The sequence below is a fragment of the Hemitrygon akajei genome, chromosome 10 (genome assembly GCF_048418815.1).
Source record: "Hemitrygon akajei chromosome 10, sHemAka1.3, whole genome shotgun sequence".
NCBI classification, from domain to species: Eukaryota; Metazoa; Chordata; class Chondrichthyes; order Myliobatiformes; family Dasyatidae; genus Hemitrygon; species Hemitrygon akajei.
The window spans coordinates 82,097,396-82,385,753 of NC_133133.1; the positions used below are offsets into that span (position 1 = coordinate 82,097,396).

The following is a 288,358-nucleotide window of genomic DNA, read 5'->3' on the forward strand; positions in this document are numbered from 1 at the left end:
CTCAGCCTTTTCCTTTGCAGCTCATTCCTTTTCCCTTTCAGCTCATTCCTCAGCCTTTTCCTTTGCAGCTCTTTCCTCAGCCTTTTCCTTCGCAGCTCGTTCCTCAGCCTTTTCCTTTGCAGCTCATTCCTTTTCCCTTTCAGCTCATTCCTCAGCCTTTTCCTTTGCAGCTCTTTCCTCAGCCTTTTCCTTTGCAGCTTGTTCCTCAGCCTTTTCCTTTGCAGCCCGTTCCTCAGCCTTTTCCTTTGCAGCCCGTTCCTCAGCTCGTTCCTCAGCCTTTTCCTTTGCAGCCCGTTCCTCAGCCTTTTCCTTTGCAGCCCGTTCCTCAGCCTTTTCCTTTGCAGCCCGTTCCTCAGCTCGTTCCTCAGCCTTTTCCTTTGCAGCCCGTTCCTCAGCTCGTTCCTCAGCCTTTTCCTTTGCAGCTCGTTCCTCAGCCTTTTCCTTTGCAGCTCGTTCCTCAGCCTTTTCCTTTGCAGCTCATTCCTCAGCCTTTTCCTTTGCAGCTTGTTCCTCAGCCTTTTCCTTCGCAGCTCGTTCCTCAGCCTTTTCGTTTGCAGCCCGTTCCTCAGCCTTTTCCTTTGCAGCTCGTTCCTCAGCCTTTTCGTTTGCAGCCCGTTCCTCAGCCTTTTCGTTTGCAGCCCGTTCCTCAGCCTTTTCCTTTGCAGCTCGTTCCTCAGCCTTTTCGTTTGCAGCCCGTTCCTCAGCCTTTTCCTTTGCAGCCCGTTCCTCAGCCTTTTCCTTTGCAGCCCGTTCCTCAGCCTTTTCCTTTGCAGCTTGTTCCTCAGCCTTTTCCTTCGCAGCTCGTTCCTCAGCCTTTTCGTTTGCAGCCCGTTCCTCAGCCTTTTCGTTTGCAGCCCGTTCCTCAGCCTTTTCCTTTGCAGCTCGTTCCTCAGCCTTTTCGTTTGCAGCCCGTTCCTCAGCCTTTTCCTTTGCAGCTCGTTCCTCAGCCTTTTCGTTTGCAGCCCGTTCCTCAGCCTTTTCCTTTGCAGCCCGTTCCTCAGCCTTTTCCTTTGCAGCCCGTTCCTCAGCCTTTTCCTTTGCAGCCCGTTCCTCAGACTTTTCCTTTGCAGCTGCTTCTAGCTGCTTTACTTTAAGATCATGGTCCAACCTTGCTTTCTCCAACTCTACCTGATCTGTCCCACTCGCTAATCTCTTTTCGGGGATATTTTCCAAATCCTCAGCTGCAAACACCTCCTTTTCAATGTAATACTGATTTATGACCCCTCGCACTTCCTGCTTTTTCATTGATGACCTCACCTCTGCGAGGCCTAACCCCTTTGCCAGAATTACGAAGTCTGATTTGGTAGCCGTCTCTAGCGCCTCTACAGTCGGATTTCTCATAAATTCACCCACATCCATCTTTGCTGGTTTCCTGTCTGGCTACCTGCGTAACCAGATTTAAGTTTGGACTTACAGCCCGATTCACTGACCCTCCCCTTTGGTTTCAAATCCGGGACGAGCAACCCACTTGTTACGTTCCCCAGTAACCGGGTAGTTTTCCAGCAAAGATAGATGGATGTACCGAAGCCTGATGCTACTATTTTCAAACGTTTTTATTTATAAAGGGGCACAAACGTATGGTTAATACAAAACATTCAGATCATATACGTCGTCACAACTCAATCTAAAGCCCAGGTATAGTAATAATCAATCAGAAATAAGCTCTACAGTTGTCTAGGGGTAATGTAGATATATATTGTTTACTGGATATTTAAAAGTCTTTTTGTGGTCACTGCAGTTCCACCAGCCGCCGTCGGTTGTGGTGTCGCGTTGGTGCACTTTTGTTAGAAAGAGAGAGAGAGAGAGAGAGAGAGAGAGAGATGTCATTAAACAGCTTCACCTGCCCGGGTCCCTACGGAGCACCGCCGTGGAATCCGAAGAGTAGGCTTCCCGGTTGTTAGTTAAAAGCGATTGTCCGTGATTCCATCCACAGACTCCCGATCCGGAGTCTAACGCACGTGGCTTCCTTCAGAATGGCATCCCGCTCCGACGGGAAGCACTATCGTGTCTTCCTTGTGTCTCTCCTTGGTGCGTCAGCCGCCCCGCCTCGGCAGCCCACCTTTTATCTGGACTGGCAGGGTTGTAGATGTCCATCAGGGTAGTGGGGCGAGGCAATCTTCCCCCCATCACCCATTTCACATTGCCCTGAGATTTTGCACGTAGGCCAGTTCCTTATCCCACAAAGGTGTCTCCCAAGACAATGGCTATGTCCGAGGCTTTTGTCTTGTTGAGCGACCAGCCCACTTTGCCCGAGGGCTTTACACGTGGTTTTCATGAGACAATAGTCAAAGAGTCGCTTTATTCTGCTTCCCTGGGGAACGTGGTCTTCAGCACGTCTCCCTCTCTCTCTTGGGTCATTTGACCCCCCCTTGACTAGTGCTCTTGCGAATCTCACAAAGGAGGGGGCTGGGGTCATAACAAGATTTAGCAGGATGTTGCCTGGATTGGAGAACAAGTCATATGAAGCAAGGTTAGCAGAGCTGGGACTTTTCTCTTTGGAGCGTAGAAGAATAAGAGGGGACTTGATAGAGGTCTACAAGATTATGAGAGGCATAGATAGGGTGGATAGTCAGTACCTGTTTCCCAGGGCACCAATAGCAAACACCAGAGGGCATATGTACAAAATTAAGGGAGGGAAGTTTAGGGGATACATCAGGGGTAAGTTTTTTTACACAGAGGGTTGAGAGTGCCTGGAATGACTTGCCAGGGATGGTGGTGGAGACTAAAACATTAGGGGTATTTAAGAGCCTCTTGGACAGGCACATGGATGAAAGAAGAATGGAGGGTTATGGGGTAGTGTGAGTTTAGAACGTGTTTTTTAAGGATTATATGGGTCGGCACAACATGGAGGGCTGAAGGTACTGTACTGTGCTGTAGTGTTCTATGGTTTACTAGGACAAGATCTTTTCAGTCCTCAGTTTTCTGACAAAAAAAAATACAGCTTAATATAGATGATGCAATATAATTAAATTCTCTAATATTGGACTTGCAGTGCAAAAGACTGAATGTAATCTGCACAATTACAAATGGTACATTTTCAATAAATTCACAAGAATGAGTTTCATTTTGGAAATGATTTGGAATAATTTGAGATATTGGTTGTGACACAGCATTGGTATCATCCAGAGCCATTTCCTCCAAGTGATCATAAAGGATGAGTTAAGCTCAGTTGAAGAGAATACTTTTTGAGCTTAATTTAAAGTTACAATAAAGATGGAAAGTTTTGTTATGTTATTTCAATATTATGCAATTTATTCTGTGATCTTGCAATAATTTCTATTATTCCATGTGATTTAACAAACGTATTAATAAACAACTTAGATTGACTCTGACTTGCTGTGCTGTATGAGTAATATACGCCAACCAGAAGTGTTCATACAAAACTCACAGAACCTGCAGCAGGGAGAATTAGACAATTGTTTGACCATTTTAAATGAGATCTAAATATGCAAGCCCGTCATTGAAGCTATATCTTGATATAAGCCTTGTGCCAAAATTTTTAATGATATTTGTTTTAATTATTTTGAGGTTCTCTTGAAGATGAGTGAAACTGAACCGGTTGATAAGCACTGAACACAGGCTGCGAAAATCTTCCCTTTAGTTAAGATCAGAGGATAGTACAGTTGGTCGGGGTAATTGGCTGAATAATGTAAGGTGCTTCTGATTATTGCCTCAGAGCCCACCCAGCTGTGCCTTCTATAGACCAACATTTATCAGGTACATCCTTTATGTACACCTCTGAAGGCAGGTATAGTTTAATTTTAACGTTTAATTCATGGAACATCACTCTCTTAAACTTGCACTGGTTTTCCACAAAGCTGCAGATTGGAACTCCTTCACTGCCTCCAGGTATTGCATAAGAAATATTTCTAGGAACGCATGCAGTAGAAGTGAACATTGAGTAGAATTACAGCAGGATTTGGTGCTTGAACAATGTCATCAAATTCTTAAGCATGGTGTGATACAAATTCATGGGGTCGATACATTTACAGACCAGTTAATCAGTTTCAAAGGCAACTTTCACCACCCTCTCTGCATTCTCTGTAAGATCTGTCAGTGCAGCACTCAGCATCTTGTAAGTCATGACAGATGATGAGACTGCTCCAAAAATGGAGCCAATGACAGGGACAAAGTCAAGAGCGAATTCCAGGGCTGAAACGGTAACAACAGCAGCACCCCAAGATAACCTCATAATTACATCTGGGGTTATTTCCCCCAGCAATGGAGCTTTTACTGTCGCCTTCAGCTCTTCCACAGGTTTTCCTGCTCTCTTGGCCAATCTTTGAAGAGAAGCATCATCCAGACCCAGGCATTTCCGGAAATAGACAATGGCTCCAATCAATATACCGATATCACAAGCGAGAGAGAAGCCGGGAACTGGGACCGCTCCCAATCCCCCAGAGAGTGTTGCAAACATCCAGATATGTTTTTTCAGAATCTCATATTTCCTCTGAACTATCTCCGCACTTAGATTTGGAAGGGCCAGAACAAAGATCCTTTTCTTTACATTATTTAGATCACCTTCGAGTCCTTCATTTAACCGAATGAAATCAAAACGATTTGGCTCTAAACTGGATATCAGGAACACAGTGGGATTCGGAAACCCTGCCTCTGCCAACCTCCTGAGACAGTCACTCCGAATCTTTTCCAGCTCCTCTTCTTCATTAATAACCTTCTTCTGTTTCCTCATGGAATAAAGATCAGCATCAATCTTAGAGCGGACAAAATAAAACTGTTTCCCCTGCCGTTTAATCTCTTTGGCAAGTTTTACATCATTTTCGCTGAATCGAGTAGCGGAGATTATGATAAAGAAATCAAATCTTTCAAATTTCATTTCTTTGAGATATTTAGCTGCTGGAAATGGTGTGGTTCCGATCCCTGGCAGGTCCCAATAGCGAACATTGGGCAGAGTGGGATGTGAGTACCCGGCTGGCTCCATTGTTGTTTCTGTCGTCCCAACTTCAGCTGCTCCCGGATCATCGCTCCGAAGTCCTCTCATGGCATTGATGAAGGTGGATTTTCCTGTACCTGATCTTCCCGTCACTGCGATGTTAAGCTCTGTTTTGTCCAGATCAGTTACTTTCTTCTCTATCAGTGGTTTAACTTTTTCCAGCCCACCTGTTTCAAAATCAGACTTCAGTTTGTTCAGTTCTTCCTGTGTGAAGAATGAGGAGGTCTCAGTCTTTGCCACCTGTTCACTGAAAGAAAATATGTTCCATTAAAGTTCTCAACTGAACAACTTACATTTAAATTTCATAGCATGGCATTCACAGAATGTCCTCATGTCAGTCCTTACTTTCAATGGTCTAAGTGCTCTTTGCCATTACAATTTGCTATCCAACAGCTATCTATAATTTGTTATTATAATATGCATAAGGATAAGTAGTTATAGGAAAGTACAGCACAGAAACACCCTTTGGCCCTTCTAGTCCATACCCAAACCAGTTAAACTGCCTACTCCCATCGACCAGCACAGGGAACATAGCCTTCCATACTCGTGTTATTGTTGCACCTATCCAAACTGCTCTTATATGTTAAAATCCTGAGTTCACAAGCACCACCTGTGCTGGCAGGTCATTCCACACTCTCCTGACCCTCTGACTGCTTAATATGCTTTGACTTTAATTAAACACCATTGCTATAACTAATGGAGCACATAGATCTCAACCTGTTTGTCTGCCGAGAAACATCTCCACATACTTCTACCATTTTATTTCGAATCTCCCATGTTGCTTCACCATGTTGTCTCTTCTCAGTTCAACGAAGTTACTTTAGCTTTTGCTTCTCTGAGATGATATTGCTGGTGAAGTTGGTGATGGGAGATATGGAGCACATGAGCCCTCTATTGTAAGGGGCACTAGTAATCGGTTGATGGTGGGCAGAAGAGGAGAGGTTATCACAGGTTCCTATGCAAATTTGTTCTGTCTGCAGTGTGGTGCATCAATGGGAATGGGAGTGGCTCATATTTGACTTGAAATGCTTCAGTCATTGATAAGCCCTACTGTAGTCAATAATCTGGTTTCAGCACATGCAGTTCTGAATGATGTTGCACAGTCAAATGGTTGGAGGCAAAAAAGAGAGGAACAGTTTCCAAGACATGCCCATCCTCAACTATTGTGAGTGCTAAAGATGTGACTGAAATATTCACAAGCATGCTGTTTGATAACCAGGTCAAATGGCGATAGGACCAAGCAACCTCCAGAATATAGTACAGAAGACCTAGATTATTTCTATGTAAGTAGATACACAACAAGATATAATATTGCTCAGATGTTAAATTCAGTATGGGTAATGATCACCAAATCTGTCTAAACCAAAACATTAACAAAGCAGTAGGGCCTTGCCATCATGGGACTCTGAAGAAGCACTTATTCACAGGCACACCTATGCCTAATTTGGATATTTCCAGGACAACTTGATCTTGAAACTTCATTTTCAACTCAGTTCAGTTGTAGACATGAGAACATCTTCCCATACAGAATGAAAACTCTCTTTGATCCCAGGCTAAAGCTACATTGAGAGTAGCAAAAAAGAGCCACACTCTTTCAGTAGGCAATTAAATATACCAAGTATACCAAAATAGTCATTAAGCATACCAAGCATGCATACCAACAGTTAGTGATGTAGTCCATATAAACTGAAGTTTGGAATAGCAAGAGTGAGATTGTGCAGGGAGTGAAACCACTAAAAAGTCCAAATCTCCTTGTGTGTGAGTTTCAGGCAGAATGGCCAAGTTAGAGTACTGAACTGAGATTTTGGCTCAAGAGGATTCAGTGAGAGGAGGTGGAGACCAAGGTCTCGGAAGCCATTTTGGATTGGCCATTGTGTGACTTTGTCAGCAGAGTAGTCTAACATCTGAGACTTTAGCTTTGATAAAGAAAGCAGAATTGTAGCAGATAAGAACAGGTAAGTTATTTTATACATTTTTGTGCCAAGGTCTTATGCACATATGTATACAATCCCATAAACCCGACCCACCCCTGGCATTCCCTCTCAGTCAACTGCCTCACACTCCTCTTGCGGCTCTCCAGCCTCACCATTCCCAACATCCTTTGCTCCCACCAGATAGTTACAAGTTCAAATGTTCATTTATCAGTAAAGTATGTATGCAACATACAACTGAGATTCTTCTTCTCCAGATAGTAATGAAACAAAGAGAACCATGGATTCAGATCAAAGAGAAACAACAAACTCACTGAACCCTGCACAAAAGAAAGAACAGCAACAGCATTATTAATCCACTGTCCAAGCCCCCTCCACTGCACAAAATGCAACAAAAACATTGGCCCCTAAACCCCTTCCCCCACCCACACAAAACACAGCACCGTTGCCTGCTCCACATTGACAAATACAGTTTAGTGGAAAAGTCTTAGCCACCCTAGCTATACATGTGGCTAAGACATTTGCATAGAACTGTAGATAACATACAACTATAAGCATACCAAATTACAACAAATTAAATAAATTAGGTGATGTGTTTTAGCGCATGCTGTGGGAGCTGGTTTCTGGTGACCACGTCTGAGTTATTCAAGAAACTCGGACTCAAATTTGAGGAGCTGGAATCTGAGCTTCAAACACTGTGATGCATCAGGGAGGGTGAGAGTACCTGGACTCGGTGCTCAGGGCCTAGGGGGTGGGACTGTGAGTGAGACATTTGGGGAGGGGGTGTTCCAAGAGTCTGGAGTGCTGGAGGAGTCTCAACCCTTGAACTTACCCAACAGGTCTGAAATTGATGCAATACACACAAAATGCTGGCAGAACTTGGCAGGCCAGGCAACATCTATGGAAAAGAGTAAACAATTGATGTTTTGAGCTGAGACCCTTCAGCTCTCAGCCTGAAACATCGACCATTTACTCTTCTCCAAAGATGCTGCCTGGCCTGCTGAGTTCCTCCAGAATTTTGTATGTATTACTTTGACCTGTCAAAGGCAGGTCTTGCCTTACGAGCTTAATTGAATTTTTGAGGATGTGACTAAACACATTGATGAAGGTAAAGCAGTAGATGTAGTGTATATGGATTTCAGCAAAGCATTTGATAAGGTACCCTATGCAAGGCTTATTAATAAAGTAAGGTGGCATGGGATCCAAGGGGACCTTACTTTGTGGATCCGGAAATGGCTTGCCCACAGAAGGGTGGTTGTAGATGGGTCATATCCTGCATGGCGATCGGTGACTAGTGGTGAGCCTCAGGGATGTTCTGGAACCACTTCTCTTTGTGATTTTTATAAGTGACCTGGATGAGGAACTGGAGGGATGGGTTAGTAAATTTACTGATGAATCAAAGGTTGGGGGCACTGTGGATAGTGTGGAGGGCTGTCAGAGGATACAGTGGGACATCAATAGGATGCAAGACTGGGCTGAGAAGTGGCAGATGGAGTTCAACCCAGATATGTGTAAGGTGGTTCATTTTGGTAGGTCAAATATGATGGCAGAATATAGTATTAATGGTAAAACTCTTGGCAGTGTGGAGTATCAGGGATCTAGGGGTCGAAGTCCATGGGACACTCAAAGCTGCTGTGCACATTGACTGTCTGGTTAAGAAGGCTGTGTGGTGTATTGACCTTCATCAATCATGAGATTTAGTTCAAGAACTGAGAGGTAATGTTACAGCTATATAGGACCTGGTGAGACCCCACTTGGAGTACAATGCTCAGTTCTGGTCACCTCACTACACGAAGGTTGTAGAAACTATAGAAAGAGTGCAGAGGAGATTTACAAGGATGTTGCCTGGATTGGGGAGTATGCCTTATGAGAACAGGTTGAGTGAACTTGGCCTTTTCTCCTTGGAGCGATTGAGGATGAGAGGTGACCTGATAGAGGTGTATAAGATGATTAGAGGCATTGATCATGTGGATAGTCAGAGGCTTTTTCTCAGTGCTGAAATAGCTAACATGAAAGGGCATAGTTTTAAGGTGCTTGGAAGTAGGTACAGAGGAGATAGCAGGGTAAGTTTTTTATGCAGAGAGTGGTGAGTGTGTGGAATGGTCTGCCAGTGATGGTGGTGGAGGTGGAAACCATAGGGTCTTTTAACAGACTGTTGGATATGTACATGAAGCTTAGAAAAAGAGGGCTATGGGTAACCCGAGGAATTTCCTAAAGTAAGTACATGTTCGGCACTGCATTGTGGGCTGAAGGGCCTGTATTGTGCTGTAGGTTTTCTCCGTTTCTATCTTTTCGATTTCCATCATCTGCTGATTTTCTCTTGTTTGAGATTGATGCTCCCTGTGAGCATGAGACAGAGGGCTGTAGGGAAGATGTGCAACTGAATCGTGGCACAAGGTTCATGGAGCTGTTCAAGAAGGGGGAGAGAAGAGAAATGTAGTTGTAATTGGTGATTGTATAGATAATGGAACAGGCATAATTCTCTGTCACAAGGATTGAGAGTCCCAAAGGTTGTGTTATCTGTCTTGTGCCTGGGTCTGGGACGTCCCATCTAAATTGCAGGGAAATTATGCATAGAAAAGGGAATGGTTCAATTTTTGTGGTTCACGTGGGTACCAGTGATCTTAGAAGAACAAGGGAAGAGTTTCTGCTGGGGAAATTTAAGAAGCTAGGGGCTAAATTAAAATGCAGAAACAAACAGATAATGGTCTCTGGCTTTACCTGAGCAACATGCAATTTGCATAGGGTTAACGAGATCAGAAAGATAAAGTTTGGTGTGGAAGAAGTGGGTTTCAATTTGTGGAACATTGGCACCAGGGTTGGAGAAAGGGAGCTGTTCTGATGGGGCAGGCTCCACCTGAGGTATGCTGGGAGCAGGATCCAGGATCACTTAACCAGGGCTGTGGTTAGGGCTTTAAGCTAAATAGTAGAGGGTGGGTTCAACAGGCTGGAAAAGTATGGATAAAATAAAAGGAAAGGAGAGTCCAGGAGAGGTTGCTGAAGTCTCCAGAATAATGCAGAAGACAAAGTTTAGAAAGGGATAAGAAATTATCTTCAGAAACATGGAGACAAAATTGAAAAGGGTGGTGAATACTGAACTGAATCTGTTATATTTGAATGCATAATGTATATATAATAATGTAGATGATCTCATAGTACAGTTACAGATTGCCAGGTATGATGAGCATCACTGAGTCATGGTTGAAGGAAGATCACAGTTGGGAGCTTAACAGCCAATAATACACATCATATCAAAAGAAAAAGCAGCTGGGCAGAGATGTTGGGATGGCTTTATTGGTTAAAAAATAAATAAAGAAAGTCACAAAAAGAAGGCATATGATTGGAAGATGCAGTCTACAAAGGGTGAAAAAAAGTCCCTGATGGGAGCTTTATATAGGCCTCCAAATGGTAGCAAGGATGTGAGGTACAAATTACAATGGGAGACAGAAAAGGCATGTAAAGAGGGTAATGTGTTGGCCATGGGGGATTACAATATTTAAGTTTATTGGAAAATTAGTTTGGTAATGGATTCTAAGAGAAGGAATTTGTAGAATGTATAAGACAAGTTTTTCAAACAGCTTTTGGTTGAGATTCTGGATTCGATGTTGTGTAATCAATCAGTTTTGATTAAGGGCCCCATAGGTAAAAGAACCCTTAGGTGTCAGTCATCATACCAGTATAGAATACATCCTGCAGTTTGAGAGGGAGAAGATAAAATTGGACGTATCTGTATTACAGTGCAATAAAGTTCACTGGCAGGGATGATAAAAGTGTAATGGCTGGACATTTTGACAACAATTAGACCATAAGATATTGGAGCAGAATTAAGCCATTTGGCCCATCAAGTCTGTTCTGCCATTTCATCATGGCTGATCCATTTCTCTCTCAACACCATTTTCCTGCTTTCTCCCTGTAACTTTCATGCCTTGACTGATCAAGAACGAATCAATCGCCACCTTAAATGTACCCAACAACCTCACCTCCACAGCTGCCTGTGGCAATGAAATCCACAGATTCACTGCCCTCTGGTTAAAGAAATTCATCCTCATTTACATTCTAAACGAATACCCCTCTATTCTGACGGTGTGCCCAGTGGTCCTAGACTCACCCATCAAAGGAAATATCCTCTCCACATGTAAAGTATTTAGGCCTTCCAACAGTCAATAATTTTCAGTGATATCCCCCTTTGTTCTACGAAATTCCAGCAAGTGAAGGCCCACAGTAATCAATCGCTCCTCAGACAATAATCCTTTCCTTCCTGGAATCTTTCTCATGTAGCTCCTCTGAACCTTCTCCAATTTCAACACATACTTTCTTAAACAACGGGCCCAAAATTGCTAACAATACTCCAAGAGGCTTCACCAGTGCCTTATAAACCCTCAGCATTACATCCTTGCTTTCATGTTCCAGTCCGATCAAAATGAATGCTAACATTGTATTTTCCTTTCTCAACACCAACTCAACCTTCAAATGAACCTTTTGGGAATCCTGCACGAGGACTCCAGAGTCCCTCTGCACTTCAAATTTTTGAATTTTCTCCCTTTTTAGAAAATAGTCTACAAACGTTTGTATACTTTCATACATTTCCCAAAAGTATATTCCATTTGCCACTTCTTTGTCCATTCTCCTAATCTAAGTCCTTCTGTAGCATCCCTGCGGCCACAAGACTACCTGCCTCTCCACCCATTCTCATGTTGTCTGCAAGCTTGGCCACAAAGCCATGAATTCCATCAAACAAGTCATTGATATACAATGTAAAAAGCAGTCCCAACACAGACCCCTGCAGAACACAACTAGTCACTGGCAGTCAGTTCTGAAGACACAGGATCAGTTCATTCTGAAGAAGAAACATTGTAAAGGTCAGATGAATCAACCATAGGAACAAGGAAGTCAAGAATGCTATAAAGCAAAATAAAGCACATACAATATAGCAAATAATACCGAGAAGTTAGAGGATTGGGAAGTTTCTCTTTTTCAATATTTTTATTAGTTTCTACATAGATGAATAAAGAGTACAAGAAAGTATATATAAAGGTCAAAAAAACAACTACCAATTACATTATAGCTATTCATAATAACAATCTCATTACCCCATATTCATGTAGGTTAGTCAAAGTTATATTGAAATATACTAATTTATTACAAAAAAAGAGTCTAACCCCTACCAAGATCGAAGCTGATTATTAAGGAGAAAAAAAAGGTAAAATACCTTCTCACATAATAAAAATTAATAATAGCCAACATCTAAATTTAAACAATGAATTGAAGGTTTTGAAAGTTTTGAAAATAATTCAGAAAGGGTCCCAGGAAGTTTTTTAAAAAAAGCAGAAAGCAACCAGGATAAAAAAGAAGTCACAAGAGAAACGATAAATATGAAAGTAATCTATCAAATAATATAAGAGGAAACCAAAAGCCATTTTCTTTTTAGATGTATACAATGCCTGAAAAAGTATTCCTCCACCACCCCAGAAGTTTTATTGTTTTACAACATTGAATCACAGTCGATTAATTTGGCTTTTTTAATGCTCTTCAAAAGAAAATATATTTTTATATTTTATGTTTATAATTATAAATATAAAACACAAAATAATTGATTGCTTAAATAATCACACTCCTTTAACACACCAAATCATCACTGATTTTGAGGTCACATAATTAGTTAAATAGAGATCATCTGTGAGCAGTCAAGAGGTAAAAATACACCTGTATCTGGAAGGTCCGACAGCTGGCAAAAACTACAGCATGAAGACAAAAGAACACTCCAAGCAACTCTGCAAAAGACAAACTGAAATGCACAAGTCAGGAGGTGGATACAAGAAAATTTCCACGTCACTGAATATCACTTGGGAGTCCAGTTGTCAAACATCAAGAAATGGAAAGAATATGGTACAGCTGTAAATCTGCCTAGAGCAGGCCATCCTCAAAACTTGACTGACGTTGCAAGAGGGAGACCAGTGAGGGAGAATGCCCAGAGACCTGCGACAACTGTGGAGGAATTAGAAGCTTCAGTGGCTGAGATGGAAGACTGTGCATTCAACAACTGTTGCCCGGGTGCTTCACCAGTTGCAGCTTTATGTGGCAAAGAGAAAGCCACTGTTGAAAAAAACTCACATGAGATCTCAGCTAGAGTTTGCCAGAGGGCATGTGGGATGATAAAACCAAAGTTGAGCTTTTTGGCCGTCAGACTAGATTATATGAGAAGCCAAACACCACACATCGTCAAAAATATACCATCCCTACCGTGGAGCGTGGTGGTGGCTGTATCCTGCTGTGGGGAACTTCACTGCAGCAGGCCCTGGAGGGCGTGAAGGTAGAGGGTAAAATGAAAGCAGCAAAAAATGGGGAAATCCTGGAGGAAAACCTGATGTAGTCTGCTAGAAACTGTGACTTGGGAGTTTTGTTATCCAGCAAGACAATGACCTCAAGCATCAAGCCAAAGCTACACAGGAATTGCTTAAAAACAACAAGGTTAATTTCCTGGAGTGGCCAAGTCAGAGTCCAGACCTCAATCCAATTAAGGATTTGTGGCTGGACTTGAAAAGGGCTGTTCATTCCCGATTCCCATGCAATCTGACTCGAGAGGAATTGCCAAATTACCAGGGCTGTAAAAGTAGTAGCTAAAGAGATTGTGGAGCAGTAGTAATGATCCTTCAATAATGATTTCAGAATAGAGGGAGGCAAGAGACGGGAAATTATAGGGAAGTTTGCTCGACTTCAATAGTTGGGCAAGATGTGAGGGTCTATTATTAAGGATGAGGAATCAAGGTAGCTGAAGGTACATGATAAGTTATGAAGAACTCAGTATGGTTTCTTGAAGGGAAATCTTGCCTGACAAATCTGTTGAAATTTTGGAGAAAATAGCAGGCAGGATAGACAAAAGGGAAACAGTAAATGTTGTTTACTTGAATTTTCAGGCGGCCTTTGATAAGGTGATGCACAGAAGAGTAGAAACAAGATAAGATTCCAAAAGGATTGCAGCATGAATAGATGATTGGCTGACTGGCAGAAAGCAAAGAGTGGGAATAATGTTAACACACATAAAATGCTGGAGGAAGTCAGGTCAGGCAGTACATATCTATGGATAGCAATAAAGAGCTGATCTTTCAGGCAGAGACGCTTCATTAGACCCGATGAAGGGTTTCGGCCTGAAACAACAGCTCTTTATTCCTTTGCTGGTTGGCTGCCAGTGACTAGTGGTGTTCCATTGATGTCAGTGTTGGCAGGAGGACTTGGACAGATCAGAAAATAGGAAAAGAAGTGACAGAACTAATGCAGTGTAGTGAAGTGTATGACCAGGCGTTTTGGTAGAAGGAATATATATATATAATTTTAAATATATAGATATATAGAAGGAATAAATATATAGATTATTTTCTAAATGTAGGACAATTTCATAAATCAGAGGTACACAGGGACTTGGGTGTCCTTGTGTAAGATTCCCGAAAGGTTAACTTGCAGGTTGAGATGGTGGCAAGGAAGGAAAATGCAATGTTAGCACTCGTTTTGAGAGGACTAGAATATTACAGGAAGGATGTGATATTGAGGCTTCATACAACATTGGTCAGACCATACTTCATGTATCGTGAGCAGTTAGGGGCCCCATATCTATGAAAAGATATGCTACTACTGCAGAGGGACAGGAGAATATTCACAAAAATGTCACAGGGATTGAAAGAGTTAACATATGAGAAGTGGTTGATAGCTCTGGGCCTGTAGTCATGGGAGTATAGAACAATAGTGTTGGGGTGGGGGCAATCTCATTGAAACTTACAAAATATTGAAAGGCCTAGTTACAGTGGAGATGAAGAGGATGTTTCCAACACTGGGAATGTCTAGTTCCAGAGGTCACAGCCTCTGAATAGAAGGGTGTCCCTTTAGAATGGAGATGAATTTCTTTTGCCAAAGGGTACTGAATCTGTGGAATTCATTGCTACAGATGTCTGTAGAGGCATGTCATTGGTTATATTTAAAAAGGAGGTTGAGGGGTTCCTCATTAGTAAGGGCATCAAAGATAATGGGGAGAAAGCAGGAGAATGGGGTTAAGAAAAATAATACCGCTATGATGAAATGGCAGAACAGACTCGATGGGGCAAATTACCTAATTCTGCTCCTATGTCTTGTGGTCTAAACAATGATGGTTGTGTTTGTTTCTTTTGCATCTTCACTTGTTCTTCTCCTTTCCTATGAAATAGGAAGTTATCCATCCCACTGAATGGACTGGCCCTCAGAGCAATGCCTTCATTTCATCAAGGTAGACCTGGTGACATTTAAGAAACAATATCTTTCTTCATAAACATGGCGCATAATGGAGATGAAGATACATGAGGAAATGTTGTCTCATAGTAAAACCCTGGTTCATTCTCTTTGTGGACATTTTGTTGGAGAATAGCATAAACAGGCAGCATCATTAAATCTTGCAAGTGGCATTCACTTCATCCTTTGTGTGGTACTGGTGGAAAGTGTGACTGTTTTGGGTAGCAGGTGGTGCACCAGTCCAACTTCTTGTGTGCTGCTGGAGCTTAATTCATGAAAGGGAAGTGAGGGGTAATCCTGCATGCATCTGACTTCTGCCTCACAGGTAGTGGAAGGTCTTCGGGGTGTGAAGAGGAAAGCCACTCACTGGTGGATACCATACCTCCTCTTGCAGCCACCATTTTCATTTCCCTGGTCTTGTCAAATATTTGATCAGCAAGGAATTTAGCCATGTTACTGTCATAGAGTTAAGGCTAAGTTGATAGATACTCTTTCTTTAGAGATTTTTCAGCTGAACGACTGTTAACACTGTTTTGATTATCCCATATAATCAGGGTTTTACTATGAGACAACATTTCCTCATGTACCTTCATCTCCATCATGCACCATGCTTCTGAGGAAAGGTATCATTGTTCCTTTAATGTCACCAGATCTACCTTGATGAAATCACGAGCCAACCACAAGATGTGATCACATTGATCCTGAATGCAGCTTTTCAAGAAGGCAGGTCCCAGCTACATGCTCAAGGCTGTTAGGAACTTCTAATAACCTCTGTTCTCGATGTCAATATCCACATCTCAAAAACAAGTAAAAGGGATTTAGTCCATCAAAGAGCCAGCACTATCCTGTTCTAAAGAGAAAGCTGAGCACTGTACGGCTTCTTCTCTGGCAGGTTTTGTTCATGCAGGAGAGCTGGGAAGATACAATGTGCTTAATTTCCGACCTACCTGGAGCTTGACCCTCCCATTCTGATCTCTGTCTCTCGTTGGCTGGCCTGTATAACGATCCAGTGACTACAGGGCTTTAAATGGATGCTTGTGGAACCTCTTTGTCTTTTCTTGTTTGTTTTTTCCACTTCTGGAGGAGAAGACAGAATGAGTTGTGCTTTTTTTATATACCATACATATCCTAGACTGAAAAGCCAATCATCTTTAACATTTGGTTTCATGCAAGTAACTAGAAAATACGCAATCGTATTGTCTCACCTTGCCTTAGTCAACCTGAAGAAAGAGATTGTGAGGGTAGTTGTGCATCCTTCTCAATGTTCTAATGAAGAACAACCTATCATCAGGACATAGAGATCTGAAGCTGAATGGGAATGGTCAAAATTGTCTGTTGAATTCTCAAACATCATCATAAATCAGTCACCATCTTGAAGTGAAGTGACAGAAACCCTTGTGCTGTAAAATGCCACCTTACTGTCTCAATGGAAAGCCCGTGGCAATCGTTTTGAGAAAAATAGCATTTTTCACTCACACTCCCAACAATTCACAGAAAGATGTTATTTCTGTAGACAGCAGATGTCAGTGAAATTGCAATTAAATTAAAATAAAAGCTGACTTGTCAAGTACCTTTTTTGTCTTCACGGATGGAAATAAAATACTAAAGATATAGTTAAATACTAAACTAAGTCAAGAGGATGAAATTTTTCAGAGTTGTATCAATAAAGCATTGAAAAGTGAGAATACAGTGAGACAGTGTAACACCGTGGAGTGAATTCTAACTGGGGGCATCACCGTCCGGTATGGAGGTGGGTGGGTGACCACTGCACAGGATCGAAACAAGCTGCAGAAAGTTATAAACTCAGACTACTCCATCATTGGCACTCGCCTTCCCAAAATCCATGACATCTTCAAAGAGCGATGTCTCAAAAATGCAGCATCCATCATTAGGGACCCCCCACCCCCAGTCAACAAGGACATGCCCTCTTCTCATTGCTACCATCGGGAAGGAAGTACAGGATCCTGAAGGCACTCAATGACTCAACATCCTCTGTGCTGTTGTGATTCCAATGCTTATCCAGATAAGATCTAGCCTTAATAGACCTAGCGAGGCTGGGAAATTGTATTTTAGCTCCCAATTATACTTTGCAGGACTACTGACACCCACCATCACTTCTTTTTCTCTCCTACTGATCATAATGCTTTTCATGACAAACCCATGCCTTCTGTTATAAGACCAGAAGATACAGGAATAGAATTAGGCCATTTGGCCCATCGAGTCTGCTCCGCCATTTCATCATGGCTGATCCAATTTTACTCTCAGCACCAATCTCCTGCTTTCTCCCCGTATCCCTTCATGCTTGACCAATTAAGAATCTATCACCCTCTGCCTTAAATATAGATAAAGACTTTGCCTCCATGGTTGTTTCTGGCAAAGAATTCTACAGATTCACCACTCTCTGGCTAAAGAAATTCCTCCTCATCTCCATTCTAAAAGGACACACCTATATTCTGATGCTTTGTCCATTGGTGTTAGACTCTTCCAATATAGAAAACATCATCTTCACATTCACTCTATTAAGGCCTTTCACCATTGAATAGGTTTCAAATACGTCACCCCTTATTCTTCCAAATTCTAGTGAATACAGGCTCAGAGCCATCAAACAATCTTCATATGACAAGCCATTCAATCTTGCAATAACTTTTGTGAATCTCCTTTGAACTATCTCCAGTTTCAGCACATCCATTCTATGATAAGAGGCCCAAAACTGCTCACAATACTCCAAGTGAGACCTCACCAGTGCTTAACAAAGTTTCAACATTACATCTTTGCTTTTATATTCTAGTCCTCTTGAAATCAATGCCAACATTGCATTTGACTTCCCTACCTCCAACTCAACCTGCAAATTAACCTTTAGGGATCAGTCCTGAGGAAGGGTCTCGGCCTGAAACATCGACAGTGCTTCTCCTTATAGATGCTGCCTGGCCTGCTGTGTTCCACCAGCATTTTGTGTGTGTTGTTTGAATTTCCAGCATAAGAACATAACATAAGAACATAAGAGATAGGAGCAGGAGTAGGCCAATCAGCCCCTCAAGCCTGCTCCGCCATTCAACAAGATCATGGCTGATCCAATCTTAACTCTAGAACATTCAACATCTGCAGATTTCCTCGTGTTTAAAATTTAGGGAATCCTGGAAAAGGACTCCAAAGTCACTTTCTGCCTCTGTTTTTGGTATTTTCTCTCCATTTAGAAAATAGTCAACCCTTCCATTATTTTTTCTACCAAAGTGCATGATCATACAATTCCCGACACTCTATTCCACCTGCCACTTCTTTTCCCATTCTCCTAATCTGTTCAAATCCTTCTATAGCCTTTCTAATTCCTCATAATTATCTGCCCCCACATCTTCATATTGTTCGCAATCTTTGTAATAAGCCATCAATTCTTTCATCTAAATCATTGATATAAAAAGTAAAAAAATTGCTTCCAATGCAGACCCCTGTGAAGCACATTAGTCACCAGCAGCCAGCCAGAAAAGGTCCCTTTATCTTCTCTTTGCCTGCTACCAATCAGTCACTGCTGTATCCATGCTAGAATCTTTCCTGTAATACCATGGCCTCGTAGCTTGTTAAGCAGCCTTATGCATGGCACCTTCTTAAAGGCCTTCTGACAAGTACACAACATTAACCAATTCTCCTTTGTTTATCCTGTTTGTTATTTCTTCAAAGAATTCCAACAGGTTTGTCAGGCAAGATTTTCCCTTAAGGAAACCATGCTGACTTGGGCCTATTTATCATCTGCCTCCATTTACCCTGAAACCAGATCCTTAACAATCAGCTCCAACATTTTCTCAACCACCGAGGTCAAAGTAACTGGCCTATAGTTTCCCTCCTTCTGCCTCCCTCCCTTCTTGAAGAGTGGAGTAGCATCTGCAATTTTCCAGTCTTCCAGAACCATTCCAGAATCTAGTGATTCTTGAAAGATCAGTAGTAATCTCTCCACAATCTCTTCAGCTACCTCTTTCAGAACTCAGATGTGTACACCATTCAATCCAGATGATTTATACAATTCCAGACCTATCAGTTTCCCAAGAACCTTCTTTCTAGCAATGGTAACTTCCCACACTTCATGACCCCTGAAACTTGGAACATCCACCATATTGCTAGTGTCATCCACAGTGAAGACTGATGTGAAATATTTTTTATCAGAAACAGGTTTATTATCAGATGGTTTATTACCAGCTATAAATTTGCTGATGATACAAACATTGTGGTGGAATCTCAGGTGGTGGTGAAAGGGCGTACAGGAGTGAGGTATGCCAACTAGTGGAATGGTGCCATAGTAACAACCTGGCACTCAACGTCAGTAAGACAAAAGAACTGATTGTGGATTTCTGGAAGGGTAAGACGAAGGAACATGTACCAATCCTCATAGAGGGATCAGAAGTGGAGAGAGTGAGCAGTTTCAGGTTCCTGGATGTCAAGATCTCTGAGGATCTAATCTGGTCCCAATATATTGATGTAGTTCTAAAGAAGGCAAGGCAGCAGCTGTACTTCATTAGGAGTTTGAAGAGATTTGGCATGTCACCAAATACACACATAAACTTCTATAGATGAACCGTGGAGAACATTCTGACAGGCTGCATCACTGGGATGGGGTTGGGGCCTACCGAGAGAAGCTGCAGAGGGTTATAAATCTAGTCAGCTCCATTTTGGGTACTAGCCTAGGTAGCATCCATTATTAAGGACCTTCAGCACCCAGGGCATGGCCTTTTCTCACTGTTACCATCAGGTAGGAGGTACAGAAGCCTAAAGGCCACACTCAGTGATTCAGGAACAGCTTCTTCCCCTCTGCCATCCAAATCCTAAATGGACATTGAACCCTTGGAGACTACCTCACTTTTTAAAAATATACAGTATTTCTATTTCTTGCACAGTTTTAAAAATCAATTCAGTATATTTTAATGTAATTGATTATTTATTATTTTATTTATTTTTTTCTCTTCTATATTTTGTATTGCATTGAACTGCTGCAATACATTACAAATGTATTAAATTAACAAATTTCACGTCACATGCCGGTGGTATTAAACCTGATTCTGATATTTATGTTTTCCATCTTTATCTTAATGATTTCTATTGGCTTTCTGTTGGTTTTTAAAAGTCCCTTCCTCTTAATCGCCACTAATTTTTGCTCCGTTATATGCGCTCTCTTTGGATTTTATGTTGACTTTGACTGTTGTTATCCACGATTGTGTCACTTTGGCTTTCGAATATTCTTCCTCTTTGGGATGTGTATATCCTGTGCCTTCGGAATTGGTTCCAGAAACTCTAGCCATGTGGAACTTTGTCGAACAACTTATCACTTTCCAGTTTAGCTCTGTCTCCGAAATTTCTCCTTAACACCCTTTGTTTCCCTCTTTTAAATAATATAAAATAACAACATCGCACTTGAAATGTCAGACGGCTCGAACAACTTTCGTGGCCACACCCAGTATGAACTGTGCGCTAACTCTCCACGCGCTCCCTGTCCAGGTGGAGACATGAGAGAGGAGCCCGCAAACGGCTGGGACTCCACACCTCCCTTCAAAGTCCGCGGGTCAGAGATTGTGTTACTTTATCTGCAGCTTGCGTTAACGTCTTGTGACAAAGTCTCATGCAGTACCGAGAATTGTCAAATAGGCTGGGAAAGTGAACTAAACGCAAGCTGGAACTTTTTTCCCTCACTTGTTTTCTAGCGGATTTGCAATAAACTCTTGTATTGCAACACACTGTGGTTGACTGAATCGAGGTTTGTGTCACCCAGCTTTCCCGTTTCCAGGAAACACCCTATCCTCTTTATGTACCAGATTACTTTTTATTTGGTGTGTTTTACACTACTTGTTTTAACATAACTAGTTAATATACACAAATATACTTACTGCTATTCAATTTTTTTTACATTTATCATGTATTGTATTGTACTGCTGCCGCAACGCTAGCAAATTTCATGAGATATGCCGGTGATTTTAAACCTGATTCTGATTATCAATTTAGGGCAGCTTGCTGCTGTCGTTATGTGCTCAACTTCAATTTCACTGGAAAACCCGCAGATCCCCAATGTAAAAATGTCTACACGCTAGTAAAAGAAGTAGAAAATAGGACAAAAGTAACACCGGATCAGGAGTTTTCTCAAACTTTTCGTGCAATATATAGGTTTTGTGATCGTTGGCCCAGTTTACAAACACGTAAACTGCCCAGAATTGTCTCAAACAGGATTAAAATTCTGTAATGGTAATAAGTAGACTCAGTTTGCCATTCAATTTCTTGTCTTTACCTGCACTGGATCTTTGATTAAAGAGGCTTCGTCAGTGAAGGTCCGCTTTGATCGGCAGTCCGCTGCGATTTGTATATTCTGTGCTTCCGCGGTCATTCACACTGTGTACCTCTCTCGGATGGGACAGGTTGATGTGTGTTATCCAATGAGAAATAAAGATATACATGAGATCACTTGTTGCCAGGTGACTTTATTCTTTTCATTCTGTTGGCTCAGTGTTTGAAGAGTGCAGATGGTGCCCTCAGATACCGTGTACTTACAGAACGATCCCTGTTTGCAATTAAATCCCTGCAATGTACTCCTTTACAGCTGCCAGTCATTCCAATATACAGCGACCAATATACATTCCTCAATTCTTCAGCCAGCCAGCTACATTGAGGATAATTTACGGTAACCAACTAGGATGTGATAGGACATATCAGCCACTGGGGAAACTCTCAAGGTCACGGAGAGAATATTCAAACTGCCCTCTGTGTCAGGAGGGTTACAGGGTTTTGCAGATAAATCAATACAGCACCATTATATCGATGCAGGACTTCATCGGGTCCTAGTGGCAGGTAAAACCAGTTTTGAAATGTATTATAAATGACCTTCCTTCCACTAAAAGTCAGAACTAAATCAGAAATTGGATGTTTGTTCATGACTGCACAATATTCAATCCCATTCGCAACAAAACAAACCAATCTTTGCCTGCAGGCAGCGAGATGACGCGGAGTGGCACAATGGCAGAGCGGGAGGTGTAGCTGTCCTGTCCTCCTGACCTTCGATGATGTCTGTGCGTGGAATGTGCATGTTTTCTCGTAACTGTGTTGGTATTATTAGTGTATTCCAGTTTCCTCTCCTATATCAAAGACATGCGATTTGGTGGGCGAATGGGTCACTCGAAATTTACCCCAGTTTAGTTTGATAGACAACATGAGGAGTTGAATAGCCCTAATGCGAGAGACTTCTATAAATATAAAATAATGTGAGAGACAAACTTCTATGGATGCACAGTAGGGAGTATCCTAACTGGTTGGATTACATTTTATCCAAATTCCACCAACACGTTACCATTGCCACGGGAGGGGAAGGGGGCAGATTTGATCATGCTGATATAAACCGACACTTTACAAAGCCATCCTATTCCCTCATCCTGGCCTCTCTGAGCCCATCTCCATAATGTTAATCTCAGAAACCAGTCAAAAGGACCATTACCATGTGGCCTAATGTGGCAATCTCCATGCCTCAGGACTGTTTTGAACAGATGAACTGACAAATGTTCAAAGAAGCTGTCAGAAACTGAGAAGACACAGACCTTGAGGAATATGCCTCATCTATCACCGGCTACATCAGTAAGTGTATAGACAATGTTGGTGACTCAAGGTCATCTCACTGTCCAACCAAAAGCCCTGAGGAGAGCTTCCTAATAAAAGCCAGGGACACTGCCTTCAATTCTAGTGATAGAACGGTTCCCAGAGTAGCCAGAAGATACCCCATCTTAGGCATGAAGAGGGACAAGACCACCACACCTCATAGTGATCCTCATAGTATGTGTTTGGGCATGAAGGGCATTAAAACTAGCAGAGCCAGAGATTTCTTTCTTCCTGGTGCTACAGTGGGGCTGAATTATTCAGTGATGGTGCTGAGGGATGTACTGTATGGTAACATGTATTCGCAAGGCCAGACGCGTGGCGTTCAATAGTCAATTTCAAGCATCACACACAATAGGCAGCATCTATAGGAAGGGGTACAGTCATAGCCTGCTGCATTCCACCAGCATTGTGTTGCTTGAATTTCCGGCATCTGCAGATTTCCTCATGTTTCAGTTTCAAGCATTATGTGTCTACTATAAATGCCTCTGTTGATTCACAAGCAACAGCCATTGATGGATCTAATGTAGAAGTGAACTGTGACAGTGTCAACAGCATCGGAGACAACACGGGCTACACAGAGCATAAACAAACCAACAGAGCATCCGACCCACTCAAGGAAAAGCAGTGTCGACTCTACTACTGTACTAGACATGTCTCCCTCACTGACACTCTTAGCAACTTTTATGCACACTTTGAGGCATGCAACACAACACCGGCCACAAAATCTACCCCTCTCCCAGGTGAACAGGTATTGCAAAAGCAGCAAACTTCAGAAAGTCTGCAGAGTCAACTCCGTTAAGGCCATCGAGCTGATAGTATCTCAGGTCGAGTTCTCAGGGAGAGTGTATGCCAGCTCATTGATATCTTCACAGTCATCTTCAGCACATCACCACTCATCCAGGCTACTGTCCTCATATGTCTCAAATCTCCCACCATCACCCCATATCAAAGAACTCTACATCTTCAGAACTAAACAACTACTGTCCAGTGGCACTCACACTAATCATCATGAAATGCTTTGAATGACTGGTAATCAAAAACTGCATTCCTGCCACAGTCAGCAACATGTTTACTGAAAGAACTCTCTAAAACAGATGGCATAGCATCGGTCATGAACCTGGCCCTGACACACCTAGACAGCAACAACACTTATGTCAGAATGTAGTTTCTGGATTTCAGTTCAGCATTCAACACTATTGTCCCTGAACAAACTGTTACTCCTACTCCTCTGTCTAAATACACCACTGTGCAACTGGCTGTTGGACTTCCAAACCAACAGACCTCAGATAGTCAGGATGCACAACTGCACCTTCCTCCCCATCATCCTCAAAATGGGATCCTCCCCAGAGCTGTGTGATGAGCCTATTAACTGTATACTCTGCTCACACGTGACTACATGGCAAAATACATTATCGTAATCACATTGTCAAGTTCGCAGATGACATAACAGTGCTGGGGCTCGTTATCAACAACAATGAGATGACCTACAGAGAGTAGGTGGACGAGCTCAAGGCCTGGTGTCAGGTGACTAACCTCTTCCTCAATGACACCAAGACAAAGGAGATGATTATTGATTTCAGGAGAATTCACACTAGCTACAATCCTCTTTACATCAAACATAGAAACATAGAAAATAGGTGCAGGAGTAGGCCATTCGGCCCTTTGAGCCAGCACCGCCATTCAGTATGATCATGGCTGATCATCCAACTCAGAACCCTGTACCTGCCTTCTCTGCATACCGCCTGATCCCTTCAGCCACAGGGGCCATATCTAACTCCCTCTTAAATATAGCCAATGAACTGGCCTCAACTGTTTCTTGTGGCAGAACAGTGAAAACTGTTAGCAGGTTCAAACGCCTAGGATTGCACATCTCACACAAATCTTCATGATCCTAGTACACATCCTACAGCATCAGAAAATTTCACCAACCTCTCTACTTTTGAAAGAGGCTGAAGTGAGCTGGACTATGCACACTCATACTCAAATACTTCTATAGGTGTGGACTAGAGAATATTCTAACAAGCTGCATCACTGCATGGAAGGGTCTGCATAGGGTAGTCAAAACTGCCCAATGCATCACCAGCACCAACTTACCCATCATGAAGGACATACAGTAGATACAGAAAGTTGCCAGAAAAGGGCCAGTAATGTCCTGAAGGATCCCACACACCCAGCTTGTGGATTGTTTGTCCCACTCCCATCAGGGAGGAGGCTACTAGGACCATCAGAAACAAAAACAGTTACTTTTCCCAAGCAGTAAGACTTATCAACATCTCCACCACTAACACACCGCTCCATACTCCTAACCACCAGCAGCTTATTATTTCCTGTCACTAACCTCATGTACAAATGTTCCTGTGACCAACATCAACTTACGGCCATACAATCAATCCATGTACATAAACTACCTTCCATATTTATGTTTATCATGCTTTTTTATAATATTGTTGTGTTCTTTATCCTATTGTATGTTTTAATACTGCATTGGATCTGAAAAAAATAATTATTGTTCTCATTTACTGGAAATTACATTTAAAAATCTTTGATCACAGCCTAGTATAGAAACACCAATGCTGAGGAACGGAAAATTCCACAGAAAGTGTTGGATAGCATCCAGTCCATCACAGGCAAAGTCCTCACAACCACTGACCACATTTACAAAGAGCTCTGCCACAGAATGCAGCATCCATCATCAAATACCCTTCCATCGAGGCCACACACTCCTCTCACTACTACCATCATCTCATGGTTCAGTCCATGAACACCGTGTTCAGGCTAACGTTCCGGCCCGTGGATGCTGGACTCCGGGTCTTCCGGCTGTCCCTTGTTTCATTTGGGCTTAGTCATAGGCACCAGATGCTCATCTTGGGGCTGGAATATAAGTGGCCCTGGGTTCATGTGTTGGTTGCTGGTTTGTCTTGTCAGTATCCTGTCCTTGCCTCTGTTGGGTAAGTCAGGCTGTCTTCACTGTTACCGAGGCTGGACTGTTCCCTTCCCTTCCCCTTCCTTCTGAGGCACTGCCTGCAACCTTGTCAAGTTCAACCACTGGAGTGAGACTGGAGCCTTGCTGCGTCAAGATATGGAACTGTCTATTGTTGAGTTGGAACTGTATCTGTGTCCATGCCTTTGCTAGGTAGGTCCGTCTGTTTGCCGCTACCTAGTGTTGGGGACTGTCTCATTGTGCTCAGCATTCTGTGTCTGAGTCCTGGCCCTGTGTCCTGTTCCCAAGGAGAGGTCCTAGCTCTGTGTTCCATGTTCCTGTCTCTCAAGTCTAAGGCTCTGTGTTCCCGTGTTCTAGCCCAAGGCTCTGTGTTCCTGTCCTCCCCAAGACCAAGTCAAGGCTTCTAGCTTTGTGTTCCGAGGTTCCTGTCTCCCAAGACAACGTCATGTCTTCACCTAATTCCGGAGTCCGAGCCTGAGTCAATACCCAGGTATTGGGTCCTTATCCAGTCTCTGGCTCGGAGTCCGAACCCAAGCCTCGTCAAGTCCTCGCCTCAAAGAACCCAAGCCTCGTCAAGCCCTCACCTCGAGGAACCCAAGCCTCGTCAAGCCCTCACCTCGAGGAACCCAAGCCTCGTCAAGCCCTCACCTCGAGGAATCCAAGCCTCGTCAAGCCCTCGCCTCGAGGAACCCAAGCTTCGTCAAGCCCTCGCCTCGAGGAACCCAAGCCATGTCCAGTCCTGTAGCCACGTCATGTGCTCGCCTAGTTCTGGGGTCCGAGCCCAAGTCAAGACCCAGGTTCTGGGTCCTTGTCCAGTCTCTGGCTCGGAGTGCAAGTCCAGGTTCCCAGTTCCCAGTTCCTTGTCCTAGGCTAAGTCCGTTTTCTTGTCCCAGCTCCTAGTCAGCATCCAGTCACATCCCTAACTCTAGTCTCTAGTCCTGTCCTGTTCCTAGTACTTCAGTGCCTGTGTCTTGCATTTGGGTCCGCCACCAGCGCCTACCTTATGACACATCAGGCAGGTGGCACAGAAGGGTGAGGTCCCACACCACCAGGTACAGCAACAGTAATTACCATACAACCGTCAGGTGTGGATACTTCACTCACCACAGTTCTGAACCAATTCTATGACCCACAGACTCAATTTCAAGGACTATTTACAATTCACATTCTCAGTATTATATTTTATTTTTTCTTTGTCACATTGGTCTTTGTTTATATTTAGTTTTTCATAAATTCTATTGCATTTGTTTATTTTTCTCTAAATGAGAGAGAGTTTCAGACAGACAGAGAGACAGACAGACAGACAGACAGAAAGCCTGCCTTTGGATCTTCCTCCCTTCCAGGACAAACTCAGGCTTAGTTCCTCAGCAGCCACAGAATCAACTTTCACACCAGTGAATACCCTTGTTATCAGCTGGAGAAATGTCCTGGACAAATGCAGCAGCATGTACATGATCCCATTGATGGGAATAGCTAAACAGGTTTGTAAATTTGCACCACCTCCCACTGGTCTGCCTTTCTTAATAATACCCACCAACAAAGGGACTGCATAGTCTGAAGGACTTGGACATGATTAAGTTAATACTCATGTGTCTGAGCCCCATGGTATATGGTATATTCTGCTTTGGCAAATCCCTAGAATAGGGAGAGAGAGCTCAAAGAAATTTAAGTCAGTGATCCTGACTGCATTTATTACAGGGGAAATCACTGTGGACAGCCTAAATAAATGCAGGCAATGGAAAAGTTGATATCTGTTAACATTTGCCACAGGACTTGGAAAACACTTTACCTGAGTGTTTGGACAAGGTCACCTAAATCAGGTTAACTGGTCAGATGCAACTGAGAGTGAGGCAAGATTGTGCAAGAACTTTGAATCCACTGACAATGAGAACTGATTGTAGATTTTAGGAAGGGGAAGAGAGATGAACAAGCACTAGTCTCATTGAAGAATGAATAGCTTCACATACCTGGGTGTCAATGTCTTGGAGGATATATGCTGGGCCCAAAACATAGAGGCAAAACTAAAGAAGGTTTGCCACAATCTTATCAAAGGATATTCAACACCTTATCAAAGACTAATAACTTTGACAGATGTACAGTAGAAAGCATTCTGACTGGTTATATCATGGCCTCATATGGAAACCCAAATGTACAAGAATGCAAGATGCTACAGAGTGTAGTGGTCTGCCAGTTTTATCATGGGTACAGCTCTTCTTCAAGACCAGCTACAAGAAGTGATGTCTCAGGAAGGTATAGCTTGTGTTACGTATCCGTGACACATGACAGTGGTACCCTTGTCACGTGACTGGGGTTGAAGCTATACTGGACTTGAGGTAATGGTCTTGTGATGATGGAGTGACGTCATTTTCCCGCCAGTAGAGGTCATGTGACAGGTTTTTTTTTTACAGGTATAAAAGGAAGACCCCACCCTGTGGGGAGGGGCAGTTCGTGGCTGGATTTGCCAAGCTGACTTCATGCCACTGCGTGATTTAATGTGATGACGCAGTTTAGTTGAAAAATGAAGTTTTATCTAATGCCTAAAGTTTAAAAGGTCATTGCCAGCAGTTTCTTTACTGTGGAGAGTGAAGATAAAAGTTCGGAAGTTAAAGATCGAGGAGAATCAAATTTCGTTGGTGGAATGGTTTCGACCTTGTGTGATCCTCATTCGGAAGGATTTCGTTGACTGTTCTCATGTTAATCTCTGCTGGGATAGCAGGAGATTGAGGACAGTGTGGAAAAAAAGGTCAGTGCCTTTAAGCCGTTACGTTTCATAGAAGTTCTTCGTGGGAAGAGTTCGACGCCGGGGATTGAAGGAGAACGACGTGGAAGAGAATTTAAATCGCCTTAAAAAGTCTTTCCTTTTAAATGGACTGAGCATTTTGAACTTTTGGCAATATCGCTTTAAACAACTGTTTGAGCTGCATCGCTTTAAGAACTGTTTTTGCTGCATTGCTTTAAGAACTGTGAAGCTGCCGCACAGCAGCTGTTTTCCGGTTACGTTAGTGTTTGTTTACGTTTGGGGGTTTGTTTTCAGTGTTTAATAAATGTGTTATTTGTTATAAAACCCCTTGCCTAACTTACATATATTTATTGTTGCCTGAATACGTAACACTTGCCATCAAAGATCTTCATCTATTGGGCCATGTACTCTTCTTGATTCTGCCATCAGACCATAAACAGACAGACAGACAGACTTTATTGATACCGAGGGAAATTGGGTTTCATTACAGCCGTACCACCAAGAATAGTGAAGAAATATAGCAATATAAAACCATAAATAATTAAATAATAATAAGTTAATCATGCCGTGGAAAAAAAAGTCCAGGACCAGCCCATTGGCTCAGGGTGTCTGACACTCCAAGGGAGGAGTTGTAAAGTTTGATGGCCACAGGCAGGAATGACTTCCTATGACGCTCAGTGTTACATCTTGGTGGAATGAGACTCTGGCTGAATGTACTCCTGTGCCTAACCAGTACATTATGGAGTGGATGGGAGTATAAAACCATAAGATATAGGAGCAGAATTAGACCATTTGGCCCATTGAGGTTGAATTGCCATTTCATCAAGGCTGATGCTTTTATCCTGTCCACCTCCATGTCCTGCCTGTTCCCTATATCCCTTCATACCATGACCAATCAAGAACTATCAACCTCTGCCTTAAATATACATAAAGATTTGGTCTCCACAGCTGCCTGAAGCAATGAATTCCACATATACACCTCTCTCCGGCTACAGAAATTCCTCCTCATCTCCATTCTAAAAGGAAGCCCTTCTATTCTGAGGCTGTGTCCTCTCATTGTAGACCATAGCAAACATCTACTCCACATCCACTCTAATCAAGGCCTTTCAATATTAGATACAATTCAAGTAGGTTACCCCTCATTCTTCTGAATTCAGGCCCAGAGCCATCAAACACTCATTACATGACAAGCCATTTGATCCTGGTATAATTTTCATCAACCTCCTTTGAACTCAACCCAGTGTCAGCACATCCATTCTGAGATAAGGGGCCCAAAACTGCTCAGATTACTGCTTGTGAGGCATCACCAGTGCTTTATAAAGCCTCAAAGTTACACCTGTGCTTTTATATTCTGGGCATCTTGAAATAAATGTTAATATCACAGTTGCCTTCCTGACTACTGACTTACCCTGCAAATTAACCTTTAAGGAATCCTGCCAAGGACTCCCAAGTCCATTCCACCACAGAATTTTGAATATTCTCTTCATTTAGAAAATACACTATCTTTTTATTTCTTCTACCAAAGTGCATGACCATAGACTTCCGAACAATGATTCGCAACTGCCACATATTTGTCCTTTCTCCTAATCTGTCAAAGTCCTTTTGTAGCGTCTCTACTTCTTCAGAACTACCTGCCCTCCACTTATCTTCATATTATCTGCAAACCTGGCAACAAAGTAATCAATTCTGTCATCCAAGTAATCGATATATGATGTAAAAAGAAGCAGACCCAACAGAGACCCCAGTGAAGCACAACTAGTCGCCGGCAGCCAACCAGAAAAGGCTCCTTTTGTTCCCACTCTGCCTCCTGCCACTGCTTTATCTTCGCTAGTATGTTTCCTGTAATACCATGGGCTCTTAACTTGTTAAGCAGTCTCATGTGTGGCACCTTATCAAAGGCCTTTTGAAAATCCAAGTACACAACATCCATCAATCCTCCTTTGTCTATCCTGCTTGTTATTTCTTCCAAGAATTCCAACAGATTTTTCAGGCAAGTTTTCCCTTGAAACCATGCTGACTATAGCCTATTTTATCTTGTCCCTCTAAGTAATAGAAACAGAGATCCTCAAGTCAAGTCAAGTCAAGTCACTTTTTTTTGTCATTTCGACCATAACTGCTGGTACAGTACATAGTAAAAACTAGACAACATTTTTCAGGACCATGGTGTTACAAAAACTAGTGTTACACAGTACAAAAACTAGACTGATCTACATAAAAAACAACACAGAAAAAAAAACTACACTAGACTACAGACCTACCCAGGACTGCATAAAGTGCACAAAAACAGTGCAGACATTACAATAAATAATAAACAAGACAATAGGGCAGTAAGGTTGTCAGTCCAGGCTTCGGGTATTGAGGAGTCTGATAGCTTGGGGGAAGAAACTGTTACATAGTCTGGTTGTGAGAGCCTGAATGCTTCAGTGCCTTTTCCCAGATGGCAGGAAGGAGAAGAGTTTGTATGAAGGGTGCGTGGGGTCCTTCATAATGCTGGTTGCTTTACGGATGCAGCGTGTAATGTAATTGTCCGTAATGGTGGGAAGAGAGACCCCGATTATCTTCTCAGCTGACCTCACTATCCACTGCAGGGTCTTGCGATCTGAGATGGTACAACTTCTGAACCAGGCAGTGATGCAGCTGCTCAGGATGCTCTTAATACAACCCCTGTAGAATGTGATGAGGATGGGGGGGTGGGAGATGGACTTTCCTCAGCCTTCGCAGAATGTAGAGACGCTGCTGGGCTTTCTTTGCTATGGAGCTGGTGTTGAGGGACCAGGTGAGACTCTCCACCAGGTGAACACCAAGAAATTCAGTGCTCCTAACAATCTCTACCGAGGAGCCATCAATGTTCAGCGGGGAGTGGTCTCTCCGTGCCCTCCTGAAGTCAATAACCATCTCTTTTGTTTTGTTCACATTACGAGACAGGTTGTTGGCTCTTCACCAGTCTGTTAGCCGCTGCACCTCCTCTCTGTAAGCTGACTCGTCGTTCTTGCTGATGAGACCCACCACGGTCGTGTCATTGCCGAACTTGATGATATGGTTCGAGCTGTGTGTTTCAGCACAGTCATGGGTCAGCAGAGTGAACAGCAGTGGACTGAGAACGCAACTCTGGGGAGCCCCCGTGCTCAGTGTGATGGTGTTGGAGATGCTGCTCCCATTCTGGACTGACTGAGATCTCCAAGTCAGGAAGTCTAGGATCCAGTTGCAGAGGGAGGTGTTCAGGCCCAGTAGGCTCAGCTTTCCAATCAGTTTCTGAGGGATGATTGTGTTGAATGCTGAACTGAAGTCTATGAACAGCATTCGAACGTATGTGTCTTTTTTGTCCCGGTGGGTTAGGGCCAGGTGGAGGGTGATGGCAATGGCGTTTTCTGTTGAGCGGTTGGGACGGTACGCAAACTGCAGGGGGGCCAGTGAGGGGGGGCAGCAGGGTTTTGATATGCCTCATAACGAGCCTCTCGAAACACTTCATGATGATGGACGTGAGTGCAATGGGACGGTAGTCATTTAGGCAGGATACTGAAGACTTCTTCGGCACAGGGACGATGGTGGTGGTCTTGAAGCACGTTGGAATGGTGGCACTGCTCAGGGAGATGTTGAAGATGTTAGTGAGAACATCTGCTAGCTGGTCGGCACATCCTCTGAGCACTCTACCAGGGATGTTGTCTGGTCCAGCAGCCTTCCGTGGGTTGACCCTGCACAGGGATCTTCTCACGTCGGCCACGGTGAGACACAGCACCTGGTCATTCGCAGGGCGGGCGGACTTCCTCGCCGCCACGTCATTTCCCACCTCAAAATGAGCGTAGTTATTCAGCGCATCGGGGAGGGAGACATCACCCACACAGTCAGGTGATGTTGTCCTGTAATTGGTGATATCCTGGATGCCCTTCCACATGCGCCGCGTGTCGCCGCTGTCCTGGAAGTGACTGTGGATTAGCTGGGCGTGTGCACACTTTGCCCCTCTGATGGCCCGGGACAGTTTGACCCTTGCTGTTGTTAAAGCTGCCTTGTCGCCTGTTCTGAAGGCGGAGTCGCGGGACCTCAGCAGTGCACGCACCTCTGCGGTCATCCACGGCTTCTGGTTGGCACGTGTAGTGATGGTCTTGGACAGAGTAACATCATCAATGCACTTGCTGATTTAGCTGGTCACTGATGCTGTGTACTCCTCTAAGTTGGTAGAGTCACCATCGGTTGCAGCCTCCCTGAACATGTGCCAGTCAGTGTGCTCAAAGCAGTCTTGAAGAGCAGAGATGGCTCCTGCTGGCCAGGTTTTCATCTGCTTCTGAACTGGTCTGGAGCGCCTGGCGAGCGGTCTGTATGCTGGGATTAGCATAACAGAGATGTGGTCTGAGTATCCGAGGTGGGGGTGGGTCTCTGCCCGGTACGCGTGGGGAATGTTTGTATAAGCAAGGTCTAACATGTTCTCCCCCCTTGTTGCAAAGTCCACATACTGTTGAAATTTGGGGAGCACTGACTTAAGATTTGCGTGGTTACAATCACTGGCAACAAATAAATAGTCCATCAGGGTGTGCGTTCTGCAGTTCACTAATAGCCCCGTACAGTTCACAGAGCGCCTCCTTAGCATTTGCACTGGGGGGAATGTAGACACCGAATATAAGAACAGAGGTGAATTCCCGTGGCAAATAAAATGGTCTGCATCTAACAGCCACAAACTCCACTAGCGATGAGCAGTGTCTGGAAACCAGCACAGAGTTCTTGCACCATTCCGTGTTCATGTAAATACACACACCACCACCACAAGTCTTACCGGAGAGAGCAGCTCTCTGTCCGCATGAAACAAGGCGAGCCCGTCCAGCTGAACCACGGCATCCGAAATTCCATCAGTGAGCCACGTCTCTGTGAAAACATACGCACAACAGACTCTCTACTCCTGCCGAGTATTTCGTTGGAGTCAGATGTAGTCCAATTTATTGTCCAGGGTGTGGACATTGGAGAACAGAATGGAAGGGAGAGCCGGCCGGCTAGGGTTTGCTTTTAGCCTGGCACGGACCCCTGCCCGTTTAAAATTAAATTAAAGTAACACCAGGTCTAGAAGGCCGCTGCTGCCGTGCCGCACCGCGCCGCCTCACGCCTCACGCCTACAGCACAATACCGGCCCTTCGGTCCACAAAGCTGTGCTGAACATGTCCTTACCTTAGAACTACCTAGGCTTACCCATAGCTCTGTTTTTCATTATCGGTTGTTTTTTAAGAATCTGTTTATTGATACGTAATCATCTACAGCTATAAAATGATACAAAACTTTAGCAGATTAATATGTATACAATTAATAAAGCTGAAGAGAAAAAAAACTGATCTTGAAATATAAAAATGGAAAAAAAATGTATATATAGAAAAACGGAAAAAACCCCATCTAACTAAGTAAAAGGGAAAAAAAAACCCACTAACTATGTATATAAAAAAACCCATTAGGAATCAACTCCCCGGAGCAATACACTTGACCATCATCTAAATATATTTTTAAAAAATCATCATCCGTCATTTCATATTTATAAAAAAATAAAATAGGAAGGAAACTTAATTCAAATTAAATGATAATATTTGGCAAAAGAACCTCAAAAAGAAACCCAAAAGAACATATTCATGATATCTGTATGAATGGAACCATACATAAGATTTCTCTCTATGCAAATGATCGTTTGGTTTTTTATTTCAAATCTTGAGGAATCAATTCCTAATCTTTTGGAAACACTGAAAGATTTTGGCAAATTTTCAGGATATAAACTTAACTTGAATAAAAGTGAATTGTTTCCATTAAATGTTCATATTAGTACATATAATGATATTCCTTTTAGAATTGTTAATACATTCAGATATTTAGGTATTGTAATTACTAAAAAATATAAAGATCTCTATAAAGCAAATACAGTGTCAGGAGCGGACATGGAATGGACCGAAATGCAGGACGCAGGCACTGAAGTACCAGGGGTAGGACAGGATGGGGATGCCATGGCATGCAAGGGGTAATGCAGGCGGTGCTGGATCCCGGAGTGCAGCCAGGCAGAGCAGGATTCCAGAGTTCTGGCGAGGCAGCCAGGCAGAGCAGGATTCCAGAGTACATGGCAGGGCAGGAGGATCCCAGAGTTCAGGCAGGCAGAAGAGCCCACTGGGGCGGGCGCATAACTCCTGGGCAGGGCTGCCTCCCAGGCAGGAACAGGGAGGCCCGTGCAAGACACAGAACCCTGGGCAGGTGTGGGCACACCCATAGGGAGCAATGGGTGGAAAGGGTCGGAGTCCTCAGGGCGGGCCAAGTGGATCCCAGGCAAGGCCACCTCCCAGGCAGAAACATGGAGGCCTGGGCAAGGCGCAGACACCTGGGCAGGTGCGGGGCACAACCCATCAGAGGTGAGGGGCAGGAAAGGGTAGGAGGGAAGGGTAGGACTCATGTACAGAGGGATGGTCTGACAGAACATGGAGTTAAATGTGTTGAAAGAATAAGTAAATTTAGGAAGGACAGCAAAATTCTAGGGGCGTATAGCCCGATTGGAGTTCAGGGAGCTGCGTTAAGAACAATAGGCAGCGATTCAAACAGAGAGAGGAGAAATGGGTTAAAAATTCTATATCTGAATGCACGAAGTGTCAGAAATAAGGCAGATGAGCTTGAAGCCCAGGTGCGAATGGGTAACTATGATGTTGTTGGGATAACAGAGACATGGCTGCAGGGAGATCAGACCTGGGAAATGAATGTACAAGGGTATACGTGCTATCGTAGGGACAGAAATGTGGGCAGAGGGGGTGGGGTTGCCCTGTTGGTGAGGAATGAGATTCAGTCCTTTGCAAGGGGGGACATAGGGTCAGGAGAAGTAGAGTCTGTGTGGATAGAACTGAGGAACAGTAAGGGCAAAAGGACCCAAATGGGTGTTGTCTACAGGCCACCAAACAGTAGCATGGATATTGGGTGCAAGTTGAATAGGGAGTTAACATTGGCATGTGACAAAGGTAATGTCGCAGTAGTTATGGGGGATTTCAACATGCAGGTGAACTGGGAGAATCAGGTTGGTGCTGGACCACAGGATAGGGAGTTTGCAAGAGTGCCTACGGGATGCATTCTTGGAACAGCTTGTATGAGAGCCGACCAGGGATAAGACTATTCTGGATTTAGTGTTATGTAATGAACAGGATTTGATAAGCGATCTCGCAGTAAAGGAGCCATTAGGAGGCAGTGATCACAATATGATAAGCTTTTATCTGCAATTTGAGAAGGATAAGGGCAGCTCGGAGGTGTCAGTGTTGCAGATGAACAGGGGAAACTATGGAGCCATGAGGGAGGAGCTGGTCAAAGTTGACTGGATGGATAGCCTAGCAGAAAAGACAGTGGAACAGCAATGGCAGGTATTCTTGGGAATAATGCACAAGGTGCAAAATCAGTTCATCCCCCAGAGAAGGAAGGATTCAAAGGGGGGAAAGGGGCCACAGTGGTTGACAAAGGAAGTCAGAGATTGCATAGCATTAAAAAAAAGGAAATATGACAGAGCTAAGGTGAGTGGGAGGACAGATGATTGGGAAGTTTTTAAGGAACAACAGAACTTAACTAAAAAGACAATACGGGGAGAAAAAATGAGGTACGAACGCAAGCTAGCCAGGAATATAAAGGAAGATAGCAAAAGCTTTTTTAGGTATGTGAAGAGAAAGAAGATAGTTAAGAACAATGTTGGGCCCTTGAAGAATGAATTGGGTGAAATTGTTATGGGAAACAGAGAAATGGCAGAAGAATTTAATGAGTACTTTAGATCTGTTTTCACTAAGGAAGACACAAGCAATCTCCCAGATGTATGGATGGGCCAAGGACATAGGGTAACAGAGGAAATGAAACAGATTGACATTTGGAAGGAAACGGTGATGAGAAGACTGATGGGACTGAAGGCTGACAAATCCCCAGGTCCAGATGGTCTGCACCCTAGGATACTAAAAGAGGTGGCCCTGGAAATTGCGGATGCATTGGTAATCATTTTCCAATGTTCCTTAGATTCAGGATCAGTTCCTGAGGATTGGAGAATGGCTAATGTTATCCCACTTTTTAAGAAAAGAGGGAGGGAGAAAACAGAGAACTATCGACCTGTCAGCCTGACATCAGTGGTGGGAAAGATGCTAGAGTCCATTATTAAGGATGAAATAGTGGCATATCTAGATAGCAGTGATAGGATTGGGCTGAACCAGCATGGATTTACCAAGGCGATCTCCTTAATTCCAGCGTGTACAAGCCCAGTCTCTCTAACCTCTCTGCGTAAGACAGTCCAGACATCCCAGGAATTAACCTCGTGAATCTACGCTGCACTTCCTCTACAGCCAGGATGTCCTTCCTTAACCCTGGAGACCAAAACTGTACACAATACTCCAGGTGTGGTCTCACCAGGGCTCTGTACAAATGCAAGAGGATTTTCAGAAGGCATTTGATAAGGTCCCACATAGAAGATTGATGGGTAAAATCAAAGCTCAGGGCATCGGGGGGAAGGCATTGACATGGATAGAAAACTGGTTGGCAGATAGAAAGCAAAGGGTAGCGGTGAATGGGTGTTTCTCGGAATGGCAGGTGGTGACTAGTGGGGTGCCACAGGGCTCGGTATTAGGACCACAGCTGTTTACCATTTACGTTAACGATTTGGATGAAGGCATAGAAAATAACATCAGCAAATTTGCTGATGATACTAAGCTGGGTGGCAGTGTGACATGTGATGAGGATGTTAGGAGAATTCAGGGTGACTTGGATAGGCTGGGTGAGTGGGCAGATACTTGGCAGATGGAGTTTAATGTGAATAAGTGTGAGGTTATCCACTTTGGGAGTAAGAACAGGAAGGCAGATTATTATCTGAACTGTGTAGAGTTGGGTAAGGGAGAAATACAAAGAGATCTCGGAGTCCTTGTTCATCAGTCACTGAAGGTGAATGAGCAAGTGCAGCAGGCAGTGAAGAAGGCTAATGGAATGTTGGCCTTTATTACAAAGGGAATTGAGTACAAGAGCAAGGAAATCCTCTTGCATTTGTACAGAGCCCTGGTGAGACCACACCTGGAGTACTGTGTACAGTTTTGGTCTCCAGGGTTAAGGAAGGACATCCTGGCTGTAGAGGAAGTGCAGCGTAGATTCACGAGGTTAATTCCTGGGATGTCTGGACTGTCTTACGCAGAGAGGTTAGAGAGACTGGGCTTGTACACGCTGGAATTAAGGAGACTGAGAGGGGATCTGATTGAAACATATAAGATTATTAAGGGATTGGACAAGATAGAGGCAGGAAATATGTTCCAGATGCTGGGAGAGTCCAGTACCAGAGGGCATGGTTTGAGAATAAGGGGTAGGTCATTTAGGACAGAGTTAAGGAAAAACTTCTTCTTCCAGAGAGTTGTGGGGGTTTGGAATGCACTGCCTCGGAAGGTAGTGGAGGCCAATTCTCTGGATGCTTTCAAGAAGGAGCTAGATAGGTATCTTATGGATAGGGGAATCAAGGGATATGGGGACAAGGCAGGAACCGGGTATTGATAAGGAATTGATCAGCCATGATCTCAAAATGGTGGTGCAGGCTCGAAGGGCTGAATGGTCTACTTCTGCACCTATTGTCTATTGAGTCCTCAGGGCAGGCCGCATCCTGGGCAGGACTGCCTCCCAGGCGGAGACAAGGAGGCTTGGGCACAGTGCAGACACCTGGGCAGGAGCGGGGCAGAACCCATCTGAGGTGAGGGGTAGGAAGGGGACTGAGTCCCCCCGCTGGGCAACGGCAGATGGCCTGGCTTACCCGACGGAGGCAAGGTACAGGAAGGGACAGAACCACCTGAGGGGTAATGGCCACAGCCTGGCTTACCCAACAGAGGCAAGGGACAGGGAGAGACAGAACCACTCGAAGGGTAACGGCGATGGTCTGGCTTATCCAACAGAGGCAAGGGACAGGGAGGGACAGAACCACCCGAGGGGTAACGGCAATGGCCTGGCTTACCCGACAGAGGCAAGGGAACAGAAGGGAGCTGGGTTCAGGGTGAGCAGCAGGACAACCTGCATAAACCGGTAAAAAGGGAGAAGTAAGCAGACAGCATGACAGTGTGGGCAAGGTGAATACGGCAGAACAGTGGGACCAGCACACACGAGAGAAGCAGGAAAACAAGACAAACCTGGACAGAAGCAATACAGAGCAGGTCAGAACCCGGGCAGGGTAAACAGGATACAGAGCAGGCTGGCAACCAGGGGAGGGCAGGTGCACCAGCACCACCCCCCAACTAGGCTCAGTCCCCGAGCCCCTTATAAACACCTGCCCCCTAATAGGCGACAGGTGTACCTCCTTAGGCCAAGATGGTCCAATGGCTCCGGGTGACAGGAGGGCTGGCTGCAAAGCCCGGAGTCCAGAGTCTGCGGACTGGAGCAAGACTCAGAAGGCGGGCTCCGGATCGGAACTTAACATATAGTTCCTCTAATGGACTCCATGAAGCAATTATTTTCTAGATGGAATCCACTTACCTTTTCTTCAATAGGTCATATTCATGCTGTGAAAATGATGATTTTACCTAGATTTTTATATATATTTTCCAAAATATACCTATCTTTTCAACTAAAAATTTTTTCTATCAAATTGACTCTCTTAACTCTTCTTTTATTTGGAACAATAAGAGACCTAGAATTAATAAGTATCATTTACAAACATTTAAAAAAGATGTTGGACTTGCACTTCCTAATTTAAGACTATTATTGGGCTGCAAATATTAGACAATTATGTTTTTGGTTATATTGGCTTGATAAGAGCCAAAAACCATTATGGGTTGATTTGGAATTAAAAGCTGTTAAACAATTTCATTTAACTTCAATTTTAGGAGCTCCATTACCTTTACAGCTCTCAAAAATTCCAAATTTAAATCTCTATCCAGTTATTAAACAATCCCTACGGATTTGGGTTTAGTTCCATAATTCTTTTAATCTTAAACAATTTAAGTTATCTAGCTTTTTATATCAAAATTGTTATTTAAACCTTCAACAACTGACCCCATTTTTCTTTTATGAAAAAATAGCTCTCTATTTTTCTAAGCTCCATGTACCTATCCAGGAGTCTCTTAAAAGACACTATCGTTTCCACCTCCACCACCGTCGCCGGCAGCCCTTTCCACGCACTCACCACTCTCTGCATAAAAAACTTACCCCTGACATCTACTCTGTACCTACTGCCAAGCACCTTAAAACTATACCCTCTAATGTTAGCCATTTCAGCCCTGGGAAAATGCCTCTGACTATCCACATGATCAATGCCTTTCATTATCTTGTACACCTCTATCAGGTCACCTCTTATCCTTTGTCACTCCAAGGAGAAAAGGCCAAGTTTACTCAAATAATTCTCAGAAGGCGTGCTCCCCAATCCAGGCAACATCCTTGTAAATGATAGTACCCTGAAACCACATCCTTCGAACTCCAACATCCAACAAATGATAGTACCCTGAAACCACATCAATCGAACTCCAACATCTTCCCAACCACTGAGGTCAGACTAACAAGTCTATAATTTTCTTTCTTCTGCTTTTCTCTCTTCTTGAAGATTGGAGAGGCATTTGCAATTTTCCAGTCTTCCAGAACCATCACAGAATCTGGTGATTCTTGAAATATCATTACTAATGCCTCCACAACCTCTTCAGCCACCTCTTTCAGAACCCTGGGGTGTACACTATCTGGTTCAGGAGACCTATCTATCTTCAGAGCTTTCAGTATCCCAAGAACCTTCTCCCTAGTAATGGCAAATTCACAAACTTCTGACCCTGACACTCTGAAACTTCCATCATTCAGCTTGTCTCTTCCACAGTGAAGACTGATGCAAAATACTTAGAGTTCTTCGGCCATTTCTATGTCCCTCTCCACTTGTCAGTACCTCCAGTTGAACTCTGTCTTTGCGTGTTTTCCTCCAGCTGTAGTTCTGTGATTTTGTATTGCCATGTGCTCTTGTTTGTTTTCATGCCCCATGTGTTCCTGTCACTGCTCCTACTCTACTCCAGCTCCTGTATTATCGATTACACTGCCTCTCATCTGTTTCCTATTATTCCCATTATTACCTGCTTTGCAGCCACCTCTGTCTCAGTGTGCTCCACCTATTATCTGCCTCGGTTTATTACTCAGTGTATTTCAGTCCTGTGTTTTCACCTGTTTGTTGCCAGATTGAGCCAGTGAGTTTTCCTGAGCCTTTCCAGCACTCTTATCTGAACTCTGTCCTTCTGTATTGCATCTTTTCCTTCTTAATGGCCTTTTTAGTTTCTTTCTGTTGATTTTTTAAAAGCTTTCCAATCCTCTGACTGCCCACTAATTTTTGCACTATTTTATGCCCTTCCTTTGGCTTTTATGTAGGTTTTGGCTTCTCTTGTCAGCCATGGCTCTTGCCTTTATAATACTTATTTCTCTTTGGGATGTATACATCCCATGCCTTCTGAATTGCTTCCAGAAATTCCAGCCATTGTTGCTCTTTTGTCATCAATGCCAGTGTTCTTTTCCAATCAAATCTGCCCAAATTCTCTCTCATGCCTCTGTAATTTCCTTTACTCCACCGTAATACTGATACATCTGACTTTAGCTTTTCCTTCTCAAACTTCAGGGTGAATTCAATCATACATTGATCACTTATCCCTGAGCAATCTTTTACCTCATGCTCTCTAATCCATTCTGATTCATTGTACAGCACCCACCCAATCCAGAATAGCTGATCTCTTATTGGGCTGAATCACGAGCTACTCTAAAAAACTATCTCATCAGCATTCCAGAAAATACCACTCGTGATCCAGCCTTATCTGATTTTCCCAATCTACCTGCATATTGAAATCTCCCATGACTATTATAACATTGTCCTTTTGGCATGCTGTTCCTATCTCCCATTTTAATTGGTAGACCACATCATCATTACAGTGTGGAGGTCTGTATATAACTCTCATCAGGTTCTTTTCACCCTTGCAGTTCCTTAGCTCTACGATTCAACACTTTCTGACCCTATGTCATCTCTTTTGAATGACTTGACTTCACTTTTCATCAACAGAGCCATGCTACAGCTTCTGCCTACCTGCCCGTCCTTTTGATACAGTGTATCCTTGAACATTAAGCACCCTGATATAATCTTCTTTCTACCATGATTCAGTGATGTCCACATCATACATGCCAATCTGTAACTGCTATAAGTTCATTTACCTTGTTTGGAAGGAGATAATTTGAATATTATTAGGAAGGAGCCTGAAGCCCACACCTCAAGTTCAACAACAGCTTGCTCCCCACTGCTATCAAATTCTCTAACCCTTGTCCATCAATATTCCTGATTCCAGGGAAAAGCACAGTAGCCAACTCACATGGCCTTGAATATGAGGGGAGACCAGCAAACACGGAGGAAACACACAGTGCCACAAAGAAAACATGCAAACTCCACAAACAACATGGCACACGTCATAATCAATCCCAGACTCCCCGTTATTTGGTGGCAGGGTGGAGATACATCTCTACCAAAGGAGGTGGAAGGAGTTCCTTCCCTCCACTAAGTGTAACATTTTGTACTCATTTATCAGTTCAGTAAAAGAGAACACTTCAAACTCAGGACTATGCAGCACATCAATCAATACCTTATCTATCCGAAACATTCCCCAGTAATTAATCTGTGAGCTGGTATGAATCATTACTGATGGAGCTCTATCCACTGCACCGCCCTGCTGAACAAGACAGCTTGTTGATGTAGATATCAAATTATTTCCCTCCTTTGCTGGACCAGTGAACGAATTCCCCAACCACCTGTCCATCAGCCTTCTCTTCCTCTAATTCAGAGTGCAATATTACCTGTCCGAATTCCAGACCTACACTCTTCCTACTAGTAATATATGTTGAGTTATATAGCACAGAATCAGACCTTCAGCTCAAAACATCTGCACTGAGAAAGGTACCACCCAAGTTAATCTCATTTTCCTCTATTTGGCCTCTATCCCTCCAAACAGTCCCTTTCCTTGTACTTGTCCAAATTCATAGAAATGTTGCAACTGTAACCACCTCTGCACTTCCTCTGGCAGCTTGTTCCATATGCACCCAAACATTTCTGTGGAATGCTTGCTCCTTCAGATCCCTTTTTGATTGTTTCTCACTCACCTTAACACTATTTCCTCCAGGGTCAGACTCTCCTATCCTGGGAACAGGACTGTGATATCCATCATATCTGGTGTGTTCTTTTACAGCTCCCTGCTGACAACTTTACCATTGAAATGGATATCTAATATCCAGAAATTCCATGAGGTTTCAAACTTGTGAGATACCAAGAACGCAGGCTAATTATTACATGAAATAAACTGTCATTTCTGATCCTTAATACCTCACTGTCCAATGTTCCACAAACTGTATTATCTTTAAACCCCTACTCTCAGATGCAGACACTCTGTTCCCTGCTTAAAACATTCTCTCATTGTCAAAGGTGTACTTTCACTAACTCACCAGTAAATCATAGCACACCACAACAGAATATACTCACGTCAAGAGCATCAACAACTTGTTCAGATCACTGGTTCAGCAGCTCTCATTATTCTGATGAAGTGGTGTATGATAGACCCTCATCATTCTTCCCATTACACTGATTATTCCCAGGTCCTTCATTGGGATCATTTTACTCTCTCTCATTCCCAATGACCTTGCAACCCTTGTCTCCTGGCATCCACATTCTACAACCCAGAACAACCTTAACTTTCACTAGATACTGAATCAGTGCTGGTAATTCCCTAAGACATTGGCTGGCCCCATTTCTGCGGTTTTAAATCACAACAGGTTATAAAATAGGGAACAATATCCTCTCTATTGGAATCTTGACAAATGTCCCTGATGGTTGTCACTGGTACATTTTGTAACTCTAATACCTAAACCCAAACAAAAGTAAAACCTTGGAGTTTGGGGTGTGTGTGCTCAGTTTCATTTTAATTTTAGTGAGGCAGGCAATGTGACGTGGTGATGTAATGACGAGTGTCATTTACGTACTTTTGCATATAACCCATAACAATCATCCCTCAGAAACTGATTGGAAAGCTGAGCCTATTGGGCCTGAACACCTCCCTCTGCAACTGGATCCTAGACTTCCTGACCGCAAGACCTCAGTCAGTCCGGATCGGGAGCAGCATCTCCAAGACCATCACACTGAGCTCGGGGGCCCCCCAGGGCTGTGAACTGCTGTTCACTCTGCTGACTCACGATTGTGTTGCAACACACAGCTTGAACCATATCATCAAGTTCACCGATGACACGACCGTGGTGGGTCTCATCAGCAAGAACGATGAGTCAGCTGACAGAGAGGAGGTGCAGTGGCTAATGGACTGGTGCAGAGCCAACAACCTGTCTCTTAATGTGAACAAAAGAAAAGAGATGGTTGTTGACTTCAAGAGGGCACGGAGCGGCCACTCCTCGCTGAAAATCGACGGCTCCTCAGTAGAGATCGGTAAGAGCACCAAATTTCTTGGTGTTCACCTAACGGAGAATCTCACCTGGTCCCTCAACACCAGCTCAATAGCAAAGAAAGCCTAGCAGCACCTCTACTTTCTGTGAAGGCTGAGGAAAGTCCATCTCCCACCCCCCCATCCTCATCACATTCTACAGGGGTTGTATTGAGAGCATCCTGAGCAACTGCATCACTGCCTGGTTTGGAAATTCCACCATCTCGGATCACAAGACCCTGCAGTGGATAGTGAGGTCAGCTGAGAAGATCATCGGGGTCTCTCTTCCTTCCATTACGGACATTTACTCTACACGCTGCATCTGCAAAGCAAACAGCATTATGAAGGACCCCACGCACCCCTCATACAAACTCTTCTCCCTCCTGCCGTCTGGGAAAAGGCTCTGAAGCATTCGGGCTCTCACAACCAGACTATGTAACAGTTTCTTCCCCCAAGTTATCAGACGCCTCAATACCCAGACCTGGACTGACACCTTACTGCCCTATTGTCTTGTTTATTATTTATTGTAATGCTTCAACTGTGTTGTGCACTTTATGCAGTCCTGGTAGGTCTGTAGTCTAGTGCAGTTTTTTTTCTGTGTTGTTTTTTACGTAGCTCAGTCTAGTTTTTGTACTGTGTCATGTAACACCACGGTCCTGAAAAAACATCTAATTTTTACAATGTACTGTACCAGCAGTTATGGTCAAAATGACAATAAAAAGTGACTTGACTTGACTAATGAATTATGTAAACAAAGAATGCTCAATAAAACAATATTTTTACAGTATTGCTCAAATATTAAATACACAACAGTCACTAGGATGTATTTTGCCTTGTGTCTGGACACCACAGTGAGCAGCTGAAGCTTCAATGAAAACCTCTAATTACATTCAATTACATCAAACCAGTTTCACTTCCAACAACTTCAAGAATGTTGGCTTTGATGGGAGAATGTTCATTTTCTTGTAGAAATTCAAGACAGCCAGATACTGATGACCAACGGATCTTGATGTTTGTGAGAAATACACAAAGTTCCATGAAGACTATATCATTTCCCTGTGACAGTCAAGAATTTTAGAAATTCTACATAAAAATGGGATGGTGGATCACCATATGTAGCTGTGAGTTTTCAACAGTTACAGTGGTGAACCTACAGATGTCAACTACAATATGTCAGACTCAGTCTTGGACTATGGATGACACAACATTGTTTTAGACGTGACAGAGAGAGAGAGATTAAAGATGAAAGGGTGGCATTACAATTCAGGGAAAATGTCACGGCAGGGCTCCAACATGACAGACTGGAGAACTCAACTAGGGAGGTGCTTGAGTTGAAATGAGAAATAAGAATGCATCAATGGGGCTATATTACAAACCACCCTACCATCCTTGGGATTTAGAGGAATAAATTGGTAAGGAGTTTGCAGACCATTGCAACAAACAGAAAGTTGTTAGCAGGAGATTTTACCTTCCCGAATATTGCTAGGGAATCCCATACTGTAAAAGGTCTAGGTGGGATCGAGTTTGTCAAATATGTTCAGGGAACATTCCTTCAGCAGTACAAAGAAGTCCCAATGAGACAGTGTGTGGTACTGTATCTGCTATTAGGGAATGAGACAGGGCAGGTACCATTTGTTTAGGGAAAACTTTGCATCCAGTGATCACGATGCCATTAGTTTCAAAGTAAGTATGCAAAGTGATAGGTCAGGTCCATGGGTTGAGATTCTAAATTGGAGAAAGGTCAGTTTTGGTGGTATCATAAGTGATCTGGCAAGTGTGGATTGGGACAGGCTGTTTTCTGGCAAGGGTGTATTTGGAAAGTCGGAGGCCTTCAAAAGCAAAGTTTTGGGAGCACAGTGCTTGTATTCACCTGTCAGAATAAAGGCTAAATACAACGACTACTGGGAAGCTTGGTTTTCAAGAGATATTGTGATCCTGGTTTAGAGAAAAACGCAGGTGCATAGCAGGTGGAGGCAAATTGGAACAAATGATGTACTTATGCAGTACAAGAAATGTAAGAGAAAACTTAAGAAATAAATCAGGAAGAGAATAAAGAGGCATGAAGTTGCTCTAGCAGACAAGTTGAAGTTGAAACACAAGGGATTCCACAGGTATGTTATGACCAAAAGGATTGCAAGGGACAAATTTGGTCCTGTGATCAGAAAGGTAATCCACGTGTGAAGCCAGAACCGATGGGGAAGATCTTGATTGCATTTTTTGCATCAGTATGTACTTGGGTGACAGATACAGAGTTTACAGAAGTGAGGCAAGGCAGCATCAGCTTCAAGGATCCTGTAGAGATTATGGAGGAGGAGGTGTTTGCTTCCCTGAGACAAATCAGGGTAGATAAATCCCCAGGTCCTGACAAGATGTTTCCTCAAACACTACTGAAGCAAAGCAGAAATTCCCCGAGCCCCAGCAGAAACATTTAAAATGTCCTTGGCAACAGGAGAGGTACAAGAGGATTGGAGAATAGCCAATGTTGTTCCATTGTTTAAAAAAAGGCTCTAAACAGAAACCAGGACATTATATGCCAGTGAGTCTATCGTCAGTAGTGGGGAAGTTATTGGAAGGTATCCTATGAGACAGGATATACTGTGTAGTATTTGGATAGACATGCACTAATTAAGGATAGTCAGAATGGGTTTGTGCACAGTAGGTCATGTCTAACCAATCTTACAGGGTTTTTCACTGAAGTTCCCAGGAAAGAGGATGAAGGCAAGGCAGTGGACGTTGTCTCCAGGGCTTTAGTAAGACATTTGACAAAGTCCTGCATGCGAGGCTGGTCGTGAAAGTTCAGTTGCTCAGGCTTCAGGATGTGAAAGGAAATTGGATTAGACATTGTCTGTGTGGGAGAAGCCAAAGAGTGGTAGTAGAGGATGCCTTTCTAACTGGAGGCCTGTGACAGGGATCAGTGCTGGCTCTTTTGCTGTTTTCCATCTAGATCAGTAATCTGGATGATAATGTGGTTAACTGGATATGCAAATGTGTGGATTGGGGGTTTAGTAAACTATGAGGAAGGCTATAATGGCTTGCATCAGCTGGAAAATGGCAGATAGAATTTAATAAAGACAAGTGTGAAGTTTTGCACTTTGTTAGGACCAACCAGGGTGGATCATACACAGTGAATTGAGGAGTGTGGTAGAACAGAGGGATTTAGGAACACAGAGTCATAAAGAAAGCTTTTGGCACATTGGCCTTCATAAGTCAATGTATTGAGTACAGGAGATGGGATGTTATATTGAAGTTGTATAGGATGTTGGTGAGGCCTAATTTGGAATATTGTGTGCAGTTTTCGTCACCAAACTACGGGAAAGTTGTAAACAAAATTGGATAAGTGCAGAGAAAACTTACAAGGATGTTGGCAGATCTGGAGGACCTGACTTATGAGGAATTATTGCATTGTTTAGGACTAGATTGAGAGTGGATTTGATAGAGGTATACAAAATTATGAGGGGTATAGATCAGGTAAATGGGAACATTTACCCTATCTATTTGGTTGGTTGGGGCTACAACCAGAGGTCATGGCTTAAGGGTGAAAGGTGAAATATTTAAGGGACAATGAGGTGAAAATTTTTTGCTCTAAGGATCATGAGATGTAGGATGACCTGCCAGCACAAGTGGTCCATGCAAGCTTGATTTCCATGTTTAAGAGAAGTTTGTATATGAATAGCAGGGACATGGAGGGCTATGGCTTTGGTGCAGGTCATTAACTCTATAAGATCAGTTGGTAGGCAGTTTAAATGGTTTCAGCATGGACTACGTTGGCCAAAGGACCTGTTTCTGTGCAGTATTTCTCTATGAAAACCACGGACTCTGCCACCGGGTCTACCTGCCTGTGAGTATGCCTGTTCTAGTGGATTAGTGCTTCATTATGGTGGTATTTAACACCCTTCTGTTCCTTCTTGTTTTTATTACTTTATTACTTTATTGTCGCCAAACAATTGATACTAGAGCGTACAATCATTGCAGTGATAATTGATACTGTGCTTCACGCTCCCTGGAGTACAAATCAATAGTAAATATAATAAAAATTTAAATTATAATTTTTTTATCGAGACTTGACAGAAAGCTTAGCAATATTTATGCTCCTTGCTTACCCTCATCCTTGTCCAGGACAGAAGATTACTGTTTCAATTGACACTGCAAGGATAGGTATTAAGTTAGTGCTTAGGTTGTCATTTCCAGCCGCAGTGTTAGCATTAGCTTTTGTTTGAGAGCTTTAGTTAATGGTTCTGTTGGCTGAATATTAATTGTTTATCTTTTCCAGCTAGAAAGGAAACCAAAAACACCCAAACACTAATCCCTCCTACATACACATCTCCATATCACTCCAGCTTCCTTACATCCATGCCCCTATCCAACCATCTCTTAAAAGTCTCCAATGCATTTCATCACCTCTCTGGAAATCAAAGGTTCTCAAATCTTTCCATCCTCTTCCTTCCTTCTAACAGGAACAAACCTGTCTTGTGCTCTGTGCTGTTTATCTTTAAATGCCTTCCACATGTCCGATGTGGAGTTCCCATAGAAAATGCATTCCCAATTAATGGTTCTAGATGCTGCCTAATGTCCTCAGAGTTTGTCCTATGCTACTTTAAAATTCTCTGATAAGGACCATACCTATCCTTATCTATAGCTATCCTGAAAGTTGGAGTTACGGTCATTGTTCCCAAACTGTTTACCCACTGAAAGATGTTGAGTATCTCTTTGCGAAGTCTCACTAAACAATACCGACACTGAATGGATCTTTATTCTTTATTACTTGCAAGGGGAAGGCTCACCTCCAGTCCCACCAGGGATTGTCAGGGCATCTAACACAAGGTTACAAAGTGTTTCTTTTATACTTAAGGACAAGAAGTGTTTACTATTTTCAGTGAGCTCAGTCTTTCTGATACATTAGTTGTTATCTACTATTTTCTGCTACGTCCTTATTTTTGAACAATGTTCAGTTCTGTACATTGGGTGCTTGCACTGATTATTCCTTTAGGAAGTACGTTTATTGTAGTCATGTACATATATTGCAACATATTAGCTCAGCACTCCAGGATTGACTACAACTACATTTTGTCACCTCAAATGGCTACAAAAAATACAAAGTTCAATACATATTTCCACAATCCCTCCTTTCAGTCATCCCACAACAACATACATTCAATATTATCAGGATTTAAAGCAAATTACACCTTTAAGACTAAAATGATTCAGTGCTTAAGGCTTTCTTTTAACATCCATTCCAAACAAGTACCCAAAACTCTAATATGCCCTCCTTTTCAGACCTGCTACTGAGTACAAGAATTACTTAGAATAAGATTATGGCCATTATTATAGCACCAATGGTTATTCCATAGTGAGATGCTGTGCCTCAGAAGAGCAGAGAGGTGAAGAGGATTGCAGTTTTGACAGGATATTCCATAGTCAGTGGAACAGAGATGAGATTCTGTGGGTGCAGTAGAGGCACTTGGATGGTATGTTGCCTCTGAGGTGCCAGGATCAGGGATGTCTCGGTTTGGGTCCATGGCATTCTCAAGGGCGAGGGTTATCAGCCGGAAGTCTTGGTGCATGTTGGCACCAATGACACAAGTAGAAAATGTGAGGAGGCCCAGAAGAGAGATTCTAGGGAGTTTGGCTGAAATCTGAGAAACAGGACCTCCAGGAAATAATCTCAGGACTGCTGCCTGTGCCACGCTCCAGTGAGAATAAGAGCAGAATGATTTGGCAGATGAATGTGTGGCTGAAGAACTGGTTCAGGGAGTACGGGTTCAGATTTATACTGAAGGTAAAACATGTACAAAAGGGACGGGTTACACCTGAACCTGAGGGGGTACAATATCCTTGCGAGCAAGTTGACCATAGTTGCTCGGGGCGGGGTGGTTAAACTAATCTGGCAGGGGAATGGGAAAAGGAGTGATAGTGCTGAGGCTGAGGCAGTTGGTTTACAAACAATGGCAGGAAGTCGTGAAACTCCTGGCAAGGAGAGGCCAATGATAGGTCAAAATTGCAGTCAACAGGATGAGTTGCAATGTAAAAGGTGGACAAGAATGAAAAAGGTAAATACAGGACTGAAGGTGATATATTTGAATGCATGCAGTTTACAGAATAAAGTTCTGGAATTAACACTTTATGCTCATTTTACACTTCAAACACAAGGGAGATGATAAACTGCCCCAAAAGTACATTGTTTCCCTTACCACCAAGTCAAGGAGCACAGAAACAGACACTTTGTCAGCCTTATCCAGGTGAACCATCAACTTCTCAACTTCACTTATCCCAATTACTAGCACTTAGTCTGTGTCAGGGCACTGGAGCAGGGATCCAATCACAGACCCAGTACTGTGCACACAGTGATATTGAGTAACAAATCCTGAGGGGCAAACAAAGTCGGCATCAAAGTTCAGGCAGAGATAAAAACATCCAGAGAAATCCAAAAAACCAGAATCGGGAAACAAGCAGAGTACAGATACAAATGCTGGAAAGGCTCAGGAAAATTCACTGGCACAGTCCAGCAACAAACAGGTGAAAACACAGGACTGAAATACACTGAGCAATAAACAGAGAGGCAGATGATAGGTGGAGCACAATGAGACACATGTAGCAGAAATACAGGTAATAATGAGAAACAGATGAGAGACAGAGTATTCAGTGATACAGAGGCCGGAGTAGAGCAGGAGCGGAGACAGGAGCACATGGCAATACAAAGCCACAGACTGATGGCTAGGGGGAAACACACAAAAAGACAGAGTTCAACTGGAGGTACTGACACTCTGTAGCCTTCTGTGCCTTGGCCATTCAAGAGCATCATTAGCAAGACAGTACTGATCTCCACCACCCACCTAGGGAACAAGATCCAGACTGCAACCATCCTCTGGGTGAAAAGCATTTTCCTCAGATTCTCTCTGACTCTTAAACATCTGCCCACTGGGTTTGAATGTTATGTACTCAGGGAAAAATGTCACACCACCCACCCTATCTATGCCCCTGCTTATTTTTTAAAGAGGGAAGATCTAGTTAAGAGCTTTAAGTTCCTCAGAGTAAAGATGACCACCAATTTGTCCTGGTCAGCCACATAAATACAGCAGATTGGAATGTATGATATTGTGTGGATTACAAGGTAATGGCAGAAAGAAGATTACAAACTGTGAGTTGAGAATCCGTGAATACACATTATATCAAAAGCACAGGCAGGTAGGTAGGGGGCTGGGCTGGCTCTCTTGGTAAAAAATTAAACTGTGGCAAGAGACCGAAGTGACGATGGTTGGACCCAAGAGCTGGAGTATCTGAGTCTGGAATCGAGACCTGATTCTGAAATGAGAACAGAATTCTAAACCAGACATTAGACAATAATCCAAGGAGAACTGATGATTGAGCACCAATCCTCCATTCTGGTGCCTCTTAAATATTGAACCTGGTACCAAAACATGGCTGCCAATTAGTGAGATGATTCTGATTCCGTAAAGGGGCTGTGCCAGCTATCCATATTCTGGAGAGTTAGAGCATTTAAAACATGAGAGCTGGTGCAGTTGCATGCATATAGTAACAGAAATCAAACATTAGAAAGAAGTGTCATAGGATCGGAAGGTGCAGAATCATTGTAGGTAGAGCTAAGAAACTGCAAAAGTAAAAAGACCCTGTTGGGAGTTATATACAGACCTCCAAACAGTAGTAAAGATGTAGTTTACAAATTACAATGATAGATAAAAAATGCATGTCAAAAGGGGAAGGCTACACAAATCAATATGGAAATTCAATATTCAGGTAGATTGGGAAAAATCAGGATGGTGCTGAATCCCAAGAGAAGGAATTTACAGAATGTCCATGAGATGGTTTTTTTTTAGAGAAGATCAAGGTTGATCCCACTAGGGGATCAATTATTCTGGATTCTTATTCAGTGCAAATCATGAATCTGAATTGATTAGAGAGCTTAAAGTAAAAGAACCTTAGGAGACAGTGACCATAATATGATAGAATTCGCCATGTGGTTTGAGAGTGAGAAGTCAGATGTATCAGTATTACAGTTGAATAATGGGAATTACAGAGGCTTGAGAGGAGCTGACCAAAATTGATTGGAAGATACATGAGCAGCGATGACAGCAGAACAAAACTGGCTGGAATTTCTGGGAGCAATTTGGAAGTTAGAGGATTGATACTTCCTAAAGAGGAAGAAATATTTTAAAGACAGGATGATGCAACCTTGGCTGTCACAGGAAGTCAAAGCCAACATAAAAGCCAGAAGAGGGTATATAACAGAGGAACCATTACTGGGTAGTTAGAGGGTTAGGAACCAACAGAAGGCAAGTAAAAATGTCAAAACATTGAAAAGATGGACTACGAAGGTAAGCTAGACAATAACATTGAAGATGTTTCTTCAGATCTTCAACCAGTATAAAAGAGAGGTGAGAGTAGATCTCAGTTCACTGGAAAGCCATTCTGGAGAGGTAGTATTGGGGACAGGCAATGGTGGATGAACTAATTAAGTATTTTGCACCAGTGTTCACTGTGGAAGACACTAACAATATGCTGGAAGTTCAAGAGAATCATGGGGCAGAAGTGGGTGATACTAGGGACCCTCCCAATACTATGGAGAAGATGCTTCAGAAATTGAAAGGTTTGAAGGTAGATAGGTCACCAGGAATAGATTGTCTACACCCCAGATTTCTGAAGAGGGTGGCTGAAGAGATTGTGTTGGCATTACTAATGATCTTTCAAGAATCAATTGTTTCTGGCATGGTTCCGGAGGACTGGAAAATTGCAAATGTCACTCTAGTCTTCAAGAAGGGACAGAGGCAGAAGAAGCAAAATTACAGGCCAGTTAGTCTGACCTCAGTGGTTGGGAAAATGTTAAGGATATGGTTTCAGGGTACTTACAGGTACATGATAAAACAAACCAAAGTCAACATAGTTTCCTTTAGGGAAAATCTTACCTGACAAATCTATTGGAATTCTTTGAAGAAACAGCAAGCAGGATTGACAAAGGAGAATAGGTGGATGTTGTGTACGGTACTTGGATTTACAGAAGGCCTTTGACAAGATGCAGCATATAAGGCTACTTAAGAAGTGCATCACAGGAAAGATACTGGAATGGATAGAACATTGCATGATTGGCATGAAGCAAAGAGTGGGAATAAAGGGAGTGTTTTCTGGTTGGCTGTTGGTGTCTAGTGGTGTTCCACAGAAGTCTCTGTTGGGACTAATTCTATTTATATTTTATGCTAATTATCTGTATGACAGAATTGATGGCTTTGAGGCAAGTTTGTGGAAGATACAAAGATACATGTAGGGGCAGGTCATGTTGAGAAAGCAGAGAAGTTACAGAAGGACTTAGACCAATCAGGAGAATGCTCAAAGAAGTCGCAGATGGAATCCATTGTCAGGAAATGCACGGCCATGCACTTTGATGGAAGAAATAAAAGCAGAGACAATTTTCTAAATGGAGAGTAGACTCAAAAATCGCAGGTGCAAAGCAACTTAGGAGTCTTCATGTAGGATTGCCTAACGGTTACTTTGCAGGTTCAATTGGTGGTGATGTAGGCAAATGCAATTTTATCATTCATTTTGAGGGGATTAGAATATAAAAGCAAGGATGTAATGTCAAGGCTTTAGAAAACACTAGTGAGACCTCATTTGTAGTATTGTGAGCAGTTTTGGGCCCCTTATCTGAGAAAGGATGTGCTGACATTGGAGAGGGTTCATAGGAGTTTCACGAAAATAACTTGAGGATTGAAAGGCTTATCATGTGATGAGCGTGTGATGGCTCTGGGCCTGTACTCACTGAAATTCAGAAGAATGAGGGGGGACTCATTGAAACCCATTGAATCTTGAAAGACTTTGATGCAGTAGACTTGGAGAGGATGTTTCATATTGAGGAAGAGTGAAAGACCAAAGGACACAACCTCAGAATAGAGAGACATCCATTGGAAACAGAGATGAGGAGCAATTTGTGTAGCCAGAGAGTGGTGAATCTGTGGAATTCTTTGCCACAGACAATTGTGGAGGCCACATCATTGGATATATTTAAGGCAGAGATTGATAGATTCTTGACAAGTCAGGGCATGAAGTTATACGGGGAGAAAGCAGCAGATTGGGGCTTAGTGGAAAATGGATCAGCCATGATGAAATAGCAGAGGAGACTCAGTGGGACAAATGGCCTATTTCTGCTCCTATGTCTTAGAGGCTTATTGTCTTTCCTGGATGCATTAGGTTTTCTATGGCAATGCCTCTGTGTCAGACTGCTAGAAAGTGGACAACTGTGAAAACAGCTTAGTACACAACCCAGCCTTTCCCCCTTGTCTCTGCTTCGCTTCCCACTGCCTCAAGAAAGTAACCAAACAAGGACCTCTCCCACCCCAATCATTCTCTCTTCTCCACTCTACCATCTGAATGAGATTTATAAATGCTTTAATAACATATATCCCCAGAATAAAAGACTACATCTAGCCTACTTTTTTTAGACTCTTGACAATGACAAGACAATACTAATAAACCTCTATCAGTTCATTCATTTGGCAAAAGGGCTATTACTTTATGTCTCCCATTTGTATTTAAATTATGTCATTTAGTAGTCCATTAATAAGCAATCATTTACAGCAAAATTATTCACAGTAAGATATCCCTGAAGGTTCACGTGTTAGAAAGCTTCAGGTCCTTTGTCAACTCTCAGCACAGTTGGTTTTGGATGCCTGATTTTCAGGTTTAAAATATATTAAGCTGTGTTGAAAGGCAAGATGGCCAGAGGAATTTTCTTTGTATGCTGCAGACTTCCTCGATTGATTGGAAAGTGATTTCTTTTGGGGAGGAGTTAAGCAAGATCAATCCCCTGTGTAAGGGGGCAGCTACACTTTGGTAATTTCGCTTGGCCTGCCATGGAAAGGTGGCAGAAATGTTCTCAGCTGCATCTAAGTGATGTGAGATCTCTGTCAAAACATTGCTCTTCTAGGACTCATCCTGGACATCCAAGAATTGCTGAGTCTTCAGACAACTTGTCCGCCTCACCTCCAGTTAGACTGAAAATGCTGGGTCTAGGATCTAAGCTGCTCATACAAAATGCTGGAGGAACTCAGCAGGCCGAGCAGCAACTATAGAAAAGGGTAAGCAGTCGACAGTTTGGACCAAGACCCTTCATCATGAACCTCAGCTGTATTGATGACGGCATCAGTGAGCTCCTCCCTGGGCTTGTGAAACCATTGGCAACCACAGGAACTGGGAAAACTGGCCCCACCTCAGACACTCCCACTTTTACTGGAGCAGAGGGGTCCCTGGGTATCGGCCACAAGGAAACATTCCTCCACAGTTACCAGGTCTCCTTGCACACAGGCTGCGCCCAGCACAGTGAGCACAGTGACAGTGGTCCAGTCCTTCCTGCACTCGGTGCTGCTACAGTGTCTGGGTGTCTTTCCTCCCAGTAAAGACAGTCCTCCCTTGGGGCATAGAGGAGTTTTGGAGTCCATCCAGAAGGCGGTCTCTGTGGGAGAAGGTGTCACCTCCTGAGATTGCCACAACCCACTGCTTTGGAAGTCCTCATGATCCTACGGGGTGGGGTGGCTTAAAGGGACGGAGGCTCTCTCACAGAGTTCTGCACTCTCCATCGGACTCACATCTACCAGATAGGTCCGCGTCTCCAGATGGCAGACATTTACTTCCACCTGGTTGGTGGGAAGCTCCATCTTCCCGAAGCCGAGTGCCACATCCCCCGATAGCACAGTCTCTGCCTCAACCCCATGCTGGTTCTTACTTTCCAGGACATCTGTGCTTGCCAACGAGGTAATCCTGGAGTTTAAGAGGAAAGCAATAGATTGGAATAATAAGTGTCTCATGCCACAGTAAATATATAATCTACACTGATACATTAATCTCTAGAAGGGGCAAGGGGTCAGATTCAGGGTAGAATGAGGGTAAACAAAATGCTCACATCGATGTGCTGGCTGATGTCCCAGCAGAGACAACAGGGGGCAGCAAGGAACAGAATGCATCTGGTCACTGAGTTCACCATGAAGGAAGTTTGTTCAAAAAGGCAACAATTGATACCTTGATGACACCAGGCAATGTCACAATGGCTTCATACCCGATGGTGTGACCTCATCAACACCTCCAGGGGAGGGGCAGCTTTCCCAAAAACACAAACACAAGCTCGTTTTCAACAGCCAGAGGGCAAGAACATCTCAGATGGTAGGAGGGAGAGGAAGTGGGAGGGGGAGTGGGTGAGAGGGATATGGAGAGTGGGAGAGATTGGGAAGACAGGGTTTGTGAGTGGGAGGGGTGGGAAAATGGGAGACGAGGAGGGAGAGGTGGAAGGGGAGGGGGTGACAATTCTGCGGCATCTTTTGCAAACTTGGGATGTGGGTTTCCTCCAGTTGCTCTGCTTTCCAGTTCAAAGGTTCATTTATTATCAAAGTACACATGTTGAAATTCTTTTTCTCTGGGTAGCCATGAAACCAAGAAAGGAAAGGAAGGCTACATGATCATCAACTCCCTAATTCCCTCCTCCTGCACAAAAAGGTCAAATGGAACAGGCACACCAATCCTCAAATCCCTCCTCCCACATTACAAAACTGAACAAAATAGTAGAGGCGCGTCAACCTCCAAATCTGTCCTTCCACACAAAAAGACAAACAAAAACAAAACAGTCACATCAATCCCTAGATCCACCTCACCACACATGAAATAAGTACAAAGATTGAGCGAGAAACACAAAATATAAAAGAGCATAAGTTGAGAAAAAAGCTGTAGTCCAAGTCCACATCCGAAGTGCAGAAAGCCTGAGTAACGTTCTCCAGCGGGCCTTTCCCTCTCCGTAGCAGACCAATCAAGACAGGCAGCCGGCGCTCATCTTCCGCAGTTGTGTCACTGTCCCTCAATGCTTTAATCGGTGAGCAATGGAAGCTTTAATTGGCAAAATGGAATCAAACATCAGCTTGTGCCCCATCCCGCATTCTGCTCACCATGGAGTTCAGCGATAATAACTCCGTCTCCTTGAATCCTCTCAGAAACTGCAGATCACTGAAGGACCCAAATGATCTCCAAGCTTCCACATTTGCCTCGATGTTTCTATCCCCCTCAACACTTTAGTTGTCAAACAATGGAAGCTTTAACCGGCAAAATGGAGTCGAACATTGGCTCGCGCCCCACAGCTGTACTGAGGTCTGCCTGCCTTGTGTTCGCTCACCCTGCCTCTGTCTCCTGGAATCCTTTTGGATACTGCAGAGTGCTGGAACACCCAAATGATCTCCAAACAACAAATCACAGGCTCCAACAGCTGCAGAATCACACCCAAGATAAAAAAAAACATAAAAGGCATAAAAGAAGTGAAACATATGGTTTCATGATCTATCCTTCCTGCCATAGTCCATAAGAACATTAGAACATAAGAAATGAGAGCAGGAGTAGGCTATCTGGCCAATCAGGCCTGCACCACCATTCAATATGTTCATGACTGATCTGACCATGGACTCATCTCCACCTAGCTGCCTTTTCCCCATAACCCTAGATACTCCTACTGTGCAAAAAGCTATCCAATCTTGTCTGAAATATATTTACTGAAGTAGCCTCCACTGTTCCATTGGTCAGGAAATTCCACAGATTCACCACTCTTTGTGAAAAGCAGTTCCTCCTCATCTCCATCCTAAATTTACTCCCACAAATCTTGAGGCTATGTGCCCTAGTTCTAGTTTCACTTCCTGCCTCTATCTTGGTCTGACACCCTCATCTCTGGAATCAACATGGTGAACCTCCTGTACACCACCTCCAAAGCCAGTATATCCTTCCTCAAGTAAGGAGAGCAGAATTACACACAGTACTCCAAATATGGTCTCACCAATTCCTTGTACAGTTGCAGCATAACCTCCCTGGTCTTAAAAACAATCCCTCTAGCAATGAATGCCTACATTCCATTTACCTTCTTGATAGCCTGCTGCACCTGCAAAGACATATTAGTTGGCAGGTTAGGTTCAATAGGTACATTTAATGCCAGAGAAATGTATACAATATGGATCCCGAAATACTTTCTCCTCACAAACATCCACAAAAACACAGGAGTGCCCTGAAGAATGAATGATAGTTAAATGTTAGAACCCCAACCACACCCCCCCCCAGCTCTCCCCTCCCATGCACAAGTATGAGCAGGGCAACAACGACCACCCCACCACCTAAAATTGTTAATTCTTGTTAATTGTTAATTGGTCATTGTAAGTTGTCCTGTGACTGGGCTAGGATTAAATTTGGGGATTGCTAGGCAGCGCAGCTTGACGGGCTGGAAGGGCCTTTTCTGTTCTGTATCTCGACAAATAAATAAATAATACTGGAGATCTGAAATAGATCCAGCACCCACTCTTTCTGATGGGGAACCCTAAGTCTAACCTTACGTCCTCTCCCCTGCCCCAAACTCAACTCCTATCCCTGACCCTACTTCATCTCCAGTATTCATGCTGCTCCTTACATCAGCCGCAAAGACCATACAAAACCTTGAACCTGGAGAAGCCATTGGTTACCATGGGAGGAGGGAGGAGGAAGGAGAAGCTCTGACTCAGACAGGAGCTCATTAATGTGGTCATGAGTCCTTACGTCATCACTGTGGAGGTCCCAGATAAGGAGCTTATCCCACTTCTCTACTCTCTCTACCCTCATGACTTTGAGATTTGGCACACCTCTATAAATTTGCTGATGACACTACTGTTGCCAGTGGAATTTCTATTGGTGATGAAGAGACATACAGGAGTGAGCTAGATCAGCCAGCTGGGCAGTATTGCAACAGAACTTTGAACTCAGCATCAACCCAGTCAGGGAATTGATTGTGGACTTCAGGAAGAGGTCACTGGGTGAACACATGCCAGTAATTGTTGGTGGTTTGGCGCATATTTCCTGTTCACAGATCTTAAGAACTGCTGGCTTGTTGACATAAAGGATTTGGGTCATTACCCTATACCCCCAGTCAGTTCCTCAAGAAATCTCAGTCTAGCCCTTCACCACTACAGGTGATCTCTCTCACCTGCCGGGTGAACTCCTAAAGCTCACCAATCCCACATTTCCACTACAGTCACAATCCATGGGGTCGAGTACCACATTTCTGCAACTGGCTCACCAGTCCATGCCTGTGTGCGTAGACTGGACTCAAAAAAGCTGGGCTGCACAATGTCTGAATTTGCCAACATGGAAATGCTTGGCATTATATGCAGATCGAATAGCGCTTGGGCTTCACCACTGCATACGGACCCTACGCCTGACGGTGGTTGTCATCTATACGATGTTTACCATCACCTTAACTAGGTCACCAAGCCAGTGCCACATATTTAAGAGTTTTGGCACATTTAGGTGGAAAGATATTTTTCATCTAAAATGGACTTAGAGGCTACCATCAGGTGCCTGTGTGCACTGAGGACATTCCCAGAACTGTTGTTATAAACCCCTTTAGCCCATCTGAGTGTCAACACATCTCATTTTGGCAGAAGAATGCAGCACAGACTTTCCAGTGTCTAATGGACTCTGTTAAGATATATTGATTTTCTTTTTGTTTACCTCAACAACATATTTGTTACCAGAGTGTCCAAAACCGAACACACCACATCTCCGCGCACTTTTAAAGCACTTAAGCCAACATCGGTTGATTGTCAACCCCGTTAAATGCCAGTTTGTTATGTCTACTATTGACTTTCTTGGCCACTGTATCTCCACAGAGGATGTGACTCTCCTGCCGTCAATATTCGCTGCTATTATGGATTGCCCCACACTACCAATTCACTGCAAGATTTAGAGATGTGGTGAATTTATATCATCTTTTTATTCTGCAAGCTGCTGAACTTACGCTCCACAATTCATGTTGAACATCTGAATCGCAATGGCTCATAAACTCAGGTATAATTTGTATCACACCATGGTGTATTACCCGCACTCTAATTGCCCATGCAAGTGATTTCACCGTTCCTTACAGGCTGCTCTGAGCATCTCCCTGATGAGCAAGTATTGGAACGATTGTCTCCATGGGTCCTGCTGAGCTCCAAAAGGGGACCTGCAGTTCTCCCCAGCAGTTGGTGTAAGGGCAGCTGTTGTGACTGCCAGAGGATTTTATTCCTGATGCCACGACCTGGTTTATATCTCAGCAGTGCTCCACCCTCTTGAGTAAACTCAATTCTTTTAACTTTCTTAATTCCCATCAACACTCTCAGGTTGCTGCTGACCTACGTTCTACCTCATTCGTTTTTGTCTGCCATGATGCACATTAACACACCTTAATCCCTTATGATGACCTATTCCGCAGTTTGGAACTGGGCAATTTTTTTATTGCAGATAGTTAGGGTGAACCTGAGTGTGACTGTAGATAACCTTGAACCTCTCCACCAACAACTGGATGGTTCCAGTGCCATACCCCTGCATTACGACAGGAACAAGTGTGTGTCTGCACATCCCTGGATGAACCCGTGGCATCTGCTGTTACTCCAACAAAGGCACAAGGAACACAAGCTCGGTGGCTCGTAAGAGCTCCAGAGTGACTCACAGTGACAGTCTGGCAGAATTCTGAGGGGGTGGGGAAGGGGGGATATATAGTAATGCAATGGGTGACAGATGACACATATTTTTCATAATAGAAACTGTTCCACATAATTCACATACACCGTCATTGAGTTGTTGCGTTTACATTAAAAAAATTAATAACGTCAGTGTAAGCCGACTGTTTTTGGTAGGTGACACTTGGAGGGGGAGGAATGAAGCAAAGAGCTAGGAAGTTGATTGGTGAAAGAGACAGAAGGCCATGGAAGAAAGAAGAAAGTTGGTTTGGGTGGAGAATTGGAAGGAAGAGAGGGAGGCGATTGGCAGGCAAGGAGATAACATGAGAGAGGGTCAAGATGATGGGAGATGGTGAAGTGGGGGGGGGGTGCGGTGGAGCCATTTCTGGAAGTTTGAGAAATCGATGTTCATGCCATCAGGTTGGAGGGAACCCTAACAGAATATAATGTGTTGTTCCTCCAACCTAAGTGTGGCCTGATCCCAACAGTGGAGAGGGCCATGGATGGACATATCGGAATAGGAATGGGAAGTTGAATTAAAATTGGTGGCCACTGGGAGATCCCGCTTGTTCTGGTGGACGGAGCGTAGAGGCTTGGCGAAGCGGTCTCCCAATCCACCGATATACAAGAGGCCACACCGGGAGCACTGAACACAGTATATGACCCCAACAGTCTCACAGGTGAAGTGTTGCCCTACCTGGAAGGACTGTTTGGGGCCCTGTGTGGTAGAGAGCGAGGAGGTGTAGGGGTAGGTGAAGCACTTGTTCCGCTTGCAAGGTTAAGTGCCAGGAGGGAGATCTGTGGGAAGGGACGAATGGACAAGGGGGTCAAGTCGGGAGCGATCGCTGCGGAAATCAGAAAGTAGGGGTCGGGCAGGGAAAGATGTGGTGGTGGTGGGATCCTGTTGGAGGTGGCGGAAATTTCAGGGGCTGGAGGCTGGTGGGGTGGTCAGTGAGGACAAGAGGAACCCTATCCCTGGTAGCATGGTGGGAGGATGGGGTAAGAGCAGACGTGCGTGAAATGGAATAGATGTGGGTGAGGGCAGCATGGATGGTGGAGGAAAGGAAGCCTCTTTCTTTGAAAAAGGAGGACATCTCCGTTACAGAATGAAAAACCTCATCCTGAGAGCAGATGTGGTGGAGACGGAGGAACTGAGAGAAGGGGTTGGCGTTTTTACAGGTAGCAGGGTGGGATGAGGTATAGTCCAGGTAGCTGTGAGAGTCCATTGATTTATAATAGACATTGGTGAATAAGCTGTCTCCAGAGATAGAGACAGTGAGATCGAGAAGGAGCAAGGAAGTGTTGGAAATGGATCAGGTGAATTTGAGGGACGGGTGAAAGTGTTTTGGTCTGTTGGTAAATGACTGCAGGTTTTGCTAAGCACATGAAATGACTCTGGTATATTTTATTGACTAATCGTAGACAATGCCCCATCCCTCACAAACACCTAGAGAGTCACATTGTGATGCGATGCACCATCTCCACCACGCAAAGGCCAAAGGACAGCTGTCTCCGTCCCCGTCCGCCATGACAATACAGGACAGTTGGGAGGGAGCAGGGTCGCGAGAATAGTTTGGGGAAAAGTACAAAGATGTAGGGAGAGAACAGGATATTGGGATTAGTTAGGGGACTGACACAGGTAGTGAGCAAGGCACTGGGATTCGATAATGGACCAATACAGGGCTGGTGGGAGAGGGTGGGGTAATAGTATTAGTTTAGGGACAGATGCTGAGAGTGTGAGAGAGCTCAGTGAGATTGTTCTAGGCTCCATCGCAGGGCTGTGGGGAATCAGCGTAGCAGTGTGATCAATCTGGAGAGTGACACAGGCTGCAGAGACAATGTGGGACAGTGGCAGTTGTTTGCGGACTGACACGGCTGTGAGGGGAGGGAGGGTCACAGATTAGTTTGCTTACCGACACGGGACAGACAGAGAGCTGGGGGAAGAGTGCAGGCGTGGAATAACTTTGTGGACTAACTGATTTTTGAGGTAGAGTGGTGCAGTTGTACGTTTTCAGAGATAAAACTGCAGAGGCGTTTTCCGTTTAAGATAAACAGCAAAAGTCATTTATTGTCCTCGAAACACTGAGTACAAAGCATGGTAAAACACGTAATAGTGTTATCACGTCAGACCAGCCACTTAAAGCGGAAACTCCAACTCAATGTCGGTGGTTGTGAATTACTTACATTTTCAACTTTTAGCCTGCATAGCACCCCACCCCCTAATAATTCACTGAAACCGGAATTGTGAGCTTACCAGAGCTCAGCTTGGATCCTATGATCCATGGATGCAGTAACAACAACAGGTGCCTCTGCTCCACCCAGAGGTGTGTTGAGACACCCATAGCCATGTCGTGATGGCAGAGGCATGGTAGATGAATCCTCCAAATCTTGGAGGGCTGGTTGAAGGTGATCTACCGAAATACATTCAGGTTTACCCAACCAACTGTGATACAAGTATTTCCTCAACATTCCAAAACATGCAACGGACCATTGTAAGGGGGCTGAAGGGAATGTTGGTGTGTATCATGATGGCCGAAGACAAACAAGGCAGAATGCAGGTCAACCGGAACCCATGATGGGAGGCAGGAATAGGTGGAAAGGAATTGAATTTACTGAGGATGGTAGAACGGTGATGAGAGGCCGACCAAGTGTTCGTAAAAGCTCAGACCAGGCACTTGGGTTTCACAGCCACGGGCACGCTTTATGTTGGAGGCTCTGCTGAGTCGGTTTATTGAGGCAGGGAAAAGAAGAGGAATTATCCACCTCTACCTGGCTGTACAGACTATCAGCCATTTTAGCAAGCTCCCTACAGTCCTTCCAGGGTGCACTGAAGGCGATAGGAGCTTCATCAGGCATTTGTTAGATGAAAAGTTCTTTAAAATGATAAAAAAGGATGATTTCTCAGGAGAGACAGCATGTGTTCCATTAGCTCCGAGGACTTGGCATCTCCCAGGCCGGGCAAGGGCAGCTACTATTTGGCGCGCTCAGACTCCAATAGTCTGTGAAAAGTGAGTTTACAGTCATCAGTCGTTATCGTGTTCAGGCGGATGACCAGTAAAAATTCACCACTCTCGAAGCTGAGGTCGTCTGTGGAGATTTCTCACAGCGCGAATTGGACCTTGGCTTGTACAAACCAAGCAATGACATTTCACTTCCATTTCCACTCTAGTAGTTTCAAATCGACTGCGTTGTCCGACATGTTGAACCCTGGAATTGCCCGCGAGTATCGGGATCACCAAAGTAGCTTTTCAAAAATAAAACGGCAGCTGCGGTTGAAGTTGAAGGAAAACCATAACGATTCATTTATTGTCCTCAAACCGGACGTAATGACGTCTCACCTCAGGTCAGCCTTTTAAAGTGACCCCCAAAACAATGTTGGTGGATGTGAATTATGCACATTTCCACCTTTTACCCTACACACTCATTATTTATAGACCCGCACAGGGCTGTGGGGAGATGGCTGGGCCTTGCCATTTGTTTGTATTCAGTAACAAGGCTGGGGGCCCGTGGGTGGAGAGTTTGAGTTGGAGACTGACACAGGGCTTTCGGGAGGGAGTGGGTGGAGTGGGATTGGTTTGGGATTGACACAGGGCTTTGGAACGGACAGGGGCAGTAGGATTAATTTGGCGAGGGAGCAGGGCGGTGGGATCAGCTTGCGAAGGGAACTGGGCTTTGGGATCAATTTGGGGAGGGAGTTGGTCAGTGGGATCGGTGTGGAGAGGGAGCTGGATGGTAGGATCGGCTTGGGAAGAAAACTGGGAGGTGGGATCGGTTTGTGGAGGGAGCTGGGCAGTGGGATCGGTTTGGGAAAGGGGTTGGGCTTTGGGATTGGTTTGGGGAGGAAGCTGGGCTTTGGAATCGATTTGGGAAGGGAGCTGGGCTTTGGGATCAGTTTGGGGAGGGAGCTGCGCAGTGGGATCGGTATGGGGAGGAAGCTGGGCTTTGGGATCGATTTGGGAAGGGAGCTGGGCTTTGGGATCGGTTTGGACAGGAGGCTGGGCAGTGGGATTGATTTGGGAAGGGAGCTGGGCTTTGGGATCGGTTTGGGGAGGGAGCTCGGCAGTGGGATCAGTGTGGCGAGGTAGCTGGGCAATTGGATTAATTTGGCGAGGCAGCAGGGCGGTGGGAATTGGTTTGGTGAGGTGGCGGGCGGTGGGATCGGCTTGGGAAGGGAACTGGGCGGTGCGATCAGTTTGGGGGGAGAGCTGGGCAGTGGGATCAGTTTGGGAAGGGAGCTGGGCGGTGGGATCGGTTTGGGAAGGGAGCTGGGCGGTGGGATCGGTTTGGGAAGGGAGCTGGGCGGTGGGATCGGTTTGGGAAGGGAGCTGGGCAGTGGGATCGATTTGGGAAGGGAGCTGGGCGGTGGGATCGGTTTGGGAAGGGAGCTGGGCGGTGGGATCGGTTTGGGAAGGGAGCTGGGCGGTGGGATTGGTTTGGGGAGAGAGCACGGCAGTAGGATAAACTTGGGGAGGGAGCGGGATGGTGTATCGGTTTGGGTAGGGAGCAGAGTGGTAGGGTCCATTTAGAGAGCGAGCTGGGCGGTGGGGTTGATTCGGGGAGGAATCTTGAGGTGCTGTTCCTCAAGCTGGTGTCAGTCCTCACTGTCACCGGGCAGGAGAGCACAGATCAATAGGACCGAGAGAAGGCGGATTAAACTGACAGGAGGCACCGGAGACGGCAGCTGCTGGAATCTGGGGCAATGGACAATCTACCGGAGGAGCTCTGTGCGTCGGGCAGCGCCTGTGCTGTACTCAAAGTCTTTAAATGGAATTGCCACTTTGGAGACACGTTCCTACTCCGTCCAGTAGGACTTCTGTGAGAACCTCTCTCGCTGTTTCCACTGTATAATTTCTGCTCAACCCATTGACTTCCCTCCAGCAGACTGATGACCGTTCCAATTACAGTAACAGGGAGCGGGAAGGTGCAAGTCATTTGCACGGACTGAATGACGGCGCTCACCCAATCTCTGCAGGTAGGCAGAGGGGGTGACCTGGCTCTGTTGGTAAAAAATCGGGGAGATTTCAATATGCAGGTAGATCGGGAAACTCAGGTTGTTTCTGGATTCCAAGAGAGGGAATTTCGAGAATGCATCTGAGATGATTTTTCTATTCTAGCTATTCTGGATTGGTGTTGTGCAATGAGCTGGGATTAGTTAGAGAGCTTAAAGTAAAGGAACCCTGAGGGAAAAGTGATCCTAAATGATACAATTCACCCTCCAATTTGAAAAGGAAAAAGTAAAATCAAATGTATCAGTATTACAGTGGACTAAAGGGAATTAAAGAGGTACAAGAGAGGAGCTGGCCAATTTGACTGGTAAAGAACACTGGCAGGGATGATGGCAGAGAAGCAAAGGCTGAAATTTCTGGGAGAAGTTCAGAAGGTGCAGGATGTATACATTCCAGAGAGGAAGAAGTATCCAAAAGGCAGGATGACACACCAAGAGAAGTCAAAGCCAACATAAAAGCCATATAATAGGGCAAAAATTAATGGGGAGTTAAAGGATCGGGAATCTTTTAAAAACTAGCAGAAGGCAACTGTAAAAGTCATGATAAAGGAAAAGATAGACTACGAAGGTCAGCTAGCCAATAATATTAAAGAGGATTCCAAACGTTTCTTCAGATACATAAAGTGCAAGAGAGTTGAGAGTAGATATCAGACTGCTGGAAAATAATGCTGGAGAGGTAGTAATGGGAAACAAGGAAATGGCAGATGAGCTAATTAAGTGGAAATCACAAGTGTTATGCCGGAAGTTCAAGTGTGTCGGGGGCAGAAGTGTGTGAAGGTGCCATTGCTAAGGAGAAGGATCTTGGGAAACTGAAAGGTCTGAAAGTAGATAGGGTCACTTGGACCAGATGGTTTACACCCCATGATCTGGAGTAGGTGGTGGAAGGGGTTGTGGTGGCATTAGTAGTAATCTTTCAAGAATCATTTGATGCTGGCTAGAGGAATGTAAAATCGCAAATGTCACTCCATTCTTTAAGAAGGGAGAGAGACCGAAGAAAGGAAACTATAGGCCAGTTAGTCTGACTTCGGTAGTCATGGGTATTATATCAGTATTGACAGGGGGACCCAGGGAGTCTCATAAAGTGTGTCAGTATTTAGAGGATCCTGCGGAATGTGTTATTATTTCATGATGGTCCCAGAGAGCACATTTGTACTTAAATTGTGTCCCTGGAGCATGTTAGCATTCACAGAGGGTCTTGGGAGAGTGTTGGTGTTTAAGGAGATAACAGCGAGTATGTCAGTATTTACACAGAGCCCTTGGCAGTCAATTAGTACTTACAGAAGATCACTGGGAGCTTCAGTATCTGTAGAGGGTCCCAGGGTGTTTGTCACTATTTACAGCTGGTCCCCGTGAAGTAAGTCGATATTTACAGAGGGTATCACTGAGCATTATGACAGTTTTTACAGGGGTCCTCAGGTAGTGTGTCTGTATCTACAGGGGGTCCTGTGGAAGGTGTCAATATTAATAGAGGGTCATGTGGGGGGGGTGTCAGTATTTATAGGCTGTGTGTCCCTGTTTACGACAGGTCTCTTGGAGCATGTCAGTATTTGCAAAGCGGCCTGTGGAGTGTGCCACTATTAACAAGGAGTTCCTGATGGGTAATCAGTATTTACAGGGGGTCTCAGGGAGTGTGTCAGTATTTATAAGGGGTCCTGTGGGGATCGTCAGTATTTATAGGGGGTCCCTATAATGGGCATTAGTTACAAAATTACAAAATTGAAGATCGTGCAAGTAGAAAAGGAAGTGTTACAGGGACAATCAGTGGTCAACAGAGAAAAAAACAAATCAAACTGAACCCTTTAAGGCAGCAAATAATTCCAGGTAAATCAGCATGTGAATGTAATTGAGGGGTTTGCTCTGCAGCTGCAACAGTCACCATGTGCACTCAAGCCTCCTTCCAAAATAGAAGAAAACATGAAAATATAAGCTTGAAAAATAACAAATATAACTTTAATATTGAAAGAAAGGATGAAAGATAAAAAAAAGTATCTGCAGAGGAGATACATGACATTAATAGAGAGAAAGTGGTAATTTATTTTTATCATGGAAATTGTTATATGACATTTGGAAATACTGATACAATTTGCTAGTGGCAATTGTGATCGGTGTACGTAGTATCGTGATTGGTAATTCTTTGATGTTTTGATTTTCCAATTCATATAACGCATCAGCAAACCAGATGATGCAGTCTGTCTGGACAATGAGAAGACCATCATCAGGATATCATGCAGCATACATTGCCACAGCACACAGTTGTGTGGATAATATATCAACGTGCAAAAATACGGAATGACAAGAATGTTGGAGATGGTGATGATAAAGCAGAGCATCGAACGACTGGCAGCAAACAAAATGAACAAAGTTATAAATCACCCCTCTTCTCAGAAATGATCACTGCCATTTATAGTCTGCGACTTCCATTTCGGAGTAGAGCTTTTGAACTGCTGTACGACCTGGCATTTTTGCTGTGTGAACTGGAGTCTCGATGATGCAGGGTGGTTGTGGCTTAGTGAGTACAGGCGGAATCGAGGCAGCCGGGACAGGGTGTGAGAGCAGGAAATGAGCCAATATTTGGCCCTTGCTGGAGTGGTCTTGCAAGTGTTTTGATGTGGCAGAACAGAGGCCAGACAAGCGGAGATGAGACAGACTCGAGGCAGCTGCACCTGTGCCTGAGGAAGAGGAACAACCCACTGTTTGGCTGATTTAAACATCAGGCCAGATTGAAAAGATCAGATATGTGCTGAATTGAGAATGCAAGGCCCAGGCCTGAGAGAATATTGAAGCGGCAGGGTCTGGGTCAGAGAGTGAATAACGACATGAGGTTTGGCCGATTTAACCACTGGGCCAGATTGAAAGGGTCAGGGTGTCGGGGCCAGTGGTGAGGGATGGGCTGGTGTGCAGCTCACTGATCTGTGAGGTTTATTTGTCTCGGTGCTGAACTTGGGCTCTGGCCTGTGACTAACGGGTTCCTGGATCTGCTGCAGTGATGAACGCGCTTCATGGATGTGGACTCACTTTAATGAACTTCGGTTCTCAATGTTAATTGCTTACCTTTGTTGTTTACATAAATTGATTTTTTTCTGCACGTTGGGTGTTTGACAGTTTGTTTTTGTAATGGATTCTACTAGGATTCTTTGTTTTGTGGCTCCCTGTAAAGAGATGAATCTGAAGGTTCTATACAGTATACATACTTTGAGAATAAATGTATTTTGAACTGAAAACAGAGATTACAAACACATTAATAATTTTCCATTATGAAAATTCTGTTCACATTAGCTGATGTTCCAACAAATCACAGCCTGTCCACAATCTAAATGAATGATTTAACTGCTGAATGAAATACAACTGTTCAAATTTTCTGTAGATAGAATGCTGGGCATCAAGTGGTCTCAGTGTGGGATACAGAGTAGTTTATGGAAAGGGACTTGTAAGAGTCGATATATGGAGGTGATTTCCTTCTTGTGGATGGCTGGAAAAAAGAATCCCGTCTCAGCAGCATTCCATTCAAGTGGAACAGAGATGGGAAATGCCTTCACCCAGAGTATGGTTATCGTGGGAATTTCCTGCTGAACTGGTCTGATGAATCAGCTTCTGAGTATGATCAAGAGTGAGCAGATCAATCCTTTTCAAAACATGTGAACCAAGGAATGTGGGAATTGCACAGGAAGGAGCCACCATAACAGATGTTAGCCATGATCCCACTGAATTGTAGAAATGTTATCTTACAGGAAGCGTCTGCCTATATAGGATAAAGGTACTCATTCATGTGGAAATGCACCTTCCCTTCTGTTCCAGTTCACAGAGTCCTCCGTCACATTTCATTTGATGTGTGGATTTCTTCTCTCAGCCCCACTGTTCCCTCTAAGCTGTGTGGGTGTGTGGCCGTGCAGTAAGTGAAATGCTCCTGTGCCCATAGCTTTTGTTACTGTGCGGCTGGAATTCTCTTTTGTATATGATTTGTTACGTACCCGTGACACGTGACAGTGGTACCCTTGTCACGTGACTGGGGTTGAAGTTATACTGGACTTGAGGTAATGGTCTTGTGATGGTGGAGTGACATCATTTTCCCGCAAGTAGAGATCATGTGACAGGTTTTTTTTACAGGGTATAAAAGAAGGACCCCTCCCTGTGAGGTGGGGCAGTTCGTGGCTGGATTTGCCATGTTGACTTCATGCCACTGCGTGATTTAATGTGATGACGCAGTTTAGTTGAAAGATGAAGTTTTATCTAATGCCTAAAGTTTAAAAGGTCATTGCCAGCAGTTTCTTTATAATAATGCTAGTTAAGAATCAGTGGAGAGTGAAGATCGGAGTTCGGGAGTTAAAGATCGAGGAGAATCGAATTTTGACAGTGAAACAGGTTCGACCTTGTTTGATCCTTATTCGGAAGGATTTTGTTGACTATTCTCGTGTTAATCCCTGGGATGACCAGAAAGGATTTGAGAATGGTGATAAAGGAAAGGTCAGTGCCTTTAAGCCGTTACGTTTCATAAAATTCTTCGTGGGAAGAGTTCGACTTTGGAAACAGAAGAAAAATGATGTGAAAAAGAATTTAAATCATCTTGAAAAGTCTCTCCTTTTAAATGGACTGTGAGCATTTTGAACTTTTGGCAATACCACTTTAAAGAACTGTTTTTGCAACATCGCTTTAAGAACTGTTAAGCTGCCGCACAGCAGCTGTTTTCCGGTTATGTTAGTGTTTGTTTACTTTTGGGGGGTTTGTTTTCAATGTTTAATAAACGTGTTATTTGTTATAAAAACCCTTGCCTAACTCACATATATTTATTGTTGCCTGAATACGTAACATAAATTATGGGGGCTGCGTCCGGATTGGATCGTTTGAGTTTATATGCTTGTTAACTTTTGAATCGGTGTTTTGGAAACGGGGAATACTCGATTCTTTTGTTTGATTGGCTTGTGAGTGGTATTCGGCAACAATGAATATTGATGAGTTTCTGGCTTTGCCAGGCGCGAAGTTGTTAGCGAAGGCAAAAAAAACTGAGGTATCTGAGATAGCTAGTAAATTGCAACTTAAAGGTATTTTGCAGACTACGTCAAAGGCTGTAATACAGAGAAAAATCGTGTCTCACTTTGTGGATTCGGGTGTTTTTGATGAATCAATTTTAGAGTCGTTTCTAATAAGTAATATGGAGATGCAGTTGCAAATTGAACAAATGAGATTGGAACAAAGTAAAGCAGAATTGGAGCGTGGTAAGTTAGAAGCTTTTCAAAAGAAGAGGGAGTTTGATTATGCAATGGCGGAATTAAGGTCTGGGAGTCAGTCTTCTGGTTCTAAAAAGCCGTTTGTTGTTAGTCAAGAAATTAAATTGGTCCCTCCATTTAGTGAAACAGAAGTGGAAAGATATTTCCAACATTTTGAAACTATTGCTCGGATGTCAGAGTGGCAGAGAGATAAATGGTCAGTGTTGTTACAGAGTGTAATTAAAGCCAAAGCACAACAAGTTTACACAGCTTTAACTGCTGCGCAAACATTAGATTATGATATTGTGAAAATGCATATTCTCAAAGCGTACAAATTAGTCCCAGAAGCATATAGAGAAAGATTCAGTAGTTTGAAGAAGTCTGTGGAAAAGACTTATGTGGAATTTGCCTATGATAAAGCTGTGTGTTTTGAGAGATGGGTTTCTTCTAAAAATGTAAATGGGGACTATGATACATTGAGAGAGCTGATTTTAATGGAGGAATTTAAAAGAAGCATTCCTGTTGAAGTAAGGACCTACTTAAATGAGAGGGATACTGATAAATTGCAGGACTGTGCTAGATTAGCTGATGAGTATGTTTTAATCCATAAGAATAAATTTCCTCAGGGCAGAATTTTTAAGAGGAAAAATAACATGGAGACTCAAGGTAAATCAGAAATTAAATCAGAGGTTAATGAGAAAGGTAAGGAGGAAGGAAAACCTGTGAAGGAAAGACAGTTTGGTCTTATTTGTAACTATTGTAAGAAGCCTGGCCATGTAATAGCTAACTGTTTCAGATTGAAAAAGAAAGAGAAGGAAGCAGTTCCAGATGCTTGTGTGCAACATACTGAAGCACCTCTAAAATTACAGGGCTTGATAAACACAAATGAGGCTTTGTTAGAGTCTGACCAAGTTAAAAAGGGATATGATCATTTTATAACTGAAGGGTTTGTATCCTTGAAAGAAGGATCTACTCTCGTGCCAATAAAAATCCTTAGGGATACTGGAGCTTCTCAATCACTTATGTTAGACAGTGTGTTGAAGTTTAATGAAAAGACTGATACTGGTGAGGTAAATTACATAACAGGTGTTGGGAGTGATTTTATGCCTGTACATTTACATAAAGTAAATTTAAAATCAGTGTTAGTTACAGGATTTGTTAAAGTAAGATTACAGCATAGCTTACCTGTGAAGGGTATTTCTTTATTGTTAGGTAATGGCTTGGCAGGTGGACAATTTTTCCCTGGAGTGCATTTGACAATGGAGTCTAAGGAACCAGAGATGAATTCTAACACAGATTCTTCCTGTGTTGTGACTAGAGCTATGGCTAAAAAGATTGATGTGCAGAATGAGGTTGTTACTCATGACTGTTCAACTCAGGATTCGAGTTTTGAGGATGTGTCAGAGACTTTCTTACCTTCGTTGTTTGAACAAGATTCTGGAAGTATGTCTGACTATGAAGATTTATCTCTGTCTCGGAAGGAGATGATAGCAGAGCAGAATAGAGACCCTGAGATTATAAAATTAAGGGAACAAGCTTTACTAGATAGTGAAATTGAGAAGGTGCCAGTAGGATATTACTTGGAAAAAGGAGTGTTGATGAGGAAGTGGAGGTCGCCTGCAATTCCTGCAAGTGAGGAATGGAATGTTGTTTACCAGGTGGTTGTCCCTAAAGTTTATCGGAATAAGATTTTGACTTTAGCTCATAGTGTGCCTTTAGGTGGACATCAAGGGGTAAGGAAAACTGTGGACAAGATTTTAAAACATTTTTACGGGCCTGGTCTAAGAAAAGATGTGGTGATGTTTTGTAAAACATGCCATACTTGTCAAAATGTGGGTAAACCAAATCAAGTTACACCAGTAGCTCCATTACAACCTATTCCAGCATTTGGTGAACAGTTTTCTAAAGTTATTGTAGATTGTGTTGGTCCATTACCAAAGACAAAAACTGGTTATCAGTATTTGTTGACTATCATGTGTACTTCGTCAAGGTTTCCAGAGGCAGTACCACTTAGGAATGTAAAAGCTAAAACTGTGACAAAGGCTCTTATAAAATTCTTTACTTATTTTGGATTACCTAAGGAAATACAAACTGATCAAGGCAGTAATTTTATGTCTGGATTGTTTCAACAGATAGTTTATAAATTGAGAGCTAAGCAAATCACTTCATCTGCATACCATCCAGAGTCGCAAGGTGCCTTGGAGAGGTTTCATTCTACCCTCAAGAATATGATTAGGACATATTGTGTGGAAAATGAAAGTGACTGGGATGAGGGTATAAATTTACTTTTATTTGCAGTAAGGGAATCGGTACAGAAATCTTTAGGTTTTAGTCCATTTGAACTTGTGTTTGGGCATACAGTTAGAGGACCTTGAGCTTTATTGAAAGAACAGTGGATTAGTAAGGAAGTACACACTAATTTGTTGGACTATGTTTTGAAATTTAAGGACAGGTTACATAAAGCTTGTAGCTTAGCCAAGGAAAATTTAAAGTTGGCTCAGGAGAAAATGAAAACTTGGTATGATAAAGAAGCTAGGATGAGGATGTTTAAGCCTGGAGATAAGGTGTTGGTTCTTTTCCCAGTGCAAACAAATCCTTTACAAGCTAGATTTCATGGTCCTTATGAAATTGTGTCTAAAATCAATGATGTGGATTACGTGATAAAAACTCCAGATCGTAGAAGGTCAACACAACTTTGCCATATAAATATGATTAAACCATATTTTGGGAAACAATCTGATACTGTGACTGTTGTGGTTAGTGAGAATGAGTTTGATGTAACTGGGAACATGATAGATGATTCATCTGACATTCATTCTAAATCCAACATTGTTTCTGTTAGGTTACCAAATTCAACCATTCTGGAAAATATTGATGAGAAATTAGCACATTTACAGCTAGAGCAGAAACAACAGATGAAGGAATTAATTTTTAAATATCTGTTTCCAGATGTTCCGAGAAGGACTACTATAGCTTCACATGATGTAGATGTTGGAGATGCCAAACCTATTAAACAACATCCATATAGGATGAACATAGAAAAATGTGAACTTGCTGAGAAAGAAATTGAATATATGTTAGAGAATGATATTATTAGACATTCTAACTCGAATTGGAGTTCGCCATGTGTTATGGTGCCAAAACCAGATGGTAGTATTAGGTTTTGTACGGACTATAGGAAGCTGAATACGTAACAGATTAGTTAAAGCAAAGAGCAGATTTCAGGATGTGTAACAAATCTCCTACTCAGACCAATGGGGTTGGTCCATGCTGTTGTAAAAAAAAAGAGGAAATGTTTACTAGGGTTCTGATAGAGGCAGCGGTAGAGATTGTGGAGGCATTAGTAATGATCTTTCAAAAATCATTGGACTCTGGCATGGTGCCAGAGGACTGGAAAATTACAAATGTCACTGCATTCTTTAAGAGAGGAGGAAGCCAGCAGAAAGGAAATTATAGACCAGTTAGCCTGACGTCAGTGGTTTGGAAGATGTGGGATGCAATTGTTAAGGATGAGATTATGGAGTACTTAGTGACACAGGACAAGAAAGGACAAAGTCTGCATGGTTTCCTTCAGGGAACATCTTGCCTGATGAATTTGTTGGAATTCTTTGAGGAGATGAGATGTAGGATAATAAAGAGGATGCAGTGGATGTTGTGTATCTGGACTTTCAGGAGGCCTTTGACAAGGTACCACACATGAGGCAGCTTACCATGATCAGAGCCCATGGTATTACTGGAATGTTACTGGCATGGTGAGAGCATTGGCTGACTGATAGGAGGCAGCGAGTGCAAATAAAAGGATCCTTTTCTGGTTGGCTGCCAATGACTTGTGGTGTTCCAAAGGGATCCGTGTTGAGACCACTTCTTTTTATGCTCTATATCAGTGATTTAGATGATGGAATAGACGGCTTTGTTGCCAACTTTGCAGATGCTATGAAGATTGGTGGAGGAGTAGGTAGTGTTGAGGAAATAGGTCAGCTGCAGAAGGACTTAGACAGATTAAGAGAGTGACAAATGAAATACAGTGTTGGAAAATGCATGGTCATACACTTTGGTAGTAGAAATAACTTGCAGGTCGAGTCGGTGGTGTGTAAGGCAAATGCAATGTTAGCATTCATTTCAAGAGGTCCAGAATACAAGAACAGGGATGTGGTGCTGAGGCTTTATATGGCACTGGTGAGGCCTCACCTTAAGTATTGTGAACAGTTTTGGTGTTGCAAGGACGTGGCGGTGGAACAAACCCGTGCTGAACACAGGCATGGAGGCCGAGGAGGGATACGCTGCCATCGTAGTGAGTGTGGGAAGGGTTCCAAGGGGGGTTTTACTCGGAGTCTTGGTCTTGGTAGATAATTCAGGAACAAGGCTTTACTTAGAACTGATTGTCCTAAACACCATGGAGTGAGGTTACTCATACACGAGTTGACCAACGAACTGGCACCTTCTAGTAGTGGTCACAGGACTCTTATACTACTCTGGTTGATGGAATGCAGGTGTCCATAATTATTGGAGCCTGGAAATAGATTGGGAACTAAACAAGGTGTTTAAGGCCCAATTCCTGAGTAAGACAGCCAGGTGCCAGAAGGGACCATGACATTTGGGCTCCTCATCTTAAAAAAAGATGTGCTGGCATTGGAGAAGTTTCAGAGGAGGTTCACAAGGATGATTCGGAAATGAAAGGGTTATCTTATGAGGAATGTTTGATAGCTCTGAGTCTGTATTCACTGGAATTTAGAAGGATGAGGGGAGATTTCATTGAAACCTTTTGAAATTTGAAAGGCCTTGTAACTCTCGCTTTGACTAGTGGTTCAAGATAGGGGCTGATAGCCCCCGACCCGGCCAAACTCAAGAAATCTCGTTTGGGTGGATGCTGCGCGATGAGTCCCCTGTTACAGATCAGTACCCCAAAATAACAAACAGTATACAATATGTAATTAAACAATTGAGCTTTGTAATTCTTACTTTGACTATATATCAGTAAAGAAAACAAAAAAAAAGAAGAAAGGGCCCAATCTCTTGAAACAGTCTATTGTGCAATGTTGGAGCTCATTGATAAGCCGGATGTCCATCATCGACCTCCTCCGATCGTCGCTGCCCTTCGGACCCTCGCTCCAAGTCCAGCCTGTCAGCTGGCCTACGAACTCTCTCCATTTGCGTCTTCTGTCCTCATCTCTCCCCAGCAAAAGACTTCAAAAATCATTTTTCCAAACTCACAAGAAAGAACAACATTTCTCTCATTGGTAAAAACACAAAATGCTGGCAGAACTCAGCAGGCCAGACAGCATCTATGGGAGGAGGTAGTGATGACGTTTCGGGCCGAAACATTGTCACTACCTCCTCCCATAGATGCTGTCTGGCCTGCTGAGTTCTGCCAGCATTTTGTGTTTTTATTTATTTCCAGCATCTGCAGATTCACTCGTGTGCCTTTCCCTCATTGGATAGCCCTAGCATTCCAAACCCTGTTATCTCTAGTCATAACCCAAACATTGCTACCATAGAGAAACCGTTACATTAGCAGTGAAACCTTACAGCATGTTACCATCTGAACAAAGTAGATACAGTCTGAACAAACTAGATATGGAAAGAATATTTCCCATGGTGCAGGAGTCTAGGTGAAGGGGGCACAGCCTCAGGATAGAGGAGATGCAGGGAAACTTCTTTAGCCAGAGGTTGGTGAACTTGTGGAATTTATTACCACAGGCAGCTGTGGAGGCTAGGTCATTGGGTGTATTTAAGGCATTACTTGATAGGTTCTTGATTGGACCTTTTGGCCAGTTGCTTTAAAACAAAAACTATCATTTCCATATTCGCCAAAAGACACATTCCCGGTGTTTGTACTCTCCTTTACAGAATTAATTCCTTCACTTGAACTCGACTCATTGTCTTCAGTGAAGATTCCACTCAACAGCTTTTGTCTCGTAGAATGCAATATAAATTATTGATTCAGGAACTCAGCGAGTTTAACAGCATCAGTGGGTGGAAGGAATTTTCAATGTTACTGGAATTGCCGTGTTCCTTAGCAGATTGTCTATTATTCCCGATTCCAACATCTACAGTCTTTTGTGTCTTCCCTCAAATCAAAACTTTTGAAGTTTCTGTAGTATCTACGCACATCTCTCAGTGCTCTTTATTGCAAGATTTTGTTTTTCAAGTGATGTAGTCAGCAGGATATTCAAGTTTCAAAGGATTTGAGGTACATTTATTATCAAAGTATGTATGCAGTGTACAACCCTGAGATTCGTCTTCTCCACAGAGGGCTAAGAAACAAAGAAAACCATGGACCCCGTTCAACCCCCTCCCCTGCCACACACATGCAAAAAAAAGCACATCGCGTAAACAGCAACAAGAAAGAATGAGCGAAAGCACAGAATATGAAATAATTTAAAAAGAATATAGAATCGAAAGACTCCATATTCAGTGCAGCTCAGTCATCATTATCTTCATGTCGCTCCAATTCAAAGTCGCATCAGACAGATAACACCATGTAAAGTGTGCTGGAGGTAGCATCATGCTATGGGGATGCTTGCAGGGACTGGAAATCTGGTCAGGATTGATGGGAAGATGAATGCTGCTAAATACAGAGAGATCCTGGATAAAAAGCTAATAGCCTCTGCCACAATGCTTAAACTATGGAGGAAGTTCGTCTCTCAGCAGGACAACGACCCAATGTACACCGTCAGAGCAACCACGGAGTGGCTTCAAATGAAGAAAATCGATCCCCTTGCGGGGCCATTTAGAGTCCTTAATCCGATCGAATATCTCTGGCAAGAGTTGTCCACCGACACTCCCCTATTACCCTGATGCAGCTTGAGCAACTTGCAAAGAGGAATGGGCAAATCTTGCTCCATCACATTGTGCAAAGCTACTGGAGACTTATCAAAAAGATTACTGATTGTTAATTACTGTGAGATGTGGGTTCAACTATGTAATGCACAAAGGGTAATGGATACATTTGAACTGCTGACATTTCAATTTCAAATGATCCGTTTTTCATTCTTTAAAAAATCTCATTTTTTATTTGGAGGGGTTAAGAGACATGTGCTTCAGAAATTAAAAAAGTTCAGTTAAATTTAACAAAATCCCTGGTTGTAAAATCCATTTATATCAACAAAGCGCTGGGGCTGAGTACTTTTACAGGGCACCATATCTGGAAATCTACTTTGGACGATCACATCAAATACACTGTAAAAGTAACCGCTCGACCCCGTTGATGGATCGCAGGGATGTCACCCGGTTTCATGTCCAAAATCCCGGAGACTGAGCTCGACCAGCGACAGTTTCTGCATCTGGAATATACATGACACGGTGCTCATGGTGTTGTTTCTTTAGCATCCGTTTGATATGTGTTATCATGCCACTATACAGTTTTTAACATTAGTTACTTTTAGCACACAATATCAGGACACTACATTTTGGTAAAATATATTCAAACCGTACTATTACACGTTACCTGTCGGTGAATTAACGGGAACCCTGCGTACTCTCGAGTCCGAGTGATGCACTGTGTGGAGATGGATGGATAATGAGATTCCGAGAGGCTGAGTGCTGATGACACATTAGTGCACAATACCTACCCTCGCACCACCTTCTGCCAATCGACATACTCTTTCATATCATTGCCAAACGATTCTGAAGAACTATAATTGTTTCAACTCATCTAGTTTGGAGAGATCCTGTTGGCGTTGCCACCAAGCATCAACAAATCACCTCGATGTGTGTCACTTTCTCCGGGGACAGAGCCCGGATAGTGAAAAGCGTAATTTTCTCAGAAAATGCATGTAGATGTTAAATATTCATAATATTATATTCAAACTTGAGACTATATTGTCACAGAGCGATATGTCCACGCATGGTCCATTGATGCAAACATCCAACACCTACCTTGTTTAGATTCTGCCGTTTTTAAGCCATGTTTGAAAACAAGCGGTCCAGATAGATCTTATTCACAAAGAGTTCTTGAGAAAATCGATATTGGGTCAAGTGGAAATCACGAGTACTCCTCTGTTTAACACAAGCATTGTCTAATATAACCAAATAATTTTCCATTGGAAGGAAGAATGGCAAAACGACTGTCGCAACAAAAAACAATCTGTTTCCAAATACCAGTGCTGGACTTTGCTCGCAGATACTCTGATGTGTTTTCATATTTAATTTTATAAATGGGATAAAAACAGACAAACGATAATTGGGTTGCTCGTGCAATGAATAATTTGGAAATCGAAGCAGATAACAGAGCTATTTTGTCCCAGTGGAATATTATTTCCTGAAATTTTTTTTCACTCGCATTGTTACAAAAATTCACCCAAGAAAAGAACGTGATTATAAAGGAATGTGATTTTCGCAAATGGACAGGACTATAATAGCATCAATAGACTATACAGGAGGTGATTATTTTAGAATATCAGTCTCTTACCTACGGGGATCTCACATCAATATGAGTCTGTATATAACAGGAAAATATGTGCCAGCAGTCGTTTCCTTATTATGTGAAACAGAAAAAAATCTTAGTATTTTATCAATGCGCAACATCCTGGAATCATTCCAAGTATTTCATCACATACAACACACCAATTTCATCTATTTTAAAGCAGTCAGCCACCATAAAAACGAGCGGATAACTATCCATGTCCAGTCAGTTCAGAGTTTAAAATAGCTTATAAAAAGATATGGCAATTCTGTGGGAATATTCAATCTGAAATTCAAAAATAATGCAAACCTTTTGTCTGAACAAAATATTCGCTGCACTGAGTACTCTCAATCTCTCATACCTGCTTCATACAAATCAACACCAGACTCGGATCCAGCAGCAGTGAAATTTGTTGGAGAGAAAGCTGGGTAATTATTTTTTAAATATTATCCTCTTCATTCATAAGTTCATGACCCAGGTCAGAACTGCAATCGAAGTGACGGTGAAATTTAGGTACTGCATTGAGACTGGCTGAATGTGGTGAATTATTGCAGTGAGAGCACGGGCGTCACTCCGGCCGTCAAGTGCAGACCGCCAGGAGTTCGAAGTGACTAGATTTTAGAGGAGCTGGATGAACGTCCATCGTCTGGTTACAGAGAAATGCAGTGAATTTTGGTGAAATTAACTATTCTTTTCTAGTGACATTCGTTTAGAACTAGTAGTGTGGATATTGTGTTGCTTTGTTGAATTCATTTGGAATAACTGACCCACAGTCCTGCCAAAGAGTTTCAGCCCGAAATGTCCATTGTACTTTAACGCCTGGTCTGGTGAGTTCCTCCAGCCATTTGTGTGTGTTCCACGGCAACTTTTTCTAACAAGGACAGCAGCCCAGACATGAATAGGGATACCCAGCATAATACTGAGAGCTACCGGAACAGAGACGGTCTTACCGTCCTCTTCCTCCCTGATAACATAAGACCCAGCTTAAGATGAATTGGATATTATATTATCAAAAAACTGAAATTGTGTAATAATCACAAATTATGCACAAAGGACTGTGCTGAACACTTCCTCAATTGCCGTGGACATTGCATCAGAGAAGCCTCTCTTTCTCTATCTCTTGTACACGAAGAACGTTTTGGACAATCACAGAAGAAATATTTGTCATATGAAGGTTAACTTATTTGCTAATCGCAAATGATTCCGGAAGTCGCTTCTACCGTATTGGTTAATGATTGGTGTGTAGTCGCTGTCCCATTGGAATGCTTCCCGACACTGCGGTGCCGTTTTCTGGTCCTGGGTCACGTGCTCCTATACCTGCGATTAGCTTCCTGTCTTCAGGTGTATAAAGTCTTCATGTGTGCGGGTCTCTCTTTTTACCCTGAGCTCGATCCACGCTATGAGCCAAGGACAGCGCTGGAGAAAACATTTTGAAGGTGTCTTACAGTTAATAAGGGGAGCGGCTCGTGTTTCAGGTGCACATCTGACTCAGGAAAGACCTGGAGCCACTGCAGTTTGCCTGTCACCACAATAAGTCTGCCACAGGTGCGATCCCATTGGCTCTCCACGCGGCCTTGGATCACTTGGACAATGCAATGCAAATACTTTGTTGACGATAGCTCAGCATTTAACACCATCATTCCTACAGTCATGATCGGAAAGCTACAGAACGTAGGCCTCTGTACCTCCCTCTGAAAATGGATCCTGTACTTCCTAACCGGAAGACCAGTCTGTGCGGATTGGAAATGACATCTCCACCTCGCTGGCAGTCAATGCTGGCATACTACAGAAGTGTGTGTTTAGCCCTCGACTCTACTGTCTCTACCATCACGAATGTGTAGCTTGGCAGAACTCGAATGGCATCCAGAAATTTGCAGCTGATACAATTGTTGGCAGAGTTTCAGATGGTGACGATAGGGTGTACAGGAGCGAGATATACCAGATGGTTGAGTGGTGTCACAGCAACAACCTTTCACTCGGTGTCAGCAAAACAAAAGAGCTGATTGTGGACTTCAGGAAGGGTGAGATGAGGGAACACAAACCAATCCTTACAGAGGGTTCAGAAGTGGATCGAGTAAGCAATTTCAAGTTCCTGGGTGTCAATATCTCTGAGGACCTAACCTGGATGCAACATGTTGATGCAGCTATAAAGAATCCAAGACAGCAGCTATATTGCATTCGGAGTTTGAGGAGATTTGGTTTGTCAATGAACACACTCAAAAACTTCTACAAATGTACAGTGGAGACCATTTTGACTGGCAGCATTATCGTCTGGTGTGGGGGTGGTGCGAGAAGAGAGCTACTGCGGAAGATCGATGTAAGCTACAAAATCTTGTAAAATTAGTCAGCTCCATCATGGGTACTATCCTCCGTAGTGTTGAAGACATCTCCAAGGAGCGGTGCCTGAAGAAGGTGGTGTTCATCATGAAGCACCCCCACCACCCAGGACCTGCCCTCTTCTCATTGTTACCGTCGGGAAGGAGGCACTGTAGCCTGAAGGCACATACTCAACGATTCAGGAACAGCTTCTTGCCCCCATCCCGCCATCCGATTCCTAAATGGACATTGAACCCGTGAACCCAACAGCACTCTTTAAAAAAAAATTTATGTTATTTTTTGCACGACTTGTTTTAACTTAACTACTCATATATATTCTCTGTATTTATTTATCATGTATTTCATTTTACTGCTGAATAAAGTTAACTAATATCACTACATATACTGATGATATTAAAGCTGATTCTGATATACAGTAATTGTTAATTGCTTGTTTCATCTTGGTGTGTAAATTGGACAGACTTAACAAGTGTACTGAGTGTTTAATGTTGCTGTTTTTATCATCTGGGTGACTTGGATGAGCATTTGTTTGATTTCCACGCCAGTAAAGTGTTTCACTGCTGGTTTGTGAAGAAACAGTTGCTGTACGTACCCGCAGTCAGTGTCTGCTGTTTTACCCACTGAACCCATGAATCTGCTTCTGTACAACAATAGTGAAGGAAATTAATGAGTTTTTCTGGATTTTCTTTTAAATGGGAGGAGTCCGCTTGATTGTTATATGCTATTCACATTACTACATTGGGACTGACTGAGTGGAAATACAACTCAATCACCTGTAGACAGTCTGATCATCGACTATGTCCTAGGAATGATCACATATGGATTATGAGTTACAGTATGCAATATTTATACCCTCCTTGAACAGTTTTGGTCATTCCCAACCAGTCGCAGTTGTCCGGATTCTAACAAAGATTCTAACAAATTCTAACAAATTCATTAATTATTTTGTGTCAAAAGATGAAAACAAGAGCGTGTTTTATGGATGTTTCAATCAAAAGGAAAGGAGAGATCTACTGAGAGTTGTGAGGTTCAGAACCGGAATCTGAGAAACAAAAGGGAATGATGGCCGCAAATCACCTTGTCTAATTTTGTTTTGTGGGGGACATTTCAGCTTAGAGTTATGATTTACCTCTTAAATTACCTTACTGAAAATCTGTTTTCCACACGATGGTATTTTATTATATCACACTCATTCCGACGTCGTTCAGAGGATTAAGTTTGCTGCACGGTCTTTGACCTGATCTACACGGGACATCAGACCGACAGGCCATCCAGTGTCAACTGAATCACTGACCTTAAGATGCGACAATGTTCTCCCGGCCCAGTCAACTAATCAAAGATCTTTTTGGAAAGTGGGAACAGAATTGGGATCTCAACATTATTTTCCACTCCTAAAAATCTCCTTATATATTTGGGGAAGCAAACAAGCAAACTCTCTGCAGATTTACACCTCCTTTCCTCGGTCATCTGAAGCATTAGCCTCCATTCTGGTGAACAATCCTTGGAAGAAATGCTGAAAGCTGTGATAGCACCTAATGTGCTCGTGGTGGTGGAATTCCCGGCAGAGGCTTGGCAACAACATCAAATTAGACAGTCAAATCCTGAAGTACGTACGTGAAAAATGCTCCTGCCTCACCTAGTGGATGAAGCACCACCGGAGATTAATACCCTTGATGTCAAACTCATCTGACTACCCGTCTGTCCTTGTTTGTATTAGCAGGGTTGACCACCACACAGTCCTCTGGAGAGATAAATCTGCATTCAAGCCAAGGACATTCTTATTAATTCACATTACACTAATGACCTCTCAACTCCAACCCTACATCCCCATCGTGAAAGGGGGAAATGGGTAAGGCCGCCAATCCTCTGCATAGTGGATACAATAGATTACAGAAACATTGATGGACTCCAACCAGACTATCAGATTTGAGAGAAGAGGCTCATCGTCGAGTGAGCACATGACGCAGCACAGGGAATGTCATCAGGATCCCACACAGCCAAAAACACTTTTGTCACCAAAGTCCAGATGTACTTTGGGTACCTGGAATGAGAGACCATGTACCAGGCAGGAAAATCCACCATCATAGGCAATGTGCTGAATAGGTACAAACTGTCACTTCTTCCTGGACAGTGTGAGACAAGATGGATGTCATCTGGAGAGACTCGACTGACAGATGGGATAAGAATCATCTACCCAGGCCATCAGAGCAATGGTTCGAAAGAAACATTGGAATCAGCGATGGACTACCTAAAGTAAGTTGCTAGCTGAGGTAAACTGTGGTGATTGCTGGACAGAAATAAAACAGAATGTAATGGGCATTGCTATGCAACAGCACAAGCACAGGATTAGCAGAAATAATTGTAGTCCAACTGATTACAATTTTATCTTACTTTGACAGTCCATCATAAACCTTTGATCTCTTAAATGTCTGGGAATAGCCCGTATATCCAGGTCACTGATGATCTTGTAAAGTTGATTTCCTTTTATCATACCTCAGTTTTATCACTGGGGGCACCATATTCCTCCAGTCACTGTCACTGCTCCACCCGTGATTATTAGTTACTTTCACCTGTGCCTTGTTTCTCTGTTTAAGTTCTCTCTGCTCTGTTTCTCTCCACTCAATCTTGAGTTTACCTTTTCTGGTGCAGTGATTCTCAAGTCCTAGTCAGTGGTCTCTACAAATCTACAAGGGGAGATTCTTTGTTCAACTCCATCTTTGTGTCTGGTCTCCTTACACTTGGGTCTACGTGGTCTGAGATTTTCCAGGTAGTCCACTGATTGAAGCTGCAAAACTTTGCTGTAACAATTGCGGATCAAACCCAGCCTGGCAACCATTCATTGAAACACCTTTCCAGAGGAAAGCTTCAACAATAATGTTGAACAGAATGGAGCTACTACTAAATGTTTATAAGACCCATATGGGTCTTAATGGAATGCATGTCAACAGATACCTTATCTTCATTACAGGTTGATGCGTGTTAATAATTAAGATACCATATTAACAATTTCATTGCGGAAGGAGAAGCGCAGTAACACTCATGTGGCTGCAGGAATGAATTACTCTTCCTGCCTTTAAAATCCGGCACTCCTTCCTCTGAACATTAAGAGAAGCTCACTGAGAACATGACCTAGGAACTGTACTAAATACATTTAGTAATAATTAAATATCTATACACATTTTCTCTAAACCTCTCGTCAGTCATTCCTCACTTTCTACCTTTCAGAATTCTCAGTCCATAGTGACCTAAATACAAGACTGAATGTGCGCTTTGATAACGAATTATGGAAGATTTTAACAATGAAAAAGACTATCCAGTTCCCTGTACACTGCACATCTGTCTCCCTCTGAGTTTCTTCGACACTTTTCGGTGGTGATATGGACCCACATGAAACAGGTCAAGGTACGAACTCTGTTCCTTCCAATGACACCGCATTCCCCAACTCCTGAACCGTGCCTGGGTGTGCTTAGAGAGGGAGTTTGCGGTTTTATAGGACAAGAGTGGGATTTCCGAGAAAGACTGCCCACCCCATCCGCTAATTGAGTGCTTTGTGGATAATAGTGTTTGTATTTTAATTTGAAATCATTTTTAGTTTTGTTCACTGCTGATCAACATGTGAAATTTATGAGTGAATAATCCTTTGAAGCTTTATTTGAAAAAAAAACAGAGGGGAATAAACAGTCGACATTTCAGGCTGAAATCCTTCAGCGGAACTGCAAAGTTGGAAGCAGAAGCCAGAATAAAAAGAAGGAATCTAATTGGAGAAGGTTCCTCTCCTGCGTGAATAACAGCTGCTACGAATGAAAAGATTGCTCACCGACAGATCCTGGACTGTGACAGATGGGAACTTCTCTGTTACATTGGAGCGGAAATTCGCTTCACATCCCACACCGCTCTCCATTGTAAACAGAATCCCACCTGATCGTGCAGAGAGCAGATTTTAAAAGAGGGATAAAAACAACTAGGAATATATGCTTGTGATTTGGGATCTGTCAGCAGCCTCGGATCAGTACTGAAAATTTAAATGAGTTTGTTTCATTCTGGGTGCTGGTTAGTTGTTGCATCTGTTTACCTCCCATCCCTTGAGGGATTGCCAGTTTAAAGTCATTGACACCCAGTTCAGGCAGGCACAGTTCACTTCCCACCACATCTTCTTTGACACTGAGCACTCTGAGATCCACAGTCTAATATATACAGTATGTTAGAAAGTACCATGATAATGATTCTAATGATTATTGTTCTTTTAAACAAAATATCTCCATACAATTAACAGGGTAATATATTACATATTTCATTTGTTGTTTTTAAAACCCTCATGGGACCTATTTCAAGGTATCCAAGGGCAAGTACCCTTTTGTCCCACTGAGTTTATAGCAGCGTACAGAAAATACCCTTCCCAAACAATTTGCCCCGTAAACCACGCATGCCATGTTCCCATCAATCCCATCACTTGCCTGCACTTATGGCAACTGACAGTGGCTGAGTAACCTGAAACAGAGCATTTGGGAGAAACCCATCCCAACGCAGAAAAAAAAGGTAGGAAAAGGTTAAAGCAGGAACAACAGCTGACAGAATAGAACCCAGATTACCGAAGCTCTGAGCTGAGAACTTTAACCCTCAGTTACTTGAGGTGATAACTTTCTTTCTTTTCAAATCTTTTTATTGTTGTTATTATTATTATTCAAATATAGTACAAGTACATTGAAGTAACAACACTTACAATGCCTCAAAAAGGAAGAAATTATCTTAAGCAAGAGGATTAAAAGCAAGAGGATAGTGAGGGATAAAATTGGTCCTTTAGAGAATCAGGGTGGTCAGCTATGTGTGGAGCCGAGGGAGATGGGAGAGATTTTGAACGATTTCTTCTCTTCGGTATTCACTAAAGAGAAGGATATTGAATTGGGTAAGTTGTGGGAAACAAGTAAGGAAGTTATGGAACCTATGACAATTAAAGAGGTGGAAGTACTGGCGCTTTTAAGAAATTTAAAAGTGGATAAATCTCCAGGTCCTGACAGGATATTCCCCAGGACCTTGAGGGAAGTTTGTGTAGAGATAGCAGGAGCTCTGACGGAGATCTTTCAGATGTCATTAGAAATGGGGATTGTGCTGGAGGATTGGCGTATTGCTCATGTGGTTCCATTGTTTAAAAAGGGTTCTAGAAGTAAGCCTGGCAATTATAGACCTGTCAGTTTGACATCAGTGGTGGGTAAATTAATGGAAAGTATTCTTAGAGATAGTATTTATAATTATCTGGATAGACAGGATCTGATTAGGAGTAGCCAGCATGGATTTGTGCGTGGAAGGTCATGTTTGACAAACCTTATTGAATTTTTTGAAGAAGTTATGAGGAATGTTGACGAGGGTAAGGCAGTGGATGTAGTCTATATGGACTTCAGCAAGGCCTTTGACAAAGTTTCACATGGAAGGTTAGTAAAGAAGGTTCAGTCGTTAGGTATTAATGCTGGAGTAATAAAATGGATTCAACAGTGGCTAGATGGGAGATGCCAGAGAGTAGTGGTGGATAATTGTTTATCGGGATGGAGGCTGGTGACTAGCGGGGTGCCTCAGGGATCTGTTTTGGGCCCAATGTTGTTTGTAATATACATAAATGATCTGGATGATGGGGTGGTAAATAGGATTAGTAAGTATGCCGATGATACTAAGGTAGGAGGTGTTGTGAATAATGAGGTGGGTTTTCATAGCTTGCAGGGAGACCAGTTTTCCTGCTCTCTTGGCCAGTCTTTGAAGAGAAGCATCATCCAGACCCAGGCACTTTGTGAAGCAGACAATGGCCCCAGTCAATATACCGATATCACAAGCGAGAGAGACACTGGGAACTGGGACGGCTCCCAATCCACCAGAGAGTGTTGCAAGCATCCAGATACAATTTCTCAGAATCTTAGATTTCTTCTGAACTATCTCCACACTTAGATTTGGAAGGTTCAGGACAAAGATCCTTTACTTTACATTATTTAGATCACCTTCGAGTCCTTCATTTAACCATAAGAAATCAAAATATTTCGGCCTTTTACCAGATATCAGTAACACAGATGAATCTGGAAACCCTGCCTTTGCCAACTTCCTGACACAGTCATTCTGAATCTTTTTTAGCCCTTCTTCTTCATTAACTTTCTTTTGTTCAAGATCGATGTCAATCTTGGAGTGGACAAAATAGAACTTTTGCCCCAGCCATTTAATCCCTTTGGCAAGCTTTACATCATTTTCTTTGAATCGACAAGCAGAGATTATGATAAAGAAATCAAATCTTTCAAATTTCATTTCTGTGAGATATTTAGCTGCTGGAAATCATGTAGTTCCCATCCCTGGCAGGTCCCAATAATGAACATTGGGCAGAGTGGGATGTGAGTACCCGGCTGGCTCCTTTGTTGTTTCTGTGGCCTCAACTTCAGCTGCTCCCGGATCATCGCTCCGAAGTCCTCTCATGGCATTGATGAAGGTGGATTTTCCTGCACCTGATCCTCCCGTCACTGCGATGTTAAGCTCTGTTTTGTCCAGATCAGTTATTTTCTTCTCTATCAGTGGTTTAACTTTTTCCACCTTACCTGTTTCAAAAGCAGACAAAAGTTTGCACAGTTCTTCCTGTGTGAAGAATGAGAGGGTCTCAGTCTCTGCCATCTGTTCACTGAAAGAAAATATGTTCCATTAAAGTTCTCAACTGAGGGTCTTCCAGTAAGATGGCAATAGTTTAGTTGCTTAAAACTGTCGCTGTGTTTCATTTCTTATCTCTGCACTCCTTATCTCCTTTTTTTTCTACTCCAGACTGTTAAATTTTTTGTTCTCCGACCTGCCTGTGAATACGCCTGTCCTACAATGGCTTCAAAGCCCCCTCAATCTGGGGAAAAAAGAAGTCTCTGTGACTGCAACTGTCTCTGGTTCCTCTGCCGAGAGTATCACCATTTTGGAACAGCACGACAAGAGGTTATATCTGAACTGAAGTCTGAATATAAGTCTTCTTTCAGTTCGTTGGAGTCAAAATTGGATCAAATTAACTCCAAAGTGAAGGATGAGTACGTCTCTCTCATCTTGAGTCAGCTTCCGAAGACTTAAAATGTTGTGTTCAGCAGCTGGAAGCTGTTTGTTCCAATTTGAGTGAGTATAACACCAAGTTAACATCCAAAATAACTGATCTCGAAAGTCAGAGCAGATGTCATAATCTACGAATTCTGGGTCTGCCAGAGGCCATTGAAAGCGGATCTGCTGTTGAATTTTTTTCTTCTTTACTATGTGAGATTTTTGGGAAAGATACTCTTCTGACCCCACCCGAGTTAGACAGAGCTCACCGTACATTTCTGGCCAAGCCCAAGTTGGGCTCTTGGCCATGTCCAGTTATACTCTGATTTCAACGATATCAGGTGAAAAACCTTTTGATCATGGAAGCACATTGGAGAGGTAAATTGCATTACAAGGGTCATTCCATTCGTACTGTTGAGGATTATGCTCCTCAAGTCCTGAGGCAGTGCGCCGAGTACAAAGAAGTTATGAAAGAGTTTTACAATTGTGGATTCAGGCCCTCTCTGCCTTATCCAGCCCATCTCCAAATAACTCTTAGTCCTGGGGACAAAAAATGGTTTAACTCTGTTACAGAAGCTCAGAAATTTATCGGAAGTCTCCCTGCCATTACAACTCCTTCATACTCATTCTGATTATTTAAAATGGCCAATAAGTACTTTTTTTCTCTCTGTTTTTTTTTTACGCTGTTTTCTTTTTAAATTAAATGTTTAAATTACTGATATTTTTTCATAGTTTCTTGCAGGTAGGCTACTCTGGATTATTACTTTGAGTTAAGTCTAATACTTGTTGATGGAACTGTTTCTTTTTTCTTTATGTATAATTTTAATATGTAGTGCATATAAGCTCTCTGGTTTTTTGAATTGTTAATTAAATGGAACTTATGATGATGTTAAGAAACTGGGAGTTGTTTTTTTAGGGTAGTTTTTTTTCAGAAGAGCTTGCTGCTGTTCTTTGGTAGCTTTCTTGTTCTGGTATTTGAGGGGGATGGAGAGCTGTCTAGTGCCAACACCATTTATAGAACCTTTAGTTATTCTTTGTTACTCAGGATGATTTTTCCCCTGATTCTCTTGTTTTATACTTTTTCCCCAGAGCTGTTATTTGAATGTTTGATCTTGTTTATGCCTACTACCCTTTATGTTGTTTTAAATGACAATGGTTAGCCCATTGAATCTTATGAAGTGGAATGTTAAGGGATTAAACTATCCTGTTAAAAGAAGGAAGGTGTTTTCACATCTTAAGCAACTCAAAGCTGACATTGCTTTTTTGCCAGAAACACATATTCGTAGTTTTGATAACTCTCGCCTCATGTCAAGTTGGGGAGGACAGCACTTCCATTCTTCCATCCCGGCTAAAGCCGGGGTGGGGGGGTCTCAATCCTTATTAATCAAAATGTTCCCTTTGAGCTTCACAACAAAATATCTGATACAAATGGTTATTTTATTATTGCCTCTGGGAAATTGTATAACACTAGGGTAGTTTTGGCTAACCTCTATGCTCCCAATTCAGAAAATGTGGACTTCGTTGGTCATTTTTTCTCTTTATTGTGTGACTTGAGTTTATATTCTCTTATATTGCGTGGTGATTTTAATTGTTTGTTAGATCCAGTATTGGAGCGATCATCCTCTGTTCCTAGATGACCTAGTAAATCTGCTTTATCTATTCACTCTTTTCTTTCTAATTATGTTATCTCTGATATGTGGCATTTTTTCCATCCTACTGAGAGAGATTATTCCTTTTTTCACATGTCCATCATTCTTTTACTAGAATTGATTATTTTTTAATGGATGACCAGCTGATTCCATCTGTTTGCTCTTGTGATTATCAGAGTTTATTGATTTTGGATCATGCTCCAATTACCCTGTCTATACATTTTCCTGGTTTCCTTCAAATGAATAAACATTGGCGTTTTAACCTGACCTTGTTGTCGGATAGTGATTTTGTAAAATTGATGAAGGACTAGATAACTTTTTTTAAGCACTAACATGTCAACTGAAATCTCATCCCAGGTTGTCTGGGATGCCATGAAAGAATATTTGAAGGGTCAATCTGAAAAGAAAGACCTATTTAGAGCAATTAGACTTGATTAGTCAAATTAAAGCAATAGGCCAACTATAAAAAGACCAAAAATCCTGAACTGTATAAGAATTGAGTAGAACTTCAAACTAAGTTTAACCTTATTTCCACTCAACCAGTTGAACGTCAACTTCTTGAAAGTAAGAGTCAATCTTACATTCATGGTGATAAATCTGGCAAGTTTTTAGTCAACCAACTAAGAAGCGCTAAAGCTAAACAGCAAATTACAAAAATTCGAATGGGAAATGGGAACATTATTTTGAATCATTCTGAAATTAATGATACATTTAAGAATCTTTAAATGATAGTATCTCTGCTGAGCATTTTTAAACAGTTTAAATATTACTTCGCTTTCTTCCGATCTTAAAGCAAAACTCAACGAGCCATTATCACTAGAGGAAATATCCTCTGCCATTTCTGCACTGTAGTCAGGTAAATATCCTGGACCTGATAGGTTTTCTGCAGAATTTTATAAATCATTTTCTTCACTGCTTTTGTCTCATTTATTCTTAGTTCTATCTGATTCGTTTAAACATAGTAAATTGCCAGCTTCATTTAACAAGGCATGTATCACTCTTTTAGCCAAAAAAGGTAAGGATCCAACAGAGTGTTCTTTGTGTAGGCTGACTTCTCTGTTAAATGTCGATGTTAAAATTTTGGCTGAAGTTTGGGCTTGTAGATTGGAGAACATTTAACCTTTTATTATTTCTGAAGATCAAACTGGTTTTATTAAAAATTGCTTTCTGTTTTTAATATCTTATACTCACCCTCAATTGGGACTCCAGAATATGTCATTTCCCTTGATGCAGAGAAAGCATTTGATCATGTGGAATGGAATTATCTTTTTGTGGTTTCAGAAAAATTTGATTTTGGATGAAGTTTCATTACATGGATTAAATTGTTATATTCATGTCCCACTGCTTCTGTTTTGACCAACTCTCAGCAATCCCAGTCTTTTAGCCTTAAATGTGGCACCCAACAAGGATGCCCTTTAAGTCCTTTACTTTTTGATTTGGCCATAGAGCCTCTGGCAATTGCATTTCGTAGCTGTGTTGAATTGATGGGGAATTGGAAGGGAGGTGATTAGCATAAAGTTTCCCTTTATCCAATGATCTTTTACTTTTTATATCAAATCCGACTACTTCCTTACCCCCAATGTTTTTACTTCTTAATAAAGTTAGTCAGTTTTTCTTAATTTACACAAGAGTGAACTCTTTCCAATCAACAGAGAAGCACAAGCTTCAGTATTTCATGACCTCCCTTTTAAAGTAGTTAATAATCAATTCACTTACCTTGGTATTACAGTAACAAGGAACTTCAAAAATCTTTTTTGAGAAAATTTTGCTAATCTTTTACATTGTACAAAACAGAGTTTGAAACAATGGTCACCCTTGTCCATGTCTCTGGTAGGTCGAATCAATGTTATTAAAATATATATCCTTCCTAAATTTTTATTTTTATTTCAATCTTTACCAATTTTTATTTCTAAAGCTTTTATTGATGTGTTAGTTTCTATTATTTTGTCCTATCTATGGAAGGGCAAATGTTCCAGACATAATAAAGTTCACTTTCAAAAATCTAAAAGGGAAGGTGATATGGCCTTACCTAATTTTTGTTTATATTATTGGGCAGCCAATATTCATTGTCTTACTTTTTGGTCCTTCTTTTGTAATCAGTCTGACCACTCAAAATGGGTGGCAATGGATTTGAACTCTATTTAGGATCTCTCCATTTCTGCACTTCTTGGATCCATACTTCCTTGTCACTTACCTAGACTAATTGTTAATCCTCTCATTAGACATACTCTGAGAATAAGGCTCAGTTCAGAAAATATAATGGCCTTCATGGTTTCTTTCTCTCTAGTCCTATTTTACACAATCATCTTTTCCTACCTTCTGTGCAAGATTCAACATCTCATGATTGGTATAGAAAGGGTATTAGGCACTTTGAAGATCTTTTCATAGATAATTGCTTTGCAACTTTCAACAACTGCCTGCAAAGTTTAACCTACCTAATACTCATTTCTTTAGATATCTTTAAATTAGACATTTCATTAACTCTTTAATATCAAACTTTCCCGAGATGCCCGAGAAAAATGTTGTGGATATGCTTCTTTGTATTAATCCATTGAGTAAAGGTTTAATATCTACTATTCATGATAAGTTAGTGATCTTGGCGTGTGCCCCCTTCGATAAAATTAGAACTGCCTGGGAGCATGATTTAAATATTTCTTTATCTGATGCCGTTTGGGATTCAATTCTTAAGTCAGTTAACTCAACCTCTTTATGTGCTCGCCACTGCCTTTTGTAGGTTAAGGTTGTACATAGGGCTCATAGGTCTAAAACTAGATTATTGTGGTTTTACACTGACGTTAGTCCTGTTTGTGATAAGTGTAAAGGGGGCAAGAGACTTCTCTTATTCATATGTACTGGGTTTGTCCTAGTCTAGAGAAATTCTGGAGAGAAGTTTTTTTAACTGAATCCCATATTCTTAATTGCCACTTAGAACCTAACCCTCTGATTGCTCCTTTGGTCACCTTGGGTGAAGTAGACATGCATTTGAGTCCAACTAAACATTGAACATTATCTTTTGCCTCTCTTTTGGCTAGATGGTTTGTTCTTCTTAGGTGGAGAGATGTTGCCCTACCCACTCACGCTCAATGGCTTTGTGATATTCTGTCCTGCTTAGACCTTGAAAAGATTCATTATTCACTTCTCAATTTGGACATAAAGTTTCATAAGGTGTGGGGAACTTTTCTTGAATTCTTTCATAACTCCTTTTTAGATTAAATTTCTCCTTTCTTGGTACTACAATCCCTTATTTTCAGCTTTTATTTCTGTAAGTTTTACATTTTTATGTGAATTACATTATAGTTTTAGTAGTAGGCATTATATTTTCTTTTTTATATATATTTACAGCTCTGTGGGGGTCAAATGCTCTGATTAATTTTTCTTTTATACATTGAAATGGTTGGCCTGGGGTTTTGTAGTGGGAGGGTAGGGAAAAGACTAGGTTTTACTTTGGGTGCTTTTCCCTATTGTTATGAACTATATATCTGATGCATTTGTTTTGCACTGTATGAATCTCTATTTACTTGATTTTTTTTGTTGTTGTATTGTAGAAATGCATAAAAAATTAATAAAAAAGAAAAAAGTTCTTAACTGAAACAACTTCCATTTATATTTCATAGAATGGCATTCACAGAATGTCCTCATGCCAGTCCTTACTTTCAATGGTGCAAGTGCTCTTTCCTGTTACACTTAACTACCCAACAGCTATCTATATTCATTATTATAATGTGCATAAGCACAAGTAGAGTCATTGGAAAGTACAGCACAGAAACAGGCATCGACCTGCACTGGGACCATAGCGTTCCATACTCCTAGTATTGATGTACCTATCCAAACTTCTCTTAAACGCTAAAATCGAGCTCACAAGCACCACTTATCCTGCAGCTCATTCGAAAGTTGCTTCCACCATATTGGTTAATGGTTGGTATATAGCCACTGTCCAATTGGTTCGCTCCTGTACACTGCGGTACTGCTTTCTGGTCCTAGGTCACTTGCTACGATACTGTGACTGGCTTCATGTCCTCAGGTGTATAAAGGTCTTCACGTGAGTGGGTCTCTCTTTTTACCCCAAGCTCAATCCAGTCTATGAGCCAAGGACAGCATTGGAGAAATTATTTGGATTGTGTGTTTAGCCCACTACTCTACTCTCTCAACACCCATGAATATGTAGCTTAGCACAACTCAAATAGAATCTATAAATTTGCAGATGATACAATTTTTGACAGAATTTCAGTTGGTGATGAAAGGGAATACAGGAGCAAGATATACCAGTTGCTTGAGTGGTGTTGCAGCAAAAACCTTGCACTCAACATCAGCAAGACCAAAGAGTGGACTTCAGGAAGAGTGAGATGAGAGAACACAAACCAATCCTTATAGAAGGATCAGAAGTGGACCGAAGGAGCAATTTCAAGTTCACGGGTGTCACCATCTCTGAGGACCTAACCTGAACATAACATGGTGATGCAGCTATAAAGGAGGCAAGACAGTGACTATATTTCGTAAGGAGCTTGAGAAGATTTAGTGTGTCAACCACCACACTCAAGAACTTCTACGAATGTACAGTAGAGACCATTTGGACTGGCTGCATTATTGTCTGCTGTGGGAGGAGATGGGGATGGTGGGAGAAGAGAGCTACTGTGGAAGATCGAAATTACAAAATCTTGTAAAATTAATCAGCTCCATCATGGGTACTATCCTCCGTAGTGTTGAAGACACCTTCAAGGAGCGGTGCCTTAAGAAGGTGGTGTTCATCATGAAGCACCCCCACCACCCAGGACCTGCCCTCTTCTCATAGTTACCGTCGGGAAGGAGGCACTGTAGCCTGAAGGCACAGACTCAGCGATTCAGGAACAGCTTCCTCCCCCAACCCTGCCATCCGATTCCTAACAAATCGTCAACAAGAGACAATCGCATCAGAAGCATTTCAGGGTGTTTCTGTTTAAAAATAACCCACTATAAAAAGTGCAGCACTTGAACAAAAACAAAGAATCAATGATGGTCGAATCAGATTTCGGAGACATTTTCGGAAACAAATCAAGTTTCAAGATTCATTTATTATCTAAGATTATACAACCTTGAGATCTGCTTGCTTACAGGTAGCCACAAATCAAGAAACCCAAAAGGACCCAAGTAAAGAAAAAAACATACATAAATGAATAAGACCAATACTCAAGAAAGGGAAAAAAACAAACAATTGAAGCAAACAACAGAATTCTGAACCAAAATTGAGTCCTCAGATCGGAACCCCGGAGTAGGCCCAAATCCTAGCTTTTCAGTTCAGACATCGCACCTCCCCCGGAAGTTCCAGGAGTCTCCTGCATATTGATAGCAACTCCTTGATGCCTGTAAATTATATACAATATCCCGGAAATTGATTTTTTTGAGAGTGAGCCAGCAAGAGAGAGCGAGTGACAGACGTAGTGAGAGAGTGACAGAGAAAAAAGGTCTCTCTTTGTGCTAATTAGACCTCTAGTTTTCTCCTTGGGAATGGTCAATGGGAGGTGTAGATAATCCCCCACCCCAGAGAGGTAAATATTGGGGTTGGGCCAATGGGTGTGGGTGATAACCTTTTCTTTAGTCTCTGTTACAAATCAGCAACAATGAATATATAAGTGAGGCAGGTTTTTATGACAAATAAAACATTTATTAAACACAGTAAAAACCCACAAGTAAACAAATGACTAACGTAACCGGATGTCAGCTGCGATACGACAGCTTGAACAGTTCTTAAAGCGGTAATGCGAAAACAGTTCTTAAAGTAGTAATGCAAAGGTCCAAAGTTTTACACAGTCAGTTAAAAGGAGAGACTTCTTGAAAGGTGTTAAATTCTCTTTCGTCACATTACTGCTGATCTCAGCTGCAGTACGCTTTTCCCGGAGGATTTACGATCGAAGGAAATAAACGGCTTAAAAGGCACTGACCATTCTTTGGCAAAACTTTGTATCCAACTCACTGCTCTTTTTTATTGGCAAAGCAGGAATTATCACGAGCACAAGTTACTATGGGCACAAGTTACTACGGGCACAAGTTACTCTTGCGAAGATTAAACAAAGGTCGAATCTGTTTCACCCTCGATATTAACTTTCCAAATCCTTCAGTATGTCCGAACTCTGACAAAACCTCACTCTCCACTGACATTACTGGCAGTAATATAGCAAAACTGCCGGCAATAACTTTTGAGACTTAAGGCAGAAAATAAAACTCTACTTTTATACAAAACTGTGTCATAATATCGGAATACGCAGCAGCGTGGAGTCAGTAGCGAATTCAGCCATGAACTGCCCATGTCGCAGGGTGGGGTTCACCTTTTATACCTGGTTGAAAAAAAACTATCACATGACCTCTCACTGGCGGGAAAATGACGTCACTCCCCCAACACAAGACCATTACCTCATGTCCAGCATAACTTCAATTACATCATGGTCACGTGACAGGTACAAGACACCCACGAGTACGTAACATCCCCAACCAGAAAGTCAATGTATCCAGCACAGATCAACTGCAGGGAGCACAATCTCTTGGGGAGGGTAAATACTGAACATGGGCCAATTGTAAAAGGCAAACTCCTTGAAGAGTGTAAAAAAGTGGGTGTGTGGACCAACTGCAGGGAGCACAAGATGCCAGCAATGGTAAATATTGGGCATGGGCTAATGGGTGTGCTGATAACTCATGGAGCTATGGCAATGGATGTAAGAATAGCCTCCAGAGTGGGTAAATATCAGGCATTAGTCAACAGTGGAAGGCAAATACTGAAGTTGGGCTGGTAGGATGAGAGATAAACCCTTTGGTAGGTAAATAAAAGGAGTGAGTCAAAGGTGGGTGTTATAAACCCCCAGTGATGTATATACTGGGTGTGGGACAACATGAGGTGGATTAAATCCCCAGCGTGAGTAGATATCAGGACTGTGCCATTGGGAGTGGTGTCCAAGTGATGCTGCAGCTGTGGTTGGTGTCGATGGCCATTGGCACGTTCGTCCAGGTCTAAGCTTGGGGACAACATGGTGAGGTACAGAAGGCTGACAGTGAGGAGGTAAATGCCTTTTCATTCGTCCTACCCCCAGGATCCAGACTCAGACTCAGATGACCCCAGCATCTTGCTGACACCATCAGGATCACAGAAGCAGCATGCCGCCCATCAGCTGACCCCCGCCGCTGTGGACAGAAAGGTAAGATGTCTTTGTGGGGCTGGCTACACAGAGCAGTGGTCTGCCTGATTGCCCCTTCACATCTCTCCCCTTTTCCACATCCTACCTCCTTCACCCCTCTCCTGGCCCCACCCCAACCCTCCCGTTACACTCGCCACACTCCCCACCCCTCCCCACACCCCTTCCCGTCCCCTTGCCACACCCCTTCCCGTCCCCTTGCCACACCCCTCCCCTTCTCCTCACCAGACCACCTCCCTTCCCCTCGCCCCACCCCAAAACCTCCCCTTCCCGTCGTCACACCCCTCCCCCCACCTCACCCCACCCCACAACCCTCCCCTCCTCGGGACATGAAACTCTTCACCTCAGCACCGTTGATGTAGACAGGAATGTGCGCCACTGCTTCCCTTCCTGAAGACAGTGATGAGCTCTTTTGTTTTCATTGATGGAAAGGTTGTTTTGTCATGAAGCCATGTCACTAGCTTCTATCTCCTTCCTGTACTCCTACTCATCAGTATTTCAGATGTGACCCACTAAGGTGGTATCATCTGCAAATTTGTGGATGAAATAGACTTTTTGGGTCTAGACACTTTGCTTTGTAGGGTGGGGCATTAGGTAAGAGTCGGGATGTCAGTATTCGAAGGTTTCAATATAGAATCTCACAGTGCAGAAACAGACACTTTGACCCAACTACTCTGCTGGCCAAGATTCCTATCAAAGTGAGTACCATTTGCCCGCGTTTGGTCCATCTCTCTCCAAGCCTTTCCTGTCCATGTACCTGTCAAAGTGTGGTCATTGTACCCCACCCCACTTCTGGTGAAGAAGTTACCTCTCAGATCCCTTTGAAATCTTTCCCTTCTCACCCTAAATCTGTCCCCTTGAGTTTTGGACTACCCTGCCCTAGGAAAAGACTGTGAGCCTCTACTTTATCGATATCCGTCATGATTTTAAGGACTTCTTTAAGGTCATCCCTCATTCTCCAATGTTCCAACCTTTCCCAATCACTCAGGTCCTCTTGATCAGGTAACATCCTTGAGGACTCTTGAGGATGGACACAGTGAAACTCTATCTACACTGTGGGTCAGATACTCCTTGGGACATTGTCCAGCATGCACCCTGGGGTCAGATACTGATTGAAGCCCCCTTTACACCAGGGGGTCCCAACCTGGAGTCCATGGATCCTCAGGTAATGGTAAGGGTCTATGGCATAAACTAGGCTGAGAACCCCTGCTCTACATTGTCCCAGCACGCTATTTGGGTCAGACACACAGTGAAGTTCCCAGCACACAGTCCCATCATGTACTCCCAGGGTCAGACACAGATAAGGTTCCTCTATACTGTCCTCTCACACACTCCCAGGGTCAGATACAGAATGTGTATCTGACCCAACACTGTCCACGTTGTCCCAACACATGCTCTGGGGATCAGACGCAGTGTGATGCTCCTTCCAGACTATCCCAATACATGCTCTGGGGGGGGGGGGGGTCAAACATAGAGTGATGCTCCTTCCACACCATCCCATCACACACACTTGTGCTGTCTCAGTCCTTTGCTGGTGCACAGGGGTGTGAAAGGACCAATTTGTCAAGCGTTTTTGGTCTCCATCTGTTTTCCAGAACATGCTGAAGGACTACAGGTCACGGTACTGTAAGATTATAAAGAGAGCAGGACGTATTTTCAGCCAGGTCAGTACCTGCTCCTCCCACAAAGCATCCCATCCACTAAAGTCCTTGTCTGCTGGAAATGAGATCCGGGTGGGGAAGTGAAAGGGGGTGGGATTGGGGCTGTTGGAGGCACAGGGCGGGGTTAGGGAGAGAATGTGGAGATGTGAGAGAGTAGATGCAGTAAGGGAGAGACTGAGTTTGAGCAGCAGAGTGTGAGGGAGGGGGAGGGATAGGATCTAGGAGGGGAAAGTGTGATGAAGGGTGTCAGAATGAAGCTCCAATAATACCCTACCGTCTTTCATTCCCGTGGTCAGATACAGTATGTCCCCCTTCTCTCTATCTCTGTCTCCAGCCCTCCTTCTCTGGCCCTGTGAAGGACCAGGGTAAGCATAAAACTAGGAGAGCAGATAAAGGTGAAAAAAATAAGGGTTTTATTTACCCAAAATGTTTACAAACTCAACAGAACTGTTCTAGAGTCCAAACTTGAATCAGCTTAACAAAAGTTGGTTACAACAACATAGTAAATACTCCTCAAACCAAGAGACACCACTCATCTCTTGACTATGGGTTTATATTTGATGTTGGCCAGTCCATAGTAAATTGCAGGGGAGAGAAATCATTCCTCTCCTTACAAAGATATGGCATAAATGAAGCAGCTCCAGAGAACCCTCTGGCTGTTGCAGAACGTCACAATCCAATTATCCAGCCCCATCTACTCAGGCTGGTGTAATGCAACACCTCAGTCATTTGCCAGATTAACAGGAGGATGGTCGCCTACAGGACAATTTAATATGCCGAGTTGATGGTGCGGCTGGTAGTTACAGCCGCCACAGGCCCCATCCTGTACCCGTCCTCTTTCTCTCTATTCCCCATCTACCCCAACCCTCCTCTCCACCACCTCCCCCATCTGAACTCTCTCCCATCCCCCGTCCCATCTGAACGCTCTGTCACAGGCCATTCCCCCCCCCCCCGCTTCTCTCCCACACTCCCATTTTGTAATGGTGCTGTTTTGAGTCCCAGGGCCACCCCTCTGATGTGTGTTTGCTTATCTGACTGAATTTCTGTGATGCTGCTGTCCCTGGTCACCTCACCACCTGCTCTCGATGTTGTTATTGTGGTTTTTCTTTGCATCACTGTGATCCTGGGCAGTTTATATTCACCCTCTGAATCTCTCTCCCTCTCTCCCACCCATCCCCATCCACTCCACTCCCACCTCTTTCCCATTTCATACCCTTTCCCACCCTCTACACATTCCTTCTCCTCCTGCCCTTCTCCCCTCTCACCCCCCCCCCCCCCCGGCAGGAGTTTGGGATGGAGTTGGTGGAGATTGACCCCAAGAACCACGCCTACATCCTCATCAACAAGCTGGAGCCTGCACAGGACGACAGCATGAACTGGTGAGTGACTCCCTGTCTCGCCCCAGCTGCCCGTGCTTGAACTCTTGCCTCTATCCCCCTCCAGCAGCGCTCCTTCCCACACCGTTTCCTGGCTGCACCAAGCCCCCACCACGTGCACAGGTTCTCAACACCTCACTGAACACTCCACCCTGAGCCACTGCCTCTCAACGCTGTGGAGAGCTCACCCTGACGTCCCCCTCCCTCAGTCGGATAGGAGCTTCCATACCCAGCGTCCCACCCTCCCATCCCTTCCACTACATCCGCAGCCAGGCTCCTGGCTCCCTGTAAACTTGCGCTTCCTGAAGAAGCCTGCCTGTTCTCCGGGTAGCTGCTGCCCCAGTCCACTCAGCGACGGCATTGGGTGCTCTTACCCACAGGGTCTTTGACTGAGGGGTCTCCGTTTACACTTGGAATGGTACGTACAAAGTAGAGCAGGACCCCGTCAGAACAGGACATTCAGCCCACGTTTCCTGTGCCAAACACAAAGCCAAATTCATCTGACTCCCTTGTGGCTGCATATGATCCACATCCCATCATTCCCTGCTACTTCTGTGTCTGTCTATCAGCCTCTTTAATACCTCTGTCCTGTCTGCCTCCACCATGACCACTGTCAGCACATTCGAGGCGCCCACCACCCCGTGTATAAATAAACGAGCCCTGCACTTCTCCGTTGAGCTTTCCAATTTAGAAGCATGCCCTCTGGGTTTAGACATTTTAAACAAAGATAGCAGCTGTCCACATCTGTGCCTCTCTTCACTTTAGCCTTCACTGCTCCAGAGAAAACAACCCAGGTTTGTCTTACCTGTCCTTATAGTTCACACCCTCTAATTCGGCAGCATCCTGCACCCTCCCCAAAACCAACACCCTCCCTATAATGGGGCCACAAGCACTGACTGGAGGAGCGAGGGTTCAGGGAGATGTGGATTAGGTGTTGAACTTTGGATCAAATGTAAGGGAGACATTCACAGCGTGTGCAGGACCCTGAGGGTCTCTGATGTACGGGGGATCTTGGGGTTCAGGTCTACCGTTCCCTGAAAGTGACAACACAAGTAGATAAAGTGGTGAAAGGGCTGCTTGCCTTCGTTGCTCAGGGCATTTAGTTTAAGAGTCAGGAAATCATGTTGCAGCTGTATAAACTACATGATGTGACCGCACTTGGAGTATCATGCACATTTCTGGTTGCCCTTTACAGGACGGGTGTGGAGGTTTTGGAGAGGGTGCAGGAGAGGTTCACCAGGGTGCTGCCTGGATTAGAGAGTGGGCTGCAAGGACAAACTTGGGTTGCTTTTTCTGGAGTGTCAGAGGCTGAGGGAAGAACTGATAGAAATTTATAAAAATATGAGATGCATAGATAGACTAGATAGCCAGTCAACAGCCAGAATTTTTTTAATCCCAGGGTAGAAATGTCTAATATCCGAGGGCATGCGAGGGGCTAAGTTTAAAGAAGATGTGCAGGGCAAGTTATTTTGTTACACATAGTGCTGGGTGTCCAGGAATGATGGAAGCAGATAAGACAGAGGCATTTATGAAGCTGTAAGACAGGCATATGAATGTGCAGGGAATGGAGGGATATGGACTGTGTGCAGGCAGAAAGGATTTGGTCATCATGGTTGGAGCAGCGATTCTGTGCTGAAAGGTCTCTTCTTCTGCTGTACTACTCTACGTCCCAGAGGACCAGTGTAAGTGTGTGGCTGATGTTTGGGCCGGATGGATGGGCTCCCTCTGTCATTCACCAGGTGAAGAAACTGCACCCTGTCCCCGAGTACAAGGAACCTGGGTCAAATATGTGCTAGCATGGAGGAGGTGGGCCGAAGGGACTTTTCACTGTGCTGACCAGCTCCTTGACTCCAGTTGGGCAGGCCAGCAGGAACAAGATGGGCTTGAGCCTAACCCATTTCTGCCCCCTCTTCCTCTTCTCTCTCCCACCCCCCCCCCCCCCATTTGTGATTGGCTGCCACAGCCCAGCTAGTGAACCGATGGGAATGTCTCTCTCTTTCTGTCTTTCAGGGGCGATGCCACGGCCAAGATGGGATTGCTACTGGTCATCCTCTCCATCATCTTCATGAAGGGCAACGCAGTGAAGGACTGTGAGGGAACTCAGCAAGCTGGATTGGGGGGGAGGGGGTTTGTCTGCTGTCTCTGTGGTCAGTTCAGGGGGTGAGCAGAGTAGGGTTTCAAACTTCTCCCCAAGTGCTCACAACAGAGGCACCTGCGTTTCAGAGCTGGGGGATCTCCACACTACAGGAGGGGAGATGAGGGAACTCTGTTCTGTGGGAGTGGTGTTGAGGGATCTCTGCTTTGAGAGTGCGGTGGCGAGGGAGCTCTGCATTGTGGCAGGGCGAGGCAGTGAGATAGCTTCAGACTATGGGAGGGGCATTGAGGGGGGTACATGTGTTGTGTAGGTGGAGGTGAGGGAGGTCCACAGTAGGGGGTGTAGTGAGGGAACTCCATGTCACAGGAGAGGTGGTGAGGAGGGAGTGCCCTGTCACTTTCTCAAAGACAAGCAGGCACAGGAAGTTAAGTCCAGACTGAGCCTGTAAATCGCAAACTGCTGAAACAGTTACAATTTATATGTTAACACATTGGCATCTTTGTATTGCAGAGTTTCATACTTGTCTTGCAATTTCTCTCTCCCTCTCACTACCTTTTGCCATCCTCTTTTCCCTCCGCTTTCCCTCCATTTCACCCTCCCCTTAACCCCCTTTCACCCGCTCTCTCCTCCCTTACCACTCCCAGCTCTCCTATGGCACACTCTGAAAAAATTACAGATCGATCCCAGGTAACGGGTGACTGATGTCTTTCCAAATGTTTATTCCGATGGTCCCGGTCTCCAGAGCAAAGTGGAGTTTATTGTCAGATGTGCGAGTACCTGGATGCACAGGTGCTTACTTGCAGCAGCATCGCAGGCACAGTGCATCAAGTGCACAACATTCACGAGAAAAACATCAATTCAACACAAATTTGACTCTATCTTAGAAGATCGCAAATAGAACAGTCCTTTTGTAGTGTGAAGTGGTCATAGTGAGGTAGTGATTAGGGTTGTGTCAGCTGGTTCAAGAAGCAAATGGGTGAAGGGAAGTGGCTGTCCTGAACCTGATGGTGAGTGACTTCAGGCTTCTGTACCTCCTGCCCGATGGGAGCTGTGAGAAGATGGCATGCTCTGGATCTTTGGAGGTTGCTTTCTTAAGGCAGTGCCTCCCTTATGTACCACTGATGGTGGGGAGGGGGATGTGCCCATGATTTATTGGGCTGGGTCTCTACTCTCTGCAGCTTCCTGTGCTTTCAAATTGCTGCAGGAGACCGCGTTGCAACCAGTCCTATGCTGTTCTGTATTGCTGGTAAACAAAGACAGCGGAGGTTCAAGAGGGGAGATCCCTAAGCCTCTGGGAACAACAAGAGATGGGTGTGCTTGGTATAAATGCTTGCTATGCCTGTGAAACCCACATCTCCTGAATTAATACAAATGTAAAAAACATCAGAAGCAGGATGTAGTAAATTTGAAGTATAGTATAGGAGAAGGATCTTTAGGTCTAAGGTTATTACTCCCAGACAATGGACAGGGCAGTGAAGAAGGCATACAGTCAGAGTGTTTGAGTACAAGAGATTTGTATGGCAATACACTGGTCATTTATACTTTTTTGCTCTCCTGCTCAGCGAGAGACACCAGGACTTTGGTGACGTGAAGAAGCTGATCACAGAGGAGTTTGTGAAACAGAAGTGAGTATTGGCATGTTATCTCTGTGTCTGACCCCGGGAGTGTGTGTTGGGACAATGTAGGGAGCTTCACCCCGTGTTTGACTCCTCACTATGTGATAGAATGGTTTGAAAGGAGCCTCACCTTGTGTCTAACCCCAAGAGTGTGTTTTGGGACAATGTTGGGAGCTTCACCCTGTATTTGACTCCTCACCATGTGATGGGATGGTTTGAAAGGAGCCTCACTTTGTGTCTAACCCCAGGAGTGTGGAGGGAGTTTCCTCTCAGAGGGACCTGTGGGGCTCTTTGCCACGATTTCACCCTGCCTGCTCCCTCACCCCTCCCCAGATACCTGGACTATAGCCGCATTCCCCACACGGACCCTGCTGAGTACGAGTTCCGATGGGGGCCCCGTGCTGCCCGGGAAACCTCCAAGATGAAGGTGCTGGAGTTTGTGGCAAAGGTAAGGGTTGCAGTGGTGGTGGGGAGTGTGAGAGGAGTGGTTTGGGAGGAGGGTGTGAAGCAGAAGTGAAGGAAGGGGGAGTAAGTGCTGGGGTGATTGAGGGAAAGGGAGGGAGGGTGATGAGATGATGGAGGTTGTTGGTTGAGGGTAGGTGTGAAGGGGGAGCTGAGGGAAGAGGTGAAGCAGGAATGAGAGAAGGAGGGAGGTGAGGGAATGGAGGGGGAACAAGAAGCGGTGGAGGCCAAATGAAATGGGGAGACATCAAAGGGCGAGGAGGGATGGGGGTGTTGGAAGCGATGAGTAGAGATCATCGATGAGGGTGAGGAGATGGGGTGTGATAAGATCAGTGAGGGAGGGGATGAGTGGAGGAGTGAGGGGATGATGACAGGAGGGAGAGCTGGAGAGGTGAGAAAGGAAAATGGGATGGGTGTAGAAAGAAGAGGTTAAGTACGAGATGAGTATGGGGAGGGGTAGGATGAGGTAGATGGGTGTGGAGGAATGAGGAAGGAGAATGGAAGTGAGGGAGGTGTATTTGGAGATGACAAAGGGGAGTTGAGTGGAGGAGTGAGGAGAGGGAGGTTTGGAGAATTGCGAAGGGAAGGGGAGATGTGTGGGACAGAGTGATGATGGGACGAAGGAGATGGAAAATGAGTGGGGTTTGGAAAGGGAACTAATGACTAATGGGAGGGACTAATGGGCAGGGGGCAGTAAGTGGAGGGAGATGGGAGACAGAATGAACAGAAAGCTCTGTGGGTGGGAGGGTCCTGTTTGAACAGCTCTTGCTAAAGAGACTAAGACAGGCCTTGATGGGTTGAAGGTTGCCCGAGTACTCCTAACTTTCACCCTGACCCTTCTCTTCCTGTCTGTCTACAGATGCACAGTGAGCAGGATCCAAAGACGTGGACCACCCAGTTCAAGGAGGCCCAGCTGGAGGCTGCCTCATCCCAGCCAACCTAACGGGCAGGGACAGACGGAAGGGGCAACTGTGGCCCACCAGGCAACATTCAAATCCCAACACTACCCCTTGTTCAAACCTGGTTTGTTCTCATTCCCTCATTTCCCCGCACCACCAGCGATCAAACTCCAATCAGCCACAAGTCTTCCTGACGTCTGTATATTTTGTAAAGAATCTTTGTTCTCTGAGGAAGATGTCATAGTAGATCGCTCACGGCACAAATCCATGGCCTTTGTCTAAACAACCTCTTTTAGGTCTCCCACGATCATGATAGAATTAATGGTTTGTTGTTCAGACACTGAGCAGTCCCTGTAACCAGGGTTAATGGGTTTGATACTGAAAATAAAAATTCTCTCTATTTAACTGAGTTCAAATTTGTTGATTTCATATTTTCCAGAGTTTTCTCCCTTGACATAAGAGTCTAATATTGAAAATAAAATGGTACTCTCTGTTTACAGTGAGTGGAAACATAGAAAATAGGTGCAGGAGTAGGTCATTCGGCCCTTCGAGCCTGCACCGCCATTCAGTATGATTATGGCTGATCATCCAACTCAGAACCCTGTACCTGCTTACTCTCCATACCCCCAATCCCTTTAGCCACAAGGGCCATATCTAACTTTCTCTTAAATATAGCCAATGAACCAGCCTCAACTGTTCCCTGTGGCAGAGAATTCCACAGATTCACCACTCTCTGTGTGAAGAAATTTTTCCTCATCTCGGTCCTAAAAGGCTTCCCCTTTATCCTTAAACTGTGACCTCTCGTTCTGGACTCCCCCAACATCAGAAACAATCTTCCTGCATCTAGCCTGTCCAATCCCATTAGAATTTTATATGTTTCAATAAGATCCCCCCTCAATCTTGAAAACTCCAGTGAGTATAAGCCCAGTCGATCCAGTCTTTCTTCATATGAAAGTCCTGCCATCCCAGGAATCAATCTGGTGAACCTTCTCTGTACTCCGTCTATGGCAAGAATGTCTTTCCTCAGATTAGGGGACCAAAACTGCACACAATACTCTAGGTGCAGTCTCACCGAGGCCCTGTACAACTGCAGTAGAACCTCCCTGCTCCTGTACTCAAATCCTTTTGCTATGAATGCCAACATACCATTTGCCTTTTTCACCGCCTGCTGTACCTGCATGCCCACCTTCAATGACTGGTGTACAATGACACCCAGGTTTCGTTACACCTCCCATTTTCCTAAGCGGCCACCATTCAGATAATAATCTGCTTTCCTGCTCTTGCAACCAAAGTGGATAACCTCACATTTATCCACATTAAATTGCATCTGCCATGAATTTGCCCACTCACCTAACATATCCAAGTCACCCTGCATCCTCTTAGCATCCTCCTCACAGCTAACACCGCCGCCCAGCTTCGTGTCATCCGCAAACTTGGAGATGCTGCATTTAATTCCCTTGTCTAAATCATTAATATATATTGTAAACAACTGGGGTCCCAGCACTGAGCCTTGCGGTACCCCACTAGTCACTGCCTGCCTTTCTGAAAAGGTCCCGTTTACTCCCACTCTTTGCTTCCTGTCTGCCAACCAATTCTCTATCCACATCAATACCATACCCCCAATACCGTGTGCTTTAAGTTTGCACACTAATCTCCTGTGTGGGACCTCGTCAAAAGGCTTTTGAAAATCTAAATATACCACATCCACTGACTCTCCCCTATCCGCTCTACTAGTTACATCTCTAAAAAAATTCCATAAGATTCGTCAGACATGATTTTCCTTTCACAAATCCATGCTGACTTTGTCCGATGATTTCACCTCTTTCCAAATGTGCTGTTATCACATCTTTGATAACCGACTCTAGCATTTTCCCCACCACAGATGTTAGACTCACCGGGGTCTATAATTCTGCGGTTTCTCTCCCTCCTTTTTTAAAAAGTGGGGTTACATTAGCCACCCTCCAATCCTCAGGAACTAATCCAGAATCTAAGGAGTTTTGAAAAATTATCACTAATGCATCCACTATTTCTTGGGCTACTTCCTTAAGCACTCTGGGATTCAGACCATCTGGCCCTGGGGATTTATCTGCATTTAATTCCTTCAATTTACCTAACACCACTTCCCTACTAACATGTATTTCCCTCAGTTCCTCCATCTCACTAGACCCTCGGTCCCTTACTATTTCCGGAAGATTATTTATGTCCTCCTTGGTGAAGACAGAACCAAAGTAGTTATTCAATTGGTCTGCCGTGTCTTTGTTCCCTATGATCAATTCACCTGTTTCTGACTGTAAGGGACCTACATTTGTCTTGACCAATCTTTTTCTTTTCACGTATCTATAAAAGCTTTTACAGTCAGTTTTTATGTTCCCTACCAGCTTTCTCTCATAATCTTTTTTCCCTTTCCTAATTAAGCCCTTTGTCCTCCTCTGCTGGTCTCTGAATTTCTCCCAGTCCTCAGGTGTGCCGCTTTTTTTTGCTAATTTATATGTTTCTTCTTTGGACTTGATACTATCCCTAATTTCCCTTGTCAGCCACGGGTGCACTACCTTCCCTGGTTTATTCTTTTGCCAAACTGGGATGAACAACTGTTGTAGTTCATCCATGCGATCTTTAAATGCTTGCCATTGCATATCCACCGTCAACCCTTGAAGTATCATTTGCCAGTCTATTTTAGCTAATTCACGTCTCATACCTTCAAAGTTACCCTTCTTTAAGTTCAGAACCTTTGTTTCTGAATTAACTATGTCACTCTCATCTTAATGAAGAATTGCTCCATATTATGGGGGTCACTCTTACCCAAGGGGCCTCGCACGACAAGATTGCTAACTAACCCTTCCTCATTGCTCAATACCCTATCTAGAATGGCCTGCTCTCTAGTTGGTTCCTCGACATGTTGGGTCAGAAAACCATCCCGCATACATTCCAAGAAATCCTCTTCCTTAGCACCCCTACCAATTTGGTTCATCCAATCTATATGTAGATTGAAGTCACCCATTATAACTACTGTTCCTTCATTGCATGCATTTCTAATTTCCTGTTTAATGCCACCCCCAATCTCACTACTACTGTTAGGTGGCCTGTACACAACTCCCACCAGCATTTTCTGCCCCTTAGTGTTATGCAGCTCTACCCATATGGATTCCACATCCTCCAGGCTAATGTCCTTCCTTTCTATTGTGTTAATCTCCTCTCTAACCAGCAATGCTACCCCACCTCCTTTTCTTTCCTGTCTATCCCTCCTGAATATTGAATATCCCTGGATGTTGAGCTCCCATCCTTGGTCACCCTGGAGCCATGTCTCTGTGATCCCAACTACATCATATTCATTAATAACTATCTGCACATTCAATTCATCCACCTTGTTATGAATGCTCCTCGCATTGACACACAAAGCCTTCAGGCTTGTTTTTACAACACTCTTAGCCCTTATACAATTATGTTGAAAAGTGGCTCTTTTTGCTTTTTGCCCTGGATTTGTTTGCCTGCCACTTTTACCTTTCACCTTACTACTTTTTGCTTCTACCCTCATTTTACACCCCTCTGTCTCTCTGCACTTGTTCCCATCCCCCTGTCACATTAGTTTAAAGCCTCCTGAACAGCAGTAGCAAACGCTTCCCCTAGGACATTGGTTCCAGTCCAGCCCAGGTGCAGACTGTCCTGTTTATACCAGTCCCACCTCCCCCAGAACTGGTTCCAATGCCCCAGAAATTTGAATCCCTGCCCCTTGCACCATTTTTCAAGCCACGTATTAATCTGAAATATCCTCCTATTTCTCCTCTGACTAGCACGTGGCACTGGTAGTAATCCAGAGATTATTACCTTTGTGGTCCTACTTATTAGTTTATCTCCTAACTCCCTAAATTCACCCTTGTAGGACCTCATCCCGTTTTTTACCTATATCGTTGGTAGCTATGTGCACCACGACCACTGGCTGTTCACCCTCCCATTCCAGAATGTCCTGCAGCTGCTCAGAGACATCCTTGACCCTTGCACCAGGGAGGCAACATACCATCCTGGAGTCTCGTTTGCAGCTGCAGAAATGCCTGTCTATTCCCCTTACAATCGAATCCCCTATGACTATAGCTCTCCCACTCCTTTTCCTTCCCTCCTGTGCCGCAGAGCCACCCATGGTGCAATGAACTCGGCTGCTGCTGCCTTCCCCTATGAGACATCTCCCCCAATAGTATCCAAAACAGTATATCTGTTTAGGAGGGAGATGACCTCAGGGGACTCCTGCACTACCTGCCTACTGCTACGCTATCTAGTGGCCACCCCTTCCCTTTCTGCCTGTGTAGCTTTTACCTGCGGTGTGGCCAACTCACTGAACATGCTATTCACGACTTTCTCAGCATCGCGGATGCTCCAGTGTGAATCCAATTGCAGCTCCAAATGCTCAATGTGGTCTGCCAGAAGCTGCAGTTGGACACACTTCCTGTACACATAGTCGTCAGGGACACTGGAAGTATCCCTGATTTCCCACATGCTGCAGGATGAACAAACCACAGGGCCGATCTCAGCTGCCATGATCTACCCAATACGTTGCCTCAACTTTTGAAACTTTCTCCTTTGAAAGGAACTTACCCGGCCTTACCTCACTTGGAATGAAGCTCGTCCTCAGCCTCTGCTCGCCGAAGCCTCTCAAGACAAAGCCTTCCTACTGTGTCCCCGGCTACTCCGTCGCCCACTCCGTCTACTATTCTCTTTAAATACTCCCGCTGCCTCATGGTCCGACTTACACGCGCTTACGCAGTCGTGCCCCCGTTAAACTGCCGAAGGACCCTGAGGTGTGTTGTAGAATGGAGGGATCCTGGGGTACAGGTATGTGGTTCCCTGAAAGTGAAGTCATGAGTAGACAGGATTTTTAAGGAAGTGGTTTGGCATGCTGACCTTTATCAAGGACACTATAGGAGGTAGGACGTAATGTTGCAAGATGTTGGTGAGGCTGCATTTGGAATATGTTTAGTTTTGTCAACCTGCTGTAGGAAAGATGCCAATAAGTTGCAAAGACTGTGGAGGAGACTTACTCCAAGGACTTTCTCTGATGGGAAGATGTTGAGCAGGTTGGGACTTTTTTCATTGATGTCTAGAAGGATGAGGGGTGACATGGAGGTGTGTAAAATCATTCATGGTTAGGGATTCTAAAACTAATCGGCACAAGTTTAAGGTGAAAGTGGAGAGCTTCAATAGGAACCTAAGGAGCAACTTTTGCACCCAGAGGTTTGTCCATACATGGAATGGGCTGCCAGAGGAAATGGTTGAGGTAGGTATATTAGGAACATTTCTTGCTGTTAATATACCAGAGTGTCTGTTCTGGGACCAGCATGCAAGTGTAATTACAAAGAAGAGATGACAGTAAATCTACTGTCTTAGAAAGTTGTGTAGATTTGACATGTGTAACCAAAAACAAAGAAAATTATGTATATATACATGGTGGAGAGCATCCTAATGGTTGCATCACAACCAATACAGTACTCAAGAACAGAAAAGCCTATAGAAAGTGATGGATACAGACCATCAGAGGCAAAACCTTCCCCACCACTGGGTGCATTTACAAGAAGTGCTGCCACAAGAAAGCAGCATCCATCATCAAAGACCCCCAGCGTCCAGGCCATGCTCTCTTCTCTCTGCAACCTTGGGTCCCACACCACGGGGTTCAGGGACAGTTAACCTATAACAATCAGGGTATGTATAGCTGTATTTGTTTTGTATATTCTATTGTAAGAAAATGAATACCAAGGTAGTATATGGATAGGAAAGGTTCTGAGGGCCAAACTGCCAAATGGAACTGGTTTGGATGGGTGTCTTAGTGGCCAAGGACTGATTGGGCCAAAAGGGCTCTCTCCCTGCCATATAACTCACTAAAAGCCAATGTACTGGGGCAGAAAGTGACCAGGATGGAAAATTGTGTACTGAAAGTGTATACAGATGTCAGGAAATGTCTTTGCCTTTCTCCAGAGCTCTAGAGAGATGGCACCAGGAGTACCATGGACAGATCTGGTTTCCTTGCGTAAATAAATAAATAAATATTGAATGGGGAGCGCAGGGAAGATTACCCAGGCTGGTTCCAGGGAGAAAAGCCAAAAACAAAAACCTCGCGGATTCTGGAAATTTAAAATAAAATGGAAAAATCTGCAAAGGAAGGAACAGTTCACATTTCAGTCTGAGGATAATGTAATCTGACTTGTGTACTGTTACGGATTCAGGCAACAATAAATATATGTGAGTTAGGCAAGGGTTTTTATAACAAATAACACGTTTATTAAACACTGAAAACAAACCCCCCAAAAGTAAACAAACACTAACATAACCGGAAAACAGCTGCTGTGCGGCAGCTTAACAGTTCTTAAAGCGATGTTGCAAAAACAGTTCTTTAAAGTGGTATTGCCAAAAGTTCAAATGCTCAGTCCATTTAAAAGGAGAGACTTTTTAAGGCGATTCAAATTCTCTTCCACGTCGCTTTGTTTCGATCCCCGGCGTCGAACTTTTCCCATGAAGAATTTACGAAACAGAATGGCTTAAAGGCACTGACCTTTCCTTTATCACACTGTCCTCAATCTTCTGCTATCCCGCAGAGATTAACAAGAGAACAGTCAATGAATTCCTTTCAAATAAGGATTAAATAAGGTCAAACTCGTTTCACTGTCGAAATTCAATTCTCCTCGATCTTTAACTCCCGAACTCCGATCTTCACTCGCCACCAGCAGTATTGTAAAGAAACTGCTGGCAATGACCTTTTAAACTTTAGGCAATAGATAAAACTTCATCTTTCAACTAAACTGCATCATAACATTAAATCACGCAGTGGCATGAAGTCAACATGGCAAACCCAGCCACGAACTGCCCCACCCCACAGGGAGGGGTCCTCCTCTTATACCCTGTAAAAAAAAACCTGTCACATGACCTCTATTGGCAGGAAAATGACGTCACTCCACCATCACAAGACCATTACCTCAAGTCCAGTATAGCTTCAACTCCAGTCACGTGACAAGGGTACCACTGTCATGTCACGAGTACGTAACAGTACCTATTTCTCTCTACTGATGATGCCAACATTTTCTGGTTCCACAGACCAGCTTCTGTGTGATGAGGGATCAAGTAGGACTGTTTTGACTGGAGTCTAGGAAGTCCAAGAGGAGATCTTGATTTTTAAAGGGTGGAGGGAGGTGTTTCCATTGACCTGAGTGCTTCAGACCTCACAGTCACATAATAAGGGTTTGGACTTTTCTGGTTGGCTGCTGGTGATTAGTGGGTCACGGGTCTGTGTTGGGGCCGATTCTTTTTACGTTATGTGCCAATGATTTGGATGATAGAATTGCTGACTTTGTTGCAAAGTTTGCAGAAGAGATGAAGATGGGTGGAGGGGCAGGTAGTTTTGAGGAAGCAGGCTACAGAAGAACTTGGACAGATGGAATACAGTGTTGGGAAGTGTATGGCCATGCACTTTGGTAGAAGAAATGAAAGGGGTTGACTGTTTTCTAAATGGAGAGAAAATACAAAAAATGAGGTGCAAAATGACTTGGGAGGCCTTGTGCAGTAGTGTCTAAAGGTTAATTTGCAGATTGAGTCTGTGGTGAGGAAGTCAAATGCAATCTTAGCATTCAGTGCAAGAGGACTAGAATATAAAAGCAAGGATGTAATTTTAAAACTTGATAAAGCACTGGCGAGGCATTACGGAGTATTGTGAGCAGTTCTGGGTCCCTTAGAAGGGATGTGCTGGAACTGGAGAGGGTTCAAAGGAGGTTCACGAAAATTATTCCAGGATTGAATGGCTTGTCATATGAAGAACGTTTAAGGGCTCTGGGCCTGTTTTGCTGGAATTCAGAAGTATGACAGGTGACTTCATTAAAGTCTATTGAATTCTAAAAGGACTTCATAGCGTGAATGTGGAGAAGATGTTTCCTGTGATGGGAGAATCTAAGACCAGAGGGGACAACCTCAAAATATAGGGACATCCTTTTAGAATGCAGATGAGGAATTTATTTTGCCAGAGAGTGGTGAATCTGTGGAATTCTTTCCCACAAGCAGCTTTGGAGGCAAAGTCTTTATGTATATTTAAGGCAGAGGTTGATAAATTCTTGATTGATCAGGTTATGAAGGAATATGGGGAGAAAGTAAGAGATTGGGGCAGAGAGGAAAATTGGATCAGCCATGATGAAATGGCAGAGTAGACTCTTCTACATCTTATGGTCTTATGGACTTTCAGGACAGAGCTGGGAAGAAATCTTCTTCAGCCAGAGGATGGGAAATCTTTGGAAATTGACTGGAGCACTCGAGTGTGCAGAGGGGGCTCGAGTTCTGAGTCCAGAGCTCCCTGAATGTGGCCATACAAGTTGATAGGGAGGTGAGGAAGGTCCTGCAAATTAAATTCAGGGAGTTAATTGCTAAATTAAAGGACAGAACCTCCAGGTTTGTGATCTCAGGATGGCTAACCATGCCACATGCTAATGAGGTCAGAAATAGGAAAGTCATACAGTTTACTACATGGCTAAGGAAGGAGGGCTTCATATTTTTTGCATCATTGGGCTCTATTCCAGGGAAAGAGGGGGATGTACAGAAGGGACAGTTTGCACCTAAATTGTCTGAATTCTGAGTGTGAAGGTTTGTTGGAGCTGCACAGAGAGAGATTAAAAGTACTTTGCAGGAGATGGGAACAGAGTACTAGAACAGGTGGTGGAGTATTTGTGGAGAAAGATCTTGGTAAGCCTACATACATTAGGAATTCAATAAGTGTGGTCTACAAATTACAATGGGAAATAGAACATGCATGTCAAGGTCATGGGGATTTTAATATGGTGATAGATTGAGAAAGTTAAGTTGGTGCTGGATCCCATGAGAAGAAATTTGTAGAATACCTACAAGATGGCTTTTTAGAGCAGCTTGCGGTTGAGCCCACTAGGGGATCAGTTATTCTGGATTGGTATTGTGCAATGAACTGGAACTTGTTTGAGAGCTTAAGGTTAGGGAACCCTCAGGGTATGGTGATCCATAATATAAAATTCACCATACAATTTGATAAGGATAAGCTAGAGTCAGATTAGTTATTATCACAGTGGAGTAAAGGAAATTACAGAGGCATGAGAGGAACTAGCCAAAATTGATTGGAAGGGAACACTAGCAGAGATGATGGCAGAGCAGCAATGGGTGGAATTTCTGGAAGCAATTTGTAAGGTGCAGGATTGATGCATCCCATAGAAGAAGTATTTTAAAGGAAGGTTTATGCAACTGTGGCTGATAAGAGAAGTCAAAGCCACCATAAAAGCCGAAGAGTAGGCATATAATAGAGCAAAAATTAATGGGAAGTTAGAGGATAGGGAAGTTTTTAAAAACCAACAGAAGGCAACTAAAAAAAAAATCATAATGAAGGAAAAGGTAGACTACAAAGGTAAGATAGTCAATACTATTAAAGAGGATACAAAAAGTTTTTTCAGATATATAAAGTGTAAAAGAAAGGTGCAAATATATATTGAATGGCTGGAAATGATGCTGAAGAGGTAATAAATAAAGCCAAGGAAATGATGGAAAACTGCATAAGGATTTTGCATCAGTCCTCACTGTGGAATATACTGACAGTATTCCTGAAGATTAAGTGTGTCAGGGGGCAGAACTGTGTGAAGTTGCCATTAGTAGGGAGAAGGTCCTTGGGAAACTGCAAGACCTGAAGGTAGATAAATCACCTGTACTAAATTGTCTACACTCCAGGGTTCCAAAAAAGGTAGCTGAAGAGATTGTGAAGGCATTAGTAATGATCCTTAAAAAATCAATGGATTCTGGCATGGTTCCGGAGGACTGAAAAATTGTAAATATCTCTCCACTCTTCAAGAAGGGAGAGAAGCAGAAGAAAGGAAATTATAGGCTAGTTAGTCTGACCTCAGTGGTTGGGAAGATATTGGAGTTGAGGGTTAAGGATGTGGTTTCAGGGTACTTGGAGGCAGATGATAAAATAGGCCATAGTCAGCATGGTTTCCTCAAGGGAAAATCTTGTTTGACAAATCTGTTGGAATTCTTTCAAGAAACAACAAGCAGGATAGACAAAGGCAATTTGGTGGATGTTGTGTACTTGGATTTTCATAAGACCTTTGACAAGATGCCACACATGAAGTTCAGACCCAATGGTAATTCTGTAAAGATATTGGTATGGATAGAGCATTGGCTAACTGGCAAGACACAAAGAGTGGGAATAAATATAGCCTTTCCTAGTTGCCTCTCAATTACATATTGTGTCCACAGGGGTCTGTGTTGGATCACATCTTTCTGGATTATTATTCCAATGATTTGGATGACAGAATTTATGGCTTTGTTGCAAAATTTGCAGATGATGTGAAGATGGGTAGAAGGGCAGGTAGTTTTGAGGAAGTAGAGAGGCTACAGAAGAACTTGGGTAGATTATGAGAATGGGCAAATAATGGCAGATGGAATACTATGTCAGGAAGTGTATTGCAGGAGAAAAAAATAAGCATAGTCTATTTTCTAAATGGAGAAAAAATTCAAAAATCTGAGCTGCAAAGGAAACTATTAATCATTGTGCAAAATTCCCTAAGAGTTAATTTGCAGGTTGACTTGGTGGTGAGGAAGGCAAATGCAATGTTAGCATTCATTTCAAGAGGACTAGATTATAAAATCAAAGATGTTGAGGATTTGGAAAGCACTAGTGAGACCTCACTTAGAGTACTGTGAGCAGTTTTGGGCTCCTCATCTAAGAAAGGATGTACTGACATTGAAGAGGGTTCAAAGGAGATTCACTAAAATGATTCTGGGATTGAAAGCCTTATCATATGCAGAGCTTTTGATGGCTGTGGACCTGTAGTTACTGGAATTCAGAAGAATGAGGTGGGACCTCATTAAAACCTATTGAATGTTGAAAGGCCTTGATAGAGTGTATATACAGATGATGTTTCCTATGGAGGAATCTAAAACCAGAGGACACAACCTCGGAATAGAGGACATCCAATTAGATTGGAGATGAGGAAATTCTTTAGCCAGAGAGCGGTGAATTTATGGAATTTGTTGCCACGGGCAGCTGTGGAGGCCATGTCATTGGGTATATTTAAGGCAGAGGTTCATAGTTACTTGTTTAATTAGGGCATGAAGGGATATGGGGCAAAGGCAAGAGATTGGGTCTGAGAAGGAAATTGATCAGTCATGATGAAATGACAGAGCAGTCTCAATGGATTAAATTGACTAATTCTGCTCATGTATGTTATAGTCTTATAGATAGGTCTGGTCAAGTTCAGATTATACATTTCAGAAAGGTCAATTTTGATGGTATCAGAAAGCACCTGGCAAGTGTGGATGAGGCAGGTTGTTTTCTGGCAAACGTGTACTTGGTAAATGGGAGACCTTCAAACATGAAATTTTGAGAGTACAGGGTTTATTTCCTTTAAGAATAAAATGCAAGGATAGCAGATCTATGGAACCTTGCTTTTCAAGAGATATTAATGCCCTGGGTAAAAGAAGGAGATGCATAGCAGCTATAGACAGGCAGGAGAAAATGAGGTTCTTGAGGAGTACAAGAAATGCAAGAGATCACTGAAGAAGGAAATCAGGAGAGCTAAAAGAAGACATGCTGTTGCTCTGGCAGAGAAGATGAAGAAGAATCCTAAGGGTGTCCACAGATATAGTAAGAGCAAGGGACAAAATTGGTCCAATGGAAAATTAGAGCAGTAATCTATGTATAGAGCCAAAAGAGAAGTGGGTGATCTTAAATGGAGTTTTTGCATTTGTATCTACTTGGGAGAGAGGCTCTTGATGCGATATTATGGACACTATGCAGATTACAGAGGAGGAGGGTATTTGCTGTATTGTGGCAAATGAGGGTGGATAAATCTCCAGGGCCTGACAAAGTGTTCCCTCAGAACCCAGTGGGAAGCCAGTGCAAAAATTGCGGAGGCCCTAGCACAAATATATAAAAATTCTTAGCCAAGGGTGAGGTGCCAGAGTAATGTAGGATAGCTAATATTGTTCCAATTTTTAAGGAAGGCTCTAAGAATAAACCAGGAAATTATAGGCCTATGAACCTGACATCAATAGTGGGGAAAAGTTATTGGATGGTATTCTTTGGGACTAGATATATAAGTATTTGGATAGAAAAGAACTGATTAGGGATACTCAACATGACTTTGTGCATGATAAGTCATGTCTAACCAATCTTATAATTTCTTAAGAAAAGTTGATGAAGGCAAGGCAGTGGATTTGTCTACATGGACTTTAGCATGCCCCTTGACAAGGTCCTGCATGGGAGCTTGGTCAAGAAGGTTCAGTCGATAGACATTCAAGACAAGATAGTAATTGGATTAGACATTGGCTTTGCAGAAGAAGCCAAAGAGTGATTGTAGATAATTGCCTGACTGGAGGCCTGTGACTAGCGGTGTGCTGCGGGGATTGGTGCTGGGTCCATTGTTTGTCATCTATATCAACAATCTGGATGATAATGTGGTAAAACGGATCAGCAAATTCACAGATGACACTAAGATTATGGATGCAATGGTTAGTGAGAAAGACTATGAAAGCTTTCAGTGGAGTCTAAAACATCTGCAAAAAATGGCAGATGGAATTTAATGTAGATAAGTGTGATGTGTTGCACTTTGGGAGGGCAAACTAGTTTAGGGTCTTACATAGTGAGTGGTAGGGCACTGGGGATTTAGGTAGAACAGAAAGCTTTGGGAATACAGATCCATAATTCCCTCAAAGTACATCACAGGTACATAGGGCCATAAAGAAAGTTTTTAGCACTTCATTGACTACTGGACTTGGGATGTTCTGGTGAAGTTGTATAAGATGTTGGTGAGGCCTAATTTTGGAGTATTGTGGGCAATTTTGGTCACCTACCTAACCCCCCCCCCCCCCCCCCCCCCGCCACCCAGAGCATTACATACCTACAGGAAAGATGTAAATAAGATTGAAAGAGCACAGAGAAAATTTACAAGGTTGTTGCCAGAACTTGAGGACCTGAGTTATCGGGAAAGGTTGACTACGTTAGGATATTAGTCCCTAGTACATAGAAGTTTGAGGGGAGATTTAACTTATCGGGTATAGATAGGGAAAATACAAACAGGCTTTTTACACTGAAAACATGTGAGATAACAGAGGTCAGGGTTCAATGGTGAAATGTCAAATATTTAAAGGGAAGATGAGCAGGAACTTCAGCCAGAGTGGTGAATGTGAGTAAAATTTAAGAGAAATTTGGGTAGGTACGTGGATGAGAGGGGTATGGAAGGTTATGGTCTGGATGTATGTCAATGGTATTAAACAGGTTAATGGTTCAATGCAGTGTTGAGCCATAGCGTTCGATGACTCTGACATTAATTTTTGGGTGTCTAGGATAACTGGATTCAGAAGCTTTTTGGCTATCTATGTGAAATGCTATCTGAAAAAATTATCACGTGTGAAGTCACCAAGGTAGTTTAAAAGAAGTATACATGTGAGGGATCAATCAGCCTTTTTAGGAATGGTCAAGAAACATCAAGAAGAATAACAGAAAATGGGGTGAACTAGAATCCGTTTTCCTTCAATTTTTGTGCTGGATGACTGTTTCATCTGCAATTTGTAGGTGTATGTTTTAGATTAAAGGAATTATGCCTATATTTAGGAAATCCTTTGTATTTTAGAAATTGCTTGAAATCTTTAATAAGATAGATAACCTCTGAGTTTTAAAATGTGTCATAAGAATTTTATCTAAATTGAAAGGTGTATCACCAAATATAAATGTTGGTGTTTAAACTACTTTGTTTGCTGGAATTATCTCCTTCTTGATAGGTAAGGGAGATCATGCTCAAATAGTGAATACTGGCACCTGAACCACCACGGAGGATAAACGGGGAAGTGATCTAGCCTTTGAAGAGTAGGTGACTACAGCCTAATCTCTCTTTAATGAAGGTACCCATAGCTATCTATGCTGGATAGGGCTTACAATCTTCATTTGAGTTTATAACTTCGCCATCTGCAAATCTAATACCATCATAACTGGCACCCAATGTAGTTATGTTATACCAGAAATATTATTTTAAAATTACTATTTAACAATAGTCCAACTTCGAGTATGCTCAACAGGTTCTGTGGCACACCACCTGGTATAAAATGTTTGATATCCTGGTTTCTAGCAGTTCTGCAGGCAAATGCTGGCTGGTATTATGAAAGTGTTCCCATCCCTCCTCCATCATCTCTGCAAATTATAGCTGACTTTTTCATCGTCATCATGGATATCCCTCGAGGTTGAGGATGATGGTCTTCGATCCAACACAGAACGAAAATGCCTGTGTGTGTATTTGTTTAACGTGTACTTCATGTTGCACTCCAAGAAGCACACGATACTTCACAAATCAATCAACTTATTCCAATGGCATGGACACCACGATGATTGGAGCTGATGGATTTGTTGCAGCCTTCGCAGCTGTTGAACTCAAAGTAACTTTGTCCGCCTGTTCCACCGTTGAGGTCTTAGTTCGATTGTTCTTTGTCAGGGACCTCACCCTTGACCTTACCACCGTGGGTGACCCTACCAGAAGCATCGCTCCAGATGGCATTGCTCTTGGGATCTCAGGACCACAGAACCTTCTCCAGCACGACAAAGTGACAATCCACAGAGAAGTTTCTCTTCCTATCAAATTGCTGATAGAGCTTTCGGCCTGAAACTTTAACTTTGTTTCCTCTTCACAGGTGTTACATGACCAGCTGAGTAGAACACAGAACAGGACAGCACAGGAACAGTACAGGGAAGCTACCACCCCAGGCAGTACATTCCAAGAACCTACCAGTCTCTGTAACAAATGTGCCCTGCACATCTCCTTTGAATCCACCACCCCACCCCCCACCACCTCAAATGCATGCTCTTAAATATTTGACATTTTTATCCTGGGAAAATTTACCCCATCTATGTTCCTCATCATTTTAAAAATTTTCATCAGGTCTCCCCTCAGCCTCCGCCGCTCCAGAGAAAACGATTCAAGTTTTTCCCACCTCTCCTTAGAGCTAATACTCTCTATTCCATGAACCATCCCAAGGAATCTCCTCTATACCTTCTCCAAAGTCTCCATAGCCTTTCTATAATGCGACAACCTTAATAGCACACAACATATTTTCAGTAACTTCTTGCATTATTGAAGAGCCAATTTAACACTCCAAATACAGGAGAAGATGAAACACAGTGTTAAAAGTAAATCACTTCCAGTACCCCATCTATGGTAAGTCAAACACCACAGAAACAGATTTTGCCAACCTTATCATTGTGAACCATCAAAAACCCAACTACACTAATCCCACTGATCAGTACTTAGTCTGTAACTTCTCATGCCTTGGCAATTCAAGAGCTCCGCTAGGTACTTTATAAACTTGAGAGAATTTATCTGTACCGCCTACTTGGGCAACAAGTTCCAAACTGCAACTATTCTCCAGGGGAAAAGCCATTTCCCTCAGATTCCCTGTAACTCTTGAAGTATTTGTACCACTGGCTTTAATCTTATGCATTATGCAGAAATGTTTTGCAGCATCCATCCCATCTATGCCCTTGTAATTTTGTAAAGAGGGTAGAGCTAGTTAAGTCCCCAGATGTGAAATCACCAACAATGTGTCTTGGTTCAGCCATATTGGTGCTGTAGCCAACAAATTGCACTTGCACCTCTACTTTCTTCAAAGGCTAAGAAGAGTTGGTGTGTTCTTGATGACTGTGTCTAATTTTCACAGATGCATCACAGAAAGCATGTTATCTGAATGAATCATGGCTTGGTAAGGCAATTACTCTGCACCACATCACACGACACTGCAGAGTGCTTTGGCCATAGCCCGCTCCTTCACACAAACCAGCTTTCCTCCACTATCTCTGTGTACACTTTCCATTGTGCCAGGATCCCACCTTGGTCATTCTTCTCACTCCTGTCAGTCAGAAAATTATAAAGGCTTATGAGTCCTTATCACCAAATTCAGGGACAGCTTCTATCCCACTGATAATCAGGCTTTTGAATAGACCTCTCATAATGCTAAAAAAGTAATCTTGATTTCTCGATCTACCTCATCATAGCCCTTGCAATTTATTTGTGGGCCTGTACTGCACTTCCTCTGTAACTATAATTCTCATTTTTTTTCTTTTTACTCCCTTGATGGACTTGTATATGAATGATCTATCTGGATGGCAAACAAAACTGAAGTTTTTTAGTGTTTAGTAAACTGGACAATGACAATGACAATCAACACTAATAAAATAATTATCAGTTCGCCCATTTGTTAAAAGAGCAATTGCTTTACCTATCATGTTTTCTATCTAAATTATGTACTATAGTGATATGTTAATAATTATTTACAGTAAGGCATCCCTGATGGTTCAAGAGTCAGAAAGCTTTCAGTCCTTTGTCAGCTGTTGCTGCAGTTGGATTTGGATGCCTGACTTCGAGGTTTTAAAATGCATTGAGCTCCAATGAAAGAAAGATGGCTGGAGGATTTGTTCTGTGTGCTGCACCCTTTATCAATCAATGGGAAAGTTTAATTAATGATAGCAAAGATTGTTGGGGGGAAGGAGTTAATGAGAACATAAGGTGGCAGCCGTCCTTTGATACTTCCCCTTGCCTAGTACAGAGAAGTGGCAGAAACATCCTCACCCTCTACATCTGAGAGGGACATGATATCTCTGTCAAACCACTGCTCTCATTCTTCAGGAAATGGCTTTGGACTTCCATTAGGGAATGCAGCAGTTACTGGAAATGCCTACATCTTGGTTAACACTCTGCAGTGGTGATGACAGTATCAGCGAGCTCCTCCCAGGTGCTTGTGAAGATATAGGCAACCACACAAAGAGAAAGGACTGGCTCCACCTCACACCTTTGCACTTTTACTGGAACAGAGAAGTCTGTGGGTCCCATTGGCAGCTTCAATTCATCTCCCTGGAGAGCAGCCATAAAGAAAAATCCCTCCAGACTTACTGGCTCTCCTCCAGCAAGCACACAGGCTGCAGCCCACTCAGTGAGAATGGTGCAATCCCTAACAGCATCCACCTTGTTGTTGGGGGCTGCCCCAACATTTGGGTGCCGCCCCAACATTTGGGTGCCACAGTACAGGGTCTTTGAGGCATCAAAGTTGTAAAAATAGGGGACAAGCTCTCCTCTCCAATCACTCTGAGCACTGGTGCCCCACAAGGCTGTGTACTCAGCCCCCTGCTGTACTCACTGCACACCCATCATTGTGTAGCCAAGTTTCTGTCAAACTCAATATATAAGTTTGCTGATGACACCACAATAGTAGGCCGTATCTTGGGTAATGATGAGTTTGAGTACAGAGAGGAAATTAAGAACCTGTTGGCATGCTGCAAAGACAATAACCTATGCCTCAATGTCAGCAAGATGAAGGAATTGGTAGTTGACTTCAGAAAGAGTAGCGGACTGCACAACCCCATCTACATTGGTGGTGCACAGGTGGAACAGGTCAAAAGCTTTAAGTTCCTCAGGGTGAATATCACAAATGACCTGACTTGGTCTAACCAAGCAGAGTCCACTGCCAAGAAGGCCACCAGCACCTTTACTTCCTGAGAAAGCTGAAGAAATTTGGCCTGTCCCCTGAAACCCTCACTAATTTTTATAGATGCACCGTAGAAAGCATTCTTCTAGGGTGCATCACAACCTGGTATAGAAGTTGTCCTGTCCAAGACTGGAAGAAGCTGCAGAAAATCGTGAACACAGCCCAGCACATCACACAAACCAATCTTCCATTCTTGGACTCTCTTTACACCGCACACTGTCGGAGCAGTGCTGCCAGGATAATCAAGGAAATGACCCACCTAGCCAACACACTTTTTGTCCCTCTTCCCTCCAGGAGAAGGTTCAGGAGTTTGAAGACTCATATGGCCAGATTTGGGAACAGCTTCTTTCTGACTGTGATAAGACTGCTGAACGGATCCTGACCCGGATCTGGGCCGTACCTTCCAAATATCCAGACCTGTCTCTCAGTTCTTTTGCACTACCTTACTTTCTCTTTTCTATTTTCTATCTATGATCTATAATTTAAAGTTTTATTATATTTACTATTCATTTGTACTCCAGGGAGCACAAAGCGTAGAATCAAATATCGCTGTGATGATTGTATGCTCTAGTATCAATTGTTTGGCGACAATAAAGTAATAAAGGTGGTTTCTGTGGAAGAAGGTGTCACCTACTGGGAGTGCCATAACCCACTGTTTTGGAGATCACTGCAATCCAACTGGGTGGTGTGGCTTAAACAGATGAAGACTCTCTCAGTTGGACTCACAGATACTGCATAGGTACCCTCCTCCAGGTGACAGATGTTTTCTTCCACCTAGTTGTTGGGAAGGTCCATCTTCCCAACTTGAGAGCCACATCCCACGGATACCACTGTCTCAACCTCACGCTAGTCCTGGCTTTACCGTACCTCACCCTCAGGAGATCTGGGCTTTCCAAGATGGTAATCCAGCAGTTTAAATGAAATGTAACACATTGTATGAATAAATTTCTCATGCCATGTTAAATATACAATGCACATTGATATTGATACATTCATCTCTCTACAGCAAATGGCCAAAGGGACAGATTCAGTGCAGACTGAAGGTTAAACAAAATGCTCACAAATATGTACTGGCTGACCTCAGTAGAGACAACAGGGGCCAACAAGAAACAAAATGTATCTGTAGATTAGGTCACCATAGGCAGTATGTACAAAATGGCAACAATCAATACCTGATGCCACCAGGCAATGTCACAATATCTTCATACTCTGTGGTGTGATCTCATCAAGACCGAAGAGGGAGGGGGCAGCTTTCCCCAAAACAGAAACACAAGGTAGTTTTCAAAAACCTCAGCAGACGGGGGGAGGGGGAGAGACAGGAGGGAGAGAGAAGGGGGGAGGGAGGGAACTGAGGCATCACTCAAACTTTGGTTTGAAAGGATATTTCCAAGCAGCTAAACATTTTCTTCAATGGTCACCAGTGTAATATAGGAACACGATTGTAAGTTGAAAGAATAAGACAATCGGATGCCATCATCATCATAATGAGCAGTGTTGTATGTCATAGATAATTATACTCTTTCTATGACCATGATTGTTCTTAGCAAATTTTCTACACTTGTGGTTGCTAATGCCGCCTTCTGGGCCGTGTCTTTACAAGACAGGTGATCCCAGCCATTATTAATACTCTTCATAGATTGACTTCATAGACTGTCTCCCTGCAGTCAGTGGTCACATAACCAAGACTTGTGATGTGCACCAACGGCTCATACCACCATCTACCATCTGCCCCCATGGCTTCACATGACCCTGATTGAGCGCTAAATAGGTGCTACACGTTGCTCAAGTGTGAGCTGCAGGCTAGCAGAGGGAAAGAGCACCTTATGCCTCCTGTGGTAGAGAGGTATCTCAACCCTGCCAGATACTGATCTGATACCAGAGGTTATAAAAATACAGTTTGACCCAGCACCCACTTTTTCCGACAGGGAACCCTAAATCTAATATTCTGTTCCCAGCCCAAAGCTCAACTCCTAACTCTGACCTAGCCCCTAACCTTACCTCCTTCACAGTTCAAAGTAAATTTTATTATCTAAATACATATATGTAACCATATACAACCCTGAAATTCGTTTTTGTTGGTTACTTAAATCTATAGAATGATAACTATAATGGAATCAATGAAACATTGCTGTACTTTGGTGTTCAACCAATGTGCAGAACACACTGGAAATACAAAAGAAACAATAATAATAAATAAATGAGCAATAAATAATGAGAACATGAGATGAAGAGTCCTTGAAAGTGAGTCAATTGGTTGTGGGAACATTTCAGTGATAGACCTAACCCAAAGACCAAACCTTAACCCCAAACATTGTGAAGCCAAGAGCTCACGACAGGAAGAGGAATGCCAAACTCCGTTTCACACTAGAGCTTACTGATACAGTCATGAGCCCTTTCCTCACCAGTGTGGAAGTCCCAGATGAAGTGTTTATCCCACTCCTCTACTCTTTTTACCCTCATGACTGTATAACTAGGTACAGCTTTATAAATTCACTGACACCACCACTGTTGTTGGCAAATCTCTGCTGGCATACAGGAGTGAGACAGATCAGTTGGTTGGGTGGTGTCACAAATATTGCACTCAAAGTCAACAAAGGAATTAATTATAGATTTATAAGAGGAAGTCTGGAGAAGCATACACCAATCCTCATAGAGGGAGCGGCAGAGGAAAATGTCAGCAGCTTCAAGTTCCTGGACATTGGCATCTCAGAGAATGTATCCTGAGCCAAACTTACTGATGCAATCATGAAGAAGGCACACTAGTGGCTATATTCCTTCATCATTTTGAGGAGACTTAGCATGTCACCAAAGAGCCTAATAAACTTCTACAGATGAATATTGGACAGCATTCTGACAGGTTGCATCACCCCCTGGTATGAAGGCTCCAATGCACAGGATCAAAGGAGGATGCAGAGGGTTATAGACTTGAGCTGTTCTATCATGGATATAAACCAGTCCTTGCTCTTCCGTGTCTGCTATGCCTTCTCAAGCACGAGGAAGGAACCCATTGATGCCATCATGAGTCCTTCCTTCATCACTGCTGAGGTCCCAGGTAAAGTTGAACGGTGTGAGGCCAGAGCCACTATCACTCCCATAAACATTTAAAAATATTAAAATGCATACATAACAAGAGCTGCAGGAACATGGGCCCAAGCTAGAGTGGAGAATAACTTACAACCAGTAGAATTTAGTATACACAATACAGTGTAATGAATGGCACATCTTATACATAGGAGAAACTGGTAACAGCCCAAGGTTAGACTCAAGTGCACCTTAGCTTTATTACAGGGTCAAGGCCAGAACAGATCTCTAATAAACTCCTCTTGGGTTTCCAGCCGGGTACAAGTGTCGATTATAGTTAACGTTTTGATGAGAAACTCTGCTATTTTCATCAGGGATCATGAGCGGGCATGTCTAGTCTGATGGTATTTATACCCCGTAGTTGGTCTCTCCTGACTGGTTCGTCCTCGCCTAATCAGGTTTCTACTCTCCAATCTTGTCTATAATCAAATTTCATTTTTTACTTAGAGTGAGACCTTCACCTTTGTTAAAATTCTTTTCCTCTAGCTTTATTTCAATGGCTTTCTTTGCCAGGTGATCTCAAAACATGTGCCACTGAAGTCAATCCTATGGCCATTGTAAATGCAAAGTTCTGCTACAGCCAGTTTCTCCTGGTAGCCCAAATGGATACACCACTTGAGCTCCTTGATGCCAGTTTCCAATGTGCATCCTGTCTGGTTGATATAAACTGCTCCGCATTCATAGGGAATCCTGTAAACACCAGCCACCTGGCGTCCTAGGTCATCTTTGACCTGCATAAGGTGTGATTTGAGCTTCTTTATGGGTTTGTGGATGGCATTAATCCGGTATTTCTTCAGGATCCTGGCAATCCTTCCAGGAACGGTGGAAATATAGGGAAGACAGACGGTAGTGACAGGTTCCTCCTCATTGTTAGATTTCTTGGTTTTTCTGTTGGCCCTTTTAAGGGCCTGATTGATTTCCTTCACCTTCTGGCCATTTTGTAGGGACATCATGAGTAATCATCTTATTTCCTTGGGGAAATTCGCTGAGTCTGAAATAGTTTGCATGATTAAACAAAGTAGAAAGAACTGTTCTAAGTTGGGAGGCAAGATGATAGGTGTTATTGTTGAGGTATAAGGCCATGAGTTGGTTTCCAATAAACACTATGTCCGAGGCTGCTATCCATCTTCTGTCGTATTAGAATGTCCAGGAACAGGAGGCAAATATTGTTCTCCATCTCCATTGTAAATTGAATGTTTAGATGTATACCGTTCAGATGGTTGTGGAACCATTGGAGAGTCTGGAGTCCATGAGGCCATATTATGGCGCTGTCATCGACATATCTGATGACACTTTGGGGCGTAAGGGCGATGAACTCAGAGCCCTCCCCTCAAATCCTGACTGGGGAACCAAACACAAAGCGGGCCCATTTTTTCCAGTCAAAATCACACACACACATACCAGATAACATTCAAAAACATCCCCCCTCATCCCATGAACACAACACACCCTGCTTTGATGCTAGTTTTTTTAAAAATAGATTTTGTTTTAGATGTTTATTTTTGTCTTCTACATTAGCGTGTCAGTAGAAAAAAAGCAAATTTTAAATTTCCAAACATTAATTTTCCTTAAAGTTAAATGCTACAGAGAAATTTTGTATCTTGCTGAATAAAATAACCTATTAAGTGATAGCAACACACACAAAATGCTGGAGGAACTTAACAGGCTAGACAGCATATATGGAAAAGTGTACAGCTGGTGCTTTGGGCTGAAACCCTCCATCAGGACTTGAAAAAATGATGACGAGTTAGAGTAAAAAAGTTGAGGGAGGGGAGGAAGAAACACAATGTGTTAGGTGATAGACCACTTTTCAATTAGAATCTCAATTTTGTACTTTGTCGATATATAGCCCAGTGTTTGAATAAACAAAGGTAACATACAGGTGAATGATCAATGACATAATGAGTTGAATGAATTAAACTGATTAACAGAAATGGATGTAAAAGTTGTCTGTAGAAAAGCACTACATGGATGAGTGTCTGCACCCAACAGTGACGGCGAAGGTTCCCTGCATATTTGGGGCTGCATTTCTACAAATGGTGATCTTGTAAAAATTAATGGAATCTTCAATGCTGAGAAGCATAAGCAGTTTCTTGTCCATCATGCAACACCATCAAGGAGGCATCTGATCTCTCCCAATTTCATTCTGTAACAGGACAATGGCCCCCAAAACACAAGGTCATAAATAACTATCTTCAGGAAAAAGAAAGGAGTTCTGCAGCAGGTGGTATGGCCTCCTCAGAGCCCTGATCTCAACATTGTCAAAGCTGTCTGGGATTACCTGGAGACAAAGAAGCAAGCGAGACAGCCAAAGTCTTCAGTAAGTTCTCCAAGATGCTTGGAACAATTTATCAGTTAATTTTCTTATTAAAACTACATGGCAGTATACCTAAGAGAACTGATGCAGTTTTAAAAGCAAATATTGATTTCCGTTTTTAACTACACTCACGGGGGGAAGGGGCATATGAGATTGGTGGGTGTGGAGTGTCTGGGATGGTAGGGGAGGTTATCCGCCGCCTGTTATCCCCAAGGAGTTCCGGAAGCTGCTCGGTGATGGTGGCCAGGGGACCCGGCCTGAGGGGAGTGTTTGAGAGGGGGATGGAGGTAAGAGGAGGTGGTGGGCGATCCTCAGGTCTCCGAAGCTGCCAGCGCCTCGCCGGTCCCAGCTCGAATCTCCACAGTTGGGCCCGCGCCTCGTCGCGCGGCCGTTGGCGTTTGAAATCGCCGCGCGCGATCCGCTCCCGCCTGAGCCGCTGCGCACGCGCAGTGCCGCTGTGGAGTTTCCGTCTCGAAGCCCGGAGGCGGCGACGCTCATGGCCGATTGGGGTGTTGTTCCCTAAGCTGGTGTCAGTCCTCACTGTCACCGGGCAGGGGAACACACATCAATAGGACCGAATGAGGGCGGATTAAACTGACAGGAGGCACCAGAGACGGCAGCTGCTGGAGTCCGGGGCAAGGAACAATCTACCGGAGGAGCTGAACACGTACAGACACGCTGGAGGAACTCAGCAGGTCGGGCAGTATCCGTGGAAACGAGCAGTCAACGTTTCGGGCCGAGACCCTTCGTCAGGACTCAGGACTCGGATGCTGCCCGACCTGTTGAGTTTCTCCAGCGTGTTTGTACGTCTTGATTTGCCCACAGCATCTGCAGTGTACTTGGTGTTTACCGGAGGAGCTCAGCGCCTGTGGAAAGTCTCTTCAGGGAATACCGCTTTGGAGACGTTTTCCTGCTCTGTCCGGTAGGACTCCTGTGAGACCCTCCCTCACTGCTCCTCCTGTATCATTTCTGTTCAACCCACTGAACTCCCTCCAGCAGACAATTGTCGTTCCAACTGCAGTAACAGGCGACGGGAAGGCTCAGGTCATTCGATCGGACTGAATGAAGGTGCTCACCCAAACTGTATTTGATTTTTACAGCGTAGAGACCACAATGTGAACACTGAATGCAGTGGACTAACTAGTTTGGAAAAACAGTGCAAGTGAATCATGTTGATTGAGCATCCTTATTCGTTTAAATATGTGCTTTAGAGAAGGGAATGTGATGAGTGGGAGTGGACTGGGGTGCCATGAAGTAAGTGCTTCTTTGGTCCTTGCAAAGCCCTTCATGTCGTTACTCCGGAAAGAGGGCAACAGTTTCCGATGGACTCGAGAGACTTAGTTTTGGGGCGAGATTGAACACGTTGATCCTTTCTTGCTCAGGGCATAGTGAGAAGTACTATACATCATAGCGATGTATAAAATCGCTGGTTAGTTGGTCTGTTATTGTCACATGTTCCAAAGTGGAATAAAAAGCTTATCTTGCAAATCCCTCATGCAGATTAGATTGGGTCGTAGTGGACAGCTTGGAGGCTATCTATCTAAAGCCTCCAAGGATCTGGACCAGCTGGAAAACGAGCTGAAAAATGGCAAATGGGATTTAATGCAGACAGGGGTATAAGGAAGTCAAACTAGGGTTGGGTTTGCAGAGTGATCGATAGGTCACTGAGGAGTGTGGTAGACCAGAGGGCTCTGTGAATATAGTTCCATGATTCTTTGAAAGTCATCTCACAGGTAGATAAGCTCATAAAGAGAGCTTTGGGCAATTTGGCTTTCATAAATCAAATATTAAGCACACAGAGTTGGGATGTTATGTTGGATTTGTATAAGATATTGGTGACTCCTAATTTGAAATATTGGTGAAATTCAGGGCACTTAACTACAGGAACAATTTCAATACAATTAAAAGATTACAGAGAAAATTTACAAGGATGTTGTCAGGATTTGAGGACCTGAGTTATAGGGAAAGTTTGAATAGGTTAGGGCTTATTCCCTGGAGTGTAGGAGAATGAGGGAAGATTTAATAGAAGTATACAAAATTATGAGGGGTGTAGATGAGGTAAATATAAGCTGTTTTCCCGCTGAGGTTGGTTGAGATTAGAACTAGAGACCAGGGATTAAGACCAAAAGATAAAATATTTAAAGGGAACATAAGGGAGAAGTTATTCACTCAGAGAGTGGTGAGAACATCGAGCAAGCTGCCAGCAGGAGTGGTGGATGTAGGTTCATTTTCAACACTTAAGAGAAGTTTGGATAAGTACATGGATGGGGGGTGGGTGTGGGTATGGAGGGCTACATTCCAGGTGCAGTTTGATGAAACTAAGCAGAGTATTAGTTTAGCACAGACGAGATGTGCCAAAGGGCTGGTTTCTGTGCTGTTGTGCTCTGTGACTCTGATTCTATCAAATTATTACATGGTACATCAAGGTAGAACAAGACAAAGCAGCAAAAAAACCTAAAAGTGGAACAGCTACAGGGGAAGTGCAGTGCGGGCAGGCAACAAGGTGCAAGATGATATGAGGTAGAAGCTCTCCGTGACTTTGATAATAGATGGTTTCAGGCATTTCTATCTTCTGCTCAATGGAAGGGGTAGAAGGGAGAATATCCAGGGTGGGTGACATTTCCGAGGGGTATAGATAAGGTGAAAGTCAAGAGTTTTTTTCCCCCAGAATTGGGCAATCAACTGCTAGTGGACAAAGGTATAGGGCAGAGGGAATTTTTAAAAATTGAATCTGAAGTGTTTGTGGACCCTTACTGTCAGGTATACCCCTTTGGATACTGCTGAGAGAGATATTCTTTCAAGGGCTGTCAGCAGGAGTCATGTCTGTTGTACATCTTGCTCCTTCACGTTGTGCAAAGACTTATCCAAAAAGACTACTGACTGTAATAGCAGTGACAGGTGATTCAACTAAGTACTGAGCATAGGGGGATGAATAGTTTTAATCTACTGACACTTCAGTTTTGAACTTTTAGTTTCTCATTCTTTACAATTTTCCTGTTTTTTTGGGGGGGGGATGTTAAAAGAAAGTTTGTCATGATGACGGGAACCCTGCGTTCTCTCGAGTCCGAGTGATGCACTGTGTGGAGATGGACGAATAACGAGATTCCGAGAGGCTGAATGCTGATGTCCCAATGCCTACCCTCGCACCACCTTCTGCCAATCGACGTACTCTTTCATATCATTGCCAAACGATTCTGAGGAACTATAATTGTTTCAACTCATCTAGTTTGGAGAGATCCTGTTGGCGTTGCCACCAAGCATCAGCAAATCACCTCGATGTGTGTCACTTTCTCCGGGGACAGAGCCTGGATAGTGAACGGAGTACTTTTCTTAGAAAAACGCATGTCGATGCTGAATATTGATAATGATATTATATTCAAACTTGAGACTATATTGTCACAGAGCGATATATCCACGCATAGTCCATTGATGCAAACTTACCTTCTTTAGATTCTGTCGTTTTTAAGCCATGTTTGAAAACAAGCGGTGCAATTATCTTATTCATTTATAGTTCTTGAGAAAATCGGTATTGGATCAAGGAGAAGTCATGTGTGCTCCTCTGTTTAACACAAGCATTGTCTGATATAGTCAAATAATTTGCCATTGGAAGGAATAATGGGAAAAACGAAAGTCGCAACAAAAATATATCCCCATTGGCCTGTGGTCTATGCTCTCTGGTTTTCTGACGCGTTTTCGTGTTTCATTTGGTAAATGGGATAAAAACGGACAAATGATAATTGGATTTCTGGTACAATGGATAATTAGAAAATCGAAGCAGTTAGCAGAGCTACTTTGTCCCAGTGGATTTTTTCCCCTAAAAAATTTCACTTGTGTGGTTGCAGAAATTCACTCAGGAGAAAGATCTGTTTATAAAGGATGGCAATTTTCGCAAAATAACAGGGCCATAATAGAGTCGATAGTCTATACATGAGATTATTATTTCTGAAAATCTGGCTTGCTCTTACCGGGTCACAGGTCAATACGAGTCTGTATATGGCAGGAAAATATGTGCAAGTAGTCGATTCCTTATTGTGTGAAACAAAAAAACTAGTATTTTTAATCAACATGCAATATCCTAGAATAATTCCAAATATTTCATCGCATAGAGCACTCCGATTTCATCGATTTTTAAACCATTAGCCCACCATAACGCAGCGAGCGGGTATCCATTCAGTACAGGGATTCAAACGGCTAGTAAATAGATATGGCAATTATGCGGGGAATATTCGATATGAAATGCAAAAAGAACATGAACCTTTTGTCTGAACAAAATATTCGCTATATGAGTAGTCACAATCACTCATAACAGTCTCCTACGAGATCCCGATCCGCCAACAGTGAAATTTTTTGGATGGAGAGCTTGGTAATATTTGTGACATTGAAGGTTTGCTGATCGAAAATTGTTCCGAAAGTCGCTTCGACCGAGCCGCCTTCCCATTGGTTCACTCTGCGCCTCGCGGCACCGGTTTCTGGTCCCAAACCGCGTGCTGCCATACCTGCGACCGGTTTCCGGTCTTCAGGTGTATAAAAATGAACACACGGGTGCAACTCACTCTGTTGAATTTGTTTTCCTCCCTTCAGGAATTGCAGGAAGCTGTCCAATCAGGTTCAAACACTTCTCCTGGTAGGGATGGACTATGTTATGAATTGCTTAAGCATTTAGATGGCTCTATATTAATAGAAATACTAGCTTTGTTTAATTCAGTGTTGAAAGAAGGAAAATTACCAGTAGAATGGAAGCATGCGGTGGTAGTTCCAGTTTTAAAGCCAGGTAAAGATGTGTCTAGTCCCAGTTCATATCGGCCTAAGCTTTAACATCAGTGCTTTGTAAAACTATAGAACGAATGGTCGCCAACAGAAAATAAGGGACATTTTGCTGCCAATCAAAATGGTTTTAGAACTGGAAGATCAACAGTGGAATCTGTTGCCCTTTTAGAATATGATTATTAAAAAGGCGTTTCAAAATAGCGAAGTAATGGTAACTGTATTTCTAGATATTGAAAGAGCAAATGACTCACTATGGAAGGACGGTTTATTAATTAAACTCTGTTACGTACCCTGTAACTGGGTGTCTGACCAGCAAAAATAGAAGAATCCGTTGGAGTCTGGTGGTACTATTTTCAAACAGTGTTTATTAGTAAAATATGCAAATCAATATCAACAATGCAAAATATATAGATAATACACGTTAGCAATACTAAACCTAAAAGTGTGGGTATAATAATAATCAATAATAAACAAGCTCTATCGATGTCTAGGGGATAATGAATTGTCATATGTGAATATAAAGTTCAGTTCAGTTCATACGTGCTGAGGTAGTTGTTGGTTCTTGTGTTTTAATCGTTGGAGAGAGAGAGAGAGAGAGAGAGAGAGAGAGAGAGAGAGAGAAAGCAAACAGTGACAGCTATTGTCAGGCAAACCTTCCTTTACATTCTTGATCCGTCGATGTGTTGTTGTGGCCATTCAGGTATGACCCCTCTGTCCTTTAGCTAGATCGTTCTTCTGTGGTGGGCTCGTCACCCAGGCAAGGGTGGACACACACACAAGCCCCCACCGGCCCTGCTATAACACTGTGAGTTAAACTGACCGATCCTTTGTTTGGTCTCCGATGCCCCACACCTTCTCGTGGGTTCCAACACTCAAGCAGTGCTCACTAGTGTGCCTGCTGGTGTGTCTGAGGGGTGTCTCCCCAGACCTCACTTTTATCCCCACTTACGGGTCTCAGATGTCAATCAGTTTCGAATGGCTTAGTCCATCAAACCAGCCCACTCCGGCTGTCCACTGAGGAATTTTAATGAACAGAATGGTACCAAGTAAACAGCCCTCTCCGGAACCATAATTCTTTCAGGAGTCATAATATGGTGGGTCAACAAGTCTCTCTCCCCCGGTGTTATCTCTCCCTTGTCTGAAGCAGATGTTCCAGTCCCAGTATGCTTTCCCTTTGTCTCTCTTCCTCTCTCATTAGCAGCATGGTAACAGTAACAGTTTGTGATTCTCCCGGGGGGGGGGGGGATATGGGTAACTCTGTACCCTTCTGCCCATCAGAGTTGTTCATCCTTCATAACAACTCAATGATGTGGGAATTAGAGGTTGAATGTTTAATTGGATCAAAGATTTTCTGAAGGAAAGGACAATTCAAGTAAGAATAGGCGGAACAAGCTCCAAGTCAGTTAAAATAGATAATGGTACCCCTCAAGGAAGCATCATTAGTCCAGTTCTTTTTAATGTCATGATAAACAATATCTTTGAGCAGGTAGGGACAGGTTTTGGCAAATCGTTGTTTGCAGATGATGGTGCAATCTGGAAAAGAGGAAGAAACGTCAATTATATATTAAAGCAGGTACAAAAGGCTTTAAGATCAGTTGAAAACTGGGCAAACAAATGGGGTTTCAGGATTTCTGCTTCTAAGTCCAAATATATGATTTTTGGCTTTAAAAGAAAGATTCCTGATTGTGAATTGTGTCTATATGATTCTCCATTAGAAAGAGTCAAGGTATTCAAGTTTTTAGGTGTCTGGTTTGATGAAAGACTTACTTGGAGGGTTCATATAGATAAAACAATTGGAAAGAATGAGAAAGTTTTAAATTTTATGAGAAGTATTGTTGGATGTGACTGGGGAGCAGGGCTGGAAACTATGTACTTAATATATCTAGCTATGATTAGATCATTAATTGATTATGGTTGTATTGCTTATGGTTCCACTGCTATGGCAGTGCTTGAAAAATTAGACACTGTATTGTCCAAAGCACTTAGACTCTGTTGTGGAGAGCTTTCAGAACAACATCAGTCCCTGCATTATGTTTGTAGATGGGAGAAGCGCCTCTACATTTAAGACGAGTTAAGTTGGGCCTGCAGTATTGGGTAAAACTAAATGGCTTCAATCACAGCTGTCCATCAGAATGTCTTTTGCAGGAGATGTTGGAGCGCCAAAGTAAAATTAAAAGACCGTTTCGCAGAACACCGGCGCTCAGTCCTCCAGCAGTGGCGGGATCTCCCTGTGGCCACACACTTCAATTCCACAGACCAATCCCACTCCGATATGTCTGTCCATGGCCTCCTCTACCGTCAAGATGAGGCCACACACAGGTTGATGGAGCAATATCTTATCTCCCGCCTAGGTAGCCTCCTTCCTGCCGGCATGAACATTCAACTCACAGAGCTCCGTTGATACCCCTGCCCCTCCTTACCCCATCCCTATCTATAATTTTAGTCTGGTTCTCTTTCTCTTTTCCCCCCCTCACTATAATCTCCCCCCAGCCCTACCTTTCTTTCTCTTTTATTTCCCGTAATTCTCCACCTTCCCCTAGCCCATTTTCCTTCAGCCTATCACTTCCCAGCTCTCTACTTCATCCCTCCCCCCACTTCTTATCCCCCCTCGACCATCCCATGTTACTTCACTCCTGATGAAGGGTTTCAGCCCGAAACATCGTCACTACACCCTCCCATAGATGCTGTCTGGCCTGCTGAGTTCTGCCAGCATTTTGTGTTTTTAAAAAAAATTAAAATATATCCATTTTTAGATTTGGTTAATATCTGGGCTGTGAAATTGAAACTGATTGAGGAAGACATAGCTGACCAAATTTGCTTGCCACCCATTCCTTTTTGGCTTTTGCCAGAACTAGGAGTAGACCTATTCCTCCTTTTTCAGCTTCAAGGAAGCAGAGCAATCTCAACAGCGTCGATCATAAATGAATACTTAAACAATAAATGGGGATCTTATCTGAAGATTTTTACTGATGGCTCAGTGGATCCAGAGAGCAGTAAGGCAGGATTTAGGATGTACCTGTCTCAACTTGGAGTTGAGATTGGTCACCGGGTTTCAGATGGTGTTTCTGTCTTTGCAACAGAATTATTAGCAATCCTCTGGGCCTTATGGTGGATAGAAGACTCTCCACCATGCAGGGTTGTCATCTGTTCGGATTCTGCTGCTGCCTCAGAGGCTATAAAAGGGAATAAATCAAAAGCTCATCCTGACATAGTTATTGAGATTCTCTTAGTTTTGTTTAGAGTAGGGAAGATGGGTTGTGAAGTCAGATTTACATGGATACCTGGACATGCTGAGGTGGAGGGAAATGAAATTGTGGATGGCATTGCAAAGTCTTCCTTACAGAGCAGGCAAGTAGGAATTAGAATACCTCCAGGCAGAGCAGAATTGAGTAGTAGGATAAAAAAAATGTTTAGAGAAGAAATGGCAGGAGGATTGGAAACATGAATTAAAGGGAAGGCATTTCTTTTCTAGTTACCCTCTAGTTAAAAAGATCTCAGACTGTTACTCTTTAAATCATAGAGATATGGTGAAATGAACAAGACTTAGGTTGGGGCATTGTGGGCTAAACTATTACTTAAAGATAATAGGAGGACATCCTACTGGATTATGTGACTGTGGTGGTCCAGAGACAGTTCAGTATGTTTTGCTGAGTTGTAATCAATATCAAATTGAGAGAAGCATATTGTTCAAGAGGCTGTCTGACTTTTTTGTTTTTCTATTAAATCTTTGTTTGGCCATCAAGCGAACCACCATCTGATTGATAAGCTTATTATTCTGTTTCTATGTGCGACTAGTTTATATTTGAGAATTTGAATTTCTTGAAATTCTGTAATTATTTGTACATCCTGCGGAGGGCAGTAATACGCCTAGATGCAACTAAACTGCCGGAAGTAGAAGAAGAAGAAATCACTCTGATTTTAATCGGAACTCACTCCAAACTGTGAGCCAAGAGCTGCCCTGGAGAAATCATTTGTCAGGCGTGTTGCTGTTAATGGGGGAAGGGGTTCGGGTTTCGGGTGCGTAGCTAGTTAAGGAGTTATTTATTGCTTGTTTAATCTTGTGTATCTTCGACAGATTTAACAAGCGTATTGAGTGTTCAGTTTATTGTGTCCTGAAGAAGGGTCTTGGTCCGAAATGTCGACTCATAGGTGGCCTTAGCTATGTTTCACCCGTTTCAACTGAAATGGGCTCCGCCCTCCCAGGGCCCCCCGACTGTCATGCAAAAATTTAATGCACAGCTCCCAGACGCCACAATATTCTCCTGGTGGTCAGTCGAACCACCAGTGGGCGTTCGCTGACTGACATCTGAGAAAATACTGTAAACATTGCTCCTGGCTAAGAAGGCTACTTTTCAATGAGAGGAAAATGAAACGCTCCTATCCTAGTGGAGCTGAAAAACGGAAAATATTAGACAACAATACAAAACGTCTAAATAGTCTCCCAAAAGTTACATTTTTCTTTGGTCCAGCATCTGTAAAAGGCCCGCCGACTGCAGTTGCTGCTGCACCATCGTCACAGCATGGGGCTGCAGTGCCAAGTGACAGTAAGCGGTACAGGAGATGTTGATAATCAGAGCAATGAGGAAATGAGAAGAACAATTCTACTCAAACAGATGGTGATAATGATGGCCAAACTTTGTTTGATGACCAAGCACCACAGCATGATGACAGTCGTACAACTGAGACAGGTGAGGGAGATGCCGCCACCAGCACACCAGACAGAGAGAAAGCCCCACTACCATTCACAGAGACCGATCCGGCACGTTGGCCAATGCATATTACCAGTGACCAATGGATCGACATTGTTAGGAGAGGTCGCGTTCAGTTAGAGGACATTAACTTTCCACAGAGTCAATCATGCCGTCGTTTTACCAAGGACAGATATCTTATGAAGATGAAAAATGGAGAAACCATTCGTAGGTCATGGTTAGTGTACTCAGAATCATCTGATTCAATCTTCTGTTTCTGCTGTACCCTATTTGGCAAGCGAAATCACAGTCTCACTTGCGGAAGTTTCAGAGTGTGGGAGCGACTCACTCTCACACTCCAGGATCATGAGAAGTCAAATGCGCACCGTGCCAACAGGGATAGCTGGTGCGAGCTGGAAACGCGCTTAAGAACGCACAGTGCCACTGACAGCACGTACCAAGAAATGCAAATGCTGGAAAAAAACACTGGAATGATGTCACGAAGAGGTTCATTACCATAGTCCGTCACCTTGCAGAACGAAACCTTGCTTTCCGTGGCCACAATTCCACCCTACATGAACCAAATAATGGGAACTTTCTAGGTCTGGTGGAGCTGCTTGCCAAGTTCGACCCATTGATGAGCGAACATGTCAGACGAGCAGAGAAAAAAGAGATTGCTGACCACTACATGGGGAAAACCGTACAAAATGAGTTAATCACACACCTCCAGCACCATCAACGCGGGTTCCAACGGACATGGATTCGCCCCGGCTGTCGATCTCGGCTGCCCCAGCAACCCAGGACATATTCACAACCCGGACTCCAGCACCATCAACACTGGTTCCAACGACCATGGACAGCTTCAAAGCGATTGTGCAACCACCGACTGCAACTCCAGCCTTGAACTCCAGGCCGGGTCTTCACATGCTGCGATTGTGACTCTTCCCTCACCACCACTCTGCAATCCCCTCTCCCTCAGATCCCATCGTCAGCTCCTGGGCCCTCAGAGGCTCCATCTTCCTCTCACCCCAACCCCTCCCTCTCCACTGACACTACCAGCCTCCCTCCCCCCTCTGATCCCATCTCTCATCCGTGCCGGGTCTTTACCATCCCCTCCGACCTTCAACTCTCTGAGGCAGAGCGCTCTGTCCTCAGTAAGGGCCTCACCTTTGTCCCCCTTCGCCCACACCTCAGTGAGTTCTGCGTACGTCATGACGCTGAACTCTTCTTCCGCCGGCTCCGTATCCGAGCTTACTTCTTTGACAAGGACTCTCCTACACCCACCGATGACCCCTTCTCCCGTCTTCAACCCTCCTCCTCTTCATGGACACCCCACTCTGGTCTTCTGCCTGCTCTGGATCTCTTTATTGCTAATTGCCGACGGGACATCAACCGTCTCGACTTCACCACACCCTGTTCCAATTCCAACCTCACTCCTTCCGAACGCTCTGTTCTGCGCTCCCTCCGCACCAATCCCAACCTCACTATAAAATCTGCTGATAAGGGGGGAGCTGTTGTTGTCTGGCGTACTGACCTCTACCTGGCCGAGGCACAGCGACAACTCTCTGATAACACCTCTTATTTACCCCTTGATCATGATCCCACTAAGGAGCACCAGGCCATTGTCTCCAAGACCATCACCAACCTTATTAGCTCTGGGGATCTCCCATCCACTGCCAGAAACCTCATAGTTCCCACACCCCGCACTTCCCGTTTCTACCTCCTACCCAAGATCCACAAACCTGCCTGTCCAGGTAGACCTATTGTCTCAGCTTGCTCCTGCCCCACTGAACTCATTTCTGCATACCTTGACACTGTCTTATCCCCCCTTGTTCAATCTCTTCCCACCTATGTTCGTGACACTTCTCATGCTTTGATTTTTTTTCAATAATTTTAAGTTCCCTGGCCCCCTCCGTCTTATTTTCACCATGGACGTCCAGTCCCTATATACCTCCATCCCCCACCGAGATGGTCTCGAAGCTCTTCTCTTTTTTTTTTGGATTCCAGACCTAACCAAATCCCCTCTACCACCACTCTCCTCCGTCTAGCGGAATTAGTTCTTACTCTCAATAATTTTTCCTTTGGCTCCTCCCACTTCCTCCAAACTAAGGGTGTAGCCAGACCGTATGGGTCCCAGTTATGCCTGCCTTTTTGTTGGCTTTGTGGAACAGTCCGTGTTCCAAGGCAATACCGGTATCCATCCCCCTCTTTTCCTTCGCTACATTGACGACTGCATTGGTGCTGCCTCTTGCACGCATGCTGAGCTCGTCGACTTCATTAACTTTGCCTCCAACTTTCACCCTGCCCTCGAATTTACCTGGTCCATTTCCGACTCCTCCCTCCCCTTTCTTGATCTTTCTGTCTCCATCTCTGGAGACCGCCTATCTATTGATATCTACTATAAACCTACAGACTCTCGCAGCTACCTGGACTATTCCTCTTCCCACTCTCTCTCTTGCAAAAAGGCTATCCCCTTCTCACAATTCCTCCGTCTCCGCCGCATCTGCTCTCAGGATGAGGCTTTTCTTTCCAGGACGAAGGAGATGTCTTCCTTTTTTAAGCAAAGGGGCTTCCCTTCGTCCACCATCAACTCTGCTCTCAAACGCATCTCTCCCATTTCCCGCACATCTGCCCTCACCCCATCCACCCGCCACCCCACTCGGGATAGGGTTCCCCTTGTCCTTATCTACCACCCCACCAGCATCCAGGTCCAACATATAATTCTCCGTAACTTCCGCCGCCTCCAACGGGATCCCACTACCAAACACATTTTTCCCTCCCGCCCATCTTTCTGCTTTTCACAGGGATCGCTCCCTACGCGACTCCCTTGTCCACTTGTCCCCCCCCCCTCATCCCTTCCCACCGATCTCCCTCCTGGCACTTATCCTTGTAAACGGAACAAGTGCTACACCTGCCCTTACACTTCCTCCCTCACCATCATTCAGGGCCCCAGACAGTCCTTCCAGGTGAGGCGACATATCACCTGTGAGTCGGCTGGTGTGGTATACTGCGTCCGGTGCTCCCGGTGTGGCCTTTTATATATTGGTGAGACCCGACGCAGACTGGGAGACCGTTTCGCTGAACACCTACGCTCGGTCCGCCAGAAAAAGCGGGATCTCCCAGTGGCCACACATTTTAATTCCACGTCCCATTCCCATTCCGATACGTCTATCCATGGCCTCCTCTACTGTCAAAATGAATCCAAACTCAGGTTGGAGGAACAACACCTTATATACCGGCTGGGTAGCCTCCAACCTGATGGCATGAACATTGACTTCTCTAACTTCCGTTAATGCCCCTCCTCCCCTTCTTACTCCATCCCTGACATATTTAGTTGTTTGCCTGTTCTCCATCTTCCTCTGGTGCTCCCCCCCCTCCTTTCTTTCTCCTGAGGCCTCCCGTCCCATGATCCTTTCCCTTCTCCAGCTCTGTATCACTTTCGCCAATCACCTTTCCAGCTCTTAGCTTCATCCCACCCTCTCCGGTCTACTCCTATCATTTCACATTTTCCCCTCCCCACTCTACTTTCAAATCTCTTACTATCTTTCCTTTCGGTTAGTCCTGACGAAGGGTCTCGGCCCGAAACGTCGACATCGCTTCTCCCTATAAATGCTGCCTAGCCTGCTGTGTTCTACCAGCATTTTGTGTGTGTTGCTAATCACACACCTTATTGGAGACAAGACACTGGAAGCGAAAACAGAGAGAGTAAAACAATCACGTTTCTGCTCGGTGATAATGGACTGCACCACTGACGCTGCACAGCTCTCTGTGACACTCCGCATTTTCACATGCCAAGTAAATGTCGGAGCTACTGTTGGTGAGCATTTTGTCGGTTTCCTACCAGTGCTTGACACAACAGGTGCAGGCCTAACCTACGTTTTCTTAACGCATATGGAGATGTTAGGATTGGATATCTCAAAATGCAGGGAGCAGTCATATGATAACGGGAGCAATATGCGGGGGAAAATAGCGGGGTGCAGAAGAGGGTGCTAGATATTAACAAAGAAACACTGTTCATGGCATGCGACAGCCACAGCCTAAACCTAGTCATTGTCGATGCTGCAAAATCAACAGTGGAGTCTGTGAGCTTCTTTGGGGTGCTGCAACGTCTATACACACTATTCAGCTCACCGACACAGAGATGGGAGCTTTTCAAGGAGAACGTGCCACAGATGACCCTCAAGGCCATATCCAACACGCGATGGGAGTGCCGCGTGGAAAGTGTGAAAGTCCTGCGCTACCAGCTTCCCGATGTTGGCAATGCGCTCCTGTCACTGATTGAACACGCCACACAGAAAGGTGACAGTGAAACCACATCTGCAGCCAGAGGCCTAGAACAGGAGATCATGTCATGGAAATTCCTGCTGACTGTTATCATCTGGTACAACGTTTTACATGAGGTGAATCGTGTCAGCAAACTGCTCCAGAGCCCACAAGTGAGAATCGATGTGCTACAGCGCGAGGTGGAATATGTTCTGAAATTTCTCAAAGAATACAGAGAAAACGGCCTTTCATCCGCCCAACCAGATGCCAGAGACATAGCTGAAGAGATAGGGATGCCAATGGTCTTTCCTACTGCACGAATCAGAAAACCAAAACGCCAGTTCCAGTCCGAGTCCCAAAGTGCAGATCCTTCCCTGACAGTGGCACCCGAGGAACGGTTCAAGAGAGAACTTTTCCTTCCACTAGCGGACTCTGCCATCACAGGCATGAGGTTTTATTCAGGTTTTCTCATGTGAGTGATTAGTGTTGAAGTTTCTATGGTTTGGGTGACTTGGATGAGTGTTTGTTTGATTTTCAGACGAGTAAAGTGTTTCACTGCTGGCTTGTGAACAAACAGTTGCTGTACTTACCCACAGTCAGGGTCAGTTGTTTCACCCATCGAACCCGTGAATCTGCTTCCGTACAACACTATTGAAAGAAATTAACGGGGTTTCCTTATTTTTTTTTTAAATAGTTGGCGTGCAGGACTGCGCTCAATTGTTTTATGCTACTGACATTGTTACATAACAACTTAATGAAGCTCAGAACACTCAGTAATAATAAAACTAGTAATTTATCGTTAATGCTCACTTACAGACCATGTTGAGGAATCCTCAACATCAGAAGCATTTCAGTGTTCTATTTAAAAATACTGCATTACAAATAGTGCAGTACTTGAATAAAAAGAAAAATAATCACCAGCAGTTGAATCAAATCTCTGAGAAAAAAAGATCATACAGTTATGCTGGCTCGGCGACGAGGAAGGATTCACTTTCCGTTCATTTCCGCTCGTCCAGCCATATCACACGGTTGCCCTGACCTAAGGCTTCCCCACTTGAAACTTGAATTAAAGTGGCAGAGAAAGAGAATGGATCTGCATACTCAGCATGGATGATCACAAGCAACATATTATTCAGTTTACCATTACTTTCCGTCAGGAGTTGAATGCAGGTTGAACAAGGAGTATGGAAAGACACAGTGGAAGCAGCGACAAAGTATGTTGCCAGCCTTGGTAAACGGCAGTATGTCATGCTTGCTGTCAGAAATAAATGAGAATGTAATGGACATTGATGTGCAATCTCACAAGCATGCGGTTAGAAGAAATAACTGCAGTCCAAAATGACCATTTTATTTTGCTTTCATTCCGTCACAGGTCTTTGAACTCTTTAAAAGATATGCAAACAGCAGGCATATCCAGGTCCTGGAATTCGAATTCCTTTTATCATACTGTAGCGGTGTGCTACACGCAGCGCTGAAATAACGACACGGGGTCGGTAAACTGCAGTAAAAAAGATTTTACTCGAACTTCGCGGCCTCGCTTTAAAGCCTCCCTGATCCCGCTCTCCCCGGGCGCGGATGCTGTAGGGGACACGTATTCACAGTCCCGCGCGTGTTTTCCCCCTTGTTGGTGAAGCAGACCTGGCGCCCTATTGGGACTGGCCTTTATGCCGACGCGCTGGCTATTTGTGAGCCGGTTCGAGTGCGCTAGGAAGTGGGTCACCACATAACCCCCCCCCCCCAGAACCGGCGATACACCCCCCCCAATGTCCAGTCTGGGCCGGACCCTGTTTGGGAGGTCGGCCTCCGAGTCGCGGTGCCGGAAACTCGACCGGTTGCGCCAAGTCCACATGGGCCGGTTTGAGTCGGTCCACCGTGAAAACCTCCTCTCTCCCTCCAACGTCCAGCACGAACATGGACCCGTTGTTCCTGATCACCGGAAACGGCCCCTCGTAGAGCCGCTGTAGCGGTGGCCGATGCCCGCCCCTTCGTACAAACACAAACTTAGTTCTGCAGGTCTTCGGGTACGCAGGTCGGGTTCTGCCCATGCTGCGAAGCGGGTATGGGGGCCAGGTTGCCGAGCCGCTCGCGTAGTCTGCCCAGGACTGCTGCGGGTTCTTCCTCGTGCCCCCTTGGGGCTGGTATGAACTCCCCGGGGACGACCAGGGGTACACCAACTCGGCCGACGAAGTATGCAGATCGTCTTTGGGCGCCGTGCGGATGCCGAGTAGGACCCAGGGAAGCTCGTCCACCCAGTTAGCTCCTCTCAGGCGGGCCATGAGAGCCGACTTCAGGTGACGGTGGAAACGCTCCACCAGGCCGTTCGACTGTGGGTGGTAGGCAGTTGTGTGGTGCAGCTGTGTCCCCAAAAGGCTGGCCATAGCTGACCACAGGCCGGAGGTGAACCGGGCGCCTCTGTCGGAAGTAATGTGGGCCGGTACACCAAAGCGGGACACCCAGGTGGCGATCAGTGCCCGGGCGCAAGATTCGGAGTTGGTGTCGGTGAGCGGGATCGCCTCTGGCCATCTTGTGAACCGGTCCATGATAGTCAGGAGTTGCCACGCTCTGCGCAACACTGGCAGGGGGCCCACGATATCCACATGAATGTGGTCGAAACGCCGGTGGGTGGGGTGGAACTGCTGCGGCAGAGCTTTGGTGTGCCGCTGCACCTTGGCCGCCTGGCAGTGCATGCACGTTCTGGCCCATTCACTGACCTGCTTGCGGAGTCCGTGCCAAACGAACCTGCTGGAGACCATCCAGACGGTTGTCCTGATGGAGGGGTGCGCTAAGTTATGAATGGAGTCGAAAACGCACCGCTGCCAGGCTGCCGGGAAGATGGGACGGGGTTGGTCGGTGGTGACGTCACAGAGTAGGGTCCTCTCACCTGGGCCTACGGGGAGGTCCGGGAGCTGCAAACCGGAGACTGCGGTTTTGTAACTCGGGATCTCCTCGTCTGCCTGCTGCGCCTCTGCTAGCGCCTCAAAGTCTACCCCTTGGGAAAGGGCATGAATGGTAGGACGAGAAAGCGCGTCCGCCACGGCATTGTCCTAACCCTAGACGTGCCGGACATCCGTCGTATATTCAGAGATGTAGGACAGATGGCGCTGCTGGCGGGACGACCAGGGATCGGACACCTTCGTGAACGTAAAGGTAAGCGGCTTGTGGTCCGTGAACGCGGTGAAGGGCCGACCTTCTAAGAAGTACCTGAAATGCCGGATTGCCAGGTATAGCGCCAATAGCTCCCGGTCGAAAGCACTGTATTTGAGCTCGGGTGGCCGCAGGTGTTTGCTGAAAAACGCCAGGGGTTGCCAGCGGCCCGCGATGAGCTGCTCCAGTACCCCACCGACTGCTGTGTTAGATGCGTCCACTGTGAGGGCGGTAGGGACGTCCATTCTGGGGTGCACTAGCATCGCGGCGTTCGCCAAGGCTTCTTTCGTTTTAATGAAAGAGGCGGCGGACTCCTCGTCCCAGGTAATGTCCTTGCCCGGACCCGACATCAGGGCGAACAGGGGGCGCATGATTCGGGCAGCTGAAGGGAGGAAGCGGTGGTAGAAATTTACCATACCCACGAATTCCTGAAGGCCTTTGATTGTGGTGGGTCGGGGGAAATGGCGGACTGCGTCTACCTTAGCGGGCAGAGGGGTTGCCCCGTCTGTAGTGATCCTGTGGCCCAGGAAGTCGATGGTGTCGAGCCCGAACTGGCATTTGGCCGGGTTGATTGTCAGGACGTATTCACTCAGTCGGGCGTAGAGTTGACCGAGGTGGGACAGATGCTCCTGACGACTGCTGCTGGCTATGAGTATGTCGTCCAAATAGATGAAAGCGAAGTCCAGGTCGCGTCCCACCGCGTCCATTAACCGCTGGAACGTCTGTGCGGCATTCTTCAGGCCGAACGGCATGCGGAGGAACTCGAAAAGGCCGAAAGGGGTGATGAGTGCCGTTTCGGGAACGTGTCAGGATGCATCGGGATTTGATGGTATCCCCGGACGAGGTCTACCTTGGAGAAGATCCGTGCGCCGTGCAGGTTTGCTGCAAAGTCCTGAATGTGCGGCACAGGGTAGCGGTCCGGTGCTGTAGCCTCGTTCAGCCTGCGGTAGTCGCCGCACGGTCTCCAGCCCCCTGTCGCTTTGGGCACCATGTGCAGGGAGGAGGCCCATGGGCTGTCGGACCGCCGTATTATCCCCAATTCCTCCATCCTCTTGAACTCCTCCTTCGCCAGTCGGTGCTTGTCGGGGGAAGCCTTCGAGCACGGGCGTGGAGGGGTGGTCCCTGGGCCGGGATGTGGTGCTGTACGCCATGTCTGGGCATGGCTGCCGTGAACTGCGGTGCCAGAACCGATGGGAAATCCGCCAGGACTCTGGTGAAGTCGTTGTCGGACAGCGTGATGGAGTTCAGGTGTGGGGCCGGCAACTGGGCTTCACCCAGGGAGAACGTCTGAAAGGTCTCGGCGTGGACCAGTCTCTGCCTCGGCAGGTCGACCAGTCGGCTGTGAGCTCGCAAAAAGTCCGCACCCAGAAGCGGTTGGGCTACGGCGGCCAGTGTGAAGTCCCATGTGAACCGGCTGGAGCTGAACTGTAGCAGCACCGTACGGGTGCCTTAGGTCTTTACTGTGCTGCCGTTCACGGCCCTCAGGGTGGGACCCGGTGCTCTGTTGCGAGTGTCGTAACTCGTCGGAGGTAAGACGCTGATCTCGGCATTGGTGTCGACCAAAAAATGGCTTCCCGACCGCTTGTCCCACACATACAGGAGGCTATCCCAATGGCCAGCCGCCGTAGGCATCAGCGGCGGCTGGCCCTGGCGTTTCCCGGGAACTTGCAGGGCGGGCGACAGCGGCGGGCTTCTGCGCCCCACCGCTGGTGGTAGAAGCACCGTTGTTCGTTGGTCTCCTCACCCCTGCTTCTGGGGTTAGCGGGCTCTGTGGCCGGGCCTGGACTGGTTTGCTGCTGGGAGCGTGGCCTGGTGATCTGTGCGATCCACAGCAAGTCCGCCCGGGCCGCCACCTTCCGGGGGTCGCTGAAATCCGCGTCGGACAGCAGCAGGCGTATGTCCTCGGGCAGCTGCTCCAGGAATGCCTGCTCAAACATGAGGCAGGGCTTGTGTCCTCCGGCCAGGGACTGCATCTCATTCATTAAAGCCGATGGCGGTCTGTCTCCAAAACCATCCAGGTGCAGTAAGCGGACAGCTCGCTCGCGCCGTGAGAGTCCGAAAGTCCTTATGAGCAGGGCTTTGAATTCCGTGTATTTGCTATCCGCTGGGGGAGACTGTATGAACTCCTCAACCTGGGCCACTGTTTCCTGGTCGAGGGAGCTCACCACGTAGTAGTAACTGTGGAATCCGCGGTTATCTGCTGAATGTGGAATTGGGCTTCTGCTTGCTGGAACCAAAGGTGAGGTCGCAGCGTCCAGAAGCGAAACTGCATGAACAGATGCGGCGTCGTTCATCTTTGGCCCAAATATCGTTTGGGCCGTCGGGGTCACCAATTGTAGCGGTGTGCTACACGCAGCGCTGAAATAACGACACAGAGTCGGTAAACTGCAGTTAAAAAAGATTTTATTCGAACTTCGCGGCCTCGCTTTAAAGCTTCCCTGATCCCGCCCTCCCCGGGCGCGGATGCTGTAGGGGGCATGTATTCACAGTCCCGCGTGGGCTTTTCCTTTTGTTGGTGAAGCAGACCCTTTATGCCGGCGCGCTGGCTATTTGTGAGCCGGTTCGAGTACGCTAGGAAGTGGGTCGCCACAATACCTTGATATGATCACCAGGGGGCGCCGGTGTCCTTCAGGATCCGATGCTCCTGCTCCCCTGAATACTATTTAATTATTTAACCTGACTCTTGTTTTAGTTATCAGTGCCCTCTGCCTTGTTTTGTTTCTCTCTTTAAGTTCCCTCTGTTTTATTTTTCTTTGCTTCGTCTTGAGTTTACCTACCTTGTGTGCAGTGATTTTCAAATCCTGTCTACAAACTAATCCACGATTGAAGATTCATCGTGTCTCTTCCTTGTCTCTGAACTCCTCTACACTTGGGTCTACCTGGTCGAAGCCTCTTCTACTCTTCCGCTGATTGAAGATACAGAGCTTTGCCGTAACAACCCCGGATCGAACCCAGTCTGCCAACAATTCCTCGAGGAACTTTTCAAGAGGAAAGTTCGGACAAAGATGTTGAACACAATGGAGGTAAGAAGTAAATGTATATAAGATCCAGATGGGTCATAATGCAGTAGATGTCAATAATTACCCTATTTTCATTACAGGTCGATGCTCATTAATAATGAGAATACCATATTGACATTTTAATTGGGGAGGGAGAAGTACAATAGCACCCACTTTTGGCCGCAGGAATGAATTACTCTTCCTGCCTTTAAATTCCGGCACTCATCCCTCTGAACATTAAGCGGTGCTCACACAGAATGTGATCTACTTACACTTATTAATAATCGAACACTCATGCACGCTTTCACTAAACCTCTCGTCAGTTATTTCTCACTTTACACCTTTCAAGATTTTTAACGCATTATGATGTTAAGTATCTTGTATGACAAAAAAATCGATACCTGTACCCAGCTTGAAGCCCGAGAAGAGTTTATTTATCATGTACTAGATTTTTAAAAATCTTTTATGAAACTCTTTCGTTTCAGCCATCACCACGCTGGTCAAAATGCAGGACTAAATTCGCACTATATTAATGAGTTATGGGAGATTTTTAAAACAAAAATTGCTCTATCAATGAGTTTAATGGATGCCTTCAGTGTGACTGGGACCCACATGAAATGGGTCAGGGTGTGAACCCTGTTCCTTCCGCCGGCTCCACACTCCCCAACTCCTGGACTCTGCGCGCGAGTCCTTTGAGAAGAGCAAGCAGTCCTTTTGGTCTCAGGGGTATTTCAGAGATCGGTTGCGCCCCCCCCCCCCCCACCACCACCCCCGGAATTGACTGTTTTGTAGACAAAAGAAAGTGTATTTTAATTTGAAATCGTTATTAGTTTTGTAATCATTGTGTGTATTTGAGTGAACAACATTTTCAACTTTGATTAAGAAATATTATCGAGAGAATAAGCAATCGACATTTTGGGCTGAGACCCTTCATCAGGACGGGAAAGTTAGGGGTAGAAGCCAGAATAAAAAGAAGGAATCTAATTGGAGAAGTTTCCTCTCCTGCATGAATAATAGCTGTTACGAATGAAAACAGTATTTGCCGACAGATTCGGGACTGTGACAGTTGGGAACTCCTCCCTTACATTGGAGCAGAAAATCACTTCACACCCAACACCGCTTTTATTTTTGAATAAAGTATATTTTGTTTACTAAAAAAAAACACCGCTCAGCACGTGCTGAGGGACGCACTCAAACTTGGTGTAGCCACCGCAAGGGCCCGGTGGGGAAGGACCACAGTCTAGGGGTCTTCTCCCGCTGGAGTTGAGCGTAGGGGGTGGGGTGTATACCCCTTAACAGGGAATGTTAATATGGAATAACAGAGTGCCACGTGGGTGGCGAAAAGTGTGAAAATGTAAAGACTGTAATGGAAACAATTGTAAAGGATTGAGAGTCATTGAATGGTTTATTGTATATAATTTTATTTTTGAATAAAGTATATTTAAAAAAAAACCTTCTTGAGTCCCGCCTAATAGTGCAGAGAGGAGATTCTAAGAAGACGGGTAAAAACAATCGGGAATAGATGCCTGTGATTCGGGATGTGTCGAAGCCTTGGATCCAGTATTGAAAAGTTAAATGAGGTTTGTTTTCATTCTGGGTGCCAGTAAATCAATGCATCTGTCTACCTCCTATCCCTTGAGGGATTGCCGGTTTAAAGACATTGATGGCCAGTTCAGACACAACTAAATACCCACGACATCATCTTTGGTACCGAGCAGTCTTGAGTTCCACAGTGAGCCACCAAAAATACATCACCCATCCATCCCTATTTTCAACTAGCCGGATCGGCAGTCTTGGAGCTGGTGCATCTAGGACAAGGACTTCCGGGTCACAGTTGAAGTCTGACTAGATTGGCAGTGGGAGCGAGTAACTTCCAGCCATCTGTCTACAGTCACTAGATATAAAATCGTAGTGAAACCACACTTGGGGTATTGTGTGTGGATCTGTTCGCCCAATTATAGGAACGGTGTGGAGTTGTAGAGAAAAGGTGCGGAACAGGTTTACCAGGCTGCTATCTGAATTAGAGGGTGTGAGCTTGCCCTTTAGAGCATCGGAGCTCGAAAGGAGCCTGATATAAGTTTTTAAAATTATAAGAGGCATAGGCAGTCAGCATCTGATGCTCAGGGTGGAAATGTTAACCGCCAGTATTGCGAAGGGTTAGTTTACTTGTCGGTCGAAAGCCGCTTCTGCCCTACAGGTCATTGATGCAGCAGCTCTTTCCTGTTGATTATCATGAGTGCCACGGCACCAGTGTCTGGTTCCAGTTGCCTCAGAGGTATAGTTTCACGTTCGAGAGACCGGCTGGCTCCCTTTGCCTTTGGGCTCATCTTCACACTGTGATTGCGACCAGTGCTGAAAGACCATTGGGAAAGTGCTGGAGGTTTAGGAGGGCCCATGTGCACACTGAGCTAAGTATTAGTTCAGCTGAATGTTTAGTTTTGTAGTAATGCAACTTGGGGAGACATAATGATGTACCCGAAGAGTTTTAAGTGTTTTTAGTGTGTAGTATCGTCGTTTTTGTAACTTAGGGGGGGGCATAGATGTTTGGTCAAATGTTTCACTGTTTATCAGTAAATAATATTTAATGTGTTTATTCGTCTTCTGTTACTTACCAAATCCGTCAGCCCACTTCCTCGTAACACACCAGGTGATATGTCTTTAATGTTGGGAGGGGAGAGGAGCATGTATCACGCAGAGATTTTCATTGCAATCTACCATGAAACTGCAAAAAGTCTGAAATTTATTATTTCCCCCTTCCCATCTCCTCTGTACCTACTTCCAAGCACCTTAAAACTGTGCCCTCTCGTGTTAGCCATTTTATCCCTGGGAAAAGGCCTCTGACTATCCACACGATCAATGCCTCTCATCATCTTATACACCTCAGTCAGGTCACCTCTCATTCTCCATTGCTCCAAGAAGAAAAGGCCAAGTTCACTCAACCTATTCTCATAAGGCATGCTCCCCAATCCAGGCAACATCCTTGTAAATCTCCTCTGCACTCTTTCTATAGTTTCTACAACCTTCCTGTAGTGAGGTGACCTGAACTGAACACAGTACTCCAAGTGGGGTCTGACCAAGGTCTTGTATACCTGTAACATTGTCAGGAGGGGCCGGTTGCGGTAGGACTCAAGTGCAGACCAATGAATGTTCTTTTACCAGGATTTTATTAGCGGCCCCAGGGGCAACAGTCTTTCAACACCAGGAGGCAGGCACGAAGTCGGAATGGCAGGCAGAGGTCTTACTCGAGAAAGGCTGTCCGGCTAGGGCAGACGATTACGAATGCTTCAGGCGAGAATCGGGTTCCAAAGAGGCAGAATCCGGAAACACAGAATTCAACAAATTCACTATAGCAGGCTGGAACGACTCAGTTCAGGACTGGGACGAACAGGCAGAGAGTGTGAGTCGAGGCAGGGTTGAAGTGGACCGGGTAATGGGCAAGAACAGAAACAGGTGGGTGCTATTGAGGAGATAAGTGGGTAATTGGCGAGAGTCAGATTAGGGAAGGGGCTGGTTCAAAACCCACATGGCCAGGTGAAAGAAGGTAGAATTTAAGGGCTGTAGTAGTCCAGAGCTGTCAGCAGAGCCCTTTGACCCTGTGTTCAGGTCGGAACCTTAACAAACATTAACTCACGACTCTTGATCTCAATCCCATGGTTGATGAATGCCAACACATATATCACACACAAAATGCTGGTGGAACACAGCAGGCCAAGCAGCATCTATAGGGAGACGCACTGTCGATGTTTCAGGCCGAGACCCTTCGTCAGGATGTGGCCTGTTTCCTGATGAAGGGTCTCAACCTGAAAAGTCAACAGTGCTTCTTCCTATAGATGCTGCCTGGCCTGCTGTGTTCCACCAGCATTTTGTGTGTGTTGTTTGAATTTCCAGCATCTGCAGATTTCCTCGTGTTTGCCAACACACATATGCCTTCTTAACAACACTGTCAACCTGTGAAGCAGCTACGAGTGTCCTATTGATACGGACCCCAAGATCTGTCAGATCCTCCACACTGCCAAGTGTCTTACCATTTATATTATATTGTCTTCAAATTGGACCTATTAAAATGAACCACTTCACACTTAAATGGGTTGAAGTCCATATGCCACTTTCAGCCCAGTTCTGCATCCTATCGATGGCCTGCTGTAACCTCTGATAATCCTTCAAACTATCCACAACACCCCCAACCTTTGTGTCACCAGTAAACTTATTAAACCGCCCTTCTACTTTTTCATCCAGGTCATTTATAAAAATTACAATGAGGAGGGGTCCCAGAACAGGTCGCTCCAGAACACCACTGGTCACCGGCCTCCATGCAGAATGTGAACCATCTACAATCACCCTTTGCCTTCTGTGGGCAAGCCAATTCTAAATCCACAAAGCAAGGTCTCCTTGGATTCCATACCTTCTTACTTTCTGAAGGAGTCTTGCATGGGGAACCTTATCAAATGCCTTACTGAAATCCATTTGCACTACATGCGCAGATCTACCTTCATCAATGTGTTTTGTTACATCCTCAAAGAATTCACTCAGGTTTGTCAAGGAAAGTTCATGCCTTACAAAGCCATGCTAACTATCCCTAATCAGATCATGTCCTCCAAAAGCATATAAATCCTGCCTCTCAGGATCTTCTCCAACAACTTGCCTAAAACTGAAGTCAGACCCACTGATCTATAATTTTCTGGGTTAACTCTACTCCCTTTCTTGAACAAGGGAACAATATTTGCAACCCTCCAATCCTTTATTTGCTTTACCTGTTCAGGCTCTCTTACAGATGTCAATTCACACAATTACCAACATTAAAAACCATACACCATCTATAGTAAAAACAAATCTGGATGTCCTCCTTACTGACTTTTCATTTTGGTTAGCAGGAGTTCTAGCATTGTTTGAGTGATGTAGGTTTATGCACAACTCCCACCGACAAGTATAATTGCATCTTCTCTGACACTGAAGTGCTCAGATCAGGGTGATTACCTAAGCTGAACTATAGGCACGGTAGAAGTAATGGAAACTGCCCAATGCCAATCCTGGTGGGATACCAGGTTCCTCCCAAAGCTACGGAAGAGCCAGAGTGGCAATACAGCAGCTTAAACCACTGCAACAGTCAACTCAGCAAAAGAAGTTGCACTTTAGGTTTTCAAATATCTATACACAAGTAAGTACTATGATAGTAGTTCTTGTTGTATTTAGTGAAAATATCCATTAAATTAACAGGACAATATGTTACATATTTCATCTTGTTTTAAAAACCCTCATGGGACATTATTTCAAGGTAGCCTAATATCAGGAACCCTTTTGATCCACTGAGTTTATGGCAGCTTGCAGAAAATAACCTTCCTAAACAACTTGTGCTGGAACTCACACATCCTATCACTTGCCTGCATTTATGGCATCTTACAGTGGCTGAGTAACCTGAAACAGCATTTGGGAGAAACCCATCCCAACACAGAAATAAAAGGCAGGAAAGGTTAAAAAAGAACAACATCTGACAGAATACAATCCAGTTACTGAAGCTCTAAGATGATTACTTTGACCCTCCTACCTGAGGTGATAACTTTAAATATTTGCATGATTTCCAGTCCATACTTTGAGCCACTGATGAGTCAAATTTGCTCACGGAAAGCACCTTTACTAGCATATATACATTGGGCAGATAGACTAAGTTATAAACATTAATGTTATTTTGAATCTCTGCTGTGCATTACCCAAAGAAAATTAAATGTAGTTCTTGAATGACATTTAATTTCATAAACCATTAATGATTAATCAAAGAGAAGTGAATTTCATAAAACAATAGGCATAACTGCATGTTGAAAAAAAATAACCCACCCCAGCAAAAAAAAAGCTAAATTCTTAGCATTTCTTAGTCACACATTTCTGGGTTGTCATGACCAACCAATTAATGACTTTTTAAATCATTTGTTTTCCCATCAGTAATACTTCACCTTGCATTTGAATTCAATGTAATGAATGACATCGTCCTTGTACAACCTTCAGACTGCCGTGCAGGGTTCTGATTTTAATCTTTGTAGCTATTACATGCATAAGCTAGGGTAGAATTTATTCAAAGTATGTCATAAATTTAATTTCTACACAGGATACCACAATCCGGCAGCAATCTGAAATACAATGCAACTGGCTTGATATCTGACGTGGTATGATGAAACTGCACTGCAAAGAGAATTAAAGAAATTAGGTCCCAATAAGTTACATTTGCACATGTTTTAATCATGTAAATTTGTTGGGGCATAGTTATGGACCAACAATACACACATTTGGAATTTGGTAAAATAATTACAGAACTAAGTATATCACAACACTCATATCACTCCAATGTTCAAATCTGTAAATAAGCAGAATGGTTCAAGTAAGATTCTCCAACAATTTACTCCCAATGCAAGCAGCTGTAAGATCATAAGACATAGCAGCAAAATTAGGCCATTTGGCCCACTGAGTCTGCTCCACCATTCAATCATGGCTGATCCTTTTCCCCCTCGTTCACTCCACTCACCGGCCTTCTCCTCATAATCTTTAATGCTAGTGATTGTATAACTGTGTTGAACCCAAGAAGTATACTCTGAGATGTTAATGTGCAAGAACTAGAAGCTGCTCACCCTTTCCATTGCTCAATGATGACTGTGTAGTAGTAGTTTCTCTCCCATGTTAACTGCTAAGGTTAATAAAATGGCTTCTCTGTAATGTAGAGTAACATGGGGTCTCTGTTGTTCTCGGCAGTGGCTTGTTTTGGTTTTAATTACTGATCACGAGTTTACTGTCCAATGGGAGAAGTGTTATTCTTTTTTATGTCTGGGAACCTGGGTTTTTGCACGCATGGTCGGACAGGCAAGCAAACAGGACAGACGTGTGGAGAGCATACAGAGTCCCAGGATGGCGGATACTGGGATTCGGCAGTTCGGAGGTTGTCGGAGACTTGGACGTCTTTGTGGAGGATCCAGAGGCATGAACTCTAATGCATTAAAATTCCTTGCGCACAAAACTGATAAATTTACTGATTTGGCACCTTTATTATATTTGTTTCTGCTAACGCATCACAAAGAAATAATTATAAAGTGTAATCATTTACTTGTATATTGTGCACTGTCTGATATTTTATGTTATGGGTTTGTACCGGGGTGCATCACACAGTATCCACACCAATGCAATTACAGTGTTGGAGGGGTCACTGCCAGTTTATCCTAGATAAACGGGAGTCAGTTGGGGGTGCAGTTACAACATTGTGGGTTGCTAGTCTGCGATTTGAAGTTTGTCGGATACTGTGTAATTCTTCCGGTTTAAATTAGTGGAGATAGACCCGGATAAGATTGAACGCTGGTGTGATATTGTGGATGTACTGGTTAATCATGCCTCCGTATTAAGTGGGGTAGATATGCATACCTCGGAGGAAGTGCTAGTTCGATGGTTGAGTGTAGTTAAAGCTGTCGGTAAGGTCGAGATCGTAGGCAGAAAGTTTGGTAATATGGTGGACTCAGGCTTTGGGTTAGTTCAAACTAGTGCTGATGTCATGGCGGTGGGACAGCCAATGTGTGTCCAAAGGGGAAGATGATTATGTGACGTGGGCTGAGCACATCTCTCAGCTGCTAGGTGAGTGACAGTGTTCTGAGGAAGAAAAGTGACTTGTTGAAAGTTTTAGGGGTGTGGCGGCTGAGGTAGTAAGAGGCATAAAAACTAACCAGCCCTATACTTCTCTGACTGAGTATCTAGAAGCATCGGAAGAGGCTTTTGATCTGATGGGAAGTAGGGGGGCTTCAGAACGTGCATCAGGAGAAAGTGGAAAAGCTTTCTTTTCTTTTCCAATCTTTTTATTAATATCAAGATAGTAGATATAACATAATATTGCTGCACAATTATTGAGATTACATTGTTAATGGTTAACATATATAACTATATATTCAATTAATACAAAGGTAATGAACCTCCCAAAATAGTTCAAGTACAAATGTAGAATACATAAAAAAGGGATTAACATATCCAAAAAGAAAAAAAAAGAAAATATACCGCCCCAAAAAAAACTAATCTAAAAATACTAACCAAAAACTAAGAAAAGAAAGAACATCACACACAAAATGCTGGTGGAACACAGCAGTCCAGGCAGCATCTATTGGGAGAAGCACTGTTGACGTTTCGGGCCAAGACCTTTTGTCAGGACACTTCTTCCTATAGATGCTGCCTGGCCTGCACTGTTCCACCAGCATTTTGTGTGTGTTGTTTGAATTTCCAGCATCTGCAGATTTCCTCATGTTTGCTGTTTAAAGAAAGAACATGGGCTGTTTGTAACATCAAAAATAAAAGAGAGCCATTAGTGTCATTGCCTACGAACCTCCCTGCACATATTAACACAAAAGAATAGGTTTGGAAAAGAGTCAAATCACATCATGTGAAATTGTAGAATAAAAGGCCTCCAAATCTTTTCAAATTTAATGGATGGATCATATATAACACTTATGATTTTTTTCTAAGTTTAAACATAACATAGTTTGAGAAAACCAATGAAATGTGGTGGGAGGATTAATCTCTTTCCAATTCAGCAAAATAGATCTTTTAGCCATTAATGTAAGAAATGCAATCATCTGATGTGCTGAAGAGGTTAAGTGGTGTGGTTCTATCATTGATAAACCAAAAATTGCAGTAATAGGATGAAGTTGTAAATCAATAGTCAATACAGTTGAAATAATGTCAAAGATATCTTCCCAACATTTTTTCAGAGGAAAATGACCAAAACATATGAGTTAAAGAGGCTGTCTCAGAGTGACACCTATCACATGAGAATAATAGCGAGCTAATTTGTCCTCAGACATATGGGTTCTGTGCACTACTTTGAACTTTTATCAATGAATGTTTAGCACATATAGAGGATGAGTTAACTAGTTGAAGAATTTTCCCATTTTTTGATAGGTAAAGTAAGCTTAAGTTCCCTTTCTCAATCATTTTAAATCTTATTAGATACATCTGAATGAATTTTCATAATTATATTGCAGATAGTTGCTTTTGCACCTTTCTGAAAAGGATTTAAATCTAAAAATTTTTCCAAAATATCCATAGAGTATAGATTTGGGAAAGTAGGAAGGACGGTATTTAAGAAGTTTCTAACCTGTAAATATCTAAAGAAATGGGATCTAGGTAAATTATAATTGCTAGATAATTGTTCAAAAGACATGAAACAATTATCCAGATATAAATCAAAAAATCGTAATATACTTTTAGTTTTCCAAGTCAAATAGGCTTGGTCCATAATAGAGGGATAGAAAAAAATGTTAGATATAATAGGACTTGCTAAAATAAATTGATTCAACCCAAAAAATTTCCAAAATTGATACCATATTCATAAAGTGTATTTAACTATTGGATTATCTAATTTTTTATACAAGTTAGGAAGAGCAAAGGGAAGCGAAGTACCTAAAATAGAACCCAGTGAAAACCCTTGTACCTATTTACATTCGCGATTTACTCAATGAGGGCTTGAAGTTATATCCAAGTCCCATAGCCAAAATTTCAAATATCGGATATTGATTGCCCAATAATAAAATCTAAAATTCGGCAGCGCCAGTCCACCCTCCTTTTTAGACTTCTGTAAGTATCTTTTACCTAGCCTTGGATTTTTATTCTGCCAAATATATGAAGAAATTTTAGAATCAACACTAACAAAAAAAAATTTCGGAATAAAAATTGGTACCGCTTGAAATAAATATAAAAATTTAGGTAATATAATCATCTTGACAGCATTGATCCAATCTATCAATGACAAAGACATTGGTGACCAATTAGTAAATAACTGTTTAATCTGATCAATTAATAGACAAAAAGTAGCCTTAAATAAATCCTTATGTTTTTTTTGTAATTTTAACCCCTAAATATATAAAATAGTTGGTAACCAATTTAAAGGGTAAACATCCAAAAATTGGAACCTGCATAATTAAAGGAAACAGTTCGCTCTTATTAAGGTTCAGTTTGTAACCCGAAAAATTACTAAACTGAGCCAACAAAGATAAAACTGCGGGATTGGATTCCTCAGGATTAGAAGTATACAATAATAAATCATCTGCATATAATGATAGTTAATGTATCTCATTCCTGCAGGTAATACCAAAAATATTAGGTCATTCTCGAATAGCAATTGCTAAAGTTTCCAGAGCAATATCAAATAGTAATGGGCTAAGAGGATTACCTTGCCTGGTGCCCCGAAATAAGCGAAGAAGGGAGATATTTGATTATTAGTAATAACCAAAGCTACTGGTGTATGATATATCAATTTAATCCAATATATAAATGTTGAACTAAAATTAAATTTCTCAAGTACAGTAAATAAATATGGCCATTCAACTCTGTCAAATGTTTTCTCTGCATCTAATGAAATGCCACATTCTGGAGTACTAAGTGTAAACAATATTCATTAATCTCCTAATGTTAAAAGAAGAATAGCGATTTTTAACAAATCCAGTTTGGTCCACAGATATGATTATAGGTAACACCTTCTCCAACCTAGTTGCCAATATCTTAGAAAACATCTTAGAATCTTCATTCAGCAAAGATATCAGTCGATAAGATGCACAATCAGTAGGATCTTTATTCTTTTTTTAAAATTAAGGAAATAGAAGCCCTATGAAATGATTCTGGTAATATACCTAATCTAATTGTTTCTTTAAAATCTCTACCTAGCCAAGGAGAGAGAATGGAAGAAAAACATTTTAAAAAATTCTACTGTATAACCGTCTGGACCTGGTGCTTTACCAAAATTCATTGAATGAAAAACAACTTTTATTTTTTTCATCCGTAATGGGAGTTTCTAATATTAAACATTCTTTGGGTGATAGTTTCGGAAAATTCAATTTCCTTAAAAAGTCATACTTGAGATTAGGATCATTGGGAAAAGCAGAGTTATATAAAGAGGTATAAAACTCTTGAAAAGATTTGTTTATTTCATCATGATTAACTGTCAAATTATCAGCTTGTTTATGAATCTTAATGATTTGGCATTTAACCGAGGCTGTATTCAATCGATTAGTTAATAATTTACCCGATTTACCACAATGTATATAAAACTCACTTCTGGTTTTCATTAATTGATTTTCAATCAAGGATGTAAGTAATAAATTATGTTCCATTTGAAGCTCAACTCTCTGTTTATAAAGCTCCTTGCTAGGAGTGATGGAATATTTCTTATTAATTTCTTTGATCTTATCAACCAATAATAATGTTTCATTCTTAATACATTTCTTCATACCAACAGAATAGGAAATAATCTAACCACAGATATATGCCTTAAAAGTGTGCCAAAGTGTCCCATTGGAGATTTCTTCTCTAAAATTAGTTGAAAAGAAATTAAAAAAACAATCTGTTCCTTCATAAACTTAACAAAATCTGAGTCTTGAAGCAGATTGAAATTCAATCCCCATTGTCTAATACTAGGAGCTGTGTGCATTAATTTAATAGAAAGTTTCATTGGAGCATGATCAGAAATGGCAATAATGTCATAGTCAATCACAAATGGGATGAGATGAGACTCAATAAAAAAAGTAATCAATTCTACAGTAAGAATGATAAACGTGAAAAAAAATTAAGACAGTTTATCCTTGGGATGTAGAAATATCCAAATATCCAAAATTCCAGAATCATTCATGAAGGAGTTGATAAGAGTAGCTGACTTATTTGGTAAGGCTTGAGTAGATATGGATCTATCCATTGGGGGATTCAAACAATAATTCAAATCACTACCCATTATCAGCATATATACATTTATGTCAATTATAAAAGATGAAATTACGACACATTTGGATAGCAGTAGAAGGATCAGTCCGAGTCAGCATGGGTTTATGAAGGGAAAATCATGCTTGACTAATCTTCTGGAGTTTTTTGAGGATGTAACTATGAAAATGGACAAGGGAGAGCCAGTGGATGTAGTGTACCTGGACTTACAGAAAGCTTTTGATAAAGTCCCACATAGGAGATTAGTGGGCAAAATTAGGGCACATGGTATTGGGGGCAGAGTATTGACATGGATTGAAAATTGGCTGGCTGGCAGGAAACAAAGAGTAGCGATTAACAGGTCCCTTTCGGAATGGCAGGCTGTGACCAGTGGGGTACCGCAAGGTTCGGTGCTGGGACCGCAGCTGTTTACAATATACATTAATGATTTAGATGAAGGAATTCAAAGTAACATTAGCAAATTTGCTGATGACACAAAGCTGGGTGGCAGTGTGAAATGTCAGGAAGATGTTATGAGAATGCAGGGTGACTTGGACAGGTTGGGTGAGTGGGCAAATGTATGGCAGATGTAGTTAATGTGGATAAATGTGAGGTTATCCACCTTGGTGGCAAGAACAGGAAGGCAGATTACTATCTAAATGGAGTCAAGTTAGGAAAAGGGGAAGTACAACGAGATCTAGGTGTTCTTCTGCATCAGTCAATGAAAGCAAGCATGCAGGTACAGCAGGCAGTGAAGAAAGCTAATGGCATGCTGGCCTTTATAACAAGAGGAATTGAGCATAGGAGTAAAGAGGTCCTTCTGCAGCTGTACAGGGCCCTGGTGAGACCCCACCTGGAGTATTGTGTGCAGTTTTGGTCTCCAAATTTGATGAAGGACATTCTTGCTATTGAGGGAGTGCAGCGTAGGTTCACAAGGTTAATTCCCGGAATGGCGGGGCTATCATATGTTGAAAGATTGGAGCAACTGGGCTTGTATACACTGGAATTTAGAAGGATGAGAGGGGATTTGATTGAGACATATAAGATTATTAAGGGATTAGACACGCTGGAGGCAGGAAGCATGTTCCCGCTGATGGGTGAGTCCAGAACTAGAGGCCACAGTTTAAGAATAAGGGGTAAGCCATTTAGAACAGAGATGCGGAAAAACTTTTTCACCCAGAGCGTGGTGGATATGTGGAATGCTGTGCCCCAGAAGGCAGTGGAGGCCAAGTCTCTGGATGCATTCAAGAGAGAGTTAGATAGAGCTCTTATAGATAGCGGGGTCAAGGGATATGGGGAGAGGGCAGGAACGGGGTACTGATTGTGTATGATCAGCCATGATCACAGTGAATGGCAGTGCTGGCTAGAAGGGCCGAATGGCCTACTCCTGCACCTATTGTCTATTGTCATTTAGATCCAGGAAAGTAGTAAATAAGTTCTTTAAAAAAAATTGGGATAATCCACATTTCAAGTGTAAACATTAGCCATAACCACTTTTTTATTACAAAGTAACCCAGTAATACACAAGAATCTGCCATTTGGATCAGAAACAGCATCATGATGAACAAACATAATTAAGGAATCAATAAAAATTGAAACTCCTCTCACTTCGCATGTGAATTCGAGTGAAACTATTGATCCTTCCAAAACCTAAAAAAAGTTGATTATCCTCTTGCCTCATGTGAGATTCTTGTACAAAAATAATATGAGCATTCAGTCTTTGGAATACTTTAAAAGTCTTCTTCCGTTTAACCGGATGGTTTAAACCATTTGTATTCCAAGAGACAAAATTAATAATCTGAGAGATAATTTCATAGAATCAACACTTTGGTTTGTAAAGAGTTAACCATAATGCAAACTCATGAACCCGGAAGAGGAACAAAAGCTCAGGGAGGAACCGGAGGTGACGACACTGCAGACATCTTTGTAGTTCTAAATCAGCCCAAATGAGAAAACTAAAAATATAGAAAGATTCTCCACCCTCCACCCACAAAGGCCCAAGACTAAGCCTAAAGAAGGCCAGAAAGAGAAATAACATTAAATCTACCCCCATTTCTCCAGAAGGCAACTTCAAAAATATATGTTAAAAAAGACCACCCAAAATCCAGAAAAAAAATAAGGATTCTACTATAACAATCTTCATAAAGTAGTTTCTGAAATAGGTAAGAAAAAATAAACATCAGCATATCATAAATAGGAAAAAAACCCATAAACAAATAAAAGTAACACTACAGGAAACAAAAAGGCATTATGGGATGAAGAACGTGAAGAGTAAAAGAAATGGTGACGTAAAAGAACAAGAGGAAATATGAGATAAGAAAAATGAACCACCATCTTGATTATACAAAACAAAAAGAGAAATGAGATATTCCTCCAAAAAGAAAAAAATCCCCCGTCAAATCATTAATAATAAATGTCAAAAATCAAATAGTTAAGAAAAAGATTAACAAAATTAAAAGGAAAAAAAAAACAGACGAATACATCAACTAAAAAAAACTATAGTTAAAGTGCACTGTCTGATATTTTATGTTGTGGGTTTATACTGGGGTGCATCACACAGTATCCACACCAACGCAATTACAGGGTTGGTGGGGTCACCGCCAGTTTATCCTAGACGAACGAGAGTCAGTTGGGGATGTAGTTACTACAACTGACAAGTATTGTCATGACTTCTCCTTCGTAAAGATCAGTTCCTTGGTTATGCTGGCATTGAGTGTGATGTTGCTGCCTTCTGAATATGGCTTCTTCCAGATCATTTTTCTCTCCTTTGATGGCACTAACACACAATGCTGGAGGAACTGAGTAGTCCAGGCAGTATTTACGAAGAATAAACAGTTGCCATTTGGGCTGAGGCCCTTCATCAGGATCTGATGAAATCAAATAAACGTCAACTGATTATTTTTCTCCATAGACAGTGCCTGGCATGCTGAGTTTCTGCAGCATTTTGTGTGTTTTACTCTGGATTTCCAACATCTGTGGAATCTCCTGTGTTCTTGATGGCACCATTCCTGATCACAGCCCCGATGGCGAAGATGGTGTAAAGCAGGTGCCACGATGTCTCTGCTGGAGACTGCCTAATTCCTCTGAAAACTGAAGTATGAGAAGAGAACATGGGAACACTCAGTGCTTGCTCCTTAGCATCCATGTCATAATGTCTACCGTTTACTTCAATTGTATCAAATTAATTGCCAAGAAATGAAGTAGTTCGGTTTACTTAAGACTTTTCAATATTTTACTCTGTATTCTACATTGATTCAACAATATTTTCTTATGTTTTGGTGATTATAGCCAAAGATAACATTAATTCACACTTTGCAGCACTGAAGTTGATTTCTGTGTCCATCTGCTATATAAGGAGGAATCATTGCAATGTTTGAAAAACTTTTGATGCCGTTTCAAATGAAGAGAATTGCTTTGGATCTTGAAATTTCCTTCGCACTGTAGTGCTGGCTGATTTGGTGAGCATCTCCCTCACCTGGCTTTCATTTCAGTTTTTCAGCAACGAGAACATTTTCTTTTATTGTACACCAGGTGGGCGAAGGAATCCATGAAATGAATAGCTCAGCCAGAAGCAAACAACTTGTTCATCTCTTTACCATGGAGTTTCTATGGGAGGACAGCCACAGAACAGACATGACAAGTAAGTGGTTACTAGGGCAAGATCTTTTCAGTCCTCAGTTTTTGATTGACAAAAAAAAGCATAATATGGTGATGCAATATAATTAAATTTACTAATATTGGACTTGCAGTGCAAAAGACTGAATGTAATTTGCACAATTACAAATGGTGCATTTTCAATAAAGTCACGAGAGTGAGTTTCATTTTTGAAATGGTTTGGAATAATTTGAGATATTGGATGTGACACAGCACTGGTATCATCCAGAGCCATTTCCTCCAAGTGATCATAAAGGATTAGTTAAGCTCAGTTGAAGAGAATACTGCTTGAGTTTAATTTACAGTTACAATAAAGGTGGAAAGTTTTATGTTATGTTATTTCAATATTATGCAATTTATTCTATCATCTTGCAATATTTTTAATTATTCCTTGTGATGTATTAATGTACTAATAAATAACTTAGAATAACTCTGACTTGCTGTGCTGTATCAGTAATATACGCCAACCAGAAGTGTTCATACGAAACTCACAGAACCTGCAGAAGGGAGAATTAGACAATTGTTTGACTATTTTAAATGAGATCTAAATATGCAAGCCCTTCATTGATCCTGGATCTTGACAAAAGCCTTGTGCCAAATTTTTAAACAATATTTGTTTTAATTATTTGGAGTTTCTCTTGAAGGCAAGTGAAACTGAACCAGTTGATAAGCGCTTAACACAGGCTGTGAAAGTCTTCCCGATCATTATGATCAGAGGTTAATACAGTTGGTTGAGGTGGCACTTGATATTTCAACCAATGATTTACAACATCTCAATTGATACACACATCTATAAACTGCACTCAATTATCAGCTATCATCTGGCCTGTGTAGTTCTATTTTTAAATAAGTAGTTGGCTGAATAATGTAAGGTGCTTCTGATTATTGCCTCATAGCCCACCCAGCAGTGCCTTCTATAGGCCAACATTTATTGGGTACATCCTTTATGTACACCTCAGAAGGCAGGTATAGTTTAATTTTAAAGTTTAATTCATGGAACAGCACTTTGTTATTCTTGCACTGGTTTTCCACAAAGCTACAGATTGGAACTCTTTCCCCAAACCCTCCGCCTCCTAGTATTGAATAAGAAATATTTCCAGGAGTGCATGCAGTAGAAGTGAACATTATTGAGCAGAGTTACAGCAGGATTTGGTGCTTGATGCGATGTCATCAGATTATTAAGCATGGTGATACAAATTCACTGGGTCAATACCTTTACAGACCAGTTAATCAGTTTCAAAGGCAACTTTCACCACTCTCTCTGCATTCTCCGTAAGATCATTCAGTGCAGCACTCAATATCTTGTAAGGCATGAGAAATGATGGGCCTGCTCCAAAAATGGAGTCAATGACAGGCACAAAGTCGAGAGCGAACTCCAGGGCTGAAACATTAATAACAGCAGCCCCCCAACCTAACCTCACAATTACATCTGGGGTTATTTCCCCCAGCAATGGAGCTTTCACTGTCGCCTTCAGCTCTTCCACAGGTTTTCCTGCTCTCTTAGCCAGTCTTCGAAGAGAAGCATCATCCAGACCCAGGCATTTCCGGAAGTGGACAATGGCTTCAATCAATATTCCGATATCACAAGCGAGAGGGAAACCGGGAACTGGGACCGCTCCCAATCCCCCAGAGAGTGTTGCAAACATCCAGATATGTTTTTTCAGAATCTCATATTTCCTCTGAACTATCTCCACACTGAGATTTGGAAGGGCCAGGACAAAGATCCTTTTCTTTACATTATTTAGATCACCTTCGAGTTCTTCATTTAACTGAATGAAATCAAATTGATCCGGCTCTAAACTGGATATCAGGAACACAGTGGGATTCGGAAACCCTGCCTCTGCCAACCTCCTGACAGTGTCACTCCGAATCTTTTCCAGCTCCTCTTCTTCATTAACAACCTTCTTCTGTTTCCTCATGGAATAAAGATCAGCATCAATCTTAGAGCGGACAAAATAGAACTTTTTCCCCAGCCGTGTAATCTCTTTGGCAAGTTTTACATCATTTTCTCTGAATCGACAACCAGAGATTATGATAAAGAAATCAAATCTTTCAAATTTCATTTCTGTGAGATATTTAGCTGCTGGAAATTGTTTAGTTCCCATCCCTGGCAGGTCCCAATAGCGAACATTGGGCAGAGTGGGATGTGAGTACCCGGCTGGCTCCATTGTTGTTTCTGTGGTCCCAACTTCAGCTGCTCCCGGATCATCGCTCTGAAGTCCTCTCATGGCATTGATGAAGGTGGATTTTCCTGTACCTGATTCTCCCGTCACTGCGATGTTCAGCTCTGTTTTATCCAGATCAGTTGCTTTCTTCTTTATCAGTGGTTGAACTTTTTCCACCCCACCGGTTTCAAAATCAGACTTTAGTTCGCTCAGTTCTCCCTGGTTGAAGAATGACCGGGTCTCAGTCTCTGCCACCTGTTCACTGAAACAAAATATGTTCCGTTAAAGTTCACAACTGAAACAACTTCCATTTATATTTCATAGCATGACATTCACAGAACATCCTCATGTCAGTCCTTACTTTCAATGATCTAAGTGCTCTTTGCTATTACAATTTGCTATCCAACAACTATCTATAATTTGTTATTATAATATGCATAAGAATAAGAAGTCATAGGAAAGTACAGCACAGAAACAGCCCCTTCGGCCCTTTTAGTCCATACCCAAACCAGTTAAGCTGCCTATTCTCATCGACCTGCACTGCCCTCCATACTCCTATTATTGCTGTACCTATCGAAACTTCTCTTAAACGTTAAAATCCCAAGTTCACAAGCACCACTTGTGCTGGCAGCTTATTCACTTTCACAACCCTCTGATTGGTAAGTATGCTTTGAATTTGCTTAAACCCCATTGATTTAACTAATGGAGCACTAGATCTCAACCTGTTTGTCCGCAGAGCAGCATCTTCACATACTTCTGCCATTTTGTTTCTGTTCATCATTGTTACTTCACCAAGTAATCTCCTGTCAGCCCAACAAGATTGTCAAAGTCTTTGCCTCCCTGAACTGATATTGCAAGTGAAGTTGGTGAAGGGTGATTGGAGCAAATGAAGCTCTATATTGTGAGGGGCGCTAGTAATTGTTTGATAGGGTGCAGAAGAGGATTGGCTGTCAGAGGTTCCTATGCAGATTATGTGTTCCGTCTGCAGACTGGTGCATCAATGGAATGGGAACAGCACATTTCAGACCTGACATTCTTCAATCATTGATATGCTCTACCACAGTCAATAATCTAGTATCAGCATATGCAGTTCTGAATGATGATTCACAGCTAAACTTTTTGGGGGGCGTGCAGAGATAAACTGTTTCACAGAACATGTCCAGCCTCCACCATTGTTAGTGCTAAAGACGTGGCTGAAATATTCACAAGCATGCTGTTCATTATCCAGGTCTGTGCCACCACAGAACCTAGATTCAAAGACTTCACTTCACTCTACATTATTGATTTATTGAGATTCAGTACAGAAAAAGCCCTTCCGGCACTTCGAGCCATGCTGCCCAGCAATCTCCCAATTTAACCCTAGCCTGATCATGGGACAATTTACAATGACCAATTATCCTACCAACTGGTATGTCTTTAGACTGTTGGAGAAAACTCATGTGGTCACAGGGAGAATGTACAAATGCCTTACAGGCAGGGGTGGGAATAGATAGATAGATAGATAGATACTTTATTCATCCCCATGGGGAAATTCAACTTTTTTTTCCAATGTCCCATACACTTGTTGTAGCAAAACTAATTACATACAATACTTAACTCAGTAAAAAAATATGATATACATCTAAATCACTATCTCAAAAAGCATTAATAATAGCTTTTAAAAAGTTCTTAAGTCCTGGCGGTAGAATTGTAAAGCCTAATGGCATTGGGGAGTATTGACCTCTTCATCCTGTCTGAGGAGCATTGCATCGATAGTAACCTGTCGCTGAAACTGCTTCTCTGTCTCTGGATGGTGCTATGTAGAGGATGTTCAGAGTTATCCATTATTGACCGTAGCCTACTCAGCGCCCTTCGCTCAGCTACCGATGTTAATCTCTCCAGTACTTTGCCCACGACAGAGCCCGCCTTCCTTACCAGCTTATTAAGCTTTATTATTATTTTATTTATTATTATTGAACCCAGGTCACTGGTACTGTAAGACATTATGCTAACCACTACACTACAATGTAATTTGATACTAACAAATGGAAAACACAATAGTTAAGATGCAACATAAAGGTGATAGGACCAGGCAACTTCCAGAATATAGTATAGAAGATCTGAGCTCTTTCAATGCAGGTATCTACACGTCATGACGTAACATTGCTCAGGTATCAAATCTAGTACACCAAACCTGTCTACACAGAAACATCAACAGCAATGGGCCTTGCCATCATAGGGCACTCAAGAAGCACTTATTCACACTCACACCTATGCCTAATTTGGACAATATGATCTTCAAACCTTAGCTCAATTGTGGACATGAGAGCTTATTCCCATACAGAATGAAAACTGTCTTTGATCCCAGGCTAAAGCTTCATTGAGTGTGGCAAAAAAGAACCACACTCTTTCAGTAGGCACTAAGAAGAATGCATACCAACAGTTAGTGATGTTATCCATATAAACTGGAGTTTGGAATAGGAAGAGTGAGATTGTGCAGGGAGTGAAACCACTAAAAAGTTGAAATCTCCTTGTGAGTGAGTTTCAGGCAGAATAGCCAAGTTAGAGTACTGAACTAAACTGAGGCTTCGGCTCAAGAGGCTTTGGTGAGAAGAGCAGGAGACCAAGGTCTCGGAAGCCATTTTGGATTGGCCATTGTGTGACTTGGTCAGCAGAGTAGTCTAACATGTAAGACTTTGGCTCGAGAGGCTTTGATAAAGAAAACAGAAATGCAGCAGATAAGAACAGGTCAGTTATTTAAAAAAATATTGTGCAAAGGTCGTATGCACATATGTATGCAATTCCAGCCCCAGACCCCCGGTTTTTATGAAAAGAAGATGACGGAGATGGCTGGGCCATGTAATGAGTATGCCAAATGATCAACTAGCAAAAGTAGCACTAAGGTGGACCCCATAGGGAAAGCGAAGTAGCAGCAGGCCCAAAATGACGTGGCAGAGATCTGTGGAAGCAGAACTGAAGGAAGTAGGCATGAACTGGGTAACGGTGAACAGCAGAGCAAAAGACCGGCAGAAATGGAAGACCCTTGTGGAGGCCCCATGTGCCACCTAGGCACTAAGGGTTCAGACAATGATGTTGCCCTCTACCCCCCCCACACGAAACAGAGCAAGAAAATCCACACTGCTCCCTGCTCCACATTGACAAATACAGTATAGTGCAAATGTCTTAGGCACTCTAGCTATACATGTGCCTAAGACTTTTGCATAGAAATGTAGATTACATACTTAACTATAAGGATATCAAATTACAACAAATTAAATAAAAGAGGTGATGTGTTTTAGCGCATGATGTGAGAGCTGGTTTCTGGTGACCACATCTGAGTTATTCAAGGAACTCGGAATCAAATTTGAGGAGCTGGAATCTGAGCTTCAAACACTGCGATGCATCAGGGACTCGGTGCTCAGGGCCTGGAGGGTGTGACTGCGTGTGAGACATTTGGGGAGGGGATGATCCAAGAGGGAGTGCTGGAGGAGTCTCAACCCTTGAACTTGCCCAACAGGTCTGAAATTAATGCCATACACACAAAATGCTGGGGGAACATGGCAGGCCAGGCAACATCTATGGAAAAGAGTAAACAGTTGACATTTTGGGCCAAGACCCTTCATTTCTCAGCCCGAAATGTCAACTGTTTACTCTTCTCCAAAGATGCTGACTGGCCTGCTGAGTTCCTCTAAAATTTTGTGTGTATAACTTTGACCTGTCAAAGGCAGGTCGTGCCTTATGAGCCTGATTGAATTCTTTGAGCATGTGACTAAACACATTGGTGAAGGTAGAGCAGTAGATGTAGTGTATATGGATTTCAGAAAGGCATTTGATAAGGTACCCCATGGAAGGCTTATTCAGAAAGTAGGAGGCATGGGATCCAAGGGGACATTGCTTTGTGCATCCAGAAATGGCTTGCCAACAGAAGGCAAAGAGTGGTTGTAGACAGGTCATATTCTGCATGGAGGTCGGTGACCAGTGGTGTGCCTCAGGGATCTGTTCTGGGACCACTTCTCTTTGTGATTTTTATAAATGACCTGGATGAGGAAGTGGAGGGATGGGTTAGTAAATTTGCTGATGACACAAAGGCTGGGGGTGCTGTGGATAGAGTGGAGGGCTGTCAGAAGTACAGCAAGACATCAATAGGATGTAAAACTGGGCTGAGAAGTGGAAGATGGAGTTCAACCCAGATAAGTGTGAGGTGGTTCATTTTGGTAGGTCAAATATGATGGCAGAATATAGCATTAATTGTAAGACTCTTGGCAGTGTGGAGGATCGGAGGGATATTGGGGTCCAAGTCCATAGGACACTCAAAGCTGCTGTGCATGTTGACTGTGTGGTTAAGAAGGCATGTAGTGTATTGACCTTTATCAACTGTGGGATTGGGTTCAAGAAGTGAGAGGTAATGTTACAGCTATATAGGACCTGGTGAGACCTCACTTGGAGTACTGTGCTCAGTTCTTGTCACTTCACTATAAAAGGGATGTAGAAACCATAGAAAGGGTGCAGAGGAGATTTACAAGGGTGTTGCCTGGATTGGGGAGCATGCCTTATGAGAATAGGTTGAGTGAACTTGGCCTTTTCTTCTTGGAGCAATGGAGGATGAGAGGCGACCTGACTGAGGTGTATAAGATGATGAGAAGCATTGATCGTATGGATAGTCAGAGGCCTTTTCCCAGGGATAAAATGGCTAACATGAGAGGGCACAGTTTTAAGGTGCTTGGAAGTAGGTACAGAGGAGATGTTGGGTAAGTTTTCTATGCGGAGAGTGGTGAGTGCATGGAATGGTCTGCCCGAAATGGTGGTGGAAGCGGATACAATAGGGTCTTTTAAGAGACTCTTTAACATTTAGATGGAGCTTACAAAAAGAGGGCTATGGGTAACCTGAGGTATTTCTAAATTAAGTACTTGTTCGGCACAGCATTGTGGGCCGAAGGGCCTGTATTGTGCTGTAGGTTTTCTATGTTTCTACTTTTTCTATTTCCATCATCTGCAGATTTTCTCTTGTTTGAGATTGATGTTCCCTGTGAGCATGAGACAGAGGGCTGTAGGGAAGATGTGCAACTGAATTGTGGCACAAGGTTCATGGAGCTGTTCAAGAAGGGTAAGAGAAAAGAAATGTAGTTGTAATTGGTGATTATATAGACAATGGCACAGCAATAATTCTCGGTCACAAGGATTGAGAGTCCCAAAGGTTGTGTTATCTGTCTTGTGCCTGGGTCTGGGACGTCCCATCTGAATTGCAGGGAAATTATGCATGTAAAAGGGAAAGGTTCAATTTTTGTGGTTCACATGGGTACCAGCGATCTTAGAAGAACAAGGGAAGAGTTTCTGCTGGGGAACTTTAAGAAGCTAGGGGCTAAATTAAAATGCAGAAACAAACAGATATTAATCTCTGGCTTTTACCTGAGCAACATGCAATTTGCACAGGGTTAATGAGATCAGAAAGATAAAGTTTGGTGTGGGAGAAATGGGTTTGAATTTGTGGAACACTAGCACCAGGGTTGGAGAAAGGGAGCTGTTCTGATGGTGTAGGCTCCACCTGAAGTATGCTGGGTCCAGGATTCAGGATCACATAACCAGGGCTGTGTTTAGGGCTTTAAGCTAAATAGTAGAGGGTGGGTTCAACAGGCTGGAAAAGTATGGATAAAATAAAAGGGAAGGAGAGTCCAGGAGAGGTTGCAAAAGTCTCCAGAATAATGCAGAAGACAAAGTTTAGAAAGGGATAAGAAATTATCTTCAGTAACATGGAGACAACATTGAAAAATCATAGTTGGGAGCTTAACAGCCAAGGATACACATCATATCAAAAGGAAAGGAAGCTGGGCAGAGATGTTGGGATGGCTTTATTGGTTAAAAAAAATAGTCACCAAAAAAAGGCATATAATTAGAAGATGCAGTCTACAAAGGGTGAAAAAAAAGACCCTGATGGGAACTTTATATAGGCCTCCAAATGGTAGCAAGGATGTGGGGTACAAATTACAATGGGAGACAGAAAAGGCATGTAAAGAAGGTAATGTTGTGTTGGCCATGGGGGATTACAATATTTAGGTTTATTGGAAAATCAGTTTGGTAATGGATTACAAGAGAAGGAATTTGTAGAATGTATAAAATAAGTTTTTCAAAGAGCTTTTGATTGAGATTCTGGATTAGATGTTGTGTAATCAATCAGATTTGATTAAGGGCCCCATAGATAAAAGAACCCTGAGGTGTCAGTCATAATACCAGTATAGAATACATCCTGCAGTTTGAGAGGGAGAAGATAAAATTGGACATATCTGTATTACAGTGAAATTAAGTTACTGGCAGGGATGTTATTAGTGTAATAGCTGGACATTTTAACAACAATTAGACCATAAGACATTGGAGCAGAATTAAGCCATTTGGCCCATCAATTCTGTTCTGCCATTTCATCATGGCTGATCCATCTCTCTCTCCACACCATTCTCCTGCTTTCGTCCTGTAACTTTCATGCTTTGACTGATCAAGAACGAATCAATCGCCACCTTAAATGTACCCAATAACCTCACCTCCACAGCTGCCTGTGGCAATGAAATCCACAGATTCACTGCCCTCTGGTTAAAGAAATTCATCATCATTTACATTCTAAACGAATACCCCTCTATTCTGACGGTGTGCCCAGTGGTCCTAGACTCACCCATCATCGGAAATATCCTCTCCACATGTAAAGTATTTAGGCCTTTCAACATTCAATAATTTTTAGTGAGATACCCCCTCATTCTAATAAATTCCAGCAAGTGAAGTCCCACAGTAATTAATTGCTCCTCAGACGATAATCCTTTCCTTCCTGGAATCTTTCTCATGTAGCTCCTCTGAACCCTTTCCAATGTCAACATATCCTTTAATAAACAAGGGGCCCAACATTGCTAACAATATTCTGAGAGGCTTCACCAGTGCCTTATAAACCCTTAGCATTACATCCTTGCTTATATATTCCAATCTGATCAAAATGAATGTTAACATTGCATTTTCTTTTCTCAACACCAACTCAACCTTCAAATAAACCTTTTGGGAATCCTGCACGAGGATTCCAGAGTCCCTCTGCACTTCAAATTTTTGAATTTTCTCCCTTTTTAGAAAATAGTCTACAAACGTTTGTATACTTTCATACATTTCCCAAAAGTATATTCCATTTGCCACTTCTTTGTCCATTCTCCTAATCTAAGTCCTTCTGTAGCCTCCCTGCGGCCTCAAGACTACCTGCCTCTCCATCATCCTCATGTTGTCTGCAATCTTGGCCACAAAGCCATGAATTCCATCAAACAAGTCATTGATATGCTACGTAAAAAGAAGCAGTCCCAACACAGACCCCTACAGAACACAACTAGTCACTGGCAGCCAATTCTGAAGACACAGGATCAGTTCATCCCAAAGAAGAAGCATTGTAAAGGGAGGATGAAGCAACCATAGGAACAAGTAAGTCAAGACAGCTATAAAGCAATGTAAAGGACATACAATATAGCAAATAATATTCAGAAGTTAGAGGATTGGGAAGTTTTTAAAAACAAGCAGAAAGCAACCAGGGAAATGAAAGTCACAAGAGAAACAATAAATATGAAGGGAAGCTAGCAAATAATATAAGAGGAAACCAAAAGCTGCTTTCCTTTTAGATGTATACAATGCCTGTAAAAAGTATTCACCCCACCACCCCAGAAGTTTTAATGTTTTACAACATTGAATCACAGTGGATTCGTTTGGCTCTTTTTAACACTGATCAACAGAGAAAGACTTTCGTATTAAAGAAAAGACAGATCTCTACAAAGTGATCTACATTAATTATAAATATAAAACACAAAATAATTGATTGCCTAAATAATCACACTCCTTTAATATGACGCACCAAATCAGCACTGATTTAGAAGTCACATAATTAGTTAAATAGAGATCATCTGTGAGCAGTCAAGAGGTAAAAATACACCTGTATCTGGAAGGTCCAACTGCTGGCAAAAACTACAGCATGAAGACAAAAGAACACTCCAAGCAACTCTGCAAAAAGATTATTAAAATGCACAAGTCAGGAAATGGATTACAAGAAAATTTCCAAGTCACAGAATATCACTTGGGAGTCCAGTTGTCAAGCATCAAGAAATGGAAAGAATATGGCACAGCTGTAAATCTGCCTAGAGCAGGCCATACTCAAAACTTCACTGACGTTGCAAGAGGGAGACCAGTGAGGGAGACTGCCCAGAGACCTGCGACAACTGTGGAGGAATTAGAAGCTTCAGTGGCTGAGATGGAAGACTGTGCATTCAACAACTGTTGCCCGGGTGCTTCACCAGTTGCAGCTTTATGGGAGAGTGGCAAAGAGAAAGCCACTGTTGAAAAAAACTCACATGAGATCTCAGCTAGAGTTTGCCAGAGGGCATGTGGGAGACTGAAGTCAGCTGGAAGAAGGTTCTCTGGTCTGATGAAACCAAAAATTGAGTTTTTTGGCCGTCAGACTAAATAATATGAGAAGCCAAACACCACACATCATCAAAAATATACCATCCCCACTGTGAAGCATGGTGGTGGCTGTATCATGCTGTGGGGATGCTTCACTGCAGCAGGCCCTGGAGGGCGTGAAGGTAGAGGGTAAAATGAATGCAGCAAAAAATGGGGAAATCCTGGAGGAAAACCTGATGTAGTCTGCTAGAAACTGTGACTTGGGAGTTTTGTTTTCCAGCAAGACAATGACATCAAGCATAAAGCCAAAGCTACAGAGGAATTGCTTAAAAACAACAAAGTTAATATCCTGGAGTGGCCAAGTCAGAGTCCAGACCTCAATCCAATTAAGGATTTGTGGCTGGACTTGAAAAGGGCTGTTCATTCCTGATTCCCATGCAATCTGACAGAGCTTGAGCAGTTTTGTACAGCAGAATGGGGCCTTGAAGGGGGTGAATACTTGTACAATCAATTATTTTGTGTTTATATTTGTAATTCATTTAGATCACTTTGTAGAGATCTGATTTCACTTTGACAGAAAAGAGTCTTTTTCAGTTGATCAGTGTCAAAAAAGCCAAATTGAATCCATTGTCATTCATTGTTGTAAAACAATAAAACAGAAAACTTCCAAGGGTGTTGAAATCTTTTTATAGGCAGTGTAAATAGTAATTGAGAGGCAAGGCTTAACACAGGTCTGCTGAAAGCTGACACTGAAAAGTAAGTAACAGGGGACAAAGAAATGGCAGATGAACTGAATAAGTGTTTTGTGACAGTCTTCACTGTGGAGTCTTCAGCTACATACCAGAAATTTGAGTGTGTTGAGGGAAGGGGTAGTGTATTTGCGACTACCAAGAAGAAGGTGCATGGGACTGAAAAGTCTAAAGGTAGATAAGTCACCTGGTCAGGATGGTCTACACCCCAGGGCTGTAAAACTGGTAGCTAAAGAGATTGTGGAGCAGTAGTAATGATCCTTCAATAAAGATTTCAGAATAGAGGGAGGCAAGAGACGGGAAATTATAGGGAAGTTTGATCAACTTCAATAGTTGAGCAAGATGTGAGGGTCTATTATTAAGGATGAGGAATCAAGGTAGCTGAAGGTACATGATAATTTATGCAGAACTCGGTATGATTTCTTCAAGGGAAATCTTGCCTGACAAATCTGTTGAAATTCTTTGAGAAAATAGCAGGCAGGATAGACAAAGGAGAAACAGTAAATGTTGTTTACTTGAATTTCAGGCGGCCTTTGACAAGGTGCTGCACAGAAGAGTGGAAACAAGATAACATTCCAAAAGGATTGCAGCATGAATAGATGATTGACTGACTGGCAGAAAGCAAAGAGTGGCAATAATGTTAATACACATAAAATGCTGGAGGAACTCAGGTCAGGCAGTACATATCTATGGATAGCAATAAAGAGCTGATCTTTCAGGCAGAGACACTTCATCAGTCCAGATGAAGGGTCTTGGCCTGAAACAACAGCTCTTTATTCCTTTGCTGGTTGGCTGCCAGTGACTAGTGGTGTTCCATTGATGTCAGTGTTGAGGAAGCAGGGATTATGCAGAAGGACTTGGACAGATCAGAAAATAGGAAAAGAAGTGGCAGAATGAATACAGTGTAGTGAAGTGTATGGCCAGGCATTTTGGTAGAAGGAATAAATATATAGCTTATTTTCTAAATGTAGAACAATTTCATAAATCAGAGATATAAAGGGACTTGGGTGTCCTTGTGTAAGATTCCCGAAAGGTTAACTTGCAGGTTGAGATGGTGGCAAGGAAGGAAAATGCAATGTTAGCTTTTGTTTTGAGAGGATTAGAATATTACAGGAAGGATGTGATATTGAGGCTTCATACAACATTAGTCAGACCATACTTCAAGTACTCTGAGCATTTAGGGGCCCCATACCTATGAAAAGATATGCTAGTATTGTAGAGGGACTAGAGAATATTCACAAGAATGTCACAGGGATTGAAAGAGTTAACATATGAGAAGTGGTTGATAGCTCTGGGCCTGTATTCATGGGAGTTTAGAACAATAGTGTTGGGGTGGGGGCAATCTCATTGAAACTTACAAAATACTGAAAGGCCTAGTTACAGTGGAGATGAAGAGGATGTTTCCAACACTGGGAATGTCTAGTTCCAGAGGTCACAGCCTCTGAATAGAAGAGTGTCCCTTTAGAATGGAGATGAATTTCTTTTGCTAGAGGTTGGTGAATCTGTGGAATTCATTGCTACAGATGTCTGTGGAGGCATGTCGTTGGTTATATTTAAAAAGGAGGTTGAGGGGTTCCTCATTAGTAAGGTCATCAAAGATTATGGGGAGAAAGCAGGGGAATGGGGTTAAGAAAAATAATACCGCTATGATGAAATGGTAGAACAGACTCGATGGACCTAATGACCTAATTCTGCTCCTATGTCTTGTGGTCTAAACAATGATGGTTGTGTTTGTTTCTTTTGCATCTTCACTTGTTCTTCTCCCTTCCTGTGACACATTAAGTTATCCATCCCTCTGAGTAGACTGGCCCTCAGGGCAATGCCTTCATTTCATCAAGGTAGACCTTGTGACATTAAAGAAACAATGATATCTTTCCTCATAAACATGGTGCATAATGGAGATGAAGAAACATGAGGAAATGCTATCTCATAGTAAAACCCTGGTTCAATCTCTTTGTGGACATTTTGTTGGAGAATAGCATAAACAGGCAGCATCATTAAATCTTGCAAGTGGCATTCACTTCATCCTCTGTGTGGTACTGGTGGAAAGTGTGGCTGTTTTGGGGAGCAGGTGGTGCACCAGTCCAACTTCTTGTGTGCTGCTGGAGCTTGATTCATGAAAGGAAAGTGAGGGGTAATCCTGCATGCATCTGACTTCTGCCTCACAGGTAGTGGAAGGTCTTTGGGGTGTGAAGAGGCAAGCCACTCACTGGTGGATACCATACCTCCTCTTGTAGCCACCGTTTTCGTTTCTCTGGTCTTGTCAAATATTTGATCAGTGAGGAATTGAGCCATGTTACTGTCATAGAGTTAAGGATAAGTTGATAGATTTTCTTTGGAGATTTTTCAGCTGAATGACTGTTAACACTGTTTTGATTATCCCATATAATCAGGGTTTTACTATGAGATAACATTTCCTCATGTATCTTCATCCCCATCATGCACCATGCTTCTGAGGAAAGGTATCATTGTTCCTTTAATGTCACCAGGTCTACCTTGATGAAATCATGAGCTGGCCACAAGATGGGATCAGATTGATCCAGGATGCAGCTTTTCAAGAAGGCAGGTCCCAGCTACATACTCAAGGCTGTTAGGAACTTCTAATAACTGCTGTTCTCAATGTCAATACCCACATCTCAAAAACAATCAAAAGGGATTTAGCCCATCGAAGAGCCAGCACTATCCTGTTGTAAAGAGAAAGCTGAGCACTGTAGGCTTCTGCTCTGGCAGGTTTTGTTGATGCAGGAGAGCTGGGAAGAAACAATGTGTGTAATTTTCGACCTACCTGGAGCTTGACCCTCCCATTCCCGATCTCTGTCTCTTGTTGGCTGGCCTGTATAACAATCCAGTGACTACAGGGCTTTAAATGGAAGCTTGGGGAGCCTCTTTGTCTTTTCTTGTGTGATTTTTTCCACTTCTAGAGGAGAAGACAGAATGAGTTGTGCTTTATCTTTATATACCATACATATCCTAGACTGAAAAGCCAATCACCTTTAACATTTGGTTTCATGCGAGCAAATACAAAATACACAATAGTATTGTTTCACCTTGCCTTAGTCAACCTGAAGAAAGAGATTGTGAGGGTAGTTGTGCATCCTTCTCAATGTTCCAATGAAGAACGACCTATCATCAGGACATAGAGAACTGAAGCTGAATGGGAATGGTCAAAATTGTCTGTTGAATTCTCAAACAACATCATAAGTCAGTCACCAACTTGAAGTGAAGTGACAGAAACCCTTGTGCTGTAAAATGCCACCTTACAGTCTCAATGAAAAGTCCATGGCAATCGTTTTGGGAAAAATAGCATTTTTCACTCACACTCCTAGCAAATCACAGAAAGATGTTATTTCTACAGACAGGAGATGTCTGTGAAATTGCAATTAAATTAAAATAAATAGCTGACTTGTCAAATACCTTTTCTGTCTTCACGGATCGGAATAAAATACTAAAGATATAGTTAAATACTAAACTTAATCAGGAGGATGAGAATTCTCAGAGTTGAAAAGTGGGAATACAGTGAGACAATGTTACACCGTTTTGTGAATTCTAACTCGCTGCACCACCGTCCGGTATGGAAGTGGGTGGGTGACCACTGCACAGGCTCGAAAAAAGCTGCAGAAAGTTATAAACTCAGCCTACTCCACCATTGGCACTCGTCTTCCCAATATCCATGACATCTTCAAAGAGTGATGCTTCAAAAAGGCAGCATCCATCATTACGGACCATCCCCCCACAATCAACCAGGACATGCCCTCTTCTCATTGCTATCATCAGGAAGGAAGTACAGGATCCTGAAGGTACTGAATGACACAACAACCTCTGTGCTGTTGTGATCTCAATGCTTATCCAGATAAGATCTAGTCTTAATAGACCTAGCGATGCTAGGGAATTGTATTTTAGCTCCCAACTATACTTTGCGGGACTACTGACACCCACTTCCATTTCTCTCCAACTGATCATCATGCTTTTCATAACAAAACCATGCCTTCTGTTATAAGACTAGAAGATATAGGAATAGAATTAGGCCATTTGGCCCATTGATTCTGCTCCACCATTTCATCATGGCTGATCCAATTTTCCTCTCAGTTCCAATCTCCTGCCAGTCCAGAATCTATCAACCTCTGCCTTAAATATAGATAAAGACTTTGCCTCCATGGCTGTTTCTGGCAAAGAATTCTACAGATTCACCACTCTCTGGCTAAAGAAATTCCTCCTCATCTCCATTCTAAAAGGACACCCCTATATTCTGATGCTTTGTCCACTGGTGTTAGACTCTTCCACTGTAGGAAACATCATCTTCACATTCACTCTATTAAGACCTTTCACCATTGAATAGATTTCAAATACATCACCCCTCATTCTTCCAAATTCTAGTGAATACAGGCCCAGAGCCATCAAACAATCTTCATATGACAAGCCATTCAATCTTGCAATAACTTTTGTGAATCTCCTTTGTACCATCTCCAGTTTCAGCACATTCTTTCTAAGATAAGGGGCCCAAATCTGCTCACAATACTCCAAGTGAGGCCTCACCATTGCTTAACAAAGTCTCAATGTTACATCTTTGCTTTTATATTCTAGTCCTCTTGAAATCAATGCTAACATTGCATTTGACCTCCCCACCTCTGACTCAACCTGCAAATTAACCTTTAGGAAATCCTGGAAAAGGACTCCAAAATCACTTTCTGCCTCAATTTTTGGTATTTTCTCTCCATTTAGAAAATATTCAACCCTTCCATTCTTTTTTCTATCAAAGTACATGATCATACAATTCCCGACACTCTATTCCACCTGCTGCTTCTTTCCAATTCTCCTAATCTGTTCAAATCCTTCTATTGCCTCTCTACTTCCTCATAACTATCTGCCCCTCTATCTTCATACTGTTGGCAAACTTTGCAATAAAGCCATCAATTCCATCATCTAAATCATTGACATATAATGGAAAAACAAATTGGTTCCAACACAGACCCCTGTGATGCAGCACCAGTCACCAGCAGCCAGCCAGAAAAGGTCCCTTTATCTTCTCTTTGTCTTCTACCGATCAGTCACTGCTTTATCCATGCTAGAATTTTTCCTGTAATACCATGGACTCATAGCTTGTTAAGCAGCCTTATGTGTGGCACCTTCTTAAAGGCCTTCTGACAAGTAAACTCCTTTGTTAATCCTGCTTGTCATTTCTTCAAAGAATTCCAACAGGTTTGTCAGGCAAGATTTTTCCTTAAGGAAACCATCCTGACTTGGGCCTATTTATCATGTGCCTCCAGTTACCCCAAAGCCAGATCCTTAACAATCAACTCCAACATTTTCCCAACCACTGAGGTCATAGTAACTGGCCTATAGTTCCCCTCCTTCTGCCTCTCTCCCTTCTTGAAGAGTGGAGTAGCATTTGCAATTTTCCAGTCTTCCAGAACCACTCCAGAATCTAGTGATTCTTGAAAGATCATTAGCAATCTCTCCACAATCTCTTCAGCCACCTCTTTCAGAACTCAGGTGTGTACACCATTCCAGCCAGGTGATTTATATAATTTCAGACCTATCAGTTTCCCAAGAACCTTCTTTCTAGTAATGGTAGCTTCCCACACTTCATGATCCCCAAAACCTGGAACTTCCACCATACTGCTAGTGTTGGCAATGAAGACTGATGTGAAATATTTATTATCAGAATCAGGTTTATTATCAGATGGGTTATTACCATCTATAAATTTGCTGGCGATACAACCATTGTTGGTGGAATCTCAGGTGGTGACGAGAGGGTGTGCAGGAGTGAGATATGCCAACTAGTGGAGTGGTGCCATAGTAACAACCTGGTACTCAGCATCAGTAGGTCAAAAGAACTGATTGTGGACTTCAGGAAGGGTAAGACGAACACATACCAATCCTCACAGAGGGATCAGAAGTGGAGAGAGTGAGCAGTTTCAAGTTTCTGGATGTCAAGATATCTGAGGATCTAATCTGGTCCCAACATATTGATGTTGTTATAAAGAAGGCAAGGCAGCGGCTGTACTTTATTAGGAGTTTGAAGAGATTTGGCATATCAACAAATACACTCAAAACTTCTATAGATGTACCGTGGAGAGCATTTGGACAGGCTGTATCACTGTCTGGTATGGGGCGAGGGCCTACTGTACAGGACTGGAAGAAGCTGCAGAGGGTTGTAAATCTAGTCAGCTCCATTTTGGATACTAGCCTAGGTGGCATCCATTAATAAGGACCTCCAGCACCCAGGGCATGCCTTTTCTCACTGTTACGACCAGGTAGATATACAGAAGCCTGAAGGCACACACTCAGCGATTCAAGAACAGCTTCTTCCCCTCTGCCATCCGATTCCTAAATGGACATTGAACCCTTGGAGACTACCTCACTTGTTTTAGATATACAGTATTTCTATTTCTTGCAAGTAAAAAAAAATCATTTCAGTATATGTATAATGTAATTGATTATTTATTATTATTATTTGTTCTATTCTATATTATGCATCGCATTGAAATGCTGTGATACATTACAAATGTAACAAGTTAACAAATTTCAAGTCACATGCCAGTGATAATAAACCTAATTCTGATATTTTTGTTTTCCATCTTTATCTTAATGAATTTTTATTTGTTTTCTGTTGTTTTTGAAAGTCCCTTCCTTTTAACTGCCACTAATTTTTGCTCCGTTATGTGCGCTCTCTTTGGATTTTATGTTGACTTTGACTCTGTTGTTATCCACGATTGTGTCACCTTGGCTTTCGAATATTCTTCCTCTTTGGGATGTGTATATCCTGTGCCTTCGGAATTATTTCCTGAAATTCCAGCCATGTGGAATTATGTCGAACAACTTATCACTTTCCAGTTTAGCTCTGTCTCCGAAATTTCTTCTTAACATCCTTTGTTTCCCTCTTTTAAATAATATAAAATAACAACGTCGCACTTGAAATGTCAGATGGCTCGAGCAATTTCCATGGCCACACTCAATTATGAACTGTGTGCTTACTCCTCACGGCCTCCCAGTCCGGGTGGAGACAAGAGTGAGGAGCCCGCAAACGGCTGGGACTCCACACCTCCCTTCAAAGTCCGCGGGTCAGAGATTGTGTTACTTTATCTGCAGCTTGCCGTAAAGTCTTGTGATACAGTCTCATGCAGTACTGGGAATGATCAGATAGGCTGGGAAAGTGAATTAAACGCAAGCAAGAACTTTTTCCAGGAGTCTTCACTCCTGATGAAGGGTTTCGGCCCGAAACGTCGTCACTACCTCCTCTCATAGATGCTGTCTGGCCTGCTGAGTTCTGCCAGCATTTTGTGTTTTTACTTTTTTCCCTCACTTGTTTTCTAGCGGATTTGCAATAAGCTCTTTTATTGCAATACACTGTGGTTGACTGAATCGAGGTTTGCGTCACCCAGCTCTCCCGTTTCCTGAAAACACCCTAACCTCTTTATGTACCAGATTACTTTTTATTTGTTGTGTTTTACACTACTTGTTTTAATTTAACTAGTTAATATATACATGTATACTTACTGTTATTCAATATTTTTACATTTATCATGTATTGCATTGTAATTTAATATACACGGATATAGTTACTGTTATTCAGGGTTTTTTTTAACATTTATTATGTATTGTATTGTACTGCTGCCGCAACGTTAACAGATTTCACGAGATATGCCCGTGATTTTAAACCTGATTCTGATTATCGATTTAGGGCAGTTCGCTGCTGTCGTTGCATGCTCAACTTCAACTTCACTGGAAAACCCGCAGATCCCCGTTGTAAAATGTCTACACGCTAGTAAAAGTGGCAGAAAATAGGACAAAGTAACACCAGATCAGGAGTTTTCACCAATTCTTCGTGCAATATATATGTTTTGTGATCGTTGGCCCAGTTTACAAACATAAACTACCCAGGATTGTCTCAAACTAACAAGATTAATCTCTGTAATGTTAATAAATATATTCAGTTTGCCATTCAATGTCTTGTCTTTACCTGCACTGGAGTTTTGATTAAAGAGGCTCCGTCTGTGAAGGTAAACTTTGATCGGCAGTCCGCTGCGATTTGTATATTCTGTGCTTCCGCTTTCATTCACACTGTGTACCTCTTTCGGATGGGACAGGTTGATGTGTGTTATCCAATGAGAAATAAAGATATACATGAGATCACTTGTTGCCGGGTGACTTTATTCTTTTCATTCTGTTGGCTCAGTGTTTGAAGAGTGCAGATGGTGCCCTCAGATACCGTGTACTTACAGAACGATCCCTGTTTGCAATTAAATCCCTGCAATGTACTCCTTTACAGCTGCCAGTCATTCCAATATACAGCGACCAATATACATTCCTCAATTCTTCAGCCAGCCAGCTACATTGAGGATAATTTACGGTAACCAACTAGGATGTGATAGGACATATCAGCCGCTGGAGAAACCCAAAAGATCACGGAGAGAATATTCAAACTGCCCTCTGTGTCAGGAGGGTTACAGGGTTTTGCAGATAAATCAATACAGCACCATTATATCGATGTAGGACTTCATCGGGTCCTAGTGGCAGGTAAAACCAGTTTTGAAATGTATTATAAATGACCTTCCTTCCACTAAAAGTCAGAACTAAATCAGAAATTGGATGTTTGTTCATGACTGCACAATATTCAATCCCATTCGCAACAAAACAAACCAATCTTTGCCTGCAGGCAGCGAGATGACGCGGAGTGGCACAATGGCAGAGCGGGAGGTGCTGCTGTCCTGTCCTCCTGACCTTCGATGATGTCTGTGTGTGGAATGTGCATGTTTTCCCGTCACTGTGTTGGTATTATTAGTGTATTCCAGTTTCCTCTCCTATATCAAAGACATGCGATTTGGTGGGTGAATGGGTCACTCGAAATTCACCCTGGTTCAGTTGGATAGACAACATGGGGAGTTGAATAGCACGCGAGAGACGTACAAATATAAAATAATGTGAGTGACAAACTTCTATAGATGCACAGTGGGGAGTATCCTAACTGGTCGGATTACATTTTATCCAAATTCCACCAACACGTCACCATTGCCACGGGAAGGGGCGGGGGCAGATTTGATCGTGCTGATATAAACCGACACGGTATTTACAAAGCCATCCTATTCCCTCATCTTGGCCTCTCTGAGCCCATCTCCATAATGTTAATCTCAGAAACCAGTCAAGAGGACCATTACCGTGTGGCCTAATGAGGCAATCTCCACGCCTCGGGACTGTTTTGAACGGATGAACTGACAAATGTTCAAAGAAGCCATCAGAAACTGAGAAGACACAGACCTCGAGGAATATGCCTCGAGAAACATGCCTCAGCGGCTACATTAGTAAGTGTGCAGACAACGTTTGTGACTCAAGGCCAGGATCAACCAAAACCCTGGCTGAACGCTGAGGAGCGCCTCCTATTAAAAGCCAGGGACACTGCTTTCAATTCTAGTGACAGAACGGCTCCCAGAGTAGCCAGGATAAATCATATTTTAGGCATCAAGAGGGACAAGACCGCCACGCCTCATAGTGATACTCCACGGCGTATGCGTTTGGGAATGAAGGGCATTACCACTGGCGGCGTCAGAGATTTTTTTTGTTGGTGCTACAGTGGGGCTGAATTATTCAGTGATGCTGCTGAGGGATGTACTGTACGGTAATATGTATTCACAAGGCCAGACGCGTGGCGTTCAAAAGTCAGTTTCAAGCATCACACACAAAATGCTGGTGGAACGCAGCAGGCCAGGCAGCATCTATAGGATGGAGTACAGTCATAGCCTGCTGCGTTCCACCAGCATTTTGTGTGTGTTGCTTGAATTTCCAGCATCTGCAGATTTCCTCATGTTTCAGTTTCAAGCATTATGTGTCTACTATAAATGCCTCTGTTGATTCACAGGCAACAGCAATTGATAGATCTAATATAGAAGTGAACTGTGACAGTGTCAACAGCATCGGAGACAGCACGGGCTACACAGAGCATAAACAAACAAACCAACAGAGCATCCGACCCACTCAAGGAAAAGCAGTGTCAACTCTACTACTGTACTAGACGCGTCTCCCTCACTGACACTCTTAGCAGCTTTTATGCACACTTTGAGGCATGCAACACAACACCGGCCACAAAATCTACCCCTCTCCCAGGTGAACAGGCATTGTAAAAGCAGCAAACGTCAGAAAGTCTGCAGTCAACTCCGTTAAGGCAATCGAGCCGATAGTCGAGTCAAGTTCTTAGGGAGAGTGTACACCAGCTCGCTGATGTCTTCATGGTCATCTTCAGCACATCACCAATCATCCAGGCTACTGTCCTCATATGTTTCAAATCAGCCACCATCACCCCGTATCAAAGAACTCTACACCTTCAGAACTAAACAACTACTGTCCAGTGGCACTGATACCAATCATCATGAAGTGCTTTGAATGACTGGTAATCAAAAACTGCATTCCTGCCACGGTCATCAACATGTTTACTGAAAGAACTCTCTAAAACAGATGGCATAGCATCAGTCATGTACCTGGCCCTGACACACCTAGACAGCAACAACACTTATGTCAGAATGCAGTTTCTGGATTTCAGGTTGGCACTCAATCAACACTATTGTTCCACAGACCTTGAAGGAACTGCTACAGTTCTCCACTGTCTAAATACACCACTGTGCAACTGGCTGTTGGACTTCCAAACCAATGGACCTCAGATAGTCAGGATGCACAACTGCACCTTCCTCCACATCATGATCAAAATGGGATCCTCCCCAGTGCTGTGTGTTGAGCCTATTAACTGTACACTCTGCTCACACGTGACGGCATGGACAAAGTCATTATATTAATCACATTGTCAAGTTCATCGATGACATAACAGTGCTGGGGCTCATCATCAACAACAATGTGATGACCTACAGAGAGTAGGTGGAAGAGCTCAAGGCCTGGTGCCAGGTGACTAACCTCTTCCTCAATGTCACCAAGACAAAGGAGATGATTATTGATTTCAGGAGAACTCACACTAGCTACACTCCTCTTTACATCAGCAGCACAGCAGTGGAAACTGTTAGCAGGTTCAAACTCTTAGGAGTGCACATCTCACAGAACTTTTCATGATCCTAGTACACATCCTACAGCATCAGAAAATTTCACCAACCTCTCTACTTTCTAAAGAGGCTGAAGTGAGCTGGACTATGCACACTTGTACTCAAATCCTTCTATAGGTGTGGACTAGAGAATATTCTAACAAGCTGCATCACTGCATGGTACGGAAACTGCATGGAAGGGTCTGCTTAGGGTAGTCAAAACTGCCCAATGCATCACCAGCGCCAACTTGCCCATCCTGAAGGACATACAGTAGATACAGAAAGTTGCCAGAAAAGGGCCAGTAATGTCCTGAAGGATCCCACACACCCAGCTTGTGGGTTGTTTGTCCCACTCCCATCGGGGAGGAGGCTACTAGGACCATCAGAAACAAAAACAGTTACTTTTCCCAAGCAGTAAGGCTTATCAACATCTCCATCGCTAACTCACCGCTCCATACTCCTAACCACCAGCAGCTTATTATTTCCTGTCACTAACCTCATGTACAAATGTTTCTGTGACCAACATCAACTTATGGCCATACAATCAATCTATGTACATAAACTACCTTCCATATTTATGTTTATCATGTTTTTATAATATTGTTGTGTTCTTTATCTTGTTGTGTTTTTTAATACTGCATTGGATCTGAGTAATATTTATTGAGTTTTCCTTTACTGGAAATTACATTTAAAAATCTTTGATCACAGCCTAGTACAGAAACACCAATGTTGAGGAATGGAAAAGTCTACAGAAGGTGGTGGATAGAGTCCAGTCCATCACAGGCAAAGTCCTCTCAACCACTGACCACATTTACAAGGAGCTCTGCCACAGAATGCAGCATCCATCATCAAATACCATCCCATCGAGTCCCCGCACTCCCCTCATGACTACCATCATGTCATAGTCCAGTCCATGAAGTCTGTGTTCCGATTCATAGTCTGGCCTGTGGACTCTGGACTCCGGGTCTTCCAGCTGTCCCTTGTTTCAGTTGGGCTTAATCATAGGCACCTGATTCTCGTCTCGGAGATGTGAATATAAGTGGCCCTGGGTTTGAGTGTGGTTGCTGGTTTGTCCTGTCAGTATCCTATCCTTGCCTCTGTTGGGTAAGCCAGGCTGTCTTTGCCATTACCCTGAGTCTGGACTGTTCCATTCCCTTCCCTTCCCTTCCTTCTGGAGCCTTGCCTGCAACCTTGTCAAGTTCAAACACCGGAGTGAGACTGGAGCCTTGCTGCGTCAAGATAAGGAACTGTCTATCATTGAGTTGGAACTGTCTCTGTGTCCACGCCTTCGCTAGGTAGCTCTGGCTGTTTGCCGCTACCTAGTGTTGGAAATCGTCTCGTCGTGCTCAACATTCTGTGTACGAGTCCCAGTCCTATGTCCTATTCCCAAGGAGGGATCCCAGCTCTGTGTTCCATGTTCCTGTCTCTCAAGTCCAAGGCTCCGTGTTCCTGTGCTCTAGACCAAAACTCTGTGTTCCTGTCCTCCCCAAGACCAAGTCAAGGCTTCTGGCAGTGTGTTCCGAGGTTCCTGTCTCCCAAGACCACATCATGTCTTCGACTAGTTCCAGAGTCCAAGCCCGCGTCAAGTTGAGTATGGTTAAAGCTGTTTGTAAGGTCGAGATCACAGCCAGGAAGTTTGGAAAAATGGCGGACTCAGGCTTTGTGTTAGTTCAGACTAGTGCTGATGTCATGGTGGTGGGACAGCCGTGTGTTGGTCTGACAGGGAGCATGGTGGAGCTTTTAGGGGGACTTCAGAACCTGCATCAGGAGAAAGGGGAAAAGCTTTCTGAGTATCTTTTCCGAATTGAGCGAAGGCTAAATTGTTAGAGGCGCTGAGGAGGGGAGGGGGGCATTTCGAGGACTGAGGCGGATCAGATAAGGATAGACCAGGTAGACAGGGGCACACAGTGCCATGACATGATTACTATGAGTCTCTGGCAGTCCCATAGAATGCATTCCACCCCCCCCCCCCGCCATCCTTCATTCAGTTGCTCAAAGGGGTGAGGGAGGAGGAGGAGGATGCATTTGAGTCGGAAGAGGGCTCCGTTAGTATGGTGCAGTCCTCTGTGGTAGCCCCTTGTAGTGAAGTGACTGGGGCCAGCTCTAATCGGGAGATGGGGGGTCATGGCAGGTGGGGTCCATCCGCATGAGGGGACTAGCAGAGAGGGCCCCTCCTTGAAGGGAAAGACTGCACAACGGCCAGGGGGATTCTGGCGTCCCACGAGATGAGGCGTGTGTTATAACTGTGGGGAAGAGGGGCCACTTCAAGCAGGAACGTGAACGGTAGGGAGCCCCTCCGAGAGTGAGTCCACGGGTGTCCCAGCAGGAAGAGGTGTCAGGAAACTTAGAGGAGACCCAGTAAGGGAACAGCCTGGAGTCTCTGGGAAAACACATTCCCAGGAATGTGCCATGGGACCCCTCAGAGGAAAAGACCCTATCCCCAAAGGATTGGTGGGATCCCGATCCAGCGTATCAATACGGATAGAGGGGATAGGTGCACAAGCCATACACATTGGGTCGCAGGTCACGTTACTGTACTGGTCATTCTATGATCAGTATTTGCAGCATTTACCCTTGACACCCTTAAGTGCACTGGAAATTTGGGGTATCAGTGCTGGTGATTACCTGTACAATGGCTATTTGTCAGTGAAACTGCAGTTCTTAGAGGCTGAGGTGGGAGTGTCTGAGGCTCATGAGGCCTTGCTGCTGGTTTTCCCGGACCCAGTTGTGACTGGTGGTGTGTCAATTCTGGTGGGGACCAACAACCCTATTGTGTGGAGACTCCTTGGGATCTGCAAGGAGAAGGCGGGTGAGGATTTTTTGGAGACCCTGTCGGTACACCCAGTGTTCCGAGCTGCTTTTAAGGAAATGTGTGCCTGCACTGGGCTGGACACGGAATTTGAAAGAGGAACTGTGTGTTGTGCCCAGTTGAAGCCCTGGGTGGTATGACCTGGGGAAGTAGCAAGAGTGATGAGGACTCCCAGATTCCCCGGAGTGCCTGAGGGTGAAGCCCTTTTCGTGGACACCCCGGAAGATCTCGAGGGGGAATCGAGATTTCCGGCTGGGGTGCTGGTGAGACCCGAGCTACAGAAGCCCTCAGTGGTGCAGGCATGCAGGATGGTGGTGATCGTCAGGAACAGCACGAAAAGGGAGTTCACTTTTAAGCGAGGAATGCCCCTGGTGCATTTGTTCCTGGTGACGGTGGTGCATAGTGCCCCCGTGAGGCCCGCTGGGGGAGAGCATTTGGAAAACAGGGAGAAGTTGACCACTGAGTCTTTTAACTTTGGGGCCTCACCTGTGCCGGTGGGTTGGTAGTGGAGGCTGGTGGAGAAGATGTTGATGCTGTAAGATGTTTTTTCCTTAGACGAGTTTGATGTGGGCTGTTCCAGGAGCGCTCGCCACACCATCCGGGTGACTGAGGACACCCCGTCTCCAGAGAGGTCGTGGTGACTGGTGCCTGCAGACGTGCGACAGCATTTGTGTAAGTTGGAGGAAGCTGAGATCATCACGGAGTCCTGAAGCCCTTATGCGTCCCCAATAGTAGTGGCCCGGAAGAAAAATGGGAAGATTTAAATGTGTGTGGACTGTAGGACCCTGAGCAGGCACACGTCCCTGACCAGTATACTGTCCCAAGGGTCAAAGATGCACTGGCCTGTCCGAGTGGGGCAAAATGGTTTAGTCTGCTGAACTTGAGGAGTAGACATTACCAGATCCCGATGAATGAGGCCGATAAAGAGAAGACGGCATTCATATGCCCTCTGGGATTTTTCCAGTTTGAAAGGATGCCCCAGGGCATATCGGGAGCCCCTGCCACCTTCCAGAGGGTCATGGAGAAGACTGTGGAGGATATGAACTTGCCTGAAGTGCTGGTATATTTGGACAACCTGATAGTATTTGGATCCACCTTGGAAGAACACGAAGTGAGGCTACTGAAGGTGCTAAGCCGACTGAAGGAGGAAGGGTTAAAACTTTCCCTGGACAAATGCCAGTTCTGCCAGACATCTGTTAGCTATGTTGGACACACAATCTCATGGAATGGAGTAGCTACAGACCCGGCTAAGATAGAAGAGGTGACCACTTGACCGAGGCCCCAGACTCTGAGCGCTCTGTGCTCGTTCTTGTGGTTCTGTGAATATTACCGGAGATTCGTGAAGGGCTACGGCAAGGTGAGTCATCCTTTGAACTAGCTTCTGCATGGCTACCCTCCTCTGGGACAGAAAAGGAAAGGGAGGAGAGGACGGGAGTTTGGAGAATATTTGAACCTGTCAGAGCCCTTTGGACAGAGGCTTTTCAGTTGATGAAAGAGATGCTGACTCAGGCTCGGTGCTGGCTTTTGCAGACCCCCAATTGCCCTATGTGCTACACACAGATGCTAGCCGTGAGGGGTTAGGGGCCATCCTGTATCAGGATCAGGGCACCAGGTTGAGGCCTGTAGCATTTGTCAGCCGGAGTTTGTCACCCCGTGAGAGAAACTATCCCACCCACAAGTTGGAGTTCTTGGCGTTGAAGTGGGCGGTGGTGGAGTGTCTATCTCTACGGGGCCAAGTTTGAGATGAGGATGGACAACAACTCGCTCACCTACATCCTGATCTTGGCAAAACTGGATTCCACAGGCCATCGGTGGTTGCATTGTCTGTATATGATTTCAGCCTGAAGTACCGGCCGGGGAGCCGGAATGTTGATATGGATGCTCTGTCCCGACAGAAGCACGAGGAACTGGAGAGGGACGAGGAGTGGGAGAGCGTTCCTGCATCCGGGGTGAAAGCCATGTGTCAGTTTGCTATAACCGTGCAGGCCAAGGAATAGGAGAGGCCAGATCGTGCAGTGGACCAATTGGGGGCATCTGATGATGCCCTACCCCTAGTTTACTGTGACCTGACTGCTCTGAAGACCACTCAGCTGCCAGAGTTGAGTCCTGGCGAAGTGGCAGCTGCTCAGCGAGATGACCTGGGCTTTGGTACTATCTGGTACGCAGTTGAAAAGGGGGATGTGGTCCGTGCAGAAAAGACCCAACGTGTTTTAGTGTCTCTGTTACTGAGAGAATGGCCTCATTTGAGGTTGAAGAACCAAATTTAATACTGGGTAATATCACCCCTGGACCAACCTCAGTGTTGGCAGCTGGTCCTGCCTGAGAAGTAGCGGAGGGTTGTGATGAAGTCACTGCACGATGACTCTGGACGTTTGGGGGTGGAAAAGACCTATGGATTGCTCAACTACCAGTTTTACTGGCCCTGAATGAGGCCAGAGGTTGAAGAGTACTGCAAGTCCTGCATTCGTTGCATACGCCAGAAGACACTGCTTGTGCCGGCTGCTCCGTTGTCACACTTGCAGAGTGCGGGGCCTTTGGATCTGGTGTGTATGGATTTCCTGGCCATAGAACCTGATACCAGCAACACGGCCAATGTCTTAGTCATCACAGACCACTACACTAGGTATGCTCAAGCTTTCCCTACCAAAGATCAGAGGGCGACTATGGTGGCAAAAGTGTTATAGGAGAAGTATTTTGTGCATTATGGGCTTCCGCGGCCGATACAGAGTGACCAGGGACGGGACTTTGAGAGTAAGCTCATCTATGAGTTACTGGGCATGCTGGGGGTTGAGAAATCAAGTACCATGCCCTATCATCTGCAGGGCGATCTCCAGCCAAACAGGTTTAATCGGACCTTGCTAGACATGCTCGGGACTCTGGAGATCAGCAAAAAGAGTCGATGGAGTCAACATATTGGGTATCTGGTTCACTGCTACAACTGTACACGTAATGAAGCTACTGGATACTCACCTTATATTATCATATGTTTGGGTGCGAGGTAAGGTTGCCCATTGACCTCTGTTTCGGGATGGCTGTGGGTGAAGTATCACCGAAGCCTTACTTGAGGTATGTGTCTGATATGAGGAAAGAGCTGAAAAGGGCTTACGAGTTGGCTGGGGAGGCCACCGCCAAGCAGAATCCGGGAAATAAGAGGAGGTATGACCAGAAGGTAAAGTTCTCCCAACTGCAGTCGGAAGACTGAGTCCTCATAAGGAACTTGGGATTACCTGGAAAGCACGTTGGCTGATCGCTGGGCAGCTACACCCTATGTGGTGGAGAGTCAGATGCCAAACCTACCAGTTCTCTGGGTGTGGCCTGAGGATGGAAAGGGGCCTGTCAAAATTCTCCATCGGAATCACCTGCGGCCCCTGGGGCAAGATGTACAGATAGAGTGAGAGCCCGAGCTGGCAGCTGCACCTAGTACAAGGAGTCTGCATGCCCACGGGGGGACGGAAGAGCCCACCCCGGAAAAGATGGGCCCGAGCCCTGGCCCTCTGAGGGATACTGATTCAGAGGATGATGATTCGGACGATTGGAAGATGCTGCCGTTCGCTGATGCTCCCGTGATGGAGCAAGACACTCCTGGCCCTTCCCCCACTGCATTAGACGGGGTAAGGGGGGGCTAATGATGCGAAGTTGGTGGTGCCGCAGGGCGCTGAGGGAGAGGATGTGGGGCCTGAACAAGAGACCGAGGGTTCCGGGGTGCAGAGGGGTTTGAGTGACCACCCGCGGGAGGGTCCCCCGTAGTGTCCGAGGTGGAAGAGTTAGAAGAGGCGGTACGCAGGTCTCAGAGGAGTGGGAACCCCCCAGATAGGTTGGCCTATGTGGCACCTGGGGAACAGGGTGTAATCTCCACTGTGTTGGGGAGCTATGTCACTGCTTTCTGCACTTGGATTGGGCTCTGTGCCTTGCAGGAAAGGTTGGCAAATTATTTGAATGTCTTGTGGGCATAACTAAATTCATGGGGGGAAGAATGTAACCATATAACCATATAACAATCACAGCACAGAAACAGGCCATTCTGGCCCTCTTAGTCCGTGCCAAACTCTTAATCTCACCTAGTCCCACCTACCCGCACTCAGCCCATAACCCTCCACTCCTTTCCTGTCCATATACCTATCCAATTTTACCTTAAATGACACAACTGAACTGGCCTCTACTACTTCTACAGGAAGCTCATTCCACACAGCTATCACTCTCTGAGTAAAGAAATACCCCCTCGTGTTTCCCTTAAACTTTTGCCCCCTCTCAAATCATGTCCTGTAGTTGTAGTTTCTCTCCCATGTTAACTGCTATGGTTAATAAAATGGCTTCTCTGTAATGTAAAGTAACATGAGATTGCTGTTGTTCTTGGCAGCAGCTTGTTTTGGTTATAATTACTGATAACGGGTTTATTGTCCAATGGGAGGAGTGTTATTCTTTCTTATGTCTGGGAACCTGGGTTTTTGTGTGCGTGCTCGGGGAGGCGAGCAAAGATGACAGACGTGTGGGGAGCGGACGGAGTCCCAGGATGGCGGATACTGGGATTCGGCGGTTCGGAGGTTGTCGGAGACTTGGAGGTCTTTGTGGAGGATCCAGAGATGTGAGCTCTAATGCATTAAACTTTCTCATGCACAAAACTGATAAATTTACTGATTTGACACTTATATTTTATTTGTTTCTACTAACCCATCACCAAGAAATAATTATAAAGTGTAATCATTTACTTGCATATTGTGTACTGTCTGATATTTTACGTTGTGGGTTTGTACCGGGGTGCATCACACAGTATCCACACCAATGCAATTACAGGGTTGGTGGGGTCACCGCCAGTTTAACCTAGACAAACGGGAGTCAGCTGGGGGCGTAGTCGCTACAACTGACAAGTATTCTCATGACTTCTCCTTCGTAAAGATCAGTTCCTTGGTTATGCTGGCATTGAGTGTGATGTTGCTGCCTTCTGAATATGGCTTCTTCCAGATCATTTTTCTCTCCTTTGATGGCACTAACACACAATGCTGGAGGAACTGAGTAGTCCAGGCAGTATTTACGAAGAATAAACAGTTGCCATTTGGTTTGAGGTCCTTCATCAGGATCTGATGAAATCAAATAAACGTCAACTGATTATTCTTCTCCATAGACAGTGCCTGGCATGCTGAGTTTCTGCAGCATTTTGTGTGTGTTACTCTGGATTTCCAAGATCTGTGGGATCTCCTGTGTTCTTGATGGCACCATTCCTGATCACAGCCCCGATGGCAAAGATGGTGTAAAGCAGGTGCCACGATGTCTCTGCTGGAGACTGCCTAATTCCTCTGAAAACTGAAATATGAGAAGAGAACATGGGAGCACTCAGTGCTTGTTCCTTAGCATCCATGTCATAATGTCTACTGTTTACTTCAATTGTATCAAATTAATTGCCAAGAAATGAAATAGTTCGGTTTACTTAACACTTTTCAATATTTTACTCTGTATTCTACATTGATTCAACAATATTTTCTTATGTTTTGCTGATTATAGCCAAAGATAACATTAATTCACACTTTGCAGCACTGAAGTTGATTTCTGTGTCCATCCACTATATAAGGAGGAATCATTGGAATGTTTGAGAAACTTTTGATGCTGTTTCAAATGAAGAGAATTGCCTTGGATCTTGAAATTTCCTTCGCACTGTAGTGCTGCCTGTTTCGGTGAGCATCTCCCTCACCTGGCTTTCATTTCAGTTTTTCAGCAACGAGAACATTTTCTTTTATTGTACACCAGGTGGGCGAGGGAATCCATGAAATGAATAGCTCAGTTAGAAGCAAACAACTTGTTCATCTCTTTACCACGGAGTTTCTATGGGAGGACAGCCACAGAACAGACATGGCAAGTAAGCGGTTACTAGGGCAAGATCTTTTCAGTCCTCAGTTTTTGACTGACCAAAAAAAAGCATAATATGGTGATGCAATATAATTAAATTTACTAATATTGGACTTGCAGTGCAAAAGACTGAATGTAATTTGCACAATTACAAATGGTGCATTTTCAATAAAGTCACGAGAGTGAGTTTCATTTTTGAAATGGTTTGGAATAATTTGAGATATTGGATGTCACACAGCACTGGTATCATCCACAGCCGTTTCCTCCAAGTGATCATAAAGAATTAGTTAAGCTCAGTTGAAGAGAATACTGTTTGATCTTAATTTACAGTTACAATAATATGGAAAGTTTTATGTTATGTTATTTCAATATTATGCAATTTATTCTGTCAGCTTGCAATATTTTCTATTATTCCATGTGATTTATTAACGTATTAATAAACAACTTAGAATGACTCTGACTTGCTGTGCTGTATGAGTAATATACGAAATTCACAGAACCTGCAGAAGGGAGAATTAGACAATTGTCTGACTATTTTAAATGAGATCTAAATATGCAAGCCCGTCATTGATCCTGGATTTTGACAAAAGCCTTGTGCCAAATTTTTATTTGTTTTAATTATTTGGAAGTTCTCCTGAAGGCAAGTGAAACTAAACCGGTTGATAAGCACTGAACACAGGCTGCGAAAGTCTTCCCGATAGTTAAGATCAGAGGATAGTACAGTTGGTTGGGGTGGCACGTGATATTTCAACCAATGATTTACAACATCTCAATTGATACAGGCATCTATACGCTGCACTCAATTATCAGCTATCATCTGGCCCGTGCAGCTCTTTTTTTTAAACAAGTAATTGGCTGAGTAATATAAGGCGCTTCTGATTATTGCCTCGTAGCCCACCCAGCTGTGCCTTCTATAGGCCACCATTTATCGGGTACATCCCTTATGTACAACTGTGAAGGCAGAAATAGTTTAATTTTAAAGTTGAACTCATGGAACAGAACTCTGTTAAACTTGTACTGGTTTTCCACAATCCTGCAGATTGGAACTCCCTCCCCTGCCCCCACTGCCTCCAGGTTCTGAATAAGAAATATTTCTAGGAACGCATGCAGTAGAAGTGAACATTATTGAGCAGAGTTACAGCAGGATTTGGTGCTTGAACAATGTCATCAAATTATTAAGCATGGTGATACAAATTCACTGGGTCAATACCTTTACAAACCAGTTAATCAGTTTCAAAGGCAACTTTCACCACTGTCTCTGCATTCTCTGTAAGATCCTTCAGTGCAGCACTCAGTATCTTGTACGTCATGAGAAATGATGAGCTTGCTCCAAAAATGGTGCCAATGACAGGGACAAAGTCAAGAGCGAATTCCAGGGCTGAAACGGTAACAACAGCAGCCCCCCAACCTAACCTCACAATTACATCTGGGGTTATTTCCCCCAGCAATGGAGCTTTTACTGTCGCCTTCAGCTCTTCCACAGGTTTTCCTGCTCTCTTGGCCAATCTTTGAAGAGAAGCATCATCCAGACCCAGGCATTTCCCGAAGTGGACAATGGCTCCAATCAATATTCCGATATCACAAGCGAGAGAGAAGCCGGGAACTGGGACGGCTCCCAATCCCCCAGAGAGTGTTGCAAACATCCAGATATGTTTTTTCAGAATTGCACATTTCCTCTGAACTATCTCCACACTTAGATTTGGAAGGGCCAGGACAAAGATCCTTTTCTTTACATTATTTAGATCACCTTCGAGTTCTTCATTTAACCGAATGAAATCAAAACGATCCGGCTCTAAACTGGATATCAGGAACACAACTGGATCCGGAAACCCTGAATCTTTCAACGTTCTGACACAGTCACTATGAATCTTTTCCAGCTCTTCTTCTTCATTAATAACTTTCTTTTCTTTCTTCATGGAATAAAGATCAGCATCAATCTTAGAGTGGACAAAATAGAACTTTTTCCCCAGCCGTTTAATCTCTTTGGCAAGTTTTACATCATTTTCTCTGAATCGAACAGCGGTGATTATGATAAAGAAATCATATCTTTTGAATTTCATTTCTGTGAGATATTTAGCTGCTGGAAATTGTTTAGTTCCCATCCCTGGCAGGTCCCAATAGCGAACATTGGGCAGAGTGGGATGTGAGTACCCGGCTGGCTCCATTGTTGTTTCTGTGGTCCCAACTTCAGCTGCTCCCGGATCATCGCTCTGAAGTCCTCTCATGGTATTGATGAAGGTGGATTTTCCTGTACCTGATTCTCCCGTCACTGCGATGTTAAGCTCTGTTTTGTCCAGATCAGTTACTTTCTTCTCTATCAGTGGTTGAACATTTTTCACCCCACCTGTTTCAAAATCAGATTTTAGTCTGCTCAGTTCTTCCTGTGTGAAGAATGAGGAGGTCTCAGTCTCTGCCACCTGTTCACTGAAACAAAATATGTTCCATTAAAGTTCTCAACTGAAACAACTTCCATTTATATTTCATAGCATGGCATTCACAGAACATCCTCATGTCAGTCCTTACTTTCAATGGTCTAAGTACTCTTTGTTATTACAACTTGCTACCCAACAACTATCTAGAATTTATTATTATAAAATGCATATGGATAAGAAGTCGTAGGAAAGTACAGCACAGAAACAGCCCCTTCGGCCCTTCTAGTCCATACCCAAACCAGTTGAACTGCCTATTCTCATCGACCTGCACTGCCCTCCATACTCCTATTATTGCTGTACCTATCGAAACTTCTCTTAAACATTAAAATCCCAAGCACACAAACACCACTTGTGCTGGCAGCTTATTCATACATCCACAACCCTCTCATTGGTAAATATGTTTTGAATTTGCTTAAACCCCATTGATTTAACTAATGGAGCACTAGATCTCAACCTGTTTGTCCGCAGAGCAGCATCTTCACATACTTCTGCCATTTTGTTTCTGTTCATCATTGTTACTTCACCAAGTAATCTCCTGTCAGCCCAACAAGATTGTCAAAGTCTTTGCCTCCCTGAACTGATATTGCAAGTGAAGTTGGTGAAGGGTGATTGGAGCAAATGAAGCCCTATATTGTGAGGGGTGCTAGTAATTGTTTGGTAGGGTGCAGAAGAGGATTGGCTGCCAGAGGTTCCTATGCAGATGATGCGTTCCGTCTGCAGACTGGTGCATCAATGGAATGGGAACAGCACATTTCAGACCTGGAATTCTTCAATCATTGATATGCTCTACCACAGTCAATAATCTAGTATCAGCATATGCAGTTCTGAATGATGATTCACAGCTAAACAGTTGGGGTGGGGGGGGGGGGAAGAGATAAACAGTTTCGCAGAACATGTCCATCCTCAACCATTGTGAGTCCTAAAGACGTGGCTGAAATATTCACAAGCATGCTGTTCATTATCCAGGTCTGTGCCACCACAGAACCTAGATTCAAAGACTTCACTTCACTCTACATTATTGATTTATTGAGATTCAGTACAGAAAAAGCCCTTCTGGCACTTCGAGCCATGCTGCCCAGCAATCTCCCAATTTAACCCTAGCCTGATCATGGGACAATTTACAATGACCAATTATCCTACCAACTGGTATGTCTTTAGACTGTTGGAGAAAACTCATGTGGTCACAGGGAGAATGTACAAATGCCTTACAGGCAGGGGTGGGAATTGAATCCAGGTCGCTGGTACTGTGAGATGTTATGCTAACCACTACACAATAATGTCACTCGATACTAACAAATGGAAAACGCAATATTTAAGATGCAACATAAAGGTGATAGGACTTAATACTTGAGATGCAACATAAAGACAATAGGACCAGGCAACTTCCAGAATACAGTACAGTAGATTTGTGCTCTTACAATGCAGTTATCTACATGTCAAGACGTAACATTGCTCAGGTGTCAAATCTAGTACACCAAACCTGTCTACACCGAAACATCAACAGCAATGGGCCTTGCCATCATGGGGCTCTCTCACACCTATGCCTAATTTGGACAATATGATCTTCAAACCTCAGCTCAATTGTGGACATGAGAGCTTCTTCCCATACATAATGAAAACTTCCTTTGATCCCAGACTAAAGCTTCATTGAGTGTAGCAAAAAAGAGGCACACTCTCTCAGTATGCACTAAGAAGAATGCATACCAGCAGTTAGTGATGTAGTCCATATAAACTTGAGTTTGGAATAGCAAGAGTGAGATTGTGCAGGGAGTGAAACCACTAAAAAGTCCAAATCTCCTTGCGTGTGAGTTTCAGGCAGAATGGCCAAGTTAGAGTACTGAACAGAACTGAGGCTTTGACTGAAGAGGCTTCGGTGAGAAGAGGTGGAGACCAAGGTCTCGGATGCCATTTTGGATTGGCCATTGTGGAACTGGGTCAGCAGAGTAGTCTAACATCTGAGACTTCAGCTTGAGAGGCTTTGATAAAGAAAACAGAATAGTAGCAGATAAGAACAGGTAAGTTATTTTATTATTGTGCAAAGGTCTTATGCACACATGTATATAAGCCCCACCCCACCCCTGGAATTCCCTCTCAGCCAACTGCCTCACACTCCTCTTGCGGCTCGCCAGCCTCACCATTCCCAACATCCTTTGCTCCCACCAGATTGTTACAAGTTCAAAGGTTCATTTATCAGCAAAGTACATATGCAACATACAACTGAAATTCTTCTTCTCCAGATAGTAATGAAACAAAGAAAACCATGGATTCAGTTCAAAGAGAAACAAAAAACTCACCCACCCCTGCACAAAAGAAAGAACAGCAAGACCATCATTAATCCACTGTCCAAGCCCCCTCCACTGCACAAAATGCAACAAAAACATTGGCCCCTAAACCCCTTCCCCCGCCCACACAAAACACAGCACTGCTCCCCGCTCCACATTGACAAATAAAGTATAGTACAAACGTCTTAGGCACCCTAGCTATACATATGCCTAAGACTTTTGCATAGAACTGTAGATAACATACTTAACTATTAGGATATCAAATTACAACAAATTAAATAAAATAGGTGTTTTAGTGTTTTAGTGTACAATATGGGAGCTGGTTTCTGGTGACCACGTCTAAGTTATTCAAGAAACTCGGGCTCAAATTTGAGGAGCTGGAATCTGAGCTTCAAACACTGCGATGCATCAGGGAGGGTGAGAGTTAACTGGACTCTGTGCTCAGGGCCTAGGGGCTGGGACTGCGAATGAGACATTTGGGGAGGGGGTGTTCCAAGAGGGAGTGCTGGAGGAGTCTCAACCCTTGAACTTGCCCAACAGGTCTGAAATTGATGCCATACACACAAAATACTGGGGGAACTTGGCAGGCCAGGCAACATCTATGGAAAAGTGTAAACAGTTGACGTTCTGGGCAGAGACCCTTCATTTCTCAGCCTGAAAAGTAAACTGTTTACTCTTCTCCAAAGATGCATCATGGCCTGCTGAGTTCCTCCAGAAATTTGTGTGTATAACTTTGACCTGTCAAAGGTAGGTCATGCCTTATGAGCCTGATTGAATGTTTTGAGGATGTGACTAAACACATTGATGAAGGAAGAGCAGTAGATGTAGTGTATATGGATTTCAGCAAGGCATTTGATAAGGTACCCCATGCAAGGCTTATTGAGAAAGTAGGAGGCATGAGATCCAAGGGGACATTGCTTTGTGTATCCAGAACTGGCTTGCCCACAGAAAGCAAAGAGTGGTTGCAGACAGGTCATATTCTGCATGGAGGTCGGTGACCAGTGGTGTGCCACAGGGATCTGTTCTGGGACCCCTTCTCTTTGTGATTTTTATAAATGACATGGATGAGGAAGTGGAGGGATCAGTTAGTAAGTTTGCTGATGACACAAAGGCTGGGGGTGCTGTGGATAGTGTGGAGAGCTGTCAGAGGTACAGTGAGACATCAATAGGATGCAAAACTGGGCTGAGAAGTGGCAGCTATTGCAGTTACTTGGAAATCAGATTCATACTTAACTATGGACAGTTGGAATAATGAAATATATAGCTGCATTCCACTTGAAAAAATTACTTATAATTTAAGAAATGAATATGATATATTTTTGAAAATTTGGCACCCCTATCTACAAAAGATAGGATTAAATATATAGGTCCTTTGAAAATAAAAATATTAGTTATTTGGGGAAAAAAAATAAAGATATATACTAAAGTTATTTTGAACTCCATGAAGCATGTGGGGACCATCCGATATCCAGGCAATCCTTCTTTCTTTCTTTTTTTCTTCTTTATTTAGATAGGGATGTTAAGGGGGGAAGGGTTAAGGGGAGGGGGGAGGGCTAATATTAATTTCATTACTCTATTATTCTATTCATTTTATGTAATTCTCTTTAAAATTTTATAAAAAATATATTTAAAAACAAAGAAGTGGCATATGGAGTTCAACCCAGATAAGTATGAGGTGGTTCATTTTGGTAGGTCAAATATGATGGCAGAATATAGCATTAATTGTAAGACTCTTAGCAGTGTGGATGATCGGAGGGATCTTGGCATCCAAGTCCATGGGACACTCAAAGCTGTTGCACAGGTTGACTGTGTGGTTAAGAAGGCATGTAGTGTATTGACCTTTATCAACCGTGGGATTGGGTTCAAGAGCCGAGAGGTAATGTTACAGCTATATAGGACCTGGTCAGACCCCACCTGGAGTACTGTGCTCAGTTCTAGTCACCTCACTACAAGAAGGTTGTAGTAACTATAGAAAGAGTGCAGAGGAGATTTACAAGGATGTTGTCTGGATTGGGGAGCATGCCTTATGAGAATAGGTTGGGTGAACTTGGCATGTTCTTCTTGGAGCAATGGAGGATGAGAGGTGACGTGATAGAGGTGTATAAGATGATGAGAGGCATTGATCGTGTGGATAGTCAGAGGCTTTTTCTCAGGGCTGAAATGGCTAACATGAAAGGGCACAGTTTTAAAGTGCTTGGAAGTATGTACAGAGGAGATGTCTGGTAAGTTTTTTATGCAGAGAGTGGTGTGTGCGTGGAATGGTCTGCCAGTGATGGTGGTGGAGGCGGATACAATAGGGTCTTTTAAGAGACTCTTGGATATGTACATGGAGCTTAGAAAAAGAGGACTATGGGTAACCTGAGGGTATTTCTAAATTAAGTACGTGTTCGGTGCAGCATTGTGGACCGAAGGTCCTGTATTGTGCTGTAGGTTTTCTATGTTTCTACTTTTTCTATTTTCATCATCTGCTGATTTTCTCTTGTTTGAGATTAATGTTCCCTGTGAGTATGAGACAGAGGGCTGTAGGGAAGATGTGCAACTGAATCGTGGCACAAGGTTCATGGAGCTGTTCAAGAAGGGTAAGAGAAAAGAAATGTAGTTGTAATTGGTGATTATATAGACAATGGCACAGCAATAATTCTTGGTCACAAGGATTGAGAGTCCCAAAGGTTGTGTTATCTGTCTTGTGCCTGGGTCTGGGACGTCCCATCTGAATTGCAGGGAAATTATGCATGTAAAAGGGAAAGGTTCAATTTTTGTGGTTCACATGGGTACCAGTGATCTTAGAAGAACAAGGGAAGAGTTTCTGCTGGGGAAATTTAAGAAGCTAGGGGCTAAATTAAAATGCAGAAACAAACAGATATTCATCTCTGGCTTTTACCTGAGCAACATGCAATTTGCACAGGGTTAATGAGATCAGAAAGATAAAGTTTGGTGTGGAAGAAGTGGGTTTCAATTTATGGAACACTAGCACCAGGGTTGGAGAAAGGGAGCTGTTCTGATGGGGCAGGCTCCACCTGAAGTATGCTGGGAGCAGGATCCAGGATCACATAACCAGGGCTGTGTTTAGGGCTTTAAGCTAAATAGTAGAGGGAGGGTTCAACAGGCTGGAAAAGTATGGATAAAATAAAAGGGAAGGAGAGTCCAGGAGAGGTTGCAAAACTCTCCAGAATAATGCAGAAGAAAAAGTTTAGAAAGGGATAAGAAATTATCTTCAGTAACATGGAGACAACATTGAAAGGGTGGTGAATACTGAACTGAATCTGTTATATTTGAATGCATAATGTATATACAATAATGTAGATAATCTCATAGAACAGTTACAGATTGCCAGGTATGATGAGCATCACTGAGTCATGGTTGAAGGAAGATCACAGTTGGGAGCTTAACAGCCAATAATACACATCATATCAAAAGAAAAAGCAGCTGGGCAGAGATGTTGGGATGGCTTTATTGGTTAAAAAATAAATAAAGTCACAAAAAAAGGCATATGATTGGAAGATGCAGTCTACAAAGGGTGAAAAAAGACCCTGATGGGAGCTTTATATAGGCCTCCAAATGGTAGCAAGGATGTGAGGTACAAATTACAATGGGAGACAGAAAAGGCATGCAAAGAAGGTAATGTTGTGTTGGCCATGGGAGGTTACAATATTTAGGTTTATTGGAAAATCAGTTTGGTAATGGATTCCAAGAGAAGGAATTTGTAGAATGTATAAGACATGTTTTTCAAACAGTTTTTGGTTGAGATTCTGGATTAGATGTTGTGTCATCAACTAGATTTGATTAAGGGCCCCATAGGTCAAAGAACCTTTAAGTGTCAGTCACCATACCAGTATAGAATGCATCCTGCAGTTTGAGAGGGAGAAGATAAAAATGGACGTATCTGTATTACAGTGCAATAAAGTTCACTGACAGGGATGATAGAAGTGTAATGGCTGGTCATTTTGACAACAATTAGACCATAAGACATTGGAGCAGAATAAAGCCATTTGGCCCATCAATTCAGTTCTGCCATTTCATCATGGCTGATCCACTTCTCTCTCCACACCATTCTCCTGCTTTCCCCCTGTAACTTTCATGCCTTGAGTAATCAAGAACCAATCAATCGCCACCTTAAATGTACCCAACAACCTCACCTCCACAGCTGCCTGTGGCAATGAAATCCACAGATTCACCACCCTCTGGTTAAAGAAATTTGTCATTTACATTCTAAATGAATACCCCTCTATTCTGACGGTGTGCCCTGTGGTCCTAAACTCACCCATCATAGGAAATATCCTCTCCACATGTAAAGTATTTAGGCCTTTCAACATTCAATAATTTTCAGTGATATCCCCCTTCGTTCTACTAAATTCCAGCAAGTGAAGGCCCACAGTAATCAATCGCTCCTCAGACAATAATCCTTTCCTTCCTGGAATCTTTCTCATGTAGCTCCTCTGAACCTTCTCCAATTTCAACACATCCTTTCTTAAACAAGGGGCCCAAAATTGCTAAAAACACTCCGAGAGGCTTCACCAGTGCCTTATACATCCTTGCTGTTATATTCCAGTCCGATCAAAATGAACGCTAACATTGCATTTTCCTTTCTCAACACCAACTCAACCTTCAAATAAACCTTTTGTAACCCTGCATGAGGACTCCAGAGTCCCTTTGCACTTCAAATTTTTGAACTTTCTCCCCTTTTAGAAAATAGTCTATACTTCCATACATTTCCCAACAGTGTATTCCATTTGCCACTTCTTTGTCCACTCTCCTAATCTAAGTCCTTCAGTAGCCTCCCTGTGGCCTCAAGACTACCTGCCTCTCCATCATCCTCATGTTGTCTGCAAGCTTGGCCACATAAATGAAATCCATCAAACAGGTCATTCATATGCTACGTAAAAAGAAGCAGTCCCAACACAGACCCCTGCAGAACACAACTGGCCACTGGCAGCCAATTCTGAAGACACAGGATCGGTTCATCCCAAAGAAGAAACATTGTAACTTTGAGGATGAGGCAACCATAGGAACAAGGGAAGTCAAGACAGCAATAAAACAAAGTAAAGGACATAAAATGTAGCAAATAATACTGAGAAGTTAGAGGATTGGGAAGTATTTAAAAACAAGTAGAAAGCAACCGGGGAAAAGAAAAGTCACAAGAGAAATGATAAATATGAAGGTAAGCTAGCAAATAATTTAAGAGGAAACCAAAAACTGCTTTCCCTTCAGATGTATACAATGTCTGTAAAAATTATTCACCCCACACCCCAGAAGTTTTATTGTTTTACAACATTGAATCACAGTGGGTTAATTTGGCTTTTTTAACACTGATTAACAGAAAAAGACTTTCATGTCAAAGAAAAGACAGATCTCTACAAAGTGATCTATATTAATTATAAATATAAAACGCAAAATAATTGATTGCTTAAATAATCACACTCCTTTAATATGACACATCAAATCAGCACTGATTTGGAAGTCACATAATTAGTTAAATAGAGATCATCTGTGAGCAGTCAAGAGGTAAAAATACACCTGTATCTGGAAGGACCAACTGCTGGCAAAAACTACAGCATGAAGACAAAAGAACACTCCAAGCAACTCTGCAAAAAGATTATTAAAATACACAAGTGAGGAAATGGAGACAAGAAAATTTCCACGTCACTGAATATCACTTGGAGTCCAGTTGTCAAGCATCAAGAAATGGAAAGAATATGATACAGCTGTAAATCTGCCTAGAGCAGGCCATCCTCAAAACTTCACTGACGTTGCAAGAGGGAGACCAGTGAGGGAGACTGCCCAGAGACCTGCGACAACTGTGGAGGAATTAGAAGCTTCAGTGGCTGAGATGGAAGACTGTGCATTCAACAACTGTTGCCCGGGTGCTTCACCAGTTGCAGCTTTATGTGGCAAAGAGAAAGCTACTGTTGAAAAAAACTCACATGAGATTTCAGCTAGAGTTTGCCAGAGGGCATGTGTGATGATGAAACCAAAGTTGAGCTTTTTGGCCGTCAGACTAGATTATACGAGAAGCCAAACACCACACATCATCAAAAATATACCATCCCTACCGTGGAGCATGGTGGTGGCTGTATCATGCTGTGGGGAACTTCACTGCAGCAGGCCCTGGAGGGCGTGAAGGTAGAGGGTAAAATGAAAGCAGCAAAAAATGGGGAAATCCTGGAGGAAAACCTGATGTAGTCTGCTAGAAACTGTGACTTGGGAGTTTTGTTTACCAGCAAGACAATGACCTGAAGCATAAAGCCAAAGCTACACAGTAATTGCTTAAAAACAACAAAGTTAATGGCCTGGAGAGGCCAAGTCAGAGTCCAGACCTCAATCCAATTATGGATTTGTGGCTGGACTTGAAAAGGGCTGTTCATTCCCGATTCCCATGCAATCTGACCCGAGAGGAGTTGCCAAATTACTGAAAGGAAGCCAAACAGAGTTTCATTGTACCTATGTATGATGACAATAAAGATCATTCAATTCAAATAAAAAAAAATCAATTCAATTCAATCTGACAGAGCTTGAGCAGTTTTGTATAGAAGAATGGGGAATTGAAAGGGGTGAATACTTGTACAATCAATTATTTTGTGTTTTGTATTTGTAACTAATTTAGATCCCCTTGTAGAGATCTGATTTCACTTTGACACAAAAGAGTCTTTTTCAGTTGATCAGTGTCAGAAAAGCCAAATTAAATCCACTGTCATTCATTGTTGTAAAACAATAAAACATGAAAACTTCCAAAGGTGTTGAATGCTTTTTATAGGCAGTGTACATAGTAAATGAGAGGCAAGACTTAACACAGGTCTGCTGAAAGCTGACACTGGAAAGAAAGTAACAGGGGTCAAAGAAATGGTAGATGTACTGAATAAGTGTTTTGTGACAGTCTTCACTGTGGAGTCTTCAGCTACATACCAGAAATTCGAGTGTGTTGAGGGAAGGGGTAGTGTATTTGCGACTACCAAGAAGAAAGTGCATGAGAAGCTGAAAAGTCTGAAGGTAGGTAAGTCACCTGGTCAGGATGGTCTACACCCCAGGGCTGTAAAACTGGTAGCTAAAGAGATTGTGGAGCAGTAGTAATGATCCTTCAAGAATCACTGGTCTCTGGAATGGTTTCAGTAAAAGAGGTAGCTAAAGAGATTGTGGAGCAGTAGTAATGATCCTTCAAGAATCACTGGTCTCTGGAATGGTTTCAGTAAAAGAGGTAGCTAAACAGATTGTGGAGCAGTAGTAATGATCCTTCAAGAATCACTGGTCTCTGGAATGGTTTCAGAATAGAGGGAGGCAAGAGACGGGAAATTATAGGGAGGTTTGCTCGACTTCAATAGTTGGGCAAGATGTGAGGGTCTATTATTAAGGATGAGGAATCAAGGTAGCTGAAGGTACATGATAATTTATGCAGAACTCAGTATGGTTTCTTGAAGGGAAATCTTGCCTGACAAATCTGTTGAAATTCTTTGAGAAAATAGCAGGCAGGATAGACAAAGGAAAAACAGTAAATGTTGTTTACTTGAATTTCAGGCGGCCTTTGACAAGGTGCTGCACAGAAGAGTAGAAACAAGATAAGATTCCAAAAGGATTGCAGCATGAATAGATGATTGACTGACTGGCAGAAAGCAAAGAGTGGGAATAATGTTAACACACATAAAATGCTGGAGGATCTCAGGTCAGGCAGTACATATCTATGGATAGCAATAAAGAGCTGATCGTTCAGGCAGAGATGCTTCATCAGGCCTGATGAAGGGTCTCAGCCTGAAACAACAGCTCTTTATTCCTTTGCTGGTTGGTTGCCAGTGACTAGTGGTGTTCCATTGATGTCAGTGTTGAGGAAGCAGGGATTCTGCAGAAGGACTTGGACAGATCAGGAAATAGGAGAAGAAGTGGCAGAAGGAATACAGTGTAGTGAAGTGTATGGTCAGACATTTTGCTAGAAGGAATAAAGATATAGATTATTTTCTAAATGTGCAACAATTTCATAAATCAGAGGTACACAGGGACTTGGGTTTCCTTGTGTAAGATTCCCAAAAGGTTAACTTGCAGGTTGAGATGGTGGCAAGGAAGGAAAATGCAATGTTAGCATTCGTTTTGAGAGGATTAGAATATTACAGGAAGGATGTGATATTGAGGCTTCATACAACATTGGTCAGACCATACTTCATGTACTCTGAGCAGTTAGGGGCCCCATATCTATGAAAAGATATGTTAGTATTTCAGAGGGACAGGAGAATATTCACAAGAATGTCACAGGGATTGAAAGAGTTAACATTTGAGAAGTGGTTGATAGCTCTGGGCTTGTATTCATGGGAGTTCAGAACAATAGTGATGGGGTGGGGGCAATCTCATTGAAACTTACAAAAATATTGAAAGGCCTAGTTACAGTGGAGATGAAGAGGATGTTTCCAACAGTGGGAATGTCTAGTTCCAGAGGTCACAGCCTCTGAATAGAAGGGTGTCCCTTTAGAACGGAGATGAATTTCTTTCAAAAAAAGGGTAGTGAATCTGTGGAATTCATTGCTACAGATGTCTGTGGAGGCATGTCGTTTGGTATATTAGTCCTCATTAGTAAGGGCATCAAAGATTATGGGGAGAAAGCAGGGGAATGGGGTTAAGAAAAATAATACCGCTATGATGAAATGGCAGAACAGACTCGATGGGGCAAATTACCTAATTCTGCTCCTATGTGTTGTGGTCTGAACAATGATGGTTGTGTTTGTTTCTTTTGCATCTTCACTTGTTCTTCTCCTTTCCTGTGACATAGGAAGTTATCCATCCCACTGAATGGACTGGCCCTCAGAGCAATGCCTTCATTCCACTTAATTCCCAGCAACCTGTTATTCATTGTACACCTGTCTATCAACTGAGACACCCTGTAATTCACCTTCAACCAACCTACACATCAAATATTTACATTGGCCAGCTAACATTACAACTCTGTGTTGTTGACAAATGAGAGGAAACCACAGCAACTCAGTAAACCTATTCGACCACAAATAGAATATTTCAACTTCTGTAGACAGAACCAGAGAAAAGGATTGAACCTGAGATGCAGGTTGTTACGGATAAATCAACTCAGCTGAATGATATCAATACAACATTCACTAACTCAGTGCCACGCTCAACTAGTTTTAATGTGTCATAAATGCCTTCCTTTCACTACAGGGCCAAAAGTGTAATGCTTGCTGAAGGACAAAATTCAATTTCATTTGCAATGAAGCTAAACCAGTTCCTACCTGCATATAACACAACAACGTACAGTGAGGTGGTGATATAGTGGATTGGATAGTGCAGCTAATTCACTCGTCCAGTAAACTCAGTTTAATTCTCTGTGTTTTGTGCGTGTGGAGTTTAAACATTCTTTCTGTGACAATCTCAGTTTCCCATGGGCCACCCACTTTCCCCTACATTCTGAAGGTCTGTTGTATGATAAATCCATTGGGGACATGTTGGACTGGTGAAAGATATAGGACTGAAGGAAATAAAAGGGTGACAGTCCTGGAGCTACAAAAAATCTCACGGTCTGAATATTTCCAGATGTCTTAAGTCAACATGTGAAGTGGAAATAACAAACATAATAACTTGAAAATATGAAAGAGATAGGAAACATTCAGATATGGGATAATCAAAACAGTGTTAGCCGTCATTCAGCTGAAAAATCTCCAAAGAAAGAGTATCTATCAACTTAACCTTAATACGACAGCAATATGGCTAAATTCCTTGCTGATCGAGTATTTGACAAGACCAGAAAAATGAAGATGGTGGCTGCAAGAGGAGGTATGGTATCCACCAGTGAGTGGTTTACCTGTTCACACCCCAAAGACCTTCCACTACCTGTGAGGCAGAAGACAAATGCATGCAGGATTACCCCTCACTTTCCTATCACAAATCAGTCTCCAGCAGCACTCAAGAATTTGGACTGGTGTACCATCTGCTACCCAAAACAGCCACACTTTCCACCAGTATCACACAGAGGATGAAGTGAATGCCACTCGCAGGATTTAATGATGCTGCCTGTTTATGCTATTCTCCAACAAAATGTCCACAAAGAGAATGAACCAGGGTTTTACTATGAGATAACATTCCTCATGTATCTTCATCTCCATCATGCACCATGCTTACGAGGAAAGGTATCATTGTTCCTTTAATGTCACCAGGTCTACCTTGATGAAATCATCAACCATCCCCAAGATGGGATCAGATTGATCCAGAATGCAGCTTTTCAAGAAGAGAGGTCCCAGCTACATGCTCAAGGCTGATAGGAACTTCTAATAACTGCTGTTCTCAATGTCAATACCCACATCTCAAAAACAAATAAAAGGGATTTAATCCACCAAACAGCCAGTGCTATCCTATTCTACAGATAAAGCTGAGCACTGTAGGCTTCTGCTCTGGCGGGTTTTGTTGATGTAGGAGAGCTGGGAAGAAACAATGTGCTTAATTTCCAACCTACCTGGAGCTTGACCCTCCCATTCCTGATCTCTGTCCCTCGTTGGCTGGTCTGTATAATGATCCCATGACTACAAAGCTTTAATTGGATAGTTGGGGAGCCTCTTTGTATTTACTTGTTTGATTTTTCCACTTCTGGAGGAGAAGACAGAATAAGTTGTGCTTTTTTTATATATACCAGTCATATCCTAAACTGAAAAGCGAATCACCAGTAATAATATTTGGCTTCATGCAAGCAACTAGAAAATACACAATCGTATTGTCTCACCTTGCCTTAGTCAACCTGAAGAAAGAGATTGTGAGGGTAGTTGTGCATCCTTCTCAATGTTCAAATGAAGAACGGCCTATCATCAGGACATAGAGAACTGAAGCTGAATGGGAATGGTCAAAATTGTCTGTTGAATTGTCAAACATCATCATAAATCAGTCACCATCTTGAGGTGAAGTGACCCTTGTGCTGTAAAATGCCACCTTACTGTCTCAATGGAAAGCCCGTGGCAATCACTTTGAGAAAACTAGCATTTTTCACTCACACTCCCAGCAATTCACAGAAAGATGTTACTTCTGTAGACAGCAGATGTCAGTGAAATTGCAATTAAATTAAAATAAAAGCTGACTTGTCAAGTACCTTTTTTGTCTTCACGGATGGGAATAAAATACTAAAGATATAGTTAAATACTAAACTAAGTCAAGAGGATGAAATTTTTCAGAGATGTGTCCATAAAGCATTGAAAAGTGAGAATACAGTGAGACAGTGGAGTGAATTCTAACTGGGGGCATCACCGTCCGGTATGGAGGTGGGTGGGTGACCACTGCACAGGCTCGAAATAAGCAGCAGAAAGTTATAAACTCAGCCTACTCCATCTCGCCTTCCCAATATCCATGACATCTTCAAGGAGCGATGCCTCAAAAAGGCAGCATCCATCATTAGGGACCCCCCCCCCCCCCCAGTCAACAAGGGCATGCCCTCTTCTCATTGCTACCATCAGGAAGGAAGTACAGGATCCTGAAGGCACTCAATGACACAACAACCTCTGTGCTGTTGAGATTTGAATGCTTATCCAGATAAGATCTAGTCTTAATAGACCTAGCGAGGCTGGGAAATTGTATTTTAGCACACCTATACTTTGCAGGACTACTGACACCCACCACCAATTCCATTTCTCTCCAACTGATCATCATGCTTTTTATGACAAACCCTTGCCTTCTGTTATAAGACCAGAAGATACAGGAATAGAATTAAGCCATTTGGCCCATCGAGTCTGCTCTGCCATTTCATCATGGCTGATCCAATTTTACTCTCAGCACCAATCTCCTGCCTTCTCCCCATATCCCTTCATGCCCTGACCAATCAAGAATCTATCACCCTCTGCCTTAAATATAGATAAAGGCTTTGCCTCCATGGCTGTTTGTGGCAAAGAATTCTACAGATTCACCACTCTTTGGCTAAAGAAATTCCTCCTCATCTCCATTCTAAAAGGACAGACCCATATTCTGATGCTGTGTCCTCTTCCACTGTAGGAAACATCCTCTTCACATTCACTCTATTAAGGCCTTTCACCATTGAGTAGATTTCAAATACGTCACCCCTCATTCTTCCAAATTCTGGTGAATACAGGCCCAGAGCCATCAAACAATCTTCATATGACAAGCCATTCAATCCTGCAATAACTTTTGTGAATCTCCTTTGAATCCTCTCCAGTTTCAGCACACCCTTTCTAAGGGGCCCAAATCTACTCACAATACTCCAAGTGAGGCCTCACCAGTGCTTAACAAAGTCTCAACATTACATCTTTGCTTTTATATTCTAGTCCTCTTGAAATCAATGCCAACATTGCATTTAACTTCCCTACCTCCAACTCAGCCCAGCAAATTAAACTTTAGGGAATCCTGGAAAAGGACTCCAAAGTCACTTTCTGCCTTGGTTTTTGGCATTTTCTCTCCACTTAGAAAATAGTCAACCATTCCATTATTTTTTCTACCAAAGTGCATGACCGTACAATTTGCAACACTGTGTTCCATTTAACTGCTTCTTTTCCCATTCTCCTAATCTTCCAAATCCTTCTATAGCCTCTCTACTTCCTCATAACTACCTGCCCCTCCATCTTCATATTGTTGGCAAGCTTTGCAATAAAGCCATCAATTCCATCATCTAAATCATTGACATATTATGTAAAAAAAATGGTTCCAACACAGACCCCTGTGAAGCACCACTAGTCACCAGCAGCCAGCCAGAAAAGGCCTCTTTATCTTCTCTTTGCTGGCTACCAATCAGTCACTGGTTTATCCATGCTAGAATCTTTCCTGTATTACCATGGCCTCATAGCTTGTAAAGCAGCCTTATGTGTGCACCTTCTTAAAGGCCTTCTGACAAGTACACAACATTAACCAATTCTCCTTTGTTTATCCTGTTTGTTATTTTTTCAAAGAATTCCAATAGGTTTGTCAGGCAAGATTTTCCCTTAAGGAAACCATGCTGACTTGAGCCTATTTATCATCTGCCTCCATTTATCCCGAAACCAGATCCTTAACAATCAGCTCCAACATTTTCCCAACCACTGAGGTCAAAGTAACTGGCCTATAGTTTCCCTCCTTCTGCCTCCCTCTCTTCTTGAAGAGTGGAGTAGCATCTGCAATTTTCCAGTCTTCCAGAATCATTCCAGAATCTAGTGATTCTTGAAAGATCACTAGTACCGTAGATTCCGGACTACAGAGCGCACCTGATTAAAAGCCGCAGGCTCTAATTTTAGAAATAAAATCAATTTTTTAATTGTAAAGGCCGCACCGGATTTTAGGCCGCACCGCTACTTTTAAATATACATACGTATCGGTAACACAAATTACGTTGCATATACTTTTTTACTGAACAGCACGAACAACATTCCAATATCTCCTAGCGACTGGTAAAAATATATATATTGCAGCCTACCAGTTAAAGTTATTGATCGACTTTAACTTAAAAGCAGCGTTTTCGATCGGGTCTAATCGGGTCTGACGCTTGCGCAATGCGATCGGGTCTAATCGGGTCTGACGCTTGCGCATTGCGATCGGGTCTAATCGGGTCTGACACGCTTGCGCAATGCGATCGGGTCTAATCGGGTCTGACGCTTGCGCAATGCGATCAGGTCTAATCGGGTCTGACGCTTGCGCATTGCGATCGGGTCTAATCGGGTCTGACACGCTTGCGCAATGCGATCGGGTCTAATCGGGTCTGACGCTTGCGCATTGCGATCGGGTCTAATCGGGTCTGACACGCTTGCGCAATGCGATCGGGTCTAATCGGGTCTGACGCTTGCGCAATGCGCTCGGGTCTAATCGGGTCTGACGCTTGCGCATTGCGATCGGGTCTAATCGGGTCTGACACGCTTGCGCAATGTGATCGGGTCTAATCGGGTCTGACGCTTGCGCAATGCGCTCGGGTCTAATCGGGTCTGACGCTTGCGCATTGCGATCGGGTCTAATCGGGTCTGACGCTTGCGCATTGCGATCGGGTCTAATCGGGTCTGACACGCTTGCGCAATGCGATCGGGTCTAATCGGATCTGACGCTTGCGCAATGCGATCGGGTCTAATCGGGTCTGACACGCTTGCGCAATGCGATCGGGTCTAATCGGGTCTGACGCTTGCGCAATGCGATCGGGTCTAATCGGGTCTGACACGCTTGCGCAATGCGATCGGGTCTAATCGGGTCTGACGCGCTTGCGCAATGCGCTCGGGTCTAATCGGGTCTGACGCTTGCGCATTGCGATCGGGTCTAATCGGGTCTGACGCTTGCGCAATGCGCTCGGGTCTAATCGGGTCTGACGCTTGCGCATTGCGATCGGGTCTAATCGGGTCTGACGCGCTCGGGTCTTGCTTCGAGTATTTTCCATGTTGATGAGGGTGAGTACAAATGACTGATTTACAATAATTTAATTGTGAAAGTGCGCTTGATTTATCGTACAATTTCATTGGACCTCTGTGAACTACTCATCAATTTTATTGGTCTACTGTTACGAGGCAAAATGTTTACGAGGCGGCATGAAAAAAAAACCATGTATTAGCCGCTCTGGATTATAGGCCGCAGAGTTCAAAGCTGTTCAAAATGTGGGGGAAAAGTAACGGCTTATAATCCGGAATCTACAGTAATCTCGCCACAATCTTTTCAGCCACCTCTTTCAGATCTCAGGGTTGTACACCATCTGGTCCAGGTGACCTATCTAACTTCAGACCTATCAGTTTCCCAAGAACCTTCTTGTAATGGTAACTTCCCACACTTCATCTATATACTACTAAAATTTTAATGCTCTGTTTGTGACCTCCAATTAGCCCAAATGGTGCATTATAGCGGCACTTTTTTGACTAAATCGACTTAAAATGTGCTAACCTACAGAATGCATGAAAAGTTCAGGGTTATATATTCGTATAAAATTGCTCATTCATCAATCAACAGGCCCCACTTTCCACAACCCGAGCCAATTCCAGCTTTAATGGAAACCGTGGCATGACACCACGATGCATGCACACGGCCAGTCTCAGCAGCACCTCATGATGCTTACAGCAGCGACACGACCAGCAGCAAAAAGGCAGGGCTTTCACGTCCATTTAGGAGAGCGCCGACCACATCATCAAGAAAAACCAGCATCCTGGAGGCTTTGGTGTTACTGCTTTGTATCTCCTATCCAGCAATAGGGTAAAACAATATGGACAGCATAATTATGCCGCGTGGAAAGAGAAGGGGGACATTGTGGTCAAGAGATGACGACAAACATCGTCAGGAAGTGGCAAGGAGAGGGAGAGAACAAGAATTCGATGAGGCCAGGGCCGCATGACTCCAGGATCAAAGAGTCAGGTCAAAAAAAGATGAGAGAAGAAGAGACAGAGAAGGAGAGGTATGCACGTCTCCAAAATGACAACAATAGGCACAGAAGGAGGAAAGAACAAGAATCGGATCAGGCCAGGGCCACATGACTCCAGGATCAGAGAGAAAGAACAAATGGTAGAAGAGATGAAGAGACAAAGGATGAAAGGGTTGTGCGTCCCCAGAATGACAAAAACAGGCAGAGAAGGAGGAGGGAGGAAGAGAGGAAAGATCAACTCGAGATTATGTGGCAATGAGTAATTATTGCAAGAGTTGCTGAAGACGATGATGGCCGCATTCGGCGACAATACCTCGACAGAGAAAGAGCAAGGCAAAATGCACAACTCGCACGGCGTAACATTTCTGCTGATGACCAGAGTATGCCCTCACTGTAATGCCTTCCTGTTCACTGGAGAAGCTGCAAATTTCCGCTGTATGAAGGGAAAAGTCAGGATAGGCAATTGGAACCTCTGCCCAATGAACTCCTCAATGTATACAGCAATGATGAATCTATTGCAAACGAGTTCAGGAAGAACATCTGACAATACAATTGTCTCTTCCAACTGACATCCTTTGTGCCAAAGAAGTCCTTCCAACGAGGAATGGATGGAATCCTGTGATTATTCAAGGCTAAATCCATCATCACATCAGACATTTAATGCCAGACTCCAACCAGCAAGCCCGATTCCTTCAAATTTACTTCATGGATCCTCAAGGCAGCATAGGATTGAGAATGGGGATACTACAGAATGATGGAATTCAACATGGGATTGTTGAATTATTGGAAAACCTACAACAACAAAACCTGTACATTGCATCCCTTCAACTTGCAAAAGAACAAATTCGAGGCATGCCAAGGCATCCATTGTCATTGATCCTGACTGGAGACCGGCACGAGCATGAAAGATTTAATGCACAAATTGCCAACAAAGTCGCTGTCATTATACCAAACAGCACCAAACCTGAAGCAAGATCACGACACGTTGTGTTGAAAGAATGAGTATGTGATTTGCAAATAATTTTAGAGTCCCATCACTCATATGACAGCTTTCAATACATACTTTCCTTTCCACTTGGAGATGATGGCTGGCATCATCAACTCTGAATAATGAACAACAAGAAACTGACGGCAATGCACTATTATGCGTATCGAATAATGAACCATGAGACTGAGTTTAATAACCTCAGAGGAGGACATCTATTCAAACAATACTTGGTCGATATGGCTGCTAAGGTTGAAGGCGAGAGGCTGAGCTACATCCGAATGAATCAAGCAATCTTGAGATCAACAACATACAGAGGCCTGACTGATGCATTGAATGATGATGATGAGTTAAGAAACATCGGAAGCCGCATCATCCTCTCCTCAACATTTATCGAGTATATACCATTTCTCCACAAAGTGGTTACCTCTACTATTTGAGACTTCTTCTTCATCACATAAAGGGACCAGTATCTTTTAATACCTAATACTTTGTCACCAAACAATTGATACTAGAGCGTACAATCATCACAGTGATATTTTGAATCATTGAAAACACATGATGGAGATATCCTTCCATCATTCCAAGATGTCTGCAGAGAGAGAGGATTGTTGCAAGCTGACGATCATTGGCAGCAAACTATGGAAGAAGCAGAGAGAACAAGAATACCCAGAGCAATGAAAGATTTGTTTATAGTCTTGCTAGCAAACACCGACATCAACAATCCACAGCAATAGATAGATAGATAGATACTTTATTCATCCCCATGGGGAAATTCAACATTTTTATTTCCAATGTCCCATACACTTGTTGTAGCAAAACTAATTACATACAATACTTAACTCAGTAAAAATATGATATGCATCTAAATCACTCTCTCAAAAAGCATTAATAATAGCTTTTAAAAAGTTCTTAAGTAGTTTACTTAAGTACATTGAGTCCTAACCCCGGCACTTTAACACATCTTACTCCTGGCGGTTGAATTTTAAAGCCGAATGGCATTGGGGAGTATTGATCTCTTCATCCTGTCTGAGGAGCATTGCATCGATAGCAATTGCGGAACTGGTTCAAGAATGCAATGTTTGTAGATAGGAGAACTATCAATGATCCTAATATCATGATCGATGAGAGGCATCATGGACAAGCTCTTCTGTGCTTCCAAGAAAAACTTGAGAACTTGGACAAAACACTTGAAAAATATAACTTGAAGATACCAAGAAATAGTACAATTACTCTAAGTGCTGGCAATCTGAAATTATTGCATGAGCTGCAATACAACAGAGATGAACAGCAGGAATTTGTTTCACAGAAGGAGTCCCTATTGAATAACAAGCAAAGAGAAGTTTATGAATATGTGTGCGACTGCTTGGAAAGGAATCTCCCTTCAGTGATTTTCATTGTTGCACCAGGAGGAACGGGCAAGACATTTATCATCAACTTGATCCTCACTACAGTTAGGGGAGATAGAGGAGTTGCTATTGCTGTAGCATCATCCGGTATTGTAGCAACATTGATGCCTGGTGGTAGGACAGCGCATTCAAGATTCAAGATACCCATCAACGTCAATGAAGATGCCCTTTGTAACATTGATAAAACCACCAATACTGCAAATTTACTCCGAAATGAGAGGCTTATTGTCTGGGATGAGTGCCCCATGATTAGGAGGGAGAGCTTTGAAGCTGTGGACCAGACTCTTTGTGATGTATGCAGCAAGAATGAGGCCTTTGAGGGTATCTTAGCCATTTGCTGTGGTGATTTCCATCAGCTTCTACCAGTTGTGAAACGTGGAAATGATGCCGATGTGGAGAATTCATGCATAAAAAAATCCTACTTATGGAGAAGCTTCATCAAGTTTCAATTAAAGAGAAACATGTGATTGAGTGAGGGAGAAGGACAATATTCTAAGTTCTTATTGAATGTTGGAGAAGACAAGATTGAGAAAAATGAAAATGATGAAATCGAATTACCTGAAGATATGATTCTGCCAGCAAAACTATGGAAGAATGCATTGATTTCATCTACTCGACATTTGACGATCCTGCAGAACTGTTCTTCTGAAATTCTATCTTGGTTCCTCTCAATGAAATGATGAGAAAAATAAACTTCACATGCATTGGACGCTTCTCTGAAATCATGAAAGAATACTGTTCCTTCAATGCTGTAAGTGAAGGAGCTAACGCCACGCATTTTCCAACAGAATTCCTTGATTCGGTCAAACTCTGGATTGCCACCACATAAACTGGAATTAAAGAGGGGATCTCCCATTGTTTCAATGAGGAACATGGATCCACCAAGACTGTAATGGAACACGAATGATGGTGGAAGAACTGCACGACAATCTCATCGTAGCAAAGATAAACAATGGTGTGTTCAGAAATTACATTGTCATGATCACAAGAATTACTCTTTATTTATCAGAAGGGGAATATGTCCCTCTTACGTGGAGCCTGTTCCCGATACAGTCATGCTTTGCTTTGACTATACATAAGGTGCAAGGCCAAACCATGGATAATGTGTCCATTTATTTAGAGAAACCAGTATTCCAGCATGGTCAGCTGTATGTGGCTTTAAGCCGGGGGAAAAGAAATGAAAATGTTAAGAGTATTCTTGAAGGGTGGCAGATCAACCAGAAATGTTGTCATCAAAAGTGTCCTTCGTTAAAGGAGGTGGAGCTATATTTGTCTTGCTACGCATCTTTATTCTTTAATAAACTGTGTTTTTCTTCTTTAATTTCTAAAGCACATCACATCAGACTGCACTACCTTTCTCTCAAAGGGTGCCACAACGGGTTACCCAGTTGTCTAGTGACACCTAAAACCTGGAAATTCCACCATACTGCTAGTGTCTTCCACAGTGAAGACTGATGTGAAATATTTTTATCAGAAACAGGTTTATTATCAGATGTTTTATTAGCATCTATAAATTTGCTGATGATACAAACATTGTGGTGGAATCTCAGGTGGTGACGAGAGGGCGTACAGGAGTGAGGTATGCCAACTAGTGGAATGGTGCCATAGTAACAACCTGGCACTCAACGCCAGTAAGACAAAAGAGCTGATTGTGGACTTCAGGAAGGTTAAGACAAAGGAAAGCATACCAATCCTCACAGAGAGATCAGAAGTGGAGAGAGTGAGCAGTTTCAGGTTCCCGGATGTCAAGATCTCTAAGGATATAATCCGGTCCCAACATATCAATGTAGTTATAAAAAAGGCAAAACAGTGGCTGTACCTCACTAGGAGTTTGAAGAGATTTGGTATGTCAACAAATACACTCAAAAACTTCTATAGATGTACCGTGGAGAGCATTCTGACAGAGTGCATCACTGTCTGGTATAGGGGGACGGGTGGCTACTGCACAGTACCGAAAGAAGCTGCAGAGGGTTGTAAGTTTAGTCAGCACCATCTTGGGTACTAGCCTACAAAGTACCCAGGACATCTTTAGGGAGCGGTGTCTCAGAAAGGCAACATCCATTACTAAGGATCTCCAGCACCCAGGGCATGGCCTTTTCTCACTGTTACCATCAGGTAGAGGTACAGAAGCCTGAAGGCCACACTCAGTGATTCAGGAACAGCTTCTTCCCCTCTGCCATCTGATTCCTAAATGGACATTGAACCCTTGGAGTCTACTCACTTTTAAAAAAATATACAGTATTTCTATTTCTTGCACGTTTTTAAAAAATCGATTCAGTATACGTATACTGTGATTGATTACGTATTTATATATTTTTTTTCTCTTCTATATTTTGTATTGCATTGAACTGCTGCAATACATTACAAATGTATTAAATTAACAAATTTCACGTCACATGCCGGTGGTAATAAACCTGATTCTGATATTTATGTTTTCCATCTTTATCTTAATGATTTTTATTGGCTTTCTGTTGGTTTTTAAAAGTCCCTTCCTCTTAATCGTCACTATTTTTTGCTCCGTTATGTGCGCTCTCTTTGGATTTTATGTTGGTTTTGACCTCTGTTGTATCCACGATGGCTTTCGAATATTCTTCCTCTTTGGGATGTGTATATCCTGTACCTTTGGAATTGGTTCCTGAAACTCCAGCCATGTGGAACTTTGTCGAACAACTTATCACTTTCCAGCTTAGCTCTGTCTCCGAAATTTCTCCTTAACACCCTTTGTTTCCCTCTTTTAAATAATATAAAATAACAAGGTCGCACTTGAAATGTCAGATGGCTCGAACAACTTCCGTGGCCACACTCAATTATGAACTGTGTGCTAACTCCCCACGGCCTCCCAGTCCAGGTGGAGACATGAGAGAGGAGCCCGCAAACGGCTGGGACTCCACACCTCCCTTCAAAGTCCGCGGGTCAGAGAATTTGTTAATAATCTGCAGTTTGCCGTAAAGTCTTGTGATATGTACTGGGAATGGTCAGATAGGCTGGCAAAGTGAACTTAACGCAAACTGGAACGTTTTTTCCCTCACTTGTTTTCTAGCCGGTTTGCAATAAGCTCTTGTATTGCAACACATTGTGGTTGACAGAATTGAGGTTTGTGTCACCCAGCTCTCCCGTTTCCTGGAAACACCCTAACCTCTTTATGTACCAGATTTTATTTGTTGTGCTTTGCACTACGTGTTTTAACTTAACAAGTTAATATACACAAATATACTTACTTTTATTCAGTTTTGTTTACATTTATCATGTATTGTATTGTACTGCTGCCACAACGCTAGCAAATTTCACGATGTATGCCGGTGATATTAAACCTGATTCTGATTATCAATTTAGGGCAGCTGCTGTCGTTACGTGCTCAACTTCAATTTCACTGGAAAACCCGCAGATCCCCAATCTAAAATGTCTACACGCTAGTAAAAGAAGTAGAAAATAGGACAAAAGTAACACCGGATCAGGAGTTTTCTTGAAATCTTAGTGCAATATATTGGTTTTACAATCGTTGGCCCAGTTTACAAACACATAAACTGCCCAGAATTGTCTCAAACGAACAGGATTAAAATTCTGTAATGGTAATAAGTAGACTCAGTTTGTCGTTCAATTTCTTGTCTTTACCTGCGCTGGATCTTTGATTAAAGAGGCTCCATCTGTGAAGGTAAACTTTGATTGGCAGTCCACTGCGATTTATCTATACTGTGCTTCCGCTTTCATTTACAGAGTGTATCTCTCACGGATTGGACAGATGGTCATGAGATCACTTGTTGCCGGGTGACTTTATACTTTTCATTCTGCGGTTCAGAGTGCAGACGGTGCTCTCAGACACCATGTTCTTACAGAACGATCCCTGTTTACAATTTACAATAGTTAAATCCCTGTGTAGTGTTCTCGCACAGGTGTAAAAGAACTCTGAACTAAACACCAAGCATAAACCAGTCAATGAGGCGGATCGCCTCAGTAAGATTAACCGTTTATTGTTCACTCTTCCACATTAACGTATGGTGAAAACTGTTGATAAAACAATACAAAATATATACAGTATTTGTTTCCTTCTTGACATCACATTTACATCATAAATACTTGCAAAAGTAAAACTACAACAACTATATTACATTAAAGTGCAACATACAGTCAGAACCTACCTACGCCATCGACTGGCTTTAAATACACTTCAACACAAACTATCCGCAACTCTTTAAATGACAAAAAAAACATAAACTTTATCAACCGTCATTACTTTTAACAGAATCAGCGTTAACATTTTTAATTCAACATATCGATTATCTCATGAACTTACGGCGTTGCTTCACTGATGTTTCTAGTGCGTAGAAAGAAAACTTTTCTCGTGCTGATCCTGCACACACATAAGCCCCCTCCTTCCCGTTTCTCCAAACCGGTATTTTCCCACAAGACGCGGCGAAACCGGGTGTGACGTCATCGTATGCCGCAATATATCACAGACAACGAATTTACTTTAAACAACCTTAACTTTAACTAGAAAATGATAACAAACGAATTACTAAAGCAAAAATATAATAAACTAAACAAATGCCTTAAAGGCAACACACCCTGCGATGTACTTCTTTACAGCTGGCAATCATTCCAATATACATTCCTGAATTCTTCAGCCAGACAGCTACATTGAGGATAATTTACGGTAACCAACTAGGATGTGATAGAACATATCAGCCGTTGGCGCTCAGGATCACGGAGAGAATATTCAAATTGCCCTCTGTGTCAGGATCGGAGCCTGGTTACAGGGTTTTGCAGATTACAGGGTTGCCTGGTTACAGGGTTTTCCACACGGTAGGCTTATTCAGAAAGTCAGAAGGCATGGGATCCAGGGAAGTTTGGCCAGGTGGATTCAGAATTGGCTTGCCTGCAGAAAGCAGAGGGTCGTGGTGGAGGGAGTACTTTCGGACTGGAGGGTTGTGACTAGTGGTGTCCCACAAGGATCGGTTCTGGGACCTCTACTATTCGTGATTTTCATTAACGACCTGGATGTGGGGGTAGAAGGGTGGGTTGGCAAATTTGCAGACGAGACAATGGTTGGTGGTGTCGTGGATGGTGTTGAGAATTGTCGAAGATTGCAGAGAGACATTGATAGGATGCAGAAGTGGGCTGAGAAGTGGCAGATGGATTTCAACCCAGAGAAGTGTGAGATGGTACACTTTGGAAGGACAAACTCCAAGGCAGAGTACAAAGTAAATGGCAGGATACTTGGTAGTGTGGAGGAGCAGAGAGATCTGGGAGTACATGTCCACAGATCCCTGAAAGTTGCCTCACAGATAGATAGGGCAGTTAAGAAAGCTTATGGGGTATTAGCTTTCATAAGTCGAGGGATAGAGTTTAAGAATTGCAAGGTAATGATGCAGCTGTATAAAACTCTGCTTAGGCCACACTTGGAGTACTGTGTCCAATTCTGGTCACCTCACTATAGAAAGGATGTGGAAGCATTGGAAAGGGTACAGAGGATGCTGTACCAGGATACTGCCTGGTTTAGAGAGTATACATTATGATTAGAGATTAAGGGAGCTAGGGCTTTACTGTCTGGAGAGAAGGAGGATGAGGAGAGACATGATAGAGGTATACAAGATATTAAGAGGAATAGATAGAGTGGACAGCCAGCACCACTTTCCCAGGGCACCACTCTCAATATAAGAGGACACAACTTTAAGATAAGGGGTGGGAAGTTCAAGGGGGATATTAGAGGAAACTTTTTTACTCAGAGAGTGGCTGGTGCATGGAATGCACTGCCTGAATCAGTGGTGGAGGCAGATACACTAGTGAAGTTTATGGAGAAATTTAAGGTGGGGGGTTATATGGGAGGCAGGGTTTAATGGTCAGCCCAACATTGTGGGCCGAAGGGCCTATACTGTGCTGTACTATTCTATGTTCTATTTTCTGTAAGTCAATGTAGCACCATTATATCAATGTAGGATTTCATCAGGTCCTAGAGGCAGGTAAAACCAGTTTGAAATGTATTAGAAATAACCTTCCTTCCACTAATAGTCAGAACTAAATCAGAAGTTGAATGTCTTCTCATGACTGTACAATATTCAACAAAACAAACCAATCTTTGCAACCAGGCAGCGAGATGACGCGGAGTGGCACAATGGCAGAGCGGGAGGTGCAGCTGTCCTGTCCTCCTGACCTTCGATGATGTCTGTGCGTGGAATGTGCATGTCTTCCCGTCACCGTGTTAGTATTATTAGTGTATTCCAGTTTCCTCTCCTATATCAAAGACATGTGGTTTGGTGGGTGAATGGCTCACTCAAAATTCACCCTGGTTCAGTTGGATAGACAGCATGAGGAGTTGAATAGCACGCGAAAGACTTATAAACATAAAATAATATGAGAGATAAGTTTCTATAGATGCATAGTGAGGAGTGTCCTAACTGGCTGGATTACACTTTATGCAAATTCCACCACCAAGTCACCATTGCCACAGAGAGGGAGCAGATTTGATCATGGTTATATAAACCAACACGGTATCTGCAGAGCCATTCCACTCCCTGATCCTGGCCTTTCTGAGCCCATCTCTATAATGTTAATCTCAAAAACCAGTCAAGAAGACCATCACTGTGTGGCCTAATGAGGCATTCACCCATGCCTCAGGACTGTTTAGAATGAATGAACTGACAAATGTTCAAAGAACCCGTCAGAAACTGAGAAGACACAGACCTCGAGGAATATGCCTCATCTATCACTGGCTACATCAGTAAGTGTGCAGACAATGTTGGTGACTCAAGGTCATCTCACTGTCCAACCAAAAGCCCTGGCTGCACACTGAGGAGAGCTTCCTATTAAAAGCCAGGGACACTGCCTTCAATTCTAGTGACAGAACGGCTCCCAGAGTAGCCAGGAGAAACCACATCTTAGGCATGAAGAGGGACAAGACCGCCTCACCTCATAATGATTCCAGCATGGCACATGTGTTTGGGCATGAAGGGCATTACGCAAAGAAAAGCAGTGTCGACTCTACTACTGTACTAGACATGTCTCCCTCACTGACACTCTTAGCAGCTTTTATGCACAATTTGAGGCATGCAACACAACATCGGCCACAAAATCTACCCCTCTCCCAGGTGAACAGGTATTGCAAAAGCAGCAAACATGAGAAAGTCTGCAGAGTCAACTCCGTTAAGGCCATCGAGCTGATATTATCTCAGGTTGAGTTCTCAGGGAGAGTGTATGCCAGCTCACTGATATCTTCACAGTCATCTTCAGCACATCACCACTCATCCAGGCTACTGTCCTCATATGTCTCAAATCTCCCACCATCACCCCGTATCAAAGAACTCTACATCTTCAGAACTAAACAACTACTGTCCAGTGGCACTCACACTAATCATCATGAAATGCTTTGAATGACTGGTAATCAAAAACTGAATTCCTGCCACAGTCATCAACATGTTTACTGAAAGAACTCTCTAAAACAGATGGCATAGCATCGGTCATGTACCTGGCCCTGACACACCTAGACAGCAACAACTGGCTGTTGGACTTCCAAACCAATGGACCTCAGATGGTCAGGATGCACAACTGCATCTTCCTCCACATCATGATCAAAATGGGATCCTCCCCAGTGCTGTGTGATGAGCCTATTAACTGTATACTCTGCTCACACGTGACTACATGGCCAAAGACATTATATTAATCACATTGTCATGTTCGCCGATGACATAACAGTGCTGGGGCTCATCATCAACAACAATGTGATGACTTACAGACAGTAGGTTTAAGAGCTCAAGGCCTGGTGCCAGGTGACTAACCTCTTCCTCAATGTCACCAAGACAAAGGAGATGATTATTGATTTCAGGAGAACTCACACTAGCTACACTCCTCTTTACATCAGCAGCACAGCAGTGGAAACTGTTAGCAGGTTCAAACTCTTAGGAGTGCACATCTCACACAACTCTTCATGATCCTAGTACACATCCTACAGCATCAGAAAATTTCACCAACCTCTCTACTTTCTAAAGAGGCTGAAGTGAGCTGGACTATGCACACTCGTACTCAAATCCTTCTATAGGTGTGGACTAGAGAATATTCTAACAAGCTGCATCACTGCATGGTACGGAAACTGCATGGAAGGGTCTGCATAGGGTAGTCAAAACTGCCCAATGCATCACCAGCACCAACTTGCCCATCCTGAAGGACATACAGTAGATACAGAAAGTTGCCAGAAAAGGGCCAGTAATGTCCTAAAGGATCCCACACACCCAGCTTGTGGATTGTTTGTCCCACTCCCATCAGAGAGGAGGCTACTAGGACCATCAGAAACAAAAACAGTTACTTTTCCCAAGCAGTAAGGCTTATCAACATCTCCACCACTAACACACCGCTCCATACTCCTAACCACCAGCAGCTTATTATTTCCTATCACTAACCTCATGTACAAATGTTCCTGTGACCAACATCAACTTATGGCCATACAATCAATCTATGTACATAAACTACCTTCCATATTTATGTTTATCATGTTTTTATAATATTGTTGTGTTCTTTGTCTTATTTTGTTCTTTTAATACTGCATTGGATCTGAAGCTATATTTATTGAGTCCTCCTTTACTGGAAATTACATTTAAAAATCTTTGATCACAGCCTAGTACAGAAACACCAATGTTGAGGAATGGAAAAGTCTACAAAAAGTGTTGGATAGAGTCCAGTCCATCACAGGCGAAGTCCTCTCAACCACTGACCACATTTAAAAGGAACTCTGCCACAGAATGCAGCATCCATCATCAAATACCATCCCATCGAGGCCACACACTCCTCTCACTACTACCATCAGGCAGGTGGCACAGAAGGGTGAGGTCCCACACCACCAGGTACAGGGACAGTAATTACCCTACAGCCATCAGGCTGCTGAACTGGTGTGAATAACTTCACTCACCACAGTCCTGAACTGATTCATGACCTACAGACTCAACTTCAAGGACTAGTTACAACTCATATTCTTGGTATTATATTTTATTTTTTCTTCTTTGTCCCAGTGGTCTTTGTTTATACTTAGTTTTTCATAAGTTCTATTGCATTTGTTTATTTTCCTGTAGATGAGAAAGAGTTTTGGACAGACAGACAGAAAGCCTGTCTTTGGATCTTCCTCCCTTCCAGGACACACTCAGGCTTAGTTCCTCAGCAGCCACAGAATCAACTTCCACACCAGTGAATACCCTTGTTATCAGCTGGAGAAGTGTCCTGGACAAATGCAGCAGCATGTACATGATCCCATTTACAGTATAACAATTGATGGGAATAGCTAAACAGGTTTGTAAATTTGCACCACCTCCCACTGGTCTGCCTTTCTTAATAATACCCACCAACAAAGGGACTGCATAGTCTGAAGGACTTGGACATGATTAAGTTAATACTCATGTGTCTGAGCCCCATGGTATATGGTATATTCTGCTTTGGCAAATCCCCAGAATAGGGAGAGAGAGCTCAAAGAAATTTAAGGCAGTGATCCTGACTGCATTTATAACAGGGGGAATCACTGTGGACAGCCTAAATAAATGCAGGCAATGGAAAAGGTGATATCTGCCAACATTTGCCACCGGACTTTGCACACACTTTACCTGAGTTTGGGACAAGGTCAGCTAAATCAGGTTAAATACACAGGCTCAGGCAAACTGGTCAGATGCAACTGAGAGTGAGGCAAGATTGTGCAAGAATTTTGAATCCACTGACAATGAGAACTGATTGTAGATTTTAGGAAGGAGAAGGGAGATGAACACATACTAGTCTCATTGAAGAATGTAGTGGAAAGCTTGGGCAGCTTCATGTTCCTGGGTGTCAACGTCTTGGAGGATCTATGCTGGGCCGAGAACATAGAGACAGTACTGAAGAATGTTTGCCACAATCTTATCAAAGGATATTCAACAACTTATCAAAGACTAATAACTTTGACAGATGTACAGTAGAAAGCATTCTGACTGCTATCATGGCCTCATATGGAAACCCAAATGTACAAGAATGTAAGATGCTACAGAGTGTAGTGGTCTGCCAGTTCTATCATGGGTACAGCTCTTCTTCAAGACCAGCTACAAGAAGTGATGTCTCAGGAAGGTATTGCTTGCCATCAAAGATCTTCATCTATTGGGCCATGTACTCTTCTTGATTCTGCCATCAGACCATAAAACCATAAGGTATAGGAGCAGAATTAGACCATTTGGCCCATTGAGGCTGAATTGCCATTTCATTAAGGCTGATGCTTTTATCCTGTCTACCCCCATGTCCTGCCTTTCCCTATATCCCTTCATACCATGACCAATCAAGAACTATCAACCTCTGCCTTAAATATACATAAAGATTTGACCTCCACAGCTACCTGAAGCAATGAATTCCACATATACACCTCTCTCCAGCTACAGAAATTCCTCCTCATCTCCATTCTAAAAGGTAGCCTCTATTCTGAGGCTGTGTTCTCTCATCCTAGACTCTCCCACCATAGCAAATATCTACTCCATATCCACTCTAATCAAGGCTTTTCAATATTAGATATGATTCAAGTAGGTCACCCCTCATTCTTCTGAATTCAGGCCCAGAGCCATCAAACGCTAATTATATGACAAGCCATTCGATCCTGGTATAATTTTCATGAACCTCCTTTGAAATCAACCCAGTGTCAGCACATCCATTCTGAGATAAGGGGCCCAAAACTGCTCAGATTACTGCTTGTGAGGCATCACCAGTGCTTTATAAAGCCTTAAAGTTACACCTGTGCTTTTATATTCTAGTCATCTTGAAATAAATGTTAATATCACAGTTGCCTTCCTGACTACTGACTTACCCTGCAAATTAACCTTTAAGGAATCCTGCCAAGGACTCCCAAGTCCGTTCCACCACAGAATTTTGAATATTCTCTTCATTTAGAAAATAGTCTACCTTTTTATTTCTTCTACCAAAGTGCATGACCATAGACTTCCGAACAATGAATCGCAACTGCCACATATTTGTCCATTCTCCTAATCTGTCAAAGTCCTTTTGTAGCGTCTCTACTTCCTCAGAACTACCTGCCCTCCACTTACCTTCATATTATCTGCAAATCTAGCAAAAAAGTAATCAATTCTGTCATCCAAGTAATCGATATATGATGTAAAAAGAAGCAGACCCAACAGAGACCCCAGTGAAGCACAACTAGTCGCCGGCAGCCAACCAGAAAAGGCTCCCTTTGTTCCCACTCTGCCTCCTGCCACTGCTTTATCTTCGCTAGTATGTTTCCTGTAATACCATGGGCTCTTAACTTGTTAAGCAGTCTCATGTGTGGCACCTTATCAAAGGCCTTTTGAAAATCCAAGTACACAACATTCATCAATCCTCCAACAGATTTTTCAGGCAAGTTTTCCCTTGAGGAAACCATGCTGACTATAGCCTTTTTTATCATGTCCCTCCAAGTAATAGAAAAATAGAAAACCTACAGCAGAATACAGGCCCTTTGGCCCACAAAGCTGTGCTGATCATATCCTTACCTTAGAAACACCTGGGCTTACCCATAGCCCTCTATTATTCTAAGCTCCATGTACCTATCCAGGAGTCTTTTAAAAGACCCTATCATTTCCGCCTCCACCACTGCCGCCAGCAGCCCATTCCACGCACTCACCACTCTGCGTAGAAAACTTACCCCTGACATTTACTCTGCACCTACTGCCAAGCATCTTAAAACTATGCCCTCTCATGTTAGCCATTTCAGCCCTGGGAAAAACCCTCTGACTATCCACATGATCAATGCCTCTCATTATCTTGTACACCTCTATCAGGTCACCTCTCATCCTCCATCGCTTCAAGGAGAAAAGGCCGAGTTCACTCAACCTATTCTCATAAGGCATGCTCCCCAATCCAGTCAATGTCCTTGTAAACCATAGTTCCCTGAAACCACATCCTTAGCAATCGACACCAACATTTTCTCAACCACTGAGGTCAGACTAACAAGCATATAATTTTCTTTCTTCTGCTTTCCTTTCTTCTTGAAGAGTGGAGCGGCATTTGCAATTTTCCAGGCTTCCAGAACCATTCCAGAATCTGGTGATTCTTGAAATAGCATTACTAGTACCTCCACAACCTCTTTAGCCACCTCTTTCAGATCCCTGGGTTGTACACTATCTGGTTCAGGAGACCTATCTATCTTCAGAGCTTTCAGTATCCCAAGAACCTTCTCCCTAGTAATGGCAAATTCACAAGCTTCTGACCCTGAAACTCTGAAACTTCCATCGTTCGGCTTGTCACTTCCACAGTGAAGACTGATGCAAAATACTTTGAATTTTTCTGCCATTTCCTTTTCCCTCATTACTACCTCTCCACTTGTCAGTACCTCCAGTTGATCTCTGTCTTATTGTGTGTTTTCCCCCTAGCCATCTTTCTATGGTTTTATATTGCCAGGTGCTCTTATTTGTTTTCATACCCCATGTGTTCCTGTGCCCACTCCTGCTCTACTCTTGCCCCTGTATCACCGATTACTCCGCCTCTCACCAGTTTCCCATTATTACCTGCTTTGCTGCCACCTGTGTCTCATGGTGCTCCACCTATCATCTCCTCTCTGTTTATTGCTCAGTGTATTTTAGTCCTGTGCCAGTGAGTTTTCCTGAGCCTTTCCAGCACTCATATCTGAACTCTGTCCTTTTGTATTCCATCTTTTCCTTCTTAATGGCCCTTTTAGTTTCTTTCTGTTGGTTTTTAAAAGCTCCCCAATCCACTGACTGCCCAATAATTTTTGCTCTATTATGTGCCCTTTCTTTGGATTTACATTGGCTTTGCCTTCTCATGTTAGCCAAGGTTGTGGTGTCTTGCCTTTATAGTACTTCTTCCTCTTTGGGATGTATACATCCCTTGCCTTCTAAATTGCTTCCAGAAATTCCAGCCATTGCCTCTATACTGTCATCCCTGCCAGTGTTCCTTTCCAATCAATTCTGGCCAACTTCTAACACATGCCTCTGTAATTCCCTTTACTCCACCGTAATACTGATACATCTGACTTTAGCTTTTCCTTCTCAAATTTCAGGGTGAATTTGATCATATATTGATCACTTACCCCTAAGCAATCTTTTACCTCATGCTCTCTAATCAATTCTGATTCATTGTACAGCAGCCACCCAATCCAGAATAGCTGATCTCTTATTGGGCTCAACCACGAGCTACTCTAAAAAACTATCTCATCAGCATTCCAGAAAATACAACTCGTGATCCAGCCTTATCTGATTTTCCCAATCTACCTGCATATTGAAATCTCCCATGACTATTATAACATTGTCCTTTTGGCATGCTGTTCCTATCTCCCATTTTAATTGGTAGACCACATCCTTATTACAGTGTGGAGGTCTGTATATAACTCTCATCAGGTTCTTTTTACCCTTGCAGTTCCTTAGCTCTATGATTCAACACTTTCTGACCCTATGTCATCTCTTTTGAATGACTTGACTTCATTTTTCATCAACAGAACCATGCTACAGCTTCTGCCTACCTGCCCGTCCTTTTGATACAATGTGTATCCTTGAACATTAAGCAACCTGACATAATCTTCTTTCTACCATGATTCAGTGATGTCCACATCATACATGCCAATCTGTAACTGCTATAAGTTAATTTACCTTATTTGGAAGGAGATCATTTGAATATTATTAGGAAGGAGGCTGAAGCCCACACCTCAAGTTCAATGTCCAGAAATTCCATGAGATTTCAAACTTGTCAGATACCAAGAACACAGGCTAATTATTACATGGAATAAACTGTCATTTCTGATCCTTAATACCTCACTGCCCTGTGTTCCACAAACTGTATTATCTTTAAACCTTTACTCTCAGATGCAGACTCTCTGTTCCCTGCATAAAACAGTTTCTTTATTGTCACAGAGGTGTACTTTCACCAACTCACCAGTAAATCATAGCACACCACAACAGAATATACTCACGTCAAGAGCATCAACAACTTGTTCAGATCACTGGTTCAGCAGCTCTCATTATTCTGATGAAGTGGTGTATGATAGACCCTCATCATTCTTCCCATTACACTGATTATTCCCAGGTCCTTCATTGGGATCATTTTACTCTCTCTCATTCCCAATGACCTTGCAACCCTTGTCTTCTGGCATCCACATTCTACAACCCAGAACAACCTTAACTTTCACTAGATACTGAATCAGTGCTGGTAATTCCCTAAGACATTGGCTGGCCCCATTTCTGCGGTTTTTAATCACAACAGGTTATAAAATAGGGAACAATATCCTCTATATTGGAATCTTGACAAATGTCCCTGATGGTTGTCACTGGTACATACTGTAACTCTAATACCCAAACCCAATAAAATGTAAAACCTTGGAGTTTGGGGTGTGTGTGCTCAGCTTCATTTTAATTTTAGTGAGGCAGGCAATGTGACGTGGTGATGTAATGACATGTGCATTTCACGTACTTTTGCGTATAACCCATAACAATCATCCCTCAGAAACTGATTGCAAAGCTGAGCCTACTGGGCCTGAACACCTCCCTCTGCAACTGGATCCTAGACTTCCTGACTGGGAGACCTCAGTCAGTCCAGATCAGGAGCAGCATCTCCAACACCATCACACTGAGCACGGGGGCTCCCCAGGGCTGTGTGCTCAGTCCACTGCTGTTCACTCTGCTGACCCACAACTGTGCTGCAACACACAGCTCGAACCACATCATCAAGTTCGCCGATGACACGACCATGGTGGGTCTCATCAGCAAGATCGACGAGTCAGCTTACAGAGAGGAGGTGCAGTGGCTAACGGACTGGTGCAGAGCCAACAACCTGTCTCTGAATGTGAACAAAATAAAAGAGATGGTTGTTGACTTCAGGAGCGCACGGAGCGACCACTCCCCGCTGAACATTGACGGCTCCTTGGTAGAGATTGTTAAGAGCACCAAATTTCTTGGTGTTCACCTGACGGAGAATCTCAACTGGTCCCTCAACACCAGCTCCATAGCAAAGAAAGCCCAGCATAGCAAAGAAAGTCTCTACTTTCTGCGAAGTCTGAGGAAAGTCCATCTCCCACCCCCATCCTCATCACATTCTACAGGGGTTGTATTGAGAGTATCCTGAGCAGCTGCATCACTGCCTGCTGTGGAAATTGCACCATCTCGGATCGCAAGACCCTGCAGCAGATACTGATGTCAGCTGAGAAGATCATTGGGGTCTATTAGACTCCTCAACACCCAGACCCTGGAATGACACCTTACTGCCCTATTGTCCTGTTTATTATTTATTGTAATGCCTGCACTGTTTTGTGCACTTTATGCAGTCCTGGGTAGGTCTGTGGTTTAGTGTAGTATTTTTTCTGTGTTGTTTTTTTATGTAGCTCAGTCTAGTTTTTGTACTGTGTCATGTAACACCATGGTTCTGAAAAAACATCTCATTTTTACAATGTACTGTACCAGCAGTTATGGTCAAAATGACAATAAAAAGTGACTTGACTTGACTAATGGATTATGTAAACAAAGAATGCTCAATAAAACAATATTTTTACAGTATTGCTCAAATATTACTGAAATATTAAATACACAACAGTCACCAGGATGCATGTTTCCTTGTGTCTGGACACCACAGTGAACAGCTGAAGCTTCAATAAAAACCTCCAGTTACATTCAATTACATCAAACCAGTTTCACTTCCAACAACTCCAAGAATGTTGACTTTGGCAGAAGAACATTCGTTTTCTTGTTGAAATTCAAGACAGCCAGATACTGATGACCTACGGATCTTGATGTTTGTGAAAAATACACAAAGCTCCATGCAGACTATATCATTTCCCTGTGACAGTCAAGAATTTTAGAAATTCTACATAAAAATGGGATGGCGGATCTCCATATGTAGCTGTGAATTTTCAACAGTTACAGTGGTGAACCTACATACTGAAAATGCAATATGTCAGACTCGGTCTTGGACCATTGATGACACAACATTGTTTTAGACGTGACAGAGAGGGAGAGATTAAAGGAGGAAGGGTGGCATAACAAATCGGAAAATGTCACGGCAGGGCTCCAACATGACAGACTGGAGAACTCAACTAGTGAGGCGTTACAAGTTGAAATGAGAAATAAGAACGCGGCAATGGGGCTATATTACCAACCACCCTACCATCCTTGGGTTTTAGAGGAACAAATTGGTAAGGAGATCGCAGACCATTGCAACAAACAGAAAGTTGTTAGCAGGAGATTTTAACTTCCCAAATATTGTGGGGGAATCCCATATTGTAAAAGGTCTAGATGGGAACGAGTTTGTCAAGTATGTTTGGGGAACATTCCTTCAGCAGTACATAGAAGTCCCAACGAGAGAGTGTGTGGTACTGTATCTGCTATTAGGGAATGAGACAGGGCGGGTACCAGAAGTTTGTTCAGGGAAAACTTTGCATCCAGTGATCACGATGCCATCAGTTTCAAGGTAGATATGCAAAGCGATAGGTCAGGTCCATGGGTTGAGATTCTAAATTGGAGAAAGGTCAGTTTTGGTGGTATCATAAGTGATCTGGCAAGTGTGGATTGGGACAGGCTGTTTTCTGGCAAAGGTGTACTTGGAAAGTCGGATGCCTTCAAAAGCAAAGTTTTGGGAGCACAATGCTTGTATGCACCTGTTAGAATAAAGGCTAAATACAACAACTACTGGGAAGCTTGGTTTTCAAGAGATATTGTGATCCTGGTTTAGAGAAAAAAGCAGGTGCATAGCAGGTGGAGGCAAATTGGAACAAATAATGTACTTATGCAGTACAAGAAATGTAAGAGAAAACATAAGAAATAAATCAGGAAGACAATAAAGAGGAATGAAGTTGCTCTAGCAGTCAAGGTGAAGTAGAAACGTAAGGGATTCCACAGGTATGTTATGACCAAAAGGACTGTAAGGGACAAAACTGGTCCTCTGGGACATTTGGATGGCAATCCATGTGTGGAGCTAAAACAGATCAGGGAGATCTTACATGCATTCTGTGCATCCATATTTACACAGGAGATGATACAAAGTCGATAGAAGTGAGGCAAGGCAGCAACAATTTCATGGACAGATAATGGAGGAAGGAGGTGTTTGCTATCCTGAGGCAAATCAGGGTAGCTAAATCCTCAAGGCTTGAAAAGTGTTCCCTTGGACCCTACCGGAGGCAAATGCAAAAATTACCAGGGTCTCAGTGGAGATATATAAAATGTCCTTGGTAACAGGAGAGTACAAGAGGATTGGAAGATAGCCAATGTTGTCTGTTGTGTAAAAAAGGCTCTAAACAGACACCAGGACATTGAAGGCTAGTGAGTGTGTCAACAGTTGTGGGAAGGTTATTGGAAGGAATTCTAATGGACTGAATATACTGTAAAAGTATTTGGATAGACATGGACTGATTGAGGAGAGTCAGCATGGCTTTGTGTGTAGTAGGGCATGTCGAACCAATCTTATAGAGTTTTTCGAGGAAGTTACCAGGAAAGTGAATGAAGGCAAAGCAGTGGATGTTGCCTACATGGACCTTAGTAAGGCACTTGACAAGGTCTCACATGGTAGGCTGGTCAGGAAGGTTCAGTCGCTCGGCACTCACGATGAGGTAGTAAATTGGATTGAACAGTGGCTTTGTGGGAGAAGTCAGAGAGTGGTAGTAGAGGGTTGCCTCTCTGACTGGAGACCTGTGACTAGTGTACCGCAGGGATCAGCACCGGATCCTTTGTTGTATGTCATCTATATCAATGATCTGGATGATAATATGGTTAACTGGATCAGCAGATTTGCAGATGACACCAAGACTGCTCATCCACAGATACCAAAAAAAATGATGCTCAAGTCCCTTATTTAACCTGTTTCAGTGCGTTGGACATTAGGACCCGGTGGCACAGCTCTCAATCTGCAGTGTTTATATTCATGAAAATAATGATGATCATGATTGAAAATAAAGTGGAAGTAATAAAGCGATCAGAAAGAGATGAATCACCATCGGTCATTGGAAAAGCATTAGGCTACAGTCGGTCAACGATCGGAACAATTTTAATGGAGCATGTGAAAGGCCCTGCCCTGATGAAAGCTACAATTATTACTAAGCAACGCAGTGGTTTAATTATTGAAATACATATGTTTTCTAAGTGTTTTATATGCATAGAAAAGTAAAATACATACTATATACTAATACGACCATTTGACTAACTGACGCTAAGTAATACCGGATGTACCTGCTCCGACTTCAAATCTGACTTAAAGACAGACTCAGGAACGATACTTGTTCATAACCCAGGGACTGCTTGTACTTTAAAATCAACAACAAACAACAAATCACAGGCTCCAACAGCTGCAGAATCACACCCAAGATAAATAAAAACATAAAAGGCATAAAAGAAGTGAAACATATGGTTTCATGATCTATCCTTCCTGCCATAGTCCATAAGAACATTAGAACATAAGAAATGAGAGCAGGAGTAGGCTATCTGGTCAATCAGGCCTGCTCCACCATTCAATATGTTCATGACTGATCTGACCATGGACTCATCTCCACCTAGCTGCCTTTTCCCCATAACCCTAGATACTCCTACTGTGCAAAAAGCTATCCAATCTTGTCTGAAATATATTTACTGAAGTAGCCTCCACTGTTCCATTGGTCAGGGAATTCCACAGATTCACCACTCTTTGTGAAAAGCAGTTCCTCCTCATTTCCATCCTAAATTTACTCCCCCAAATCTTGAGGCTATGTGCCCTAGTTCTAGTTTCACTTCCTGCCTCTATCTTGGTCTGACACCCTCATCTCTGGAATCAACATGGTGAACCTCCTGTACACCACCTCCAAAGCCAGTATATCCTTCCTCATGCAAGGAGAGCAGAATTACACACAGTACTCCAAATATGGTCTCACCAATTCCTTGTACAGTTGCAGCATAACCTCCCTGCTCTTAAAAAAGAAACCCTCTAGCAATGAATGCCTACATTCCATTTACTTTCTTGATAGCCTGCTGCACCTGCACACCTGCAAAGACATATTAGTTGGCAGGTTAGGTTCAATAGGTACATTTAATGTTCGAGAAATGTATACAATATGCATCCTGAAATTCTTTTTCTTCACAAACATCCACAAAAACACAGGAGAGCCCCGAAGAATGAATGATGGTTAAAAGTTAGAACCCCAACCCCCCCAGCTCTCCCCTCCCATGCACAATCATGAGTAAGGCAGCAACCACCACCCCACCAGCAAAAATTGTTAATTCTTGTTAATTGTTAATTCTTAATTGGTCATTGTAAGTTGTCCTGTGACTAGGCTAGGATTAAATTTGGGGATTGCTAGGCAGCGCAGCTTGACGGGCTGGAAGGGCCTTTTCTGTTCTGTATCTCGATAAATAAATAATTAATACTGGAGATCTGAAATAGATCCAGCACCCACTCTTTCTGATGGGGAACCCTAAGTCTAACCTTACGTCCTCTCCCCTGCCCAAAACTCAACTCCTATCCCTGACCCTACTTCATCTCCAGTATTCATGCTGCTCCTTACATCAGCCGCAAAGACCATACAAAACCTTGAACCTGGAGAAGCCATTGGTTACCATGGGAGGAGGGAGGTTTAAGGAGAAGCTCTGACTCAGACAGGAGCTCATTAATGTGGTCGTGAGTCCTTACGTCATCACTATGGAGGTTCCAGATAAGGTGCTTATCCCACTTCTCTACTCTCTCTACCCTCATGACTTTGAGATTTGGCACACCTCTATAAATTTGCTGATGACACTACTGCTGCCAGTGGAATTTCTATTGGTGATGAAGAGACATACAGGAGTGAGCTGGATCAGCCAGCTGGGCAGTATTGCAACAGAACTTTGAACTCAACATCAACCCAGTCAGGGAATTGATTGTGGACTTCAGGAAGAGGTCACTGGGTGAACACATGCCAGTAATTGTTGGGGGTTTGGCACATATTTCCTGTTCACAGATATTAAGAACTGCTGGCTTGTTAACAAAAAGGATTTGGGTCATTAGCCTATACCCCCAGTCAGTTCCTCAAGAAATCTCAGTCTAGCACATGCACCACTACAGGTGAATTCTCTCGCCTGCTGGATGAACTCCTAAAGATAACCAATCCCACATTTCCACTACAGTCACAATCCATGGGGGCGAGTACCACATTTCCGCAACTGGCTCACCAGTCCATGCCCCTGTGCGTAGATTAGACTCAGAAAAACCGGGCTGTGCAATGGCTGAATTTGCCAACATGGAAATGATTGGCCTTTTATGCAGATCGAATAGCCCTTGGGCTTCACCACTGCATACGGACCCTACGCCTGATGGTGGTCATCTAAGCAGTGTTTACCATCACCTTAACTGGACCACCAAGCCAGTCCCTCATATTTAAGACTTTTGACACATTTAGGTGGAAAGATAATTTTATCTAAAGCTACCATCAGGTGCCTGTGTACAGTCAGGACATTCCCAGAACTGTTGTTCTAAACCCCTTTAGCCCATCTGAGTGTCTAAACATCCCATTTGGGCTGAAGAATGCAGCACAGACTTTCCAGTGTCTAATGGACTCTGTTAAGATATATTGATTTTCTTTTTGTTTACCTCAACAACATACTTGTCACCTATGTGTCCAAAACCAAACACATCACATCTCCACACACTTTCAAAGCACTTAAGCCAACATCGGTTGATTGTCAACCCCGTTAAATGCCAGTTTGTTATGTCTACTATTGACTTTCTTGGCCACTGTATCTCCACAGAGGATGTGACTCTCCTGCCGTCAATATTCGCTGCTATTATGGATTGCCCCACACTACCAATTCACTGCAAGATTTAGAGATGTGGTGAATTTATATCATCTTTTTATTCTGCAAGCTGCTGAACTTACGCTCCACAATTCATATTGAACATCTGAGTCGCAATGGCTCAGAAACTCAGCTATAGATTGCATCACATCATGGTGTATTACCTGCACTCTAATTGCCCGTGCAAGTGGTTTCACTGTTCCTTACAGGCTGCTCTGAGCATCTCCCTGATGAGCAAGTATTGGAACGATCATCTCCATGGGTCCTGCTGTGCTCCAAAAGGGGACCTGCAGTTCTCCCCAGCAGAGTCGGTGTAACGGCAGCTGCTATGAATGCCAGGGGATTTTATTCCTGATGCCACGACCTGGTTTATATCTCAGCAGTGCTCCACCCTCCTGAGAAAACTCAATTCTTTTAACTTTCTTACTTCCTATCAACACTCTCAGGTTGCTGCTGATCTACGTTCTACCTCATTCATTTTTGTCTGCCATGATGCACATTAACACGCTTTAATCCCTTATGATGGCCTATTCCGCGGTTTGGAACTGGGCAATTTTTTTATTGCAGATAGTTAGGGTGAACCTGAGTGTGACTGTAGATAACCTTGAACCTCTCCACCAACAACTGGATGCTTCCAGTGCCATACCCCTGCATTACGACATGAACAAGTGTGTGTCTGCACATCCCTGGATGAACCTGTGGCATCTGCTGTTACTCCAACAAAGGCACAAGGAACACAAGCTCGGTGGCTCGTAAGAGCTCCAGAGTGACTCACAGTGACAGTCTGGAAGAATTCTGAGGGGGTGGGGAAGGGGGGATATATAGTAATGCAATGGGTGACAGATGACACATATTTTTCATAATAGAAACTGTTCTACATAATTCACATACACCGTCGTTGAGTTGTTGCGTTTACATTAAAAAAATTAATAACGTCAGTGTAAGGTGACTGTTTTTGGTAGGTGAAACTTGGAGGGAGAGGGATGAAGCAAAGAGCTAGGAAGTTGATTGGTGAAAGAGACAGAAGGCCATGGAGGAAAGAAGAAAGTTGGTTTGGGTGGAGAGTTGGAGGGAAGGGAGGGAGGTGATTGACAGGCAAGGAGATAACATGAGAGAGGGTCAAGACAATGGGAGATGGTGAAGGGGGGGGGGGGGGTGCGGTGGAGCCATTACTGGAAGTTTGAGAAATCGATGTTCATGCCATCAGGTTGGAGGGAACCCTAACAGAATATAATGTGTTGTTCCCCCAACCTAAGTGTGGCCTGATCCCAACAGTGGAGAGGGCCATGGATGGACATATCGGAATAGGAATGGGAAGTTGAATTAAAATTGGTGGCCACTGGGAGATCCCACTTGTTCTGGTGGACGAAGCGTAGAGGCTTGGCGAAGCGGTCTCCCAATCCACCGATATACAAGAGGCCACACCGGGAGCACCGAACACAGTATATGACCCCAACAGTCTCACAGGTGAAGTGTTGCCCTACCTGGAAGGACTGTTTGGGACCCTGTGCGGTAGAGAGCGAGGAGGTGTAGGGGTAGGTGAAGCACTTGTTCCGCTTGCAAGGTTAAGTGCCAGGAGGGAGATCTGTGGGAAGGGATGAATGGACAAGGGAGTCAAGTCGGGAGCGATCGCTGCGGAAAGCAGAAAATAGGGGTCGGGCAGGGAAAGATGTGGTGGTGGTGGGATCCTGTTGGAGGTGGCGGAGATTTCAGAGGCTGGAGGCTGGTGGGGTGGTAGGTGAGGACAAGAGGAACCCTATCCCTGGTAACATGGTGGGAGGATGGGGTAAGAGCAGATGTGTGTGAAATGGAATAGATGTGGGTGAGGGCAGCATGGATGGTGGAGGAAAGGAAGCCTCTTTCTTTGAAAAAGGAGGACATCTCCGTTACAGAATGAAAAACCTCATCCTGAGAGCAGATGCGGTGGAGACGAAGGAACTGAGAAAAGGGGTTGGCGTTTTTACAAGTAGCAGGGTGGGATGAGGTATAGTCGAGGTAGCTGTGAGAGTCCATTGATTTATAATAGACATTGGTGAATAAGCTGTCTCCAGAGATAGAGACAGTGAGATCGAGAAGGAGCAAGGAAGTGTTGGAAATGGATCAGGTGAATTTGAGGGACGGGTGAAAGTGTTTTGGTCTGTTGGTAAAGGACTGCAGGTTTTGCTAAGCACATGAAACGACTCTGGTATATTTTATTGACTAATCGTAGACAATGCCCCATCCCTCACAAACACCTAGAGAGTCACATTGTGATGCGATGCACCATCTACACCATGCAAAGGCCAAAGGACAGCTGTCTCCGTCCCCGTCCGCCATGACAATACAGGACAGTTGAGAGGGAGCAGGGTCGCAAGAATAGTTTGGGGAACAATACAAAGATGTAGGGAGAGAAAAGGGCATTGGGATTAGTTAGGGGACTGACACAGGTCGTGAGCAGGGCACTGGGATTCGATTATGGACCAATACAGGGCTGGTGAGAGAGGGTGGGGCAGTTTGTTGTTGTCTAAAAGGCTGTGGGGAGGGAGCAGGGGTTTGATTGCTTCGGGATTAGTTTGGGGACTGGCAGGGCTGTTGGGATAGTGTGGGGTAATAGTATTAGTTTAGGGACAGATGCTGAGAGTGTGAGAGTGGTCAGTGAGATTGTTCTAGGCCCCATCGCAGGGCTGTGGGGAATGAGTGTAGCAGTGTGATCAATCTGAAGAGTGATACGGGCTGCGGAGATAATGCGGGACAATGGCAGTTGTTTGTGGACTGACACGGCTGTGAGGGGAGGGAGGGTCACAGATTAGTTTGCTTACCGACACGGGACAGACAGAGAGCTGGGGGGAGAGTGCAGGCGTGGAATAACTTTGTAGACTAACTGATTTTCGAGGTAGAGTGGTGCAGTTGTACATTTTCAGAAATAAAATGGCAGAGGCGTTTTACGTTTAAGAAAAACAGTAAAAGTCATTTATTGTCCTCGAAACACAGTACAAAGCGTGGTAAAACACGTAATGGCATCATCACGTCAGACCAACCGCTTAAAGCGGAAACCCCAATTCAATGTCGGTGGTTGTGAATTACTTACATTTTCAACTTTTAGCCTTCATAGCACCCCACCCCCTAATAATTCACTGAAACCGGAACTGTGAGCTTACCAGAGCTCAGCTCAGATCCTATGATCCATGGATGCAGTAACAACAACAGGTGCCTCTGCTCCACCCAGAGGTGTGTTGAGACGCTCATAGCCATGTCGTGATGGCAGAGGCATGGTAGATGAATCCTCCAAATCTTGGAGGGCTGGTTGAAGGTGATCTACCGAAATACATTCAGGTTTACCCAACCAACTGCGATACAAGTATTTTCTCACCGTTCCAAAACATGCAACGGACCTTTGTAAGGGGGCTGAAGGGAATGTTGGTGTGTATCATGACGGACAAAGACAAACAAGGTGGAATGTAGGTTAACAGGAACCCATGATGGGAAGTAGGAATAGGTGGAATGGAATTGAATTTACTGAGGATGGTAGAACGGTGATGAGAGGCCGACCAAGTGTTCGTAAAAGCTCAGACCAGGCACTTGGGTTTCACAGCCACGAGCACGCTTTATGTTGGAGGCTCTGCTGAGTCAGTTTATTGAGGCAGGGAAAGGAAGAGGAATTATCCACCTCTACCTGACTGTACAGACTATCAGTCATTTTAACAAGCTCCCTACAGTCCTACCAGGGTGCATTGGCAAAGGCTATGGTAGTTTGATCAGGCATTTGTTACATGAATGGTTATTTAAAATTATAAGGAAGGATGATTTCTCTGGAGAGACAGCTTGTGTTCCATTAGATCCGATGACTTGGCATCTCCCAGGCCGGGCAAGGGCAGCTACTGTTTGGCGCGCTCAGACTCCGATAGTCTGTGAAAGGTGAGTTCACTGCGATCAGTCTTTATTGTGTTCAGGCGGGTGACCAGTAAAAATTCACCACTCTCGAAGCTGAGGTCGTCCGTGGAGATTTCTTCCAGCGCAAATTGGACCTTGGCTTGTACAAACCAAGCAATGGCATTTCACTTCCATTTCCACTCTAGTATTTTCAAAGTGACTGCGTTGTCTGACATGTTGAACCCTGGAATCACCCGCGAGTATCGGGATCACCAAAAAGTAGGTTTTCAGAAATAAAATGGCAGCTGTGGTTGAAATTGAAGGAAAACCATAACCGAGTCAAGTCAAGTCAAGTCAAGTCAACTTTTATTGTCATTTCGACCATAACTGCTGGTACAGTGCATAGTAAAAATGAGACAACGTTTTTCAGGACCATGGTGTTACATGACACAGTACAAAAACTAGACTCAACTACGTAATAATAAAAAAAACAGAGAAAGCTATACTAGACTACAGACCTACACTGGACTGCATAAAGTGCACAAAACAGTATTGGCATTACAATAAATAATAAACAGGACAGTAGGGCAAGGTGTCAGTCCAGGCTTCGGGTATTGAGGAGTCTGATAGCTTGGGGGAAGAAACTGTTATATAGTCTGGTTGTAAGATCCCGAATGCTTCTGAGCCTTTTCCCAGATGGCAGGAGGGAGAAGAGTCTGTATGAGGGATGCATGGGGTCCTTCATAATGCTGTTTTCTTTTTGGATGCAGCGTGTAGTGTAAATGTCCATGATGGCGGGAAGAGAGACCCCGATGATCTTCTCAGCTGACCTCATTATCCGCTGCAGGGTCTTGCGATCTGAGATGGTGCAATTTCTGAACCAGGTAGTTATACAGTTGCTCAGGACGCTCTCAATACAACCCCTGTAGAATGTGATGAGGATGGGGGGTGGGAGATGGACTTTCCTCAGCCTTCGCAAAAAGTAGAGACGCTGCTGGGCTTTCTTTGCTATGGAGCTGGTGTTGAGGGACCAGGTGAGATTCTCCGTCAGGTGGATACCAAGAAATTTGGTGCTCTTTACAATCTCTACTGAGGAGCCGTCGATGTTCAGCGGAGAGTGGTCGCTCCATGCCCTCTTGAAGTCAACAACCATCTCTTTTGTTTTGTTCACATTAAGAGACAGGTTGTTGGCTCCGCACCAGTCCGTTAGCCGCTGCACCTCCTCTCTGTAAGATGACTCGTTCTTGCTGATGAGACCCACCACAGTGGTGTCATCGGCCACCATGGTGTCATAACGAGTCATTTATTGTCCTCAAACCGGATGCAATGATGTCTCACCTTAGAGCAGCCTTTTAAAGTGACCCCTAAATCAACGTCGGTGGATGTGAATTTTGCTCATTTCCACCTTTTAGCCTACACATTCATTACTTATAGACACGCACAGGGCTGTGTGGAGACGGCCGGGCCTTGCCATTTGTTTGTATTCAGTAACAAGTCTGGGGGCGGGGGGGGGGGGGGGGGGGGTTGGTGGAGAGATTGAGTGGAGACTGACACAGGGCTTTTGAGAGGGAGTGGGGCAGTGGGATTGGTTTGGGATTGACACAGGGCTTTGGAAGGGACAGGGGCAGTAGGACTGATTGGCGAGGTAGCTGGGCAGTAGGATTAATTTGGTGAGGTAGCAGGTGGTGGGATCAGCTTAGGAAGGAAACTGGGCGGTGGGATCAGTTTGGGGAGGGACCTGGGCGGTGGGATCAGTTTGGGGAGGGAGCTGGGCGGTGGGATCAGTGTGGGGAGGGAGCTGGACTGTAGGATCGGCTTGGGAAGGAAACTGGGCAGTGGGATCGGTTTGGGAAGGGACCTGGGTGGTGGGATCAGTTTGGGGAGGGACCTGGGCGGTGGGATCAGTGTGGGGAGGGAGCTGGACTGTAGGATCAGCTTGGGAAGGAAACTGGGCAGTGGGATCGGTTTGGGGAGGGACCTGGGTGGTGGGATCAGTTTGGGAAGGGACCTGGGCGGTGGGATTGGTTTGGGGAGGGACCTGGGCGGTGGGATTGGTTTGGGAAGGGACCTGGGTGGTGGGATTGGTTTGGGAAGGGACCTGGGCGGTGGGACAGTTTGGGGAGGGAGCTGGGCGGTGGGATCAGTGTGGGGAGGGAGCTGGACTGTAGGATCGGCTTGGGAAGGAAACTGGGCAGTGGGATCGGTTTGGGAAGGGACCTGGGCAGTGGGATCAGTTTGGGGAGGGACCTGGGCGGTGGGATCAGTGTGGGGAGGGAGCTGGACTGTAGGATCGGCTTGGGAAGGAAACTGGGCAGTGGGATCGGTTTGTGGAGGGACCTGGGCGGTGGGATCAGTTTGGGAAGGGACCTGGGCAGTGGGATTGGTTTGGGGAGGGACCTGGGCGGTGGGATCAGTTTGGGGAGGGAGCTGGGCAGTGGGATCAGTGTGGGGAGGGAGCTGGACTGTAGGATCGGCTTGGGAAGGAAACTGGGCAGTGGGATCGGTTTGGGGAGGGACCTGGGCAGTGGGATCGGTTTGGGGAGGGACCTGGGCGGTGGGATCAGTTTGGGGAGGGACCTGGGCGGTGGGATTGGTTTGGGGAGGGACCTGGGCGGTGGGATTGGTTTGGGAAGGGACCTGGGCGGTGGGATTGGTTTGGGAAGGGACCTGGGCGGTGGGATCAGTTTGGGAAGGGACCTGAGCAGTGGGATTGGTTTGGGAAGGGACCTGGGCGGTGGGATCAGTTTGGGAAGGGACCTGGGCAGTGGGATTGGTTTGGGAAGGGACCTGGGCGGTGGGATTGGTTTGGGGAGGTAACGGGGCGGTGGGATCAGTTTGGGAAGGGACCTGGGCAGTGGGATTGGTTTGGGAAGGGACCTGGGCGGTGGGATTGGTTTGGGAAGGGACCTGGGCAGTGGGATCGGTTTGGGGAGGGACCTGGGCGGTGGGATCGGTTTGGGAAAGGAGTTGGGCTTTGGGATCAGTTTGGGGAGGAAGCTGGGCAGTGGGATCCATTTGGGGAGGGAGAGGGGGAGTGGGATTGGTTTGAGGAGGTAGCGGGGCAGTGGGGTTGATTCGTGGATGGAGCAGGGCAGTGGGATCAGTTTGTGGACTGACACAGGGCTTTGGGAGTGAGAGGGGCAATAGGATTATTTTGGCGAAGGAACGGGGCAGTAGGATTATTTTGGTTTGGGAAGGGACCTGGGCGGTGGGATCGGTTTGGGAAGGGACCTGGGCAGTGGGATCGGTTTGGGAAGGGACCTGGGCAGTGGGATCTGTTTGGGGAGGGAGCTGGGTGGTGAGAATTGGCTTGGGAGGTAGCGGGGCGGTGGGATTGGTTTGGGGAGAGAGCATGGCAGTAGGATAAACTTGGGGAGGGAGCGGGATGGTGTATCGGTTTGGGTAGGGACCTGGGCGGTGGGATCAGTTTGGGGAGGGACCTGGGCAGTGGGATCAGTGTGGGGAGGGAGCTGGACTGTAGGATCGGCTTGGGAAGGAAACTGGGCAGTGGGATCGGTTTGTGGAGGGACCTGGGCGGTGGGATCAGTTTGGGAAGGGACCTGGGCAGTGGGATTGGTTTGGGAAGGGACCTGGGCAGTGGGATCAGTTTGGGGAGGGAGCTGGGCAGTGGGATCAGTTTGGGGAGGGAGCTGGGCGGTGGGGTTGATTCGGGGAGGAAGTGGGCTTGTGGGTCCTGATGGATGTGTTGGAGAAAGGGAGGATGGGTATGCAGTGGTGGTACAGGGCAGCGGTGGGTGTGATAGTAAGAACAGGTGGAGGCCAAGTGGCCAGGTTGCATCTACCACAACAATCCCCGGGTTCACTCGGCCGACAACATCTCCATTCCTGGTCCCCATTTGCAGTTCCACCACGGGATCGGCGCCTCGGTCCAGCCATTGGCGTTGAAAAGCCGCTCCCATCCTGAGCCGCTGCGCACGCGCAGTGCCACTGTGGCGTTTCAGTCTCGAAGCCCAGAGGCGGTGATGCTCACGGTTGAATGAGGTGTTGTTCCTCAAGCTGGTGTCAGTCCTCACTGTCACCGGGCAGGAGAGCACAGATCAATAGGACCGAGAGAAGGCGGATTAAACTGACAGGAGGCAATGGAGACGACAGCTGCTGGAATCTGGGGCAACGGACAATCTACCGGAGAAGCTCAGCGCCTGTGCTGTACTCAAAGACTTTAAATGGAATTGCCACTGGAGACACGTTCCTACTCTGTCCAGTCGGACTTCTGTGAGAACCTCTCTCGCTGTTTCCACTGTATAATTTCTGCTCAACCCATTGACTTCCCTCCAGCAGACTAATGACCGTTCCAATTACAGTAACAGGGAGCGGGAAGGTGCAAGTCATTCGCTTGGACTGGATGACGGCGCTCACCCAGTCTGTACAGGTAGGCAGAGCGGTTGGCCTGGCTCTGTTTGTAAAAAAAATCAACTCAAATAATTAGAAAGCGGTGACATAGGATCGGAAGGTTTTTAATCCTTTTGGGTAGTGCCAAGAAACTGCAAGGGTAAAAAATCCCTGATGGAAATTATATATACACCTCCAAACCATAGCAAAGATGTCATCTACAAATTACAACGGGAGGTAGAAAATACAAGCCAAAGGGCAATGTTACAATAGTCATGGGGAGATTTCAATATACAGGTAGATCGGGAAACTCAGGTTGTTTCTGGATTCTGAGAGAGAATTTCGAGAATGCATCTGAAATGATTTTTCTATTCTAGCTATTCTGGATTGGTGTTGTGTAATGAGCTGGGATTAGTTAGAGAGCTTAAAGTAAAGGAACCCTGAGGGAAAAGCGATCCTAAATGATACAATTCACCCTCCAATTTGAAAAGGAGAAGGTGATATCAAATGTATCAGTATTACAGTGGAGTAAAGGGAATTAAAGAGGTACAAGAGAGGAGCTGGCCAATTTGACTGGTAAAGAACACTGGCAGGGATGATGGCAGAAAAGCAAAGGCTGAAATTTCTGGGAGAAGTTCAGAAGGTGCAGGATGTATACATTCCAGAGAGGAAGAAATATCCAAAAGGCAGGATGACACATGAAGAGAAGTCAAAGCCAAAATAAAAGCCATATAATAGTGCAAAAATTAATGGGGAGTTAAAGGATAGAGAATCTTTAAAAAACTAGCAGAAGGCAACTGCAGAAGTCATGATAAAGGAAATGATAGACTACAAAGGTAAGCTAGCCAATAATATTAAAGAGGATTCCAGACGTTTCTTCAGATACATAAAGTGCAAAAGAGTTGAGAGTGGATATCAGACTGCTGGAAAATAATGCTGGAGAGGTAGTAATGGGAGACAAGGAAATGGCAGATGAACTAATTAAGTGGAAGACACAAGCTTTATGCCAGAAATTCAAGTGTATCGGGGCAGAACTGTGCGAATACTAAGGAGAAGGATCTTGGGAAACTGAAAGGTCTGACGATAGATGTGGTCACCTGGACCATGTGGTTTAGACCACATCATCTGGAGTAGGTGGTGGAAGAGATTGGGGAGGCATTAGTAGTAATCTTTAAAGAATCATTTGATGCTGGCCAGAGGAATGAAAAATTGCAAATGTCACTCCATTCTTTAAGAAGGGAGAGAGACAAAAGAATGGAAATTATAGGCCAGTTAGTCTGACTTCAGTAGTCATGGGTGTTATGTCAGTATTGACAGAGGGACCCAGGGAGTTTCATGAAGTGTGTCAGTACTTAGAGGACCCTGGGGAATGTGTTATTATATAGTGGTGGCCCCAGAGAGCACATCTATACTTAAATTGTGTCCCTGGAGCATGTTAGTATTCACAGAGGGTCTTGGGAGAGTGTTGAAGAAGATAACAAGGAGTATGTCAATATTTAAAGGGAGTCCTTGGCAGTCCATTAGTACTTACAGAATATCACTGGGAGATTCAGTGTTTACACGGAGTGTTTGTCACTATTTACAACTGGTCCCTGTGAAGTATGTCAATATATACAGAGGGTGTCACTGAGCATTATGACAGTTTTTACAGGGGTCCTCAGGTAGTGTCTGTATCTACATGGGGTCCTGTGGAAGGTGTCAATATTTATAAGGGGTCCCCAGGCTGTGTGTCCCTGTTTACGACAGGTCCCTTGGAGCATGTCAGTATTTGCAAAGCGGCCTGTGGAGTGTGCCACTATTAACAAGGAGTTCCTGATGGGTAATCAGTATTTACAGGGGGTCTCTGGGAGTGTGTCAGTATTTATAAGGGGTCCTGTGGGGATCGTCAGTATTTATAGGGGGTCCCTATAATGGGCCTTAGTTACAAAATTACAAAAGTGAAGATACTACAAGTAAAAAGGGAAGTGTTACAGGGATAATCAGTGGTCAATAGAGAAAAAAAAAACAAATCAAACTAAACCCTATAGGAGCAAATAATTCCAGGTAAATCAGCATGTGAATGTAATTGAGGGGTTTGCTCTGGCAGCTGCAACAGTCACCACGTGCCTCCAAATCTCCTTCCAAAATAGAAGAAAATAGGAAAATATAAGCTTGAAAAATAACAAATATAACTTTAATATTGAAAGAAAGGATGAAAGATAAAAAAAAGTATCTGCGGAGGAGTTAGCATGACATTAATAGAACGGAAGTGTTAGTTTATTTTTATCATGGAAATTGTTATATGACATTTGGAAATACTGACACAAATTGCTGATGGCAATTGTGATCGGTGAATGTAGTATCGTGATTGGTAATTCTTTCATGTTTTGATTTTCAAGTTCATATAACGCATCAGCAAACCAGATGATGCAGTCTGTCTGGACAATGAGAAGACCATCATCAGGATATCATGCAGCATACATTGCCACAGCACACAGTTGTGTGGATAATATATCAACGTGCAAAAATACGGAATGACAAGAATGTTGGAGATGGTGATGATAAAGCAGAGCATCGAACGACTGGCAGCAAACAAAATGAACAAGGCTATAAATTACTGATTCTAAATCACCCTTCTTCTCGGAAATGATCACTGACATTTATAGTCTGTGACTTCCATCTCGGAGTAGAGCTTTTGAACTGCTGTATGACCTGGCATTTTTGCTGTGTGAACTGAAGTCTCGATGATGCAGGGTGGTTGTGGCTTGGTGAGTACAGGCGGAATCGAGGTGGCTGGGACAGGGTGTGAGAGCAGGAAATTAGCCAATATTTGGCCATTGCTGGAGCGGTCTTGCAAGTGATCTGATGCGGCAGAACAGAGGCCAGGCAAGCTGAGATGAGACAGACCCGAGGCAGCGGCACCTGTGCCTGAGGAAGAGGAACGACCCACTGTTTGGCTGATTTAAACACCGGGCCAGATTGGAAAGATTACATATGTGCTGAATTGAGAATGCAAGGCCCAGGCCTGAGAGCATATTGACACGGCAGGGCCTGGGTCAGAGAGTGAATAACGACATGAGGTTTGGCAGATTTAACCACTGGGCCAGATTGAAAGGGTCAGGGTGTCGGGGTCAGTGGTGAGGGATGGGCTGGTGTGCAGCTCACTGATCTGTGAGGTTTATTTGTCTCGGTGCTGAACTTGGGCTCTGGCCTGTGACTAACGGGTTCCTGGATCTGCTGCAGTGATGAACACGCTTCATGGATGTGGACTCTCTTTAATGAACTTCGGTTCTCAATGTTAATTGCTTACCTTTGTTGTTTACATAAATTGATTTTTTTTCTGCACATTGGGTGTTTGACAGTCTGTTTTTGTAATGGATTCTACTAGGATTCTTTGTTTTGTGGCTCCGTGTAAAGAGACAAATCTGAAGGTTCTATACAGTATACATACTTTGAGAATAAATGTATTTTGAACTTTGAAAACAGAGATTACGAACACATGAATAATTTTCCGTTATGAAAATTCTGTTTATAGCAGCTGATGTTCCAACAAATCACAGCCTGTCCACAATCTAAATGAATGATTTAACTGCTGAATGAAATACAACTGTTCAAATTTGCTGTTGATAGAAAGCTGGGCATCAGGTGCTCTCAGTGTGGGTGTTACGTTCCCCAGTAACCGGGTGACTTATCAGCAAAGATAGATAGGTCCGCTGAAGCCTGATGCTACTATTTTCAAATGTTTTTATTTATAAAAGGGCACAAACGTATGGTTAATACAAAACATTCAGATCATATACGTCATCACGACTCAATCTAAAGCACAAGTATAGTAATAATCAATCAGAAATAAGCTCTATCGTTGTCTAGGGGTAATGTATATGTTGTTCGCTGTATATCTGAAAGTCTCTTGCGGCCACTGCAGTTCCACCAGCTGCCATCTGTTGTGGTGTCGTGTTGGTGCACTTTTGTTAGAAAGAGAGAGAAGAAAATTGAATGAAACAGTTACCCGACAGGTTTTCCAACCTGTAGGAGTTCGGTTCTTCGGAAGTCTCGTTGGGGAATGGACTCTTATCTGTGGCCTCCCCTGTAACTAAGCCGTTCTTCCGTTGTGGGGTCACCAATCCCAGGCAAGGAAAAGACGCACACGAACCCCACCACCGGCTGTCGCAGGATTTCTAGCATGTCTCCTGGTCCGTCTCTGGCCCCGCCTCGGCAGCCCACATTTTATCTGGACTGGCAGGGTTGTAGATGTCCATCAGGGTGCGTCGCTGGAGTACCGCCTCCAGCAGTCTCCTTTTTATCATGGCTGGCAGATTTGTAAATGTCAATCAAGGTAGGGTGAGGCCATCCCCACACCACATTGCCCGAGGGTGTCCATGTCCCTGATATCTGGCACGTACTATAGAGTTGCAATTCACACAGGTGCCTCTAAGAACAATGGTCAACTCCGTGGCATTGTCTCTCATTTCCTGGGTCCAAGACCCGAATTAATAGCGATCTTGCGATTCTCTTGAAGGAGGGGGCTGAGGACATGACACCTCCCCTCTTAAAAGTTTTTTACCAGCGGTTAAAAACAAGTTGGTACAGGATCTTTTTTTTTGGACTCTAACATACTACACAAGCTTTTCTCTTCACAGAGTACTACCGTTATACATTTCAGTCAGTATCTAAACAGGAAACAATTACAGTGCCCCTTTCTTTAATATCTTAACATCACGTACCGTACTAAAGTCTGGTAGCACCAAACTTCAGCTCAATAACCACCTATTTTTATTTATTTTCTTCAGCAACACAACTAAGGAGGTGTGATCTTAGCTTAGGTGCATCTACAAAAGTTTATACAAATACTAATCATTTCGGTCGTGTTATTTCACCGGCAGGTCTCCAAAAGGGTTGTCTTTATTAGTCACCGGCTTGGGCGCAAACCCGTACAACCGGTGTCGCTGTTTAAAAATGACAATTTCTATTAACCCTCTTCTCTTTCCCGGGGAGTCCCCCCGTGGGGAACTTGAATAATTTGGCGAGGTACTCTCCTGCCTTTCCTTTCCTCGAGGGTTATCCTCTTAACTCCGTGTCCCCAACCTAGTCCATCATGGGAATTTCCGCCCAATTCCTTAATGCTACACAGGTAGTTAACCCTTTTGTCAAGACCATACAGGCTGATGTGTTTTAGTTCGAACCTTTTTCTCCGGCCGCATTTAAATTTCGGCTTCCTCACAGCGCTTTCTTGAATAACAATAGTGTGTGAGGCCCCTTTACATTCCAAATCAACCTGTAATCGATGCGCAGGCATCAATCTAGACTTTAACTTTTTCCCATTCGATTTGGGAACTACAGATTTTCCGTTCTCCTCCACAACAACAGTTATCTCCCCATTCGTAAACTCCACATTAACTCTGAACACCCCCTTCAGCACAGACACCTTCTTTCCCGAACCAAGTCTATCTGCTCCAAAAGGACGGCCGTCTCGTCCAGCTGAGTCAAATACCTCAGACTTCTTCTGAGCTCCATGACTAGGTTCAGGACCACGTGCATCCCCATCTTGGACACACTCAAACGGGGCATTGGCCTCTTACAGGCTTTCAATACCCGTACTCTTTTCAAATTCTAAATTCCCCTGATCCTCCCAGTTACTCTCTGGGCAACTCACTTCCGGAGTAACCTCAACCCCGCGGGCTGAAACAACCCCATCTGCCAACCCAGCAGACTTCTTCAAGGTAATGGCATCCTTTTCATCTAGGACTGCCCTCATCTCATAATCGGGAACACCTTTATAACTCTCAACTTCTTCAAACAGGGCTGCCACCCCATACAGATCATCCATGTCCAATTCTGGACCTTTTAACAGCTTTATCTGTTTCTCATCTTTGTTTCCTACCTCTAGGACCTTTCTCTTCGCTAAGGGAGGATCTACCTTCTCTCCCTTACCCCCCTTTTACGTTACTATTCCTCGTTCTACCGCCCTCGAAACCCTCGTGGCACAGGGTCGGTAAAAAAGTCTGAGCCAATTTTAAACTGCTCGCTTTCTCAGCTGCCGTTCTCGACAGGCTGCGAGTGTCCGCGCATGCGGGATAGCGCGGGGACTCTATGGGCGGGGCCTCAACACGCACCGGTCGGCGGGTCATAGTCATGGCCGACCAAACTTTTCCTCCTGCTAAATCGTTCCCAAGGAGGACATCCACGTCAGTTCTCAGGAATTCTGATGGCACCCCCATTTCAACTGATCCATACACCAGCTCACAATCCAAAATGCCCCTACGCAAAGACACCCTTTCTGTCCCTTTTCCTATTCCTCTCAGGGCTACCTCGCCCGTCGGAGGTCCGAATTGTAATACGTTACGGCTAATTAATGATAGCTCCGCCCCCGTGTCTCTCCAAATCCGTACGGGGATAGGCGGGTCCCCCTTCCTCACAGACACGGTTCCGTGTGACAGATAAATCTCCGACCCCTCGCGCTCTCTGCTCCCCTGGGACCCTCTTGCCGATTTTCTGATTACCACTGCACACCCGATAGGGATTGCTGCTCTCTCTCTCTCTGGCTCCTTTCTCTGAGCAAAGCATTTAGATGCAATATGACCCACCTTTCCACAATTAAAACAGGTTAAACCAGGAAATCTCCAGGTTTCCTGTCTGTTATCCTCACTCTTTCTGCTAGCTCCCGGCGGGATCTCCACCTCAGCCGGCGGGCTTTCCCTACCATTCCGACGGTCTCTCGGGTAACTTTTTGGCGAGGAAAACTTTGTCTTGTGGGTTAGGGCATATTCATCTGCGAACCTAGCAATTTCTGAGATGGACTGATTCGTCCTCTCATTTAAATACATTCGGATCTCTTCCGGAACACAACCTTTAAATTCCTCAATCAAAAATAACTCCCTGATACGCCCATAGTTCTTGGCCACCTTTTCCGCGGTGCACCAACGGTCCAAGAGCACACCCTTCTCATGGGCTAGCTCGGTATACGTTTGATTCCACCCTTTCCTTAAATTTCGGAACCTTTGTCTATACGCCTCAGGTACTAACTCGTAACCTCAGAGAATGGCCTCCTTTACTTGATCATAATTCCCGTCCCTTTCTGGGGGCAACGCGGCATATGCCCGCTGAGCTTTCCCTCGTAACACACTTTGTAACAACGCTACCCACTTCTCTCTGGGCCACTTCTGATTCACTGCCACCTTTTCAAAAAGCAAGAAGTAACTATCAACATCCGTCTCCTCGAAGGGGGGGACCAACCTCAACGCCCGACTAACATCAAACCCCTCCTCTCTCTCTTGCCGTTGAGCTCTTCGCTCTTGCTTTCGCCTGTCCAGCTCCAATTCATGGCTCCTTTGTTTCTCTTTCTCTTCTGCTTCTGCTTCTAGCTGCTTTAGCTGGAGCTCATGACCCCGTTTCATCTCTAATTCCTTTAGTTTGAACACCTGCTCCCTTTCCTTTTCCTTTTCCTTTTCAGCTCTTTCCTCAGCCTTTTCCTTTGCAGCCCGTTCCTCAGCCTTTTCCTTTGCAGCTGCTTCTAGCTGCTTTACTTGAAGATCATGTTCCAACCTTACTTTCTCCAACTGATCTGCCCCACTCGCTAATCTCTTTTCGGGGATATTTTCCAAATCCTCAGCTGCAAACACCTCCTTCCCAATGTAATACTGATTTATGACCCTTTGCACTTCCTGCTTTTTCATTAATGACCTCACCTCTGCGAGGTCCAACCCTTTGCCAGATTTACCAAGTCTGATTTGGTAGCCTTGCCTAGCGCCTCTACAGTCGGGTTTCTCATAAATTCACCCACATCCATCTTTGCTGGTTTCCTGTCTGGCTACCTGCGTAACCAGATTTAAGTTTGGACTTACAGCCCGATTCACTGACCCTCCCCTTTGGTTTCAAATCCCGGACGAGCCCCCACTTGTTACATTCCCCAGTAACCGGGTGACTTATCAGCAAAGATAGATAGGTCCGCTGAAGCCTGATGCTACTATTTTCAAACGTTTTTATTTATAAAGGGGCACAAACGTATGGTTAATACAAAACATTCAGATCATATACGTCATCACGACTCAATCTAAAGCACAGGTATAGTAATAATCAATCAGAAATAAGCTCTATCGTTGTCTAGGGGTAATGTATATATTGTTCGCTGTATATCTGAAAGTCTCTTGCGGCCACTGCAGTTCCACCAGCTGCCATCTGTTGTGGTGTCGTGTTGGTGCACTTTTGTTAGAAAGAGAGAGAAGAAAATTGAATGAAACAGTTACCCGACAGGTTTTCCAACCTGTAGGAGTTCGGTTCTTCGGAAGTCTCGTTGGGGAATGGACTCTCATCTGTGGCCTCCCCTGTAACTAAGCCGTTCTTCCGTTGTGGGGTCGCCAATCCCAGGCAAGGAAAAGACGCACACGAACCCCACCACCGGCTGTCGCAGGATTTCTAGCATGTCTCCTGGTCCGTCTCTGGCCCCGCCTCGGCAGCCCACATTTTATCTGGACTGGCAGGGTTGTAGATGTCCATCAGGGTGCGTCGCTGGAGTACCGCCTCCAGCAGTCTCCTTTTTATCATGGCTGGCAGATTTGTAAATGTCAATCAAGGTAGGGTGAGGCCATCCCCGCACCACATTGTCCGAGGGTGTCCATGTCCCTGATAGCTGGCACGTACTATAGAGTTGCAATTCACACAGGTGCCTCTAAGAACAATGGTCAACTCCGTGGCATTGTCTCTCATTTCCTGGGTCCAAGACCCGAATTAATAGCGATCTTGCGATTCTCTTGAAGGAGGGGGCTGAGGATATGACAGGTGCTCTCAGTGTGGGATACAGAGTAGTTTATGGAAAGGGACTTGTAACAGTCGATATATGAAGGTGATTTCCTTCTTGTGGATGACTGGAAAAAAGAATCCCGTCTCAGCAGCATTCCATTCAAGTGGAACAGAGATGGGAAATGCCTTCACCCAGAGTATGGTTATCGTGGGAATTCCCTGCTGAACTGGTCTGATGAATCAGCTTCTGAGTATGATCAAGAGAGAGCAGATCAATCCTTTTCAAAACATGTGAATCAAGGAATGTGGGAATTGCACAAGAAAGAGACACCATAACAGATGTTAGCCATGATCCCATTGAATTGTAGAAATGTTATCTTACAGGAAGCATCTGCCTATATAGGATAAAGGTACTCATTCATAAAGAAATGCATCTTCCCTTCTGTTCTGGTTCATAGAGTCCTCCATCACATTTCATTTGATGTGTGGATTTCTTCTCTCAGCCCCACTGTTCCCTCTAAGCTGTGTGGGTGTGTGGCCGTGCAGTAAGTGAAATGCTCCCGTGCACATAGCCTTTGTTGCTGTGCGGCTGGAATTCTCTTTTGTATAATGATTAATTAAAGCAAAGAGCAGGTTTCAGGATGTGTAACAAATTTCCTACTCAGACAATGGTTGGTCCATGCTGCTGTAATGCAAAATAGAGGAAAGGTTAACTAGGGTTCTGAAAGAGACAGCGGTTGAGATTGTGGAGGCATTAGTAATGATCTTTCAAAAATCATTGGACTACGGCATGATGCCAGAGGACTGGAAAATTGCAAATGTCACTGCATTCTTTAAGAGAGGAGGACGCCAACAGAAAGGAAATTATAGACCAGTTAGCCTGACGTCAGTGATTTGGAAATTGTTGGATGCAATTGTTAAGGATGAGGTTATGGAGTACTTAGTGACACAGGACAAGAAAGCACAAAGTCTGCATGGTTCCCTTTGGGGAAAATCTTGCCTGATGAATCTGTTGGATTTCTTTGAGGAGATCAAACGTAGGATAATAACGGGGATGCAGTGGATGTTGTATATTTGGTCTTTCAGAAGGCCTTTGATAAGGTGCCACACATGAGGCAGCTTACCATGATCAGAGCCCATGGTGTTACAGGAATGTTACTGGCATGGTGAGAGCATTGACAGACTGATTGGAGGCAGTGAGTGGGAATAAAAGGATCCTTTTCTGGTTGGCTGCCAAGGACAAGTGGTGTTCCACAGGGGTCAGCTTTGAGACCACATCATTTTATGCTGTATATCAATAATTTAGATGATGGAATAGATGGCTTTGTTGCCAAATTTGCAGATGCTATGAAGATTGGTGGAGGTGCAGCTAGTGTTGAGGATACAGTTCAGCTGCAGAGGGACTTAAATAAATTAAGAGAGTGACAAATGAAATACAATGTTGGAAAATGCATGGTCATACACTTTGATAGTAGAAATAACTTGCAGGTCGAGTCAGCGGTGTGTATGGTAAATGCAGTGTTAGCATTCATTTCCAGAGGTCTAGAATACAAGAGCAGGGATGTGATGCTGAGGCTTTATATGGCACTGGTGAGGCCTCACCTTGAGTATTGTGAACAGTTTTGGGTTCCTGATCTAAGAAAAGATGTGCTGGCATTGAAGAGGATTCAGAGGAGTGCCGCAAGGATGATTTGGAAAGGAAAGGGTTATATTATGAGGAATGTTTGATAGCTCTGGGTCTGCATTCACTGGAATTTAGAAGGATTGGTGGGGGATTTCATTGAAACCTTTCAAAAGTTGAAAGGCCTTGTAACCTTTGTTTTGGCTAGTGGCTTAATATAGGGGGTGATAGCCACTGGCCCGGCCAAATTTAAGAAATCTCGTTTGGATGGATGCTGCACGATGATTTCCCCGTTACAGGTCAGTACACTGAAATAACAAACAGTACACAATATTCAATTAAACAATTGAGCTTTATAATTCTTATTTTGACTATATGATTAATAAAGGAAAAAAAAGAGAAAGAGCCCATTCTCTTGAAACTGTCCATTCCACATTGTTGGAGCTCACTGATAAGCTGGTCATCCACCATCCACCTTCTCCAATCGTCACTACCCTTCGGACCCTCGCTCCAAGACCACTCCGTCTGGCGGTATACAAACTCTATCTGTTCACGTCATTTCTCCTCATCTCTCCCTGGCAAAAGACCGCAAAAATCTTTCTTCCAGACTCACAAGAAATAACAACATTTTTCTTATTGGATAGCCCCAGCATTCCAAGCCCTGGTATCACTAGTCAAACATTGCTGCTACAGATAAACCATTACATTAGCAGTGAAAACTTACAGCATGGTACAGCCTGGACAAAGTCGATACGGAAAGGATAGTTCCCATGGTGCGGGAGTCTAGGAGAAGGGGCCACAGCCTCAGGATAGAGGAAAGTCCATTAAAACAGAGATGCAGGGAAGTTTCGTTAGCTAGAGGGTGGTGAATTTGTGGAATTTATTATAACAGGCAGCTGTGGAGGCCAAGTCGTTGGGTATATTTAAGGCATTGCTTGATTGGTTCTTGATCAGACATGGCATTAAAGGTTACAGGGAGAAGGATGGGGAGTGGGGCTGAAGAGGGGAAAATGATCAGCCATGATTGAATGGTGGAGTTGACTTTATGGACCAAATTGCCTAATTTGCTGCTAGGCTGGATGGTCTTAATGGCCCCCAAACTGAATGAAGATTGAAACTCATTGATAAACACCTTTATTTCCAATAGCCTTAGCAACCATCACATCATGGATCATCTGTCATGAACCCAGTGGCTTGCCATACAGTGTTAAGCTCCTTGGGTTTTTGAGAACGTGTGCTTGCTAATCAATATTGTAAATAGAGTTGTTCAGCCCTTTGTTAATCTTGTTAAGATAATTGTGACTGGTACATTTCCCGCATTGTATGTTTATTTACAGAGGTCCCCCATTCAGTGCCTTAATGTGAGGTCATTGTGTCAAACAGGATTGATTACCTCACGGAGTCACTCAGTCCCTCCCCATGAGGCTCTGATTCTGAGGTTTAATCTCTTGTTTCCGTCTCCTGCTGGGGATTCTGCTGTTCCTCCGCACCTGGGTCCTATGATTCGAGAGTGTGCCATGATGTCATTCAAAGGTCCAATTTAATGTCAAAGAAATGTATACAATATACATCCTGAAATGCTTTTTCATCACAAACATCCACAAAAACAGAGCAGTGCCCCAAAGAATGATGATGATGGCATCCACTAGTCTCGCGAGACCATGGATCTGTGCCTACAAAGTCCCCTCCAGGGCACAGGCCTGGGCAAGGTTGTATGGAAGACTGGCATTTGCCCAAGCAGCAAGTCTCCCCTCTCCACGCCACCAATGTTGTCCAAGGGAAGGGCAAGGGTCAATACAGCTTGACACCAGTGACGTTGCAGGAGTTGCCAGAGCGAGGTTGAAGGCAACGTTGGATTGCCTTAGGGACTCCAGCTCCGGATTTGTCCTCAGGGTTTACTCCCGAAGCCTTTCCCATGAGTGGGTATGGCCGCAAGGCAGCGGAGGATTGAAATCAGAGTTTTCCCTCTTAGATGGACTGCCTTCCCAGGCTGACGAACTCCAAAGAATGAACGACAGTTAAATGTTAGAATTCCAAAGTCCCACTCAGCTCCCGTCCCTCCCACACGTAAGTGATAGCAAACAACAATGCCCCTCCCCCACCATTTTTTCTCATTTGAAATGGGAGATCATTATGAGCCATATCATCCTCTCCCTGCGTTTCTTCCTTCCTAAGGAACCTCTCTCTCTCTCTCTCTCTCTCTCTGACTCCCTACGAGCCACACCACTTACTTACACTCATTAGACAGATGTTGGACAGGGACAGTTAGGGTATTACATCTGAATGATTTCTGTGGAGAAACTGGATAGCTACAAGATCTTGTGTAGTCCTGGTGGTGATGGACTTGTAGCATGTCCCTGATGGTAATTTGGTGAATAGGTGACTGCTAGGGTGTAATTTTTCCAGCTCTTTTCTTCACTCTGGTGACGAATAGGTCTCTAAGTGTTGGTAGTTGACAGCCAATGACCTTCCCTACTGATTGGACGTGGCCTTGCAGAGGTAGGATTTGGCGGGAAACCAAACTGTGATTGAGCTGGTCACAACACTCTCACTGATGGCTGAGTCAATATTATACTACCCTGAATGTATTTGGAATGTGGGAAGAAACTGGAGCACCCGGAAGAAACCCACACATTCGTGGCAGAACATACAACATCCTTACAGACAGCATCTGAATTGAGCCCTGTTTCCTGGCACTATGACAGCATTAAAGGCTACAAAACTGTGCCGCCCAAAACTGAAAGGGTGAATAATAATAGAACCATGGAACCATAGAACATTACAGCACAGAAACAGGTCTTTTGGCCCTTCTTGGCTGTGCCGAACCATTTTTCTGCCTAGTCCCACTGACCTGCACCTGGCCATATCTCTCCATACACCTCTCATTCACGTACCTGTCCAAGTTTTTCTTAAATGTTAAAAGTGAGCCTGCATTCACCACTTCATCTGGCAGCTCATTCCACAATCCCACCACTCTCTGTGTGAAGAAGCCCCCCCTAATGCTCCCTTTAAACTTTTCCCCCTTCACCCTTAACCCATGTCCTCTGGTTCCCCCCCCCCCCCCCAGCCTCAGCGGAAAAAGCCTGCTTGCATTCACTCTATCTATACCCATCATAATTTTATATACCTCTATTAAGTCTCCCCTCACTCTTCTACACTCCAGGGAATAAAGTCCTAACCTGTTCAACCTTTCTCTGTAACTCAGTTTCTCAAGTCCCAACAACATCCTTGTAAACCTTCTCTGCACTCTTTCAACCTTATTAATATCCTTCTTGTAATTCGGTGACCACAACTGCACACAATACTCCAAATTTGGCCTCACCAATGCCTTATACAACCTCACCATAACATTCCAACTCTTATACTCAATACTTCGATTTATAAAGGCCAATGTACCAACAGCTCTCTTTACTACCCTATCTACCTATGATGCCACTTTTAGGGAATTTTGTATCTGTATTCCCAGATCCCTCTGTTCTACTGCACTCCTCAGTGCCCTACCATTTACCTTGTATGTTCTACCTTGGTTTTTCCTTCCAAAGTGCAATACCTCACATTTGTCTGTATTAAACTGCCATTTTTCAGCCCATTTTTCCAGCTGGTCCAAATCCCTCTGCAAGCTTTGAAAACCTTCCTCACTGTCCACTACACCTCCAGTCTTTGTATCATCAGCAAATTTGCTGATCCAATTTACCACATCATCCAGATCATTGATATAGATGACAAATAACAATGTACCTAGCACTGATCCCTGTGGCACACCACTAGTCACAGGCCTCCACTCAGAGAAGCAATCCTCCACTACCACTTTCTGATTTCTCCCTTTGAGCTAATGTCTAATCCAATTTACTACCTCACCATGTATACCTAGTGACTGAATCTTCTGAACTAACCTCCCATGCGGGACCTCGTCAAAGGCCTTACTGAAGTCCATGTAGACAACATCCACTGCCTTCCCTTCATCCACTTTCCTTGTAATCTCCTTGGAAAAACTCTAATAGATTTGTTAAACATGACCCACCATGCACAAGACTGTGATGACTCCCTAATAAGTCCCTGTCTATCTAAATACTTGTAGATCCTATCTCTTAGTGCTCCTTCCAGTAATTTACCTGCTACCAACATCAAACTTGCCAGCCTATAATTTCCCGGATTACTTATGGAGCCTTTTTCAAACAACAGTACAAAATGACCTATCCTCCAATCCTCCGGCAACTCTCCCGTAGATACTGACATTTTAAATTTATTTGCCAGGGCCCCTGCAATTTCAACACTAGTCTCCTTCAAGGTCCAAGGGAATACCCTGTTTGGTCCTGGGGATTTATCTACTCTGATTTGCCTCAAGATAGCTAGCACCTCCTCCTCTTCAGTCGGTATAGCTTCCATGACCTCACTACTTGTTTGCCTTATTTCCATTGACTCCATGCCAGTTTCCTTAGTAAATACAGATGCAAAAAAAGTTTAAGATTCCACCATTTCTTTGAAAGTTGAGGTAGAGTTCATGGGTTCAAGCTGCAGCTAGGAACTGGATAGCAGAGAAGAAGCTGTTTCTGAATCGCTGAGCGTTTGCCTTCAGGCTTCTGTACATCATGATGGTAACAATGAGAAAAAGGCATGTACTGGGTGATGAGGGTCCATAATAATGGATGCTGCCTTTCTGAGGCACTGCTCCTTGAAGACATCTTTGATACGATAGTGGCTAGTGCCCAAGATGGAGCTGACTAAATTTTACAACTTTCTGTTGCCCTCCCCTGAACTACACTGTGTTGCAGCCTGTCAGAATGCTCTCCATGGTACATATATAAAAGATTTCGAGTGGTGGGGGGCGCTAGTGAGATGAGTGCAGTATAGACGTGTTTGCTCCAGCTCCTCAGGGCACACCAAATTTTACGAGTTAAAACTGCCTTTTTGAATGCTTGACTCTCAGTTTCTGTTGCAAGATATCCGTTGTTTGTTTCTCTTTTACGCTACCAAAAAGTGTAACATGAACAGGTCCAGTAAAACAGCACGAGGGGGGAAGGGAACCATTCGCCCGTTAGCCGATGCTGCAGCTAATGTTAGCCGGGACCAAGCTAGCAAGAACCCTCCAGAAATGTCGTCAGCTGAAGAGGAAGACGAGCTTCTTCTTATTTGGCAGAAAATGTTAAACAAGCTCTTGCATTCCTTCAACAAGCAGTTTGACAAGCTTGAGCACAGTTTCCAGAGTCTGTTGTCTGCCCAGCAAGTGCTCACTGAGAGACTGTTGAACCCGAAAATCAGACTGCCGACCATGAGCAGCGAATCCACCTCCTGGAAACTTCAGTCGCCCAGCTGCAGCAAGAAAATAAAAGGCTGCGGGCCAAGCTATCAGATCTGGAAGGGAGATCCAGACGCAATAACATAAAGATTGTTGGTGTCCCAGAAGGTGAGGAGAAAGGGAGGCTGACTGAATTTGTCGCTAACCTGATCCCCAAGCTGCTGAGGGATGATAACTTCACCAAGCCGGTGTTCATGGTATTCTTTGTTGGTTTTTGCTGGCTGCCAGACTGAATGTCAAGTTTGTGTTTCATCATAATGCAAAAGGTACCACAAATGAATAATACTCTTGACTCCATATCCTTGGTCTCTTGGAATGTGCGCGGTTAAGGTCACCCAATAAAGCGAGGTAAAGATTTCACACATTTGAAGTCACTGAAATCTGACATTATATTCTTACAAGAAACTCACGTTAAGGCCACTCAGCATAGGAAACTCAGGGCCAATTGGATTTCACAGGTCTATCAGGCCAGAGGCATTGCCATTCTCTTCTGTAAGACTGTGCCTTTTCATTTTCACTGATCCACAATTGATCCAAATGGCAGGTTTATAATTTTAACTGGGCATATCAATTCACATCCCATTACACTGGTAAACGTTTACGGGTCGAACTCGGATGATCCAGGTTTTTTCCGTAAGGTGTTTGACTTGATTCCAGGTAATGATTCAAGCCACATATTGATTGGGGGTGACTTTAATTGCTACCTGGACCCATATTTAGATAGGTTGTCTTCTGTCCCCACCACCCAATATTCTTGCTGAGCATACTCTTAACAATTTGATGAAGTTGAAGAAGGTGATGGATATTTGGAGATTACAACACCCATCTGACTGTGAGCATTCTTTTTATTCTCATGTACACAGATCATATACACGGATTGATTACTTTTTTAGTTGACTCTAGATTAATCTCCAATATTGACCACATCTAAAATCACAGCATAATAATATCTGACCATTGTCCTGTCAATCTCAATCATCAATTGTCCCTTCTTAAGCAAGCCTATAACTAGCGCTTTAATCCCTTTTTGCTCAAGGATCAAGCATTTAAAGAATATATTATGATGCACATCTTGCAGTTCCTTGAGACCAACGACAACGGCAAGGTGAATGTCTCAACACTCTGGGAAACACTTAAAGTGTATATCAGAGGACAAATTATTTCTTATGAAGCAACACTGATAAGGGCTAAGCAAGGTAGACTGGAAGTGATTGAGAAAGAATTACTAGCGGCTGAACAGGCTTACAAAAACTCTTTGTTCCAATCAGATTATAATAACATTCTCAAATTAAAATACAAATACAACTCCATTCTAGGGGAACAAATTGACAACTTAAACTACCACAATTTTTGAGTGGCTCTCAAAAGCCTATTCGAGAGACATTCAGCCCAATCACAACCTTGCCATCTTTGGATGTTCTGCAGTGACTCTCGAGTTGCCGTATGACGTGCAGATTGCTCTGCATTTAGGAATGGTGGTGGCTAAGAAACTTATTCTTCTGACCTGGAAGTCTACTACTCCACTTACCTTTGCACACTGGCTAAAGAAGATGTTGTCTATTATACAAATGGAAAGACTGCGTCTGCACAAACCCAATACACAGAATATATTTGAGAGAATATAGGGACCTTTCTTGGCTCAGTGTCATATTACCTCATATACATAGTCACCTTGACCTGTCTATTCTCATGAGTGGGTGCGGTGCCTAACCGGATACCTTTATTCATTTTATTTTACATTGCTTCCGTGATACCACTATTGTGTCAACTTTTTTTGGAAGTCTATTTATGTAATCTTGTAAATTGTCTGGCAGCCTTTTTGTTTTTGTTTTTGATTTGTTTTGTCTGTGTTCCACCTGGAGCTGCATCTCCTTTGTATCGTTTAGTATGTCTTCAATATGTTTTGTCTTTGTAAAACTGAAAATGGTAAATAAAGTATTAAAAAAAGGATTTTGAGTGTTTTAGGTTACAAGCCAAATCTCTTCAAACTCCAAATGAAATATAGCCACTGTCTTGCATTCTTTATAGCCGTGTCGATATGTTGGGAGCAGGTTAGATCCACAGAGATCTTGACACCCAGGAACTTGAAATTGCTCACTCTCTCCACTTCTGATTCCTCTATGAGGATTAGTTCATGTTCCCTCATCTCACCCTTCCTGGTCTACAATCAGTTCCTTCACCTTTCTGACATTTTGTGCAACACCACGCAGCTACCTAGTATATCTCACTCTTCAATATCACAGAAATTAATGAAGCAGAACCATTGAACATTCACAGTTTATGAAGAGGCATTCCTGTCTGTTTATGACTGGCTTCCTGTCTTCAGCTGTATAAAGGTCTTCACGTGTGCGGGTCTCTCTTTTTACCCTGAGCTCGATCCACGCTATGAACCAAGGACAGCGTTGGAGAAATCATTTTGAAGGTGTCTTACAGTTAATAAGGGGAGCGGCTCATGTTTCGGATGTACATCTGACTCAGGAAAGACCTGGAGCTACTGCAATTTGCTTGCTGCCTGAATAGGTCTATAACAGATGCGATCTTAGTGGCTCTCCACGTGGCCTTGAATCACTTTGACAATGCAATGTAAATACTTTGCTGACAGTAGCTCAGCATTTAACACCATCATTACTACAGTCCTGATCGGAAAGCTACAGAACGTAGGCCTCTGTACCTCCCTCTGCAAATGGATCCACGACTTGCTAACCGAAGACCGCAGTCTGTGCGGATTGAAAATGACATCTGCACCTCGCTGACAGTGAACGCTGGCGTACTACAGAAGTGTGTGTTTAGCCTATTACTCTACTCTCTCTACACTCACAAATGTGTGGCTTGGCAGAACTCGAATGGCATTCAGAAGTTTGCAGTTGATACAGTTGTTGGCAGAGTTTCAGATGGTGATGATGGGGCGTACAGGAGCGAGATATACCAGACGGTTGAGTGGTGTCGCAGCAACATTCTTGCACTCAACGATAGCAAAACAAAAGAGCTAATTGTGGACTTCAGGAAGGGTGAGATGAGGAAACACAAACCAGTCCTTACAGAGGGATCAGAAGTGGATAGAATGATCAATTTCAAGTTCCTGGGTGTTAATATCTGAGTACCTAACCTGGACGCGCAACATGTTGATGCAGCTATAAAGAAGCCAATACAGGGGCTAAATTGCCTTCGGAGTTTGAGGAGATTTGGTTTGTCAACGAACACACTCAAAAATCTCTACAAATATACCATGGAGAGCATTTTGACTGGCTGCATTATTGTTCGTCTAGTATAGGGGAAGGTGGCTGTGTTGGGAGAAGAGAGATACTGCAGAAGATCAAAGTAAGTTACAAAAACCTGTAAAGTTAGTCAGCTCCATCAGCCTCTGAAGAGTTGAAGGCATCTTCATGGAGCGGTGCCTTAAGAAGGTAGTGTTCATCATTAAGGCCCCCACCACCCAGGACCTGCCCTCTTCTCATTGTTACTGCCGGGAAGGAGGTACAGTAGCCTGAAGGCACAGACTCAGCAATTCAGGAACAACTTCTCTCTCCCGCCCCCCGCCATCCAATTTCTAAATGGACATTGAACCTATGAACCCGACCACACTACTTTTTTTTAAAAAAATCTGTTTTTTTTGCATGTCTTGTTTTAACAACTATCATATATATATGTTTTCTCTATTTTTATTTATCATGTACTTCATCCCACTGCTGAACAAAGTTAACCAATATCACTATGTATGTCGATGATATTAAAGCTGATTCTGAAATAATTGTTTATTGCTTGTCTCATCTTGTTGTGTAACTTGGACAGACTTAACAAGAGTATTGATTGTTTAATGTTGCCGTTTTTATCATCTGGTTGACTTAGATGAGTGTTTGTCTGATTTCCAGGCGAGTAAAGTGTTTCACTGCTTGCTTATGAACAAACAGTTGCTGTACTTACCCACAGTCAGTGTCTGCAGTTTCACCCACCAAACCCATGAATTGGCTGCCGTACACTATTGAAGGAAATTAATGAGATTTCCTTGATTTGTTTTTTATCATCTTATCGAAAGGACAGACTGACTGGCAGAAGGGGTGGGGTGGCTCTGTTGGTGAGGAATGATATTCAGTCCCTTGCGAGGGGGGACATAGAATCAGGGGATGTAGAGTCAGTATGGATAGAACTGAGAAATTCTAAGGGTAGAAAGACCCTAATGGGAGTTATCTACAGGCCCCAAACAGCAGTCTGGATGTAGGGTGTAAGTTGAATGAAGAGTTAAAATTGGCATGTCGCAAAGGTAATGATACTGTTGTCATGGGGGATTTCAACATGCAGGTAGACTGGGAGAATCAGAATGGTACTGGACCCCAAGAAAGGGAGTTTGTGGGGTGCCTCCAAGATGGATTCTTAGAACAGCTTGTACTGGAGCCTAGCGGGGAGAAGGCAATTCTAGATTTAGTGTTGTGCAATGAACCAGATTTGATCAGGGACCTCAAGGTAAAGGAACCATTAGGAGGTAGTGAACATAATATGATATGTTTTAACCTACAATCTGAGAAGGAGAAGGGAAAATCGGATGTGTCAGTGTTACAGTTGAACAAAGGGAACTATGGAGCTATGAGGAAGGAGCTGGCTAAAGTTCAATGAAACAATACCCTAGCAGGGAAGACAGTGGAACAACAATGGCAGGTATTTCTGGGAATAATGCAGAAGGTGCAGGATTGGTTCATTCCAAAGAGGAAGAAAGATCCTAAGGGGAGTAAGGGGCGGCCATGGCTGACGAGGGAAGTCAAGGGCAGTATAAAAATAAAAGAGAAGAAGTATAACATAGCAAAGATGAGCAGGAAACCGGAGGACTGGGAAGCTTTTAAAGAGCAACAGAAGATAACAAAAAAGGCAATATGCCAAGAAAAAATGAGGTACAAAGGTAAACTAGCCAAGAATATAAAGGAGGATATTAAAAGCTTCTTTAGGTATGTGAATAGCAAAAAAATAGTTAAGACCAAAATTGGGCCATTGAAGACAGAAATGGGTGAATTTATTATGGGGAACAAGGAAATGGCAGAAGGGTTGAACAGGTACTTTGGATCTGTCTTCACTAGGGAAGACACAAACAATCTCCCAGATGTAATAGTGGCCAAAGGAACAAGGGTAAAGGATGAACTGAAGGAAATTTATATTAGGCAAGAAACAGTGTTGGATAGACTATTGAGTCTGAAGGCTGATACATCCCCAGGACCTGATGGTCTTCATCCCAGGGTACTTAAAGAAGTGGCTCTAGAAATCATGGACGCATTGGTAATCATTTTCCAATGTTCTATAGATTCAGGAACAGTTCCTGCTGACTGGAGGGTGGCTGATATTGTCCCATTTTTCAAGAAAGGCGGGAGAGAGAAAACAGGGAATTATAGACCGGTTAGCCTGACGTCAGTGGTGGGAAAGATGCTGGAGTCAATTATAAAAGAGGAAATTACGACACATTTGGATAGCAGTAGAAGGATCAGTCTGAGTCAGCATGGATTTATGAAGGGAAAATCATGCTTGACTAATCTTCTGGAGTTTTTTGAGGATGTAACTATGAAAATGGACAAGGGAGAGCTAGTGGATGTAGTGTACCTGGACTTCCAGAAACCTTTTGATAAAGTCCCACATAGGAGATTAGTGGGCAAAATTATGGCACATGGTACTGGGGGCAGAGTACTAACATGGATTGCAAATTGGCTGGCTGACAGGAAACAAACAGTAGTGATTAACGGGTCCCTTTCGGAATGGCAGGCTGTGACCAATGGGGTACCGCAAGGTTCGGTGCTGGGATTGCAGCTATTTATAATATACATTAATGATTTAGATGAGGGGATTAAAAGTAACATTAGCAAATTTGCCGATGACACAAAGCTGGGTGGCAGTGTGAAATGTCAGGAGGATGTTATGAAAATGCAGGGTGACTTGGACAGGTTGGGTGAGTGGGCAAATGTATGGCAGATGCAGTTTAATGTGGATAAATGTGAGGTTATCCACTTTGGTGGCAAGACCAGGAAGGCAGATTACTATCTAAATGGGGTCAAGTTAGGAAAAGGGGAAGTACAATGAGATCTAGGTGTTCTCGTACATCAGTCAATGAAAGCAAGCATGCAGGTACAGCAGGCAGTGAAGAAAGCTGATGGCATGCTGGCATTTATAACAAGAGGAATTGAGTATAGGAGTAAAGAGGTCCTTCTGCAGCTATACAGGGCCCTGGTGAGACCCCACCTGGAGTATTGTGTGCAGTCTTCGTCTCCAAATTTGATGAAGGGCATTCTTGCTATTGAGGGAGTGCAGCGTAGGTTCACAAGGTTAATTCCCGGAATGGCGTGACTGTCATATGTTAAAAGATTGGAGCGACTATGCTTGTATACATTGGAATTTAGAAGGGTGAGAGGGGATCTGATTGAAACATATAAGATTATTAAGGGATTGGACACACTGGAGGCAGGAAGCATGTTCTTGCTGATGGGTGAGTCCAGAACTAGAGGCCACAGTTTAAGAATAAGGGGTAGGCCATTTAGAACAGAGATGCGGAAAAACTTTTTCACCCAGAGCGTGGTGGATATGTGGAATGCTGTGCCCCAGAAGGCAGTGGAGGCCAAGTCTCTGGATGCATTCAAGAGAGAGTTAGATAGAGCTCTTATAGATAGCGGGGTCAAGGGGTATGGGGAGAGGGCAGGAACAGGGTACTGATTGTGTATGATCAGCCATGATCACAGTGAATGGCGGTGCTGGCTAGAAGGGCTGAATGGCCTACTCCTGTACCTACTGTCTATTGTCTATTGTCTATTTAAATGGGAGGAGTGCGCTCGATTGTTGTTTGCTATTCACATTACTACATAAAAATTTAATGAAACCTAGAACACTTTCACTAATAATAAAATAAACAATAATTGTTAATGATCACTTACAGAAAGTGACGAAAAATCGTCAACAAGAGACAATCGCATCAGAAGCATTTCAGGGTGTCTCTGTTTAAAAATAACCCACTATAAAAAGTGCAGCACTTGAACAAAAACAAAATAATCAACGACGGTCGAATCAGATTTCGAAAACACTCTGGGGAACAAATCAACTTTCAAGATTCATTTATTAACCAAGAATGTATACATTATACAACCCTGAGATTTACTTGTCACAGGTAGCCACAGATCAAGAAACCCGAAAGAACCCAAGTAAAGAAAAAATAATATATATAAGTAAGCAAGTAAGTAAGACCAATACTCGATGGACAAGAGAAAGGAAAAAAACAAAATCAGTCAAACAATTGAAGCGAACAACCGCATTCGGAACCAAAATTGAGTCCCCAGATCCGAACCCCAGAGTAGGCCCAAAGCCTCGCTTCTCAGTTCATCATACTAGTGGGCACATGGAGCACAGCAGCCATGGAGAGAGGAGTGCCCATCGCGAACAGTGAGTGAAATCGGCTCTCGTCCTTACCGACACCTCGTCTTTTCAGTCCTTCTGGGCCGTCGTTCGAATTATCCCAACGACGGAACAGCGAAAGGCCTGGAGAGAGGAATGAAGATTGCGGAAAGCAAATGAAATTGGTTCTCATCTCCAATCTGCGCCGGCTTTTCCATTGTCTAAATAGCGAATTGTACTGTGACCCAACTGCAGCCAAAGGCTCCGGACCTAGACCACGCCGTCCAGAGACTCGCTCCGGGCCCAGATTCCATCGCCGATCAGCTCAATGCCCAGAGTGATCCAAAGTCTCACCCTGACACTGGCATCTTCCAAATCACACAGTCATGCTGACCTGGCCACGAGAAAGGACACTTGGAAACAATGGATTCACTTTCCGTTCATTGCTGCTCATCCGTCACCCTGACCAAAGGCTCCCGTACTTGGGACTGACTGATCGGAAACGCAATTCAGTTGCCTGTAGACAATCTGATCATCGGGCATTTCCCAGGAATCACCAGCTACAATGCGCAATATTTCAAGCCTCCCTGAACAGCCTTGGTCATTCCCAACCAGTTGCAGTTGTTGTCCGGATTCTAACAAAGAGAATTATTCATTAATTATTTTGTGTCAAAAGATGAAAACAAAGCATGTTTTCTGGATGTTTCAATCAAAAGGAAAGGAGAGATTTACTGAGAGTTGTGAGGTTTAGAACCGGAGTCTAAGAAACGAAAGGGAATGATGACCACAGATCACCCTGTCTAATTTTGTTTTGTGAGGGACATTTCAGCTCAGAATTATCATTTACCTATTAATTTACGTTACTGAAAATCTGCTTTCCACGCGATGATATTTTATTATATCACACTCATTCCGACAAAGTTCAGAGGATTACGTTTGCCGCACGGTCTTTGACCTCACCTACATGGGACATCAGACCGACAGACCATCCACTGTCAACTGAATCACTGACCATAAATGCGGCAATGTTCTCCCAGCCCAGGCGACCATTCAACGTTCTTCTTGGAAAGTGAGAATTGGGATCTCAACATTATTTTCCAATTTTAAAATTCTCCTGATATCATGACATTTGAGGAAGCAAACAAGCAAACTCTCTGAAGATTTACAACTTTCTTCAGTCATCTGATGCACCAGCCTTCATTCTGGTGAACAGTTCTTGGACGAAATGCTGAAAGCTGCGACAGCACCGAATGTGCTCGTGGTGGTGGAATTCCCTACAGGGGCTTGGCAACAACATCAAATTAGACAGTCAAATCCTGAAGTATGTACGTGTCAAATGCTCCTGCCTCACCTAATGGACGAAAGACCACCAGACATTAATGCCCTTGATGTCAAACTCATCTGACTACCCCTCAGAGGTTTGTCTGTCTTTGTTGGCATTAGTGGGGGTGACCACCGCACAGTCCTCTGGAGAGATAAATTCCACATTCAAGCCAAGGACATACTTATTGAAGCACATTACACTAATAACCTCTCAAAGTCCAACCCTACATCCCCATCGTGAAAGGTGGAAGTAGGTAAAGCCGGCCAGTAGGGCTGTGGTGAAGCTGTACAGGCCAATCCCCTGTATAGTGAATAGTGAATACAATAGATTACAGAAACATTGATGGACTCCAACCAGACTATCAGTTTGAGAGAAGAGGCTCATCGTCGAGTGAGGACATGACACAGCGCAGGGAAAGTCATCAGGACCCTGCACAGCCGAAAACTCTTTTGCCACAAAGTCCAGATCTACCTTTTGTACCTGGAATGTGAGGCCATGTACCAGGCAGGGAAGTTCACCATCATAGCAAATGAGATGAAAAGGTGCAAACTGTCACTTCTTGGACTATGTGAGACAGGATGGATGCCATCTGGGGAGTCTCGACTGACAGACGGGCTAAGTATTATCTACTCAGGCCATCAGAGCAACGATGTGAAAGACATAGTGGAATTAGCGATAGTAAATTGGTAGCCAAGGTAAATTGTGATATGTCATGCTTGCTGGACAGAAATAAAACAGAATGTAATGGACGTTTCTATGCAATCTCAAAAGCACAGGATTAGCCAATCATTGTAGTCCAACTGATCACCATTTTATCTTACTTTGACAGTCAATCACAAATCTTTGATCTCTTTAACGTCTGGGAATAGCAGGCATATCCAGGTCACAGATGATCCTGGAAGTTGATTTCCTTTTACCATACCTCAGTGTGATCACCAGCGGGCACCAGAGTCCCCCAGGCACTGATGCTCCTCCACCCCGATTATTAGTTACTTTCACTTGTGCCTTGTTTCTCTGTTTAAGTTCTCTCTGTTTTGTTTCTCTTCGCTCAGTCTTGGGTTTAGCTTCTCTGTGTGCAGTGATTTTCAAATTCAAGCCAGTAGTGTCTACAAATCTACAAGTGAAGATTCTTTGTTCAACTGCATCCTTGTGTCTGGTCTCCTCAACACTGGGGTCTACCTGATCTTAGCTCTCCCTGGTAGTCCACTGTTTGAAGATAGAGAACTTTGCTATAACAAATCGGATCAAACCCAGCCTGGCAACCACTCATTGTGACACTTTTCAAGAGGAAAGCTTCATCAATAATGTTGAACAGAATGGAGGAAGCTACTAAAAGTTTGTAAGATCCGGATGGGTGTTAATGGAATACATGTCAACAGATGCCATATTTTACAGGTTGATGCATCTCAATAATTAAAATACCATATTAACATTTTCATTGGGGAAGGTGAAGTGCAATGGCGCCCACATGTGGCTGCAGGCAAGAATTACTCTTCCTGCCTTTAAAATCGGGCACTCGTCCCTCTGAACATTAAGAGAAGCTCACGGAGAACATGAGCCATGAGCTATCCTAAATACATTTACTAATAATTAAGCATTCATATATAATTTCACTACACCTCTCGTCAGTCCATCCTCACTCTCCACCTTCCAGAACTCTCAGCTCATTATGTCAAATATCTTTTATGACACTCTTCGTTTCATCCATCAGCATACGGACGCAAATACAGGACTGAATTTGCGCTACATTGACGAATTATGGGAGAATTTTACAGCAAAAAAGACTATCCAGTTCCCTGTAGACTGCTCAAATGTCTCCCTTTGAGTTTCTTCGACACTTTTCGGTGGTGATATGGACGCACATGAAATAGGTCGAGGTACGAACTCTGTTCCTTCCGATGACACCGCACTCCCCAACTCCCGAACCGTGCCTGGGTGTGTTTAGAGAGGGGGTATGCTGTTTTATGGGACGAGAGCGGGATTTCTGAGAAAGTTTGACCCCCAACCCGAAAGCTGATTGTTTTGTGGATAATAATGTTTGCATTTTAATTTGAAATCGTCATTGGCTTTATTCACCGCTCCTCATCGTGTGTATTTTACGAGTGAATAAACTTTTGCGGCTTTATCTAAAAAGAAAATTATGGAGGTGAACAAACAGTCGCCATTTCAGGCTGAAACCCTTCAAACGCACTGGAAAGTTGGGGGCAGAAGCCAGAATAGAAAGAAGGAATCTAATTGGAGAAGGTTCCTCTCCTGCATGAATAATAGCTGCAACGAATATCTATCTGCACGTCTACGTATTCTGGACCGCGATGCATGGGAACTCGTCTGGAACATCTGAGCAGAAATTCGGCATCCCTAGGCAGCCTCGGATCAGTATTGAAAAGGTACCGTAAATCAGTTTGTTTCATTCTGGGTGCTGGTTAGTCTACCTCCCATCCCTTTAGGGATCGCCAGTTTAAAGTCATTGATGCCCAGTTCAGAAAAACACAACTCATTTCCCACCACATTTTCTTTGACACCGAGCGCTCTGAGATTCATATTTTAATATATACATTAGAAAGTACCGTGATAATGGTTCTTTTGATTATTGTTCTTTTAATAAAATTAACAGAGTAATATATTACATATTTCATTTGTTGTTTTAAAAATCCTCATGGGACCTACTTTAATGTACCCTTACAGCCTACTGAGTTTATGGCAGCCTACAGAAAATATCCTTCCTGAACAATTTGCCCAATAGCCCACACAATTCATGTTCCCATCAATCCCATCACTTGCCTGCACTTTGGCCACTTACAGTGGCCAAGTAACCTGAAACGGAGCATTTGAGAAAAACTCATTCCAACGCAGAAATAAAGGGTTAAAGCGGGAATAACAGCTGACAAAATAGAACCTAAATTCCTGAAGCTCTGAGGTGAGAACTTTAACCCTCACTTACCTGATGTGATAATGTTAAAGGTTGCATGATTTCCAGCCCATGATTTGAGCTACTGATTAGTCGAATTTGCTCATGGAAAGGATGTTTACTGTCATGTGTATGTTGGACAGGTCCACTAAAGTTAAAACATTAATGTTATTTTGAATCTGTGCTGTGCATTACCCAAAGAAAAAAGAATGTAGTTCTTGAATGACATTTCATTTCATTAATGGTTAATGATTAATCAGAGAATGGGTTTTCATGAAACAGTATTTAGGCAGAACTGCATGTTGAAAAAATATTAAACCACACTGGCAAATCAAAAGCTACATTCTTAGCATTTCTTAAAGTCACCCAATTCTGGATTATCATGACCAACCAATTAATGACTTTTTAACTCATTTGTTTTCCCATCAGCTTGCATTGCTGTTCAATGTAATGAATGGCATTTTCCTTGCACAATCTTCAGACTGCTGTGCCGGGTTCTGATTTTAATCTTTGTAGCTATTACATTCATAAACTGGAGAAGAATTTATTGAAAGTATGCCTAGAATTTAATTCACTACACATGATAGAAACATAGAAAACCTACAGTACAATACAGGCCCTTCGGCCCACAAAGCTGTGCCAAACATGTCCTTACCTTAGAAATTACTTGGGTTACCCATATCCATCTATTTTTCTGAGTTCCATGTACCTGTCCAAGAGCTTCCTAAAAGGCCCTATCATATCCGTCTCCACCACCGTTGCTGGCAGCCCATTCCAGGCAATCACCACTCTCTGTGTAAAGAAAAACTTACCTACTTCCGAGCACCCAAACTGTGCCCTCTCATGCTAGCCATTTCAGCCCTGGGAAAAAGCCTCTGACTATCTATATGATCAATGCCTCTCATCATCTTATACACCTGTATCAGGTCACCTCTCATCCTCCGTTGCTCCAAAGAGAAAAGGGTGAGTTCACTCAACCAATTCTCATAAGGTATGCTCCCCAATCAGGCAACATCCTTGTAAATCTCCTCTGCACCCTTTTTATGTTTTGACTTCCTTCCTATAGTGAGGCGACCAGAACTGAGCACAGTACTCCAAGTGGTGTCTGACCAGGGTCCTATATAGCTGCAACATTACCTCTTGGCTCTTAAACTCATTCCTATGATCGATGAAGGCCAATGCACCATATGCCTTCTTAAACACAGAGTCAACCTGCGTAGCAGCTTTGAGTGTCCTATGGACTCAGACCCCAAGATCACTCTGATCCTCCTGATCCTTCCCACCGCCAAGTCTTACCATTAATACTAATATTCTGCCATCATATGTGACCTACTAAAATGAACCACCTCACACTAATATGGGTTGAACTCCATCTGCTACTTCTCAGCCCAGTTTTGCATCCTATCAATGTCCCGCTGTACCCTCTGACAGCCCTCCACACTATCCACAGCACCCCCAACCTTTGTGTCATCAGTAGGTTTACTGACCCATCCCCCCCCTCCACCTAGTCATCCAGATCATTTATGAAAATCACAAAGAGCAGGGGTCCCAGAACAGATCCCTGAGGCACACCACTGGTGACTGACCTCTATGCAGATCTCCTCCGGTTCCATTCACACTTTTCCACTGTCACACTTGATTGGTCCTATTCTCTCACGTCTTATCCTCTTGCTCATCACATACTTGTAGAATGCCTTAGGGTTTTCCTTAGCCCTGTCTGCCAAGGCCTTCTCATGGTCCCTTCTGGCTCTTGAAATTTCATTCTTAAGCTCTGTTCTGCTAGCCTTATCTTCTAGATTTCTATCATGACCTAGTTTTTTGAACTGTTCATAAGCTTTTCGTTTCTTCTTGACTAGATTTGCAACAACCTTTGTATACCACGGTACCCATACCCTACCATCCTTTCCCTGCCTCGTTGGGACATACCTATGCAGAACTCCATGCAAATATCCCCTGAACATTTGCCATATTTCTTCCATACATTTCCCTGAGAATATCTATTCCCAATTTCTGCTTCCAAGTTCCTGCCAGATAGCCTCATATCTCCCCTTACTCCAATTAAACACTTTCCTAACTTGTCTGTTCCTATCCCGCTCCAATATTAAGGTAAAGGAGATAGATTTGTGATCACTATCTCCAAAATGCTCTCCCATTGAGAGATCTGACACCTGACTAGGTTCATTTCCCAATACCAGATCAAGTACAGCCTCTCCTCTTGTAGGCTTACCTACATATTGTGTCAAGAAACCTTCTTGAACATACCTAAGAAACTCCATCCCATCTAAACCCCACCCCCACCTCGCTCTCGGGACATGCCAATTGATATTTGGGAAATTAAAATCTCCCACTACAACAACCCTGTTATTATTACACATTTCCAGAATCTGTCTCCCTATTTGCTCCCTGATGTCCCTGTTACTATTGGGTGGTCTATTAAAAAAAAACACCCAGTAGAATTATTGACCCCTTCCTGTTCCTAACTTCCACCCACAGAGACTCAGTAGGCAATCCCTCCATGTCTTCTTCCTTTAATGCAGCCGTGACACTATCTCTGATCAACAGTGCCATGCCCCCACCTCTTTTGCCTCCCTCCCTGTCCTTTCTGAAGCATCTAAAGCCTGGCACTCGAAGTAATCATTCCTGCTCCAGAGCCACCCAATTCTCTGTAATGGCCACAACAGCATCATAGTTCCAAGTATTGATCCAAGCTCTAAGGTAATCTGTGACAATCAGGCAACAATCTAAAATACGATGCAATTGGCCTGATATCTGATTTGGTATGATGAAACTACACTGCAAAAGAGAATTTAAAAAAACTTTAGGCCCCAGTAGGTTACATTTGTACCTGTTTTAATCATGTAAATTTGTCTCAGGAGCATATCTATGAACTAACAATACACAAGTTTAGAACTTAGTAAATTAAGTAAAGAAGAAAGTACATAACAACACTAATGAATCCAATGTTCAAATCTGTAAATAGTTCAAGTGAGCTGGTGCAACGTGCTCCCACAAGTAACTGCTAATGCAACACGTCTTCTGAAGATGGCTTCTTCCAGATCATTTTTCTCTCTTTTGATGGCACTGTAACCCACAGAATGCTGGAGGAACTCAGTAGTTCAGGCAGTATCTGTGAAGAGGGATAAACAGTTGATGTTTTGGTTTGCAGCCCTTCATCAGAATTTGATGAAGTCAAATTACTATAAACTGATTATTACTCCCCATAGATGGTGCCTGACCTGCTGAGTTGCTACAGCATTCTGTGTGCATTACTCTGGATTTCCAACATCTGTGGGATCTCTTGTGTTTTTGATGTCACCATTCCTGATCACAGCCTCTTTGATGATGATTGTGTAAAGTAGGTGCCACGACATTTCCATTAGAGACTGGTTACTTCCTCTGAAATCTGAAGTCCAGGGAAGAAAGCATGGGAGCACTCAATGCTCACTCTATAATATCAATGTCATAATGTCTACTGTTTACTTCAATTATATTGCCCCTTTTCCTCACACAAACTAAAGAATCATTAATGCAGCAGAGCATTGAATTAATTGCCAAGGTTTAAAGTAATTGAGTTTACTTCACACATTTCAATGATTTACTCTGTATTCTTACATTGCTTCCACAATATTTTGTGATGTTTTGGTGATTGTAGCCAAATAAAGACAACATTATTTCACACTCTGCACCGAAGTCGATTCTGTGTCCATCTGCTATACAAGGAGGAATCGTTGGCATGTTTGAGGAAACTTTTGATGCAATTTGAAATGAAGAGAATTGACCTGGATCATGAAATTTCCTTCTCTCTGCTTAGTTGCTGCCTGATTTGATGTGTATTTCCCTCAGTTTCACACTCTGCACTGGTTAATTCTGTGTCCATCTGCTGTACAAGGAGTAATCATTGGAATGTTTGATGGAATTTTTGATGCAGTTTCAAATGAAGAGAATTGACTTGGATCATGAAATTTCCTTCTCACTGCTCAGTTGCTGCCTGATTTGCTGAGAAATTTCCATCAGTTGGTTTTCATTTCAGTTTTCGAGCAACTGTGGAATTTTCACTTACTTTTCACCAAGTGGGCAAGGGAATCCATGAAGATAGAAGCAAGACGATTTATCAATCTGTTTACCATAGAGTTTCTATGGGAGGAATGCCACAGAACATTCATGACAAATAAGCATTTAATAGGGTAAGATCTTTTCAGTCCTCAGTTTTCAACTGATAAAAAAAACAGCTTATATTGATGATTAGATATAATTAAATTCACTAATACTGGACTTGCAGTGGAATAGACTGAATGTAATATGCACAATCAGAAATGGCGTGCTTTGAATCAATTCACAGGCGTGTATTTCATATCTGAAGTAGTTTGGAATAGTTTGAGATATCGGATGTGACACAGCACTGGTATCATCCGGAGCCATTTACTCCAACTAATCATAAAGGATGAGTTAAGCTGAATCGGAGTTGAAAAGGATATTACCAGAGCTTAATTTATAGTTACAATTGAGATGTAAAGTTTTATGTTTATTTCAATTACATCTAACTTATTTTGTTATCTTGCAATATTTTGTATTATTCCTTTCTTTTTGAGTTGTGATTTATTAACAAGTATAAATAAACTACTTAGAATAATTCTAACTTGCTGTGCGGTATGGGTAAGTGTTCATGCGAAACTCACAGAACCTGCAGAAGGCAGAATTATCGACAACTATTTGAGTATTTTAAGTGAGATCTAAATGTCCAAGGCTTCACTGATCCTGGACCTTGCTATGAGCTTTGGGCCAAATACTCTAATGGTGTTTTTTAAAATTATTCAGAGCTTGTCTTGAAGGTAAGTTAAACTGTACAGGTCAACAAGCACTAAACACTGGCTGTGATATTCTTCCCGATAGTTAACATCAGATGGTTGGGGTGGCACTTGATCTTTCAGACCATGGTTTACAACGTCTTAATTGATACAGACATTTATACTCTGCAACCAAGTATTAGCTATCATTTTGCCTATACAGTTATATTTTTAAACAAGTAATTGGCTGAATAATGCAAGGTGCTGCTAATTATTGCCTGGCAGCCCACCTAGCTGTGCCTTCTATACACAAATGTTTATTGGTAAATCCTTCACGTACACTTCTGAAGGCAGATATAGCTTAATTTTAAAGTTTAATTCAAAGGCTGCCAACCCACTTCAGTATTGAATAAGAAACATTTCCAGGAACAAATGTAGTCAAAGTGAACATTATCGAGTAGAATAACAGCAGGATTTGGTATTAGATAACATCAAATTATTAACCACGGCATGATATAAATTCACTGTTTAGATGTTTGTACAGCTCAGTTAATCAGTTTCAAAGGCAACTTTCACCACTCTTTCTGCATTCTCTGTAAGATCCTTCAGTGCAGCTTTCAGTATCTTGTACGTCATGAGAAATGATGAGCCTGCTCCAAAAATGCTACCGATAACTGGGACAAAGTCAAGAGTGAATTCCAGGGCTGAAACGGTAACAGCAGCAGCACCCCAAGATAACCTCATAATTACATCTGTGCTTATTTCCCCCAGCAATGGACCTTTTACTGTCGCCTTTAGCCCTTCCACAGGTTTTCCTGCTCTCTCGGCCAGTCGTTGAAGAGAAGCATCATCCAGACACAGGCATTTCCGGAAATAGACAATGGCTCCAATCAATATACTGATATCACAAGCGAGAGAGAAGCCGGGAACTGGGGCCGCTCCGCATGCCCCAGAGAGTGTTGCAAACATCCAGATATGTTTACTCAGAATCTTATATTTCTTCTGAACTATCTCCACATTTAGATTTGGAAGGTTCAGGACAAAGATCCTTTTCTTTACATTATTTAGATCACCTTCGAGTCCTTCATTTAACCGAATGAAATCAAAATGATCAGGGTCTAAACTGGATATCAGGAACACAGCTGGATGTAGAAACCCGTCCTTTTCCAACTTCACGAAAGTATCTCTTCGAATCTTTTCCAGCTCCTCTTCTTCATTAATAACCTTTTTCTGTTTCCTTGTGGAATTAAGATCAGCATCAACCTTAGAGCGGACAAAGTAGAATTGTTTCCCCAGCCTTTTAATCTCTTTGGCAAGTTTTACATCATTTTCTTTGAATCGACAAGTGGAGATGATGATAAAGAAATCATATCTTTTGAATTTCATTTTTCTGAGATATTTAGCTGCAGGAAATTCTTCAGTTCCAATCCCCGGCAGGTCCCAATATCGAACATTGGGCAGAGTGGGATGTGAGTACCCGGCTGGCTCCATTGTTGTTTCTGTGGTCCCAGATTTAGCTGCTCCCGGATCATCGCTCTGAAGTCCTCTCATGGCATTGATGAAGGTGGATTTCCCTGTACCTGATTCTCCCGTCACTGCGATGTTAAGCTCTGTTTTGTCCAGATCAGTTACTTTCTTCTTTATCAGTAGTTTAACTTTTTCCAGCCCACCTGTTTCAAAATCAGATTTCAGTTTGCTCAGTTCTTTTGGTGTGAAGAATGAGGGGGTCTCAGTCTCTGTCACCTGTTCACTGAAAGAAAATATGTTCCATTAAAGTTGTCAACTGAAACAACTTCCATTTATATTTCATAGCATGGCATTCACAGAACATCCTCATGTCAGTCCCTACTAGGAATGGTCCAAGTGCTCTTTGCCGTTAAAATTTGCTACCCAACAGCTATCCATATTCATTATTATAATGTGCATAAGCACATGTAGAGTCATTGTAAAGTGCAGTACAGAAACATTATGCACCTGCACCGTAACCCTCCATATTCCTATTACTGATGTACCTATCCAAAATACCCTTTAATGTTAAAATCGAGCTCACAAGCATCACTTATGCTGGCAGCTCATTCCACACTCTCATGACCCTCTGATCGGTTAATATGCTTTGACTCTGCTTAACCCCCATTGATTTAACTATCGGACCACGTAGATCTCAACCTGTTTGTCCATAGAGCAACATATTCACATACTTTTACCATTTTATTTCTATATACCCATGTTGCTTCACCATGTCATCTCTTCTCAGTTCAACAAAGTAATCTTAGCTTTTGCCTCTCTGAAATGATATTGCTGGGGAAGTAGGTGATGGGAAATTTTGAGCACATGAAGCCCTATATTGTGAGGGGTGCTAGTAATCAGTTGATAGGGTGGAGAAGAGGAGAGGTCATCAGAGGTTCCTATGCAGATGATGCTTTCTGTCTGCAGTGTGGTGAATCAATGGGAATGGAAACAGCTCATTTCAGACCTGGCATGCTTCAGTCATTGATACTCCTTACCACAGTCAATAATCTAGTTTCAGCACATACAGTTCTGGATGATGCTGCACAGTCAAATATTTGGAGGGGAAAAAGAGAGGAACATTTTCCAAGAACATGCCCGTCCTCAACTATGGTCAGTGCTAATGGTGTGGCTGAAATAGTCACAAGCATGCTGTTTGATAACCAGGTCAAATGGGGATGGGACCAGGCAACTTTCTGAATATAGTACAGAAGACTTAGACTCTTTCTATGTAGGTATCTACACAACAAGATGTAACATTGCTCAGGTGTCAAATCCAGTATGAGTAATGATCACCAAATCTATCTACGTTAAAACATTAACAAAGCAATGGGCCTTGCTGTCATGGGCTCTTAAGAAGCACCTATTCACAAGCACCCCTAAGCATAATTTGGATTTCATCTGTGACAATTTGACCTTCAAACCTCATTTTCAACGTAGTTGAATTGTGGCCATGAGAGCTTTTTCCCATACATAATGAAAACTGTCATTGACCCCAGGCTAAAACATCATTGAGTGTGGCAAACAGAACCACACTCTTTCAGTGGGCAATAAGAAGAATGCAGATCAACAGTTAGGGAGTTAGTCCATATAAACTGGAGTTTGGAATAGCAATACTGAGATCTGTTTGGGGGTCATTGAAACGTGAAGATCTCCTTGATTGGAAGTTTCATGAGCCAATAAAATATGTGGTTTAAGTGTATTTTTGAAGTGGGCAGTGTTAGAGTAGTGAACTGAGGCTTTGGGTCAAGAGACTTCAACGAGAAGAGGAGGAGACCAAGATCTCAGAAGCCATTTTGCATTGGCGATTGTGTGAATGGGTCAGTAGAGTGGTCTGACATCTGAGACTTTGGCTTGAGAGGCCTTGGTCAGGAAACACAGATAAGAAGAGGTAAGTTATGTTATACATTATTGTGCAAAAATCTTAGGCACACATGTATATAACCCCACTCCCGACCCAGCACTCCAGCCTCACCATTCCCAACATCCGTTGCTCCCAACAGATTGTTACAAACTCAAAGGTTAATTTATTAGCAAAGTACAAATGGAGTAAACAACTGAGATTTTTCTTCTCCAGATAGGCATGAAATAAAGAAAACCATGGATTCAGTTCAAAGAGTTCAAACAGCAAAACCACCACGACCCTGCACAAAAAAAGAAAGGCAACACCATCTTTACCCCAGCCTGAAAACCTGCACAAATTCATCAAGAACATCGGCCCCTAAAAAAATGCAGCAAGAACATCAGCCCTACTCTCCACTCCGTATTGACAAATACAGTACTGTGCAAAGGTCTCAAGCATGTTATATAATATATAAAATGCTATATATTATATATGTTATATAATATATAAAATAGGGATACAGGATCGGGTGCTGTGTTTTAGCTCCATGATGTGGGAGCTGGTGGGCTCCATTGAAGTTCCTGGTTACCAAATCTACAGCAAGTGTTAGTTTCTCGAGGAACTTGGGCTTAAATTTGAGGAACTGGAATCTGAGCTTCAAACATTGTGATGCATCAGGGAGGAGGAGAGTTACCTGGAATCTGTGTTTAGTCTGTGATCAGAGCCGAGATATTGTGACTGTGAGTCATACAGAGTCATACAGCATGGATAGTGAGGCACTTGGGGAATGGGGGTTCCAAGAAGAAGTGCTGGAGGAGTCTCAGCTCCTGAACTTGCCCAATAAGTCTGAATTGATGCAATACACACAAAAAGCTGGAGGAACTCAACAGGCCAGGCAGCAGCTATGGACAAGACTAAGCAGTCAACATTTCAGGCTGAGACCCTTCGTGCTAACTGTGAGGATGAGACTGAGGGCTGTAGGGAAGACGAGCAACCAAACCATTGCTCTATGGTCATGGAGCTGTCTGGTGACTGGGTCAGGGGCAGCTCATCTAAATTGCAGAAAAATTATGCTTGGGAAGTGGAAAGATTTGTTTTTCTTTTGTGGTTCATGTGGGTACCAGTGAAAAGGGAAGAGTTTCCACCGAGGAAACTTAAGAAGCTAGGGACTAAATTAAAATGCAGAAACAAACAGATATTAATCTCTGGATTGTTACCTGAGCAATGTGCAATTTGCTCAGGGTTAATGAGATCAGAAAGCTCAATGTGCTGTCAAGGTTTGGTGTGGGAGAAGTGGGTTTGAATTTGTGGAATATTAGCCCCAGTATTGGAGAAAGAGGGCTGTTCCAATGGGGCAGGCCCCACCTGAAATATGCTGGGACCAGAATCCTGGCAAATCACATAACTTGGGCTATGGTTATGGCTTTAAAATCTAGGGGGGGAATTGAACAGGTTGGAGAAGTCAGGATAACATTAAAGAGAAGGAGAATCCAGGAAAGGTTACAGAAGTCTCCAAATTAATTAATAACACAAAGTTTAGAAAGGGATACAAAGGAAGATAGAAAAGAGATGTAAAGAGGGTAACATTATGTCAGCCATGTGAGATTACAATAGGCAGAGTTTTTGGAAAATCAGTTTGGTACTCAATTCCAAGAGAAAGAGTTTGTAGAATGCCTATAAGATGAATTTTTCAAACAGGTTCCGGTTGAGACCATGAGGGAAAATTCCGGTTTAGGCGTTGCGTAATCAGATTTAATTAAGAAGCCTAAGTTAAAGGAACCCTCAGGAGCCAAACATCATACTAGTATAGAATACACCCTGCAGTTTGAGTGGGACAAGATAAAATTGAATGTATCAATATTACAGAGCATTAAATCATTGCTTTTATATTCTAGTCCACCCAAAATGAATATTATCTTTGCATTTCCCTTCCTCATCAACAATTGAACCATCAAATGAACCTTTAGGGAATCCTATACGAGGACTCCCAAGTCCCTTTGCACTTTAATTTTTTTAAAAAAATTTCTTCCCCATTTAGAAAATAGTGTACATGTTTATTCCTTCTACCAACATACCTTTCCATATATTACCCAACATTGTACTCCTTGCCATTTCTTTGCCCATTCTCTTTATCTGTCTAACTCCTTCTGTAGCCTCCCTCCTTCCTCAAGTCTACTTGTCCCTCCACCTATCTTCATATCTCCTGCCACAAAGGCATCAATTCCATCATCCAAGTCATTGATATACAATTTAAAAAGAAGAGTAAGTGTTGGGACCCCAGCAGAACACCACTAGTGACTGGCAGCCAATTCTGAAGTCACACTCTGGATAGCAATAAAAAGCTGATCTTTCAGGCCGAGACTCTTCATCAGTCCTGAAAGGTCTCGGCCTGAAACATTAGTTTTTTATTCCTTTTCTACATGGCTGCTAAAGACTAGTACTGTTCCATTGATGTCAGTGTTGGAAGAAACAGGGATTCTGCAGAAGGACTCGGACAGATAGGAAATAGGAAAAGAAGTGGCAAGAGGAATGCCATGTGGTGAAGTGTATGGTCAGGCATTTGGGTAGAAGGAATAAAAATATAGATTATTTTCTAATGTGGTAAGTAAGACAAATGCAACATTTGTGAGGACTAGAATATTATAGGAAGGATGTAATGATGAGGCTTTATTAGGCATTGGACAGACTGCACTTGGAGTATTATGAGCGTTTTTGTGCCCCATATTTATAAAAGGATATGCTACCTGGGGAGGCCATAATAAATGAAATACTCTCATAATATGCAGCTATGTAGGACCCCGGTCAGACCCCACTTGGAGTACTGTGCTCAATTCTGGTCGCCTCACTACAGGAAGGATGTGGAAACCATGGAAAGGGTGCAGAGGAGATTTACAAGGATGTTGCCTGGATTGGAGAGCATGCTTTATGAAAACAGGTTAAGTGAACACTGCCTTTTCTCCTTGGAGCGACGGAGGATGAGAGGTGACCTGATAGAGGTATATATGACAATGAGAGGCATCGATTGTGTGGATCGTCAGAGGCTTTTTCCCAGGGCTGAAATGGTTGCCACAAGTGGACACAGGTTTAAGGTGCTGGGGAGTAGGTAGAGAGGAGATGTCAGGGGTAAGTTTTTTAACACAGAGAGTGGTGAGTGCGTGGAATGAACTGCTGGCAATGGTGGTGGAGGTGGATATGACAGGGTCTTTTAAGAAACTTTTGGATAGGTTCATGGAGCTTAGAAAAATAGAGGGCTATGGATAAGCCTAGTAATTTCTAAGGTGGGGATATGTTCCGCACAACTTTGTGGGCCAAAGGGTTTGTATTGCACTGTAGGTTTTCTATGTTTCTATGTTTCTATAACACTTTGGCCACCCTGGGCGACCTCTGATCCTTGGTAGGGAAAGCTTGTGCATATCTGTTGTATTGATCCATGATGACTAAGATATTCACTGTGTTGCCAGCATCGGGTTCTATTGACAGGAAATCCATACACACCAGGTGAAGTTTTAAGGGAATTGGGGCCGCAAGAAATTATTTTTGGACTCTTGTAAATAACAGGTTAAAATTAAGTGCCAGCTTGTGTGTGCAAAGTTTGGCCTTCACTAAAGAATCTGCTTTCAGCTTGTTTAGATGAATGACTCACAGCTGGGAAAGATGTGGGAGTTGAATCCACACACATTATGTCTCACGGTTTCGCACCACTGAACTAAGTTCATTCCTCTATATAATATCTGATAAATAGTGGACAGAACATTCATTTTTTAAATTAAAACCTTGATTTAATGGACTTTCTTATCTAAGTAATTAAGTTTTGTTCTAACTGACTTGGTGGGAATATCTATTGAACTGAGTTCTCTTTGTCTTGCTAGTTCTATAAATTGTAACGTTTCTGCATGCTAGGTAGAAGCTCGTTACCGAGCCGCCAGAGAGAGTGATATTCTGTCTCCCTATGATGCCTGGCTCTGAGTTTCTCACTGGCTGAGTTTGAACAAATAAACTGGTGAAAAGATAAAGTAAAGAACTATTTATGGTGTGGTTATTTAGTCTGGCAAATTTAAGTTTACATTTGGTGCCATGACTCGGATCCCAACATAGGGAATGTTTCTCTGGGCTGAGTAAGCCACTGATGGTTTGAATGGAACACAACCGAGTGGTAGGGCACCCCGAGGTGTTTTACCTCTTGCCACTTCCTGGGTCCGGTCAGGAATTCTGCCCCTCGCCCATTGAAACTTGTACCTTGACGGGATCCAGCGAACCACCCGGACCAGGAAAATAAGGCTAGCAGGTGTTTTAGTGAGGTTGCACGGGTGACATTGGCTATTCTGTATTACGCTCGAAACGGGACTACAAGCCCTGTTTGGGAGAAGTGGTCGCCGCTACCCGACAAATTCGGTAAAGGGTTGTGCACACATCAGAATATGGCCGGTTGAAATTTGATAAGGATACGAGACAGGCAGCCGGGTAAATTTCTCACCTTGGCAGCAAGAGTATGGCCGGTTGAAATTTGATGATAAGGTTCTTTGGATGTTAATTGCTGCAGCGCTAATAAAGAAATGGGGAATTGGGGGTGGCCACCAAGGGGGAACTTGAGATATAACCTCTTGTGAACAAGCAGTAAATTTAATTTGGAAAAAGAATAGCAGTAAAAAAAAAGTGAAAATTATTGATAAAAAATGGAATGATAAAGCTGATACCAAATGGAATAATACCTTGCTGGCCAGTTGGAGGAACAATGCATGTGATAAAGGGGTGTAGAGGTATGTATGCCAAAAATGTATGGAAATCCCAAGAGTTGGGAAACATTAAAGGCAGAGTGCGAATGGGTAGATGAGAGAAGAAAAAGAGAATGAGATAAACAAAGAAAACAGGCAAAGGCAATATGGACAGACAGGAAGGTTTAAACTGGCAGTGCTGCGTGTGAGATCTAGGGCCAATATGGGATTCCAAACCCATGTCTGGCGTACCGATCCTGTTTGAGGACAGTGACTGTGATAAGGATTGGGCTCTCACCGTACCCTCACCTTACCAGGGGCCGAGTGCACCCAGTGCTCCCGAACCCCAATTCTGCCAGTACTCAGATACCGTGGCCGCTCAGGTAAAACAGCGACAGCAGGGAAGGAGGGGCTTTCTATACCCTGAAATTCAGGAAGGGAATGCCGAGGATTATTCCGAAACAGGGAGGGAAGAATCTAATAAAACCCCAGAGTTAATGGCTCCACAGAGACAATTGCTCATCCGAATGCTGCCCAATCCACGAGCAGCGAGGAGGGGCAGCCCTCAGTAATTCCAGTGTATGCACCCTGGAAGCCTCAAGAAATTATAGCCATCATGAATCAGGCCCCCAATAGAAAAGAAAAACCAGCACAGTTTGTTTAGTACACCTGTAGTACAATACAAATGTTTAATGCAACCCCACAAGATTTGTTCAGTCTCTGCTGCATGATTCTCTCAGCTGATGAGGGGCGGAAATGGAAGGCAGAATTAAGATAGCAAACCTATCAGGCGGGAATCCATAATGAGAATGAACAGACAGACCAGATTATTCAAGCCATGGAGACGGCTGTCCAACAACCTGTAAATATCGCTAAAGTACTTAAAGTGCAAACCTAACCCTGGGAAATCGGACCAAGTCTATTGGGAGAGATTTGTGGCCTGCTATGGCACTTTCGCAGGAGACTAGGCCTCTAATAATGGGAATCCATCCCCCATTAATGCCCTGCCACTCCAATGCTTACCAATTAAGTTAGCCAACATGATTAAACCAAATAATATGGATTGGCCTGACAATGACTGAAATCGAATGCGACGAGCTTTGAGCCTTGACATATTACTGGGACCTGGCTTTCGAATCCCGATCAACCCCAAAGGGAACTAATATTGAAGGTGAATATGTTCAGCGGGAAGAAGGACATGAGAGGGCTATATCTGGGGATCAGAACTGGGAACAAAAACCTATCAAGGGGCAGGTGTTGACAACAACCCATTGAGAAATTGACAAACACGGAGGCTTCCTACCATGAGTACCTCTCCTCAGCAAGAGCCCAATGTAATATTGCAAGTTGCTGCAATTCTAATTCTGTTTATGATTGATAGGGGAGCAACCACCTCCACTCTCGATCAGAAAATAGTATCAGGAAAGGGATTTCAGCTATCAAAAGCTACAATCACACTGTCTGGGTTCGAAGGCACGGAACACACTTATTCACTACCCAGCCACTGCAGGTGGAAATGCAGGGGGGCCCAGTTTGAGGTTTCATTTACAGCCACCTTCAATCTGGGGTGTAATCTGGCAGGGAGAGACTTGCTCTGTCTGTTGGAGGTCAAGATTCTATGTACAGACAAGTGTATCACCCTGGGACTAGTGAACAACCGGCAGCTTCTCCAGTTACCAACACCACCCCCCCCCTCTGCCCAGTGGGGGGCAATTAATCCGGACTCCACTTCGTTTGAACCCCCTCTGCCAGAGGCAGACCCTCATGTGACTCTGTGCTATGATCCATGGGGTGCTCAACTGAAGAAAGCCATTATTATGCACCCCTCGAGGGACAGAAGTTCCCAGTTACAGTAATTGCAGAGGTTAAAGGAAAAGAGAGCAGTGCATTACTGGCCGAAGTTTCGGATTTCCTTTGGCAACAGTCAGAACTGGTGGCTCCCCAAACCACCATTAGGGTTTGCCCTATGTGAAGCCAAAGATCCTAGGGTTGCTTGCCCACACCCTGACGAAACAAGCCTCCAGCACCGAGGGAGACTGGCAAGATTTCCGATGGGCCAACTCCAATACTGGACGGAGTCGGAGGTGAAGACGGAACATCTGCTAAGACATTCTTTTAATATTGACCAAACCCAAGACGTTGTACCCCATCCCTGGGCAATTTCAGGCCACGAAGTCAGCTGCACCAACTGCCCCCCGTCCGGATCACTGTGAACAAAGGACAGACTCTCCCCTCCCTTCCGTAACACCCCCCTCAAGCCTGAGGCAACGTTTTATGAGGATGGAAGCTCTTTTGTGGATCCAGCGAGGAAACGATGTTCTGGCTATGCGATAGTGACGGACATTGAAGTAATTGAGCAAAAGCCTCTTTTGAAACAGCTGGCTCCACCCGGAAGGCTGAGCAGCTTGCCCTGACACGTGCACGTATCCTAGCAACAGACTAAAGTGCGAACTATTACACAGACTCCCGTTATGCACTGACTATGGGACTTTGGGAATTCCTGACTTCCTCTGGCCACCCCATTAGTAATGCAACCTTTGTAAACAACTTACTCACTGCCCTATACCTACCTTGAGTTTATTAAATGTGCAGCCCATACTGGGAAATCTGATGAGATATTTAAGGGTAATGCTTGGGCTGATGCAGCAGCTAAACAGACAACCTTGAATCCCACACTTCTAGTCCCCTTGGGAACCCAGCAAGCTCCGATTAGACAAAATCTAAGGATGGGTAT

General features: G+C 43.5%; 5 protein-coding genes across 7 annotated transcripts in view; 1 reads left to right on the forward strand and 4 right to left on the reverse strand.

Moving 5' to 3' along the window:
- Positions 1–2,169: 2,169 nt before the first annotated feature.
- On the reverse strand, positions 2,170–220,361 carry LOC140734514 (interferon-inducible GTPase 5-like). Of its 3 annotated transcripts, none has more exons than XM_073058583.1 (3): positions 220,274–220,361; positions 16,083–16,212; positions 2,170–5,198 (listed from the first exon to the last, which is right to left on the reverse strand). In XM_073058583.1, exons 2-3 carry the CDS (start codon positions 16,100–16,102, stop codon positions 3,998–4,000), a joined length of 1,221 nt encoding a protein of 406 aa, XP_072914684.1. In that variant the 5' UTR covers positions 16,103–16,212; positions 220,274–220,361; the 3' UTR covers positions 2,170–3,997. The 3 variants fall into 3 exon arrangements, with proteins under 3 accessions (XP_072914684.1, XP_072914685.1, XP_072914687.1); XM_073058584.1 differs by lacking the exon at positions 220,274–220,361 and adding an exon at positions 21,395–21,504; XM_073058586.1 differs by lacking the exons at positions 16,083–16,212; positions 220,274–220,361 and adding an exon at positions 21,395–21,470.
- On the forward strand, positions 100,046–105,443 carry LOC140734515 (non-structural maintenance of chromosomes element 3 homolog). Its single transcript, XM_073058587.1, has 6 exons — positions 100,046–100,143; positions 102,151–102,230; positions 102,880–103,024; positions 103,798–103,860; positions 104,185–104,299; positions 105,173–105,443. Exons 3-6 carry the CDS (start codon positions 103,017–103,019, stop codon positions 105,254–105,256), a joined length of 270 nt encoding a protein of 89 aa, XP_072914688.1. The 5' UTR covers positions 100,046–100,143; positions 102,151–102,230; positions 102,880–103,016; the 3' UTR covers positions 105,257–105,443.
- LOC140734000 (interferon-inducible GTPase 5-like) lies at positions 164,416–177,428 on the reverse strand. The gene is made up of 2 exons (XM_073057578.1): positions 177,409–177,428; positions 164,416–165,751 (listed from the first exon to the last, which is right to left on the reverse strand). The coding sequence occupies exons 1-2, from the start codon at positions 177,426–177,428 to the stop codon at positions 164,551–164,553; spliced, it is 1,221 nt and encodes a 406-aa protein (XP_072913679.1). The 3' UTR covers positions 164,416–164,550.
- Positions 195,479–209,568, reverse strand: LOC140734093 (interferon-inducible GTPase 5-like). The gene is made up of 2 exons (XM_073057677.1): positions 209,435–209,568; positions 195,479–196,712 (listed from the first exon to the last, which is right to left on the reverse strand). The coding sequence occupies exons 1-2, from the start codon at positions 209,497–209,499 to the stop codon at positions 195,512–195,514; spliced, it is 1,266 nt and encodes a 421-aa protein (XP_072913778.1). The 5' UTR covers positions 209,500–209,568; the 3' UTR covers positions 195,479–195,511.
- A 57,452-nt stretch (positions 220,362–277,813) lies between the features above and the next one.
- The window catches only part of LOC140734001 (interferon-inducible GTPase 5-like), a 15,905-nt gene continuing 5,360 nt past the window's right edge, over positions 277,814–288,358 (reverse strand). Inside the window, exon 2 of the mRNA XM_073057579.1 lies at positions 277,814–279,313. Within this exon, the coding sequence (XP_072913680.1) occupies positions 278,113–279,313 (1,201 nt within the window). The 3' untranslated portion in view covers positions 277,814–278,112. The remainder of the gene's footprint in view (positions 279,314–288,358) is intronic.

Excerpts from the sequence above, each read along its gene's own strand:
- LOC140734514 (XM_073058583.1), bottom strand. The coding sequence starts at position 16,102 with ATGGGAGGGTCAAGCTCCAG. Across the intron at positions 5,199-16,082 it reads ATGGGAGGGTCAAGCTCCAG|TGAACAGGTGGCAAAGACTG; the intron begins GTAGGTCGGAAA and ends ATTTTCTTTCAG.
- LOC140734515 (XM_073058587.1), top strand. Across the intron at positions 103,861-104,184 it reads GAGGAGTTTGTGAAACAGAA|ATACCTGGACTATAGCCGCA; the intron begins GTGAGTATTGGC and ends ACCCCTCCCCAG. Across the intron at positions 104,300-105,172 it reads TGCTGGAGTTTGTGGCAAAG|ATGCACAGTGAGCAGGATCC; the intron begins GTAAGGGTTGCA and ends GTCTGTCTACAG.
- LOC140734000 (XM_073057578.1), bottom strand. The coding sequence starts at position 177,428 with ATGGGAGGGTCAAGCTCCAG. Across the intron at positions 165,752-177,408 it reads ATGGGAGGGTCAAGCTCCAG|TGAACAGGTGGCAGAGACTG; the intron begins GTAGGTCGAAAA and ends ATTTTGTTTCAG.
- LOC140734093 (XM_073057677.1), bottom strand. The coding sequence starts at position 209,499 with ATGGGATCATTATACAGACCAGCCAACGAGGGACAGAGATCAGGAATG. Across the intron at positions 196,713-209,434 it reads ATGGGAGGGTCAAGCTCCAG|TGAACAGGTGGCAGAGACTG; the intron begins GTAGGTTGGAAA and ends ATTTTGTTTCAG.